This window comes from Rhododendron vialii, chromosome 12a (assembly GCF_030253575.1).
Source record: "Rhododendron vialii isolate Sample 1 chromosome 12a, ASM3025357v1".
NCBI lineage: Eukaryota > Viridiplantae > Streptophyta > Magnoliopsida > Ericales > Ericaceae > Rhododendron > Rhododendron vialii.
In genome coordinates this window covers 7,486,374-7,746,268 of record NC_080568.1, presented here as the reverse complement: position 1 = coordinate 7,746,268, position 259,895 = coordinate 7,486,374, and the positions used below count along the sequence as shown (strand labels likewise).

The following is a 259,895-nucleotide window of genomic DNA, read 5'->3' as shown; positions in this document are numbered from 1 at the left end:
TGTGTAAAGTCCTTCTTGCATGTACCATCTGTATTTAATTTAAAGAAAGACGTGCCGGGAGGGCACCATTTCACAAGAACAGAAACTCTATTTCGAGTTTCCAAGGCTGGAATTGCAATATGATACCATTCAATTGCCAGAGCAATTGAAGAGGCAATGGTGGATTCAAAGTGTACTCTGGCCCTATTTGGTTCATTTTGAAAGAGGGTTTTGTTTCTGAGGAGCCAAATGTTCCAACAGGTAAAAGGGAAAACAACACGCCACGGAATTCCCGATTGGTGGATGATTTTGGTTTCACAATTCAGCTTTAGCCAAATGGGGAGAGGAGAGGAGAAAAAAGGGAGAGCACTGCTAGGAATATGAACACCTTCCCAGACACTGGAGGCCACATGACAATCCCGAAGGACATGAGTTGCGTTTTCGCTGTCAGCATTACAAACCTCGCAAAGATCATTTTGGGAAATATTTCGCATGAAGAGAAGGTTCTTTGTTTTGAGTCTATTTTGGGCAGCAAGCCAAAAAAAAATCCTGATTCTGGGATTAGCTTTAATTTTCCAAACCCAAGTCCAATTTTCAAAAGGGGGAGTGCAGGCAAAGTTTCTAGTGAGGAGCCAAGCAGATTTGGAGGAAAAGGTGCCATTGGGAGAGGAGTGCCAGACCGTGATGTCCGATTGGGGATCCAACCTTTGGGGTTGAATGAGGAATATGCGGGAGAGAATGCTAGATGGGAGAGAGAAAGAAATTCTAGAGAGATCCCAGTCATTTACACCCCAAACATCTCTAACAGAGAGGTTAGATTCATCTCTGAGGAGAGGGCCTGAGATCAAGGACCTCAAGGGGCCAAGACCAGTCCAGTTCAGGTACCAAAAGGAGGTGTTGATGCCACTTCTAATAGCAACCTTGGTGCCAGAATTATAAACGTGTTCCCCTTTGGTCAATCCCCTCCAAGTGGGAGAGGGGCGATTGTAAGCAATGGAGTGATGCTTGTATTTGGAGATTAAGACACGTGACCAAATTCTGTCCTCCACGTTTACTCTCCAATTGAGCTTGGCCATGGCAATAATATTTGCTTCAAGAGAAGTTTTAATGCCAAGCCCCCCAAGCTCAGTGGGTTTAGTGACTTTCTCCCAACCCACCGCGTGGATTCTCCTCGCTTCCGCAGTTGAACCCCAAAGGAAGTCCCTATTGGCTTTGTCAATGGCTCTATGGACCGATATGGGAAGCATGGTGTTCTGCATAACATAAGCTGGGATAGTACAATTGACCGATTTGATGAGGGTAGCTCTTCCCACCATGGGAAGGATTTTGTTCTTCCACCCAGCCAGTTTGGAGTTAATTTTATCAAGAACAGATTTGAAGTCAGCTTTCCTAGGTTTCTTGCCTAGAATTGGGCAGCCAAGGTAATCTCCAAAAGAAAGAGCTAAAGGCATTTGAAGGATGTTAGCAAGATTAACTCTATCAAGGGGAGCAACATTTTTAGAGAACAACACTTTGGATTTGGAGGAGCTAATGCGCTGACCAGATTGCAAACAGAATTCAGAGAGAATGTCACGAATCACATGACAATTGTCCGGGGTGGCCTTACCAAACAGAACGATGTCATCGGCAAAAAAACAGTGGGTTAAGTAGGGACCCCTATTTGCAACTTTGATGGGTTTCCAAGATTTATCTTGGAGGGCCTCATTTATACGAGTGGAGAGGTATTCAAGGCATAGGATGAAAAGGTAAGGGGAAAGGGGATCCCCTTGCCTAATTCCACGAGAAGGCCAAAAAGTCTCCGTTTTTCCACCATTGAAAAGAACTGAAGAGGAAGAAGAGGAGATGCAGGACATAATGAGGGTGACCCAAAGGTTTGGAAAATTAAAAGACAAAAGCATTTTTCGAATGAAACCCCATTCCAAACGATCAAAGGCCTTTTCTAGGTCAATTTTAATAACCATACTCCCTACGGATCCTTTCTTGATTTTGAGGCTATGCACTACCTCTTGCACAACAATCACATTGTCAATCGCTCGACGACCAGGGATGAAGCTTCCTTGGAGAGGGTTGATGAGTTCATCCAACATGGGTCTGAGACGATTAACAAGGAGTTTTGTAACGAGCTTGTAGATGGTGTTGCAAAGGCTGATCGGTCTGAACTGACTGATGGATTCAGGGTTTTTTGTTTTAGGGATGAGACAGATAAGGGTTTCATTGAGGCTTGGGGGCATCTTACCTGAGGAGAAGATCTCGCAGATGGTATTCTTAACCGAGTTTCCCACAGAGGGCCAACATTTCTGAAAAAAACCAGGATGGAGTCCATCGGGGCCAGGGGATTTCCAAGGGTTGAAAGACCACAAAGTCTCCTTGATCTCAAACAAAGAAGGAATCATGCATAAACGGTCATGCTTAGAGATGGAAATCTGAGGAACATGAATGGAAGGGGGGCGGAAAAGGTCCAAGGCCCACTCAGTGGTGAATAGGCTTGAGAAATGAGTTTTTGTCAAGAGATGCAATTCATTGATGTTAGAAATCCACCTCCCAGAGTTATCCTTAAGGCTAAGGATTCGGTTGGACCTTCGACGGTTAATCGTGGATAGATGAAAGAATTTGGTATTTCGATCCCCGTCAAGGAGCCAATTAGTTCTCGATTTAACAGCCCAGAAATCTTCCTCCAATTTAAGTAAATCATTAAAATCCTTTGTGAGTTTAACCTCAAGGTCCAGAAGAAATTGGCAAGGGTTAGAATCTAAAGCTTTTTGAGTTCCCAGAATGCGAGCTTTCAGAATTTTTTTCTTATGAAAGATATTCCCAAAATGATCTTTGTTCCACACACGAACTCTGTCCATAAATTTTGAAGCCAGAGAGCTAAACGTGTCTGAGTTATCCCAACAGTGCTCCACAAAGGGAATGAAAGAAGGGTCAGTAAACCACATGGGTTCAAGCCGGAAAGGACGGTCCAGAGAAAGAGAGGGGGAAGGGTCAGAATTTAGTAAGACAGGGCAGTGGTCCGAATGGACCCTCGCAAGGTGTTTAACAGAAGCTTCAGGGAAAGCTAGAGTCCATGCCGCGTTTGCAAGGCATCTGTCTAGTCTTTCTCTAATAAGGCCTCCAGGTTGTCTACGGTTAGTCCAGGTAAATCGAGAGCCAGAGAAACCGAGATCCACCATACCGCAATGGTCAATACAGTCCTTAAATTTTGAAGCCCTATTCCAGTTTATGGGGCGACCTCCACTTTTTTCGGTAGAAAATAAGATGTCATTGAAGTCACCCATCATGAGCCAGGGCTCATTATGGCTATCAGCGAGCAAGGTAAGATTATCCCATAGATTTTTTCTGATATCAAAGTCTGGACTAGCATAAATAGCAGATAGAAAGAAAGGAGTGTAGTTAGAGTGTACCTGAATCGAAGCATGGATTTCTTGACGAGTACTACCCAAGATATCACAGCGGAAGATATCATCATTCCAGAGGAGCCAGATGCCCCCAGCAAAACCCACAGAATCAGCCACGAAAGAATTTGTAAAACCCAGTTCTTCACTGAGTCGTTTTGCACGAGGTCCCGCAATTCGCGTTTCCATGATTATGACGAAATTTGGGTGATGATCACGCACCATATCAGCAAAATGGCGACGAAAGTGAGGACTGGCAGCACCTCTACAGTTCCACATTAGTATCTTCATTGAGGGGTTGAAGGGATTGAGGGGAGGTTGGCTTAACACCTCCACCGAGTGGCACAGCACTTCTGCTTTTGATACGGGATCCAGATAAAGAGGGTTTAGCATTACCAGATGCATTAGTGCTGCGAACCCTGGCTGGTTTGAGGACTCGACTGAGACGAAGAGTTTGTTTGGAGCTTTCGACGCGGACAGAAGGTGCACCACATTCAGTTGTCCCGGGATATGAAACTCCCTCGGGATGTCCTCTAGGCAATGGAATTCCATCTTGGGGGGAGGGGTCAGAGGAAGAAGGGTTTCCACATGGATTGGGCCTTGGAAGAGGGTGTTGTTCGGCAAGAGCCAAGTGGCAGGGTTGTAGATTTGGTTCAGTTGAATGGTTTGCGGCGGAAGATCTCCGGAGAAGGTGTAGGGAGCTGACAGGTAAGTTATCACTACCTGGGGATGAGGAGATGGAGGAACAGGGGTTGGGTAATAAGGGGAGATGTTTTCCCAAGCTTCTGCTAGGGCTTCTTCCCAAAACCCCCAGACATGGTCGGGGTGGCGTTGGATGAATGGAAGGAAGTGCTCCGATAGCGGGGTTGCAGACTGGTTGTTTTGGAGATACCAACCTGACTGGGAGTGATTTTCCAGGTGAGGGATTCTGAACGGAATTTGATGTTCGGAGGGAGGGAATGGGGGCTGATTGGGGGGGTTGGGACGACGCCGGGGAAAGCGCCAGCGGGGGTTGGTGCGTCGGGTCATGATGCACGGTGGAATGAATGGAGGGAGAAACAACAGAGGGGGGTGGAGAGATGGGGCGTGGAGGGGATGATGAAGAGATAATTTTTGGGGAGCAAAGGTTTGACTGCAAAGGCTGGTATTGCATGTCAGAGGGATACAGGGATCCATTTGGTGCAAATAAGGTTTCAGAGCAAGGTTTCAACGAGGTAGAAGAGTCAGGGAGGATAGGGGCAGATGACAGCGCAACGGCATCTGAGGTGGTAGCAGGAGTCAGAGAGTTCAGAGGTAGAGTAGAGGAGGTCAAAGGTTGAAGGATAGTGACAGGGCAAGGTATCTTGGGAGAGGGGATAGTAGGGGTTGGCATAGGAGAAGGATCTGGTTTGGTTGGAACCCGACTAGACGAACTAGCCCCATTAGGGTTTGAAATCCTTTTCTCTTCAAATCTGGGGTTTCTTTGATTTCTACGCTGCCACTTGTTCTGAGTAGTACCAATGACTGGTTTGGGCGCCTCCTCTATGGGGGGGTTCAGCTTCTTTTTACCTTTGTTTCTGCTGGACACCAACATCCATTCCCCAAATTTAGCATCTTGGGTTTGTGTTGGAGGCTGGGCAACAGGAGGAGTAGGAGAGCAATGTTGCAACTTGTGGCCCGAGAGGCCACACTTGAAGCAGATGGTAGGTATTCCTTCATAACTAACCTTTTGGACATGATTTCCCACCCTAACTTTGGAAATAAGGGAAGAAGATAAGTCCACTTGAACACACAAACGAGCGAATTTGACCTTCTCGTTGTTTTCAGTTCTGAAATCAATCTTCAGTAGCTTGCCAATCTTGGCTCCTATTTTAAGTAGCATCTCCTTGTCGTAGAACTCTATGGGCAACCCTGGAAGTCTCACCCATATGACTGATGTAGAAATTTTGGCCTTGGAGGTGTCGAACTCAGGTTCCCATTTTCGAATGGTGATGTAATGTGGACCTATGAACCATGGCCCTTCATTAAGAACCCTTATCATGTCGCCAGGGGATTGAAACCTGACTAGCATGAAGTGGTCCCCCAAATCCAAGCATGTCACTTTGTCCGATGGTTTCCACAGCAGCAGCAGCTTGGATAATAAGTATTCATGACCAAAACTTCTCCCTATTACACGAATAATAATGGAGGTTGCCCAAGGTTTCCTGATACGGTCCAAGTCTTCATTAGTGACGGAGATGGTTGGAATACCATCCTCATCAACTTCAGAAGCAGAATCATGGTGCTCCAAGATCTCAGAAACTTCTTCCATTTGAGCAGTAGCGATGCCCACTGATATAAGTGCATCTTTGAAGGAAGGAAGTGGGATTCCCTTCTCCGTCTCTTTATCTTTCATCTTACGGCTGTGCCTCTCCAATAGATCTGCTTCTTCCTTTGTAGTTTCTGTCAGGGCTGCTGTTTGGGTTTTGCTGGTGTCTGGGTCTCCCGGTGGATGAAGGCTTCCTGGATGCCCGGCTAGTACCCGTCCTTCCTCCATGCCTCTCTCTCTCTCTCTCTCTCTCTCTCTCTCTCTCTTCTCTCTCTCTCTCTCTCTCTCTCTCTCTCGATGTTGGTGATCTCATGACACTACAATCTCTCTCTCTCTCTCTCTCTCTCTCTCTCTCTCTCTCTCTCTCTCTCTCTCTCTCTCACGCGGGTTTGAGAGGTATGTTTTCCGTTTTTTGAGAACTCCTCTCTCTCTCTCTCTCTCTCTCTCTCTGACATTCTAAATTTTTGCATAGATTCCACAACTCTCTCTCCCACAACTCTCTCTCTCTCTCTCTCTCTCTGACATTCTAAATTTTTGCATAGATTCCACAACATTTGTAAATTCCAACAAGCTACTTATTTTTTTCCATTAGTTGGAGAGAAACGTGATCATTTGGACATAATTTTTTTTTAAATGATCGGCATTGGACATTAAATTTTTTCCCGCAAGTTTAATATTTTTACTTCATGTTTCTTTATGGATTTTGGTAGGTGTAAATAGACATATAAAATGAATTAACAAATATGTCGATTTATATACTTGTACGATTACGTTATGGATTAATCCTCCTTAATTTTATCTACACTTAGACTGTAAAAGGAATGGCCCATTGCCCCCGGCATCCCTGGAAACATATCAATTTAATTTTTGTGCGGTGTTTGTCAAGGGAGAAAGCGGAATGCATGCGGTGACTCTCCTTATTGAAGCTACTTCTTAATTTTATTTTGTGACGGTGCCCCCAAGAGAGAGCGCGCGATGCAGCGACGCTCCCCCTCTTAGAAAATTGGAATTTATACCAAAGTGGGATGTAGTAGTTTTCATGAATCCAATTGATGCCACCCCGTAACCAAATCCTGATTCCATCCCTGTTGCATATCAAGAATATTAAGAAGAGACTGCAACTCTGACCATATATCATGCAGAAGCTAAAGTAAGAGAAATTGATCATAATTAGAAGCTACTAACTGATAGAAATCAATGACACGAAATAGATCCCCTAATATATGAATATGTTATGAAACCCTAATGGCTATTACTGTAATAATGCTTACCTGGCTAAGAGATCAATACTATCATTGCCACCACCTCTATCATAGCTGTGAAGTATTCACTTAGTAGTATCAAATGAGCCCAGGAGTTCCCCCAAACACTTCAGTAGGAATTTGTGTTGATCACCTCTTCTTTGGAAGAGTTCCCAATGAAGTGTTTGGGGAACCTCTAGGGGACACTTGATGAATTTTCACCCAAACTTCTTGGTATGTCAAATGGCTACTAACCCTTAGCTACTATTTATAGTGAGTTTTTCTCTTTTGATCACTTAGCTCTAGAAAGATAGAAAATTCTATTCGATTGGTACGATAAAGCCGGTTGTAGTAGTGAACCTAGTCGCGAATGTGGGTTAGATCAATGATTATATGAGTCCAAATCGAGTTGAGTGGTTACGATACATTCTTACCTCCTATCTCCTTTCTCAGTCCTCTTACTTCCATTTCACTTTCAGCTTTTTGATAGATAAGATACTCCACAACTTGAAAACTTTTCCCTTGTCTTAGGTTTTATCGATGGTGCACATAGAAGAGGTTTCTAGGTATCGAATGTAAAACACAATAGGGATTTTCAATAACCTTAATTAGAAAGCGAAATATGTGGCCTAGGTTATCGACTAGTTCCTTTAATCCAATTCTCAGTTCCTCTAGCCAAAGCTCTCTTCTTAATTCCGGCCGTCATTGGTTTCAACACCCATTCATGATACGTAACGCTAGATCTATACTCCAAGCATTTCATGTTACGTCTCTCTATACTGCGATTTACAATGTTTCCAACAACGGGGGACTCTTATGAAGCCTGGCCCTTATCCTTGCAGCATATAGCTTATCATAAGTAAATTAGTTACTATCATCATAACATTAGTAAATTAATTAGTGCTAAGGTTGTTTGGAGAGGTGTTTTGCGTTTGATCACTATGGTCTCTGGATGGACTTTACATATTTCAGCTGTTATGTATTCCTGTGTTGTGATGCTGAGGTACTAGTGCTGCTATGGATGGCTAATGAAACAGGTTTGAGAACGCTCTGGCCTTGCTTTAATTTAATGGGGCTGATTTGTGGATGCTATGAAGTTGGTATGGATATTTGGCTGGTAGTGCAGGCTCTTTTGGAATGGCTTCTGTAGATTTTTGGAGCAGTGGAAGTATATATATGGCTCTGGATGATCCATTTCTCATATGATTTTATTCAATTCTGTTGAATGTAAATTTTTCCTCTTTTTCCTTTCTTCTTGGCCAGCTCTATGATTCAAGTTTTTCTTGCATCTAGAGTTTGGCCTCCTCGATGTACCCTTTGTTGAGTTCAATCAAATCTTGTTGCCGATAAAAAAAAAAAAGTAAATTAGTGCTTGAATAGTCCTAATTAATGGAGTGTAAAAATGAGCCTTAGGGATGGCCTAATTAAGGTTCTTGCAATTTGTAGGAAAGACTTCTGTCTTCATCCAGTTCAGAATAAGTGGCCTTAATTTGTAAGACGTCTCTGGGGAAGATTTGATAAAGAAAATTTTCAGAATTGAACCTGACCAGGAATGCGTATCAAGTGAAGGGTGGAGAATAATATCTTGGGGGTGGTGGTCCTAACCCTTTTAGATTGAAACTTTTCAAGAAATCTAACATGATATTAGAGCTATGTCCTGAGTGGCCTCACTTCTCGTAGAAAAGTTTTTGTCGCCTGAAGCAAATCTTCTGGTCTGCTCAATTCGCACCTTTACATGCATCCGGGTTGCATGTGAGGGGGAGTATTAGACTTTGTCCCACATCGCTCATCTAAGCCACACAAGCTTGGTTAATATATTCTAGAGCCTACTCCACCTATTGTCAATTGATTTTAGGTTGTAAGAGCATCCACAGTGGAATAAGCAAAACAAAAATTTGTTAAAATTAATAATAATGTTGGATCAAAAAAGTGCTTACATTGGAATAACCAAACCTAACAACCTCTTAACAAATCAAATTTTGGCTTTTCAATAATCAAAGTTAGCAATATTTTGTCAATAACCAAATTTTATCTTTCAATCAAATACATAAACATTACACAAAAACCTTCTCTCTCTCTCTCTCAACAATATTTTCAAAAAATAATTTTAAAAAACTGTAACTTTCAAATTTTTTAATGTTTTTTTCAGAAACTTTTTTTTACAAAAAATAATTTTTCCAAAATTTTTAAAAACTATATGTAAATAAAATGTGTTTTTCAAAAAATTACTTTTGAAATTTCAAAACTCTTTTATAGAAAATTCTTTTTTACACAAAATCTGTTTTTAAAAAACTGTATTTATACTGTAGTTTTTAAAATTTCAAAACTATTTGTGTAAATACAATTCTTTCAAAATTGTATTTACAGTTTTTAAGCGAACAAAGTGTTTTTTGACAAACTGTTTTTTGTTTTGAAAAACTATTTTTTTTGAACTATTTCTAACATAAACTGTTTTTTTTCCTTCAAAAATCGCTTTTTAAAAAAATATGCGTGAAATGAAGGGAAAAAGTTTGGAGGGCCCATTAGTTTTGATTATGGGCAAAAAATAACCAATGTGGGATTTGACATTGCTAATTTCAGCAACCTCTAAATGGATAATCATAATCTGATGTGGCATGTTTTGATTATTTACATTTGCTTATTCCACTGCTGATGCTCTAACCCTCCATGAAATCTAACACACTTTGTGGTCTCTCATCCTTGCTTCTATGAACTATCCTTTTCAACTTTTTCCATGAATTATTGTCGGGAGAATTCAGCTTACATTGTAACTGTGATCAGCTTGCAACCCGCTAGACTCGATTAAGGACGGAACCAGAATTTTACCCTAGCTAGCAGTGGCGAAATGTATAGTAAAAAAATCAAGCGGTGGTGAGACTATATAAGTTTGGCATAATTTTTTTTTATATATAATAATTGCATTTTCTAAAATTCTTGTCGTGGCAGTTGCCGCCACTAGACCCCCCTGATCCCATCATTGGAAGTGACACCATAAATTCTCTGAGATGTGTCAATTGTACTATGAGGTTTCCTAATTTTTGCCCGTCAGGGAAGCCCTATAAATTGAATTGCGTAAATCCCAGCTTGTGCTCTTCGGGCTTTCAGACAGCAATTCAGAATTAGAAGTGACACCATAAAGGCTTCTTAACCATGCATACTTAGGACATCTTCCATTAGCTAGGACCATTACCTAAGCTGCTATTATCAATTACATAAGAATCATTTTTATTTTTATTTTTTGAAAGTTTTTTACATAAGAATCATTTGCAATAACTCATCTTAAGAAGACAAAAGTAAAAGGGTTTTGTGGGTTAGAAGCATCTTTTGTACTATCAATCTATCTTTCTTTCTGTAAGGTAGCTGAAAGAAAGAGGACAATTGAAAAAGAAGATAGGAGGAAGGCAGTTGGCCACTCAATACACAAACACATAAGTCTGTGATTCTCACCACCTTTCATATTACCCAGATTCACGGCTAGGTTCACTGTTCACAGCTTTATTGTGTGTGGAAATTCTGAATCTTTCTTTCTGTAGGGCAAAAAAAGCACATAGAGAAAGCCACTATAAATACTAGGGTTCTGTATCCATTAATTGCATAAACCAACAAGCCAAAAAATACTAAGCTATAAGATCGTTCGGAATTATTAATCCATCAGTTGTCCCTTGGAGTTCCTCCGAACACTTCATTGGGGATTCTTATTTGAGGATTTCCCTACCCCTACTGAAGTGTTTGGGGGAAATCTTGTTGCCATCTGATATCATTTAGCGAAGATCGTTTGGAAATATTAATCCATCAGTTGTCCCCTAGAGTTCCCCTGAACACTTCATTGGGGATTCTTATTTGAGGATTTCCCGTAGCTCTACTGAAGTGTTTGGGGGAACTTTGGTTGTCATCTGATATCATTCAGCAAGGAAAAATAGTGGTGGGTTGTTTTTACCTTTTGTGGTCCTTGGTATGTTTTACATCTTCTCAGAACATATACATAGGGTTTTGTTCTCACTCCCTCCATTCCATATTGAGAGTCCATTATGAAAAGTCGTGTCATTTTTCAAATCAAAAAATCAACTTTTTTCGTGTATATTTTTTGAATTTTTTTGCACCAAATTAAAGTACTAATTGAGATATTTAATATGGTGTGAAAAAATTTGAAAAATTATACACGGAAGTAGTTGATTTTTTATTTGAAAAATGACAAGAGAGAGAGTATGAGACTCTCAATATGAAACAAATGGAGTATTGTTTAGTAGCACTATTTGTAGCTAATTCTTGGTTTTGAGTGACATAAAATTCCTAGCTGTGTGAAAATTGAAATGAAGATCAAATTTCATGTATGATAAAAAAAAAAATCAAATTTTGTGTACAAAGGGCATAGTATCTACTGCAATGAAGTGCATATGTTGCCCATGATCGAAAAGTGCTATCATACACACTTTTATTTATGTGTTTCTTATATGCACCCCTTAAAGGATATTGGAGGGCCTTGCTAAGAGTTGGGATAGTTGGGATACAACACGTTGTGCGTTTCATTCGGGCCCTGCCCAGGCCCAAAAAAAAAATGATTCAAACCATTCATTTTGTTTGTCTAAAGCTTGGACAAAATTATGTTACTCATACATTGGTGTAAATACAAACGAACAAGTTTCTTAAAAATCTATTCTCATCATACTAGTAGTTAATTTTTCTAATATATAATAAACGTGTTTTGTTTATGTTGCAACAATGTCCACTCAACTTAATATTTTGCAGGCTAAATCTGCTCGACGAGCCGAATCACATAAACAGTTACGATCATATATAGTATTTGTGCTTGGGATGGGGACAATTTCACAAAAGGCAAGCAACCTGCTGTGACCCAACTCTCAAAAGACACTCCAGATCTCCCCTTAAATTGCCTTATATTCGTAACAATGTTGTCGCATGAAAATTCATAACCGTAGTAATTAAAACGGCAAAATATCAAGCAAAAGCTACAAATTAATGTTATGAATCCGATGTTGATGTTGCGAATTTATATGCTATATATTGTGAATTTTTATACAAAAGTTATGAATTCAAGATTTATGTTTTGAATTTATGTGTAAATAATTTTATAAGAATGTTATGAATTTCAATACAGTTCAAAGGGTGCATATTATATACATCTACGGGGGTTTTTGCATATATGCATTTTCCATTCTCTATACATCTGTTTACTTGAGTAAGAGAGAGACCGGCGTTTTGGGACATGGAGGAGATAGAGGGATGATGAAATTTTGACCACGTAATTGTGATTTTCATATAACATATAGGAAAGCTTGACGGGTTTTTTTTTCATCTTACTCCTAGCATTTATTTGAACTAGGGTTTTTTTTTTTTTTTGATAAGCAAAAGAATTTAATTAATTTCCGAATTCGAAAATTACAAAGATTAAAAGGACAAGGGCAGATAAACTAGGGTTTTGATAAATGATTGAATAAGAAATATAAAAAAAAAAGTATTTTCTTTTTTGATCTTCTGCGTCGCAGCTCTATGGATGAGTCCCTGCCTAGGAACGTTGCATGGCTCGCATGAGCGCCAATAATGCGGACCAGCACTGTTTGAGAAAATCAAAGCAAACCATGGGGGACTAGGTTTCTTTCTTTTTCAACTAATTTCATTCGAAAGTTCGATACTTCTTAGAATCCATGCAAATGTTTTTCTTTAAAGCAAAATTCATTCCGTTAATTTATATATGCAACGTCTCTATATTAAAATTTGTTCAAGTAGAAGTGGTTTTCTTGTAATTGGTAGGGCTAAATAAGCCATTTGGCTTATTTTTTTGGGTTAAATACCTAGACACCCCTCGAAGTTTACCTCTTTGTCTTGTTCACCCCCTTTTAGAATTTCGCCTATGGAGAGACCATTTATTAAAGTTTTTTTTGTCCCGCAGACCCCTTCCGTCAATGTTCCATCTAAAACTGTTAAAATTTTGACTCAAATTTTGTTAAAAGTTATAAAATGGTCCAAAATTGCCCCTATCGCTCTCTCTCCCCCCAAAATCACCACCAGCTGCCACAATCACCACCACCAAACTGCAACCACCACCGACCACCATGGACGCCAGCAACCACCATCGACGCCAGAGACCACCACCCACGCCTGCAACCACCACCATCGACTAGACCAGATACTTTTGAACAAAAAATAGTACCTATCAAACTCAAAATCAATATATCCAAAACCCACAGATTGAACTACAAAACACCATAAAAATCTCAATTTGAGTTTCAAAACCCTAATTAGAGCCATTTCGAAGGGTGTTTGACTTGATTTGAACCTGTACGAGCCCTAATCAGATCTCAAAATCCCTATATCAAGACCAACAAACACTGGGGACACCCTAATCGAGCTATTCCAGAATCTTTCAAATCCTATTCGTCCGTGTAACCTTCGATTCAGCCTTTTGCAAACCCTTATCGCACCTATATATTCCACTCGATTGAGACTAGATTCAGTGAGATTCGAACCAGATGCTGCTATTTTCAAAGGCTTTTGACAGGATTCACACCTGGGTCTGTCAATTCAAGTGCCAAAGGACTCGATCAGAACCCTAAATTGTGTATCTCCATCAGCACTCCTAATGATTTTGCAGAGAGAGAAATGTTTGGAATGAGTTGGTGTTCGGTGGTGGTGTTTGGCCGTGGTGAATGGTGTGATGGTGGTGGTGGTAAGGAAAAAAAAGATGAAGACAGAAATGGTGGTGGAATGAACTAGTGAATGGACGAAAATGATGGTGGTGTTTGGAATGAGTTGGTGTTCGGTGGTGGAGTGAACTGGTGTGGCGTGATGGTGGTGGAATGAACTGGTGAGTTGATGGTGGTCTGGTGTGGTATATATATGTAAGGGTAAAATGGACTTTTCATTCATTCCGTCTAGCAATTTTGGACGGAAACCTGACGCAAGGGGTCTATGGTACAAAAACACTTTGCTCAGGAGGCTAGCCGTAAGCAAAATTCTATGAGGGGGTGAGTGAGACAAACAAGAATAGTTCGAGGGGTTTTTCCGGTATTTAACCCTATTTTCTTTGTTCTTATTCAATTTTTTTTTCGCATTTGTTAGTTTTTCATCGATTTTTTGAGGATTATTGCTTTGTCATAACAAGATGAATCTAAAAGGTAAAAAATTAAGATCGAAATCTAATTTTTTTAATAAAGACAAAAAAAAAATGGCTTATTGGCTTATTTTCGTCTTTATTAGAAAAAATAGATTTTGATTGTAATTTTTTACTTTTTAAAATTCCTCTCGTCATGACAAAGCAATAATCCTAAAAAAAAATCGACGAAAAACTAACTAATGCGAAAAAAATTTGAATAAGGACAAAAAAAGCCAAATGAGCCCTCAATATGATCGGAAGAACTGTGATATTAGACTTAAAGGACATTTACCGTCTATTATTGGTGAATCCCAAGCAGCCTTTATTGAGGGGAAACAAATATTGGATGGGGTCCTTATAGCAAATGAAATTATTCATAGCTGGAAAAACAGCTCGAAAGGAGGATTGATTTTGAAAATTGACTTTGAAAGAGCCTATGATTGTGTCAATTGGGGCTTCGTTCTAGATCTAAGTGCAAAATTGGGTTTCGGGGAGAAATGGTGTAAGTGGATTAAGGAATGTTTGTCTACGGTGTCCATGTCGGTGATGATCAACGGTTCTGCATCAAAGGAATTTCAAACTCAGAAGGGGTTGAGACAGGGGGATCCTTTATCACCTTTTCTATTCAATTTGGTGGTTGAAGGACTTAATATCTTGCTAGAAAGGGCAAGGGAGTTAAACATCATTAAAGGAGCAAGAATTGGGTCGATCGGGGATAATGGGATTGTGGTTTCTCACCTTCAATTTGCGGACGATACAATTATTTTTTGCAACAATGAAGGGGAGGAGATGGAAAATGTCAAACGAATTTTTCGATGCTTCCAACTCATGTCGGGTCTGAAGATAAATTTTTTCAAAAGCTCTTTGTGTGGTATCAAAGTGAGCCACCAGATTGTATCTTCCCTTGCCAGGATTATGGGGTGCAAAATTGATCATTTGCCAATCAAATATTTGGGCTTACCTTTGGGTGCTAATCCGAATAGAATCAAAACTTGGGATCCTGTGGTTCAAAGAATGGAGAAAAGACTCAGCATATGGCGTAGGAGATTCAATACTTCGGGGGGCAGACTTACTCTAATGAATTCATCTCTGAGTAGTCTACCTATTTATTTCTTGTCTATTTTTAAAATGCCGGTTTCAGTTGCAAAGGTGTTAGAAAAGATTCAGAGACAATTTTTCTGGGGCGATTCGGTGGAGAAGAGAAAGCTTCACTTGATTAAATGGGAGGTAATTACCAAAAAGAAAGAATATGGAGGGCTAGGGGTAAAGAACTTGAGGATCCAAAATCTGGCTCTTCTGGCAAAGTGGTGGTGGAGATTTAGCAAAGACCGAGACTCATTGTGGGTGAAGGTAATCAAGAGTAAATATAAGCTGGAGCAAAGATGCTAGTTTCCTTGCTTACCCTCATCTGGTAAGGTATCCACCTTGTGGAGAGACATATGTTCAATAGGGGATACTTCCTCGGGTATCGGTTCCATTCTCCAGGAGGGGTTTCGACTGGTGGTTCAATCTGGGCAAGAGATTTATTTTTGGAATCAGGTTTGGCTAGGGGACACATTGCTTAAGGAGGAATTCCCTTGCCTTTACCGAATCTCCACTCAAAAAGATATGGTGATCAGTGATTTACAAGATGCAAGAGGTGATGGTAGGTGGAATATTCTTTTCTAGCGAAGGTTGAGGGATTGGGAGGTTCAGCAATTTGATGTCCTACTCTTGAGATTACAGTCAGTGCAGTTGGATCAATCCAAGAGAGATGTACTAAGTTGGAAATGGGCCTCTGATAATTCTTTCTCCGTTAAATCAATTTATAATAAATGGGAGAAAGAGGAATATGATAGCAATTGGGTTCTGGGCGCGATTTGGAAGAATATTAGCCCTCCGAAGGTGGAAATTTTTTCCTGGATGGCTATCCAGGATAGAGTGGCTTCGAGATCGGTTCTTCTTTCGAGAAATATGATAGCTGAGGGCCAATTGGTTTTGTGCCCTCGCTGCTCTTCTCATTTGGAATCACCTGACCATCTTTTCTTACATTGCCAATTTTCTTGGGACGTTTGGTCTTTGATTTTGGATTGGTGGCATGTCTATTGGGTGTGTCGTGCTACCCTATTAGACTTGTTCACTTGGTGGCTGAGTTTGGGATTCAAAAATCTGGAGAAGTTTATGTGGGAAACAACTTTCCATGCCACCACTTGGTCTTTATGGTTGGTAAGGAATGACATTGTCTTCAACAATGCGTCATGGCGGGTGAAGGATCTTGGAGAGTTAATTAAAACCAGAGTAGCTATGTGGATTAAAGCGAAGTTCGATATCAAGGTGTACTCAGTGGAGGACTTTAAGGGTTATCTTGACGGCACGAGAAAGGTGAAGGTGTAGTCGTTTTTGGAAGGGGATTTGCAGTCCAATTTTCTGTTGGACAGCTTTTGTTTTATTTTCTCTTGTCTTTGGTGTTCTGTTCCCTCGTTTATAAGTGTATGCGCTTAGCGAGTTTCTTTCTCGATGTACCCTCTTCGAGCTAATAATATTTTCGTTTTGCTGAGCAAAAAAAAAGAACTGTGATATTATGGGTGTAGCAATGGATGGAGGAAATTAAGGTGTCTCGAGGGGCGGAGGTGCCGAGGCCAATAGTTTATTTCTCACGAGTTTTAATTACATTTGGACAGATAGGTTTGTATTCATTTTAGACTTCTTTTAGGTTTTATTTGGGTCTTCAACTTATCAAACGAAATAGTATTCTGCTAATTACTCGTACTATAGAGTGTGGATTGTTATTTTACTCTCAGAATTTTTTTTTGGCTGGCAAGACTTACTCATCTAGATTCTTGTGATTCCTATACTGTGATGAACATATTCTAAAATTAAATTTTCCACGAGTTTATACAGCAAAATGAAATGAAGAAATGTCTATGAGAATTTAGTGAACTCTCTTGGTTTTTATATACTACTTCTATTTTATAAGTTCATATGTATTTGGAAACAGCTACAAAGCAGAGAGCTTACTTTTCCGTTTTGGAATGTCACATGGAAAAACACATTTCATTCCTCCTTCCATTTTTGACTTTTTAGGTATTTGTATTTTTGTCAACTCCAAGCAGTTTGCTTGACCGACCGGGTGTTAATAAATAAAGACTAAAAACGCGTCCCAAGCGTAGGACTCTCGACCAATGTAGCACAATAATTCCGGAAGTACCGGAGTCGAACCACAGAGACGGACGGACGGTGTTGACTCAATTGTGATGAACTTTAGTTTAATCTGGCTCTTAGGTAGCCACCCTTTGTTTGATTGATTGATTTACTACCTAAATCACTGAATTGATTTAATTAACTATAAATTTAAAGGAGAGTACAGCCGTGGGAACCCAGCGTCTGCAACTAGCCTAACCAATATTTACTCGGGACACAATTATTCAATTCACTGATCTCAGAATAAGAAAAAAGGGGTTCCTAATAAATGCCCACCACTTGTCACCAGCTCTCATGCGCATTTAAAATCTGATGATGCCTGGGTTTTGTTTATTAGAAAGGGATTTTCTTTCATATCCCAAAACTGTTGGAAAAACGAATTAATTCGTACCCGAGGTAAAACATTGATTAAACTAGTCACAGGACGCCTTCGTCCCGTGGCTGCACCCTGGGGAACTACTCACGCATGCTTGAAATAACAGAAAATAAAACCCTAGATCGAAACATGATCATCTATTGCAGAAGAGACGGAAAAAAAATAAAAGAAAGATCCACGTAGAATAGATAATAACGAACAACTTTAATTAACGAAGAAATTCGACAAACGTTACCAGAATCCAAGCGATTGAAAGAAATAGTGCAGAAAACTTAAGAATTGAGAGAAAACAAAACAACGTTAGTGAAAAAGCTGCTACGTAAAAGTCTGGAATGAAAAATCTACCCTAAAACTAACTTAAAACGAGGTATTTATATTAATCCCCGTTAAAAACAATAAAAATCCTAAAATTAATCGGAATTGGAACCGGCTTAACCCAAAACGTCAACGTTTTAGGTCCTTTTAAGCCCCTAGGTAGCGCTACACCACTTTCCTTGTAGCGCTACCTAACCCCTTAAAGTGCTGACGTCCGTTGACCAGTGCTGGAGCACGTTGACCTCGTACCCGCTAGGTAGCGCTACACCAGAAATGGTGTAGCGCTCTCGGATCCTCTGATTGCCTCGCGAGCCCTTTTGTTCACTTTTGAGCGCTGTACCACTTCTTCTGTAGCGCTCACGAAATCTCTGTTGAGCTCTTCACGAATTATTGCTCCAACACTTAGTCTTCACGGCCCTCCTTGCTCTCAAACCTCATCTCGGCTTTCCAGGCACCTCAAATTCGCGCCAAAACATCTCAATTTCCTGCAAATCAAGCTCAAACACAAAATCCAACCATGTGCACGTATTAAATGGAAAAAATGAGAATTAAATGCACGTCTAACGCGCCAATTTCCCTACTTAGGCGCTTAAATTCATGAATTCCACGCGCCTATCACAGTTGAAAAACATTTATGAGGGCATCTATGACTCCCAGTATTCAAAGACACATCAATATAGTAGATACGCCAATTGTTTATGTTGTTCTTTATCTACTATCATCACTACAATCACAAAAAAAACATATGTATATTATCCTTCCAACTACCAATGAGCACGTAAAAATGTGCGAAACACGAACATTATGCTAGTATATGATTAATGAACAAAAAAAATATAAATTACTTACGTTAATCTCAACACTTGAAATTATATCAATTCCTTTGGTCCACCGAACCCTTAAAAATATTACTTACGGTAATCTCATCCCTTGAATTATGGATGTGCAGGGCACTTCAATGTGCTCAACTAAAATGTTTTTATTTTGATATGAATCGTTCAACTGGTTGCCTGTTTGATAAAACTGAAAACTGAAACTGAATGCTGAAAAATTAAGTATTGAAAGTTGAATACTGAATTTTTTAAGTTGAAAAGCTATTTGGTAAACATATTAAATACTGAATTAAAAAAATGATAAATTAATTTTAGTTCTGATTCTCTCTTAATGTACTAATGGTCACAATGTACTTATAATAATGGTGGAATGATGATTGTGGTGGTGGTGGTGGAGTGGTGGTGGTGGTGTTGGAGTACTGGCGATAGTGGTGTAATGGTGGTGGTGGAGTGATGGTGATGTAACGGTGGCAGTGAGTGATGGTGGTGGTGGTGGTGGTGGTGTAATGTTGGTGGTGGCGGTGGAGTGATAGTGTAACGGTGACAGTGAGTAGTGTTGGTGGAGTGATAGTTGTGCAATGGTGGCATTGTGGTGGTGGCAGCAGCGGCGGCGAAGGTGTGGTAGTGGTGGTGGCAGTGTGGTAATGGTGGTGGTGGTGTTGAAGTGATAGGGGAGTGGTGGTGGTGAAGTGGTGGTGGTGGTGGTGGGAGTGATGGTGGTTAAGTGGTGGTGGTGGTGGTAGTGGTGATGGTGGCGTAATGATGGTGGTGATATAATGATTAAATGCAAGTATACAAGAATTTAGTCAAAATTAAGTAGCTCAAAACTACTTTATTTTTTTTAATTTTTTAGCCTACATTTTAAGTAGCACTTAATTTGCTAAGCAATGTAAAATGTCATTATCAAATCTACCAAATCACTTATTACTTAATTGATTTAGTTTTAAGTGTAGAATTTAGATTATCAAACAAGTCCTAAACTGAATACTTTATACACACAAAAATGATCCAATCTCATTTTTCCATTGGTAAAACAACAGTAGTTATAATAAAATGGGTGGTCAGTATATTTAAAAAAAAAAATTGTATCAGGAGATAAATCTCTCTCGATTATGAAACAATCTTTGCTTGATTAGCTTGATTTTTGCCTCACCAGAAGTGTTTAGCAGCCTATGCAATGCATATTGAACGGTTTTGATCAATAACAAAATTCTAGTTCAGCACACCAAATCTCTCTGCACTTTCGTAGTGTGACAACGCACTACGGAACCCCTTGTCCTCAAGAAAAATTTCAATGCAATAGTTATTTTCTCTCTCTCTCTCATACCCACACATACATGGAACTCACGGAGGCGTTACAGATAAATAACAGTTGCAGATTTTTCCTTGTCCCCACCGGTCCACCGTCGTCGTGTACTTATAAACGACAGCAAACCCTTAAACTAAAATCCCAATTCAGCGCCTCATCAAAGCCTACTCCTGGTCTCCATCGCCACTTTGTCAGTTTCGCCTCTTTTTCATTTCATCAGACCATTTCCATCTGTAATAAGTTACCTTGATTCTAGTTCGCTGAAGTTTGTTGGTTCAAGTTTGTATAAAAACTTACTAAAATCGAAGATTATTTCAGTCTTCTTCATCCCTGAACTAGGGCTTTTTCTTCTTCTTCAAATTCGAAACACCTATTTAAAGAGCCACATTAGCCACTTCTTCAAATTCGAAACACCTATTTAGAGAGCCACATTAGCCCAATTAACACTATGTGTGCGTCCGTTTAGTTTAAAACTGCAGAGAGAAGCATGACGAAGAGGTCGGCGTCATCTGTTAAAAGTTCAAATCTTAATGAAGTTTTTATATGGAAGAAAGAGATTCTTAAAGGAGTGGGCGTGCCGGTACTCGATCACATTACGCATTCGAAGAAGAAGCAAAAGGAAGGCGGGAGGAGATTGAAAAGTTGGAAAAGAGGAGGGAGCAGACGGCTATCGAGAAAGCCCGTCGCGAGGAGGAAAGGGATTTTTCGGCGAGAGAATGGGCTAGGGCAGAGTTCCAAGACGACTACTTGGGAAAGAAAAGAACAAGACTAGCTTCCTTTTGAATCAAAGCAAATTACGGTCTGAGATTCTTCGTTTGAGGCGGCAAGAAGGGCAGGGTAGTAGTTCGAGTGAGGCGGCCATGGAGGAAGGTGGTGCCGCTTTTGGTGACGAAGTGAAACTCCTCAATTCACATGGTCCAAGGAAGCCAAAGTACATGAACCGCGTTCACACCGGATACGACTGGAACAAATACAACCAAACTCACTACGATCACGACAACCCACCCCCGAAGATGGTTCAAGGTTATAAATTCAACATATTCTACCCCGATCTCGTTGACAATACTAAACCTCCTACTTATACTATAGAGAATGATGGACACAGTTCTGAGACTTGCATCAAAAGGTTTCGCGCCGGCCCACCATACGAGGAGCTTGCCTTCCGGATTGTGAACCAGGAGTGGGAGCACTCCCACAAGAAGGGGTTCAAGTGCACGTTCGAACAAGGCATTTTGCGTTTCTACAGTGGCGTAGCCAGAAAACTATGCAAGTGGGGGCACCTTTTAAGCATATTTCAATCATAAAATGTCGTTTTAAGCAACGTTAAAACATTGGTGCTAAGAATTGAAAAACCTAACATAATTTTTTAATATAGTAAATTACATAGAATATAAAAACAATTGAATTACTTGAATTGTCTCAGCGGATCAAGTCTAAGAGCAATTCACTACATAATATTTAGCATTATTGCTCCCATTGTTAATAATTGCTAAAGTATAAAACATATAACCCATGGTTTAGACATTTTTGAATTTTGGACATTATGCATTAGAGAGTTTCAAATAGTAAGTGGCGGCTATTTTTCACATTAGACATCTCATTTCGCCGGTATAATGACAATGTTCAAATATGTGGAAAAGAAATTGAGAATGAAATGATATTTGACTAGAGAAAATACAATTAACTAGAGAAAATACAAAATATACATTTTAAAATCTTAAATTTAAAAAAAAAAGGAGAATTTGCACTTACACCCTCTGTACTATCACTAATTTGCACATACACCCCTTATACTCCAAATTTAGGCACTTACACCCCCCTGTGCTTTGGACTGAAGTGCAACTGTTAGAAAATCCGTTAAAAATGGATGAAAAAGTTACTAGCGGGAGATTTTCCTAAAAAATGAGGAAGAAAATGCCCAAAATAACCCTGATAGCCATTTATAAGCTATGTTAAACTCCCCTTCCAAAAAACAGAGCATTCAAACCCTTTCCTTCTCCTAACCCACTCTTTCTCTTCTCTCACAAGATGTCTTCTCAAACATCAAGAAGCCCATCAATTTCAAGACAAAGGTTGCATCCAATCTGCCGTTGCAGTTTGTTTGAAATTGATGGGCTTCTTAATGTTTGAGAAGACATCTTGTGAGAGAAGAAAGAGGTATTGTTCCACTTAATTTTTTCTTAAAGTTATGGTTTTGTCTTTATTTGAATTTTTCCGCATTTGTTAGTTTTGCGCCAAATTTTTGTGATTTATTGATTCATCTCGACGAGACAAATCGTAAAAGTAATTTTTTCTTACTTTTACCCAAATATTTTGGAAAATAATCACTTTTAAGTAAAAAAAAAAAAAAAAAGAGAGTAAAAAAAGTGAGGCACAAAATTAATCACTTTTTTGGGCAAAAAATTAACAAATGCAAAAACAATTCAAATAAGGACAAAATCAAAAAAAGTGGTAAGGGTTGTTAGTATAACAGGGTCAAAGATTGGGTTAGGGGAAGTGAGGGGTTTGGATGCTCTATTTTTGGGAATGAGAGTTTGACAGGACTTATAAATGGTTATCAGGGCTAGTTCAATCATTTTTCCTCTCATTTTGGAGGGAAATTTCCTGCCAGTAGCTTTTCCATCCATTTTAACAGATTTTCAAACAGTTGCACTTCAATCCAAAGTATAGGGGTGTAAGTGCCTAAATTTGGAGTATAAGGGGTGTATGTGCAAATTGGTGATAGTACAAGGGGTGTAAGTGCAAATTCCCCGGAATTGAGTGGGGGCGCGTGCCCCGCTCGTCCTATTCTCCCTCCGCCACTGCCGGTCTCTACTTCAACTTCAAACGCTGCCGTTATCACCGTTGATAGGTGGTTCTTGACATAGTACGAGAATTAGTTTTCTTTCCATGAATTTTGTTACTAACAAAACTTGTATTGTGAACCGTATGCACTGTTTTACCCTGTTTCATCTAAGGCTCTAAGGAGATTCAATTCATTGTTTTGAACTAGTTTGGTGGTGATCCTCATTCGCTCCATTGTTTGTTTTCACGGGGTATTACTGTTTTTTTCATTTATCCTGATTCAATCCACTCTAATGATATGTTAAATGGGATTGTATTAAACAGTGTGCTTAGGCTACTACTCTTATGGTTTGAATGGTGTTGATATGGGACAAAAGGACAATTGGGGAAAACAACAATAGTTGGATAATTTGTTTGAGTGCTAAAATCAGGTTTGGAGCTCTGGATTTCGAAACAGCACCTTTCAATGGATTTTCCCTATTTTTCTTTCATGTCCAAATTTTTATGGCTATACTCTGTATTTCTGTACTCTGATCGATAGTTTATGATCGCAGGATCTGTTTGTCTAACCGAGCTACCAACTATGGTAATAGTATTGCTTTTATACCATACCCTAGCAACCAACTAACCAACTATGGTAAGATTGCACACAACACGTTATTGTTTTGGACTATTAGTGTCAATTTTTATTTGGCTCAGTCAGGTTTTCTCTTATGCTTTTTTCTGTGCATAAGTCACTCAATTCATGTAGGTTTGTTAAAGGTTTATGTTCAATGGCAAGGAGAAGCAAAAGTGTTTCCTTTTTTTGGGGGTAATTAGGAGAAGCTAAAGTTGTGGTTGCATCAGCGGCAAATTGTCTTACCAACTCTTCTTCTGACCATCCGAATAGGTTATTTGATTCTTTCTCTTTCAAGCCCATCTTTGTCACATGTTTTTTTCTTATATGGTATCAGTTAAGTGTGTTGTTTTTGGGATGGGTATTCTGAGTTTAGCTGTAGGTATCCGAATCTAAACTAGGTATCGTGGTATTTCTTCTTAGATGTTTATTATCATCTGTGTCTTTCGAATCTGTAAAACAAATTGTGATGGCCTCTCTCTCTCTCTCTCTCTCTCTCTCTCTCTCTCTCTCTCTCTCTCTCTCTCTCATTGTCCCTGTTTTGTTTCTTTTGTTTTGGTTGGTGTTATGGTTCTTCAATTGATCAGTTTGTGACCATTCCTCCGGCCTTTGATTTTCTTCGATTCTATCTACTAGCCAAAACATATAGAAAGTCTGTTTGGTTTTCACTGAGATTATGCTGAAAATGGTTTTGCTTTCTTACACAGGTTTTTTGTTTTGGCTTTTGTTATTTTCCTAACATTTGACCATTTTCGGGGGTAAATAAACTACTGTTTTGCTAAAGAAACGCAGCCAAAAATTGGGGTACAAGAAAGATTCAACTAGAACAGCAAAAAAGAAAGAAAAGAAGAAGAAAGATTCAACTAGAATACAAACTAAACAACCAAAAGAAAAAAACAAGACAATCATGACCAGGGCAAGAGAAACTAGGACCAAATTACAGACTATGCCTAACAAGATTCGGGATCAGGCTAGGGATGTTCCAAGATGACATAGGGATCGGTTGAACTGGTTGTTTTTCACATTCTGCCAAGTACTGATTCTTTCCCTCTTGGCATGCATTCTCAATACACTTGACTACTTGAGCAAGGACAACAGATCATTTGCTATCCTAGAGAAAATCCTAGCATTTCAAGCCACAAGTGATACACCACAACAGCCAAAATTTTATAGTTAACTGACCAAAAAGACTTTTTTGAGGTACGTTGGACTGCCCATGACAGCTCCTCGGACCTCTTCGTAGCCCCCCTTTTAATTTGGCATATATCTAGAATTTGTGTCCAAATGCATTTAGAATACAGAGTAAAAAAAAAAAGGTGCCCGTGAGTTTCTTCCTCTTGATTGCATAGGGATCTGTCCACACTCATCCCCCAAGTCCTGAGTCATATCCCTAGTGCTTACCATATGGGAACTCATGTTCACACCAAAAAATTGGAAACCAGTGGACTTTATCCCTAGGTCTTCTAACGGTATTCCTAGCAGATTTTACATAATAAAACCAATCTGTGGTGGGAAGCCATCTCACTGTGTCACTGATCTTGACTTGAGGACGAAGATCAGTAGGACTTTGGTCAATAATATGCAAAAATAAAATAGCTCTGTTCTTAAGCCTAGGCCACACCCATCCATTATAGTAAATTATGGCGGACACCTTTGCTTGCAATGACCTTCCCACAACTCTAAATTATGTTCTCACCAAAGGTTTGATAGAAAGGACCCATAGGGTGCCAGTTATCTTACCAAAGGAAAACATCATAACTGTTGCCCACAATATCAAAAGTTGGTTTAGAGTTCTAAGCTTGAACAATTTTCTGATTGTCCAAGAGGTGTCTTGAGGCAGTTTCATGTACGACAAGAATTTTTTTCAATGACATAGCTGTGAATCCATTGCACCCATAGAGTTTCAGACTTCTTGCTCAAAGCCCACAAATGTCCATATATATAGTTGCCTTGTTCCATTCCTTCAAGGGTTTGAAACCACGACCACCTTCCTCTCAAATACTTTTTCAACATCTTTCAAGATTCTCTGAGGGAGGGCAAAAAGGGATCACCAATAGACTTATTTTGAATGACAAAAAAAATTTCATTAATTTTGAAATTGTTACAAGACTAATAAGAGCAAGGAAACAACATCATGCTCAATGAGTAATCTTCTGCCCAATAAATCTAAACCTAGAATTGGCAAGTAGCCAATCAAGGACACCCTTTGGGACAAAGCCCATCTCCCTATGGGTCTAAAAAACCCAAATATTACATTCAGCTCAAAGGCTTAATTGCATGCTCCCATCACCCTATGGGAGCACCAATAGACTTGCATGCTTTGTGAGACAGATTGAATTAACTCGGCCTACCACCATAGGATAGAAGTGTATTGGTCCAAGGGTTGATCCTTTGAAGTTCGAAGAATTCTGTCTTTTAATTGGATACAGTCACAATAGGCTAGTCTTGAGGAGATCAGTGGCACTCCCAAATACTTCACTGGAAGATGACCACCTATAAGACGGAGAACAACGCTACCAAATTCTGCAACCCTTCATTAACCCTTGTATAATATATGGCTCTCTTCAGCAAGTTGGGTTTTAGTCCAGAGAAAAGCTAGAATTCATCCAGCACCCCCTATACAATTGTGAAAGAGTGAGTATCGGCCCCACATAAAAATAGCAGATCATCTGCGAAAGGTAAATGGCTGAGCTGCAGGATGAGATTGCATGTTCGGTAGAAGTGAATTATTTTGGTGCGATGAGATTGCAGTTGTTTAAGTTGCCTTGAAGATGGCATGTTATTCATTGAAATTGAATAGAGAATGGGTCTGTTATAGAAATTGTATGCAAGTTGAGATTCATGCTTTGATTGCTTTCAACTTTTGCAATTTGATGTCCTTCGAATGACGTTCTGCATCGAAAGATCCCACACTGATCCTCTTTCACCTGTGCGCAAGCGATTATACGTAAATTTGTTTATTCGATATGCCGCATATGTCTTACGTACTGTCCTAACTTTTGATATTGTCGATCATGCAGTCACCTTACCATTGGACACAAATTTAATTATCAAAAAAATTACCTTCGGACACAAATTTATATCGCCTTCCCTTTTTAGTTTATTTTTTGAAGTGTAGTGATTTTGAAGACCATAAGAGCCTCGACAAAGTCTCCTCCAAATTGTTTATCCGTGTTTGGGCCATAGTGAGCTCGTTGTTGTTTTTGGCCTTCAAATTGTGTTGAAAACTAGTTGAGCAGAAAATGGTTGTCACTGTGAAATAATATTTGGAGTGCTACTAAACGAAAGAGGTGTCTATTTGTGTTTATTGCGGTCAAGTGTCAACTTACCCTACGCATTGGGTTCTTTATGTTCTTTGCTTGAGAACCACGGAGTATTAAACTGAAAAAGATTACGGGTATGCACTCCAATTTGATGGAATTAAGCAGACCATATTTCAAATACATCTTTCTATGGGTTCTTTGTATTATAATCCTAATTCAAATGCGTCTAATGAAATTGTCTAGATGAATCCGGTTTGAATATTGTTCTCTAAAACAAAAAATTCTAGGAGAAGTCGGATTCAGAATATGTTGCGTAGCAATTGCAAGTCCATGAGACACTATTGTACCTTGTACACACCATTTATGCTTAAAAGTTAGGAGAAATATATGTATTTGTAAACAGTAGCAAATGATTTGCGTAGCTCCGGAAAGATCAAGGTCTCTAGATTTCCATAACATTTTGAAGTATTTTTTGTCCATTGAAACTCCGATATAGTAACTCAACCAATGAATGCACTTTTTTTATTTGATTGTATCGATGTGTGTTTTGAACGTTCAATATGTTTTTGCTTTGAATAACAGTAGGGCCATACAAAACCTATTCATTCTGTTTTCTGGGATCCATCCAGAGAATCTTTGGCGTCTGTCAGTGACGACTCTGTTAGAGTGTAGACACTTGGATCTGGAAGTGAAGGGGATTGTGTTGCTGAGTTAACCTATAATGGAAACAAATTCCATTTATGTGTTTTCCATCCCACCTATCCTTCATTGGTTGTTATCAGGTAAACAATGTGTTCTTTCTTATGTGTCTACTTAACCATCTTTGATATATTCTTAGTTCTCAGTCGTAGGTTCCGCAAGTTGCAACACATCGTTATACATGTACCACTGAAATCATGTTCATTCGTACAGATAGCTATTTGGTAGTGCTACAATATTCCTGAACACCCAACAATGCAATCTGTACCGAATTGCAAATTAAAGACGGCCTTTAAAGCAAGGCCGTACAAAACAGTCAAGTCATATACTATATTCTGAATGGAGTGCATTACAATTTTTACATCATTGGGGTTGGGATTTCTGTTTAAAAGTTTTAGTTTTGATATTCTTGGCCGTAACCTGCAGTTATCCTCATATTTTGTTCTAGAGGATATGCTTCTGATTCTGACCTAATGTCACATTTCAGGTGGAACTGGAATTCATTAGGGCAAACCATCTACCTTGACGTGGTTTGAATTTAAAACACATACTTATGATCTAAGAATTCAGGTTTGCTAGTAGTTCCTTGTGAAAGGTCAATAATATATTTGCAAAGTTATCGGGCAAGTCTACAGACGTTTTTGAATTCATAGTGTTAATTGTAACCTCCAAAACAAATCTACGAGCTAAAGTGGCCTCTACACTCATCGCTAATTGATTTTGATTAGATATTTTTGATACTGAACGATACCAAGTGTACCGGACGATACCGGGCTTGTACAGGCGTACCAGCCAGAACAAAAAAATTTATATATTTTTCCTTTTGCTTAAAAAAATGCTTGAATTTAAAGATAATTCAATAAAATTTGGAGTCTATAATATGTTAATCATCTTAATTTGTTATTAGGACTAATTTTAAGGTATATCAAAGTGTTAGAAATTATTGCATATCAAGAATATTAAGAAGAGACAACTCTGACCATATATCATGCAGAAGCCTAAGTAAGAGAAATTGGTCATAATTAGAAGCTACTAACTGATAGAAATCAATCACACAAAATAGATCCCCTAATATGAATATGTAATGAAACCCTAATGGCTATTACTGTAATATTGCTCACCTGGCTAAGATGGGAAAACAAAGCTTAAGAGATCAATAAGATCATTGCCACCACCTCTATCATAGCTGTGAAATATTCCCTTAGTAGTATCAAATGAGCCCAGGAGTTCCCCCAAACACTTCAGTAGGAATTTGTGTTGATCACCTCTTCCTTGGAAAAGAGAGTTCCCAATGAAGTGTTTGGGGAACCTCTAGGGGACACTTGATGGATTTCACCCAAACTTCTTGGTTTGTCAATGGCTACTAACCCTTAGCTACTATTTATAGTGAGTTTCTCTCTTTTCATTTAGCTCTAGAAAGACAGAAAATTCTATTCGGTGTGATAAAGCCGGTTGTGGTAGTGAACCTAGTCGCGAATGTGGGTTAGATCAACGATTGTATGTGAGTCCGAATCGAGTTGAGTGGCTATGATGCATTCTTACCTCCTATCTCCCTTTCTCCGCCCTCTTACTTCCCTTTCACCTTCAATTTCTAGATAGATAAAATGCTCCGTACAACTCAAAAACTTTTCCCTTTGTCTTAATTTTTATCGATAGGGCACATAGAAGAGGTTTATGGTTATCGAATGTAAAACACTTTTCAATAACCTTAATTAGAAAGCGAAATATGTGGCCTTGGTTCAACTTGGGTGAGGACCGCCCACACTGAAGTTGAACCTACAAAACGTACACAGCTTGTCTAAGTTACGGAGTACTTAATTTTCCAAGTAACAACAAATTTACAAATCTTAAATATTAGCTGATACATAACCCTTTGGCATTTTTGCTCTTTCACATACTGTGTTACCTACACTGGCCAATAGAATGGCTTGAAATTGCATGCATATATTTATCGACTTGCTAGTTCCTTTAATCCAATTCTCACCTGCTCTAGCCAAAGCTCTCTTTTTCCCGACATCGGTTTCATGATACGTAGCGCTAGATCTATACTCCCAGCATTGCATGTTACATATCTCTATTCCGCGATTTACCATGTTCCCAACGACGGGGTACTCGTATGAAGCCTGGCCTTATCCTTGCATGGTATAGCTCATCATAAGTAAATTGGTTGCTATCATCTTATCAATAGTAAATTAGTGCTTGAATAGTCGTAATGGAGTGTAAAAATGAGCCCTAGGGAGGGATGGCCTAATTCAGGTTCTTGCAATTTGTAGGAAAGACTTTTGTCTTCATCCAGTTCAGAATAAGTGGCCTTTGTAAGAGGACCCGGCCTCTCTATAGTTGGACTGCAGAGAGGCTTCTGCCGTTTTATCGTAGCCATTCATCTTTGCATTCAATGGTCCAGATTTTAAAAAAACTCTTCCAAGCCTGGAAGATTTTGTAAAATCTGAACCGTTAAAAACACTTTTGGATGGCTAGGATCACACGGATGGTACTCTGCAGTCAAATAGCAGACTGCAGAGAAGGCAGATTCTTGTAAGAAGTCTCTGGGGTAGAGCAAATGTACTTTGATGAAGCAAAATTTTCAGAACTGAACCTGACCAGAAATGTGTATCAAGTGAAGGGCGGAGAATAATATCTTTCGGGGTGAGTGGTCATAATCCTTTTACACTTTGTGGATCTCTCATCCTTCTGGCTTCTATGACCTATCCTTTTCAACTTTTCTCATGAATTCTTGTTGTGAGAATTCAGCTCAGAATGTAACTGTGCTCAGCTTGCAACCAGCACGACTCAATTAATGGGCAAATTCTCTGAAAGGTTATCTGGTATTGGGTACTCTATTCAATTTTGGACCCTAATTGTACCATGAGGTTTCCTATATCGAGGGGTGTGTATCGAGGGCTCTTTGTATTAAGTATAATTGTACTAGTACTCGCTCATTGTATTTTTGCTCTTTAATTCATCACGAGATTTGATCTTCAGCTAATTTTTGCCGGTCACGGAAGCCCTATAAACTGAATTACATAAATTCCTTGTATTCTTCGGGCTTTCAGACATCCCTTGTGTTCTTCGGGCTTTCGGAGAGCGATATTTCAGAACTAGAAGCGCATCATAGGTTTTGCTGTACGTCAGAAGGTTATAGTACCTTTGAAGCTTATAAGCCATGATAATTAATACAGGCCTCTTAACCATGCATACTTATGACATCTTCCATTAGCTAGGACCATTTACCTAAGCTGCTATTACCAATTACAAAAGAATCATTTGCAATAACTAATCTTAAGAAGGCAAAAGTAAAAGGGTTTTGTGGGTTAGAAGCATCTTTTGTATCTATCCATCTTTCTGTAAGGTAGCTGAAAGAAATAGGACAATCGAAAAAAAAGATAGGAGGAGGGCAGATTCATGGCCACTCAACACACAAACACAGTCTGTGCATCATTCTCACAACCTTTCATGTTACCCACATTCACGGCTAGGTTCACACTGTTCACAGCTTTATTATGTGTGGAAATTCTGAATCTTTCTTTCTGTAGGGCTAAAAAAGCACATAGAGGAAGTCACTATAAATACTAGGGTTTTGTGGCCATTGCATGCATAAACCCAACAATCCAAAAGTACTAAGTTATAAGATCGTTCGGAAATATTAATCCATCAGTTGTCCCCTAGAGTTCCTCCGAACACTTCATTGGGGGATTTCCTTACCCGTACTGAAGTGTTTGGGGGAACTCTGGTTGCCATCTGATATCATTAAGCAAGGGAATACTAAGTTATAAGATCGTTTGGAAATATTAATCCATCAGTTGTCCCCTAGAGTTCCCCTGAACACTTCATTGGGGATTCTTATCATTTGAGGATTTCCCTGCCCCTACTGAAGTGTTTGGGGGAACTCTAGCTGCCATCTGATATCATTTAGCAAGGGAAAATTGTGGTGAGTTGTTTTTACTTTTGTGGTTCTTGATATATTTTACAACTTCTCATAACACATGGGTCTTGTTCTTATTGTTTAGTAGGCACTATTTGCAGCTAATTCTTGGTTCTGAGTGACATAAAATTCCTAGTTGTGTGAAAATTGAAATTAAGATCAAATTTCATGTACAAAGGGCTTCGTATCTGCTACAATGTAGTGCATATGTTGCCCATATATTCAGTTCGGGAAGTGCTATCATACACACTCTTATTTATGTGTTTCTTATATGCACCCCTTAAAGGATATTGGAGGGCCTTGCTAAGAGTTGAGATACAACACAGCCTGTTGTGCCTTTCATTCAGGCCCTGCCCAGACAAAAAAAAAATTATTGATTGAAACCATTTATTTTGTTTGTCTCGTCAAGTAGGGAAAGTCTGGACAAAATTAGGTTGCTCATACATCAATGTTAATATGAACGAATATGTTTCCTAAAAATCCATTCTCAAGTCACACTAGTAGTTAATATGTAACAATATGAACGAACATGTTTCTTAAAAATCTATTCTCAAGTCATACTAGTAGTTAATTTTCTCATATATAACAAACTTGTTTTGTTTATGTTGCAACAATGTCCACTCATCTTAATATTTTGCAGGCTAAATTTGTTTGACAAGCCGAATCACATAAACAGTTAGGATCATAGTATTTGGGCTCAGGATGGGGCCCATTCTGCAGTGACCCAACTCTCAAAAGGCACTCCAGATCTTCCCTTAAATTGCCTTATATATATGTAACAATGATGTCGCATGGAAATTCGCATGTGTTGTAATTAAAACTGCAAAATATCAAGTAAAAGCTACATATGAATCCCATGTCGATGATGCAAATTTATATGCTATTTATTGTGAATTTTTATACAAAAGTTATGAATTAAAGATTTATGTTTTGAATTTATGTGTAAATAACCCAACACAAAAAGTGATTGCACACAAGTGCTTGTAAGTTTCCGTTCTTTTTTGTTCCAATAGGTTGTATGAATGTATATAATATGTATATACTAGACTTAATAGAGCTAAGCTAATTTTTGAACACCTGCACACAAGTGCTTGTAAGTTTCCGTTCTTTTTTGTTCCAATAGGTTGTATGAATGTATATAATATGTATATACTAGACTTAATAGAGCTAAGCTAATTTTTGAACACCTGCTAAGAATTCTTGGTGCCACGGCCACCACTACTTCAATAATAGTATGGAATTTGAGGATAAAAGGGAGGGGGAGTAAGTCTACATATTTTAACCCTAGCTGAATGTCAGAAAACTTCGGATCAAAAAAAAAAATTTGTCAGAAAACTATTCAAGTTAATTCAACTACCAGTCCATTACTCAATGTTTTCAATGTTTTGGTGAGCTCAGTCCAATTCCATGCCATCTATCCAGTTAATTTTGAATGCCTTCTTCTCTCCAATTCAAGTTCAGATAACACACAAATTCTTAAAACAACAATTACGGTTACATTATAAATGCCACAGTGCAATTTCACCTTTGCCATATACTCTCTTCCTACGAACACTACTTTCTAGTTTCTTACAATCCCATAGCAAGGAAGAATTCACTTATTAGAGGAAACAAATACATCCCAAAGTCTTCACTTACCTATAGAAAAGAAATGTTTTAGCAAGATCACAATGTCACTTGCTTGTCTACCACTTGTAGCTAAGTTCGAATGTCTATCGCCAAACATATGTGACTTGCCACAATTTCATTACCTCTTATGAAAAGGGAACTCAGCTTTCCTGTTTGACTAGCCCGTAGAATGTTTCCTTTTAATCTAATGATATTGAAGTTTAATAACAGACTCATAATAAGCTTGAGCTATTGGAAAAAGTGCCTATTATAATGCAGGAACTCATGATGTCGCCACAATGTCCTACCAAATGGTCAATGCATTTTATCAAAGAAATAGAAGTGCATATTTAATCATCTGCAAAGTCAAGCTTGGGGTACTTATCCAAGAACCAACCAAAAAATAAATATAGACCAACACAAAATTCTGAAGATCTTCAAACATAAAGGACTGAGAGGAAGTAGCACCTCATACCTGGTTTGAACCAGCTGTAACCATGGCAGAGGATTTGATAGCTTATTCTCCTGGCGCAGCTGTGAATTTAAAATGTATAAGGAAGAAGAAGAAAGTAAATTTAACTGGAAGAAAACACTCATCTTGTATAGAACCTTATCACATGTATCCACAATACATTGGTTGTTGGCCAATGTCCTCGCTTCACAGTCAGATGCGAATAACAGGGAAAATAGAAAATATGCCAATTTGGTTTCTGTGTGACAGGACAAGGATCCTGCACTTAAACTAAATGTTGCCTGCGAAAGATAACCTTCTAAAGCCTCTCCTAGTTTAGAAGACCTTCCTGAGTTCCACAACAACCGGTTGAAATCTCCCATGCTACTTGCTTGGCTCAGGTGGTTGCCAATGAACTCCCCCCTAAATCACAATGTCACCAATAGATAAAATACACCCTCATTATTGGAGCACAGGATGTGAAGTTTTTTATTTTCTCCCTACTTAAAAATCTCTGCAATACGTTGGGATTAAAAATAGAAAACATGGCGGGTGTTTTCAATGCTATGGTTGATACGAAAAATGCAGAGATACAAATACTGGATCAATTCAGGTAGTTACTACTCTTGAGCAACCTAAATGGTCTTTGTCTCGCATGCGTGTCTAAGGTTGGGCACCAATTAGACAAAAAATTCCATTGGTTTCAAATTCCAACAGTTAAGGCCCCCACACTGAGCGGTGGAAGAGTGTGCATTGATATAATTATTAACTTGATGAATTAATATAGCCTTTTTGAAACATTCGGTTAATTTGTAAGATCATATAAACACAGGCACCCAGAATAAGACATGCCATTTTTCTTATCCTTCTCTTTCTTCTCGGCAGGTCTGTGGATGAGCTAGAAAGCCATTTTGACTCCCCTTTAGATGGATATGGGGGATTTTATGATACAACTTAACGATCCTATGGTGCCTACTGCCTAACAACTTGAAATGTAAGGTCTGAGCAAAAAAAAAACTTGAAATGTAAGGTCATTAATAGGAACTCAACACTTGATTTTTGGAAGGTAAGTAAGCATCTTCTATTCTTCTTCTTGGACCAGATTCATTGTGAACAATAGCCCCATGCTCCATTTGTTTCTACTCAATGCTTTAACCAACCAAAACAAAAAGAGGGACAATGAGAAGAAAAAAAAAACAAAAACTAAAGAGACAAAGGATACCCATCTCAAAAACCACAATGTATTTTACTGATTCAAAACACACAGACAATAACCATCTAAGAAGAAATACCACAAGACAGTACCTAGGTTAGATTCGGATACCTACAGCTAAAATCAGAATACCCATCTCCAAAAGAAAAAACTTCACTGATTCCATATAGAAAAAAACATATGACAAAGATGGGCTTGAAAGAGCAAGAATCAATTTACCTATTTGGACAGTCAGAAGAAGGGTTGGTAAGACAATTTGCCGATGTCAAATACAACTTTAGCTCCTCCTTGTCATCCTACATATATGATATACCTTTAACAAAGCCTAAATGAATTGAGTAACTTATGCACAGAAAAAAACCATAAGAGAGAACACAAAAAATGTCACTAAAAGTCGAAAACGATAAAGTGTTGTGTGACATCTGTCAGTTAGCTGGGGTATGGTATAAAAGCAATATTGCCATAGTTGGTAGCTCGGTCAGAAAAACAGATCCCACGATCTTCAAGTATCAGCGCAGAAATAAAGAGTAAAACCATACAAATTTGGACATGAAAAAAAAAAAGGGAAAATCCATTGAAAGGTGCTGTTTCGAAATCCACATCTCCAAACCTGATTTTATCACTCAAACAAATTATCCAACTATTGTTGTTTTCCCCAATAGTCCTTTTGTCCCATATCAACACCATTCAAACCATTAGAATAGTTGGTAAATTTTCTTTGTCCCTAGCATTTCTGTTAGAATAGTAGCCTAAGCACATTGTTTAATACAATCTCATTTAACATATCATTAGAGTGGATTGAATCAGGATAAATGAAAAAAACAGTAATACCCCGTGAAAACAAACAATGGAGTGAATGAGGATCACCACCAAACTAGTTCAAAACAATGAATTGAATCTCCTTAGAGCCTTAGATGAAACAGGGTAAAACAATGCATACGGTTCACAATAAAAGTTTTGTTAGTAACAAAATTCATGGAAAGAAAACTAATACTATGTCAAGAAATACCTATCAACGGTGATAACGGAAGCGTTTGAAGTTGAAGTAGAGATGCAAAATGCCTTGTTCGAACGTGCACTTGAACCCCTTCTTGTGGGAGTGCTCCCACTCCTGGTTCACAATCCGGAAGGCAAGCTCCTCGTATGGTGGGCCGGCGCAAAAACTTATGATGCAAGTCTCAGAACTATGTCCATCGTTCTCTTTAGTATGAGAAGGAGGTTTAGTATTGTCAACGAGATCAGGGTAGAATATGTTGAATTTATACCCTTGAACCATCTTCGGGGGTGGGTTGTCGTGATCGTAGTGAGTTTGGTTGTATTTGTTCCACTCGTATCCAGTGTGAACGTGGTTCGAGTACTTTGGCTTCCTTGGACAGTACTTGTTGCCATGTGAATTGAAGAGTTTCACTTCGTCACCGAAAGCGGCACCACCACCTTCCTCCATGGCCGCCTCACTCGAACTACTACCCTGCCCTTCTTGCCGCCTCAAACGAAGAATCTCAGACCTTAATTTGCTTTGATTCAAAAGAAAGTCTTGTTCTTTCCTTTCCCAGAAGACATCTTAGAACTCTGCCCTTGCGTGTTCTCTCGCCAAAAAATTCCTTTCCTCCTCGCGACGAGCTTTATCGATCGCCCTCTGCTCCCTCCTCTTTTTCAATTTTTCTCGGTCGGATGACGCCCACCACTTCGTCCATTCTCTCAGCGCTTTTAGACTAAACGGGGAGGGACACACACAGTGGATAAGTGTTTTCACAGTAAATTGGGTGGGCTAATGTGGCTCTGGAAGTTCTGAATTTGAAGAAGAAGAAGAAAAAGCCCTAGTTCAGGGGATGAAGAAGACTGAAACAATCTTCGATTTTAGTAAGTTTTTCATACAAACTTGAAGCAACAAACTTCAGCGAACTAGAAACAAGAAAGATTAAGGCTAACTGACAAAGAGGACGAAGATGAGGAGAAACCAACAAAGAGGCGTCGAGACCAGGAGTAGCCGTAGGTTTAGGGTTTGCTGTCTTTTACCGTATATAGTACACGAGGGCGGTGAACCGGTGGGTACAAGGGGTTCCGTAGGGGTCATTTGGCATTTTTGTTTTTATTTAAAATAAATAAATCGCATTTTTTAGTTTTTTATCGATTGTATGAAAATTATTGTTCTTTTATGATGAGATGAATTTAAAAAGTTCAATTTTTTTTTAATAAAGACAAAAATAAGCCAATAAGTCAATTTTTTCGTTTTTATTTAAAAAAAATTGAATTTTGATCGTAATTTTTTACTTTCCATATTCATCTCGTCATGAAAAAGTAATAATCCTCACAAAATCGATGAAAAATTGACAAATATACAAAAAAAAAATTGAATAAAAACAAAAAAATAAGTCATTTGACTTATTTTGCCAAACAAGCTTGTAGTGCGTTGGCACACTACGAAAGTGTAGAGAGACTTGGTGTGCTCAACTGAAATCTCGTTATCGATTAGAACTGTTCAATTTGCATAGCATAGGTTGCTAGCGAGTTGATTTTGTTCACCCTCCATTTAAGAGGGTGAATATTACCCTACTTCTTATTGGTTGAAATGATGTGAACCCTACCACAAAGTGATGTCATGCTTACCAAAAAGTGTCATACATGATAAGCATGACATCACTTTGTGGTGGAATCCACATTATTTCCACCAATAGGAAAGAGGATAATATTCACCTTCTTTTAAGAAAGGTGAACAAAATTGCACTCGGTTGCTAGCTAAGCAAGCAAAAGATTGTTTTATAATCGAGATAGATTTATCTCCCAGTACGTTTTTAAAAATATATATATACTAACCACCCATTTTCTTATAACTAATGTTGTCTTACCAATGAAAAAATGAGATCCGATCAATTTTTTTTGTATAAAGTACTCAACTCACTCTACAAATTGAACGATTCATATCACAATGAAAACATTTAAGTTGAGCACACTAAAGTGCCCTCCATAATTCAATGGCACACTACTGAGACCCTTGGTTCGGTGGACCAAAGGATTTGATATAATTTCAAGGATTTAATATACATATGTTTTTTGTGATTGTAGTAACGATAGTAGAGAAAAAACAACACGAACAATGGGTCTTCTGCTGGTGTGTCTATGAATACTGAGAGTCATAGGTGCCCTCATAAACGTTTGTGAACTGCTTGGAGTTGGCAAAAATACAAATACCTAAAACGTTGAAGATGGAAGGAATGACATGTGTTTTTCCATGTGACATTCCAAAATGAAAGAGTAGACTCTGTGATATATAGTTGTCTACTTACTTCCAAATATATTTGAACTTATAAAATACTAGTATATAGTAATAAACAAGAGAGTTTAATAATGTCTCATCATAGACATTACTTCATTTCATTTCGCTATATAAACTCATGGAAAATTTAATTTGAGAATATATTGATCACAGTAAAGGAATCATAAGAATATAGATGAGTAGCTTTGTTTGGATAATATTTTGAAAATTTTTGTGTTTGATTTTGGTTAATGAATGGAGAGAGAAAATAGGTTAATAATTGGAGATAGGAGTAATGAGTAGAGATAGAGAGAAATGAGAATAGCGATTGGAGAGAGGAGAGAGAAATGAGATTAATGATTGAAAATAGAGGGTAACGAGTGTTTTTTTTTTAGAAACACTAAGAAGAAAGTTATTTTAGTAATTAAGGGATGCGATTTTGACACTCCAGTTTTAGCCATTGGCACTCCACTTTTGTTTTGCAATCTCACATGATCAAGACACAAAGTGGAGTGTCAGTGGCTAAAACTGAAGTGCCAAAATCAATTTCCTTTTAATAATCTTCCAGCGCACTAGTCCTTATGTTCGGTTCCAAAAAATGGCGTTGACTTATATTTTTCTGGACAGGCACTACACATACGGCCATTCTAAATTTCTAATTAATAAGGTTGCTTGGAAATCTATTTGCTTGTCAAAGAAAGAGGCAGGTCTCCATATGAGAAGATTAAGGACAGAAATATAGCTTCTTTCTCAAGACATTCTCTGTCTCCAATTTGTTTACAAGCACGATTCCTTGTGGGTCAAATGGTGCTGCAAGTGTTTAAGGACCCTAAAGATTCCTGCAGACTGTTCTTGAACTTAGAGAAAAAAATTCCAAATCTGGGGCCACTAGGAGATTTTGTCTGGTCACTAATTTCAAGGTCCCGGAATTAATCGAGATGTTCGCAAATTGGTCGGGACGTCTGGTGAAAAAAACTTAAGAGGAAAACTCTTTCAGCTCAGAAATGTTGCTAGGCCTTTTGTGGAAACTATAGTTGCTAATAGTGCCAAAACCATGTTTGATTTGATAATTGGCTTTCTCAAGGGCCTTATTTTTTTTTTTTTTCACTTAGAATCCTCTTGTTTCCCTATCAAAACAGAAGTGATCTCTGCATTCGTTCATATATAATGGGCAATGGATTTGGCCCTTTCCCACATCCCCCTTTTTTCCCCTGGTGGTTCTAAAAATGACATGGTACATTGGACCTGCTCCCCTTCTAACAAATACAATCACAATGCTGCACCCACGTGGAAAAACATATTACGAGAAGTTTTTGGTGCAAATAGGGTATGGGACACGTGGTGCCCCGAGCGCATCCGAGCCGTCCAAAAGTATTTTGGACGGCCGGGATTTGAGAGAGAGAGAGAGAGGGTGTTTGGCTAACGAGGAGAGGGGGTGTATGGATCTGGGCCATTCAAAACACATTTAGACGGCTTGGATGCGCATAGAGCACCACGTGTCCCATACCCTATTTGCACCTAAAAACTATTCCAAATATTAAACTACTATTACTTTATTTCTTACCTTTGGTGCTTGATCTTTTTGTCTTTTGTATGTATGTTAGTATTTCTTATCGGTTAGTACAAAAACTCACCCTTCAAATATAGGAGCTGGTAGCAAAGGACACCTTTGGTGTTGAAATTTAAAGAATCTATTAAAGTCAATCTCCAAATGCTCATTGGCCTCAACTTCTTTGATCAAAGAAGTCAGACTCAGAAGTAGCTGTGGCAATGATCAATGGAGACTTCCCCGAGCACTCCCCACAAGGTTCTGATCAAAGAATGCAAGGAGCTTATGGAGGCCACCGGCTGCACATTGAAGCACGCATATAGGGAGGGCAACCAAGTTCCGGATCGTCTAGCCAATATGGGCGTTGGAAAAGATGGTGTCACACATGATCCGGCCGGATGATATCATTCCTTTGCTGGAGGTGGACATGAGAGGAGTGGCATTCGAGAGATTTTAGTTTCTGTTTTCAATCAGCTTCTTTGATTCCCCTACTCTATTCGAAGGCATTCCTTTGTTTTTTGGATGGCAATCAAAGGTGGTCAGAGCAAAAAGATTACTCTCTTGTCCCATTTGCTCTGTGTCTGCAATAGAATGAAATCCCATCTCATCTGGGAAGTCCTTTCTCAACATAGTCTGGAAAATTGCTTTGGCTTCTATGGTCTGTTTTCTCTAAGGCAATGTAAAGCTCTACTAGTACGTATCTCAAATTTCTCACCCCACTAAAGATCACATTGGCAACTGTTGGGACTTTTGTATTCTGCCTTGATCTGTCATTTTATTGCAAGGAAGAGGCAAATGCAGTTTTATTGAACCAAAAAACATTTACATTGCCCAAAAAGACCAAACAAAAATACGACTAAAACAACAAAAAAGAAAAACACAACTAGAACAACCACAAAAAAACAAGAGTCTCAAAAAATCAGCAACAATAGTGAAAAACCAACAAAGTCTACTCGAAACCTGGTTTTGGAGAAGTTAGATCTGCATGTAATGCAAAAACTCACATTAATGACAATATCCAACCTGCCACACAAGCACACATTCTGTGAGCATTATAAGCTAACCCCTTCGCCCAAGCTATACATTTGTCAAAACTTGAAGGACCCAAGGGCATAGATAAGCACATTTGTCATTTCAGAACGCAAACATTTGTTGGTCTAAGCCCAATTACCATTCTTCTATGCCCCCTTCTCCCACAACTGGGAAAAGGATGTCAATGGCTGTGCATCATACTTCAAGACTAGGACTAGGATGACAATTAGTACTTGGATAAACAAAAGTACGGATTTTCTGCTGCTAGCGAATGTCATAATTTCGTATTTACATAAAAACGACCAGAGAGACTGCAAATCATGTTCAAGAAGTACAAAAATAACATCGTCTGCCATTCATCAAAACAATGTAAGCGCACACATTATAGAATCCACAGAGGTTTCAACACAATTGTCTTATATGTTTTCCATATTATTCAAACCGTGCATGAACTATTAGTCAGCAGTCCAACTCTGCTCAACAATCTCCCGGACTCTCCTGTTGTACTCGCGCTTATTCTCGCTAAACATCCGTGCAGCTTCTGAATTGGCAGGGGAGTTAGGGTTTGGGTCACAAAGCAATGACTGCAGTACAATACAAAACGCCACCAGTCAAAAAGCTGAAAATCCAGAACAATGCAATGAAGTAGTAATATGGTAAAGATGCTTTCTTTTGTGGAGGAGACCCCTCTTGCTGTTAACTGGTAAGCATAGTTTGCTAAACATATAACTAACGACAAGATTACATGGTCTCTCTCTCTCTTTAAGTAGGTTTGTGACAAGATTAGTAAAACCCAGGCTGCCCAAAAAAAGGATGAGTAAAACTCACATGCATCCCAAAGACCATTGTTGTATTTGTACATAAGAAACACACACAAACTATGTTTTGCAGTTGGGACCACACTATTTCAGTATGGACAGAAATATAGGGACTTAAGGACCATTATTTTCTTGGTAGTTCTTGAATCGATTGGAGTGGAATACAACAACATAACAACATAATGGAACCCATCTAGTCCCCAATCAATGGGGGTAAGGACGGGAGATGATTGGAGACAGACCTAACCTTTGGCAATATATGCACAAAGTGGCTGCTCTCAGAATACCACTGAAACAGTGGCCCCCTTAAACCTCCAAGAACCGAGGAGCTACATGGACGTTTTGTTGTAGAACCATGCCCCCAAATCAAAGCCAAATGACATCAGAGAGGGCAGGCCTAGAGACCCAAATCAATTTATGTGCACATTACCATGCTTCCTTGGAGTGGAATAATGATTCTATTTCTTCGTCTTTGCCAATAAATCTAAATATCATTCCATTCTTAGTCAGAATTATAATGGGGACTCGGGTTATAAGTACCAGAATTCCATTCTTAGTCACAATTCTTGTTCCAGCACCCAAAAATGTAATTTTTATCACCAGTTTTCCAGAGCAACCAATATGTAGTACAATTATCTATATAATAACCGAGCTCATATATCAATATAGAAAAAGCCACGATTTTCCAGCTGCCTTTCCATAGCTGTTTCTTATCCTTTCTTGTACAGCGTACATAGAGTTCAGAATTTACAAAACTACCTCATTCAGAAAGAAGTCAAACGATGCTCCACATTGAAACTCTAGAAATGCCTCGGAAGGTGAAATTTATGTGTTACGTACATGGACCAATAAACAGTATAAGCCCACATAAAACTTATAATAGAAACCTTAAAATAACACATACAAATCAAGGAAAACTCTTAGTGTCAAGACCTAAGCAAATAATTGAACAAGGGCAACGAATCTAGGAATGATAATATGGGGCAAGGAGGATGTAGACAAGCATGGCTCAGTGGTATTTATTTGATTGGATCTGTCAAGGATCCAAACAACCTTGAAGGAGATTTTCCAAAGCAAATAATTGAACAAGGGCAACAAATCTAGGAATGATAATATGGGGCAAGGAGGATGTAGACAAGCATGGCTCAGTGGTATTTATTTGATTGGATCTGTCAAGGATCCAAACAACCTTGAAGGAGATTTTCCAAAGCAAATAATTGAACAAGGGCAACAAATCTAGGAATGATAATATGGGGCAAGGAGGATGTAGACAAGCATGGCTCAGTGATATTTATTTGAGTGGATCTGTCAACGATCCAAATAACCTTGAAGGAGATTTTCCAAAGCAATGAAAATTGAGAAAGGACAAAAAATGACACAGGAGGCTACCAGTTCTGGGGGGTTTTCAGGACAATCTACCCAAATTCATGGGTGGAGTCCCAACATCAGATGACTCAGATCAAGGCCTACTGAAGTTTCATCAACAAGAACAAAACTCTCTTCAAAGGGCTCTGGTAGAAAAGACAGAGAAAAGCTCTACAAACACAAGAACTGAAACTAAACCACATGTATAACTATCTCCTTTAAGATGAGCATTAGAACCGCCTGAAGGCTGAAGTGTAGCCCAAGACTAAAAGAAAGTCCACTGAGGGCTTGGAAAAGAAAATAGAAGAGAGACCATGGGCTTGGAAGATGAGCTTTATAACCACCTAAAGAGTAGCCCGGCCCAAAAAGAAAGTGTACCAGGGAAAATTTTTGTCAAACACTGTCAACGACACAACACTACTATGGACTCGAGACTTCTACATGTTGAGGGCGAATGAAATCAAGAAGTTCAAACTCAAAACACCATTTTAGGAAAATATCCATTCAATACTATAATCCAATACTGTGTTAACCATTGCCGATCGGGGGAAAACAAAAATGTGCTTCCTATCCTACTCCCCATCAGCTCAACAAGGGGCAGAAGAAGAACAGTGCCCAAAAGAAAAGCTAATAACAAATCAAGTGGTCATTAATAACCGAATCACACTTGACAGTCCTAAATTCAACAAGCTTACAAAGCAATAAGTGGTACATAATCACAAACCTGGATGGAGGTAAGTATAGCGGCCACATCATAGATAGGACTCCACTGATTTTGTAGAATATCCAAACAAATGCTTCCATCTGCATAAACTGCCAAAGTTGAAGGAAAAGCAATAACTTAGAGAAGGCAGGGGCTGACAAATTCAATGGTTGTGTTTGGTTGAGAGTTTAGTTTAGTTTAGTTTAGTTTTGGTAGTGGGTGGAGAGAGAAATAGAGTAATGATTGAAGATAAAGGTAATGATTGGAGAGAGATAGAGAGAGATGTGAAAGTAATAATTGAAAAAATAGAGTAATGATTGGAGAAAGAAGTAGGGTAATGATTGAAAAACAAAACTAAAATGGCAAACGAACAAAGCCCATGATGTTTCATGATCAGAAACATTCTATGCAGAAAATATGGATGAGAACAACAAATGATTATTAAGAAAACAACAGAAATAACACAGCATGATAATGACAGCAGGAGGGGAAAAAACTTGACTCCAGCAAGTCAGCAACAATAACTGAAATTGTCTGTCCATCGCCCTTAGACAAGTACAAGAGAGTTGGCTAATGCTTTATGAACCAGACAGAACGTTCTCCTCTTAATCTCCTAAATTCCAAAGTGGGGATCAAAATGGCAAGGACCCATTGACACATCAGTACCATGATGTCAGAGACCAACCAATCCGACAGCACAGAATCCAATAATCAAGGATGGAATGCATGTAGTCTTTTAAAAGGGTGTTTGACGAAAGCAACATTGTGAACTAAATAAATAAACACACACCCTGAGAATGCAGTTTTCAATACTGTACTGTGTACATACCTATGGACATCAAAGTTGACAAGATAAAGGTAGAGACGTGTTAGAAAACTGAAATGTTAAAGCAGTAAAAGCCAAAATGCAGCAAGTACAATTTTTTCAAATTCACTTCAGGAATGGGAAATCTGAATTGAAGAAGGGATGGTTCATGCTCCGAACTTACTATTTGGATGGAACATTCGAGAAACAAAGCGCACAGTTGGTGGCTTATTTGGATAATCCTCTGAAAATTGGAGTGTCAATTTAAACGTACCTGGTGTAAGAAAAAGTATCACAGAACTCATTAATACAGAAGTTAAGAGGTTCACAAGAATAATATCAAACTTACAACAATAAGCCTCGTCATAACCTGGAACAATGAAGTACACAGGATTGAAGACAATATTCAGAAACAAATACATCTATCACTGGTTTTGTGGAACAAGAGACATTAAAACCAAACTTGAGTAAATTTCAACTATTGAAGTAATAGACGTTTAACATGTGTTTATTTCATTTATTAAAAATTAGTTGATCTTTGTTCCCCTACTTAACTGACCTACTGTAACTGCCACTAATTTACTAGTGACGATGTCAAAAACAAGATGGGGGCCACGGAAATCCTGCCAAACAACTATTTTGCCAAAGGATTAAATATACTCCATTAGTGCTTGTTCAGCACAGAATGCTTTATTCTGGAACGGTAAAATATAAAATTCTGGAATAAGGGAAATCAGCTAATAGATTTGATCTAACAAATCAGGTAAATCACCCATTTTATGAAATTGTGAAAATGACAGCACAGTAGTCCACTTCAATCAATCTATACAATCAATTGGTGAATGAACATGCCAAAATAGTAGAAACCATAGGAGAATTTGTGTTCTGATGAATTACTTCCCTACACTGTAAAAACTATACTGTCACCAGGCCTTCCATATGACTTCCATGATTCAATTAAAAATCACCACTTTCTAATCAAGATGTTAATGAAAAAACAATAACAAATCTGTAACGATGCATGTAAATGTATGTCCTTTCAATAACACAAAGGAATGACATTACCTCCATCCCACGGGGTATCATCAGGACTGCAATCAAAAAATGAAAGCACATTAGTAAATATGTGTTAAGATGTACATCCTATAGCATACAAATACAAATGTCCTCAATATTATAACCAACCCGAATATGACGGCATTCCAAAGCATTATATTGTTGTCTTGAGGAGCACCACTGATACCTGCAGGAGGGTCCTGTTGCAACCTCTTAAAATCCCTCATCAGCCTCTTCCTTGCAGGGGTCGACATCCTCACCGCCTGTTCATTGGATGATAAATCAAATCAAATCAAATCAAACCTAACTAAAACCAATCATTTTATCACAATCCCAAGCATGCACATAATGAGTATGACATGAATTAGCCAACAATTAGTTCATAAACAAAAATTCTATCGTGTTTATACAGCAAATGCTAGAAAACAAGTCTTATCAAACCTGAAAAAAATGAAAACACTAAAATGCATTCATGAATATCAATCAGCAGTACAAATTGATCAAACGATAGGACTCAAAACTAATAACTGCCCACAAGTGCTGTCACAAGCAAGTTAAATACATACTCCCTCCATCCCCATTCTTTAGTCCCAATTACCACTTTTTGCCGTCCCAAAATTTTTGTCCCACTTTAGAACTAAATGGCTAGAAGTCAAGGAATTTTCCATTTTACCCTTCCTATTAATGTTGCATCAATTTTACTCCTAAAAAGATTCAAGGTAAAATTGGAAAATCAAGTGATCAAACATGCAATTATTATGTCTCCTTATTAATTTAGAATCCCGAAAAGGGGGTAAATAATGGGGACGGAGGGAGTAGCAAAACTCGAAAATTTCTTGTCAGAGCTCCACAATAATGTACATTGATTACTCAAGTTGATAACTTATAATATTTCAGTCTAATTAAACTATGATCCATACTTCATTCAGAAACAACAGTAAGTTGATAAGGAAAGAGACCCAGGATGTAAGTTTAGAGTCAAATCACATCTGCAAATCGGTCACGACAAAACACTTGATCCACCACTAAATACCATTTCTTACTGAACGAATGAGTCAACTTACTATTCCTATCTAAAATAGGATTTGCACTCATCAAGCACTACTCCAACAAGGTCTTTCAATATATAAGCAGATTCCCTAGGTACAATTTAGAACATAGTTCATTCAACTATATGCACATTTCCCGCGATTTACAAGCAACAAGGAGTTGACGACGAATTTGTTTTGGAGACATGTATAAAGACCAAGCAAAATAGTTAAAAACTGCCCACTCATCTTCCCATCACTCACGAGCAAACCCCGGATCCACCACTAAATACCATTTCCAATCTGGCAGAGAAGTCAACTAAGAATTCATAGTCAGAATAAGGGTCTGCACTTATCAATTACACCTCAATTAAGGTCTTACGGTACATAGTAGATTTATCCAATAAAACAACTAAAAAGAATCCCATCATCTTCATATCACTCCCCAGCTAATCACAGATTACTTCCCTTGCTGAATAGAAGAGGAAGCTTAAGCCCCTCTCCCTTCTTTTCACCATTAATCATCATTTCCAATCTAATAGAGATGTTGACTAACAATTCACTGTTAATAAGGGATAGCACTCCTCAATTACGCCTCAATTAAGGTCTTTGGGGCAAATAGGTAGATTCATCTAATCAAACAACTCAAAAAATACCCTCATCTTCCAATCACTCACCAACAAATCACACATCCACCATCAAGTACCATTTCCAAGCTAAAAGAGATGTCAATGAAAACTCCATAGCTAAAATTAGGGTTTGTGATCACCAAAAGCACGACTAAAAAGGTCTTCAGGCACATAGGTAGATTCATCTAATGAAACTATCAAATAAACTTCCGCACATAACCAAATCACTCACCAACAAATCACAAATCCACCATTAAGTAACATTTCCAAGCTCAAAGAGAAGTCAATTAGAATTCATGGTTAAATAAAAATTATGATTAGCAATCATCAAACACAGAACTAACTCAAGGTCTTTAGGAAAATATGTAGATCCATCCAATCAAACAATTAAAAAAATACCCCTCATCTTCCAATCACTCACTAACAAATAACAGATCCACCATGTAGTACAATTTCCAGGTAAAAAGAGATATCAACTATAACTCCATATAGCTAGAATTAGGGGTTGCAAAAGCATGAAAAAATTAAGGTCTTTAGGCACATAGGTAGATTAATCCAATCAAACAATTAAAAAGTACCACCAGCAAACTACAGATCCACCATTAAGTACCATTACCAAGCTTAAAAAATATGTCAACCAAAAATTCAAAGCTAAAATTAGGGGTTTTTTACTGGTACAAAAAAAAAAATTACCGTTTGCAATCACCAAAAGCACGACTTAATGAAGGTTTTTAGGCACATAGGTAGATTCATCGAGTCAAACAATTAAAAACTACCCCCATCTCCCTATGATTGAAGAATAAATCACAGATCCATAACAACCGTTTCCAAGCCAAAAGGGACGTCAACTAAAACTCCATGGCTACAAATTAGGGTTTTTTATTGGTACAAAAAATTAGGGTTAAGCACGACTTAATTAAGGTCTTTAGGCACCTAAGTAGATTCATCGAATCAAACAATTAAAAAGTGCCCAAATTTATATCACAGATCCACAATTAAGTAACCATTTCCTGGCTAAAAGGGATGTCAACTAAAACTCCGAGGCCAAAATTAGGGTTTGCAATCGTCAATAAGCACGGCTTTATTAAGGTCTTCAGATTCATAGGTAGATTCATCCAATCAAACTACAACAAATCAATATGGTTTTTAAAGGAAATAGAAAGTTCTTAACAAACGAAGAATTCTCTCACCTTTCCGAGCAAAACGCGGCGAGTACAGGTGACTCTCTGCTTGATGTTCTCTGACTCAGACGATCGGATCGGTTGATCAAATGTGCAGGAGACGGGTGAGATCAGAGAGAGAGAGAGAGAGAGAGAGAGATTCTCAAGCAGGAAAGAAATTGTTGGAGAGAGAGAGAGAGATATTTGAGGTCGGGGGTCCCCAACACGGTGGCTGTCCAACTAGGGTATTTTGTACTGTTTGTTTTCTAGTATTCTATTCCTGTGGCTGCTTCTGCCAAGTTGCCAGTGACACGACATCGACGGATACGTATATATATCGCGTATGTCTCTGTACTTCACGGAATCGGAGATGGTACCAAAGCACGGGCAGCGGTGTCGAGTAGCTCGCGGCTTAGATCTAATCTGGTTAAATAATGATCCGAACTGTCAATTGTTGATATGAACGGTTGGATCGATCGCTCGTCACCACTGGCATGCGGGATGATCTCGGGTCCAAATTTCGCTAATCTTTCCTGAGGTTTCTGAAAATTGCAGAAATTTCTCCTAAAGTTTCTGAAATGACACTAACCTCTTTTGTTTTTAAAACTATCGTTCAGATTCTCCTATACTGTTAAATCCACACTAACCCCGTTTATTTTTATTATTAATTGACTGAAATGCCCTTGAATATTATTAATAAATTAGAGGTGGCAATTACAATCCATATTTCTTAACCCGTCCAAATTCGTTCACTTATAACTCAACCCAACACGCCCATATTGTATAATGGATTTAGATGGATTAAAAATGGGTCCAATATGGGTTAGAACTAAAAGACCCATGCCTACGAAATTCGGTCTTCATTATTTACTTCAATTATAATGATGATATTTTTTTAATAAGTTGGAGTTATGAAGTAGGACATTTAAAAAAGGACGGAGGAAGTAACTGAAACAAATCTGGATTTGGCAAGTCAAAATGACTTATATTTTTTTTTTTGTCTTTAATCAAGATTTTTTCATATTTAATAATTTTGTATCATACTTTTGTAGCTTATTAATTCATCTCGTCAAGAAGAATCAAAAAAATAAAAATTTTTGATCGAAACTTATATCTTTTTGAAAAGACAAAAACAGTAACCATTGACGAAGAAACGAAGGAGCTGACCGACGAGGAAAAACCGAAGCTCTGAAAATTTAGACCAAGACTTACTAATTAGTTACTGCTAGCTTTTCGAATAAATTGAGAGTGATTTATTATTACTACATTTTTTTTCATTTGTTAATTTTACGTCAAATTTTTGTAACTTATTGATTCATTGCGATCAGAGGAACCGAAAAGGTACAAGTCACAAATAAAAAAAATTTTACTTTCCTGAATCCCCTTATTGAGACAAATCAGAGTTTGGGGGGGGGGGAAGGAAACAAAACAAAACAAAAACACAAAAACACAACAACAACAACAACAACAACAAGCCGGGGCCGGGCCGGGTTTGGCTTGACCCATATTCAATACGACCAGTTTCATCCCATTTACTTTTTGACCCATATTTGACCCACGACTCGTTTCAACCCACCCAGACCCGCCTGTTTGCCACCTCTATAATAAACAATCAAGTCGTCTTCTTCTTCTTCTTTTAATTTTTTTTTTCAAACTTCAATTGAAGTTTTAAATAAGTACTTATTTTTTAAATTAAAAGTGATGTATTGTGAGAGAATAACATGTCTCATAATGCAAAAAATAAGTACTTAAAAAATAAGAACCTTAGCGGAATTTCACATTCCAAAATAAGTACTTAAAAAATAAGGACATATTTTAAAGTTTAAAAATAATGGGTTTACGAAAATAATTTTTCCATTAATTTGTTGCAGGGTTTGATAGATCTCGATAAAACTAGACCCATATTGCTTATATTTATTTTATTTCAGTAAGACTTTTTTTTTTTAAGTTTGAAAATTACAAATAAGTGGAGTATTTATTTTTTAAGGGGGTAAATCGGAACGACACCTTAATCATGTTAATTTGTTATTAGAAATAGTATTAAGGCGAATTAAAATATTCTTAGGCTCTGTTTCCACTAACAAAAAATATTAAAAATTTAACACATTTTACTAGTATTTTGTTTTCACTAACAAAAAAGTTTCAGTATTTTACCATATCGTTTTCACTAACAAAAAAGTTATCAACAAACACTGTTTTTGGTATAGTAACTCTACTCACAAACCATTAACTTCTTATTCATTATCGGAAATAACTTAACATTTTTCAATAATTTATTCACTACCGAAAACACCCCTAATTGATTTTATTTCTCACTCCAAGTTTTGCAATTATATACAACTATATTAAAGATATCAAAATTAGAATAAATTTAAAAACGGTACCGAGATAGAATCATAGAAATTAGTACGTAAAGTTCCAGCAGATAACACTTACGAGATTGATAACTTTGTGAAATAATATAATAGTCTGAGAGTACATCACGTGGAAATTCAGACTATTTATAACTATACATTCTTGTGCAGTCTACCACTAAGTATATGAACGATCTCACAGAAATGTGTAGCCGGAAATAGGGGGTGTAAAACTCGAGTTCGGCTTAGTTTTTTATTAAACGAGCCTCTTTAATCGAGTCGGGTCATCCTTAATGAGCCGAGTTTTTGTAGAACAAGTCGAGCTAGTAAACAAGCCAAAAATTCGAACTCAAACTTGACTTATTTACTAAACGATTCAAGCTTTAATGAACTGATCCGGCGAGCTGCTCGATTCGTTTACGTACCTATTCGAAATTCCACCTAATGATGGTCTCGGACCATCGAATAATTACTCGACAACTTTGCATAAGACGCATTGTAAAGCTGGAGGAGCGAAAAGTCGAGCCCGCTTGTCTCTTTGTTATCCACACACACGCACAGGCGAGACAGGATTGAAGATTGTAATCACTTCTCTCTATCAATAACAAGGATCATTCTCTTTGTATTTGTTTCGTTTCGTTTCGTTTCGTTTCGTTTCTTTGATTGCCAGACTCTCTGTACGCGTGAATGAATTAATGAATGAATTCGTAGAGAAATGTGGTCGTCGTCGATTTGGTCCTCCGTTGGAGTTTTTGTGCCTCAATGGAGACTCAATACAACCTTCCGTTTCTGGGTTTTTCTCCATTCCAAGAGATATACTAGTAGTATTAGCTTTGTCCCTTCGCCTATCTCTTCTTCCTTAACCGATGATTCTTCCCCGCTGCCGTCCAACAATATCCAGGCATCTCTCTCTCTCTCTCTCAGTATTTCATGTTTTACACACACACATAGATAGATAGACTAGACGCTTTGAATTGGGAGTTTTAATTCTTTCACAGGTTTGTGGAGATTAATCAGTTTGGGTTTTCTTCTTGGCAGTTTCTTTAGGTAGTTATAGAGGTAGTTTAGGGAGGGGGAGGGGTGTGGGGAAGCTGTGATTTTAGCCTCAAAACCGACGGTCAACAGCAAAAATGGTGTTCCATTTATAATATTATCATCGACCTTGGGGTTTGGCCCAATGGTTGTGTACTGCTCTTTAGCAGCGGTTGGACTCCTATGGGTTGCAGGTTGGCCTACGTTGTAATCTAACACATACTAACATCCTAGGTCTGGCAGAAAAAATTCCTATAATATTAGCAATTGATAATAGGTAATAGACTAGATGCTTTGGCGCACGCGATACATGTGCCAATCGTATTATGCAAAGAAAGAGAATGAAAAATGTTCCTTTGAGAAAGAGAATGAAAAATCTTCCTTTGAGATAAATCTCCAATGAAATCTGAGATGTGAAAAATAGAAGTGGTGATTTTTGTTTTCTTCTTGGTAGTTTCTTTAGCTAGTTCAAGGGGAAGTTTTGGAAACTAAAAGGTGAGCCAGCCTCAAAATTGACGTTCATGTCTACATGTGTGTTCCCTCTATAGTAGTAACAGTGTAACAGATAGATATATCACTTTGCTCTACTTGCGTTTATGCTTTTCTGAAAGGAAATGACACTAGTGTATGCTTATTTTGTTATTTTTGATAGGTGGGGTATGATCCCTCAGAAGACCTCTTCGGACTTGCAGTCGATCTCCAGCCTAGGTTTAAGCTCTTTCTCTCCATTGTCAGCTCCCTTTCCTACAAACATAGAACGTTTCTATGTCAACTTTCTTATATGCATCTATACTATTAAAGTGTCCCCCTCTCAACAGCTTAAGCTTTTTAATGTTATTTTGTTATTGACTATCAAATCTCTTAAAAGCTTTCAGCGGTTAGAGAAAGGGGTAACTTCCATATTCATATCGTCAATGACCCCTTACATAGATCTTCTTCTGAGTTATTCATAAGCGGGCGAAAGACGTTGTGGGCTACCCGCGGCACCCGCCCGGAAGGCTTTGGGATGGTCCGAAAAAGAAAGAAGTGTTTTTGAAAAATTGAAGAGTCGCCACCCGGAATTGAGGCTTGCTACCTGAGAAACCGTTTTATTTGAAAATGAATCTTGAATTTGAAAACTAGAGATTGTTTTGGGTTCAGAAGCCAGGTTACGAGAGGGGAAGGGTTTTACGGCACCTCTCTCGCCCGATGTGAGGTCGGTCTCTACTCAATATTTGTGGGATTTTCATCAAAAGATTTTGTTTCATAAAAACAGTTGGCACATATTTACAGGTATATCAAATAAAGGGTGTATGCATGTGCATGCATACAATATGTGATAATGAAACGACATGAAATGAATGATAACAGAAAAATAAGCAATTGCCACTGGAATCACTCCTAAGCGCTCGGGAGTGGTCTTGGGCGTTCAGGAGCTCTGCTGAACCAACCTGCAAGTTTTGGTTAGAGCAAGCATATTCTAATACTAAAAACATGAACATAAAACTATTAATTTACACCAGTGCTCAGCAAAGGGTTTAAACAGTTAAGAACTGGTCTTAATCATCCTAGCCTTGCCTCCTTGCACTTGAAAACAAGCTTAACTGGGCGCTGGAAGATCCAATGCACACCGATTACCTATTGTCATGCACAAAGAACATCATAGATGACTAAACAAACTGCGGCAGAAAAGAGGCACTCTTGGGCTCTCAAGACCGGTCCTGAGCGCTCAAGAGTGAGCTGCACACCAAGTTTTGCTCTAGGTGGAATATGGATATCCCATTTTGACCAACTAGTGTTTATATTCTGTTTTCTGAAAGCACAATACTCTGATAATGGTAAAAACGTTTGATCTTCGACAAATATTGGAGAAAATGATTTCCAACTTTCAGAAAATAGAACATCTACGCTTTCATGCCATAAGGAAACCACTTTATTTACAAAAACATCTCATTTCTCATTGGATATTACCAAGAATAAGGAAAATGAGAATGAAAGAGGTTCTGAGCGCTCGGGCACAGTCCTGAGCGCTAGGGCGCTCAGGAGTGGCTCGAGTAAACTGACAATTCTTTTTTTTTTTGTGATCTTTTGCTCTTGTTTTTAAACCAAGATCAGGTGGCTCACAACTAGTATGAACTGGTCTGAGCCCCTGATTTCCTTCAGAAGTGGAAAAACAGCAGACTTGGGTACAAAAGTGAAATTTTATACCCTTTTGGTTGAGCTTGAACTACACTTCTTAATGGACTTGTGGACTATAATGTGGCTGGAAAACAGCGGCAAAATGTAGTACTCCATAAGACTTGAAATATTTTTGGAATTTTCTAGAGTTTCCTTTTAATACAATACTTTAGGAAAATAAGGGGATTTGCCTAGAAAAAGTTTGGAAGAAGATGGAGGCTAGGTTCTTAGAGAATGAGGAGGAGTTAGAGAGAAATCTCCTGCCCCAGCTCTTGCAGGATATGGGGTATTTATAGGGAAAAAAAGACTAAGTTTTATTTTGAAATTGAAATGAAGATAAAGTAAAAATGAGATTTGGGAGGAAAAATCTTCATGATTTGATTCCCTGCATACTGCTGGGATGTGCAAGTTTGAATTGCAAGTTTGAAAGATCTAAAAAATCTGAAAAAGCCATGGTCAATGGTCAAGCTCATCATCTATTGGCTTGTCAGTACTCCTAAGAACTCAAGAGTGGCACTCCTGGGCGCTCAGGACCGCTCCCGAGACCTCAGGAGTGGCTGCCAAACTTCAGAGGGGCGTCACGGACACTTCCGAACTCGATTTTGGGTGTTTTTCGAAGCTGGAAAGCTGATTGAGTCCTCTTTCCAACCCAATTGATTTCATTCAAAGATATTTTTTACACTGAAATGTGTGCCCATTTTACCCTCAGGGTGTTGAGAAAAAAAGGGTTTTGGTTTTGAAAAAGACCAAGAAATATCGTTCAAGCTTTAGCCAAGTCCTGTTTTGATTCCGTTTCATCATCGGGGAGCCTCAAGGCCACAAATTAAGGATAATTAATAGGTCCAAATTGGGGTGTCTACAGAGGTGCTAGTTATTTCATTTATTAGGCAGATGGTGAGATTTGAATGTAGTGTATAATATTGGATTTGATACTTTTCAAAAAAAAATAAAAAATCTATTGGATTTGATATAAAGTTGTATTGTTGCCAATCAATGCATCAATATACATTCTAAGCTATTAGAGTGAAGGGCCTCTTTAGTATTGTATTCTCCTTATTAGAAACCTCATTATAAAGAAAGGAGGATTTTATTTGCTATTATCAGTTATCCATTTTAACTTACAATCTCAACCAACCAATTTGTCGAATTCCAATTAGACTATACACCAACTTAACTGTACAAAACGGTGTGTGACTATGCAAGTTATCACGAGTGATTTAGCAATCAAAGCATATGACACAAGGATATATGTGGAAAATCCCATTGGGGGAAAAAGACATGAGAGAAGCAAAAAATTCCTGAAGCTCCTTGCCAAATTCTCGTGAAGCACTTCTAGTGCTTGAATCTTCATGATTTGAATTCTTGAATCCCTGTATAGAATCTTCCGAGATCAATCTCCAATGCATTTGATCGCTATCAAAGGTCTTCAAGGTGTAGAAATATGGTATCAACCTTGAGAGAGAATTTCCAAGCTCACAGATCCATGCATCTCATCAAATCTCTCATGGAAATGAAGTATAAGCTTCTCAAGTCCAAACTGAGCCTTGAATTGCAAATTATAAATCTGGCAGCTTCTCTGTTTCATTGCTTCCCGTTTGGAACAACAATGCTCGTTTTTAGGTGTTGTAGGAATGTTTCTTTACATTGAATATTCTAATTAAGTAGTGATGACAGTTAGTAAGCTGTAGTGGCATGCTGCTCGTATTCTACTGCTCATCATATGTACAACAGGGGTGATTTGTAGTATCTTCTTGATTTCAGGAATCTTTCTGCTGATTTACCAAAACCTAGATCCTGGTTTGGTCCAAATGGCCAGTATATCAGAGAGTTACCTTGCCCAAGTTGCAGGGGAAGGGGCTATACTCAATGTACAGAATGCGGAATAGAGAGACCTAGACTGGATTGTTCACATTGTAATGGAAAGGTAAATGTTCTTGCACATAACATATTTTGAATTGGATACAAGCATTCCTGGTAATTGATAGGCACGGGATCGTGTGGGGACTTTGCTTTCTGTGGTTTTTACGTAGTAATGTTGGTAATATTGTGGTTTTACTAAGACATCACTCTTTGTGTATATGCTTTTTATAGGTTTGAAAAACTGCACTTAGTTTTGGTGCTCCAATTCTGACAGGGCGGAAAGACTTGTCATAGGTGCTTGGGAGAACGTGTCATATGGGAAGAGTCAATTGATGAACAGCCATGGGAGAAAGCCCGTTCTGTGTAATTCTTTTCTTCTTGTTTCTTATACCTTTGTTTACATAATGCAATATGCTATTAATTTACCGAGCAGAAAATCTGGTTTATAGTGGTTTTATTAGGTTATGTGAGATACTGAGTTGTATTCTTTTTTTTTTTCAAAAGAAAAACGAGTTGTGACAGTTCGTGTTGATAAATAATATAAACCAGCTCATATTTTCAGTTTGTGACAAAAAAAACCCCACCCTCTTCATTTACTATGCAATACTGAACTTATTACATACAGAACCTATTTCTGGTTGGATTAGGTTTTACGTATGTTTCTTTGCTTGACCTTGCCATTTGCTTTTAGTGTTTGTCGATAGAAGTTCATTTTAACATCTACTCCTTTTCAGCTCACCATTTAAAGTAAAGGAAGATGATGAAGTTGACAATTTAGACCTAAAGTTGGATGTGAAGCGGAAATCTAAGCGTGTCTACCAGTCTCCACCCCCTGAAGTTGGTTTAAAGATCAGCAGATCTTTAAAGGTTTGTTTTTGGTCCATTTTGTATGTGCATGAAACTGTTGCTGTTGGACCATTTATTGCTTACTTCTAGTTTCGTTTGCTAACTATAGTCTGCACAGTGACTATAGTTTGTCTTCGTATCTGTTATTTTTATGGTGCTAGTTTTCGTGGATAGATACATTGATTAGGTCATGGATCTAAGCTTCGTTGTTTAGTTGGATGGTTTCAGAGCCTCAATGCTAAAACTGGACTGTTTAGTAATAGAATGAAGATCATCCATCGGGATCCAATGCTTCACGCTCAAAGAGTGGCTGCCATTAAGGTCTGAAATATGTTATCAGTTTTTTTTACATCTGAACTATTAAGTATGTATTTATTGTTATGTTATACTACAATAATGGCTTATGCATGTATTTTGAACCTTCGGAGCAGTTCCGAGGACAACTAATTAGACACCTAAAAAAACACCTCATAGTTCCCGATCAAATTTTGATGATCCGAGTGTCTCAATGTGATCAAAATGTGATTTTAATGGTACCCGTGAGAAATTAGCAAAAAAAAATGACCGGGAAAGGCTTGATCTGAGCAGTTTTTAGCTTAGATTTGATGAACGGTTCAATTAAAAACTGCTTAAAATAAGCACTTTCCGGTCATATTTTTTGCTAATTTTTTGCAGGCAGTCTGAAAATCACATTCTGCACACATTGAACGGTTCAGATCATAAAAAATTGATCGGAAACTATGAGATTGAGATTTGAGGTGTTTTTTTAAGTGTACCTTGAACCGCCCCATCGAACCTTAAATGACTGGGTTTTATATTAAGATGGCAATTCCAAAAGTACTTTGATGACTGGGTTTTATAGTAGGAGTTCTAGATACAAAGAAAATATACCCAGATACCCTGAAAAGGTAAATTAGTGGTACAGATGCACTTCAAAGTAAATCTGTACCGTTAATTTTCCTTTTCGGGGTACATTTTCTTTGTACTTAGAATTTCTCTTTATAGTAAGATGGCAATTCCAAAAGTAGTGCTTCAGTATACCTTAGTTTTGTTTTGGGCTGAACTTTTTGTTTTTGACGGAGTAATGTGCAAAAGTGTAATGTTCTGTTGTGGAATTTAGAAAAATCAATGGCATGTAATTAAAGACTGCATGAAGCACACCTCTGCTTAAAATGTTTGGCTATTCACGGTAAAATCTATTTACCTACTCAGAATAGCTTTGAAAAAGAGGCTCAGATTTGATATATCTTTAACGCAGAAAGCAAAACGGACCGAGGAGGCAAGGAAACAAGCATCTGAATCTATGAGAGCTTTCTTCCATGTTCCAGAAAACCGCCACAGGAGAAGTGTTGCCATGAAAGGTCTGCTCCAGTACTGTATGCCCATATATCTTTTTTCTTTTACTTGCATTATTTGTATGGACTGTTTTGTTAGAATTCTGTACAGTGCCAGGATTAAGAACCAATATGGGGAATCTGGAATCACCATAGCTCTGTGCCCTGTTTGATGTTGGTAGGGATTAATACTGAGTATATCACTTTGGTCACATACTCACATTACAGGGATATGATCCAATTTACGTATTACTCCCACCCCACGCCCGTTCTTCTCCCATTTCTCTCCCTAACTCTTTGTTCGGTTGTGCAGAGAGAGAGAGAGAGAGAGAGAGAGAGGACTGAAAGGAAAGTAGAAGGACAATAATTTTCCTTGTTTGGTTAGGAAGAAAATAGGAAACAGAAGAATAACAGGGAAAGATAAAGGAGAAGAAAATAAATTTGCACTTGCTTTTTGACGGAAAAAAAAAATCCGTTGCACTCTCTCTCTTTCCTTAAGTTCTGAACACATCCTTTATCGAGATTGCTGATGCTTCTGAATTTGCTGGCTCATAAATTTCATGCTTGGAATAGTATTTGGTAGAAAATGAATCCTCTATTTCACCATGAATATGGAAATGATGGGAATCTCATCAGCCTATGAGTTGAATGCTGCCAAACTTTTGATAGAGCTACTATAGGTGACTTGTGGAGCAACAACAGAAAAATAAATAATTAAATAAAGGAAAACGAGAACCATAGGTAGCTACTGTTGATAGGCGGAGCATGTCTTGTACCGTCTTAATTTTGTGCTGACTTGCCCGAGATGTTCTTTTGATGGTTAGAATGTTAACCTTTTTATCTGATTAGAATACAAGTTTTGGTCAATCTTGAAATCCATTGTGTTTATGCAGGAGTGAAATATTATTGCTCAAACTGTGGACGAGAAGGGCATAGGAGGCACTACTGCCCTGAACTTCAAGACACGATAGACAGACGCTTCAGCTGCCAGTTATGTGGTGAAAAGGGGCATAATAGAAGAACCTGTAGTAAGTCAAAATCAGCTGAATCAAAAACTAAAGTTCCCAGGAATAATTTTTGCAGCACATGCGGTCAAAGCAGGCATAATCGCAGGACGTGCCCGCTATCCACCGGGCAAAAAGCATATGTTGCTGATACAATGAAAGTTGTTGATTCTCCTAAAAGTCGCATTTACACTTGCCGTATGTGCCTAGGAAAAGGGCACAACACGAGGACATGCCCTAGTAGAAGCAACCCATTGATTGAGAAATCTGAAACTTAGTCGTTACCCAGTGCTTGCTTTCTTCTTTGTTGTCAAGTCACAGCAAGCCTAGTTGTGGGTTTCAGCCGGTTGAGATGGACTGACAAGTTTGACAATCAAATACAAGAATGATGATTGGCAAGTATGTACTAATAGGAATGATCCGACTGGGATGATTGTTAATGTTTGCGGAGTGTATATTGTATGGTGGAAAGAAGCAGACTATCATAATCCATTCATTAGCCTTGTAAACAGCTGGTTTTTTCTGGAGCTGCCGAAAAACAAATTTTATTGAGATAGGTTAGCCAGTGTTTCTCCTTTGTGTATACTAGGTATGTAATTGTAGAATACTAAGCTTTGTTTGGAACCCATGGAAAGGAAAAGAAAGGAAAATTAAAAAAAAATTCCCTTCCATTTTTATGGTTGGAAGAGAAAGAGTGAAGAAAATAAGAATTTCCAGTCCAGTGAATAGTAAATTTTCCCTCTCATTCTCCTTCTCTTCTCTTTTCCTTTCTTTTCTTTTCCTTTCCATGGGTTCCAAAAAAGAGATATTTTTTTCTTCTTTCCAATAGAACCACTAAGCCAACCTCCTTTTAAGTTTAATTCACAAAATAAATACCAACGTGATGTCTACCATCTGCTTTGAGCCTTTTTGATACACCGGATCAAATGGTAAATACACAAGAGTCAAATCAGATGGTCATCACAACATTGCTAAATAAATATGCGTTTCTACCACTCTGTGGTTTTGTATTTGCAGTCTGGATATCAAATTTTAGTACTATATAGTTCAAAAAACTTGGCTAAACTTCCTGTTAAGTTAAGAATATTCCAGACATAATTTCTCTTAAGAAGCTGCTAATCATGCTCTTTCTTCATTCCACATTGAAATGTTTTTGGAATAGAAAGAGAGGATCACAAGCTGTTGCCATTTTTTTTGCTTCCATTTTTGCTTTGCGGTACCTAGGAGACGAACAAGAAAAGCTATAAGAAGACGAACAAGGCATATTTATATTCTTAATGCAAATATTATAGTTTCCCAACTTTGAAATTGTGATATTTGGGAATAAGAGTCAAAACAATTTACATCCGTTATTGCACCAAATAAAAATTACGTGATGAATACCTTTCTTTGTGGTTGTTTATGAACAAATTCTAGGGGCAGGTTTTGAGATTTTAGCCTTTAAAAACTGTTGTATTGTCAAATTCTTGTTAGTAATAGATTTTGAGAATCCACGGATTCCCAAAAGCTGAAATATGAAATAAAGTATGTTGTAAAGAACCTAGTGTTCTCGAAAATGAGCAAAACTAACAGAGGACCGCGAGAGGGTTGTGCGGTTTGGTTGCGGGCGTATATCATGAGTTGACTAAGTTTCAACTCATGATATATGCCAAACTAGGTTCCAATTCGTTTATCACACAAAAAACTGGTTGATAGTTTGTGACAGGGTTGAATCCAAGCCCGAAAATGACCACACTTTGCCCAAATAAAGCCTATTTCCAGCATTTTTGTGAAGGCACATATCATGAGTTGACTAAGCAGTAACACCAAGCTGTTGGGCCTACAAATATACGGACAAGCTTACCTAATTGTATTAGAACTGAAGCACGACAAACATCTATGAATCTTTTCCTCTCAATCCTTCCTTTAAATTGCTTTTGTAGGACCACTGCAGATCTGTACCTCTGTAGTAGGACTGCAAATGCCTTCCTTGTTTTTTCACCCCGGACAACTGCAGCAATATACATTTAGGAAAGGCCCATTGGGAAAGATTTGTTTTCGTTTCCTCATAGAAGGTAGTTGGAAAATGCACAAAATATGAACCAATGCTGGCTTACGTGATTGAAGGGTGGAAATCCCTCTCCTCAGTTCCTTAAGGTAACAGCGAGCTTGGTGTCCCCTCTAACTGCTTTGAACGCGCAAGATGCCATGTAGCATACGGTTTCTTGTATCCTCCAGCACACCTATCTGTACAGATTGTCATTTGGAGACTTGATATATCTTTTTTATAAAACTTTAATACAGGCTTCCGTTATAAGTTGGCCGCTCTGACATTCAACCAGCATTCTGAAGTTTGACTTGTATCATTATGGGAGGGCTGCAACTTCTTGACACTTCCCTCAGGTACTGAACGGTTTGCTATTTAGAGTGATGCATCACATCGGGGATGGGATAGGTTTTGTGAGGCCCCAAGTCCACATGGTGGGCAAGGAAAATTGAGGGGAACTCGTCAAGCTACTATATAACTCGAGGTTAACTTTTTGAGCCACGTGGTTACGTTAAGGGTTAGCAGGTCAGCTGACGAGGGTTGTCACACTTTTGTAGTTGAGGTTTACTTTAATATTTTCTTGTCTTAATTGAATAAAGAGATTGAGTACTCATCTTACCTGGCCGGTGCGGAAAAACAATTTTGTGTAGCCAACTTGATACATCTCCGGCAGAATATTGAATTGATGAAGAATTGCAACTGAAACACTCAGTGGATCTTGATAAAAGGGTATCCAATTCTAAAGTATGAAGCCAAGAGAATATACTGCCTCATTAAAATATCTATAATTTACCACTGGCTCATCCTTATGTATGTCTGTAAATAGAGAGGTACATTTATGTACTAGGATGCAGGGGGATTGATTTTGACAGCGAACGAGTAAAATAGCAAATCTCGTGAATTGTATCAAAATTAAAACAATATAATCGTAGAAACGTTACCACAATCCAATAAGAAGATATATTTCTAGTAATCAAATCAAAACACTACCATGCATGTTTAACATGTAAATGCGTGAAGATGTTGATATTACTGAGTGAATGTTGCAGTAAAAGAAACACCCTGTTAAGAAGGAACAGTTGTACTCATGCCCAAGAAACACGAAACGCATCTAAGGCGAAAGAGTAAGTACCTATTGGCAACCTGTCGAACTTCACCACCTAATGCATCCACCTCATGAACCAGCTGTGACTTTGCAGGTCCACCAACTGCTGGATTGCAAGGCTGTATCAAGATTTTCTTAGTACGAATGTCTTTCCAAAACTTTAAGGCGTGTTTGAGCCTAAATGTTATCTCCCATGACCAGAGAAAACTATGATAGCTTTGTAGTTCTCGTGTAAAACATCCAAACCAAAAAATAGCACAATGAGGTAACCCTTGAAATGCCCGAGCACTTGGGCTAAGGCCTTTGCTAGATGGTAGTAAAAACGGACCTGACTTCAATGAAATCATAGCCAATCGAATTCAAACGCAAGAATCCGTAATCACAAGTTTGCAAGCAACATGCAAGAGCTTCATTTCATAATAGAGATTGCAAGCTTCAGGAAGCAGGGCAGATTTCTACAAAGAACAGTAAAACATCCAGTACAAGGGTACTAAAACCATGATTATATTCACAGCTCCACTACAAGGTCAGAAACCCAAATACCCAAAGACACCCAGAGCCAAAAGGACAGATCATGTTTCATGAGAGATACAGCAGATGATCCCAGCAACAAAACCCAAGATGATCCTTTTCCAAAAGAGCTGGATCCATTACACTGGCACATAACATACAAAAAAGTGAGTTGACTTTCAAAAATATGGGGAACCAGAGAAGCTGAAAGAGATGAAAATTTTTTAGGGAAGGAATTAGGAGGGGCACTGATGAGCTTATAATAATGTACAAAATTACTTCCAAGTTCTGAAGAAAATGAACCAATTCAAATGTATCAACATACCTCTCAAGCATCAAATTCGTTGATGCCATAACGATGACCCAACCTTTTTGCGGTGCCATCCTTGAGGACTTTCTCTATCAGCTCATACTTCTTATAATTTGCCTCAAGGGTCTCTGCCTGTTGCTTTGCCAGCTTCTCTTCCTCTTCCAGTTGATACTGCGGGGAAAATAGAAGTAAGAAGGAAAAACAACTACTTGGATTTTGAAGAAGCATGCATCGTAAACCAGCTGCATTGGATGGAAAAGGAAGGAACCTCAAATCACCTGAAGCAAGAATGAGGCTTCAGCTGCATGTCTCCTTGTCAACTCCTCTAACCACTGGCAAGTGATCTTTGTCCCAGGCTTTTGTGGGCGATACTCAAACATCTCCATTTCAGCAGCACATACCCTAACAGGCCTCGGCATCCCAAAAACCATGAAGGGCTGATTACTCATCGCCTGTACAAGTTCTTTGGCCAGCTCTGGAGAGTCCATCTCCACCGATACACAGTGTGGCATGTTACTTTCTTCTGCATAGTTTGGAATAAACTCAACTTTCTGGACATTCCCAAATTGATTGAATGCTGACTTCAAAATACTTTCGTTGACTTGAGGCGAAAGGTTGTCAACGTAAACAGTCCGCCTCACCCTCTCTTCAAATGCTGCATAATCTGCTTTTGCTTTCGCTAAATTCATGACAAAGTGACAATTTCAAATCTTTCCTGTGGAACAAGTCAGAGACATGTGTATCAAACTATCAGTACAACCTACTTCACAAAACAAAGAACCTGGCTCAACTCCTTAACGGCAAAATATTACTAGAGCAGTTAACTTCATTGCTCAATAAAAACAAAGAACTTGGCTCAGCTCCTTTACGGCAAAATATTACTCGAGCAGTTAACTTCATTGCTCAATAAAATTGTCGAGGGTTTAGTTTTTACTATTCTGTTTACTTTCTACAGTATATTTAGGGTGTTAAAACAACCATCTCAAAACTAATTGGCAATGAGTGAAGAAGCCGCTCAGGCTCATATACTAGTTTTAGAGATTATAATTAACCAAGGTGGGATAAGCTCTAACACTCCCCCAGAACACGCACATGGAGAGGTAAACAACAGATCTATAACATAGGGATCACAACAAACAACCAAACAAGGTGCTTTGGTTTGTAGTTTTGAGATAAAAAAATTCTATATATTTGCGTATCAGTTTTTTGTTTTTAGTAATTTTTTTTAACATTTTAATAAACTCTTTTACTTTTTAAATAGAGATACGCTATTTACATAAAAAAGTGAAATGATAAAAATGCAATTCACATGCGAAAAGTTAATTCACGAGTAAAGATAAATTGGTAATTTCACGTGAGGAAAAAAATGTGTAGCAGAATAAAAAGAATTGCAACAATTATTTCTTATAGATAAAAATGTACTCTTATTTTTTTAATTAACTCAAAAATAACAAAATACGTCAATGATCACACACCTGCTTGTACACACACTCTCTCTCGTCCGGTTGCATTAACACTGCCACTACAATCAGTGCCACCTCTGTCACTCGTAAGTTCTCCTTCTCCTCCTCCTCGTATTATCGAAAAGAATCCCATCAGTCAATATTAATGTCAAATTTTTACGAGAATCAGAATTCCTAGCCAATCAATGTGTTGGGGTAGAAGTTTTGAGTAGATTATTGAAGGTTAAGGGCATTGTTTGATGTGAGAGTAAAAGCTCAAATTACTGTTTGATTGGGGAGGTGCATTTTCTAGCACGTGATTAATAATTAAGAGGCATACTTGGGCTATATTAGGTAGCACTTATATTTTCTGTTTTCTGTTTTTATTTTAAGAATTTTCAAAAAATAAGAATGAAATAAAGAGGCATACTTGGGCTATGTTAGGTAGCACTTATATTTTCTCTTTTCTGTTTTTATTTTAAGAATTTTTAAAAAATAAGAATGAAATAAAGAGGCATACTTGGGCTATGTTAGGTAGCACTTATATTTTCTCTTTTCTGTTTTTATTTTAAGAATTTTCAAAAAATAAGAATGAAAATATGTTTGGTATACTTCTTTCATTTCAAAATAATAAAAGTTGAAAAATAATATGTAAACAACTTTCACTATTTTTAAAATTTGAGAAAATCTCAAACCCTTACAGAAAGTATCAAATTTAAACCTTTACTTTCCCTTCTTTTTAATTTTAAAGTCCCGTTCCAGAATTCTTCTTAAAAAATAAGCAGTTAATTTTATATTTTCAAACTAAAAAATAATGTAAATAAAAAATAATTTTAATTTTTTTTTGTTGCACTTTTTAAAACATCTCAATGAAATCTATCAAATAAGATTCATATTGATAGAAAAATTATTTGCATAAACAAATAATTTTTGAATTTAAAATTACCTTCTTAAAAAATAAGTATTTATTTTGAGTTCAGTAACGAGGCCTAATTAATAAAATCGAAAACCGGCTGCCAAAGAACAATACGTTCGGCGCTTTCTATTTTTCCTCTTTTTTCCTTCTCCTTATCTTTTCCCAAACCCTCCACAGTTCATCAAACTTCAGATTGAGACGTCCAAGCGGTCATCGAAGATCGAAGGTTCTCTCCCTAGATCAAAGGTTCTCTGGTTTGTTTCTCTCGCCTCCCTCTCGTGCTCTCTCTCTCTCTCTCTCTCTCTCTCTATATATATATATATATATATATATATACACACACTCTCTCTTTTTTTGATCCTATATATACACTCTCTCGATCGAAGGTTCTCTGGTTTGTTTCTCTCTCCTCCCTCTCCTGCTCTCTCTCTCTCTCTCTCTCTCTCTCTCTCTCTATATATATATATATATATATATGTGTGTGTGTGTGGTACACCAGCACCAGCTAAACATCCATATTGAGTTACCATAATACGCCACGTTTATATTCGGTAATTAAAAGCTAATACTGACGACGTACGTGGCGGCCCATTAAAACTCGTCAACGACGCCGTTTTCCAACCAGATATAGATCAAGCAAAACTTCCCGTTGACAATTCTCCACTCTCCTCCTCCTCCTTAAAATAAATAAATAAATAATTACAGGAAAAGCTCTCGGTAGGGTTACTGTGCTCACCGGCGATGGCGATGCAAACTGGCATAGGGTTTTCCAAGATCATCATCTTGGTCGGAGCTGGTACTCTCTCTCTCCCCTCTCTCTCTCACACACACACGCACACAGAGAGAGAAAACTACTGTGAACGATTTTGTTGCTCAGCTGTCTCTAGATCTGATAATACGCGAGGCTGAAAAATCTCTCTGTGGCAGGGTACACGAGTACTCTCCTGTTCAAGAACGGTAAATTATCCGACGTGTTGGGCGACCTCCAGGTGATTAGTAGTATTTTTTTTTACTGTCAACGTTTTAGAAGAGCGATAGAGAACCTCGAGAACCTAACCAAAGAAAATAAAAATGTGGAAGTGAGTTTCTTATTTTCAGCTCGAACCTATCGCGTCGATAACCGCGGATGCGATATGTATTCATGCGCTTTTGCGTATCAGTTTTCTGATAGGATGTGGGGAGAGGACGAAGTGCCTATTTTCAGCTCGAATAGTCGTGTCAATAACTGTAACTGCAATATGTTCATGTGCTTTTGTGTATCTATTTATTAAATGTGGAGAGAGAAGAAGTTGCTTATTTTCAGCTCGAATCGTCCTGCCGATAACTGTAACTGCAAAATGTTCATGTGCTTTTTTCATATCTATTTATTATAGAATGTGGAGAGAGAAGAAATTGCTTATTTTCAACTCGAATCGTCCTGCCAATAACTTTATCTGTAAATAATTATGTCCTAATGCATATCTGTTTCCGATAGAATGGGAAGAGATCATTTTTCTTACAATTATAGTTAATTGTTGTTGTTGTGACATCCTGTATGCTTTAGTTGTTTGGTGCAGAATTTGGTTGATTGAGCAATATTAGGAGCTCAACTTTAAAACAGATACGGACACAACTTTATCTAGAGCCCTTCGATTTGTGGGCTCATATGCATAACGCATCTAACAGCCGGAGCTATTTTTAAGTTGTCTTTGTAGACTTCTAGTCTTAATTAGAGATATATCGATTTGTTTTATTGGTTAGCTTATTAGTCTATGGGATTTATGTAACCTGGAATCTCATTGATTAGATACCATTGTTGAAGACACTATATCTGATCCATGCTTGGTATCATCAAAAGATGGATGCAAGTTTGTTACTGCTACTTATTATGGGCTATGGGTTTGCTACTTAGAGCATTCGTAGTGGAATAATCAAAACCAAAAAGTTGCTAAGGTTAACAACATTTGCTAAAAGTAGAGCTCACATTCGAATAACCAAACTTAGCAATTTCTTAGCAACTCATCAAATTTTGGCTATTGGATAATCAAAACTAGCAACCTTTTGCTAATAATCTAATTTATTGGATCCCACATCTTCTTAATCAAGTACAACCATCATAGGAAAGTGAAGCTCACTCTCTACTTTGGCAAGTGGTTGTACATTTAACAATATTGGTCACTTTATGAATTTTTACAAATGCTATACACTTTCACTTATTTTACTAGAATGCCATTCAATGCAGACCATTAGATTGAGAGGGAAAAAAACTAACCGTTAGATTTGAATTTTTGCCAACTCATTTTGATTATGGGCAAAAAATAACCAATAGGGAACTTGACATTGCTAACTTTAGTAACCTCGAAATGGATAATCAAAATCTGATGAAGCAAGTTTTGATTATTGACTTTTGCTTATTGACTTATTCCACTACGGATGCTCTTAGAATTTAGTGATTTTGCTGGTTAGTTAGCCAGGGGGGATGTTTTGTGACAGTTTAATTGTGTTTTCGGCAGTCCCTGGTGAAAGGACTGGAGAAAAAGGGGCAATCAGCAGAGGGTGACACGGACTATTCTGATGCTATCGCTTCTCAGGTAAGTTCTTCTTAGTTGGCAATTACAATTTGCGAATTAAGATTGTTTAACGTAAGAGACATTTTTGGTTCTTGTTTGCTGCAACATGCACTGCTGATTTAGTGCTTGAGTTACATTTTATTTATGGTTTGGGATAATTGTAGTTATAGTTGTAAATGGCAAGTTATTTGTTGGCAAGTTCATTTAATGGTTTATTCTATTTGTCTATGTTTGGAAAATTATTTACGAATGACTTGAGGTAGAAAGTTATTTGCCGATGTCCCTTCCTTCCCGTACTTTTGCTCTCTCCTCCCCGCACCCCTCAGCTGCCATGACCACCTCCCTCCCAGTTTCGTCAACCAGTGGTTAGGCACACGTACATCAACTATCACAATAATTTTGAATGTCATCACTGCTACATGATTTTCATCATCTCCTCCTTTCATCATTGCCTATCTCCTTTTCCATTTGCCTTATCGACAATGCTTCTTTGTAACTTGATTAATGATTTGGAAGTATGCTTAAAATTCTTCCAAGAAAAGAGAAGGAAAATTTTCAGATATAATAACAATCTTTCATCACCCAAGTGCTCATGGTCAAGGATGACTGTGTTTAGGATGGATTACTTGCTTCCTTTTGAGGCTATCTTTGGATAGTAAATCGGTTGAGAGAATAGAAAACCAATTGAAATTGACATTACTATTTAATAAGAGGAAATAATCAATTTTCTAAAAAATAACCACTCAATTGCTTGTCATATTGCTACCCAACCAAACAAAGAAGATAACATTTTCCGCTTTAGTTTCTCTTTCTATCGATTTAAATTTCAAGATCCGCCGCAAGAGTGAATTTAAAAAGTTTCTAAGCAAGGCCTCCTTTCCTTTACCTTCTTTTCCCCTACCTGCTCTAGGCACTAAAACCATTTATAATTGTGTTCTTATTCCTTGGTTTTGGGAAATAACGATAAATGAATTGAAGTATTGTAGAGGAAATCCATAACCGTTGGTAAGATAATAACGAGACTTTTGCGATATCCTCTGTGAGATATACACATGCATGAAATGTTATCATCATCACTACTCACTAGTATCCCACATCGGAAATGTCTGAGTAACAAAATGAAAATGCATCAGTGAACTAATAAAAGCCCCAATCATGCATATATGTGGTAATTGCCACGAATCATATTGAAATTTTAGGGTAAACCTTTTGAACTGTTATAGGTTGTTGCCTTGTTGGTGGAGAGCCGTTAATTTAAGTTGTTCCATTGTGAGTTCTGCACTGGTTAAGACTTGAGAGTGAAAACAATTAACATGTATATGCATGTGTGTGAGAAATGAAAGGTCTTCCTTTGCCTTTTGCATTGATCTCATATTTATAGGGCACAAGAAACTGCTACATGAGACGTAGCAATCATACTCAATTGGATTGATTTAATTGGTTACCTATTATTGAGTGCAATAACTCCTTTACAATCGTCTTTTTGAGAAATGTTAGAATTGATGAGGTAATTGTTTCGAGTTCGACCAAGCAGATGGTCATGTCCTAGTGCTCGGCTCTAGTGAGGCTGGGTGTATGCGGGTTTTCTTCGCATGCTGATGGGTTTTCTACCACATGCTTCAGTTGTTGAGGTATGTGGCTGCAGAGGTGGGCCGGGGGGATGGGATAATGGGTAGGGAGGGCCAAGGGGCATGTGCAAACGATGACTTTTGAGTTTTGTCCCTGTTTGACATAACTGTAAGCAATTTTCGATGCATGGATTTCAGAGGGAGTTTTTTAATCAAATGAACAAATTGGCAATTCTTTGGCCATATTGGCCTTGAGTCCTCCTTAACTGTGATAACCCCTTCTGTTGTTCTTGGTGGATTTCAGAGGGAGTTTTGTTCGTGTTCTTTTATGAAACGCTTCATAAATGGTTTGTTTCTGATAAGGATGTAGAGGACACCAAGTTATTGTAGTTTGTGTTAATGTTGTAGAGGAAATTTAGAAGGTACAATGGGCTGAAATTGTTAGAGAAGAGTAATTTTGGCAACTATTCTTTGAGAATAAGGTAATTAATGGAAAATGGCCATTTTTTCAGGTAATCGAACAAAGGGGGTACGATTTACCATGAACTTTTGTTGAGGCATGACTTTACCTTGGGTGCTTGATACCTAGATTACTCACATTTTGTGTTTCTTTGGAGTATCATCTGTGGACCCATGTTCTTCTGTTAGCTATAAACTTTTAGAAGAGGGAAAGTACCGTGTTTCGGGCCTGAGAGATTATTTTATTTTATTTACTGTCGTGGGGACATACTAAATGGAAATTGCTATTTTCCTAGGATTTCACAGTATTGGCATGATAGAAGAGCTCAAGCATATGAGCCATGTTTTATGTAATTTGATGTACTCTCTCCTTATTTGAGATATTTAATATGCGATCTTTGGTTGATTATCTTAAAGGTACGCCGGTTAGCAGCGGAGGTTCGACAGCTGGCCTCAGCAAGACAGATAACTGTTCTTAATGGAAATTCTGGCGGTATTGCCAATATGATCATCATTTCTTTCTTCTCATACCCTAGACATGTGCATTTCGGATGTACTCTGGTTGATTTTACATCTCCACTTGTTGTTTCTCTTCAGGTAACGTAACATCTCTTGTAGTGCCGGCTGCTGCCGTGGGAGCACTGGGTTACGGATACATGTGGTGGAAGGTAGGGCAACTGTCTAATGATGTTTCCTAGTGTCTATTCACTTTCTATTCTTGTATTCTTAGCTGTTCTCTCATGTATGGCTCTTTTACTTCTTCTTTTTTTCTTCTCCCTAATGCTTCCTTAATTATGTTTAATCGATTGTCAAAATAGAAAAACGGAGGAGCATGTTGACGTCAGCTTGTATTCTTTTCGAAAGATTAAATTGTTCACTTTTATCTTTTTTTTTTTGATTGGCAATTTGTTTACTTTTTTCACTGTTAAATTTTTAGGGTCTTTCATTCTCAGACCTGATGTATGTTACAAAGAGTAATATGGCAACTGCCGTGTCAAATTTGACAAAACATCTGGAACATGTGTCCGAGGCTCTTGCGGTAAGTTCCATTTGTTCTCAACTTTTACTTGATTCGTTTCTGTTTTTAATGTTGAATTTGCTTCCTAAGAGGCTCCAACATACTAAAACATTCAGTTTGGATAAACATATGACTACCTTCTAGATAGAATCATAGATGATGGAACACGAGGGAATGTTCGTTCATGTGTTTATTCTTCCCTTTTTTGTTGGTCCAAACATGAGAGTAGTAATAGGAATTAAGTACTCTGACTCTGAGAGGGATCTCTCTCTTTTGTATTGTTCAGTTATATGTCAGACCTACAAATTTCTCCTGAAAGAATGATCGTAGAACTTCAATTTTGCCATTCAAAATGTCATCTCTCAAGTTCATCAAGGACGGAATTGGGATTAAGTTTCCTAGGTTCATCAAACTTGGCATTCAACTAGTTTTTGTTATATGCAAAACACACTCAGAATATTACCATTAGTCAATGATGCATTGATGTCCTTGATCTTCCCTGCCCAAACTCTGTTTCATCACTAATTGATATCTTCCATGCATTTAAGCACTAAATGCCCAGGCCACAGGAAATGCTCTTAGTCATCGATGAAGATCCTATGTGGGGCCACTTACCAGTGGCAGTGCCCATAAGGAAGCGTCTTTTATAATTGGTACAGATATTATGCATGACTATTGGGATGGATGCAATATGTATTCTTTAGTAGCATTTGGATTGTATTTCATAGACCTTTATGGAGTTCATCTCCAACTCTTTGATCGTTATCAAATCAATTTTCTAAACAGGCAACAAAGAGGCACTTAACACAGCGAATTGAGAACTTGGATGGAAAACTGGATGAACAAGTGGAAATGTCGAAGTTAATTAAGAATGAGGTAACATCCTGAAAAGGGTTCTCTTTATTGTGATATTTAAAGGTTATGGTTCTTCCTCAAGTATGTAGTATAGTGTTACCAATTTAAGCATGAAATGTTCTTCTAACTTGTGTGACAGGTTACTGATGTTCGTGTTGATCTTTCTCAAATTGGATATGACTTGGACACTCTACAGAGAATGGTTTCAGGTTTGGTAAGTTTTGTCTCGTCGAGTTTTGATTTTTAGACTCCTGTGCCATCAAGAATTTAAGATTAGGTTCCTGTTTTTTGTTTGAGTGTTGTATCATCTCATTTAACCTCTAAGCACTTTCTCTGAACCTAGAGGTGTTTGATGAAGAGAGGGCTAAAGGAGGGGTACATCCTTTTGCTGGAAGGAGTGAATTTGCATAACCTGAATATTTCACACTGGAAGACCCATTCAAACTAGTGGAAATTATGCTCAAAAAGATCATGTACTTGTCAAAAAAGGAAAAAAGAAAGACCATTTTCAATTGTCCATTACAAGCCCATTGATCCGTTATAAGTCCCTTTCCTTATATGTTTGGAAAGGTGCCTACAACCAGACAACATGGACTAGATAAAAACTCATTGGACGATTGTACAGCTTGAGATCCTAGAAACGGTGTTGAGAATTATTAGTGATTTGTTCTGAGTAGATTGATTGGCTGAAATTGACTAGGATGGTAGCGAACCCTCATCAATTGGGGTTGGGTACATGATTCTGTTTTCTCCATTGAGGCCTATCAAGGGCATCGTGTTCCGTGATATTCAACAAACCTAGATCCTTTGAACTACCGTCTCTAAAATCAATTTTGTTCTACTTCTCCCCTTAATGCAACCTGCTACTGCAGCTACCGATCTAGAATAGACATTTCCAAACCACATTATCTATTCTCACTCATCTTATCTTCAATTGGTACTATGCCTACCATCCCACAAAGGTTTTCTTAGTAGCCCAACACTCCTAACATACAATATGGCTAGTCTGATAGCGGTCGGCAAGTATTAAATGTTAGGGTATGCTGTATTGCGCTTTTTGTTGGGCTATTTGTAGAGGAAAGTAAGCAATGATGATATCGTTCTATGATTCCATCATCCTCTGGAAATACTGTTGCTTATTCATACGCAGAAAGAAATTCTCACAAATACTGAATGAATCTTCAGTGATTAGAGCAATGCATGTGGTATACTGATTTTGAATGCTTTTCTTGATCTGGTAGTTCCATAGTGGTGTAGTGAGTACTTTTGTCCAACAAATTTTTTACCAATGACTGAAGAATTGTTGGTTCAGTGAAACATTTTGGCATGAAAGCGTTCTCGTTTCAGTACGAGAGATGTAATTCTTTCATTTGTGCCCTCCTTTCTTGTTTGCTTATTCATCTAACTTTTCATGTACTGCTTGGTTTACAGGACGGAAAGATAATGTCACTGGAAGACAAACAGGTATAATATCTCCCATTCCTGATCTGAATTCATTTAAGGAAACATAGCGAGGCAAAGTTGCTATGAGTATCAATTTGAAATGCTATTATGGACTATAGAAAGTTTACGAACCCTGTGAGAAAGGGATTAAAAAACCTTTATGCTCCAAATGCAACTGTGCGTTCGTTTTGGCTGCTTATTATTGGTTGCTCAGTATGGGGTCTAGGCGTCTAGCTTTATGATCATTGTATACTTCCAGGATCTTGTGGAGAACATGAGAGAATCTCATTCTTGTTTTGGGCCCTAAAAAGTGATTTCTTCTAAGAAAGGTGTATTGGTGGTGGTTGACTTATTGTGGTCTCTTGCAGCACTGTTCAAAGTCAGTCTCCATCAGAAAAAGGTGTATCAGTTTTGTTGCTAAAAAAATGGGACAACTCTGCTGTCAACTTTTTTCATATTGATTAGGCTAGTTGCCCAACAATCGTGTAGCACCTGATTGTGGTGTGAGGTTTTGGGTTAGCCTCTTTGCAGATTGGTGCAAAGAGGTTTTTTATTAAATATGTGCATTAAATTTTGTTCAAAAATGCACCAATTTGTTCAAAAAATGAACCAATGTAATTTTCAATAGAGTTGGTGAAAATTAGGTGTGGGGTTTTGTTCAAAACAAAGTAGTAGTAGGCGAAAAAATGAAAATTAAATTGGTTCATTTCGGGCCTTAAAAAAGTAAAGACACTAGGAGCAGAGCTGCTTGGTGGTAAAAAGAAGAACGTTTGTGCCAGCCATGGATTGTTGTTTCTGGTGGGCGTTTTTGTTTCATACGCCTATGCATGCAACCTATGTCAGGACTCAGGACTTTTTCTTTTCAAATTTCTTTGTGGTTATCTACAAGTGAAAAAGGTACATTGGTGAGGGATTTTTGGGGTCCGAACTTTACATCAGGTTCATTGATTTCTCAGCTAACATTCGATTAGAGTTATTTAGCAGTAGTATCTAAGCTCATAAAACCTGAACTAACTCTTACGATGCTCAAGGTTCCTTGTGTTTTTTACCCTGTAATTGTTTTCCCTTGGATTCATGATTAACTTTGTTTATTTATTTCTTATTGTGGCTACAGGACCTTGCAAATAAAGGTGTGCTGTACCTGTGCAGCTTTGTCAATGGGGGAAAAGGGGAACTGCCGGGAGTTGTTCAGGTTTGTGCTATTAATCTAGAGCCATTTTTTGGTGTGGACTGAGATCTCTGTCTTCTATTTGCAGTGCATGGGATCAAGTTTATCAAAATTTGGATTGGAGTTGGCATTTCTTCTTCAATGAGATTTGGTCCTTCTGGTTAATTTCTAAATTAGGTGCTCTTTATAGTTGTCTTATGCGGATATATTCTGCAGGAGCAACTTAAGCTTTCTGGGAAGTCGCGTGGTTATATCACTAGTGCTGAAACTACGTGCCAGGTTTCTTCCTGACTCTATAAGCAGCTATTTGTTGCTGAATTTGATAAGCTAATTATGTTACAGTGATTCTCCGTCTCTATTGAGTCAGGATTTCGTTATCATACCTTTTCCAATGTACTATTTTGTTAGCTCTTCCATTGTTTGGTTATGAAGTCCAAGTATTCTTAAACAATTTTACTCTGAAAACATGTTTTATTATCGTAAATTACTAAGCGAAGATTATTTTCTGTTTTACAAGTTGGTGGGACAAAAGCGTGGATAGTGTGGTTGAGAAATTCTTGTCTCGGTTCCGAGGCTACTACATTTTGTATTGTTGTTCTCCTCGAGGACATATAATTATATAAGTAGAAAGCATGGGATTACACTAGTTAAACTTAACTGAGGCTGACTTGGAAATTGTAATAGAATCAACTAGAAGCTTGTGATTGGTACAAAGGTTTGTCAAGTATCATAGACAGAATTTTGACTCATGTTGATGTCCACAACTTCCTAATGGGACGTTTATGAATAAATATGTTCGCACATGTATCATGTACGTATGACATAACATAAAGTGTGTATTTTGTGATATTGATACTTATCATAGCATGGGTTAATGATGGTCTGAGTGTTCCGGTTCTGGGGACAAAAGAGCCGTAAGGATCTAAACCACGTCATTAAAAATTGATGTCACCTTATTTTTCTGCAGGGTCTCAAGGATATAGCAGATGCTTTAGTGTCAGGAAATGCCAATAGGTCAATTACAGACGGTACTGTGGAGGGTACTGATAGGTTTGATGATCGGCCCAGGAGCCTGAGTAGGTATGAATTTGACGTTCTTTCTTTATCTGGGCATGCATTCAGCACTCTCCTTAAAAAAGATTCCTACTTGGTGTGCCAACTGCCTAGATTATGTGAGATACTGTAGTTTCATTGATCGATGATAAGGAATAGTTTGTATTTGCAAGTAATTAAGTAGAGTGACTGGTCCTTTTGTTTTTTGCGTGCTGGTTATTCCTCAGCATGGGCTTTTCTTTGTGTATTAATTTTGAAAGCAGATTTTTTCTTTTTTGAACCTTAATAATGTTGCAAACTTGCAACTGGATTAATAAATTTCTGGAGATTATGAGGCAAAGGAACCCGTAAAATAAACCGTAGAAAAAGACTATGAATTAAAGAAGCTAGTTTTCCTTGGGTTTCACTGTTGTTTTTCTTTCCCTCGTAATCCTTCCACACAGCTCTTGGGCTGATTGATTGCCTTGAGCCCTAAAATATCTAAATGCAGAGATTGGTCCAAGTATTATCTAACCTCATAGCGCATTAGAGTTATCCCCATTTTAATCCTATGCTCTTAATCTTCCATAATCAAAGTTGACAGCTGACTTAAATGTTGACAGGGCGGCTTCGACCAAGTGCTGATTCATCCTTTGATGAAGGAAGATCTCCAGCAGAGCTTCCTTGGAAGTAGATTTTATGTATGTCAATAACAAGCACTGTGGTTCATATATATACAGCTGCATATCATATATATATACAGCTGCATAGTTGTGTTTATTTTTATGTCGCAAAGCAAATCATGGTTTGTGATTCTATTCTTGAGGTTGTTGACTGATTCTCTTCTTATGGTAAATGTTCAAGTGGTGGGTGGATGTTGAACATGAAACTCTCTCTCTCTCTCTCTCTCTCTCTCTCTCTCTCTCTCTCTCTCTCTCTCTCTCTCATGAATCTGTGTGTGTTTCCGCAATTAGTGTTGGAACATAGAACCACATAGGCCAAATTTTATGGATTGGTTTTTGGAATGGATTAATTTGGCACGGCCAATGTCTGGGTTATGTATCCTGAGGGATGAATCCGAGAAGGGAATTATGCAGCTGGGGTACGGGTGGTGACTGATGAAGCCTGAGACAGAAGCAACCGGAAGGTGGGAGCTGGTTGGGTGATGGTGCGATCAGATGGGGTTGTTTTGGAAAATGGTTCTACTGATTTGGGAGCTGGTTGGGTGATGGTGCGATCAGATGGGGTTGTTTTGGAAAATGGTTCTACTGGTTTTCTAGCGACTTTGGCATTTCCTGCTGGGTATGTGGCACGTGTGGAAGAACTCTTGTTTCCATCATCTCAATCAAATTGAGGCGCGTTGAGAGCGTCTGTTGTCTTTTGAGAGGAACAGTACGATCTTGGACTGGCCCCCTTCGTGTGACCTAGAAAGAAAAAGAAGTCCGTGCTACTATAAGGCCTCTAAACTCCTCCCTCGGGACACTATTGCCAATAATGGTGTTTTCGATCTCACTCTCTCCGTGTTAATGTTTACACCGATTGCTTGACTTTGCTCTAGGACTTGAAGCGGAAACAAGCTTTGGAATGGCCACTTGGTTTTTTATTTTCGGATTTACTTTCTATGTCTACTTGTTTTGATGAGCGTAACATCTCTAAAATTAATCGTGTAATGGTGAAAGATGTTCATGAACTTGCTATCACGGCTAGAATGTCTTTCTAGGCATGATTTTCTACGAAGATAGTTTCGACACTCCTATTTCATACAGTTACACACACTCCTATTTCATACAGTTACACTCCTCTAACTCTTATTGTCCTAAATGAAAGTATAAATTACCTTTCTTTTATTAGTTTCCAGTAGCAAATGAAAGGTAAATTTTGTGAATTCTCTTAAGTAAAAGTAAACACAAAATCACTAATTAAAAACAAAATATGGTAAAACAAAACATTGTTAAAAAAGAGAGTGCTAAATTATTCCATTTAATTCATTTGCTTGATTCTTTTATCATTTCTTTTCATATGATAAATTCATCACCCAAACACAACTTCAAAAATCTCCAAGACCTGGTCATTTGATTTCTAAAGTCAGCGTGCTGGGGAAACTCATCATATCAGTCGCTCCAACTGCACAATGGCCGAGAGTCCTGATATAGCTACTTAAGCCACTCCACACCAGCATAAAGTTAATATACAATTTTTTTTTTTTTTGGGGCAAAAAGAGAACTTCACAAATAGATAAAAGAGTTTTTACAAGTGTTCTCAAAGAGATACAAATACATCCTCAACTCTAATAACAACAAAGGAAAATTACCAAATTCAAGACCAAAAAAAAAAAAGAATCCAAGAAGATATGCAAATCATCCATCCTAAAAAATGCTTTTGCAAGATTTGCATAAAGTTAATATATGTATTATAGAACACTCTTGATTCATGTTATTAGGAATAATCAAGATTGAAAAAATGACAAAAGCCAACTCATATCCCCTTTTACAAATCGATTCCCAACTATAATAAAACCCAACTTTCATCATTTTAATTCAAGATTATACCTATCAAAAAAATGAACCAAAAAAGGGGATGGAAATGAATTTAACAAGGTAGGCCTTTTTTGCAGTCAAGTGGACCGGTGAACCGGGTTAGTCTTGACACATAGCTCCCCGGTTTTGCCTTCAGCATGTCTGTCCTTGAGGTAATCTTGCTAGCATATGTTGGTGTCCCTGATTCAACAAAGAATGCTCCATTCAGCATAATATCCCCCTCTGATCTCCATTCCCAATTCCTCCACTCGCTCTCCTCGGCGTAATCCCTCTTGGTCACCTGAATAACACCGAAATATTGATCATTCTGTTCGGAATAGTTTGATGCATGCATGTATGTATGTACTGCATCACGTGCAGAACAACTAGATAGTATCTGTTTGTTTCAGCTAAAAATATTTGCTTCCGAAAACATTTTACTAGTGCTTAATTTAATTTTTCTGTTGACAAACATCTGATTCTCCGATAAAAATGCTTTCGTGTTTGATGGCGACCTTTGAAGATGAAATTGGTGGTTGTAATTGTGGTAATGGTGGTGCCAACTATCACCAGCACCATCAGCGTTATGGTGTAGGATGAAAATTGATGTTGAAAAAGTGACGTTGTCATTAAGTATGGAAAACTTTTTGCATCAAAGGAAAACCCTAATTTTTGAACGATGAAGAGTACGTACTTATTTTATGCTCTAAGATATTTTCATCATCGTACTAGTCTTAAAATATGACGATAAAAATGTTTTCCCGCTGAAATAAAATCTGATTAAAGAGTAAAAATTACCAAAAACTACAATAAATACGTTTCTCTATTCGTTTTTTGATAAAATAAAAAAAAGTTATCGTAGCCAAAACAAACAAGTGACTAACTAAAGGTGATGTAACGTAAGAGAATGAATTGTCTCATAAAACGAAAAATAAGTACTTAAAAATAAGAAGTTGAGCAGAACGGGGTCTAATTAGTCATCAAAATGAGTACGTACCTCCTTGGCAAAAGCGTTGGGAGGGGCAATGAATCGGTTGCCCTGGCTGATAATGGTGGGATGAGTGCTGCCACCAATGGCATACATGAGCCAATGAGTGTAGTCATTGTTAACCACATGAACAAAACCCCATCTGCACCTTGGCATCCTCTGGACCAACCCTTGTCCAAAATGGTTAAACGCAACTGTAATTTGCATTATCTCGTCACCCGAATACGCATCACTTGCTCCAAACAACATCACCTGCATCATCTCAACTCAACTCAATTCAAATACTAATCCTTTGTCTAGATTTATGTCTGGCTAAGAGCATCTCCAATCCTTACCCCTTTTTTTCACTTAAATTTGGGTAGAAATTTGAGTCAAAAGCTTGATTTGGGTAAGACTCTCCATTGCTAAACTCATATTTGTATCTAAATCTATTCTTGAATGACATACTTGTAATTAATAAGTGACAAATTTTTAATTAATGAGAGTGAAAATAGGTTTTGAAAAAAATGGGTATGTGTTTGAGTCTCCCCAAATTTGGATGAGAAAATAGGTAGAACTCAAAATAGGTACAACATTATAGAGAGAGGTTTTTAAGCTTTTTACTCAAATTTTGGGTATGGGTAATAAAATGGGTAAGAATTAGAGATGCTCTTGATTCTTCAAAATCTTCTGTACCCAAGTTTTGCCCGTTTCGGTTTTTCCGATACGATTTTCGGCCTTTGAATCGCGTAGGAATCTTCTCATTTTCGCAAGATTCTCACGCGTCGTTTAAAGGTGCGAAATGCACTAAGTTCTACGTGATCCAATGACTGAAAATGCACTCGAATACCGTTGCAACAAAATTAGAGTCAGTATTTTTTTTGGTTTTTGGTTTTTGGGTTGCGCTTGTCCCAATAGGTGTCTTGAGTTTTGGCCCGTTACGTGTGGGCTTTGTCCCTTTTGGGTTTCCTTGATTAGTATCTTGCCAATCAAGAGTTTGGGTTTCGAACTGGGCATAATTTTTTTTTAAACTTTGTTAAGAGTTTGATGCCGTTCTCCTTGTTCCTATTGGCATTTTTAACAGTTTCAAAGATTAATGAATTTTTTTTTTCCTTTCAAAAAAACAAAATTGGAAAACAGTGTATTTGAGGGGTATATAATGTTAGCTAATAACATGTTTTTGTTTATTGAGATTTAGATCTTTGATGAATGTACCTCATTATGCTTAGTGAAATGGCAGTTGGAGATGGTGATACCAGTTGATCCCTCAATAGCATCAATGAGCCCGTCCGCGCAATTGGACATCGAAACGTGGTCGATCCAAAGGTTGGCCGCGCCGAAGATGGAAATCCCGTCCCCGTCGCTTCTGGTCCTCAGACCGATGTGGCCGACCGAGTCTCTAATCAGGCCACCCGATCCGGGAACAATGTCGTGAATGTGGAGGCCGTGGATGATGACGTTCTGGACGAACTGGATGGTGATACCGGCCCCGCCGGCAATGTGGACGTTGACGCCCCTAGCATCAATGGTCTTGTCACTAGCCATGATGAGCTCCTGGTTGAGCCTGATGGTCATCGAGTACGCGAAGATGATCCACAAGGGTTGCGGCTGGGTCACCGCGTGGCGAAGGGTCCCTGGCTTGGGATTGACCATATCATTGTCCGAGGGGTCCGTTATCGTATAGAATTCCCCCATCTTTCCGCCGATGGCTCGGTGGCCGAAGCCTTTGGCACAATCTGCTAGTCTTTTCCTATTTTCCATCCAATCAGGCTGACACCTCCAGCACCGGTCTATGGGGTTCGTCGCCAAGCATGCGCCGTTGTACTTTTTAAGGCTCCTCCTTGTGCCGTTGGTACCTTTCAAGGTGCTACATGAATAAAAAAGGGAAATGATTTACAAAAATAACTCTTATCTTATACAAAAAACTCGTACTATATGTTATAGTGTATTGAGCATTTCAATCGAAATCCAAAGTTCTTCCAGGACCCGTACGGGAAAATTATCATGGATTCCCAGAGTACCATGTGGTATTTTTGCTTATGTCTGGACATTGAGTTACCGAGTTTTTCATAAAAAAAATAAAAATAAATAAATATTAACACTTACAAGATAACATCCTTATTAAGGTTATTGATGACGTCCTCAGGGTTAGGGTTAAAGGTCTCAGCGGCGGCCTTTTTGGCCTCGTTAGCCTTATTCTGCCAATATTCATCGTATTCTCCGATATGCGCATGTAAAGCCGGGATCATCACAACTAAAGACACCAAAAAAACAAGCGCGGCCCCCATTATATATTATCTGGTCGATGTCTATTTTGTTTTCTTTTTTCTTTTTCTTTTTCAAGCGAATCACCAGCCTGAGAGTGATTCGCTTGGCCTCTGTCGGAAAGACTCGAAGAGGCATGGTTCTATATAATACCATATTGGGTCACCAAATGCAAAGGAAGCTCAGATTCTGTGGCGGGAAGAATGGAAAACCACTCCTATGTTTGGTGGTCAACAGTTATTAACTACCTTTTCAACTAATTCTATTTGGGGCAAAACATATAAGAGGATTACAATGGCCTAGGTAGAGAGTAAATAGAACTTTACTTGAACCATGCATCTAGCCACTCTAACGGTCAAAAAGAGATGAAGCTACGTATAGCCAAAATACTAGTGAAAGTATTATATATTTTTAGAGACGACCAAACTCTAACTGTCTCGATCATTGAAGTGAGCTCGGAAATAATTTTTTTCGGCCTAAAATTGTATTCTCCAATCCCATCCTCTTTGAAGGATTGGAGAGGAGCTAGACTCAAACTGTAGAGTATAAAAGGGTCCTTCTTGATCGTGTTTTTTAAAAAAAAATGGTCAGATTTGATGAGATTCTTCTTTCTTTTTTTTTCCGGCCTCTTTCTCGTAATCCGAACGGGTTGTAACAAAAGTCCCCTAGTTCACAACGGGCTGATAGCATGCAGTAAAATGTGCTGAAGAAATTAGAGTGAGTTGCAGGAGTGCAAGGATATGTTTGTTTCGCGCGCCGAAGTGATGGAGCAGGATTGAAGAGATTGAACTAGATCGCAGAAGCTATCCTTGTTAACCTCCTGATGTTGTGAATTTTTTTTTTGTAAGCATGCAAAGATATGTTTGTTTCGCGCGCTGAAGTGATGAGCCCTGCTACACACACAGACAATCTGTGCACAGATTTCATTATGGGGCCCATCACGGGTCCCACAGGCGCTTCATCCAACCATCTAACTTTTCATTTAGATTTTCGGATAATGAAAAGTTATATGGTTGGCTAGAGCACCTATAGATATCGGATTGAGCTTATTTTTTTACGAAGAACCTTGAAAAAATATTTTACATTTAATGAACGGCTCGGATGATTTGTGTGGGACCCTGGTGGGCCCCACAACGAAATCTGTGCACAGATTGTATGTGTGTAGACTTTCTGCAATATTAGTATGGAAATGAGTTTTTTGTTTAGGTCAGAGATACTGTACATAGAGTAAGTTACTTATGCTCCACGAGCCACTGCTACCAATGAAGCAAAATACTCCAGAGTTCGGGTTTTGGGCCCAAACCCGCCCAAGGCTTGTTTTTGCAGGCCAATTCGGGCGAAAGATATTGTCAGCATCGTGATTTTGAGTAGCATATGACAAGTCTTCAGGTACGGGTAAAAAAGGATAAGGGTGCACAGCCCAGCGCTGGCAGTATTTTCCAAATATATCCATAATAACGGGATTTTTTAAGATATCGAGTGCACAAATTATTAATCTATTCCGTTTGAAAAAAAAAAAAAAAGAATGTGCAAATTATGCGCAACAGAACAATAATGCTACTCTTTCCGGATGAAATTTTTTTATTCTTCTAATTCATGCTACCAATGATTGAAGAAAAGTTACGCAACCAAAAAACAAACCAAGCAATGAATTTTGTTTGTTTTAGCCTCTCAAAAAAGCATTAATCATGTGTTAAAAGCGTCCATAAAGGCAACTTTAAGAATACATGTTGAGCTTGACTAGTGGGGATATCATTTATTGGAGGACAAGGCAACGTATGTATATCAACTGCACCGCAAAGAAACTTGGACACCACAGACCGGGCCGCGGCATCGAATAATCTCTCGTCGACTTTTTCTTGGAAATTGATTTTGACACTTTACTTAGTGTCTTGATTATGTGAAATTGTAAAATAAAAAGTGGAGTGCCACTAGTTAAAAGTCGAGTGCCAAAATCACTTCACTTTTCCTATCGGCAAACAATAATCTCTCACCCAATTCGGTAATCAAACATGCTCTTGCAGTCTTTCTATCTATTTTTTTTTTCTTTTGGATTTGAAGGTCGAATGTCTAAGCCAGCTTACGTGCGCCTTGCTTAGTCCCTACCCAATCTAGTTAAAGGTCACGCTAGGACAAGAAAACTCATAAGAAATTACTTTCTTGAGATCTGACCTCAAGAATAGAACCATAGTCAATTGTGTAGGGAGCAACCCATCAACTTTAAATTTTATTCAAATTTTTTCCTTATTTACAAGTTTTGCTTCAATTTGTTGTGAATTATTGGTTCATCGAGACAGGAGGAATCGAAAAATTAAAGAATTACGTTAAAAACAAATTATTTTTTGAATAAATGCAAAAAATAATTTTTTTTTGAACAAGCGAAAAAATTGTTTTGAATTATTTTTGTTTTTAATTCAAAAAAATTTAGTCTTGAACACAAATTTTATTTTTTAAATTACTTTCGTTAAGGCGAATCAATATTCCACAAAACCATAATGCAAAACTAAACCATCCTAAAAAAAAAATTGAATGAAAACAAAAGAAAAATAATTTAGCCAAAATAGACCTAACCCTTGAGGCTCTTTCTATCATTTTTTTGATCAAATTCCAATAGCCAGAAATAATCCAACGGTGGTCCCACGAACCCCTCCCCCAAGCAACGTGAAAACCCACGCGAAAACGACTCGGGTAGTCGGGTTTTTTTTTCTTCTTCCACAAATTATAACTATTTTAATAAAAAAAGAAAAAAGAAAAAAGAACTCGAATCTACTTTTTTTTTTTTGATCCGCAACTCGAATCTACTTCACATATGCTGATTCTCCCCGTCTGGAAAAAAACAACGAACCCCTGGTTTAGTCTCCTTTTCTCTCTCTACAAGTCTCTCTCTCTCTCTCTCTCTCTCTCTCTCTCTCTTCAAGTTTTCGCAGCGGCGGCGATGGGGAAAGGTCCAGGTCTCTACTCCGACATCGGCAAGAAGGCCAGAGGTCTCTCTCTCTCTCTCTAATCGCCTTCTCATTTCTCCGTTTCACTATCGATTTCCTTCTTATACCTACGGCGTGTTTATCGATGTGTGTGTGTTTATGTATGTATTTGTGTGTTTTTGTATCAGATCTTCTGTACAAGGACTACCAGGGCGACCACAAGTTCACTATCACTACCTACACCTCTACCGGAGTCGTGAGTCTCTCTCTCTCTCTCTCTCTCTCTCTCTCTCTCTCTCGGCGCGCGCGCACGTGTGTTTATGTTTTTGTATCTGTTTGGATGTCATAACTTGGGGATTCAACAGGTCGATGATAAGATTGAGGAAAAGAAATTCGAAATTGAGTGTGACACAAGGACGATTTATTTCGGTTCCTTCGTACTTATCAAAAATAAAAAGTAAAAAGGTTTATTTCGGTTCCTTTGATTTAGGCCCGTTTGGTTGCTGAGAATACGGAGGAAAGGAAATTAAAAACTGATTGTTTCCGTTTCCATCCTCCCTCGCGTAGATTTTTGCATTTGATTTGATAAATAATTGGATGACTTAGCTACCTGGTCCTGTAGTCGTTGAGTAATGCTAGGAACACAACTTTAAAACACAATTTCGGACACAACTATGCTTGTAATCGTTTGATGCTTGTGGATCAAATGGCCTCGGACACAAACAGCCTTGGACAATGCTGTGTCTGGAGTTCTGTTCTAAAATTGTGTTCGTAAACTATTTGTTAGTCGTAGGGTTTGTATGTTTTTGCTTTTGGTTTTGTTTCCTGATGCAGAAACCAAATTGAGTAACTTGTTTCTTCCTCTATGCGGAATGGATGTTTTGTTGAAGGCAAAATATTTTTGGGGATAGAATTGTATGCATAAATAGGGTTTGGGTGTTGAAAATATGTGGCCAAACATTCACCTCCTTCCTTTTCTTTAGTTATTTTATTTAGCTATTAAAAAGATTAGGCGAATGTGGTTTCATTTGGGATTCAACATTGATGAATGGATTTATAGTACTACAGGGGTTTCGGTATTCTGCTCCTTATTGACTCCTTTGGGTATTCTACTCTTTAATAGCAGTTCAACTCTCAGATGTTTCTACTTTAATTACTTGGTGCTGTAGTTGGGATTCAACATCAATGAGTGAAACTATAATCCTACATTGATTTAGTGTTCCCACTTCCCAAATGCCATATTCACTGCATTAGGTATTCTGCTCCTTTGTAGCATGCATGTGAAGTTAAACTCTCAGATGTATTCTACTTCAATTACTTGCCCAGACCTTGAGTCTGGTTGTCGTTTCAAAGAAGTTTGAGGACTTAGTAGTTTGAGAAAGAAGATCGAATGATTAGTTGATTGTCAGGGCTCATCGCTTCGCCATTTGCAATGGATATTGATGAGTATATCTGATAAAGGTTCAAAATATGATGGTAGTTGGGTCTTTGAGAAAGGGATGTAGGTATTTAAGACACCTCGTGGCTCTTCATAAAGATGCAAAGGTATCCAAATTTCACTTTATCGATTTTAGAGCGAGTTGTGAGGTGCAAATAGTTCAGTTAGCTCCCTGTCGGACCTGCAAACAGGGAGTAGCTGAGGGGATGAATATAAGACGGAGAGAGCATACAGTAATATACTTATTGGTGATGTTTAAAGAAAATGGAAATCATATATGTTAAGATATATAAAAGTTCAACGGGGGTGCACCAGTTCCGGGAGTGTATAGGAGCGGGATACTCACACTGTTCCCGACCTGAAACCATTGGTGATTTTCATTTCGATACCATCCCCAACCTTTCAGGTCCGAACATGGCCAGAAACCGCTCCTATAGGGGTGAGTGGTTAAATTGCCGTCGTTAAATGGTACTATAAAATGTGAGCGTAGGTATTGATGTGTTTACACTATGTAATGCAACATTAGTCTTATATGCATGTCCAAGCATTTTCGCAATTAATTATGATCTGGTTTTGTCCTCCTAATATCTGTTCCACTTTAGAACTTTGTAGATGATGATGGATGCTCCTCTCGAAATGTCTGATCTTCTTTGTTTTCCATGTCCAGGCCATTACATCATCAGGAACTAAGAAAGGTGAGTTGTTTTTGGCGGATGTTTCCACCCAGCTGAAGAATAAGAACATCACCACTGACATAAAAGTGGACACGAACTCAAATGTAAGTCACAAAATCTCATTCAAAAGTTCCATATTTACTTTTTGGACTAAAACCAAAACCGTGCATGATCTTAGTGCGTTCAAGGTTGGCTTGTACTGTATAGATTCTTCATTCTCCTTTGGCTTGTTTGCAAGTAGTCTGTACCCTTTGTTTTTTTGTAGCTGGGGGTGAGAATTGCACTTGTTAGACTGATTTTTTTTTGAAGATGCTGCTCTTTGCAATTTTGAAAAATTTGTTTATTACAGGTAGCCGTAAATATCTAGAGCTGAGGTTCTTAGTGTAGCTTTTACCAGTGCGACATGAATAGAATCTTCTTATTTGAGTTTTCTAGAAATCTTAACTATCATGAAACCAGTGCTTGTCTCTTTGTTGGCAAGTTCTGAAAATCTCTCTGTAATGCTTCTATTGATAAGAGGATGTGGATTCTTGCCTCATCCAGCTTTTTTTCTTGCAAGTGATATTTTCCTATCGTGATTGACAATCCAATGGTCCTTTTGTTCCTCCTATTGGATGATTTGTGATGCATACATGCCCCTCAAGGTCAAAGTGTTTGCACTATCAGTGGCTCACAAGTGTTAAGAGTATAGTTCCTTTTTGCTTGGGTAGGGAATGGAAGATCACTTAATATTTTATAATATGAGAGACCTCTCCACTCATTGCCAATTGGTTTTAGATTGGATATAAAGTTTTCTCCTTGTATTAGAAGCAGGCCCATTCTATCCCAAACTAAGATCGAATTAGTCCATAGACTCTAGTCACTCCACACTCCACGATGATAGACCCAATAAAAGAATGCATGAAGATAGACCCAAAAAAGTGGCTACATGTGACGACTTAAATGCAGCTACATGTGAGGGGGAGTTAGAGAATAGTTCCGTATTGCTTGGGTTTGGAATGGGAGATCACTTAATAACATGAGGCACCCCTCCACTCATTGCCAATTGGTTTTGGGTTGGATATGAAGGTTCCACAAATCTCAGTACCCGTACATGGTTTACAAGAGAAGGTCGATTTGCTCTTTACGCATTCAGTGGTGTGTCATTTGTAGGGCTCCCAAGAAAGTATTGACCATTTTTTTTCGTTACATACTCCTATTGCGTTATCTTAAGGATGGAGAGTAGTGCTTCTGTGCACAGTTTGCTTGGGTATTTTAGTATCTTTTTGGGTTTCAGCATCTTATTTTTTAGAGGGATCTTTTTATATGAACTTTTAGGAATTCGGGAGTCAATTCAAGGTTTCTTGTTACCTCTCTTCTTTACTTGGTGAACTGCATGTCATCTTTCCTTCGTACATTTATTTTGAGATTACTATTATCGCATTTTGCTGTTGAGAATTGCGGAAATAGCCTCTCCGGTTGTGGTGTACATCCAATCCTTCTCAAACCCTACGGTAGCGGGAGCCTCGTGCGCTGTGTGATATAACATCTCACATGAAATGATGACTGTGTAGTCAAAACTGCTTTTTTAGCAAATTGTTTGTAATGTATCTCTGTTCTGTAATCCGGCTAGGCTTACTTTCCAGTTCTGTTCAATGAAAAGCTCATGGTCGATCGTCTGAGCTTAATGTAAAAGATTGCATTTGTTTGATGAACTGAAGTCCTGGACAAACATCAGTTTTTTGTGATCCATAATCTGTCAAAAGTTTACCTAAAATTTCTTTGGTCATGGATTTATTGAAGTACTGAGACGACAGATTTTGTGTTGATTGATGTGCTATGGTCTTCAACTTTTATTCCCATCCACAGAGATGCTTTAAGAGTTCACTTGATGCTTTCCAAATCTAGCTGACTAAATTAAGTGTATGTGTAGCTTTTGACCACAATTACCATTGATGAACCTGCTCCTGGACTCAAGACAATCCTCAGTTTTAAGGTTCCTGATCAAAGATCTGGCAAGGTGATCAGACTTTGGCCTTTAAGTTTTCAGCTTTCGAATAACTTGCATCCTGTAGGAGTCTCACCCTTAAGTTTGCTTACTCTGACTTATGTGATTATGGTAATAGGTAGAGCTACAGTACCTGCATGATTATGCTGGCATCAGTACCAGTATGGGATTAACTGCCACTCCCATTGTCAACTTCTCTGGCGTGGCTGGCAACAGTGACTTGTCTCTTGGGGCTGATCTTTCTTTCGATACTGCCACTGGAAACTTTACCAAATACAATGCTGGGTTGAATTTTACCAAGACTGACCTCATCGCCTCTTTGACACTGTGAGTTGTGCGTTGCTCACACAGAGAATGATTCTTTGATGATCCGTAAAATGTTTTTACTTTTCTTGCTTGGTTACTCTCTGTCTGATTTTGTGTTCTACCATAGCATTGTTGTGTAGCAGTTGGTCTAGATCATCAGATAGGTTTTGATGATTTCTTCATTCTGTAGAAATGCTGCTGTTGTTATGGATATTTGTCATCTGCGTGCATTAGAAACAGAAACATTTCGCAAACTTTTCGGAGACATTCCAAGAGATTGAGGATAGAAGAAATGTTTATAAATATTGACTAAAACTTAACTAAGTGCATAAGAGCCTAATAATTGTCGTAAAACCCTAAGTGCATGATCCAAGTGCCTGGAACCCTAATAATTGATCCACTGGTTCTTAAAATGCAAAAATCTAAAAACTAAAAAGGCAAATGTTATTATGAATCTAGAATTTTTAAGGGTTGTCAAACAAAATTCAAATCCGTGTCGGCACAACTTAGTTTCATTAATCTTTGTTTGTACTTTGTCCAGACATTTCTCTGTAGGTTGGAAACATTGGGGAAATTTTTTTTTTTTTTTTCTTTTTGTTTCACTCATATTTCATTTTGGTCTCTTGGGAAATGGCAATGTTCAGCTTGTTTGATAGAGTTATGGTAATTTTGTTACTTGGTAAGGCATGATGAAGTTTGTTGCATTTTTAACGATGTATCCCAAAAAAAAAATAAAGGGGAAAGGGAAAACTGCAACCTTTATGTTTTGACCTGATAAGCTGGCAGTGTTGGTGGTGTAAATGGATGTGCTTTGTTTGTTTGACGGATATTTTATTGTCGGTGGTTACAGGAATGACAAAGGTGATACCCTAGCTGCTTCCTACTATCACTCTGTTAGCCCATTGACAAACACTGCTGTTGGTGCGGAGCTCACACACTGCTTCTCAAGCAACGAGAACACACTCACTATTGGAACACAACATGCACTGGATCCACTAACCACAGTGAAGGCTAGGGTGAACAACTATGGCAAGGCAAGCACTCTCATCCAGCATGAGTGGCGTCCAAAGTCCCTCTTCACTATCTCCGGGGAAGTGGACACCAGGGCTATTGAGAAAAGTGCCAAGATTGGACTGGCTTTGGTTCTGAAGCCATGAATTTTAGAAATGTCTTTTTTGTGAGTTGAAAGAATGGCCATGTTTTTGTCTGGTGGAGAGCAATAAGGTAGTTGGCATGACCTCGGCACTATTTTTGCCTTCCAGTAATTGCGGTGGCATTGATTTCCTGTAAAATTGGTGGTTATTCTGTTGTTCAACGCGGATTGAATTAGCGTAATTCTTCTTATGGAGTATGTGGTATGACTCCATCATTGGCGCTTCTTGTGGTTTGTCTTCTATTTTGTTTACTTCTTTTGTATGTGCATTTTCCTGTGCCTTCTTAAGCACCGCTACGTCACAGAAACAAGTAGTTTATCTTTGAACAGCAGTCCAATTTCCGGAGTGCATGTAGCCTGGAAGAAGTGGTTTCAAAGGGTGTTTGACAAAGATGCGGATTTATGGCTTAAAAGTAAAAATGGTGAGTAAGATTATTAAGCTGGACTAACTCGGATTTAGGCTGTTCCTTTTTGTATCCTTTTTCCTTTTGTCCTGTATTTAAAGGGATATTCCTATGGGGAAGATTTGAATCCATGCATCGAGCGAGGAAATACAAGTACTTCCTGTTAAACCGACCACTTTCGCATGTTACCGCGAACGAAGGCAGATTTGTAGATTCATTTTCAGAGAGAACAGAGAACCTGTTTGTTGATACGAGCATATTATGATGTTTGATAGCTTTAATCTAAGTTTAGGATCAAAAGACAAGCAGCCAAGGCTTTGCTTATATACCTGTAGTTTCATATATATGAGTACCCACTTGGTTTGTTTGTGGTGGTTATGGATTTAGGAGTACTTTCTAAATAAGTAATAAAGAAGATAAATAAAACGACTCTTATTTGCAGTCCATTATTAGTTTTTCTTATTTTGTGTTTGAATTTTCTTAATAAAAATCTATTCCATTAAGAGAGAACAAGTATATTTAGATACTTACAAGTTCCTTCGTCCAATTTGTTATTATAGTTTTTTTCGGAGTTCATGCCACTTTTGAATTGCTTAAATATTTTAGTTTATTTACATTTTATATAGTTTTGAAAACTTTGTTCAATAGAATAATATTAAGATCTATGAAATTATATCCATATTTTTTATAAACTAATTGTCAATTAAAAGATATAACCAAGGTTTTTTAAGTAGTTAAAATAAGACAAGACAAATAAATTGAGAGAGAAGTAAGCAAGTAAGCCAACTTGGAGAGGGGCCCAGGTACTTATAGGATAACCTCCTTCGGCTATATAAGCCAGGTGGCTTATTTTTTTTGCATTTGTTAGTTTACTAACAAATGTGTTAGATGCAAAATTAATAATTCATAAAAATTTGACATAAAATTAATAAATACAATTTTTTTTAATAAGGAAATAAATAAGCCACCACTTGTTATTCAGGTAACTTTTGCCAAACTTGGTCCGGGGACAGGTGGCACCAATGGGGACACATGATTTGTACATAGCAGTGGCCCGAACCATGTATAGTTATGCACAGTGAAGATACAAGTACAGCAAATGATGCACATCAATCGCCCACAGATCGTTTTTGCGCCCATCTCAGGTCCTGCAAAAATGATTGTAGCTGCTAATTTTGTTCAAAATACGTCGTTTAGAATCCTTCTACAAAATCACTTCAGTCCGATATCATGAAGAGCGTTTACGAATTATCCAACTTTGCTAGAGGGGATGCAATAATGTTACTATTCACAAGAAAGCTAAAGCCAAAAAAAATGAGCTCAATCTAATATCGGTAAGGGCTGTTTCATAATTTGTAGGGCATCTTACGAATCCTGAAATTCCCTACAAATTCTAAAACAGCAATTACCGATATCAGATTGAGTTTATTTTTTTCAGGAACCCATGAAAAAACATTTTTAGAATAACTTGCGGTTTGAATTATCTTTTTACGACTCATAATGGGGCCCAAAAAAATAAAAAAAATATCAATTTCTTGCGAGTACCAAACAAGGCCTTACATCACATTTTTTGTCCAAATTTTTAATTTTTGTTATCGATTAGACTAAATAGTTAGCACTATGATAATTGGGCGGCTGAAATCGTCAAATTGATAGTTTAGTAAGTAGAAAAACAATTGTAAAGTCCACGCAGCTCAAGTGCTCAACTTAGCCATTAGTTCCATACTTCACACGCTATGCAGTTGCTGTGGGATCACTACATTCAATTTCTTTCGTTTTTTTTTAGGCTCCATTTGGTTTAAATAAGGGATTTTTTTCCCCTGAAAGCAATAAGGGAAAAATTATTCAATCGCCTTTTGGGGGACAAAACCATTCAAATGTTTTTTTTTTTTATCTGCAAAATTATTAATACTTGTTGAATATTTATTGATTCCCAAAACCAACTCCAGTTCTTAACTCACACCTATATATATTAAGTTGAATGCAAATCAAAATTGAACCCCAATTTTACGAGGCCATTTCTTGTCTCTCAAATTTGCAACTATGCTATTAATGAAAATCAAATATATACTTACATTTGGGTCAACCTATTGAACTGTTTCATATTAAATGAAGCTTCTACTTTAACCTTACTTCAATTTTCACCAAAAAAAAAAGGGAGAATTTTTCATAAGTCCACTATAGCACTTTCCAAACCCACTAAATCCACTTCTAAATTCCAAAACCCACTAAGTCCACTAACCTATTATTAATGATATAATAACCCTGTCTAGTCTAAAATACCCCTATTTTTTAAAAAAGTTTTTGCCCCGTTTTTCCATCAATTTCGAAAACATTTATTTGAAATTTTCAAACCCCGAAAATCTCTCACAATTCAGTACAAATGGAATCCCCACCCCCCCCTTCCCCCCCACACACACACACATTTTTCAGAATGAACCCCTGTTCGTGAAAAGCATGAAAAGCCCTAGACGGTTCGTGAGAAGAACTTGGTCGCCTGCCATTTCGTCGTCGGCCTTCTTCGTTCACCAACGGTCTCGCCTTCTCCATAGTTTCAGACAGACGTTCTTCTCCGTTCGTCACCGTCCTACGACCAGTTTCAGTCGCCCATTCTGGTCGGGTGATAGACGCCATACTTCGCCCATTGTAGTCGGGTGGTAGTAGCTGTTCTACGCCGTTGTTCTCCTTCGTTCCAGTCGGACGCCGTCCCGCTCTTCGCAATTGTTCGCTTTCGTTTATCAAATGCCGTCAAATCCTACATCGGAATCGATTACCAGGTATGTTTGTCTTTGTATATATGGTTATATGAATGGGTTGGCTAAGTTTGGTTTAATCTTTTAAGTTAAGGTTCTGATTGGTTAAGTATTGGTTAAGTTAAGATAGGGTTTTGATTGCAAGTATATCTGGTTATATCAATATTTGATCCGTTAGGGTATGGTTGAATTAAGTTAGGGATTTCATCTATGGTATATATGGTTATATAAATGTTGGTTGTTTGAATGTTGGTTTACAGGTATGTTTCTTCCTGTATATATGGTTATATGAATCATTTGGCTTAGTTAGGGTTCTGAACGGTAAAGTGTTGGTTAAGTTAAATTAGGGTTTTGATTGAAAGTAAATGTGGTTATATCAATATTTGATCCATTAGGATATGGTTGAATTAAGTTAGAGATTTCATCTATGGTATATATGGTTATATAAATGTTGGTTGTTTGAATGTTGGTTTACAGGTATGTTTCTTCTTGTATATATGGTTATATGAATCATTGGCTCAGTTATGGTTCTGATTGGTAAAGTGTTGGTTAAGTTAAATTAGGGTTTTGATTGAAAGTAAATGTGGTTATATGAATATTTGATCAGTAAGGGTGTTGTTGATTTAAGTTAGGGATATCATTGATGGAATATATGGTTATGTAAACTGTGTGTGAATAGATGTTCTGTGTGGCATGATTTTCAAATATGGTTATATAGTGATATGCTAATGCTTATGGTTATATCTGGTTAAGTTATCATAAGGACTGACGGATATATAAATTTGAACTTGACTGACTAAATTAAGGCATCAGTTTTTGTTTTTTACGTCTATGATTTACATGTGATTTTGACCGGTCCATGTTAGAACATAATTTGTAATATCAGTATCTTGAATCCCTTTTGCTAAGATACAAAACTCTATGTTTCCATGGGTTTAATATATTCATTGTATGTGCAGCAATGACTAAACCAAAAAGAACAGGGAAAGAGTTGGTACCTGCGGCGTACGCTACAGAAGCCCGTCCGTTAGCAATGATTGACCCCCCAAAAGAGATGAGACAGAAGAAAACACCAAGGAAACGGACAGCAGACCCTGCTGTCATAAGTATAGAAAACAGTAAACATAAGTCCGAGGTAGTCAAGTCTTCCTCCCCCTCCCCTCGGAAAAAGGTGTCTGCAAGGAAACGGACAGCAGACCCTGCTGTCATAAATATTGAAGACAGTGCACATAAGTCTGAGGTAGTAAAGTCTTCCTCCCCCTCCCACCGGAAGAATGTGTTCGCAAGGAAACGGACCATAAGTAATGAAGACATTGCACATAAGTCTAAGGTAGTCAAGTCTTCCTCCCCCTCCCCCAGGAAGAATGTGTCCGCAAGGAAACGGAAAGGATCACAAGAAGACGCTGTAGAAGCAACTGTCCAAAGTTCCTCCCCAACCCCAATTCAAATCAATAGGAAACATCATGGAAAGAAGCCAGACACTGCAATGGTTTATGAGAGAAAGAGGAAAAGGCCAAATAGTGGAGATGTAGAAGTTATAGATCTGAACACCCCAACAAAGAGAGTCACACGGTCTGCTGAGGCATTGAAGAAAATGCAAAGGAGTAAGGACAAAGAAGAAAGGGAGGACAAAGGGTTTAGACGAAAACCAAAGTATCAAGTCTCCGAGAGTGAAAGTTTAAATAGAAAACCAAATGTTAACCAAAAGGTAAAGGGGGGTCAAGAAGAAGAGGAATGGGATGAAGACAAGGGAGATGAAGAAGAAATTGAAAAGGAAAAAAGGGGCAGAAGAGAAAATGAATGAAGGGCACGAAAAGCCATCCAAAGCAGGAAAAAGTGGAACACAAGAGGGCCATTCAGTACAGGTAAGGACACATGATAATATGTATATGAACGTAATGATATAATGTCATATATTTTATACGAAAATGTGTAAGGATATATATGTTTATAACCTGTAATATATATGGTTATATATGATTTTCTGTTTCATTTTAATCATATTGCACCATCATATGATTGTTGGATGTTCCATAGTATTAATGATATAATGTTATATATGATGTACATAATATTGAAAGGTTATATGTATTGTTATAACCTGTCATATATATGGTTATATATGTTAATCTGTATCAATTTCATTGTATTTGCAACAGCATACAAATGTTATATGTTGCATATTAACTTTGATATAATGTTATATTTAATCTAACTTGAAATATATGATGTTATAATTTGAATTATATATGGTTGCAAGTGATTTTTTGTAACAATTTCTGTATTTTATGCAGGTCAACTTTAAATACTGTGGTAAAACTGATAAGGAGTATTCCTACTGGGCAATTCACACCACTTCAAATTCAAGAGATCAAGAAGACACCATTTGCTGAACTTCTGTTGGGTATTGTCGAAGCAAATCTGGATGAGGCCTACGTACGGAAGAGTGATACCGACGTTTTAAAGTTGGTAAAGCAATATGAGGGGACGAGTGGGAGGTTTAAATTGGGTGGCAAGTCTGTGAGAATAACAGCGAAAGAGGTAACACTCATATTTGGAATACAATTCGGTCCTACAAGGATTGTACTAAATCCAACTCCAAGGGTACCGAAATCAGACTTCGCTGATCGACTTTGCCCAGGTCCCAAAGGCCAAAGGATATTAACAATTCCGGTACTAAGGGAATTCTTTACCAAAGCTGTTAAAGGCAACACTTTGCAGGATGCGAAGGACTTGGCACGTGTCCTATGCCTTTTGTTAATAGGGACATTATTTTTTGCAAACACACAAGTGAGAGTTAGTTGGGGTTACTTGGAGTTTGTGGAATATTTGGATAATAGCACCTCATACGATTGGGCAACATTCATCATCAAAGATGTCATCCAAGAACTAAACAAAAGAGCTTCTTCCTTACCAACAAAAGTAGAAGGATGCGTAATGGGGCTTATGGTAACAATAACTTCCCACTTTTTAACTTTTATAGTTTTTCCAATTTTTTGTTATGTTTTAAACTAATTTGTGTCTTCTTTTGGAAACAGTATTGGCTCTGTGAGCATGTGTCTATAATTAAATAAGGAGATCCACAAATCATACCAAGGTTCATCAAGTGGAGGCTTGGTGACCTAACCAAGGCATTACGTACAAACAACTTGGACTCACTTAATCTGCAATCGGTAAATATTAGATAGAGTTATGTGTTTTTTTAAGGAACATAGATGATCAATTATAAAACAGTTTTGGTGCTGCATGTGATTTATAAACGTCATTGTTTATGGTATTTTTTTGAAGGTATTCTCCTCAGAGTTGCAGCCATACGACAAGGAGGAAGAGTTGTATCGGTTTTTCCAAGTACCCGAACACGATGCTGATGTCAAGGCCAGTAAGTTGAAGACAGCAGTTGACAAGTCGGGCGACGAGGTCATGGAGGATACAAGTGATGAGGATACGGATGATGAGCAGGATGAAGTGGTAACCCTCCGAGATATAATCAGAAAGTTGACCGAAGAAAATGTGGAAAAGGATCGGATAATTTCTGATCTTCAGAAGGAAAATGAGGAGAAAAATTCCACAATTTCTGAACTCAGGAGAAGGATTACGAATCATCCACAAAACACAACAGCTGGTTTAGGATTCGAAAGCATTTCCGCACAGTTTGACAAAGACCACCTTGAACACGTAAACATTACTTTACAGACAGAGATTGGTGGCATGATTATAGATAAAGACATTGTTGAAGAAAAACTGGAAGTCGCCGGAGATATCATTGATGATTTTGTGATACACAATGTTACACAAATGTACCAGGTACCTCATATATATTAGGTTATATATGTAGGCAGTAAGTTAACAATTATAAGTGATGATTATTTTTTGAAAACAGACAGTTGAAAATGTGGGTCAGAAAGAATCCAATGCTAAAAAAGTGGATGACGGGAGAGATAAACATGAAATAGAAAATTTGAAAGAAGAAGAAGAAGAAGACGAAGAAGAAGAAGAAGAAGGAGAGGGGGGGTTTGAAATTGTCCAGGATGAGGGTGGGCCAGAGAAAATAATGGTGCCAGATGCACAAGTGGACAGTACGACTGTAGAGGCATACACGAGTATACTAGGATGTAACACACCTAAAGGAAAGAGGGGAAAAACCAAAATAAAAGTGAAATCATCGTCTCTGACCAGAGGAGTCAAAAAAAACTTTAACCAGAGTGGAGAAGCGGTCAGATGATTATGTCTACGTTGATTTGAAAAATGGGGCAAAGAATATACCGAAACAAAAGTGGAATCTACGTGAAGTATCGTTGATGCACTTGCTCCCAAATACCGATGCGAACCTATTGCAACAAATTGTTGATTGTTCTGAGGCTGATATCACGTAAGTAAAAATACTAAACTAATATAACCTCATATGAAAAGATTGCATAACATGATATTTGCTGCTGTTTTCAACATGATCTATGAGACGAATTTTTTTTGGTACACATTTTTTTGCGCATCACATGATCTCAAGTACGTTTTTTCTGATAGTTTTTTGGTACACATGTGTGATAACAGTTGTACTGTCTGGACCAATGATGTGACGAGAGAAGTTGTACCTCTGGAAGACATAATGAAACTCTTGCAAGGAGGGGACGTCTCAAACTGGGTATGTAAATCATATTTTATATCATACTGCAAATACATATCAAACTGGGTATTGGTCGATTCTGTTCTTAAATAGGAAACTAATGCAGATGATCGACGATCTCGCTCGTATGTTAACAATCCAACTGGATAAAGATAACCTTAACCATGGTAACGTTGCATATTTCCCATGTACAATCTGGGTAAGCAACATCTACTTTACTTCGTAACTGCATGCTTATTTAAGGTTATATATGATTATCTGTCTAATATATTGGGCTGTAATTCTGCTGCTGCTGTAGTTCTGTTAGTTCAATTCTGTTATTCCAGTTGTTGCTGAAGTTTTGGTACTAAAATCTAATAGAGAAGGGTTGCAGTTGCTACTGCTCCTGTTTATTACTAGTTTTCTGTCTTGGCTACTGTTTTTAAGTAAAAATGGTGTCTTATATGACTGGAATCTGATATTTCGTACAGCTCTGTATCAGAATGTCACATGTTTCTCTTCGTATATATGGTTATATAAACGTTGCTGAAATTAAGATGCTACTGCTGTTCTGTTGTGTGCATCAGATGTAATGTTCTGTTTTCCTTTGCACACAGTTGTTCTGTTGTTTTATACACATCTTAACTCAGTTGAACTTCATAATCTTACTTAATCATAAAGTACATTAACGTCATAAAGTACAACTGATAAAGACCAAGCACAAGTTTTGCAATGACGTGTCAGTAACATAACTTTTCATGTACGAAGCATCCCTTTATACTTGGGTTATGAATGTAATCTTATATAACGTTATATAATATAACCTCATATGGAAATATTGCATTACATGAAATTTGCATTGCACTCATATTAACTCAAGTAAGTTATTGCTATATTTTTTTTTAAAATTACATGCATGATTATCTATCTACTGTCCTTATAAGATTTTTCAATGCATCAAACTATACTGCACAACGAGAAAAGCGACATGAGAACAGTTCTGCTAGACGTAAAGCTTCATCGTGTGTTTGAAAACGTCCAGCAACATGGGTCTAAATACTATCTGTACTTGGTATTCCCTATGAATGGCAGCGGGAACAAACCGCTAAGATTTACACCGTACCATTGGACCATTCTGTTATTTGATGTTAGGAAAAAGAACTGGATGCACTACAATTCGTTGAAGAAGAGAGACGGCAGCGATCCAATTCTGAAAGACGCTACCGTTGTGGTACACTTACTAATACCATATACACAAATACTCATACTCTCATTCACGAACAATATCAACACTACTAATGTTGTGCTTTCTAAATGTAAAAAAAATACGTTGAGAATTACATGAATGCCAGGCATGCTGAGCTGAATAACCAAAGTACCGATACAGAAGTTTTACTTGAAGACCAGAAGTTCGATGCTCCAATCTGCTCACCTAAAAATGCTCCACAACAACAAAATACATCGTAAGCTTCAAACCACCACAAAACTCCTACATACAGCAGTTTGTCAAGAACTCAAAATAAACTTATCATACTTATTTGCCTCGAAACTATGTAGGGTTGATTGTGGGGTTATCGTATGCATGCTTATGGAACTAGTGGCGCACCTTGAGCCAATCCCAAAAACATTGCCGAAGGTTGAAATTGTTCAGTTCAGAGCTAGTTTAGTCTCTCGATTTTTGAACGATGAAGGTAGAAGCTGGACAATAAAGAAATGGGAAGCCAGACGGATGGGAAAGGGGTCGCAATGACCAATCAAGAGATGGATAGTAAGATGATGATGAGATTGTTTGTGATATGAGAGGGACAAATGTGGTTTTAATTTTTGTGTAAAGATAGCAGAAAGATTTTTCTGAGGCAGACATGGTACTAAACTCTTGGATGGTTCATTCCAAACAAAGTTTGACTTGACCACTGACTTGTAAATAAAATCCTATCTTATATGGTTCATTCCAAACAAATTTTATTGGGCTGTAATAATGCTGCTGCTGTAGTTCTGTTAGTTCAGTTATGTTTGTACAGCTGTTGCTGATGTTTTGGTACTGAAATTCTAATTGAGAAGGGTTGCAGCTACTAATGCTCCTGTTTATTACTAGTCTGCTAATGCTCATGTTTATTAATAGTCTTATGTATTGGCTACTTTTTTAAAATAAAGATGGTGTCTTATATGGCTGCAATCTCATCTGCTGCAGTTTCTTTGTATTCTGAAGCTAGATTGCTGCTGTTTTTATGCCTGTTATGCAGTTGTTTTGATTCTGTTATGCTGTCCAATTTAACCACATCTGAAGTTCTAAAGGCTTATGTAACAGAATGTGTAAAGTGGAATGTGTAAAGCTCTGCTTTTATGCTATCCAAGTCATGCTGTTATGCTATTAACCGAATGTGTAATTGATTTTGCAATTTGGTTTATCCAAAAAAAAGATATATCTCCATACAACTGATAAAGACCAACCACAAGTTTTGCAATGAATTGTCAGTAACGTAACTTTTCATGTACGAAAAATCCCTTTAAACCTTGGTTATGAATTAGTTATCAAAAAACTGGACAACATTACGAACATATATGGTCATATAATTGAGTATGACATACGTAACTCTAAAAAGCAGCCATACGTAACGTTATATAACTATAATAACGTTATATACAGTGTACCTGAACAGGAGAACAAACTGTGCAAAACTCATGTATACAAAATATTAAACTCTTTATTTATCCATAATCCACACGAAACAACTTCAATATTTAAGCATGAATAAGGAAAAAAAAAACCCCACAACTTTATTCTATTCTTCATCATAATCTCTCATTTATTCTCATATTTGACTCATTGCCTCATATATCGCTTGGCTCTTTGCATGTTCTTCGGTTGTGCTTTGAAGCCTTGTGGCACCTCCCACATTTATTTGGCCTAGTATATGACTCTTTACCCCTTGAACGAATGCGTTTAACTTTGGGCCTACCTGTTGGCCGCCTGTTCCATGGAGGATTTATAACCCGGTCATCTTCATTTGTAAAATCAGGAATGTCACTATTTACAACTGGATATATGGGTTCTTCATATGCACGCCGATACACATTGACAAGGTATAACGGATCCATGTGGTCCACCAAAGTTCCTTCCCCTCCGCAAGCTTTTATAATAACCGTTGCAGCATGCTTACACATGAAACCGGTATACTGCCATTGACTACAAGAGCACGTCCTTTCCTCAACAGATACTACTTTCGGGGAAAGACAACGCACCTCGTACAAACCACCCTTCGACATAATGATCCTCCACGACCTTCCTTTCTTGATAAAGCGAGCTAACTTCTTATCCATATTCGGACAAATAACTAAATTCCATTTCATCGACTTTACTCTCATACCTGCCATTTGCTTCATAATTTTGCGACGAAATTCATCAACTAAATAAAAAATAGGCATTTCATGAGCTTTAAGAATCCAGTTGTTAAACGACTTGACAGCACTAGAGCTCATCTCGCCGTACCGTTGACCTTTAAAATACGCATTACTCCAATGCTCTTTAGGGACACTTGCAATAAAGGACCTAGCTTTATCCCCACCAAATTGGTAAAAATCTTCCTCCGCAGCTTTGTAAACTGACACCGATGAAGCATATGCACATTTGTTGAACAATTCTACGAGCCTATTCCGAAAACCTTTCCTAAACCGACCAGGAAAGTGATCCTTAAAGTTAAACTGTAGGTGATAAAGACAGTATACATGATGACAACCGGGGAACATAACAGGAATGTTGTCGACAAGACCTGCGTTACGATCAGTAATAAAGGTAATAGGACGAGTGGACAATGTACTCCTCAAAAGGCCAAGAAACCAAGTCCAATTAGCATCATTTTCAGCGTCTCAAATTGCATAAGCTATAGAGAATAAACCTGCACATGAATGATAAACGTATAACGTTATATGCAAACTCCTTTCATGTGTAGCTTCACATAATAGAACATAAAATGTTATATATTCAAAGCTGTACAAATGAAATTTAATATATAAGGATATAACATAAACAACGAACACAAATATACATTGATTTGCATCTTTTCCTGTTGCGGCAAGGAGTGTTCCTTTGAATCTACCTTTCAAATGGGTGGCATCAAGACACAGAAAAGGCCGACAGTAATTGAAACTCTTTATACAAGCATCAAACGACACAAATAGCCGTGAAAACTCTTTGGTTACAGGATCAGATTCTAGCCTCAATACACTCCCCGGATTCGTAGCCCTTGCAGCTTCAACGTACCACCGAAGCCTATCGAATGAACCTTCATAATCTCCATACAATTTCCCCCTTGCCTTCTCCACACCTAACCAAGCATTATGATAGCACAAATCAAGACCATACTTGTCCGTAAACCAATCCTGCATGTCGATTGGAGAAGTCTTAGATTTTTTCTCAACAATCCAGCTATCTCATTCGCAACCAGACGGGATGACATGCGTTTATGCTTATTGGTTCGGTATGTTGACTCATAATTATGCTCATTATGACACTTCTTAATATGAAATACTCCATTGGTTCTATTTAAAATAGCATGCACCTTCCATTCACACCCTGTAATAACACAAACAGCAGTAACCCTAAGTAAATCATTTTTCATGAAACGGTACATAAAGCCATTCTCAATCGCATATTTAGCCAGCACAGCCCTGAACTCCTTCACACCTTTGGGAAACTCTTGTCCAACACCCTCTATCAAATTAGCTCAAGCTTCAGTCAAATACCTAATCTCCGTATGTTTACAATACTTTTCCGCGGGGTCCATTCCATCCACATATTCTACCTCATCATCAACAACTTCATCAACATCATCCATTTCATCAATAGTACTACCAACAATTAACCGGCTACTATGTTCATTCTCATCAACCTTTGCATTTATGCGATTACAATTACTAAGCAAGAAAATCATGTTCTCAAAATCAGATTCATTCTGAAGAGCACAAAAACCATCCTCATAAGCATATGAAACAGAAAACCTCCCTACCGACAGATTCTTCCACCTATTACAAATGCTGCTTAAGACATCATTCAACCTACCACCACCCGATAACTTCACCGGAAAAATCTGCAACCCATACTTACAAATAAACATGACTGTTGAATCCATAACAACTGCACACGTAACAATACACAACCAAAAAAAACAACAAATAACCGATAAATAAGGTTATGTATCAAAAAGAGGACAAAGTTTCAAACATATATGGTCATATATTTGCGTATGTCATATGTAACTCGTAACTCTACATACAATGTCATATAACGTTATATAATAGCAATAACGTTATATCAGTTTAAAAAACTTTATATAAGAAAACTAACGTTATATGCATAGTATCTGAAAAGGATAATATAGAATGTCTAATAACGTTATATAAGTATAACAACGTTATGCTTATATATACTTATATAACATTGGATATAGAGAGAGTAATAGAGAGACGATAGAGAGAGACGAGAGAGATAGAGAGAGACAGAGACGATAGAGAGAATGAGAGAGATACCCAAGAGAGATAGTGTGCCTACAACATCAACAGAGAGAGACAATAGAGATAGAGAGAGAGAGAGAGATACCCGAGAGGGAGGGAGGCGAGACTGCTTGGATCAATATAGGGAGACGACAGACGATCACCGGAGGAAATTTATGCCAGATCAATCGATTATTGCGAGACTGCTCTTTCTCTCTGTCGCTCTATTCAGCGTAACTGTTATTGCCTGAGATATTTGCGTGAGTGATTTCAAACGTAGGATAATAGGGTAAACAGAAGAGATTTGAATGAGAGGGTAAATCTATAAGGCATTATTTCCCTTTTAAAATGTAGTGGACTTCATGCCTTATCAAATTCATATTAGTGGACTTAGTGGGTTAGAAACTTGATAAGTGGACCTAATGGGTTTGAAGTAGGCTATAGTGGACCCTAGGCCAATTTTTTTTTAAAAAAAAATTGATAACCACGGGAGATGCTTTTACTTCGAATTTTTTTTTATCAAATTTGACCATAATATTGGATAAGGATGGGAGATGCTCTTACACCAATACAAAAATTTTACAACCACACACATTTATTCATACAATTTTACATACACACGTTACAGCAATTCTACGTACTCAACGTTAACTGTATTAGAAATCGTTCGATGCACATAGATTCTCATACAACAAATAATTCTGGACACAACTGTATCCGGAGTTGTGTTTTGACCGGGGAATTGAGGAGCCTGCCGTGCTCTAGCCACAGCTAGGGATGGCAATCCCGGCCGCCCCGCCCCGCCCCGCCCCGCCCCGCCCCATTCCCTGCCCCAAATGGATTTGGGATTCGGGGATTTTTTGAAGATCGGGTAGGGGATGGGGATAATTTTTTAAAAAAAATGGGGAACGGATAAGGGATGGGTATGAGTCTGTCCCCACCCCATCCCCGCCCCGCCCCGTTTGTGTGTGTGTGTGTGTGTGTGTGTGTGTGTGTGTGGGTGTATATATATATATATATATATATATATATATATATATATATATATATATATAAATAAGTTATATACATAAATGAAAATTATATAAGAGTATTATATATACATAAGTGAGGAAGAAAGAAAGAAACTAAATCTCACTATCAATTAACATAGAAGTAATTGAATTCACTTATCACGGATAGAAGATTAGTAGAAAAAAGAGCTCAAATCGATAGTTCTAGTCAGATAAATATTGTTCACATCTGATAAATATTGTTTACGTCGGAAACTCATGAAATAACGTCGTGTTGAGAGACTAAGAAACGAAGCTTTAAAGAGTTTTGCGTGTGTTGTTTGTTCTTGGCGTCTTGCTGCAGGAGGGATACCTGATTAAGAATACCGGTTTTGCCTGTGGTTCCAGTTGGATCCCCGATTCCCCACGGGGATCCCCGTTCCTCGTTTGGGGAAGGGATGGAAGGTAAAAATAATTCCCCGATGGGGATCGGGGAAGGGATGGGGATAGATTTAGATTCGGGGATCGGGGACGGGGATAGTGGTATCCACCCCCTACCCGCCCCATTGCCAACCCTAGCCACAGCACCCTCTGCCGTCATACGTTGCCGTGTTTGGCTCTCCCTTGCTCCTAAATTTCAGCCCCCCTTATTCCCCGTTTGGTAACCCATTATTATATGACACATCCTATAATACATGAAGTGGTCACACAAATTTGATCTTAGCCATTCAATAACTTTATAATAATTGTTCGAGCGGTCCTGTAAAAGATAAGCTCGATCGGATAATTGTAAGTAATTGATCCAAGTTTTTAATTTTTTTTGAATTCAGAATCTTGAATTGTGAACGAATTTTGAAAAAAATAAATTAGACAATTATGTGTCCAGAATTCCTCCAAATGCGAGCCACACAGCGCACGAGTACTTTCGGCATGTAGAGTTCATATGAGCGTGAGTGTGTAGAATGTTTGTGTAATGGGTGTGTTCCATTAACTAATATAAATACGTATTTTTAAAATAAATAAATATTTTATATTTTTTAAATTAAATATAATTGCTATGTTTGGTTGCTCTTTTTAAGAGTAACTTTTAACCATCGGCACAGTTTTTAATAAATCTTTCTCTTTATCTCTCTTCACTTATTGCCATTCCAACTCTCAAAAATAACTTTCTAAAAGTTCAACCAAACAAAGTGAATGTATTATATAAGAATAATTCGTAAGAGAGAAAATAAATACTTAAAAAATAAGTGCGAGTAAAAGCTATTTGCCAAACTAGGCACTTGGCCGTCGTACAGTTCGTTACTTGGGCGTCGTACAGCTCGTTTGTATTTGTGGGTCGATGATCATGAAGCATGATGCTAAACAAAATGGAAACCATGAGACTCTCCTCCTCTCTCCTCTCCTCAATCAAACACAATTCTCACTCCTCCTCCTCAATCTCCCACTCTCTCTCTTCTCCTCCCAAACCCAAATCCACGAATTTCATTTCCTTGAAAACCATGTACCCAGGGAATTCGATTCCCCGTGGAAACCGAAATCTCTCTGTCGTTTCTGCTTCTAAAGCCGACGATGGATCTCAGCTTGACTCTCCTTTTCAGGTACTCTCCCTCTCTCGGCTTGATTTTGTGATTAAGGAGGTGGATCGAAATAAAATATGTTTAGCTGTTATTAGGATGAATGAAAATAAAGCTTGAAAGTTAACTTATGAGTTTGTACATGTCTATCTATTGTGTTGCGTGCCGATTGTTGCATTATCTGCTTTGGGCTACCTCAATTGCGATAATTAAGGTCGGTAGAGAAATTATTATTTGTTCGATAAGTCAGGTGTCCGATCAGCTTAACGTGCTCTTTGACTAATCGGGGGAGCAATCTTGGAGACCAATCTCAATGTCCATTAGCGGGGTTCAATTAAATTTGGGGCATATGAGGCTGTGGACTGACTCCAAAAAGAGTTGATAATAGCTAGGACTCCTAGCCTAGGAGGATTCGAGCCTAACATCTTAAAAGGGAGCAAGAACCTAAGTCCAAGCTTGTCCACCAGGCAACCCCTTGGTGTTTTAAGGTGGGTAAAAATGAGTGTTTCAACGGACTGACTATTATTATCCTCTTTGGTAAATTATACTTGCATTACTTTAAATGGGGAAGCTAATCTTCGTTGATTATGTAGGAGCACCAGGTGTACTCAAACTTACCTCTGTTGGCGTTGGTGGTATTTAAATTATTTTTTACTCTTTTTTTTTCTTCTAAATTTGTTGGGAGGTTGTGTCTGGCGAGACTCGAGAGGCGCACAAAGGATTTGTATTTAGTCGACCCAGATCACATATATTTCTGTAATGATAAGTTGATAACAAATAATATATCTACATATTGCAACTTCCTAAGCGTGAAGACGAGACGAAATTGTATGGATATACCTAGACACCTCTTAATTTTACACTCATGACCAAAAATGGTTGAGAAGTTGGAATTTTATGGGGCTTTTATGCACATATGTAGAACGAAAATCCTATATGTAGAATTTTAAGAATTTTTTTAACCCCTAGGGACTTGTTAGCTCAATCTCGTTGAACATTTTCAAATTAATGGAAAACTAGTACAATCAACTCTAACAAATGACATGACATTCTGTTCAACCCAGGCTTAAAAATGAGATTTTTGACTTTTCTGAAAGCTAATGTTACTCAAGTTCAAAATCCAAAATTCCCCCAAGGATCAATGTGAAAATCTGTTCTTATCGTGGGTTTTATCTATACTGTCCATGTTTCACCGAGTTTGAGCCGAAGGCAAGTAATCCAAAAAACTAGCTTGTTTTATTATTTTTTTCTCCAAATAGAATCGCTAGGTTTGGCAATTGGGTTGGAATTTGTTTCTGCTGCCTCATTTTATCTCTGAATATTGACCAATCCGAGTTTCACAACTTTAACCATGGACATCGAGACTTTGCAGTCAGTGTTTTCTCCTGATACAGCTGCATGTTTCCTTTTGTTTCTTTGATAGGACAACTTTTTCTGTGTGCATGCAAAGTTAATAGTTCTCTCAATGCAATAGTTGTGTTTAATATTCGTTGGTAGCTAAGCAACTAGGAACTTGTATCAATATGGTGTTAGATATAAGGGCCCTAGATATAACAATAACTAGAAACCCTGCACTATGTGTCTAGATGAGTATTATGAAGACGAAGACCTAATATTTGCAGTATTGACGCTAAAGTGCAGCATATATAGTCCTCCTTGCGATATGTTAAATGTCCTTGAACAATCACCTGTTTTTTTTTTTTCCTTTTTCCGTTAATGGTGCTAATGAAGTTCTTATATTTTCCTGCTTCGTTGCAGGGAGGGGAATCATTCTTTAGGAGTGTGTTGGCAAGCATGGAAGCAGTTTATTTAAATAGGAACCCGACGGCTAAATCAATCTTGGAGCGTGTCCGTTTAGTGGACAATGATCAAATATGCTACGATCATCTTGCGTTTAGGACATTTGGGGTATAACTTATGCTTGCTTTTGTGCATTAATTCAGTACGGCTTAATTTTGCTATATCTTTTGTCAATTCACAGCACTGTTGGTAATATTGACCCTAGTTTATAATTTATATCCAATATAACGCAAAGAAATGTGAAAAAACATGCCCTTCCTAGTTCCTATCTCCTTTCATTGCACTTGTACAGTTGTACGTACATGCATAAAGATACAATTTGCCTTACGTCAATCCTTACTCGCCGATCTGCTTTTGTTTCTCAGTTTCCCTAGTTTGTTTGTGGAATTTTTCTTTCTTTGATGGATATGTTACTTTTACTCCTACATCTACAGGTGAACGGCTATGGAATTGATTCAATGGCAAACTTTTTCCTGGATTTTGGTTACACTCAACGCGAGGAGTTGAGATTTCCGGCAAAGAAGTTGAAAGCACTATGGTTTTCTCCTCCCAGTCTTCCTGTTTTTGATGGTGGCAGCGGTGTTGGTGGGCCCTTGCCTAGGATATTTATCTCAGAACTTCTTGTAGATGAAATGAGCCAGCAAGCTCAGGTTTGTTGCTGATATTTTTCTGGTTAGATGATAGCCTGGTTCACACTGTTGCTAAGAGCATGTAACATGATTCTGATAAATTCAGGAACGGTATGTGGTTTCAATTCACAAGAGTAGAATGTGTCTTTTCCATGTTTATCCAAGAATTATAGATTTTGATTGCTGTATACCCAAAAAGATCTTTCAGGACTCATTGATCATTATAATCGACGGGTAGTGGGCTAGACTTCTAGGTAGAAGTAATATAGTCTTTAACTGATATCTATACTGTTGTGAAATATAGTTTAGTAGATATGGCATATGTACTGTGCAAGCAATGTAAGTTTTGTAACATTTACTTTGTTTTCTTCTTTCTGAATTTCGAAAGAATGAGATCTGCTTTTGATAAAATGAGTTTCCATTATTGGCCTCAGCATATAGAAATTAAGTTGGAATTTTGAAAGTGAAAAAAGCTATTTCTCTGGTCTTTGGCAAATAGTATCCAATTATGTCCATTTTCAGCTGTTTCTAACCTGTGCTCTTTTCCTTTGATTTTACTTTTCTATATTTGGTCTGATGCTTTCTTTTTCAGCTATCATTTGCTTTCTATTTTTAACCACATTTCATTAAAATTGTTGCATCATGCATGCAGGAAATAATTAGGAAATACACCCAAATATCAGGTAGTGGATACAAGCACGCTGCTCTTTCAAGTGCTCTGGGATCTTTGACGTGGGAAAAGCCCTTATACTCCGAATTCCAACTTTTGGCAAGGTATATGATGTTCATTGAGCTGTGCATATGGTCTTGTCTTCATGACTATATGAACTCATTCTTGTATTTATGCCCACATTGAAAGGATTTAACAGGCAAATAACCTGAATTTTTGTTGTACCTTCAGACATTTTGTTGCTAATATTTTTGGCTCCCATTTCTTCAACTTTTGCAAGAACTTTGTTGTGGTTTCTGTCTGCTTATAAAACTTGGATCATTCGGTAAAATTGAAAAGAGACTGGGACAAGGGCCAAATGGCTTATCTGTGGGGTCAATCAGAACAAACGCTAAGTACATCTAATATATTGTCAAAAGATATATATCCAAACACTAGCAAGAAATAGATGAACATGAATAAACATCCAGGTACTTTTATATTATTCTTTGCACGAGTGAGAGATCCCAGGAATTTATGAATATATTAAACGCATGTACATATGAAGGAATTCAATTATTGTGTTGATTATATGTTATCCAAAATTTAAAAGCAAACCAGGTTAAAAGATAGAAACAAAAACCAAAAATATCCAAATTTCCGATGGTTTTCGGAGAGAAGTGCTTTTGGGGGTTAAAGTGAACCATCTTGTTGCACAGGTCCCACTTTTTAGTTTTTACTTGGATCGATCATTGATTCCTGTCTTGGGTATTGAAACACCAGTCGTGGTCCATGTGGTTTTGTTCTTAATTCCGAAGTTTAATTGCATCAATGGTACAATCTACAGCTATTAATGCATGATTTTTGGTGGATTTTTAGGGAAAGTGAATATGCTGCGTGGACTCTTGTCAATGGTTATGCAGTCAATCATGTCACTATATCCACACATCGGCTGAAATCTCATTTGAGGGATATCAAAAGCCTCAATCAATTTATAGAGAAGAACGGGTTCAAGTTGAACTCTGAAGGGGGTGTTCTAAAGGGTTTGTGACCAATAACTTCTTTTTGCCTCCAGCTTATTTTGTTGTTTTTCAATCAAGCTATCGAATGGAGATGTAGTCTACATCAGAATGTCCGTATTGGAGATATTCCCAGAAATAGAATGCAAGTAATTTGAGATTTTCTTGTGATCTAATTGACCCTACATTGATGGGCACACAGGGTGGAAGGAACCTATGGGAATGACTTGAGTAACAGTATGATGACCACCTTTGGTGACCGTGTTTTGTATACAATGAGAGTTGTCGCAAATGCAATTGTTAAGAGACATTAATGATTTTGTGACAATTCACGTGATATCCAAAACACGATATCTAATGTGGGGACCATAGCATTATTGAAAGTTCTTTTATCTCCTGTTTTTTGCAGATGAGAGCTTGGTCTATTGACTACAAAAGTATGTTTGGAAGTTTATTTTGGTTTAGTTTCAAGAATAGTATTTAGCGCGGAAAATGTTCATGTCTAAAGCTTCTTAAGGGATATCTCAAATCCTTTTGCCCATTAGGCCCAAAAGCCAAAATCTTCTAAATGAAAAGTTTGGACGGAGAGAGAATTAAGCTCATGGGGGTTTGTAGGTTTTCTGATGTATCTTGCTGAAATTTGATCTATTTTTGTGTTGCTGAACGGTGTTATGATTCTTTCATCATCTGTTGCGTGAGAGGCATCAACTATTTTGTAAGCCACCGGGCTAAATCAAATATTCTCGAACATCATGTTCCTTTCGGTTTCCCTAATCTGATTCTTTCAGGGATGGTGCAGATAACTAATAACTTCATTTCTTCACTGTCAGTGAGCCCTGATGGTCTTCTTCTTCAAAGTTCAACTGTAGCAGATTCAGTCTCTTTCTCTTTTTCTGATGGTGTCACGGAATCTGTCCCCTGTTCATACATTGAGTTCGCTGAACGGCTCATTCTTCCTCAATTCAAGGATTTGCCAGAAAAGGAGGTTCGACACCCTTCTTAACAAGATTATGCTTCTTGATTCCAAATTATTTATTATCCAACACGTATAATGACTATGCATTCTCGGTCTTAATTCATCATGTACCCTCATTATACTTCTATTAAATTGAATATCTGCCACCTCCAATTTAGAAATTGGATCAATTGAGGCGCGGATAAGTTGAAGGAACACATGCAGTCTTTCACCATGAATACCACAGAGTCGGAAATATTTCACCGAATAGTATTCCATAATGCAATGCTGCATCTCATGATTCTTCTCTGGAAAAACTTCCCGTCATGTAGTGTTTTCTTATGTTAGTATAATCTGTTCATATTGATTTTTTTGGTAGAGTATTCATATTCTCTTGTTTCATGTTGCATTGTTCCTAATCGCTCGTTTTGTCACCTGTGTAGGTTAAGGAATTCCATAGGCGAGACGGATTTGAGGTTGGAAACGCTGACAAGATCTTTGAGAGTACATCCAAGGGCCAGTTAACCAGAAAAGCTGGATGACAAAAAGAAGCTTCATCCATGGGTAAAAACTACGTGTGGCCATGAGAAAATAAGTCTCATTCTGTGACATTTATCTACTCAACATAGATCTGTATGGAGTGGTCACACTGTAACTTGTAAAAATTTGCGGGTGTTTTTTTTTTCCCGTTTAACAAATAAGAGAATGAACCGTTAATATTTGCACAGTTTGTATGTATGTTATATAATTTATATCAGATGGGCCTCTTGCCCTTGTGCTATGTGTACTAGGTTGCTTGTTCTTCACCATGGTTATGAGAACTGGGAAGTATGGGTGATCATCTTACTACCTTCACTGTTTGGTATTGTAGAGACCCGTAAATTTCCTATTTAATTTTAATATTTGTAGTAAAAGAAAATAAAAGAAAAGAAAAGGACGAAAATGGTTTAATTATGAATGTGGGGGTCTTATGTGCAAGGTTTGAAAGTTGTGGGTGTTGGGATAACATTGTGCATGTGTGTGTTCGTGTATACCAGGGAGGTGTTTTCCTTTTTTTTATTTTCATTTTCATTCTCATCTCTCTCTCGTTTCTCTCTCTCGGTCTCTCTCTCACCCAATCACTCAAAAACCCATACCAATCAACTCCCAAATCATTTTCTACTTGCATTTTGGGACTTGTATCTCGTTGGATAAGGCTTGGTTTGGAGTATTTTCGCTTGATTTGAATTTCGGAAGCTAAGGCTTGCACAATCTTTTTGATTTCGGTTTGGATACTCGAGGTAGGGAATTCTACATCTCTTTATATGTTATTTGAGTGTTTTTATGCATTATTCGGGCTTGTATTGGTTGTCTTTGAGTTTGAATAAAAATCTGTTGTGGTTGTAAGAATCGTTTGTTTTTCCTTGATTCCTACCGGTAGGCCCGTCATTTCTACCGGTAGAACATTGTTGCGTTGTCAGAAAATTAGCTTCCTACCGGTATAACTTTTCTCCTACCGGTAGGCTGTCTCAAATTTTCTTCGTGCATAAATGGTGGCCTTTCTGATCAGTTTTTGTACCGGTAGGACTTGATCCCTACCGGTAGAATCTCGGAGATTTTTTTTCAACACCTACCGGTACCTTTCCTTTTTCTACCGGTAGAAACCTTGATCCCTACCGGTAGAATCTCTGATCAGTTTTTGTACCGGTAGGACTTGTTCACACTGTTTCCGGTTTGTACCGGTAGGTACCCATTTCCTACCGGTAGGTAAGCTGTAAAAAGTAAAAAAATTCCCTGATGCATTGAAGTCCAATTTTTTTCCCCCAAAGTCTTAAATCATTTAAGGGGGGTTTATATTATTATATACATATATAATGAGAAATCAGGTGGTTTTGCTTGTCCCATGTGCTACTTGTGATGCATTGGAGATTGTTCAAAGTGATGGAACTATAGAATGATAAACATGAGTTTCTCGCTCGACACTTGTACGAACGGTATACTTGAGAATGTGAACGACGCGCGAACACTCGGGGTCTATCGACGGGTGGGTGTCTGGCAGGGGATATCAGAGTTCCATAATTAGACTGGCAGGAGCTAATGCTCAAAATAATCACTCAAGGCCCAACCTTCAAGGTGGGTGCTTGGCAGGGGATATCGGGGTCCCAAAATTAGCCCGGCAGGAGCTTCGGCTCAGACACACAAATGACACGACATGTTGAGACATAAACTGAACGGGTATGGTTTATGGGTTGAATAAAAGAAAGATCGGAGATTTTGGGACACTCGTTCATGATAATTGTGCTTTCTCCGTTGTCTTGATTTTTTTCAATCATTCGTCTCGCTCATTTGCATATAAAGGTTGCGTAGACTTTTCTACTGGGCTAGTGTAGCTCAAGCCTTATATTATTTTCAGGTGCTAACCCGGGACCATAGCTTGCATTGCTTGGCGTGCTTGGAGTGTGGACATTATTTTTGAATGAAAGCTAACCGAAGGAGTTACCTATTCATCTTTGTAAATTTATTTTGAAAGATGTATTTGTAACTTAAATTGTAATTCTTTTGACTCGGAATATTGTAACCACTAATTCTCTTTCGAACTTCGCTACTTATGACAATTTGGGGCCGTCGAGCTGATATTGTAATATTTTGGAACCGTGTGAACTTGGAAGCGTAATTAAGGGAATGAGAACACAGTGGTCTTTTGGGTACCGTACGAATATTTGTGAGTATTCTTATTATGTAAATTATTTATAATTATGTTAAAAATCGAGTACGTGACAGGTATCGTTTTCAAAAATCATGTTTTGCTTTCAGAGAAGAGGGTAACAATATATTCGAATACGAATTGCTTTCAACCTGTTAAAAATTCTTTTAAATTTGACGCTACGCGAAATAAATTTGGACACCTATTTTGAACTCTTTTAAGTTTCAAATCGCTCGAGTGGATAACCCAGGAAAAGTTTTCTTGGAACAAGTTAAGATAGTGATTATTAAAGCACGAGATGAGATAAGCTTGACCGTTAAGCATAATCTACGTTGAACATAAGCATAAAAACTCGTAGAAAAAATGGTCAAAATTTAAACAAGTTACTCAACTGGATTTAGATAAAAAGAAGATGATTGCGACACAAATATGTTGAGAATGGAATGATTGACCAATAATATCTAGCATTGTTTTGACAAAGACGCGATCATGTGGGAATTTGCCTCATTCTAGTTTTGGTGGACAAAAGATGAGAACGTGGATGGATAAGTATCAGTGTCGGTTTCGGGTGTCTACAAAAATCCCTGGTTTTGGTTTGTTTTGTTCCACTTGTTGGTAGGGTGGCCCAACTTTGCATCACACAATCAGTTTTTGCTGATTTTACATTTTTTCATTCTGTTTTTTATTTTTATTTTACGAACAATATCATCTCAGTTCTAGCATTTTCTTATTTGGGGGACTCAAAATTTCTGGGCCCGGTCACCAATAAATTTCCTGTCTGTATCTCTTTCTACTCATTATTCTCAAAAACCACCCTTAAAATCCAAAATGAACAAAGTCATTATAAATAACAAATAAATAGTACAATCAAACAGATTACAAACCATATGAATAGAAATGAAACACCCTCACAAGTTCCGAAAGAATAGCACGACAGTGCCCTCAACACCAATCACACGAGCAACAATACTTACAAAACAAGGATAAAGAATAAAAGACAAAGATAAATCAATATAAAGCTCGGCGTTGTGTGATACGGTAAGTGTGAGGTTTGTGACGTTGATTCAGTTTCTTGTGCACATCACAAGCATCAGCCTTTTAACCTATTGCCCCCACATCTAACACTTTCATTATTAGTAGTTCCTTAATGGTTAAATCATATGAATGAAACCACACATTTCCACATGGCAGTACCTTTTATGTTATCAAGAGGGAGTACTATTTTCGAGTTTTCTACCTTGGGTGCAGTTGTTCTCCGGATCCAACCCAAGTCCTAAAAAGTGACAAGAGCTGTTCATAAGTTAATGTTATTCTGCTGGTTGAGTTTATCACACATGTTACAAACTAGACAGATCGGACATTAATAGAAATACGAATGGAATACGTTTGCTTTGAGAAAATCAACGACAAAGATAACAGTCCTCAATTTTCAAAATAAATCTAAAGACAAACATGTTAAGCTCATGTGGTTACAATACTAGATTAATGTGATTTTTACAAGCACTATTTTTAACGTGTCCAAGAAATATGGTGCCACTTTGAACAGGTGCCCCTCCTTCCTTAAACAAGTTTAATTACACAGACATTAATTAACTCATGTACTTACGAATTCTGCAACTTCTCTGATTACTGTAACTATTACTCCTGATTACTTTCTTCTTTTTTTTTTATTTTTATCCGCACCTGATTACTTTCTGATACTCCTATAATATCAAGGAAAATAAAATAAAGAAAGATAAAGAAAACAGAGGCCTATAGTAAGAAGTAGTAGTAAAATATCGGGGAATAAATAGGTAAAAAAATCATCTTTTTTTTTTTTTTTGGGGGCGGGCGGGGGGGTAAAATCTTGTTGCTGTGTTATTTTAATCGCAGGTAATATGTGTTGCTCTTCTCTTCCCCTTTGCGCTCTCTCTCTCATCACTGATTGTTTTCCGACTCTGCACCAAAACCATCACTTGATGGGTATCGCTGAAGCTCTAATGTTCATTCAAAACCCAGATATTTTCGACCTTATACTATCAAACTTCCACTATATGATCCGTTCTCAGTATTTCATTCCTGCTTCAATCAAATCTCCCTTTCACCTCATGTGTTAGGCCAATTTTTTTCCCCACTCCAACCACAAGTGCGTAAAACCTCCTACCACATGGGATTGGCTCCAATCCACAACACTCAAAAAGATCGAATTTTCACACACCAATTACTAAAAGATCGAATTTTGGGCCAACAATTACTGCTCCTGCTATGGAACCACACCTGGGTCAGCTTGAATTATCCTTCACCAATCGATACTCCATCTGGGTCCGGGAAACGCTCAACGAATTACCCGACAGCTTCACGATAACCGACCCATCAATCTCGGGTCACCCGATTGTGTTTGCCTCTAATGGGTTCTTGAAAATGTCTGGTTATGAGATGGGAGAAGTGGTGGGGAAGAACGGGAGAGTGTTTCAAGGGCCAAAGACTGATAGGAGATCGGTGTTGGAGATTCGGGAGGCGATTAGGCAAGAGAAGAGCTTGCAAGTTAGTATAGTGAATTATAGGAGGGATGGGAGGCCTTTCTGGATGTTGTTTTGTATGCGTCCTGTGTTTGGGAAAGAGGATGGAAGGGTGGTTCACTTTGTTGGTGTTCAGGTGCCGATTATGCGAAAACGGAGGCAATCTGGAGGTGGGTTTGGTTGTGTTAGCGTAATACTAAGCTACCATAGATTGTTGTGTCGTTATTACGTTTCCTGTTTAGACTAGGTTATTCTTCATGTTTCATAGATTGCCGAGTTTTCATTGTTATGCACGTTTCTTTAGTTCATTTATGTTTCTTGGTTACCAGGTTTTGTAGGCTTGTAGCCTATATAAAGGCATTCTCGGTCTTAGTGCTTGTTAGGTGTTTTCATTAAGTTTTCTGTTTACACGAGGTTATTATTCATGTTTCTTAGATTGCCTAGGTTTCCTTGTTATGCATGTTTCTTTAGTTCATTTATGGTTCTTGGTCACCAGGCTTTGTAGTATATATAAAAGGCATGTTTTTTAGGCAATACAAAGGAATGTTAGGTCTATGTTTTGATATATGAATGAATGTGAGGTTCTTAACAATTTATTTTTTTAACAGGACGCAATGGGGGTGGTTTTTGTGAAGATGGTTTGGGGTTTAGAGAAACAATGATTGGTTCTTGTAGGAGGGAGGTGTGCTTGGATTCTGTTGTGGAATTGAGTCGTGTTTTGGCGTTAGATTCGGATGGTAGAGGTTTGTTTTCATCTTTTCCCTTTTGGTTGGTAATTGATGTTGGATTGATGAAGATTACTTGGACCTTAGCTTGTACTCTCCAGGGATTCTCTCACTGGTTCATTTGTTTTGTCTTGTGGTTGCATATGAGGTTGTATCTTAAGGTTTTCCATTTCATCCAATTTCTTCTGGCTTTTTTGAGTCCAGGAATGAAAACAAAGAAACTTAAATCTTAGATGTTGAGATATGTCCAAAAGTGAGTTATGGGCATAGGGACAAGTCTTGAACACTTTCTTCTACGATGTGCAAGATTCTTAGGAGATGTATTGTCAAATTTCTAAAATTCACTTGAGTTCAAATGGGATTTAGGCTATATGAGTTTCTATTCGTCAACAACGTTTCTTTTCCAGCAAATGGGGACTTCTTTCGCTTCGAATATCAAAAGCATTATAGAATCCAAATTTCTAGATTGCATATGGCCATTGGCTGTCGACATATATCCAACAGCCTTACACAAGTGTCGGGAGTCCGACACGGGTATTTACATGCGTATAGAAGAGTCCATATAACATAGTTTAGTGTTGCTTACTCATTCGCATTATGGGTCATTTAAGGTTCTTATCAACTGAATTTGTGTTCGCAGAGTTAGAAGTTGAAGAGCACTGTGAGGCTAGTGATCTAGAAAAGACAAAGGCCGCATCTGCCATGAACAACATCTTGTCTGTGCTAACCCACTATAGCGAGTTAACACGCAGGCTAGTGTGTGGGAAGAGATGCTGCTTAGCTGGGATGGGCCCTCTTGGTTCATCGTTAATTTTATCTCTTGGTAGAATCAAGCAAAGCTTTGTATTGTGAGTTGTTGCAAATTCCTAGTTTTAATTGCATTACCTTGGATACAGTTCTTATTCACTAAGGCTGTGAATATATTTTCTTTTGTTTCGGCAACGTATGTATGTTGCCTTGCAGATCCGATCCACACTTACCTGACATGCCTATTGTGTATGTGAGCGATGCCTTCCTGAAACTAACAGGTTTGTGAGTTGCATACTTGTTTGATTACTCCATAATGAACTTAGACTTGGAGATCGATCCAGTTATTTATGCACGCACTATCCAACTTACGGACTTTTTTATCCTAATCGAAGGGTTTTTTTTTTTTTTTTTTTTAAATCTTCAATAGGATATGCTATACATGAAGTTCTGGGCCGAAATTGCAGGTTTTTAGGTGGCGTGGATACGGATTCATCAACCATATTTAAGGTGGCTATTCTCCTTAGCTCAGTTTTTTTTTTGTTTTTACATGGCTTTTTTTTTTTTTTGGATACAAGTGATAGGAGAATATAAGTATCAGAATTACATCAAACAGAAAACAAAGTCCACAATTACTATAAGCTCGACCCAACTAATAGCTGAAATAATCCCGACAAATACAAGGGGGATAACACCCACACGCAGGTAGGGAGATTCGAACTCCTGACTTCCTAAGGAGATGCAAGAGTCCTGTTTTCAAGTGGCTTTGATTAGTAACTATTGTGGATTTGGTTCTATTGAATTCGAAAAAAAGGTTTTTAGGCGATTGTACTGAGTTTTGAGTTGGGTAATTGTTTTGCAGATAAAGGAAAGTATTCAAACTGAGCAAGCATGCACAGTACGTATCTTAAATTACAGGTCGATACATACCTATGCTTCTTATTATGTCGCGAAGGACCTCCTTATTTGTATTTGGATTTATATGCCACCTTTTTTGGATGTTTTGTTCTCAGGAAGGACAAAAGTTCATTTTGGAACGTACTTCACATCTCACCTGTTCGCAATGCTTCTGGCAAGGTAGTGTTGTTTACATTTTAACTTGCATGACTTATTCCTATTGTCTTGCATATTGTTTCTGTTTTTATCTGTAATAGGATGGTGTTTCATGTTCTTGTCGCCAAGTTTCTAGTCCTTCATTTTTTTTTTAAACCAGGGGTGGAGAATATATGTCACAGAATACCTTTCTCTCACATGGTTAAGATTCTCCTTCCCGAGTAAAAAAGATGGTCATATTTTTTTGTCCCCATTTTATCACGAACTGCTAAATCTAACTATAACTAATTAAAAAAAAATTGGCTTTGATTTGCCATTTGTATAAGCAAGATATGGAGCTGTTCGAATGCGTGATGAAATTGTCGTAAGTCGTGTGTTAGATTTTGTTATTGCTGTGATGCTTGTTTAGTTTTTTTCCTTTTATTTTTTTTCAATTTCCCCACAGCCTTCTTATGAAAACAAACTAAGCCTATCATGTCATGAAAACAACACTATACAAGCAGACAAGCCTGAGCTCAAACCCCGCTACAAGAAGGAAAACAAACACAATAAGCCATTGCGCGAAACAAGAATAAGAAAACTAACCAAGCTACATGATCTCTTCCTATGCATCAGAATTTTGATGAGAAGTTCCTGGCAAGGTATAGTTGCCCGTTTTCAAAAGAATTCTCTGCATTATCTACTCCCTAGAACATACCCTATCACTTACCCTTTTCTCAATCACCTTCAGAACAATACTAGCAAATGCTCATGTAATCCCCAATCGATGTGGGTATGGTCAGGGGAGAGGACTGGAGATACGCCTAACATTTGGCCCAATTAGGCATCAAAGAGGGCAATCCTAGAAACCCGATTCAATTGTTGTGTTCATTACATTGCTTCCTTCATTCAAAATCTAGACCATCTATAATGCCCCAATTGGCAGCATAACCGATGCCTCCAATTTCTCCATCACCGTCCAATATCAATTCGTTGTCCAATTGGCAGAAGAAGATCACAGTTGGAACCGGGGGAGTATCTATAGAATTCCCTTTTTATCTATGACAACTTGCTCTAAGGGAGAAACTCGATTGCCACCCTGGCACGTGCCTCTGCATATTATGCAAAATTGTTGGTTTCCAAGAAATGACTTTAGAGTTTTAGAGGGGTTACAACATGAACTTCCTTCTTGTGATCAATACGGCAGGAGAAAGTGATAAAGTTGCTTAGGATGTGCGACCAAATTAACAAAGAGACACCGAACATGGATCTGATACTCTGTTTAGAATTCTCAATTCTATCTTCTGGAAACTTTTGGTCAGGTGTACACAACTAAAGCCTGTCTTCTTTTCTTTGGCTTCAAATGATCCACATATGAAGCTTCTGTCTTCAAAGATTATAATCATTTCTTTTTGTTTTCTGCTACTTTAGCAATTTTATTTTATCTAATAAGACTACATTAAGTGTACAATTCCAATAGAAACCCCATGTAACTTGTGCCAAATCGAGCTCTTAATCTGTCAAACAAATGTTTCAATCTATTCCATTTTGGCATTTCATTTCATCACCGAAAAGCACTTTTATTTTGCCTTAGGTGGTTTTTTCATCGTCTTCTATGGCATGCAGATAGCTTATTACGTGGGGGTTCAAATTGATGAAGGTTGCAAGAACCACGATAAAAATGGGCTGAGCCCTGAGATGAGGCAACATAGCGCTGTGGGTGCAGTAAAGGTTGCAGTGAGGAGTTTGTCAATGGTTGCTGGTACCTCTGAGTCTTAGCAACAACAACTCGTGCATTAAAGAATTTCCTAGCGCTGTATCTGATTTTTCATTCTCCGGTTTTCTGCATTTTATTTGTACTGTAAACTAGAAGTAGGTTGGACAAGGAACTTATATAGAATAAAAGGGTTACTAAATAGTAACAGGCTTGTAGATAAAAGAGTAACTTCTTTCAATTGCAGAGAAGTTGTCATGGTTCTTGTGTTATAAGTTGATCATTTTATTGATGATCGTGTCGTGTAATTGCCTGAATTGAATGAAACAAACGATTTTTACGATAGATGATGTTTGGTTGGTGAGCTCATAATCCAACGTTGAACTGATTCATATCTGCTAAACTTGTTCGATCTATAGACTAGCAGATTCCAGCTATCAGTTTAAGTTCTGTTTGTAGTTTTATGTTTTAAAATTTCCGCAAGCAGTTTTATCAAGATATTTTGATGAAATGTTATACTCCAGTACCTTTTAATTTCATATAAACCTTCACAAAATCTACGGAAATCGTGCAAAAAACAAATACTACTAGTTTGGAAAAATTCTTGGTTTGGATTTAGGTTGGTATTAAGGTCAAAAAAGTATTTGTTGATACTATATATGCTGTCTTATGTTCATGATAGCATTCTTGTCCGTTACGATAGTATATGATTTTGCTTCGGACCTACTCCTATTTACTGAGATATTTACCTTTCGAGTGGTGCTACAGTTCCCGACGACCAAGGGATTTCGATCGGATCCCGACGCCCCACCGGGCCCACTACAGCCACCGGACGGTCGATCTGAGAGGTCCAAAAATTCTAAAAAAAACAAAAGAGTGGGCCTTCGTGAGAATCAACAGCATCCGATATGTGTAGATGCACAATCCAAACACTCCATGGTTTTGTATATATATGTTTACAAAACCATGGAGTGTTTGGATCATGCATCTACACATATCGGATGCCGTTGATTCTCATATTAGCCCACTCGTTCGTATTTTTTAGAATTTTTGGACGGCTCGGATCGGCCGTCCGGTGGCCGGAATGGGCCTGGCAGGGCATCGAGATCCCTTGGTCGGGAACCGTAGACTTTTTGTTACCTTTCTGCCTGGAAACTTTATATGGTATTAACGGTGGTGGAGCTAGGAATTTGAACAGAGCACCTATTAGACGCAAAATCTTGTAATTTTTTCTTTTCTTTTCTCCCCATAGTAAATAGCACAAGCTATAGCTCAAGCGGTTATGAGTGGGCAGTTAGGCGCCCCGTTTGTTCAGGTTTAAATTGATGGGATGATGTTGCCTTGCTGTGGTAATCTAATTCTATTAACATACTCCTTCCGTTCCATAATATTTGTCCGGTCCGTAAAACGAGGACGCAAAAATAATACAATTTTTGTAAGAAAAATTCATATTTTTTTTTCCAATAATTCACTAGATATCAATGGGTTCTTTTAATTTATGAAAAAAGTTTGAATTTTTTCTTGAAAGAAGTGCATTATTTTTGAGTCCTTTCGTTTTGCGGCCTCGACAAACATTTCGGGATGGAGGTAGTACCAGTATCCTATCGTCTGGGAAAAAAAAAAAGCATAGTAGTAAACTGAAATGTTTATGGGCCATTTACATGCTGGTACAGAAAAACCATTTAATTAATTCCTTCAAGCTCCGGCCCAATTCCAAAATTTACCAGCAAGGAATGCGCCTAATTTACCAAAAAATAGCATGGACTTGTTTACTGGAATCATGAAATCGTCTCTGTTCTTCGGTCCAGATCCTCTCCAAATATCTCTCTCCCAACATCTTCGGTGGTTTCATTCTTAAGCTGGCAACGCATTAAAAGTTGAATCCAAGGGCTTGGAAGATGCCAACGCACAAGTATTGGTTCACCTAATTTATGTGATGTCGTTTCAGTAACGGAGCTCTTAAAACGAGACCAATCATCCATATATTTAACAATTTTTTTTTTTTTAAATTTTGAATTTTGAATTCTGGAGGAAAAGTATGGTTTGGAAAGAAATGGATGGAGTTTTGCAGAAATAAGAATGATGATCAGAGTTCATGTGAATAGTTGTACTACTAAAAAACCACTTTTGGTTGGAGATGGTCTTTAGTCCATTCTCACATTCAGCTGGACCTTCAAAGGGCTTGGCAAAAATCATCAAACGTGACTGTGAGGAACCTGAATCACACAGCTTTCAAAAAAATACTATTTCGTTCATGCCATTTTCAAGCGTGAAACCTACAGCCCCATAGACAAATCGCAGCAACATGACAATAGGTCGTTGGCGCACGCAATCCAATGCAGAAACTTATCTATGAATTACTAATTCACATGAGGTTTTCCCTGTAAGAAATCCCATTAAGTGGTTATGTCTCGCATGTTACCAAATAGCAGACATCACATGCAAGTGTTTGTGGTGGTGTCTCTGGAATGAATATATATGGTTAGATTCAGAAATAATTTGCTATACTTATTTATGATGGGTAGATGAGGTTTAAACTATTTGAGAAGGAGATCCTCTCTCAACCCGGTATAGAAAATTCTAGACTTACAACATCTACGTAAGTTAATTTGAATATTAAGAAAGAGGGTCAAGAGAGAGAAAATTCTTTCTCCCAAGAGGTTGCTTTGCTCTTGCACTACGGATTGAATTCATCATCTCTTTTATTAATCAGCTTGGATCTCTTATCTTACATATCTACATGAATTCAGGTTAGTAACTTAATCCCTTCGTGTATTTTCGCAAATATAAAGTATTTGATAGTGAAAATTCATAATTTTCTAGAATTTGTAATTTTAGTTTACAGAGATCAACTTGATATTATTCCTTCCAACCAATTCTCTATGCATCAAGTACCTACAGGTTTTTTTTTTGTCACGGCGATATACATCAGCGGGGGTTGGTGGGGGTGTTAGAGTTAGCACGGGGAGACCAGAAGCTATCCATAGCTCTGGTCTTGCGGATAAAAAAAAGAGAGTACCTATAGGCTGACCTCTATGGTAACCAGTGGATGTAATTGTCAACGATCTACCCTTCATTCATTTTTATGATAGCCTTGTGTTGGACTTCCGATAGAGCTAGAGCGATTGTCCTTAGCAAAGTAGTTAAAGGATTTTTTTGAAGTTGTTTCCTTCTTGATGTACTCCGTAGATGCTAGTTTGCACGAACTCTTCTTTGGCTAGTTTGAGAGCTTGGAACTCGCTTTTTGCCTCGTAGATTTGAACATGTTTTCGTGGAACCAAATTAAACCAAAAAAAAAAAAAAAACCAAATTGAAGCGGTAATCTTGCTATTAGGAATGTACTGAAAGGAAATTCTCGTAAAGGGTTTTCATACCGCAGGGTCAGAGAATTCCCCTGAACAAAGGGCAAAATGAAGAAGTGGCTCGGGGTATTCTAAGGCATAAACATGGCTGTTGCTTCCGGCGGCTTCCCCATCTTTTATCTTAAGGGTCCTTCTATTCTCCGCCCAAGAGGCTGACTATGGGCGCGAGTTCCGTGGCAAATGGACAGTACTTTTTGCAGCGCCAGAGTGAAAGCTGAAAAATTCAACTAAGAAAGAAAGTAAATGACCAAAATAGCCCTCCAACTTTACCCTGTACGGACCTCTTGTAAGTTGTTCACCTCTACTTTTTGTTCTTGCATGTTCACGGCTACTTTTTGATTTTTTTTTTTTTATGGGTCCTTCTATTTTAATCCCAGTGAACTGACGCTAAGAGAGAATTTTTTTATGGGTCCTTTCATAAAAAAATGTTTTAAAAATAATAAACGATTCGAATAATTTTTGTGGGATCTGAGGTGGACCCTATAAAATCCATATCTACATAGCATACACATTACATATGTACACATAGCAGTACTCATACCAAATATACAAATCATTGTGTGGAAATTATTTTGAAGTTTCGTATAAATAATTGGAGTCGCTCAATTTTGTTTAAAATATTTTTTCTAAGAAAACTTGTAAAAAATCAGTTTAGATAGACATCCTTAAGTGCTTGATTAATTCTCCGCTCAATTTTATCTTTATTTGAATTTTTCGTATTTATTAGTTTTACGCAAAACTTTTGTGAAATATTGATTTGTCTCGACGAGAGGAATCGGAAGAGTAAAAAGATTTTACTTTTACCCAAGTATTTTGAAGAATAACTACTTTTTAGCAACAAAAAAAAAAGTGAAATAAGTTGATTGAGTTCTCCTAAACTTTTAAGAAAATAAGCTAGTTTTTTCCTTATTTGAAATTTTTTCGCATTTGTTAGTTTTGCGCTAAATTTTTGTGAATTATTGATCTATCTTGATGAGTGGAATCGAAGGAATAATTTTTTTTTACTTTTACCCGAATATTTTAGAAAATAATCATTTTTTAGCCGAAATAATTTTTTTTCCTCTTCCGATTTCTCTCGTCGAAATGAATCAATAATCCACAAAAGTTTGGCGCAAAACTAACAAATGTGAAGAAAATTTAAATAAGGACAAATCAACTAATTTTCTACTAAGTGGCGCGTATTAGGGGGTGTTTCCAGTAGTAAAAAATATATAAATTTTTATTTAAGGTTGAAAAGTTGTTAGGTGTTTTTGGTAATTAATAAATTGTTGAGAAATGTCAAGTTATTTCTAGTAGTAAAATTTTTTTTGTTGGGTATGTGAGTGAAAAAATTATTGAGTAGGTAAAAACTTTTTTGTTAGTGGAAATCACTTGGTAAAATGCGTTAAGTTTTTTGTATTTTTTTAGTGAAAATGATATGGTAAAATACGTTAAATTTTTTTGTGATTTTTGTTACGTGTGGACTCCACAATTTAGTTTTGAAATTTTCTACTCATGATTTTACCTCTGTTTAGATGTGTTTCTGACTCCTGAGGTGAAGTGGAGCCGTGGACCATGACGGTAATTCTCGAGATTCTCAATTCAGGGGTAAATGGTTAGTTTTGTAATTTTGTCAATTGAAAAGGCAGGATTCTCAATAGCTGTAAAGCAATTTATTGCGCGTGTCATACACTTTCAGACACAGCACAGGAACTGACGCTTTATTGATGCGCGTGTAGTACACCATCGTCCGCCTTCTGGGCGGATATTAGCATTAGCGTTATCTTAATTTGACATCTTCCTTGAGCAAAAGAACGCGTGCAGCCACTGCAGTCATGTTGTGCGTAGAAAAAGCATTAGAAAACCAATTCCGTTACTTTTCTACACGGCAGATAACGATAGGGGGACATTGCTAGTTGACTGAAATTATGAGGTTCTGACTGAAATTTTAAAAAGTAAAGGGCGGAGAGTGTAAAGTGTAAGGGTGCAAAGCGTATGTTAAATCTCTCTGGTTTTTCTTCTTGGTCTCTCTATCAAATAACTCAAAACAAGTTGAGACATTTTCCTGTACGTGGAGATTAAAAATTAAGCTGGAAAATTACTTTTCGGATCTCCACCCACCCATAAATTAAAATCCCATTCAGTCAGTACAAACGATTGACCTGTTTTTGTATCTCTTTCACTTCTGTATCTATCTACTCCATCCAACAAAACACAGTCCAAGATTCAAGAGAGAGAGAGAGAGAGAAAACAGAGCAACGCACGAAACAGAGCAACACAAGAAGAATGATCACTTTCAAGAACCACATTTCCTTGACACTCTTCTCTCTCCTCTCCGTCTTCTCTCTCCTCACCCAGTCCCAAACAACGCCACCGCCGTTGTACGCGGTGGGCCCGGGTGGTAACGAAGGAGGACGGTGGGCCGTACTCCAGAAATCCATTGGCGTCTCAGCCATGCACATGCAACTCCTGAGAAACAACAAGGTCGTAATCTTCGACTGCACCGATTTCGGCACGTCAAATCTCTCTCTCCCGACCGGAAAATCCCGCCGTCGCAACGACGCCGTCGTAAAGCTCGACTGCTCCGCCCACTCCGTCTTGTACGACGTCGCTTCCAACACCTACCGTCCCCTAACCGTCCAAACCGACGTCTGGTGCTCCTCCGGCGCCGTCCACCCCGACGGCACCCTCGTCCAGACCGGCGGCTACAACTCCGGCGACCGCAAAATCCGCCTCTTCACCCCCTCCACCACCAACTACGCCGCCGTAAACGGCGGCGACGGCGACGGCGACGATTCCGACTGGGTGGAACTCCCGGCCGACTTGAAAGTCCGCCGATGGTACGCCACCAATCACATCCTGCCGGACGGCCGCGTCATCGTAGTTGGCGGCCGCAAACAATTCAATTACGAATTCTTTCCCCAAAATACCCCTCCCGAGATATTCTCCCTCCCTTTCTTGAACTCAACAAGGGACAGGTTCGAAGAAAACAATCTTTACCCGTTCTTGCACTTGCTCCCCGACGGAACCCTCTTCATTTTCGCCAATCGGAGGTTGATCTCGTTCGATTTCTCAAAAAATCGGGTTGTTAGAGAGTTTCCGGCGATCCCCGGTGAAAAAAGGAACTATCCATCAACAGGATCGTCGGTTTTACTGCCGTTGAGAGGACGGGAGGCGGAGGTGATGATTTGCGGTGGGGCGCCGAATTTTGCGTTTTATAAGTCCGAAAAGTTTAGAGTATTTGTGGAAGGTTCTAGAACATGCGGGAGGTTGAGGGTTTCGGAGTTCGATCCGAAATGGGTCATGGAGCGAATGCCCATGAGCCGGGTCATGTCGGATATGATACTTTTACCTACGGGTGATGTGCTTATCATTAACGGTGCTTCAAACGGGACGGCCGGGTGGGAGGATGCGGTCGGTCCGGTTCTAAACTCGATTCTTTATTATCCGACCCAATCCGACCCCAGCAAGAGGTTTCGAGTGATGAACCCTTCTGCCATTCCGAGATTGTACCACTCCTCGGCTATTTTGTTGCCAGATGGCAGGATTCTAGTGGGTGGGAGTAATCCCCATGTTAAGTATAACTTCACGGCGTTTTATCCGACGGAGTTGAGTTTGGAGGCGTTTTCGCCGCCGTACATGGGCCCAGAGTACTCTTCCCTACGCCCTAAGATCGTATCCGTTGAGGCGATGGATAACGTGATATTGTATGGTCATATGATTTCCGAAGAATTCTACTTTTACATGATATATTCAATTTGTGTACTATCAATTACGCCTGGGTAAGGATGGCCCATACCACAGGGGGTCAAAGTGGACTTTCCTCATGAGACAATATGCCATCCTTGCTCGAAAGGTGAGAGCATGTACACCAATTTCTCTATATTCCACTTTTAGGTTAAATAGAGAAAAAATGAGGCTGCACCAGCCTAGCTATCAACATAGGTATTTTACAAAAAACCACTGTAGCTCTCCAAAAGAAACTAGGCATTGTAGCAAAGGAAAAAAATAAACAAATATTATCTCTGATGCAAGCCTCTCCTTCTCTCTCCTCCAAGAACCAAACCCAGTAAAATCTTTTTATTTTATATAATTCTTAAATAGTGATAGAGAGGGTAATAGAGAAGATTGATGTAGTGTGCAAGTAAAAAGTGGGTAGGTAAAATGAAAATTACACTTTTTAACTAGGTATTTTAGCTACAATTGGTGTACATGCTCTAAGCCCCCAAGCAAAGCATAAGTATGCTTCTTATTAGTGTCATATGATTCTCTCCCTATCTCTTTTGGGTAGACATAACTACATCAAGGTTTTGAATGCCGTACTGGCTTGGGTACTGGTTTTCTTAAACAGTACGTACCGTACCAATACCAGACAGTTATCAGGTACCGTTTCAGATTTAGCGCTACTACTATTATATGTAGTTAGAAATTGATAAAATTTTTACAATTCATCATACTACTTGAATCTCAATAATTACCCTCACATTATATTATCATTAAACTATTCAAATTATTATTCTAAATCCTTTTTAAAAAAATGCTATAATATCAAAACTTTATGTTCACAGGAAAAACACTTTTTTTTTTTTACCGGTACAGGAAAAACACTTCAATCCATCCATTTTGCGTTAAATGAACAGAGGGTAATTTTGTCATTGTGGTTTTAGGGTTCTCATCATTTATAAACATATACTCAGCCGTTTTCATTTTCACAACTCTTGCGCTAAAATCCCTCTCTCTCTCTCTCTTTCTCTCTCTCCGCGTTTGGATCTGCACTATATGCGATTATGCGTTCACAAAGGAAAATTAGTAGTAACTTCACGTTAAAATGGAACGCCATCAGTTAAAAAAGAAAGCGCGAAAATCAGTTTCTTAAATAAAATAGCGCCATCGCCAAAACATTAACGTCACTCCATGCTAGATCACAGGGTCAACAAAAGTGGCGCACACCAACTCCATATGGCTATGGACCATAACTAGCAAGAGGAGAAGTGTTTCCTTTCAAACGAGTTAAAATATTTTCCATTATGTTAGAATCCTTTCATATACTAAATAATGTCGTGATATTGAAATTTGATTGTAATTGATTACGATTTCGTTATAATTGAGATGATTCTCTTCCATAGTTACGCTATTTCTTCTTGTATAAATAAAGGCCTCATTATACGGTTTCATAATCGAATTCAATATTTCTTCTCTTATATTTAACATGGTATCAGAGCTATAAGACATAAGCTCTGCGGATATTCGCCTCCTGACGGGCGGCCTAAGCCTTATTGCCATCCGCCGGGCACTTAGTTACTTTGTCAATCTCCTTCACACTTTTCGGTTGCCTGCACCCACTATGCCTCTTCACCAGCGTGGCTTTTCGATTACTGGCTTCTTCGTTTTTCGGCTTTTCTTGGTTTCTTCTGGTTTTCTTCTTGGCTGTTCTCCTAATCTTTTCTCTCTCTATCTTCTCTTGGCTTGGCTTGACTTGGCTGTTCTTGGTTTCTCTGGGTTTTTTTTAAACTCAAGTTGGTAGACTTACTTGAGTTTGAGAGAATGTTAGAATCCTTGCATATATTAAATCATATCGTGATATTGAGATTGAGATTTGATTGTAATTAATTACGATTTCATTCACCTTATTTGGTTCAACTCTTATCTCATCTCATTTTTCTCTCTACACGTTTTTCAATACATTTTTATCTCTATCTCTCTCCACTTATTACTACTCATCACATCAAAAATAACTTTCAAAAAGTTGAACCAAATAAGGTGATTATAATTGGGATGATTACCTTCCATAGTTAGGCTACTTCCTCTTGTATAAATAAAGGCCCCATTGTACAGTTTCATAATCGAATTCAATATTTCTTCTCTCATATTTAACAAGCCGGAAAACTACTTTTTGGATCTCTACCCACCCATAATAAAATCCAACTGAGTACAAATGATTCCCCTATTTTTGTATCTCTCTCGCTTCTGTATCTATCCCACAAAACACAGTCCAAGATTCAAGAAAGGGAAAACAGAGGGAGAGCAACACAAGAAACAGAGCAACACAAGAATGACTTTCAAGAACCAAATTTACTTAACACTCTTCTCTCCGTCTTCTCTCTCCTCACCCAGTCCCAAACAGTGTCACTGGGTTTCTCTTATAGTCTCTCTCTTACTTTGATTACTCTTATTTGCAATTTTGCATACTTACATATTCAAATTACAAGCCTATTTATAGGCTAAGCAAGAGAGAAAAAACAAAGATGTGATAAACTCACATTTATTGAGCAAATCTCAAAACATATTACGGAAGCTTGAAAAGTCTTCAATTCTGAAGTTGAACAGTAAACCATGTGCTTCTCATGGGCTGCTAAGTAAAGCAACTCAAGTTACTTTTCTTCAACTTCTCCTATCAATAGAAGATCAATAAAAGCAACTGAAGAATTGGCAGACATTTCATGTCGCCCATGCAATAAAAGGGTCGTTTCATCTCAATAACATGCAATAAAAGGGCTGTTTCATCTCAATAAAAGGGACGATCACTTTGTTTGCCGAAAATTCGAGGGCAGTATGTTGGTGTGATGAGATCTAGAAGGAGGGGTAAATGTAGCCAGGCGAAATGGATTGGTATGTTTGCTAGCACGGCCACTAGACAAAGTATCCTTGCATTAGGCTTGTTCCCAAGCATAATATAGAGTGCGCAAATGAAGGCTACCACCATCGATGTAATGGAGACGAAAAGGGTAAACAAAGATTTTACCAGCCTCTCAGGAAGAGCATGGTGAAAATCATCTTGGTTGTAGCGGGAGGTGAGGATGGACAAGGACACCAACAAAGAAGTGGTTGATGCGAATAGAGATATTGCATTGAAAACAACAAAGATATAAAATGCCACTGCTGTAGAGAAATTTGGTAGGCCATCACGATTGTACCCGCCTGGATATTGGATTGCAGCCGCAAATACCACAGTGACAACGAGTGCTGCCGGAATTGTGCATGAGTTTGCTGTTTCTTTCATCCATTTTTCTCCTTTAGCTCTTAATTTCTCATGTTCTCTAATAAATAACGTTGCAGGAGTTTCCATATCATCGTTTAGCCAATCTATATCTCTGGGATTTGCAAACTTCATCACTTCCTGTATGATAGCCAAAAGATTGAAACGAAGGATATATATGTTGCAATGTTTGATTGGTTAACAGTGTCAAAGTAGTACTACTCCAATTCGTGCTATAACACCCACATTTGATAGTACCGGGTATACACCCCTTTCGTCCGTCTCGAATTTAAAAGATATGCATCAATCAATCAATGTACTAAGCAAATGTGTATGTAATAAGCAAATGTGTTTTGCCTATTAAAGGCTCCAATCTCTAATCCCTAAATTTCTAGATTTTTTGTTTTTTCTTATTTTTTAGAGAGAGAGAGAGAGAGAGAGAGAGAGAGAGTTGAGTTCTATTAGATGAAAAATATATATAAATATTACAATTTGTGGTTTTTTTAAAATTAATTTCAATTGATTTTATTCAAACTATATAGTAATTCATAAAAACTTAGATATATATGTCTTCCAGTGCTTAGAATGAGAACAAAGCTAGCGTGCATTGAAGACGGGATTAAAAAAATTTATTTTCTCATCAATCGACTAGTGTTGTGTCCGTTCGATGCACAGGTCCGCAAAAAACACCAATGTAATTTTTTTTTGTCTTGTACATTGAACAGGTACAACGCTAGTTTCCATTAAAACAAAGTGTGGACCCTAAAATCAATGTGGGACTCAATTTTGGTTATTAACTTTCCTACAATTATTTAATATTGTCTATATAGCTCGTATGAATATAAACTAAATTCGATGGCCATTTATCATACAGGTCCAGTATGGATATTTATTGTATAGCATTTGCCAAGACTAAATGGTGGAAATCGTATTTTCAAATTAAACGAATTAATGGTACTAGTTGTTTTTTCAGAAAAAAAGATTGAGTTTATATAAGTGGAATATAGACATACACATAGTATTACCTTAAACCATTGTAGATCCTGTTGCATCTGCAGAGCTGCACCAATAGCCAGGTTGTTTTCGTTTCGAGGTGCTAGTTTTCCAGCCAAGTAAGAGGTTGTTTCCAGAAGGATCTCTCATTTGTACTAGAAGTTGTTGATTATCCCCCATCTGATATATGAGGTTGAAGACATTCGCATGACGCTCTACAACCGCTATTTGGAATAAGTTCAGACCTCTCTCGTCTGTAGCCCAAATTAGATCAGGAAATGATCCCACAATTTCTTCCAAGACCTCGTGAATCCCCAATTTTGCGGCCGTGAGGAGTGCATCTTTTGCACGCAAGTTGTAAGCGCCTGAATTATTTAGAGATTTAACTCCCGCACACAAACGTTTGACCAATTTAAGAGCTTGGAGATGCATCTTCTTTTGGTCGTGGATATTTTTAATAGGAGGCACTGCATATCCATAAATAAAAAAAAAAAAATGAAAAATTTGATGTTGCCTCTAGTTAATTAAAAGGGGGATTCGGTGAGGGGACTTATTTTTTTAAAAATAATTCCTATCCTAACAAAACATCAAAATCAATTTTTTTTTTCTGTCTGTGAGGTCTTTACAATCAAAATTACAATTTTCATTAAAAAAAAAAAAACTTTCCACAGATTCAATTTTTTCAGCTCTAAATAAAAAACAAGAACTTTCATAAAAAAAAGCTCTAAGACGATTTTAACCTCTGAAGGAAAATTACATAAACAACAGATGCGATGAAAATTATTTTAAATTTATCAAAGGACACTCCTCATATAATAAAGGCACGAACTGTAATAAATTTATACGAGTAGATAATCTGTCCAAAATATAGATTTCTGACATTTAATCTCTAAAAAACTGAGAAATTAAGTCTCTCAGAATTTTAAGAAATTGAGAAATTTCTCAAAATTAATAAATTTATCAAATCACTAGTTTGTGTTATAGGTTGTATGCATTTCCGAAATTAACGAGTACCTATGGTCATAGGTACATTCAAGGATGGAGTCAGGATTTTACTCTAGCAGTGGCAAAATGTACACTAAAAAAAATAAAAAGACGCATTACGATATGAATGTCATCGCCTATAGTAAACGATATTTGTCATTTGCACATAGAGTACGAAAAAATAGTAACTTTAATTCAATTTATCTACTAAAGTGAGGCATCTTGAATTGTGTCCGACGCTCTTTCATGTCGTTAAAAGTATCGATGATAGAATTGACGTCAAAACTTCTAGCTATGTCCTTCTCAATGTATGTGATCAAAATTTGCCAGAAAATTATCCCCCATCTTAGTGTGCAATCTAGTCTTTACAAACTCAACAAGGGATTCAAAACATTCAATAATTTCAAAAACTTCAGTTGAATATTCAAAAATTGAAGAAGACTAACATTTTTCCAATGGAGTTTGAGAAATCCACACAAAACACAAAACGATAAATGATTTTTTTAATTTTTTGGAAGTCTCAATGGGAGTGGTGATCCGTCTCTCGATACGAGTATATCACACGACCGCTACTGGTGGCATTGAAGTCGTGTACAGTGCACACCTTTAGGTTTTGTTTTCTTTCTTTTTTGTCTTATCTTATAGAGTACTTTGCAAAAAAAAGGTAAAGTGTGGAGTTTTTTTTCCCATTAATTAAACCTCATCCTTTATATTATTTTACTTTGGCTCATTGAGTCTCATTTTTTGAAAAAAAAAATAGAGAATTAAGGACTAGTATATACCAAATAAAAAATAAAAAACCAGTGCTGGCAGGTCTATATAAGTTGGGATAATTTTTTATTTATTTTTACATATAGTAATTGTATTTTCTAAAATTCTTATCGTGGTGGACGCCACCACTAGAATCCTTGGCTCCATCCTTGGTTACATTGATAACATATAAATATGAAAAATTATTTGAAGACAAGAAACAGTACCCAATAATAAAAGGAGTGCAAAGGTAAATCAATTCCCACAAAATTAACATAACTAACCTAAAGTGTAGAAGTATTCCACCAAATGTTTGCATCTCTGGCGCGTAACTGCCGGCTCGTCGACGGCATTCTCAATGTCACCTCTAATATGGCTTGTACTTTCTTCCGTTGTCACAAGGTCTACCAAAACACATTATTACATAATGTTAGAGATTCGAAATTGGCTAAACATGGACTATCTGAACTGGGGCCGGTTCCACCCATCATAATTTTTGACGCTCTGTCTCAGTCCTTAATTTAAATGGTTGAGATTAAACAACTTAAATGGGCACACACTCAACCTCACCAAATCTTCTCTCTCTCCCTAATTTCATGAGGAGTTGTGTTAATCGCACCCCCCGTGTCAGGCCCCCTGACACGGTCCCCTTTAATTTTCCATTTTACCCCTGGTCCTCCAAGCTCTCTCTCTCTTATTTTATTTTTTGTTATAAAATTTTAAATGTTAATAACTTTTTTTTAAGTAATTTTTTTAAATAAATTTTATATTTTTGAAATCTACCCAACGAAACCTATCAAACGAGCCTAATATTGATGATAAAATAATGTAAAACAGAAAAACTATATTTTTATGGTAGTTTAAACTGTCTAAAGAGGCTGAAAAATCAAGTGTTCTAAATTTCAATCCGTTTGCATCGGTGGAAGGATTTTAATTTTCTGATCATTTTGTCTTTAATGATCATAATTAAATTTTGACCTTAGGGCTCTCATTGATTAACCCTAAGAAAGTTGTAGAATCAAATATTTCTTAGGGTTAATCAACGAGAGTCCTAAAGTCAAAATTTAATTTTGACCATTTAGGATAAAATGATCAGAAATTAAAATCTTTCCACCGATTCAAACAGATTGAAATTTAGAATACTTAATTTTTTAATTATATTTTTTAATACATAAATTGTTTAAAGAGGTTGGAATCTCGTATTTTTTTTAAATAAATTTTATATTTTTGAAATTTACTTAACAAAACTTATCAAATAAGTCTAACATTGAATATGAATATGAAATTGTTGTCCCGGCGGATCTATATTCATTACTTAGTCAATATTAAACTACCACAAGTTTTGGTTCTTTGCATTTCTTGTATTTCTGGTAAACTTTCAATGATCTGTCGTAATTTGATTATTCTATTTCTGGATTCATGTTATTTTCAAATTACTTTATCTCTTAAGTTTTATTGTTTTATTCTTTCATTATATCCAGATTTTTTCAACTTCTTATTTGCCTGAGCATGCATGCATATGATGCATTTGGAATGTTGAACCAATTACCCAAACGTATTTTTTTGTTATTTCTTCTTTATTTAATTAATAATGTTTATACTCTGTATTTTTTTTCTTTATTTATTTATTTAAAATTATTTTAGTGTTTTGATTTTCAATTCGGTTGAATCGGTGGAAAGATCTTATTTTTTTTATCATTTTATCTTCAATGGTCATAATGAATTTTTGGCCTCGTAGAATCAAATATCTCTTAGGGCTAATCAACAAGAGTCCTAGAATCAAAATGTAATTATGACCATTTAGGATAAAATGATAAGGAAACTAAAATCTTTCCACCGGTTTAAACGGATTGAAATTTGGAACACTTAATTTTTTTCCAACTTTCAACCTTAATTTTGTAACCTTTTCATTCCAAAGAGAACCTATTTTTTGTTATTTATTTATTTAATTAATAATATTTATATTCTGTATCTTTTTTCTTTTTTATTTATTTAAAATTATTTTAGTGTTCCGATTTTCAATCCGGTTCAATCGGTGGAAAGATCTTGTTTTTTTTTCATTTTATCTTAAATGGTCATAATGAATTTTTGGCCTCTTAGAATCAAATATCTCTTAGGGCTTATCAACGAGAGTCCTAGAGTCAAAATTTAATTATGGCCATTTAGGATAAAATGATCAGGAAACTAAAATCTTTCCACCGGTTCAAGCGGATTTAAATTTGGAACACTTAATTTTTTAACTATATTTTTTAATATATAAACTGTCTAAAAATGTTAAAAAAATTAAGTGTTCCAAATTTCAATCTGTTTGAACCGGTGGAAAGATTTTAATGTTCTGCTCATTTTATCCTAAATGGTCATAATTAAACTACGAAAAAACGGATTGAAATTTGGAACATATTTTTCAATCTCTTTAAACAGTTTAGACTACATAAAACATATAATTTTTCTATTTTATATTATTTTACTATCAATATTAGGCTTGTTTGATAGATTTTGTTGAGTAGATTTCAAAAATAAAATTTATTAAAAAAATACGTGAAAAACAAGTTATTAGTATTTAAAATTTTATAACAAAAAAATCAAATAAGAGGGAAAGTGCTGGGAGGGAGGGAGAGAGAAAGAGAGAGAGAGGGGTGAAAGGGGGAAGGAGGGGAGTGTCGGGGGGGGGGGGGGGGGGGGGGGGAGGGGGGGGCCTGACACCGGGGGGGGGGGGGCGATTAGTAGTTTCCTTTCATGAGCCATCGGCTGACTCCCCCCTCCCCTTTCTGGCCACTTAATCCGGCAACCGCAGCTCCGATGATCTTATTTTCGGCAACCCTGGCGTAAAAATACATTTTAAAGAGAGAAAAAGGGGGCCGAAGCTGGTAACCCTCTTTCCGGCGACCCCATTTCCAGATCAATCTGTTATTTCTTATAGATGATACACACATTGAGGGTTACAAAGTAAACGAATGGTTTATCAAAATGGGGCTGATGGGACCAATACCGTCCAGTCCAGAGAGAAGTTCAATCCTTTTCAATAACCATAGATGAGGGCTTTTTTCTTGGCCATCGGCATTGATCCAACCCATATCACTTAACTTCTGGAATTAATGATTTTTCTTCGTAGGTTAGTACCCTTTATACCCCTCTGTTCGATTTCATTCTTTAGTTTTAATAGTTATCTGATAATTACTTCCTCGAGGAAACATTTTTTGAAACTCGAAATTTGTCCTAGTGCTTTGGTTAAAGAAAGCGTGGTGTGCGAGAGAGAGAGAGAGAGAGCTGGGTTGCTCGCCGGAGATGGGTTCGCCAATGAAGATCGTGGCCGGAGATGGAGGGGAAATGACGTGAAAGAGGGAAGATTAGGTGAGGCCCATTTAAGTTGTTTAATCTCAACCACACAAATCGAGGGCTGTGATGGTGTGTCAAAAATTACGTGGATGGAACCGATTCCTATATATATATATATATATATATATATATAACTTACAATCGTAGATTATGCGTTGCCACCAACGATGATTACTGCCGCTCTTGAATGCAGAAACCTTTTTAGCTAATGCTTTCAATCCACAATCACCATCCGGTCGTATTGAGGTAGCTAAACTGGGATATTTTTCAACCAAATTCAAAGCTATATCTGTTCGTGCAAAGAAAAATTTATCAATAAATAAATAATCCATGCCGATCGATCAATAATTTACGAAACTGGCACATAAACTCGTGGAACAGTATTACCCACACTATAAATACTGTTGAATTGTGTGAATTCAAGAAGGGTGGGTGTTACTCACCATAATATCCGGATGCTATAACCTGAACCAGAAAATGAGCAGCAGAATCGTCATCGGGGAAGAGCCTAGATAAAGGATCATCCTTAGTGGCCTCCAGTAAATATATAAGGGTGTCCTTCTTAGCATTTCTAGCGACCATGTCGAGGGCAGACCAGACTTGTGCCCTGATATCTAGCAAAGATTTCTCTCTCTCCAAAAGGATTTTCACTGCTTCAGTGTTTCCAACCCATGCGGCAGCGTGGAGGGGAGTGCGACCGAAATGGTCGGGAATTTTTAGTGCCTCTGGTGATAACCGTGATATCCTTTCCACCAACTTTTCTACAAAATAGATTAACTTTGATGATCTTCCCGCCCCAGCCGCTACGTGAAGTGCTGTCTCTGAATTTTTGTTGATCTGGGCTGTGAGAGCGTCTTTGTATTGGTTGAAGAATGCTTCGGCGGCCACCCAATCTCCTCGGAGTGCAGCTTGATAAAGTGGTATGTATCTCCAGTAATCACCTTGATCCTCTGCAGTGTTTTTAAATTGGGATACATACTATATGTGTATCGTTTATTATACTTTATGAATCGTATCAGAATACGTATTATGATTAACATAAGCTAATAAACAATATAAAAATCTGGTGTATATTTGAATAATAAGTGTTTTATTATATATGAAAAAAAAAAAGCTTCTAGGGTGAAAATCCAAATCTCTCTGGTAGGGTTTACCACATTGAGACTTGGTGCATGAGTTAGGGGAGGAGAAAATTGCCCTTCTCTAATTCACACAAAATATGATCGAAATACGTAGTTTTTTTTATTCAAGCTTTTGAGTTTGGATTTTCTTTTAATTGGATATGACCATAACAAAAAGAAAAAAATCTAACGTAACGGAATTCATGAAGAGATTAGTTAGCATACTAATCCAAATGAGATAAACACTCGAATCCACGAGCAACCTCGAGCACAAAGAAAATAACAGAGAAACTCTAAATATCATTTATGAAAAGTTGAATAATTGAATTTATAACCCTTAGACCTACACCCATATTTATACTAATATGAGCCCTAGCAATAAACTAACTATTTAGAGGGGAGATTAATTAGCGTACTAATCCAACAATAATCTTCGTATTGTTCATTAGAGAGCGAGAGAGGGAGGAGGAGGAAACGAAGAGTCCTTAATGTTTATCCTCCATTAACATTCTTTTCCCATTTTTTTTTTAGTGAAAAAAAAAGGCCCAGAGCTCCTTTTCTCTCTAAACTGAGGCGATTCTCTTCTAGGGCTCATCCTCAGCCGCCGCCGCCTGGGGGGAGGTGCCCTCCTTCCCTCCTCCCCCGGGTCCGTTTTTCCTCCTCCTCCCCTCTCCTCCTCTCTCTCCTTCCTCTCTTCCTCTCTCTCCTTCCTCTCTTCTTTTAGGTTTCGATGTTCTTCCGACTGCCCTTGCTGCCGTCTCTGGCCTCCTTGCTCGCCTGGTTGGTCGCCGCCCTGACACCCGCCTCCCTTGGGTCCGACGGTGGTCGGAGATGATGGGGTAGATCTGACCCCTCCTCGTTTTACTGTTGATGGACGGACGGGGTTTTGCCTAACGGCTCTGTTTTCTTTTCGGCCGGATGGCTGTGGAAATTTGGGGAAGGTGGAGGTTGGCGCGAGGTGGTTTTTGCCGTTTCCTCGTCGATCTTGTGGCTGGTTTTGGTGGACGCTGGGTCTGGATTTGGATTGTGTGGGTGATGGGCGCTTGTGCGGTTGTGGGAGGTGTAACGTTAGTTGTTTTAATTCTGTTTTGCAGGTTATCCTTTATTCCAGAAAATGATCGGTGAAGATGGCGGTTTTGATTTGTGATGATCCAGTCCAGTGGTAGTGGGGTGGATGTGGCTCCCATGGTTGTAATGCTTTGGTCGTCTTTTGTATGCCGAATTCCGGTCAGCGGCTGTCTGAGCTCTCAATTGGGCGTGGGGCTGGCATTTCATCGTTCTGAGGTGGTGATCTTGCTGATGAAAATTGTTTATTGTAGGGGTTGTTCGGTGTTTTTGGCTGATGGTGGTGGTGGTGGTTTGGCCCTCAGGCCTTGACTTGCCTTGGCTTTCATTGTCGTAGGCTGGGTCCCGCCGCCGGTTTCTACATCTAGGAAACGCCGGCTGGGCTTAACGGCGAGGTTGGGCCCCGGTGGTTTGTACGGCGGTGGCTGCCATTGTAGGTTAGGGTTTTGTGGTTTGGTTTGGGTTTTGGGCTTTTTTTGTTTTATTTGGGTGTCTAGGTTGATCTTTATTGTATTATCTGCAGTGGACCCTGATAGACCCTTGGATGCTATGGGCTTTGTCCTTATGGTATATTGTCCAACTATTTGTTGGATCCCCTTTCCCTTTTTCCGTTTTTAATAAAATTCATTTTTTGTCGATAAAAAAAAATGTTTATCCTCCCTAGCTATAATAGTAGCAATATATATATACGGGGCGGTTCCGGAGACATCCAAAAAAATACCTAAAAAAACACCCCATAGCTCCCCATCAAATTTTGATGATCCGAGCCGCTCAATGTGATCAAAATGTGATTTTAAGGGTACCCGCGAGAAATCAGTAAAAAAAATGACCGGAAAGGACTTGATCCGAACGGTTCAAATAAAAACTGCTCAAATCAAGCCTTTTTCGGTCATTTTTTTTGCTAATTTCTCGTGGGCACCATTAAAATAACATTCTGCACACATTGAACGGTTCGGATCATAAAAATTTGATAGGAAACTATGAGATTGAGATTTAGGGTATTTTTTTACGTGTTTTTTTAGGTGTCCCTTAAACCGCCCCGATATATATATATGATTCGGGCCCCAATAAGTAAAAATTTTGCTCCCTCCACTTGTTCCGGGGCAGGAAATAATTACTGCTGCTGGGTATGGACTATGGAGGAAAAATTTCTCAATCTCTAGAATACCAAGCTTGTGAACTTAATTACATTAACTGTTGAAGAGGAAAAGGATGCAAGGCATATTCAAAATTTCTTATTGGTTAGGTTAACGCTACCTGGTTTTGAAATTTGGCTCGCATCCTTGTGCTTCTCAGCGGAAGAATATAACTCGAACAAGCTCTTCTGTCTCCTCATCAATGCTTCGCTGCCTTGTTCTACACCAAGCTTGTGAACTTAATTACAATAACTGTCGTAAAGGAAAAGGATGTAAGGCATTCAAACTCTTTTCTTATTGGTTAGGTTAACGCTACCTGGTCTTGAAATTTGGCTCGCATCCTCGTGTTCCTTAGCGGAAGAAGTAACCTCGAACAAGATCTTCCGTCTCGCCAACAATGCTCCGCTGCCTTGTTCTATACCAAGCTTGTGAACTTAATAACATTAACTGTTGAAGAGGAAAAAGAAGTAATGCATTCATAGAATTTTCTTATTGGTTACGTTAATTACACTACCTGATTCTGAGATTTGGCTCGCATTCTCGTATTCCTGAGTGGAAGAAGTAGCCTCCGGCAACCTCTTCGATCTCCCCATCAACACTCGGTTGCTTGGTTCTGGAATTTGGCTCGCATTCTCTTCCTGAGTGGAAGAAGTAGCCACGGGCAAGCTTTTCGATCTCCCCATCAATACTCTATTCCCTGGTTTTGGAATTTGGCTTGGATTCTCGTATTCCTCAATGGAAGAAGTAGTCATGGGCAAGCACTTCGATGTTCCGGTCAATGCTCCGCTGCCTTCTTTTTTTACCTCTGCACACACAAAAACAGAAAGAAAAAAAAAAAAAAACCCCTTCAAATTATCACTTCTCTTAAAGTGGGAGTTACGGGAGAGTTTCAAGTAGCTAGATATATTTATCGGATATCAATTGATATGTTTTCAAAACACAATTATGTTGCACAAAATTAACACTTTGAACCCACGTAACATAAATGGATTTCAAAAATTTATTACTACTGATAAATGTGAGCAGAACCCATTAGCTAGGACTCAGATGAGTTTATGTGATTGTTTTGTACTAAAGTGTAATTAGCTTAATAAGTGGTTAGTTAGTTACAACTGATTAGTTGCAGATTAGTTAGCATTAGTTTGGGGTTCAGCTGGCCACGTTCAAGTTGAGGCACATATATCTTTGTAAAAGGAACGCTGAGATTCAGTTGACAAAAACAAGGAGAAATGAATATCTTCTCTCCTTTCTCTCTCTCAAGTCTATCTTCTATTCTTGACGATTAGGGTTTCTTCTATATGGTATCAGAGCTTGAGACGAAAGTCTAGCGATCCAGAGGACCACTCCTTTTCATTTTTCTACTTGCTGATTGCTCAATCGTCTTCGTTCACAAGGTATTTGCACTTCACCATGACTTCTTCTCAAACTGCTCCGAGTTCTCAGTCTTCGCAAACTGTTACTCTTCCTCCTTCTCTGGCATTCTTAGTATCGAATTTTAATTCTTTGGTGAACATCAAGCTAGATAACTCGAATTATTTGTTGTGGCAAACTCAAGTCGAAAACGTGATGACTGCCAATGGTTTTCTTGGTTATTTGGTTGGATCTGTTGAATGTCCTCCTTTTCAAATACGAAATACTGAAGGTGAATTGGAATCAAATCCAGCTTTTGCCCTATGGAAACTCATTGATTCTCAACTGCTATCGTGCTTGACTTCTACGTTGTCTCAATCTACTTTGCCCTATGTTTTAGAGTTACAACATAGTTTTCAGGTTTGGAATTCTCTGAATAGGCGATATAATTCTCTATCTCGAACACATGTACATGAGTTGAAAGATCGTCTGTATAATTTCAAAAAGACCTCTACTATGGAGGAATATTTGGACAAGATTCAAGAATTTGCACAAAAATTAGAGGCGGCTGGTAATCCTTTGGGAGATGATGATCTTGTATTTCATACCTTACGTGGATTGAAGAAAGGGTTTAAGAGTTTTAAAACTGCAATACGAACTAGAGGAGATACTATTACCTTTGAAGAATTGGTAATGATGTTAAAAAGTGAGGACAGTCAAATGCTTAATGACGATGATGATGAAGACTGCACTCCTAGTACTGAACATGCATCTGCATCTGCTTTGGTAGCTACTCAATCTATGCCTGGATCATCATCTACGCAACAACTTTTACTTGCTCAGTCTAGTATGCCTCTATCGTTTGATGTTCCCATGAGTTTCCCTATGGTTTCTCCTTCTCAGAATACTTTTGGCTCACAAGTTCAGCTTCTGTCTCCACACATGATGTTTTCAAATCAGTTTCACAGACCCCAAAGAGGTTTTAATAGAGGACCTCGATTTCCAAGGAGACCTTGTGATATTTGTGGAAAATCTAATCACATCACCAATTTTTGTTACTATAGGCCTTCTATGTTTGATCAAATATCTGGATTCCAGGGGAGAGGACCTTCTCAGTCTTTTGGAATGTCTCAAGTTAGTATGCCTCTGTCTTCATATGGAGTTCCTCAGTATGGAATGCCTCAATCTGGTGGAATACCGTTTGGAGTACCTTCGTTTTCTCAGTTTGGAATGCCACAAACTAGTGGAATACAGTATGGTGGACCTCATCCAACTAATAAATGGGTTAGGTTGAGTCTATTTTTTAATAGGTAGGTTTAGGTTTCTTAGTAGGTTTGGGTTCAATTTACCATCCTTAGCTTGAACGGACCATATTTATATCGACAAGAGCCCACGAGGAGATCGAAGGTGCGTCCCTTCCATATTTATATCTAACGTGAGGAGGGATCAAAATTTGGAGTGGGACTTTTGGGGATTAAGATCCTGTCCTCCGGTTTGTATTTTGTGGTCTCAAACTGTTCATTGGTAGAGTTTGTTAAGTACTTCAGCTATAACGATTCGTCCTAACTAACCTGCTAGCCATTCGCCTAATTATATGATTATAAAGGTTAACTTCAGATTATACAGTAGCTAATCGGAATCACTTGTATATCATTTCATAGTTTAAGGAATCCCCAATGTGGGACTTTATTCTCATGGTGGCCTTGGCTCTCACAATTCCTCCACCTTATGATGCAACATTCTCGTTGCATTGGCCCAGCAACCCTCTCCTAGTGGTCATAATGTGACACTTAGTTCTGTACAGTACATCAGTGTGCTCATACCAGATTTTAGAGGTGATCCCAATCATGTAGATCAAAGTTGTGCTCTGATACCAACTGCAATGACCCGCTCCAGCTGACTTGCCAACCCTTCGCCAAATCACGTGGCTCAAGAGATTAATCTCAAGTTATACAATAATTGGTCTGAATCCTTATATATCATTTCATAGTTTAAGGAATCCCTGATGTGGGACTTTATTCTATGGTGGGTTCTCACAATAATTCGATGTTAACTTTTTGAGCCACGTATTTAGGATAAGGATTAAGCAGGTTAGTTAGGGCGAGTCATTATAACAGCCGTGAAAAAAAATCGTGTTTATCGTATACCAATCCATGCCATATCAAAACACTTTTGTTCAAAGCAAATGTTGGCTTATTAGGCTTAATAAGTCATTTGGCTTAATTTTTTGTTTTTATTCAAAAAAAATTTCTCATTTGTTAGTTTTTCGTCAATTTTTTGAGGATTATTGCTTTGTCATGTCGAGAGAAATTTAAAAAGTAAAAAATTACAACAGAAACATAATTTTTTTTGAATAAAGACAAAAAATTGGCTTATTGACTTATATTTATCTTTATTTAAAAAAATTGGGTTTCGATCGTAATTTTTTTCTTTTTAGATTTATCTCATCATGACAAAGCAATAATTCTAAAAAAATTAACGAAAAACTAAAAAATGTGAATTTTTTTGAATAAGGACAAAAAATAAACTAAATGACTTATTAAGCTGAACAAGCCCAGCACTAGATCGTACCAATTTGTTTAAATATAAAAGTGCTTTAACTACTACAATAAAGTATAAAGATCATACTTGTTTTTAGTTGTGATTTTTTTGTTCTTTCCGGGTGAGATTATATGTCCCCTTTTTTTATCAGCATTATATGTCCCTTTTTCAATCATACTTTTTTCCGTGATAAAAAAAACATTTTCGATCACGGGTTTTAGTTGTGACCTTTTGTTACTAATTAATCTCGATTGAAAACTGTGGTCTATACGGCTGCGATAAATTCATTTTGATCACAAATTTTAACCATGATAGATAGAGAAAAAAATTTTGGGTGAATTTTTTTAAAGTAATGAGTAGAGAGAGATATAGAAAATTTATTGAAAATCATGTTAAGACCCCAAAACGAACAAGGAATCTGAGATTAATTTTCAAAAGTGTAACTAATACATCAGTTTTTAATTTCAAAATCCTCTCATCTGCTGCCGCTCAAATTCGAACCCTCGACATCCCCTGAGCGGTACAGAACACTACCTTTGTAATGCCTAAACTTTGTTTGAGTAAGTTTAAATTTTTATATATATGACATTTTCTAGCTGGGGAATTTGTTAGGAATTGAACTCCCTGTTTAACTCACAAAGCCCTACGGATCTTGTAAACTAGAATCACAAAAATCGCAAGCAAACAGAAATAGTGCGTAACGAATAAAAAAAGAAAGAACACAAGATATATGTGAATAACCTCAACGCTAAGAAAAACCATGGGAGCCACACCAGTCCACTATGAAATCGAATCAAAAGCTAGTACAAGTTTTCTTGCAATCTCTTTGAAACCTATGTTTTCTCTCGCCTCTCTATGTTTTTCTCTAAAAACACGTTAACCTAATTACATACAAACTGCATAGGCCGGGTCCTATGTGAAAATTACACCACAAGTCCTTGAAATATCATTTTCGCTGCAGTTCGGTGTGCTCCTAAAATTGCACCCCGAACTGCTCCGCCCCCACACCCCAAGCTAAACCACTGTTGAAGGTTGTCTGCACCCCTAACAGAATTTGTTTTTACTGCGTATATGTACGTCATAACACTAATTACTCAACTACTTTTGAAAATAATATTTGTTATGTGAGACCCAGAATGGGCCTTACAAAAAATATAGTGGATGGTGTTTGTTCTTTGGCGTTCGGGTATGGGTGTAGATGTTGGGTCATTTTTTCGCTTTCGGGTGTTAGTGCTTAGTCATGTTTTTCTCTTGGTGATTTTTGTGAAGGTTTGGTTGTAATGCTTTTTGTGTTAGGCTTGGCCCGTTGGGTGTTCTCATTATTTCAGGTTTTTGGTGCGGTTGGTTTCTTGTCATCCTTTGGTGTTGGTTCTTGGATGGTGTTTGTGCCGGTGTGCTTCAGATCCATTTAATCCTTATATTTTTTTTCAAAATTTAATAAAATCTTTTTGCTTAGAAAAAAAATGCACCATGCGCAAGTATTGAACGTGTAATAAATTGAAGATCATTTGAAGTTTTTCACTAAAAAAAATAAAGGGATAATGAAGACGGTTTTGTGTATTCAAAAAAGGCAAAAGAAAAGCAGAGGACAAAAAGTTAAAATGAGACATCGAAAGTTCCAATTTTCAACTTCTTTGATCAGTGAAGTGGAACCCAATATATTGTAATATGATAAGGAATATATCATCGGTGTAAACCCGAAGAGATACAATTTTTTTTTTGTAAAATTTGTGATGCCAAAAATTTATTCTCCTCATCCGTGCTATAGCTAATTCATCTTTCCTTTCATTCGTTTTTCACTTTGATAAGGGAAAAAAACTTTCAAACTTCCTCTCGCAATTTTCCTCACATCTAAACTTCCTTTTTTAATGCATTTTTCACATTCAATACTAATAGGCTCTGTTCCGGAAACCTTCTTAAAAAATAAATACTTATTTTGCCACTTCTCATTCAAAAAAAAGAAGGATCATTCAACAAAATCCAAATAAAAAGTTCCTTTCACATTTTCAAATTCAAAAATAATGTAAATGAATTTTTTTTTTTTGCATCGTATTGAAGATCTCAATGAGATCTATCAAACAAGATCTATAGTGGTAGGAAAATTATTTGCGTAAACACATGATTTTTGAGCTTGAAATTGCCTTATACAAAAAATAAGATTGTTGCTATGATAATGGGCGCCGGCAGAGGGAAATCGTACTGGCGGCCACCGGACGGCCGATCCAAGCCGTCCAAAAATTCTATAAAAAAAAACCGAGGGAGCCAGCTTGGGAATCAACAGCATTTGAGGTGTGTAGGGTGCTTGATCCGAGCATCCCTTTTCCTTGTATATATGATCAAGCACCCTACACGGAAAAGGGGTGCTCGGATCAAGCACCCTACACACCTTGGATGCCGTTGATTCTCGCGTCAGCCCCCTCATTTTTTTTTACAGAATTTTTGGACGGCTTGGATCGGCCGTCCGGTGGCCGAAGACGGCCCGGCGCAACCGCCGGTACGATTTCCCTCCCCGGCCGGTCGGTACCTATATAAATTCTTCCAAAATAAGTACCAGCCTTCTTATTTTTCTGAACAAGCCTTCTTATTACACAAAAAATAAGTTCGTATTGTGTTTCTGAAACACAGTCTAAATTGTGCATCGATCAAGGTTAAATATCATTGAGGATAGCAAATTCGTTTCGCACTAAAGATAAGTACTCTACATAGTTACACGATATTTTATGAGGGACTTATTTCGGATCCCAAAAAATTTCAAAAAAATACCCATAAATTTTAAAATATTATTTTATAGGACCCTATAAGAAATCATCTCCAACGAATATCGATAAGTATTATTTCTAGATTTGTATGGGCAAAACTGGGCAGTTGAGCAATTTCTCCTTTAAAAATTCAAAAGTAATACTTATTGATATCCGTTTAAGTTGATTTTTTATAAGATCCCATAAAATAATATTTTAAAATTTATGGGTATGAAGAGAACCATGTTTTTGCTTTTGTTTGTCTCGCAGAGAGAGAGAGAGGGGAAAGAAAATGAATAAAGAGATGACAGACGAAGATGGAGGAATTAGGTATCGTGCACTGCAGACATATAATGAACCATCCAAGTAATATTAGAATCTAGAATTATCATGAATTTTTACTATCTAACATACGTATTGCAGAAACACATTAACATAATTGACGTACCTCGATTCATTAGATAGAACCGTTCTAGATCCAAGAGTTACTTGAACTCTTTTGGAGAAAAACAGATAGGGATAGCCTGAGGAAAAACAGTCACGGGCAGCGAGAGGACCTCTTCCCTAGTTCCCTACATTTTTACTCATCTACCCATAAGGATAAGAGTGAAGAGAGGACTATTCCGTTTGACCACAAAAAGGGTGTCCTCCTAGTCAAAAAGGGCGTCCACCGACACATCTATAAATGATTTCTTGCTTTAATACCATGTGGGCCAACAGACATTCTTTTGTGACAATCAATTTTGGCCTAATTTACCATTCCACACCCTTCTTAAATTTAAAAAAGAATGATAATTTTTAAAATTTGTGTCATTTTTTATTATTTATATTTTTTAATTTATAATATTTTTAAGAGTTTGAAAATTTTATATAATAGAACTAATCAAGAACTATCAAACAAGATCCATATATATTGCATATTTTTTGAGATTCATGTTGAAAGATATAAGGAATTGAAATTGGCACAAATATCAAAAATTATCATCCAATTTGAAATGGAGGAAGTAAGTACTTATTTTCAAATTTTGAACTTAATTAAAAACAATGCACTTACCAAAATGAATTTTTAATTTTTTTTACATCGTTTAAAAGATCTCATCGAGATCTTTCAAACAAGATTCATAATGCATATTTTTAGATTTCAGTAAATTCATTATTTTTAAATTTTTGAAAATTGCAAAAAAATATTCATTTCGAAATAAGTACTTTTTTTGAGGAGTCTGGCTATCAGTACCGATAGCTTCCCCATCGAAACCATACCGACGGCCGTGCCTGGCCGTCTCCGGCTACAGGACGGCTGATCCGAGCCGTCTAAAAATTTTATAAAAAAAAACGAGGGGCCCACGCGGGTGTTTAGATCAAGCACTCTACACGAAAAATAGGGAGTTTAGATTAAGCACTCTATACACATCGGATGCTGTTGATTCCCGCGAGGGCCCCTTGTTTTTTTTTTTTTATAGAATTTTTGGACGGCTCGGATCAGCCGTTTGGTGGTTGAAGATGGACTGGCGCGACCGTCGGTACGGTTTCCGTACCTATAGGATTTTTGTTTTTTGAGTTACTAGAACGGGCCAAATCGGTTTTTTTTGTCCTCATTCAAATGTTTTTTGCATTTGTTAGTTTTTTGTCAATTTTTCATGGACTATTTTTTGTGAATTGTTACTTTTACTTTGTCTAAAAAGTAAAAAAAATTACGATTGAAAACCAATTTTTTGATTAAAGACAAAAAAAAAGTCTTTATTCAAAAAATTTGAGTAGAAAATTACTATCGAATTTTTTTAATGAAGAAAAAAAATTAGCTTATTAGTTTATTTTTGTCTTTATTCAAAAAATTTGAGTTTCGATCGTAATTTTTTATTTTTTCGATTCCTCTTGTCATGACAAACTAATAATCCACAAAAAATCGACGAAAAACTAACAAATGCAAAAAAAAAAGGAAAAGAAAAAGGATACGTTAAAGAAGATAAATCATTTGACTTATTAAGCTAAATTAGGCCCAGAAAGTCTATTCACACAACGAACCACTACCTAGTGCAATTGGTTGCCTACCACTCCCCTCCATTTAGGAGGTGGAGGCTCGAGCCCCTTTGTGAGTAGGTTTTGGGCTAGAGCTATGGATAGTCCCTGCACGATTGCACCCCTTGATGCTAACGGAACACACCCAGCTGACCCCCACTGATTATATCCTGTGGCAAAAAAAAAAAAATGTTCACGCATATACTGCACAGATTTTGTTGTGAGGGCCACCACGGATCCCACACAAATGATTCGAGTACTTCATTAAATGGAAAATATTTTTTAAGGGTTCCCGCAAAAAATTAGCTCAATCGATATCTATAGATGCTCGATCCAATCGTCTAACTTTTCATTCAGATTTTAGGATAATGAAAAGTTAGACAATTGGATTGAGCATCTATAGGTATCGGATTGAGCCGATTTTTCGTGTGAATCTTTAAAAAAATGTTTTACATTTAATGAATATGTCGGATTATTCGTTTGGGGCTATCAACTCAGATTATTTGTGTGAGACCTATGGTGAACCCCACAATAAAATCTTTGCACATATTATCTCGGGAAAATTTCAAAAAAGCCCCTGAACTTTCTGACAACTTGCAAAAAAACACCTGAACTTTCGCTACTAACAAAAAAACACCTAAACTTTGCATTCCGTTAGCAATTAAACCCTTGCCGTCCAATTCCGTTAATTTTTAACGGATGGAGCTAACGGAAGGTGTTAACTTTTTATTTTTTTTTACTTTTTACATTCAAAAATTACTTTTAACTCTTTCTTTTTTTTATTGGTAAATAAATATGCAACAAAGTTATTTTTTTTTTCTTACTATTTATCAAAAATTACTTTAACTCTATTTTTTACTATATACAAAAATAACTTTAACCACCATCTTTTTTGTTACTTTCAAATTTTACCTTTCCCCTTCTCTCTCTCCCTCTTTTTTTTTTAGAACTTTAACCTCACTCCACCAATCAACTGCCAAAGCTCTAGCTCTAATTTTAGAAATTCGAAATTACTCTTTTTTTTAGCATTCTTGTTTTTTATATTTTTTAGTTCCAAAATTACTTTTAACTCTTTATTTTTAGTAGTAAATAAATATGAAATAAAGTTTTTTTCTTACTATTTATCAAAAATTACTTTAACTCTAATCTTTACTATTTATAATAATAACTTTAACCCATTTTTACTAAAGAGGCTGCTCGAACGAAACAGAGGCTGCTCGATTTTCGTCGCCAAATTGTTGGGCGGCCTTTGGGTGATCCGGAGGACCTCACCTTTGCACTAAAAAATCAGATTTTGGAAGAGTTAAAGTTAAAGTAATTTTTGATAAATAGTAAGAAAAAAAAAGAGAACTTTATTGCATATTTATTTACCAATAAAAAAAAAGAAAGAGTTAAAAGTAATTTTTGAATGTAAAAAGTAAAAAAAAATAAAAAGTTAACGCCTTCCGTTAGCTCCATCCGTTAAAAATTAACGGAATTGGACGGCAGGGGTTTAATTGCTAACGGAATGCAAAGTTTAGGTGTTTTTTTGCTAATAGTGAAAGTTCAGGTGTTTTTTTGCAAGTTGTCAGAAAGTTCAGGGGCTTTTTTGAAATTTTCCCTATTATCTCTGCGTACTAGCCACTAGGGTTCAATTAGGCCGAATCAACATTCCGGAAAAACCCACACACAATCAGACAAAATAAAACAAAGAAAAGCTGAGATAGAGAACACGTGGTCGGAGAATTTTGGTGGGATTTTTGTGCTGTGTGATTTGTTTTTGCTTTTGTTTGTCCCAGAGTGAGAAAGAGAAAGAGAAAGGGGGAGGAAAAGGGCGAGAGAGAGGGGAAGGTATCCTGCACTGCCGACACAGGTAGGAGTATTTTTGTGTGTGAATGTGTATTTGAATGTGTAAAATAAGTGTGATTATAACATTGTTGTTTGGAAAAAATAAATAAATAAATAATCTTAGATCTATTATGCCAATTTGGACCAAGGTCCAGTCCACCTGTTATTTTAGTAAGGTGTCGTGTCCACTTTTACACTTTTTGTAAGGGATGAGGTCCACTCCAATTAAATTTGTGGACAAAGTTACCCACGCCTCAGATAAAAAGAAGAAGTTTCGTACTCATAAGGCTGCAAACGAACCGAGCAGTTCGCAGCTTGGCTCATTAGTAGCTCGTTCAAATTTGGCTCGGAAGTTAAACGAACGAGCTCGAGCTGATTTTTTCAGCTCATTTTATAAACTCGCCGAGCTTGAGCAAGGATAAACTCGGCTCGAGTCGGCTCGCGAGCTAAGATATATATACTTAAGTTTAAGATTTTTATTGTTATTTCATAATTTGTTCTTTCCGTTTTCACTTTCTGGTCAACCAAGGGAGGGGAGAGCACACGCACACTAGTACACTCCCGCTCCATAGGAAAATGAAGATATATACCTTCACAATCAAAATATTTTTTGGTTATATTAGGCCTATGCGAGGATATATATACATTTTTCGTTGGTCCGTTGAGACTCGTGAACAAGCTCGAGCTCGAGTCAAGCCAAGGCCTGCTCGGCTCGAGCTCGACTCGTTGAGTTTTCATTGAGCTCGAGCTCGAGCTCAAGTTCGTTAAAAATTTAATAAACAAGCTTGAACACTGTAAAACTCGGCTCGGCTCGGCTCGTTAGCAGCCCTATGCATGCACTATGCACAAACCGGATGTAACGACCCCCACCCTCACGGCTTTAAAAAACCTTGTACAATTAGGAGGGATCTTTCTTATAAACCATGACTTGCCCCCTTCCGTCCGAACGGAGCCTGCTTCCTGCAGTACCGCCAGCTACCGAAGAGCGGGGTGTCACACCGGAAGCCATGGATGCTGGCAATCACTCTTGTCCAACCACCACCAATCCCTCTCTCTCCCGAACCTCTCTCAGGTGGCAGGACAACGACTAGTGATGGAGCCAGAATTGGAAGTTAGAGTCTTAGAGGTGGCACCCAAAGCTATGCAAATGTGTGTGAACCTTTAAAGCCTCCAAAATCCAATCCCTAATATTCCTAGATTTTATAATTTTTTAAAAAATGAGAGAGAGAGAGAGAGAGAGAGAGAGAGAGAGAGAGAGTAGAAAAAACGTAGGTGTAGGGGGGAGAGAGAGAATATAGGGAGGGGTGGGGGAGAGATTTTATGGGAAGGACTAGGAGTTGAGTTTTTTTTTTAGATGGAAAGTAGTACAACAAAATAATGATAAATGAAAATCATAATTTCAATTTTCCAAAACCTATATCGATGTTTTTTAAAATTATATATTCTACTAATTAAAATTCATAGGATTATTTTGTCGTTCTGTTTGGGTTTCTCTTTGCATTCCCCTACAGATCTATTGCTCTATTTTCTTCTCTTTAATAAACAAAACCATGGCCGAGTTGCAATGTAATATATCTCTCCAATGTCGATCAAGTGAAGTAGTGAATAAAAATTTAGTTTCCAGATCGAAACATTGAACTGAATCAATAAACATCTTCACCGAATTTGAATCGCCCTCGCTCACGCTAGTGATACTTATGCACCACAATTTTTTGGTTTCGTCCTTATTCAATTTTTTTTTTTTTTTGTGTTTGTTAGTTTTACACCAAACTTTATATCATATGGGTGAGTAAGAACGAGAGGAGTTGAAAAAGTAAAAAATTTTAACTTTTACAAAAACTCAAAAAGTCTTTTACACAAATATTTTGAGAAATATCCAAAGAAAAACTCAAAAAGTCAACTTTATGTCATGGGTGAGTAAGAACGAGTGGAATCGAAAAAGTAAAATTTTTTAACTTTTACACAAATATTTTGAGAAATATCCAAAGAAAAATTCAAAAAAGTCCTCGTTCTTACTCACCCATTTCACATAAAGTTTGGCATAAAACTAGCAAATGTAAAAAAAAATTGAATAAAGACAACCAAAAAATTATTATACGGGTCGATTTGATTATTGTTTTTTGGGGGGTTTGGGTGGTGGACAGGGTTGTTGGGGGACCAGGAGGTTGATGCTGGTGGTGCAGGGTCAGAGGAGGCGGTGGCCGGTGGTTGCCAGATACAGTTGCTTTGCACTTATACAATTTCAAGGGGAATTTTGGTAAAGCAAATGGTGTAGTAGAAGGGCAATTAAGTCATGCAAAGAAAGATAAAGTTTGAGTTTTAACAAGAACAAAAAGATCGAGTTTTGATAGGAACAAAAAATGTTTTTGCATTATCATTGGCCAAAAAATTTCACAACCCATTATTTACACAGCGCATGTAAAAATTCCTAAATAGTGATTAATTAATTTAGTCATTGAGTCTGGAAACAATATCAAGGCTTCTCAAATTGTTGGAATTAATTTATTAGTGGACATTCGACGTCAAAAGCAGAATCAGGGGCCAGTAGAGCGATGAATTCTTGAGCTCATCTGAGGACGAGAATGTTAGAAACTCAATCCCTCTGCTAATCAAAGACAAACTCAGGAAGTAACTCATGATGAAATCCAATCAACTAATGAGATGTATATATTTGGTTCGACGGTCATGGTTGTCCGGGTAGTTTACGCGCATTTCGACTATATACCCTTCCTCGGTCAGGTGAAAGGCATGTCAACCACATCGGGAGTACGGGATTCATAAGAGATCTCTCTCTTTTGGCTTAGCTCCAAGAGGTTGCCAAATTTCGATGTCAGGATGTCTGAGTTGATAGGCTATAGTTTTGTTGCTACTTGAGCCAATACTTTGAGATTTACTAATGAGAAATTACCTCTATACTTGGAAACGGTATACGGTATTAAGTATTACCGGTGGTGGAGGCAAGAATTTGACTACAGCACCAATTTTCGACACAAACCTTGCAAAAAAAAATCTCCCATAGTTAATAGTCCAATCCTAATATTTACACTCGTTTCGGCACCAAACCTTGGACTGGCGTTGGTGGGTTATTTAATTTAATATTGCCAAAAATGTAGAAGCTTATTGGGTTTAAAGATAATGGGCCACGAATGAGGCCCAATTAGTTTTAAAGCCGATTTGAATATGGGCTTTGGTTATTTTTATCGGTATAATTATTTGGGTTCAAACCCACTAAACTATGGGGTTAGTCAAATGGCCCATTTTCGTCTACTCTCCACGTTAAAAGGAAGAATTGTGTTGATTACCGTAGAAATTTGGTAATAGTATTGGACAAAAATAAATTTTCCTCAAAAGGCCTAGCCCATTAAACATGTCCAAAAGGCCCGTTAAGCTCGTGAGCGAGGGCAACTCAGTGATTTCAAACCTGAGACCTTAAATCTCAAATTTTGACTACGAGCCAAACCTTTCGAGTTAATCTCTCTGTCTTTTATGCTCGCTCCTATTTTGAGTTCTTCGATCCTTTGCTCTCTTCCATTTTCTATGCAGAGCCACTGCTCCCGTCTCTCTTTAATTTTTGTGTTTCATAAAATCTCCATCATAGAAAAACTAAATATAGTTTTAGAGCATGTACGGCCAGTGAAGAATGAGGGTAAAGATAATCTTTGAGGAAAATTAAGAGAGTGAATAGACAGTAATTTCAAAACAAACGGTAATCCAACAAGTGAAAGTCCTGTTTTGTTCCTCCAAAAAATCACTTTTTTTAAAGTAAAATTTTCAGTGCTTTTATTCATTTATGAAACTACCTCTTAAAACAACGAGTAGTGATAATGCCAAAACTGTTTTTGTTGGTGTCAAAATTTCAGTGCATAAAAGTCTTGTACATTGCAAATGATACAAGCCTTTTGTACACTAGAGTTTTAGCACCAACAAAAACGGTTTTGGCATTATTATTTTCCAAAAAATGGGAAGGGAAGTGGGCCCTGCCATCCCAAGGCATGTTCTCTATTTGGGCTTTGTCCCAAGTCAAAAACAATTTCAAACCGTTAGTTTTATAGACTTCGATGTGCAGAATAACCTTGAGAAAAAAATTAGATCGATCAAATAATTCAGTAAGCGAATCGTGTTTGTCTTGAATAAGTGAGCAACAAATACGATTTAAAAAATATGCAGCAGAATAGTTTGGTTCGAGCTCTTAGGTTCAGATGTGTGACCAAAATATACATCACATTTTTGAATTCAGAATGAAGCCCACTTGGATTCACCTGAATGTGTTGGTCTTACATATCCAAATGAAAATCAACCGTCTTAATTTACTTTAAGACAGTTTGTGGAATAATAAATTCAAAGAATCCTAGCGCTACTGGACAAAAATAGCGTTGGACAATATTTGAAAGTAGAAAAGAAAAAAAAAATCAATAAAGAGTTCGAAACATTGTTTCTAATTATGAAATAAAAAAAGAGAAACTTATTCATTGCAGAGCGGTGAACAAGTTCTTTATAGCAGCAACCAATCGCAACCATCCAAAAGTGTTTTGAACGGTCCGAATTTTAATGAGGGAGCAAAGTTTAACTTTTTCCCAGAAAAGTTTCATTACCATCCGGACCATCCAAAATACTTTTGAACGACTGCGATTGACTATTTACGGCTCTGATGTTAAAAAGATTCTCATTTAAAAAACATCATCATACCCATTCATAAGACGGTTTCTTATTAGGGAGTAAAACTCATCAAAATCTCTAAGGTCCCGTTTGATAACAGTGATAGATGGATGAGATTCGTAAGGAGATAGAATTAGGATTGCGATTGGTAATGGAAGGGATTGATAATGAGTATGTTTATTTGGGATGATATTAGACGATGCGATTATTAATATCATGTTTGTTTAAGATGGGATTAAATAATGAGATTTGATTGATAAAAGAAATTGGTAATGAGAAGGGATTAATAATAAGAATGGGTTGGGATGAGATTACGAATACCAAGTCTCACGGGGTATTACGAATACCGAGTCCCACGGGATATTGCTAATACCCCTAAAGGCCGGATTGGACATCCCAACGGACTAATAGTCCGGACCTTTTTTTGTTATCAAACAAAGTATTATTAGTCCCATGGGATTAGTACTCGAATCCCAACCCCCAAACCCGTTATCAAACGGGGCTTAAAAGCCAATGATCAAAAGCCAAATATACTCTCTAGTTATTCTTGGTTACTAATGACTCTTAGGCCCTGTTTGATAACCAGATTGGGCCATGGGATAGGATTAATAAGGTGGTTTCGTAAGATTCGAAACTTTTTAAGTCTTATAATTTCTTCTGGGCCACTTATATTTCGCATTAAGCTTATTAGATATCGATACGTGTCAAAAAAAATTATTAGATATCGATAGTTAAGGGAAAGAATCATACTCCTATTTGCCTTACTATAAATGAACAACATGTACCGTTAGAAAAATACACAACTTGACCTTTGAGTCCCAAAAATTAGCTAATCAATGTCGATCAACTTGATTTTTGGTAAAATAATATCAGGTTAGAAATTCTACAAAATCAACGGTTCAGATTACATTTTGGGTGCTGGGCGGGTGTCACACGCATGGTACCTGTCAGCAATCTCAGTCGTCAAAACGTATTTTAGACAGTTCGGATTTTAGAGAGAGAAAAATAGGAGAGAGATTAGTCAGGTGAGGGAAAAGAGAGAGAGAATAAATATGAGCCGTCCAAACATGGACGACTGAAATGTCCGACGGATACCGCCACGTGATACCCGCTAGGCACCAAAAATTTCTCTTACATCCGAATGAAACTCAAACTTGGAAGCTATTTTAATGTGGTTACTGGGAAATTTTTCGAAGCATCACTGCGTGAGATGGTTTCTACTTCTATGGAATAAAAACATCTCAAAACCTCGAAAAGCCAGTGATCAAAAGTTATATGTTGTAATCTCTCCAGTTTTTCTTGGTTTCTATCTCTCTAATAACTCAAAACAAGTTGAGACATTTTCCTGTGAGATTAAAAATTAAGCTGGAAAATTACTTTTCGGATCTCCACCCACCCTTAAATTAAAATCCCATTCAGTCAGTACAAACGATTCCCCTGTTGTTTTTGTATCTCTCTCTCTCTCTCTCACTTCTGTATCTATCCACTCCATCCAACAAAACACAGTCCAAGATTCAAGAGAGAGAGAAAACAGAGCAACGCAAGAAACAGAGCAACACAAGAAGAATGATCACTTTCAAGAACCACATTTCCTTGACACTCTTCTCTCTCCTCTCCGTCTTCTCTCTCCTCACCCAGTCCCAAACAACGCCACTGCCGTTGTACGCGGTGGGCCCGGGTGGTAACGGAGGAGGACGGTGGGCCGTACTCCAGAAATCCATTGGCGTCTCAGCCATGCACATGCAACTCTTGAGAAACAACAAGGTCGTAATCTTCGACCGCACCGATTTCGGCACGTCAAATCTCTCTCTCCCGACCGGAAAATCCTGCCGTCGCAACGACGCCGTTGTAAAGCTCGACTGCTCCGCCCACTCCGTCTTGTACGACTTCGCTTCCAACACCTACCGTCCCCTAACCGTCCAAACCGACGTCTGGTGCTCCTCCGGCGCCGTCCACCCCGACGGCACCCTCGTCCAGACCGGCGGCTACAACTCCGGCGACCGCAAAATCCGCCTCTTCACCCCCTCCACCACCAACTACGCCGCCGTAGACGGCGGCGACGGCGACGATTCCGACTGGGTGGAACTCCCGGCCGACTTGAAAGTCCGCCGATGGTACGCCACCAATCACATCCTGCCGGATGGCCGCGTCATCGTAGTTGGCGGCCGCAAACAATTCAATTACGAATTCTTTCCCCAAAATACCCCTCCCAAGATATTCTCCCTCCCTTTCTTGAACTCAACAAGAGACAGGTTCGAAGAAAACAATCTGTACCCGTTCTTGCACCTGCTCCCCGACGGAACCCTCTTCATTTTCGCCAATCGAAGGTCGATCTCGTTCGATTTCACGAAAAATCGGGTTGTTAGAGAGTTTCCAGCGATCCCCGGTGAAAAAAGGAACTACCCATCGACGGGGTCATCGGTTTTACTGCCGTTGAGAGGACGGGAGGCGGAGGTGATGATTTGCGGTGGGGCCCCGAATTTCGCGTTTTATAAGTCCGAAAAGTTTAGAATATTTGTAGAAGGTTCTAGAACATGCGGGAGGTTGAGGGTTTCGGATTTCAATTCGAAATGGGTCATGGAGCGAATGCCCATGAGCCGGGTCATGTCGGATATGATACTTTTACCTACGGGTGATGTGCTTATCATTAATGGTGCTTCGAGCGGGACGGCCGGGTGGGAGGATGCGGTCGGTCCCGTTCTAAACCCGATTCTTTATTACCCGACAGAACCCGACCCCAGCAAGAGGTTTCAAGTGATGAACCCTTCTGCCATTCCGAGATTGTACCACTCCTCGGCTATTTTGTTGCCAGACGGCAGGATTCTAGTGGGTGGGAGTAATCCCCACGTTAAGTATAACTTCACGGCGTTTTATAGGACGGAGTTGAGTTTGGAGGCGTTTTCGCCGCCGTACATGGGCCCAGAGTACTCTTACTTACGCCCTAAGATCGTATCCGTTGAGGCGATGGATAACATGATATTGTATGGTCAGAAATTTTCTATCAAATTCGTGGTGGCTTGCGATCCGTTATATCGAGAGATCACCGTTGCTTTGATTGCCCCGTCGTTTACGACACATTCTTTCGGAATGAATCAACGGCTGGTATATTTGGACGTGGTGGGCGGGGTGCAACAGGTGACGGCGTTTGGGTACAAGGTTAATGTGGTTGCGCCTCCAACGAAGAACGTTGCGCCGCCGGGGTATTATATGCTGTTTGTGGTGCACGGTGGGATACCGGGGGGGTGTTCTTGGATCAAGATCGAAAATTAATTGAAGGATCAAAACAATTTCCTGTTGTTCTGATTTTTCAAATTGTTGTGGTTTTTTCTCCCCCTTTTTCTAAGGGAGGGTTTTAGGATGGACCAACAAATTGATCAAAATGAGATTTGGATGTAATTATTTTAGGGAAACAAATGACAAATTAAGAGTAGTTTTGGTCTTACATACCGAAAATTTTTACTTTTACATGGCCTTCAATTTGTGTACAATTTAGCTTATATGATTTCCGAAGAATTCTACTTTTACACGGTCTTCAATTTGTGTACTATATCAATTACGCCTGGGTAAGTGGATCCGAGGGCATGTTATGATTTTATTATTTGTGCTGTTTAATAGATCGATGTCGATTGCCATGCAAACAGTAAAGGTGACAGTGCATGCATATTTTCGATTCTATTAGACATATATTCGAAAGTAAAGGCTCTGAGCTGCTCCAAACGGTTAGGCAACGGTGCAAGACTCTGGCGCCTCGGGCCTAGGATTAATATTTAGGATTACTTAGGCCCCGTTCCAGAAACTTTTCTTAAAAAATAACCAGCTTATTTCACATTTTCAAACTCAAAAATAAAGTAAATAAAAAATATTTTTTTAATTTTTTTTGCATCGTATAAAAGATTTCATCGAGATCTTCCAAACAAGATCCATATTGCATATTTTTAAATTTTAATAAGCTCATAATTTTTGAGCTTGAAATTGCATTCTTAAAAAATAAGGACTTATTTTTTGTTCCGGAACGGAGCCTTAGTTTACTTACATAGTAGTAACGTACTTTTCCCGCTCTCCTTCCCATTCTTTAGTACGTAGCAATGGTCACTATTATCGCGGTTGCGGAACATTCGCCCGTAGGTTTTTAAGACATTGGTATAGCTCATGAAACTTTAAACATACGTTAGGATTTTTCAAATTTGTTTTTGAGTTTCTGTCACTGCTTTGTTCTTTTTGCAACTTAAAAAGAATTTTTCAAAAAATTCGCCCTAGATTCCTCCTAGATTCTCCCTACTTTCAACATTTCTCTCTCTATCTCTCTCCACTTATTACCCCTACTATTTTTCAAAAAAAATTTCAAAATTTAGCTTGTGACACAGGAAAATGGCCAATTATTCAATACTCCTGAAGGACTATGTGGCAATGCCATGGGGTACTCTTTATAAATAAAATATTACCATCACACAATGTGGGTCATTCTGTCATAATCCAACCACCCCAAAAAAGTGAATGATAATGTCCCTACAACAAAATTTATAGCAATGTAATAAATAGTTAGAAGTACTCATAGGTATCGCCGCGTGGTACTCAAGGATCATTGAATAATTACTGCAGGAAATTAGATAGGATTACCACTATCTAGCTTGTGATAATGAATGCATGTAGTACGTATATTTTTCTTCGATCTCGAGACATTGACACTTGCATGTTTGGGAATTAGGAGTAGTTGATGCATGGCATCTTTTTCTTCTTTAATTAAACAAGTGCATTTATCAATCTAACTACAAACTTGAGAGATTGTTAAATGCCTAATTATGAAGCTAACCAACAACTAATCTTTCAGAAGAACTGATGAAGGCATTGAATTAATTATAAGAGCTAGGTTTTATGATGCCCCGAATTACTCCCTCAATCCCTTTTCCAAGTGTAATTCACTGTGATAAAATCGTGCAATTTTTTAACAAAAATAAAGTACTTTCACGCGTAATTTTAAAAAATTTATTCTAGTACCAAATTTAACATTTCAATTTGTTCATTAATTAGCACAATTTTTAAAAAAAAATTATGCATGGGAGTTTTTTTTTTTTATTAGAATTCAAATATTCGATCTCAATTTGTTAATATTGGAACATGAAGATAACACTAACAACAGGGATATTTTTGCAATTATTTTGCCTTGTTTTTCTAACCAAAACGAATGAACCAACGAGTTAAAATTCCCTTCATTAATTTTCTTAATTTTAAGGTTCAGTTTGGAAAAATATACTAGAATATTTTGCACGCACAGTCGCAAAACGGCCGTGCTTAATTTTCCTAGACAAATATTCAGAAATGCCTATTCCTTTGTTTCCTTATTCAATTGCTTTTATTCAATCATTTATTTATCCCACTATTTTTTTTGGGTCAAAATGGTAGAAACTTTCATTGATAAAAAAAAATCATGAATACACCAAATAAAATGATTTTCATTCCCAAGAGAATACAATAATCAAATAGGAGGCCTAAATTCCCAAGTTTTGACCCCAGAACCTTGCAAACCACAAGCTAAACACCAGCCAACTCATGACACAACAAACGCCAGTGACAGCAAGCACTGGATACCACTCTAAAACTCAAAACACTCCCACCACGTTCACCCACCGGGTTTGGGAAACCGAACCAAGATAAACACTCGGACTGGAAAAACCAACCGGGATTGAATTATTGGGGCTCATATGATTGAATTATTTGTTTATTCATTCATTTTCTCAAGGCATTGCTACAAGCATGTTAGTAGTCTTTAATAGGAGACCAGCGTATTTAATACTGTGTGTGTGTATAGAGCAACTAGCTAGAAAGAAACCTAAATACAGTACTTGCAGGTGACACTCTCATGCACTTCTGTCAAACAGTTTCCAAACAATAAAATTCTCAATTGGGTTTGCACTCAGACCTATGGTTTTCTTCTTTGGGAGGCATAGCTTGTGAAGTTGTTTGTGCCGAAATTGCAAAAAAAATATAGGTTTGGTGGAGGAGATATGTATGTAGTCTCGTGTGTCTACAAGGACGAACCATGAGTCGGATGAGTTCGGGTGACCGCCGTAAACACATATTTGAGATTCTGCTGGTATTATAGTACTGTTTTTATTTAAAAAACGTATAAAATATATATGTTCACCTGCCTAACATCAATTTTAATAATTCAACATCCACCAAAATACTTTGATCGAATACATAAATAGTGATATTTTTTTGTATTATTTGTACAACTTGCATTGGTAAAATAATATGGTTTTTTGGGGTTTCCGTTTTGGTCTTTATATAGTAGCTATATAATATCACATAAGATTCATTTTCATCTTGGGACAATGTCTCACTGAGTCCTCTCCAAATCGAGTTTCGGGTGGGGAGAGAGAGATTGGACGAACGATTAACTCTTAAAATTATGACATAAAGTAAAATTACTGAAAAAAAGTTCCAGCTAGACTTAAAAGTTTACTAGAACCCACCCTTAATAATCAGTAATGCTACACACACAGAGCAAAAATGCATAGATTTTGTGTGGGGCCCATTACGGGTCCCAAATGATCCGAGCCGTTCATTAAATGTAAAACATTTTTTCTAGGGCTTCTATTAAAAATCAGCTCAATCTGATCCTTATAAATGCTTGATTTAATCATCTAACTTTTCATTCGAATTTCAAGGTAAAGAAAAGGTAAATGATTGAATCAAACACCTATAGGTATCGGATTAAGCTATTTTTTATTAGAGTCCTTGAAAAAAAGTTTTATATTTAATGAACGACTCGAATCATTTGTGTGAGATCCAGAGTGGGCTCCACACACGGATCTATTCGCAATCTATGTGGAAAAATTCTGTGTGATCCGAAAAGTGAGTAGTTTTTCAGCTTTGTAATCTGACAGGAAGATGTTTTTGACTTTTAATTAGTTTGTTTTTTGAGTCATTAATTAGTGACCAAGAAAAAGTAGAGAGTGTATGCAGGTTTTGATAATTGGCTTTTAGAGCATTTGGATGTGTTTATTAATCCGTAATTAGAAACCATCTTGCGTTATGGAGATTACTAAATTATTTTGATGTTTATTTTTTAAATGATATTTTCTATATTCTATTCCTTTATTCAAGGCAAGCATGATTTGCTCACTAAATAACTAATATACGTCTGTTAAAAAAAAAAACTAATATTTGTCCGATCAGCTTAAAGGTTTTCGGAATTGATCTACCTATCGAAGTTTGCAAAATGAACGTTCAAATTTTGTTTTTCCGTCACTTAACCATATCATGTGAAGCAAGGGTGCCTTAATTTGAGAGGTTACTTATTTTCTATTCCACATAAAAAAGATATTAATACTCTCTTCGTCCCAAATTGCTTGTCCTATATGAAAAGTCATGCAATTTTTAAATGAAAAACAAATTATTTTTTGTGCATATTTTTTAAAATTTCTTTATCCCAAATTGAAGAACTAAAAACTATGCACAAAATTATTTTATATTTTATTCAAAATTTACACGATTTTTAGTGGTGGACATGCAATTTGGGTTACATTAAGAGTCCTACTACACACACAGCAGATCTGTGCACAGATTTTATTGTGGGGCCCACCATGGGTCCCACACAAATCATCCGAGCCGTTCATTAAATGGAAAATATTTTTTCAAGGGTCCCCGTAAAAAATAAGCTCAATCCGATACCTATAGGTGCTTCATCCAATCATCTAACCTTTCATTCAGATTTTCGGATAATGAAAAGTTATATGGTTGGATCGAGTACCTATAGTTATCGGATTGAGCTTATTTTTTACTGAGACCCCTGAAAAAATGTTTTACATTTAATGAACGGCTCGGATGATTTGTGTGGGACCCGTGGTGGGTCCCACAATGAAATATGTACACAGATCTGCTATGTGTGTAGACTTTCTGTTACATTAATACTACAAACTTGAGACATATAATGGTATCTCCAAGGATCGATTACAACACATTAATGTATTGCTAATTAATACTACTACAAAAGGGATTATTACTACTAATTAATGTAGCTTTAATTTTCTTCTCGAGACATTGACACATGTTTAGAGTAGTTGATGCATGGCATCTTAATTAATTAAACAATAACTACAAACTTTAGAGATTGCTAACCAACAACAATTGATGAAAGCATTGAATTATAAGAGGTTTTGCGATGCTGCTTCTTTTTTTTTTTTTTTATAATCGGATGTCCAAGCCAATTTGTGTGCACCTCGACTAATTTCGAGACCCTGAAGGTAAAGATCGGACACAACCCCCAATGCCCAGTACGCAAAGTTTGCAAAATTTTAAAATGCGGTACGCTTGTGTATTATTTTTCAAATTCATTGTACTATACTAAATCTAAAAAACTACATGGCTTTTTGTATTCGACACTTGAAAGAAACAGCTCAATTAAATACTTTTTTTTTTCTCACTGTTCTTATCCGTTTCCGTTCTTTGATAAATTTCTCTGCAAAACTTATGATCCAAAAGCTTCAAATGTCCTGTATTTTCTCAATTTCAAGGTCTAGTCATGCAGTTTTGCTTTTTCCAAATCAATAGTTTGAAAATATAATATGCACTATATTTGATATGAACAACAAGGTTTTAAATCGCGGTATCGGAAAACGTAAATGTATCAGTGATACGGCCACATCATGAACCGTACCGGCCAATACAAATAACGGTATCGGAGTTCCGAAATCCTATAACGACTAGTACAATGCGTAATGGCTTTTATATATTTAAAACCCCTGATGAAAAATGGCAAAACGGTGGCGCGTAATTCACTACTGTACTGTTTCTTTATGCAATTTTAACATATTCATTCATTTATTCGACGAATTATATTATTGGTGCCCATATGATTGAATTAGTACTAGTTGTTTATCCATTCATTTTCTCAAGGTTCTGCCACAGGTATGTTAGTCTTTAATTGGAGTGCAGTGTATATTAAATACTCTGTGTGTGTCCAGCAACCAGATAACCTAAAACTTTAGCAGGTGAGGTGACACCCTAGCCTCCTCATTGAATTCTATCGAACAGTTTTCCAAAGAACAAAATTCTCAATTGGGTATGCATTCGGACCTATGGTTTCCTTTTTTCGGGAGCCAGAGCCTTTTGAAGTTGTTTGTGCTAAAATTGAGAGACTAGGGTTTGGTGGAGATGGGTATAGAGTCCCATCTGTAATTGAAGTTCTGCTTTTAGTAGCAGGAAAGGTGAGCAAGACTACACCCACCGCTTAATATCTCACCGTCCGTCTCGGTAATTAATGATACGGATTTTAAAAATCTTTGGAAGAGTTTTTTTTTAGATTTGGACCGTCTAAAATACTTTTGAATGGTGAGATTGAGAGCGCTCGGGGTAGCGGTGAATATGTTAAGGCGGTGGTCGTAGACTTTCTGAAGAAAGGTTGTGATAATATAGTCATATCACACAAGAATCATTTTGAGACAAGAGATCAAATCCAAATTGCTTATTGGTCCAGTCTAGTCCCGATTGAGCTAGTGTAATTAGCCGTCGACAATAATAATTGCAACTTTTTATTTTTGTAGAGCTCATCAACTGAATTACTAATATTAAAAAATAGCTTGGTCGAACATCATAGCTCCATTAACAAACATATATAATTTGTGCAAGAAAAATAAAAGAATAGACAAAATATATTCAAAAAATTGAACCGTCCAAACTTTTAACTGTTGTCGGTCCATCCTGGGCCCAAAACGGCCTAAACCGGACCATCTTGGACGATTAGCAGTCTGGAGGGGATACTCATCCTTCATTTTGATGCCTGGAAATGAGAAAAATACTAGTAGAATACACTCAGATCTTTGATAGGTTGGGGATAAGCAATTGGCTTCTCATTCCCCATAAGTATGCTTCAGTACGCGGTGTTTGTAGTGATAATAAAAAAATATTAGTTTCATATCCATTGTTCCGAACAATCGGGCACAGTGGATCACTTCTCCATTAGATTAACCATCTCATAAGCTCGTTTGGCTCGTTTATCACCCTTGGTCTCGAGGAACATCAGTTTATGAGTCCCATCCGATGTTCTAAAATGCTCCATTGGGCTTTGGGGTTGGCCCTATGATTTGGTGAAACCAGGCCGCACTGGACTCCATTTAACCCAAAATTAACCCAACCCCTCTTTTAAGTTGGAGACTTTTGCCCTACATTTTAGGCCCATTTAAAAAGTTGGGCTCACATGGTGGGGTTCATTCCGGCCTAGTCACATTTAAGTCTGCTTTGGGCTCCCCCATCCAAGCTGTGGGCTCAATCCTCCGAAGTTCAATTAGGCCCCGTTTTGCTAAAATTTTTATTTTTTAAGTACTTATTTTTTATTTTACGAGACAAATCATTCGCTCTCACAATATATCACATTTAATTCAAAAATAAGTATTTATTTTAGTTAGTGGAACACACCCTAGTGGGTGTATGAGACCAAATATTTATTTATTTTCAATTATGAACTTTTATATTGTATCCAGAATTTGTAAAATGATTGGATAATAATGTGCAGGGGTAACCTAAACCTGGTGATGTGGAAGAGTCAAAAGCAAGCAGTTGTTGCTCGATCAAACGCGGAAGCTGAGTACAGACGATGACTCATGCATTCTGTGAGCTTGTCTAGTTGAGGACGATTTTGAAGAAGGGTATGCATGTGTAAATTTGTAATGAAAAAAAATCCAAAAAGCTCCTTCACTTCATTTTTCGATAGTGTAATTGGCTCCCTAACACTGATACATTAAAAGCCTATACCTAAATAATGAAGTGTTCAAACTTCAAACAACCCTACAAGTGACACGAATTTAAACTCCCAACCAAAGAAGGTCAGGTTGAAAAAAAAAAATAGAAAAATTAAGGAGTGCTTCTAAAACACCGGCACGTGATATTATATCTCAATCTTTAATTTCCTAGAGCATGCACCAACTAGTAAATGTCTCACACGAATGAGTGATCATTTGAAATACGTACCCATAGTTACTCGATCGTCAAGTTGTGAGCGACGTTGACAGCATGCATGCATTTGGTTGTTTCTGATTTTTGCATCGACACTACATGTAAAAGAATACTTGTGATTTACTAATAGTGCGCGCAGACAGTCATTGTCTATCTCTCTGTAAAGAAAAGGAAGCATCCCCACAGCGTGCCTTTTGAATAATCAATAAACTTGAAAACCAAAAATATTTTTTGACTTCATGCATTTGTCTAAATTGGCTAAATGGTATTTTTGACTTCTTGTCTATACTGGGAAGACAACATCTCTTGTCTAATGGTATTTTATGAAAGGGTCATGAAAAACCAAAAATACCATTTAGATGCCTTGGTATTTCGACATCTATCTGAAGACAAAGAAAATATTGCGTGAACTCCCCCTAAAGGTGGCCCCAAAGGAGTGTACCACGTGATTTGAACTCTTGACCTACGGTTCCAAATGGTTACAATCAATAAACTTGAAAACCTATTAATTTGGCTCAATACGATACAGCTGAAGGCCAATACAGCTTAATTCTGATCAAGACTACACTAAAATATATCAGAAAAAAAAAGAAGTATAATTTTTGGTTTATCTTTATAGTATTTTACCCTCTTCATATATATAAGAGATCTTTTTTTTTTTTTTTCTTGAATTGACTTCATAAGAGATCTCAAAAAGATAAATTATTGTTGAAAGTTCAATAGGGAGTTTAGTATCGTGCTTATTTTTCGGCCATGAATACCATCAAAACTTAGGCTTTCTAACAAACTGGAGGATGATTTTCTTCCAAATTATTTGATGTTGTCTATTGCTAGGAAGTTGTCATCATGTTGATGGCGCATGATCCATGTCTTGTTTAGAATTGATTCTTTTATCACATTGAACGATTTTCCATGATTGAATGGATGGACCCATTCGAGAACAGTTCATGAATGATGACAAAATTATGAAAGATTGACGTTCCTTATTTCTATTCAACAACGTATGTACAGTTCCTTGATTTTGGTTAAGGGATTGTTGAACTTGAATCTTTGCCTTAAAAAAGTGCAAAAAAATGAATTGATCTTGGTCCGATCTGATCCATTATCAGAGATCCATTCTAAACCCGATGGATCATTTAATTTCTTTTTTCAGTATATGAAATAGAGGATTTTTTTTTTGAACCGCAGAAATAGAAAATTTCACTAAGTCAATTCTTAGGAAATTTCGAATCAAACCATTTGTCCTTATGCGCGTGCATTTTGCCCTGACTTCCAGAGTCTGAAAATATCCCAAGTTGAGGGTACCTACAAACTAAGATTCAATTCAATGTGGTCACCCAGTCGAGTGGATCACAAAATTGTACATATCTCATGACTTTGTCATGTTTCATGTCATGCCTACCTAAGTTGATTTGCAGAACCAATCAAAAATTTGTTAACATTACTAGGATATGATATGTTAGAGAAATTGGTCAGACCACCATACATACAACGCGCGAAGATTAATCGAGTAAAGAACACAAATAGAAAAAAAAAACAAAAACAAATTACATGATTCATCCAGATTATATTACATGATAGATAGAGATAGTGGTAACCCCAACTATAGACCTTTTGATTGATCCAGGCACTTGGGTTCCTACCTTTCAAGCAGCTCTCACAATATTTTTTTTTTTATATCTCAAATAGTGTTCGGGCCAGTTTTCGCTCATCTCGAAAAATTATGGACAACCAATCTCATCGCCTACTTGCAGGGGTCTTAATTAAAGTCTCAAAGCAAAATTCTGTATGGATTGATCTCAAAAGAGTTGATAGCATTTAAGAGATTTCGAACTTAAGAGCGTAAGAGGGAGTAAAATTCTAAATCCCAAGCCTTAGACTATTAAGACAAAGTTGACGTCATTTTCTTTTACCCCGGCCCTTCTTAGTCTATTAATAACCCAACGGATTTCTCTAAAGAGAGTTCTCTTAAACGGTAAAACAGGATTGTTTACAACATTGGTTTCCATCATCATTTGTCGATCGTCGCGTACCCCTTCTTAAGATTCGGGGTCGATGCCTCTCTAAGCCCCATCCCCCGGTGCAGTCGTACCGGGACTAATCAACGAAATGTACGCAATACAAGCCGAAATCACATTATTGTAATTTTTGTTTGACAATAATTCTGAAATCCTATCTCGTAATCTTAACGGGGTACTTGGGACAGTTTTCTAGCACCTTTGGGTTCAAATATTCAAAGTATCAAGGAAAGTCATATATACAACATACATATTAATTTCAAGAATATTTTCCGAATCTATGGGATTAAGTGACCAATTACCATTACGTTCCTCCGCCCTGTACCTAAGAATTTGTGAGAACAATTCTCAGTACTAGTAAGGAAGAATTTTACCTAAATATGACCTTAAGCGACAACGAAACCCAAATTTCCTCGTCAATGGTACCTTTTTGTTTGGAAATCGGATTTCGTCGTCAAACCGAGTATCCGGCCAGATTCCGGATTCATATTACTTAGAACACTTTGAAAATTTTATTGTAATCAAATGTCTAACAATAATTTTTTTTTTTTCTAGTTCATTAATTTTACTGTGCTTTAGGTTGGATTCTTCCAAACCCTCGTTCCTTACCCCCAGGGCACGTGCTAGCTAGGTTTTTTCTTTGTATTCCAGTTTTGCTTTTGATGAACAACCCAAGCAATGGGTCGATCGAATGGAAGCATGTCAACAATAAATAAATAAAAAGTAACCACTTTATGCTCGCTAGTTCGAAAATTATATAACTGCGTATAATTTTCTTTTTTTACACAAAACAACCAGGCAACTTGCTTGCAATCCAATAATTTTACAGGAGAACATTCCAAAATATCCACAATAGTTTCTTTATAACAGCGCATTCGGACTAACTTACGTCCATCTCGATAAATCTTAGGGTACCATAAATTCACCGTCCACTGACGGTGGCCCCAATTGGAATAGCAAATATTTCGTATGAACAGACTCCGAAGGAGATTATACTATAGTACCTAAGAGAATTTAATGAACATAAAATTAAACCTTAGAAGTGACCAAGCTCCTATGTTTCCTTGTCATCGCAAACTTGCTAGCTGGGTAGTCCCTTTTTCTCCCATGGTATGTCGAAGGGAGTGGTTGAATTTCACCTCTCAGATTGAGTAGTACCTTATGAAGTGGTTTTTTTCAGATTACACAAAACAAGACATGGAAAGTTGGTAAATTTCTACTGCCAATTAATTAATTAAGTGGGAAAAGATTGAAAGCGTGCTGAATTACTCTTTAATATTTCTTTTTGTAAACCGAAACGGAGGATTAAATTAATTAACACCAACTCCTTAACTAATCGCCACATATAATTACGAATTAGGTTAGACCGAAACAGGACAACCTCATTCTTAACTCTATCGAAGAGGATGCCGCCGCATAAATTAATGCTGTCATTCTAGAAGAGCAAATGATGATCACTTTACATAGCATTATACTAATGTACGTAACCCGGATGGTTGGCCTGAGACTTAATAGTTTTTCTCCCTCCTAAGGGTTCATGTTCGATTCTCCTTGCTAATGACTCTTGGGGCCACCTGATCACTCTCACTCACAATCGTGTGAAAATGCTATGGGAGGGGCTGTAAAAATTAGTTCGAAGTGCGCACAAGTTATCCAAGATCGTCCATTTCAAAAATAAAATTTTTAGTTTTTTGATATAACTATCAATATCTTATCAATTTTTTTTTTGGCTTTAATATACTAATCTGTGCGCCTTAAAAGATAAAATGTTGATACTACTACTATGAATGCACGATGGGGCACATGATGGAGGTGGAGTTAAACTCACTGTTTTTACTACTGGCGTAAAATATTTAAGTTCAATTTACACTCTCAACCAATCCTATATGCAATTAGATAGGGTCAGCTCTACATTTTGGGGACCCAAGTCGAAGTTAAGAAATTGGATTCCTTTATGTTTTTTACAAGAGAAATGATAAAAAGACAAGTCGTCGAATGAATTCAAGATCTCGAGTTTAGTCGATGTGTAGGTAAAATGACCCATTAAAACACACGGTTATAATCCAAATAGATTGTCATTATCATATAGTACTAGTAACATTCAATAGGTGGTCCCAATTAAGCTGCATATAACCAGTGATGGTGGGCCTGACTGGCACAAGCAATTTTGTCTTGGATATGCACTTTTCCAAAGCTTGGTTAAATACTATAGTACTAGTACTACTCTAATTAATAACACTGATTGTCTTGTTCTCAATAAATTAAAAGAATCTTGTCTTTTTATATGTACTAATGTGCTGATGGTACAATTATATATGGTTTCCAAAGGTACAATAGCAGCTGTTTGTGAAATTAAATACTACCACTCTAATATTGATCAATTGCGATGATTTTAACCTCTTAACTTCTCTTTTACTCTCCATTAAATTTGATTGTGAACGGAGTTGAATAAGTCGTACAGTACTTGTTCTACTCGACGAGTTTAACGAAGTGAACATTACTGATCATTGGAGCGAGACCAGAACGGACCAAGCTCGTGGGGACAGCGCGATGCTGCCATTTTTAGGGGCAGCACCAACCCCAGGTGTTTGTAAGATAAAGCACAAATCATATCAAACATAACAAAGGTGCAAAGGGATAAATACATAAAATTTGAAGATCTAGCTAAAGTCTACTAACCACACTACTTTCACCTTTCAAATTACATAAAAATTAAAGATAACAAAGTATAGTTTTAAAGTCAACTTTTATAAGTTTTGCGGAAGATGTTTTACCTCCCCTTTAGATTGAACAATTTTATAAGAAAAAAAAAAGAGTTAGGATTTTTCGTGAAATCACTCATTTGAATTAAATATTTTGGAGATAGAAGGAGAAAAAAAAAGTACAAAATCATATTTTTTGATGGGCTCTTGCCAAATCTCACCAAATCTCACCAAAAATGGTGAGATAATTAGGTGAGAATTAAACCATCTAACGGGCTATTAAGAAAATACAAAGCCAAGATGATACTGGACGAAGAAAGCTATGGGCCTAGTACTGCCCGGTGCCCACCATCAACCAGTCCATCAGCCCAACTCTCTCTCTCTCTCTCTCTCTCTCTCTCTCTATAAATAGGATTAGCCAAGGCACACAGCCCAAGCACACCAGGAAATAGTACTAATGGAGGTAGAGAAAAGCAAGAAGAATAAGCAGTCAGGCTACTTTTCATGGTTAGCTTGCTGCACCAAAAGCCCCCCCATCTCTTCTTCAACTTCATCTCCACCTTCTCCAGAAGTTGAATTTCCAGAGAAGGATAGCATGGTTCTTTTGCCAATTTCAAAGATCACCAAAAGAAAGCCCGCTGGATGGAAGGCCATGCCTTACGTCCTAGGTCTCTCTCTCTCTCTCTCTCTCTCTCTCTCTCTCTCTCTCTCTCTCTCTCATATCACGTGTTTACGAGAACGGCTTCTCACTAGTCTGGCTATGAACCGGAGAGATTTATGACAGGAAATTTAATTTGCAAAAAAGTTCCCTCTCCGGTTCATTTCCAAACCGGGGAAAGTCCTTTCTCATCCACATCAATGGACACAATTAATATGTATCTATGAACATGAATCCAGCTAGGTAGCCTTCCACATGGAGAATGAGAAACCATGTTGACTAGGGCCAGTAAAAAGACTAAAAGCTACTTGAGTTTGACTCTTTAAGAGTTCGTTCAAGAACTGTTTGTTACCCAAACAGCCGAGTTTGAACAATTACTCTCACTTCGTTCAGCATATTAGTAAGAGTATTAAAGCTGCTCAAGTTTTTGAATATATTTTTGAAAGTCGTTCAATAATTTACTGTACAGCTCGTTCGGCTAGTTTATAACCGTACTGTCGATCCCAAATTTAGAGAAAAAGCCAAATAGTACAATAGAAAGTATGGACACACAACTTGTATATATATACATACACACATATATATACAGACACTTCACGCAGGATGTGCTGTGGATGCATCCATGAATGTGTTCAAATAAATTCCAATCAAATGAAATTCACGTGGTGCCATTTTGTTGTTTTAGAAGCTGACAAAATTAAGGGAGGTGGGGAACAAGAGAGAATAAGTTATTCACGGCTCCGCACAATTTCAGCCGTTCGTTTCGACTATTAATGAACGCGCGCGATTGAGCGCCGTAAACTTTATTTACGGGTTGTTCCGTAAAGAAGTTTTTCTTGGGGAATAATTATTTTTGCTTATATTTGCAGGAAATGAAACATTTGAGAGGTTAGCAACGTTTGGGTTGATGGGGAACTTCATGATTTTCTTGTTAACAAAGTTCAACATGGAGCAGGCATCCGCTGCGAACGTCCTCAACATATGGTTTGGTGTGACTAATTTTGCACCCTTGATTGGCGCATTCATCTCTGATGCCTACGTTGGCAGGTTTTGGACCATTGGTGTTGCCTCCTTCGCTTCTCTTGTGGTACGTACCGAATCAATTAACTTCTCTATCGGATTATCAACTTACATAATTAATACTATTAATAGTATTGTTGGCTTACATATCTTTTCTTTTTGCTTTTTGGTTGGCATGACTTTCTCAATCCTAATTTTTTTTATACTTTTTTGATTTTCTTGTCTAGACGAATACTCAATTTAGTCAATTCCAACACTCTTTATATAAAATAAGAAAAAATTCTCCAAACACCGAAAATACTTACTACCTTTTAAAGAATTTAGGCTCTTGTTTTGATGTAAATGTTTTTCATGTAGAATGATGTTGCAAAAAAGAATATTTTTTCACGTTATTTTCCGGTGTTTGGTTAACCATTGAAAAATACGTTTCCCGGCAAAAGTTTAAAATTAGTTTAGGTATGAAGGCATCCAAAATTGCAACACAAAGGTACAATCAAAAGGCAAAGGTACCGGAAGTTTAGTAGAAGGAACGAGGGAAACACATGATAGTCACTGGGCACGAGTTGGCAAGCCAATGACACAGCCGGAAAAGATTGAAGTGGTTTGAAACAACTTGTCGATTTTTTGAATTGAAATCATTTTCAACCATATCATGAAAAACATTTTACCGTGGAAAATGTTTTACAACTTTTTGTCCAACCAAACAAGAAAATATAAGCAAAATACTTTACGTCCAAACAACCGGAGCCTTAGTATAAACCTAGCTTCTCGAAGTAATTGCCGGCCAACCTAGTTTTAACGTAAGACTCTATGCTTTACTAGTGTTTCGTTACTTGTATTTTGTACCCATCAATTAGCCAATTACAGGCCATCACGGTTTAATTAATTATAAACGTCACTTTACCTAGTTTCTGCAGTTAACCAAATATCTGTCAATTATATTTAGGTATTAATATAAGAATTTTCTAGAGTTGATTATTGACTGATACATGCCTTATTTTGACTTTTGATTGATCATAGGGAATGGGAACCCTAACCCTAATTGCTTGGAAACCTGAACTGCATCCTCCTCCATGCACCCAACAGCAACTCCCTGGATGCCAGGGACCCACCACACCCCAACTCTGTGTTTTGTTTCTGGCCCTTGGATTCCTATCCATAGCCACAGGTGGCATCAGGCCATGCAGTCTCCCGTTTGGTGTAGACCAATTTGATGCAACCACCGATGAGGGCAGGAAAGGGATCAACAGCTTCTTCAACTGGTACATGCATTTTAGGAATATTTATATAAATTTGGTGCAGACCAATTTAGGTGTGTATGATATGCATCACTTCAATTGCTTAGAATTTAAAAAATGTAAAAGCTACGGCCACCGACCAATTGAGGTGTATTCTCCAACTCTCTGTCGGATCCCTTTCTATTTTTTTCCATTTTTTAATAAAATTTAATTTTGCCGATCAAAAAAAAAAGTGTCATTTTTTTTTTTGCTAAAAAATGGTTATTTCTCAAAATACTTGGGTAAAAATAAAAAAGTTCTACTTTTTCGATTTATCTCATCGAGACGAATCAATAACCCACAAAAATTTAGTGCAAAACTAACAAATGTGAAAAAAATTCTGGAGATTTAAGTTAAGTTCAAAAGAACCCAGCCTCATCAAGAACTTGAAATTAATGGGAAAACCACACTATTCTGATATACATCAGTTTGATTTTGAGTTAAGTTCAACAGCTTCTTCAACTGGTACATGCATTTTAGGAAATATTTATATAAATTTGGTGCAGACCAATTTAGGTGTGTATGGTATGCATCACTTCAATTGCTTAGAATTTATAAAACGTAAAAGCTACGGCTACCGACCAATTGAGGTGTATTGTCCAACTCTCTGTTGGATTCCCTTCCCCTTTCTCCCGTTTTTTAATAAAATTTAATTTTGCAAATCAAGAAAAAAAAAAGTGACATTTTTTTTTGCTAAAAAATGATTATTTCTCAAAATACTTGGGTAAAAGTAAAAAAATTATACTTTTCCGATTTCTCTTATCGAGATGAATCAATAACCCACAAAAATTTAGTGCAATACTAACAAATGAAAAAAAATTTCAAATAAAGACAACATGGAGATTTAAGTTAAGTTCAAAAGAACGCAGCCTCTACAGACTGAAGGGTTCTAGTTAGCAAAGTTCACATATCATGGATCCACAAATAATTAAAAAAAAACTCGATTAATCCAGTTAAATATCCAATCTGGAGAGGATCTTTGTAGTCGATCGAAGTACAGACATAGAAATTGATACTAAATTACTAATTAATCTTTATGTTCTTTGTTCCAACAGGTACTACACCACATTTACGGTGGTCTTGATCTTGGCCCTAACTGTGGTGGTTTACATACAAGACAGTGTCAGTTGGGTGTTAGGATTCGGGATACCCGCAGCGTTTATGTTAGGCTCCATTTTGCTCTTCTTTTTCGGGACGAGGCTCTATGTGTACGTAAAACCGGAGGGGAGTGTGTTTTCCGGCATCGCTCAAGCGGTTGTTTCCGCCTACAAGAAGCGCAAGGTTAAGTTTCCGGCTGTGGTGGAGGGAGAGGTTCCCGCGGCTTTCGGGGTTCTTTATGACCCGCCGTTGAAAGGGACCATAGTGACAAAGCTCCCTCTCACAAATCAATACAGGTAATACAACATTGTACTCGACCCACGGTAATACAACACTTCAATAATTTTTGAACGGCAAAAAAAAAAATTATTAACCAGAAGTTAAAAAGATAGGAAGTACAAGTACAACACTTCTACTTATGCAGAGACACAGGACGAGTGGTCCTGACTCATTCACTCCTCGATCCGTCCTTGGTTGTCTTATTCAACTTGAAATAGATGTTTTTGTTTTTTTTCAAATGAATTAATTCCCCCTACAAGTTTTAGTCAATTGTGGCAACAGGCCAGTCAATTCTCTCAACCATGGACGCATCAATTATCGTTGACCCTCTGTCGTTTAGGTAATGGTTCATTGTTACAAATTTTAGTAAATTTTTTTTTCCAAATGACGTACTCCTACTATTATCGTGTTGTAATTAATATATTATTTCGTAATAACGCTTTTTAAACAAGTAGTAATAAATAATGATAGTATAAGGTGGGTGTGGGACCTGTCCGAACGGATCAAAGAGGCATCTGTCACTTCAATACGGGACTCGTCCCGAGCTCAAAAACACGATTCTAACTGTTCATAATGTAGAACTCAATGGGTAGGACATCTTTAAAAAAAAAAATGTTATACTGATCGGACGTCATCAAGTTATTGACCGGAAAACGTTATTCTTAATACTAATATGGAAGGTAAATGTAAAATTTTGAACTGCAGAACATTATCCTTAATACTCCCTCCGTCCCCATCACATCAATTATGATTTTAAATTCTTGACTAAACGAAAAAATAACATTCTTAATTAATTACATCATTTAAGATTTTAATAAATTTCTTGACTAAACGAACTAGTTAATTACAGGTGCTTAAACAAAGCCGCAATAGCCCTAGACGGAGAGGTTAATCCAGACGGTTCTCGGGTCAACCCGTGGACCCTGTGCAGTATCCAGCAGATTGAAGAAGTAAAATGCCTGATAAAAGTAATGCCAGTCTGGGCTTCTGGTATCGTCTGCTTCACTGCCATCGTCCAACAGGGAACCTTCACGGTCTCACAAGCCCTAAAAATGGATCGCCACCTCGGACCCAAGTTCGAGATCCCACCCGGGACCGTCATCGTGATATCCATGATCACGCTCGGGTTGTGGGTCCCGCTCTACGACTGGGTGCTCGTCCCCGCCTTCCGACGAATCACTGGACATGAAGGTAATTAATTAAGTATTTATTTACGATTGGGGTCGTGATTTATAAATTTCTTTTTATCTTTAATTATTTGGATTTATCATGCATGCGTAACCCTGTAAACAATAATGCTACAATATGCCCAGATAAAAGAATACTGAATTATTTTTGAGTTATTTATTTATTTATTTAAAACAAATACAACTACCTAACTAGCCATTATTTGTTCTAATTATTTTAATTTTTGTATAATGTTGTTTTCATTATGTCCATTTCATCATATTAAATCGGTCCGATGTTAAAAGAACTTAAACATTTTTACTGATTTTGTTTTTCTCTTCTTTTTCTTAAACTTTCTCCTAACAGGTGGAATCACACTCCTCCAGAGAATTGGGACTGGAATAGTTTTCTCAGTCCTCTCAATGGCTGTGGCCGGAGTAGTCGAGAAGAAGAGAAGGGATTCAGCCCTATCGCACGGTGGTGGGCCCATCTCAGTCATGTGGCTGGCCCCACAACTCATCCTACTGGGATTTTGTGAGGCATTCAACATCATAGGCCAGATTGAGTTTTACTACAAGGAATTCCCTGAAAACATGAGCAGTGTTGCCAATGCCCTATTCTTCTGCACCTTTTCCTTAGCTAGTTATCTGAGCAGCTTCATAGTGACCATCGTGCATCGTGTCACCGGAGGGGGCGGCCGCCCGAACTGGCTGACGAACGATATCAATGCTGGTAGAGTCGATTACTTTTACTACGTCATCGCTGGGATGGGGGTCGTGAACTTCGTTTACTTCTTGATCGTGGCGAGGAAGTACAATTACAAAGTTCGTGCTCATTTTGGGGAAGAGAAATCCCAATTTGATGATGAGCTTGACGCCGTGAAACAATGAATTCGAATTTGCTGAGTTTTTGGGGACCTTTGCGTTAATGACTTAAGTCGGAGAAATGTCAGCAAATCCTCGACGAATTGAAGGGAAACAAAGTAATTCAATATTTTCTATGCGAAAAAGAGAAAAGAAAGGTCATTTTATAGTTCTTATATATACATATGTATTAAGCTATATACTACTAAAATGGCAGACATATTAAAATTTCATCTCATCAGGAGAAATTGTAATGGGGATAGTGACATACCTGTACAAGTCTTTGTAATAGAGAACATTTGGTGTAGTAAGAATAAGATCATCTCTCTTGCCATTTATTGGCATTTTACTTGTTTGGTTGCGGCTGCACATTTGGTGCTTTTTTGCTTGATGTAGACTTTGTATTCTGTTTTTATGTTATTTTTCTTGTATTTTCGGACTAATAGTGTCCTCTGTACTTGTTTTTTTCTATTATGAATCCAACACGTTTCTCTTCCCTTAAAAACTTGTTTGGCTCTATTCTAATGAATGCGTGTATTGACAAGTTCTTGAGAGCAATAATTGAAATGGGAAATTAGCAATAAGTTAGTACTACTCATCCTCTTCAACATCTTAACCTATCCATCATCTCACTAAGCTTTTACTGTGGGAAGTCAGTGGACTCCTTGCCGTGTTTAATTTTATATGTGGTGTGTTTTGTTTGGACTTTTAGAGGTTGGGTTTGAGTGGGTTTCCCTATGGTTGTCCTATGTGTAATTACTTCCATCCGATCTTTCCTTGAATTCTTTATGGGGGTAATTAAAGGTGGAAAATATCTCGGGATTAGCACCAAAACCAACATCACCTCAGTATTAGATCTGATTCCTCATGTGACGTAAAATGACATCTACAATTGTTTTTCTCTAACATGTATATTGGAAGACTAGTTATATTTATCATCCATGCAGGAGTTTTGATTGAATATTAGTAAAGACATCGTTGAAAAACATTTGACGAAAGATGGATAAACAATTAGAGTTGAACTTTCCATTGCTATTGTGACGATTATGATTTGTCCAGATTGATACTGATCAACCAAATTGATTTTTTTTCAAGAACGAGAAACACATTGAGTCCTAACATAAACATTGGCTAAGATAAACAATCAATTTTGTTGGGTTTTGGCTCTTCTTCTCACCTTCCACCATCCATCCACCTCCGTTATTGTGAGCTCCCAACTACCACATAGTTGTTTCTATCTATGAAGAAAGCGAGTAGACTCCATTGAGGCTTAAAAATAGCCATGTAATCTTAGCACTTGAGAGTTGGGAAAATCAGAGTGTGGTGAGACTGTGAGGGTGAGAGAGAACCAGAGGAAGTCGAGCTTAGAGGGGTGCACCTCCGGAGTGTTCTTGTAGTATTTTTGCGTTAGATTTAATAATAGTTATTTTTCTCTCAATTCGTGTGTGAGTGTGCTTAGTTTTGATCCTCGGCGCACAACACATTAATCGGCTATTAAAGAGATTAGTAAGTTTAGGTTTATAAAGAAGATGAGATTGGATTAGGGTTATAAAGTTTTGGTCACATATTATGTTGGCAGTAGCAGTAGCAGTTCCTGTTTTTGTTTTGTCTTAGCTATTGGAAAGTCCAGGGTTTTAGTTTCAGCAGTTCATTTAGGTCGTGTTACTCATGAAAAGACATTTGATTTTGTTTGTTTTTCGCAATCGGGCTGCGATGAAGCGTCGGAAACAGTCTTTCAAACGGACCATTTTTGAGCTGTCCTTAGCAGCTACTGGGTATCATTTGTAACAAGAAACGAACAAGAGTATCTTTCAATACAAAGGCTTCGTCAGGATTTGGCTTCCAGATCAGTCGAGGTGCGTTTAAACTAACCCGGACACATAGAGTTAACAAAATCTTTCAACATAAAGGCCAAGGGATGTAAGGTGTCGATTCAGACCTTCTCTTCAACAAGCCAAACCCTGTTACAAATATATTTATGGACATTTAAACCGATTTCATTTATTTATCCTGGTGATGAATTGATGAAATTTTCCTTTGCTGATAAAAACGTATTTACAGACATTAACTACGCCTCTTTCAAGATTGCCGACAAACAGTTGACATCTTCCGACAAATTGAATCCTTTCGATCTCCTAAGTGACACGTACCATTCTAGCTACATATAGGCTCTTCACAAATGATTCGTTAGCTGCACACAATATGAACGAATAGAAACGGACTTTGTTCATAAAGAAGTGATCAAATTGCGCACATATGAAAAACGAATATCAAGAACCGGTACTCTGAACCGAAGCGATGCAAAAACAGATCCACGAGACTATTACCCCCATTAAGATCTCAATCGCAAAGTGAAAAGTTAAATTTGCTCGATCGCGCAATAGTCGAAAGGAAATCTATTAGATGCTGCACTATTATTACCACCAGGGAAGGTTTTGTGTTTAAATTAATGCCCATCACTCTGTGTGTTTTACTACTTTCCAGTACTAAATTGTTAAATTGGACAGTGAAAGCAAGATTCCAAGTAAATGCTGGAAAGAACCTGGAGATTATGGACGATCTCAAACTCCTTTTACCAGTTTTTCCATATCTAGTGGCTCATTGCATCAGCAGGATCAAGTTTCGGCTAAGAAGGACTGACCTTGAAACTCATCAGCATTTGTTCCTCTACTGTCACTTCTCCTGGAATGTTTGGTCGATTATCCTAGACTGGTGGAACATCAAATGGGTTTACTAATAGTTTTTTTAACTTGGAGAAATTTGTTTGGGAAGTTTGCTTCTATGCTACGCTGTGGTCCCTTTGGTTGGTAAGAAACGACACTATATTCAACAACTCCTCGAAACAAGCTTGGGAGGTGGGGGATTTAGTCAAAACTAGAGTTGCGATGTGGATAAAGGCGAAGTTCGACATCAAGGTCTACTCTATTGAGGAGTTCAAGATCTTCTTAGACGGTGTCCGAAAATTGAGAGTGTAATCTAGTTTTTAGGAGAGCATCCAACTGTCGGTTGGATGTGGTCAATCTCTTTCTTTGGCTGTCTCTTTCTTCTCGATGTATCCCTTTCGAGTTTTAATAAATGTTTCTTTCGCTGAGCAAAAAAAAATTGCATCAGCAGGATCATTGTTAAGGTTTTTCTCTAGCATTTGGTTATATAATTGTCGAAGTCGCAGTCCCTCGGTTTTTATGTGTGACATAATTGCGTTAGGAATTTAACTGTGACATACACGCGATAGCCTCATGAATAATCAGGCAAGCGCAAAAGGACAACACCACAAAAATTGTTCGGCATGAAGATCCCTATAGCTTGAACGAGAAAGAAGTTACGATGAGGTAATGAGAGTTGGCGACTGCTAGGGTTTTATAATCGATCACCATTCAATAATAACAGTATCCATGTAATTCTCAATCGATGTATGGGCAGAGGAGGATTGGAACAGAATTAACGTTTGACAATATAGGAATTAAGTGTCTGCCTCTCACAAGAATTTTCCATTGAAATACTAGGTCTCCTATACCTCTAAGAATCGAGAAACTCAATTAACGTTATACAGTGGAACCATGTCTTGCCCAGATCAAAGGCGGAAGAAGGCATTAGATAGGGCGGATCTAGAGACGCGATTTAATTTTTCTATTTATTTCTTACTTAATTCCTTCATTTAAAATCCAGGGCATCAATAATTCAATCACCATGATTACCAAAGAGTAATGCTACATGTACCGACCAAACCTGTAGGGGAATCGTACCGACGGCTGCGCTGAGCCGTCTTCGGCCACCAGATGGCCGATCCGAGCCGTCCAAATATTCTAAAAAAAAAAACGAAGGGGCTTTTGTGGGAATCAATGGCATCCGATGTGTGTAGGGTGCTTGATCTAAACACCCTATCATACACGAAAAATGGGGTGTTTAGATCAAACACCCTACACACATCGGATGTCGTTGATTCCAGCGTAGGTCCCCTCGGTTTTTTTTTTAGAATTTTTGGATGGCTCGAATCGGCCGTCCAGTGCCGGAGACGGCCCGGCACGGCCGTCGGTACGATTCCCTATGGGTTTGGTCGGTACCTGTAGCTTTTTCAATTACGAAAATACCATTCATAGTCACGAGTCCAGTAGAGAAATGATGCTTGTGAAGTAGTTTCAAGCCTGTATATGCGCGGGCCATATCATGAATGAATCGGAGACGTCAAACGTTAGCATTTTCTATGTGCGTAGCATATTGTTGGACTTTTGTGGCTTAAGAGCTAGTTGTAATACAACAAACTATAGTGGGAACTAAGTGGATTGGGAGATGCTGCCAAGCAAGATGCTATCAAGCATTCTGTCGAGCGCATTCGAACCATCTAAAAGTGTTTTCAGCAGTTCATATTGAAACGAACTCTAAAGGATTTAAATTTTAATTTGAACTATTAATTATTGAAATGAACGATTCGGATGTACTCGACAAGCGCTTGGCAAAGGATCTCGGATCCTAGCTAGGTGCGCATGCAATCAAAAAGCAATATGCTTCCCCACTGCCGTTATTCATTTACTGTTATTTTTATGTGCACCACACAGAAGTTTTGGATCAGAGTTTTTTTTTTTTTTTTAACAGCAATTTTTTTTATACTACATTAATCTTTGAAGGAACATGCAAAGATGAAAAGGATTGAAGGCACTATAACATTACGTCAAGAATAAAAGATTCCAACAAAGTTGACATTTACACACCCCGACAAACACATGTCATCTAGACCCCGAGAAAAGATGGCAATTGGCGAACCCAAAAAACAAGAGAAAGTCGAAAGCAAACCCTTAAAAACACCTACCCAAAAACGCAGAAGAGATACCGCCTAAACAACCCTGAGAATAATGTGCTATTTACATATAGGAACCAGGCAAGATTAGTATTGCATTTGAAGCAAAGCAGCATATATGCAGAGTGCTGTTACTGGTACAGCAGTGTACACACAGACAGTGCGTACAATGCATTTTGGGCACGTCTCAGGTCCAACAAAAATAATCAGAGCCACTCATTTTGTTCAATATATTTTGCTTAAGGTGCCCATAAAAAATCAGCTTCATCCGACAATGATAAGAGCATTTACGAAATGTCTAAAATCGCTTCAGAATTTAGCCTACATTCTAAAGTGATTTTGGATGTTTCATAAACACTCTTAGCGATGTCGGATGGAGTCGATTTTTTACAAGGACTTTAAGAACAATATATTGAACAAAATGAGCGACTCCGATTATCTTTATTGAATTCAAGACAAGCCCAAAAGCGCAATGTACAAACTATTTGTGCGCATACTACTGTACCAATAGCTTTTTCGATATATGCATGCCCATTGGACTTGTGAAAAGATACATAACTAAACTTATAGTACTATTCCCACTGTTTTTGGCTTTCCAGCCGCAATTTAAAAAGCAATCTGCCGTTCATTTTGACAGCCAATTGGTCACATGTTAAATCAAATTAACGGACCATGTTTTGAGGGTGGGAAAATTTCAAAATACCCCCAGTTTTTACTCAAAATTTCAATTAGACTCCCAACATTTTAAAAAAATCAATTTTACTCCCGACACTATCCTCCGTTAATCAAACGTCCCCTTTAGTCCGAATGACTTAACGGATTTTGTTAAAGGCTCCGTTAAATAGCATCTCGATCGACTTTCGATGACCCAAGGCGCTGAATGTGTTCAGAACGTGATTTAGTTCAATAAAAAACTGCTCAAATCAAGCTCTTTCCGATCATTTTTTTTGCTGATTTCTCGCGGGTACCCTTAAAATCATGTTCTGAACACATTGAGTGGCTCGGATCATCAAAATTCCATCGGGAAAGGGGAGGTGCGGACCGATCCGGATTTTGTTCAAGTTAGGACGTCCGGATTTTGCTTCGGTCCGCACCTCCCATTTTCCGATCGAATTTCGATAATCCGAGCCGTTCAATGTGTTCAAAATGTGATTTTAAGGGTACCCACGAGAAATCAGCAAAAAAAATGATCGGAAAGAGCTTGATTTAAGCAGTTTTTTTATTGAACTCCGGACAATTTTTTATTTAATAGTTCAATAAAAAATTGCTCAAATCAATCCCTTCCCGATCAGGTTTTTTGTTGATTTCTTGTGGGTACCCTTAAAATCACGTTCTAATCACATTGAGCGACTTGTATCATTAAAGTTAGATTGGGAAAGAGGAGGTGCGGACTGATCAAGGTTTTGTTTAATTCAGGACGTTCGGATTTTGCTTCGGTCCGCACCTCCCCTTTTCTGATCGAATTTTGATGATCCGAGCTGCTCAATGTGATTAGAATGGCTTGATTTGTGCAGTTTTTCATTGAATTGTTCAATAAAAAATTGTTCATATGAAGTCCTTCCTGGTCATTTTTTTGTTGATTTCTCGGTATCCTTAAAATCACGTTCTGATCACATTAAGCGGCTCAGATCATCGAAATTCGATCGAGACGCTATTTAACGGAGACTTTAGCGAAATTCGTTAGTCATTCGTACGAAAAGGGACGTTTTGATTAACGGAGGATAATGTTGAGAGTAAAATTACTTTTTTTAAAAGGTTGGGAGTCTAATTGAAATTTAGAGTAAATGTTGGAGTATTTTGAAATTTTCCCTTTGAGGGTGCAAAACCTTCATTTTCTGTTTGGTCGATGGTCAGGTATATCTAGGCCAGTTTACGCGTACCTCTACTAATCATTTTTCGATCCAGTTAAAGGCAGGTCATTCATGCCGAGACTAGAGATTTCACAAGAAATCGCTTTTTTGCGGCATGACCCAAGAAATGTGGAGAACAAACCCACCAACCAAACGGACCAACTCTAGGGCTGAAGCTCCAAATCTTTTTGAGAATTGTCAAATTGTGGCCCAAGTAGTGCTAGGTTGCTAAGGACATCGAATATGATACCGAAGTAAAAATATCTCCACCGTAATTAATCAACCACTATATATATAGACTCCAAGCAAACTCTTGTTTTCAAAGCCAAGATCATATATCTTAGTTCCTCATTGTTAGAGTGAGAAAGAAGAATGGGAGCTGAACTCTCTGCCTTCCAAAATGCCAATAGAGCACAGGCAGTGAAAAACAGCCAGGTTCTTGAATTTCATTCCTCTACCAAATGGAAGGCTCATTTTGAATCCTCCAAAGAAACTTCCAAACTGGTGACTCTCTTCTACTTTTTTTTCCCAAATTGTGCTTATTTACATTATGATGCATGAAAGTATGAAACAGACTTCACATGCCACAATATGGCCTATTAAGCATGGGTCCTTCTATTGACAACCAATGTACGGTTTGTCAATAAGCTAAGAATTCGGTAACAATTTAATGGTATAATTTATAAAGTGCAATTTATCCTTTCAACTTTTCTTGTATTCCTAGTTCGACTGATCTCTCTCTCTCTCTCTCTCTCTCTCTCTCTCTCTCTCTCTCTGGGGTGAAGATGGTTATTGACTTCTCGGCTTCATGGTGTGCACCATGCCGTTTCATGGAACCAACCATCAACGAGTATGCTTCAAAATATACAGACGTCGAGTTCATCAAGATTGATGTAGATGAGCTGATGGTATTGCTCTTCAATTCCTTGACTCAGAAAATCCTTGATAATTAATATTGATGTAATTAACTTTTCTTATTTTTCGTTTGAGTAGTGCTATTAAACAAACAATCGACTTGAAAAACGTTTCGGTTTCAAGAAGATTGTAGTATCTTCTTTTTTTCCTTCGACTTGAGCAATGTTGAAGGGAACGAATGAATTCATGATTTGAAACAGGATGTGGCTCAAGAATTCGGAGTGCAGGTGATGCCAACGTTCATACTCGTCAAGAAAGGGAAAGTGGTGGATAAGATTACTGGGGCGAGAAAGGAAGAGCTGCAGAATAAGATCGAGAAACACCGGGGTTACTATTATTACGCTTAAGTAGTACTGTGATCGATTTCCCGTTATTATGTTCCTAAATAAGCTTCCGCATCTATATATCAAGTTGCGTTGTGATAGTACTCAATGATGTTGAGTAGTTCTACTATGTATGGATTAACCAATAATGAGATAATAATGTATCTGCTTTGATACAGTTACCTGTTTCATATGGCTCTCTCTCTCTCTCTCTCTCTCTCTCTCTCTCTCTCTCTCTCTCAAAAACTGATACGAACCTGAGCCAACTCTTCGACTCAATAGGTCTAAAATAGAAAGAATAAGGTAATGCTTCCAGCCGTATTGTTACCAAAAATTCGAAAACTACTGACATTGCCTACACAATATTGCCCAGTAAAAGAGGAACATCACCAAACAAAAGCAGCACAACATTACGCCATTTCCACGGCGAAAAAGACAAGATCAACCCTCATCTTCAAAATCCGAAAAACACCAGTACATTACGTATACATTTTACGCGAAGGTCTGTTACTCCCTGGCAGCTAAATCTGATCACACTTGCTGCCGGAACCCTTCAAACTATCCTTCCTACTACGAACATATCTTCCACCTAAATCGAAGAGTATGTTACTCTATACACATGATCCATGCCACTTCCTCTTAAATTATCGATTTCATGATGATGTTCCGACCCTCAGTTCGAAAACTGGACTACTTAGCAGATTCTTCCGAGCACCCTCTTCAGATCGAATTTCTGTTCTTTGGTCAAGCTTGAGGGGAACTTGACATCGAACTTGATCCTCAAGTTTCCTTTCCTCCCAGGTTCTTTCGAGACGGGCATTCCTTCGTTCGGGATCACCACTTCATGGCTCGGCCTGGTAATACCTTTCAACGGGATAGTTATGTTCCTACCGTCCAGTGCAATCAGGTCAAGAGTCTTCCCCGTAAGAGCTTCGAGCAGCGATATTTTCTGATGAACAATCAGATCGTTTCCGTCCCTCTTGAACAGAGCATGCGGTTTCTCGTCCACTACGAAAATGAGATCTCCAGGGGTCATCCCGGGCTCCTGGTTGCCTTTCTCAGGGAAAGTGATTTTTGTGCCATTTTTCCAGCCAGGTTTGATATCTATTTTCAAGATCTCCTCGATTTGCCTAGGTCTCCTGCAAGAATTACTCATTGGTCAGCTTAATTGTAAAGACCGGGGCAGACTCAAAATCTTCATTAACAGAGTTGAAAACCGAATCGATAGTAGCATGCTCCAAATTTAATCTCAAAAGCAATCGAGCTCCACAAGACAATCAAATTTTAGATTGAAATATCTATCCCTTTCGTTAAATTTCGAAAGAGACAGATGACCTCTAGGCTCTAGCTAGTTGGGGACTAGATCATCCAGTTTGCTGATCATTTTGGGCCCTGCCCCGAACCATTCATGTATTTTACTCGTTGTGACCATCAACCATACCACATACCAAACATACTGTTGATCGATGTCCGATTAAGCATGTTCGATGGTCTCGATGAGCTCTAACAAATGAACCGTTTCAATCATAAAAATGGACCAAGGAAAGGCCAAAAATGGGCAAAACGGAAGCTCCCTCCAATTTTGAAAATGTACGTATTTCAAATTGATTAGGATTTTTTAGTTAAAGAAATTAACCAATCAAGAACAACTAGCAGACTTCTTTGAATTGAGGGATTTGATAAGAGAAGAACAGGGGATTGAGGGATTTGGAAAAGAACATAAAGGATTAGGATTTCTTGTCAAATAGTTCGCTTGGATTGAGTAATTTGGTGACAAACGGAAAGAAAAGCACAATTTTTTTTATTCACTCCTTCCCCTTTCTCACCAGAACTCATCGAAACGGTGAAATTTTGTGAGAAATAACTTTTCTTTTCTTATCGCATCATTTCTCATAATCCAAAGGAGCTGGTTTCACAAAGGAACATTAAACATGAAATCGTAAACATGCATATACACAGAGAGATACATAATAGGTCTTCAAAAAAAAAAACACGTAAAAAGATAGTAATAAAATTGCATACCCAGAATCATCAGGAACAATCCTTGAAATCACCATTGTCCTCTTCGACCCCTTATAAAGCTCCTCCAAACTACACCCCAACTGATTCTCCACAGCAGCCGCCTTCCCACCACCACTATCCCCGTACCCGTTCGGGCTTTTCCGCGGTGTGTTTGTTGGTTTGGGCGACTGTGTGTTCGTCGCTCTTGGCGACTGTACATTTGTTGGTTTGGCCAGTTTCTCAACGTAAGGGTTAGTTGGTTTGGGTGACTGTACGTTTGTTGGTTTGACCAGTTTCTCAACGTAAGGGTTAGTTGGTTTGGGCGATTGTACGTTTGTTGGTTTGGCCAGTTTCTCAACGTAACCGCCACCAAAACCCCGAGTCTTACCCTCGAACCCAGACCCACCAAACAAGTCATCAAATATACTGTCCTCCTCAACCCTTCTGCTGAACTTGAACGACCCCTTGGCGTTGAACGACCCTTTGGCGCTGAAGCCCTTAGCCGGCCGCGGCGTGGCGGGAGGGAACTGGCCGGTGCTGAGGGCTTCTTCGCCGTAGAGGTCGTAGACCTGGCGCTTGATGGGGTCGCTGAGCACGTCGTAGGCCAGGGAGATCTGCTTGAACTTGGACTCGGCTTCCGAGTCCGAGTTCTTGTCTGGGTGCCACTTCATTGCGAGCTTCTTGTAGGCTTTCCTCAGGTCGTCGTCTGTCGTGTTTCGAGTCACCCTCAGGATGTTGTAGTAATCAACTCCCATTTTTTCTCTCTCCTTCTCTCTCTCTATCTCTCTCTCTCTGAGAACACTTCACTTTCTCTCTCTAAGAGCCCTCTTTGTTATCTATTAGCTGGCGGGGGCGGGAGTGGTGTATATATACAATCACACATGTATGTATGTGTGCAATGACGGGTATATTTTTTTGTTTGTTTTTGTTTTTATTGAATAGTTGATTGGGTATGTATTGGATGTGGGGTTATATCAGGGTCAGCGCGGTGGTTTCCAGGATCCTCCCGCAGCACGAGTAATTATTAAGTGCTCTCGAGGCAGTCTCCCATCTTGGTGCCCCAACAACCCTAAAAAGTCACATGTATATATAGACTTCACAGAAATGTGTGGTGTTGAAGTACTATGTGACGGTGTCTCAACATCTTTTAAAGACCATAGTATTTGTATGAGTCTACATGATGATAATTGGCCACAACCTATCTCAATTGTGCGGATTTCTATCAAATTTTCAAGTATCGGGGTGGGTTATGAAAAAAAACTAAACTGATCGGAGTCGGATAGGGTAGGATAGGGTTCGATTTTGTATTAGCCCGCCCCCGTTACCCACTCTAAATTGTCTTTGCGTATTATCATTATAGGTAAACACTTACTCTATTACCATCGTATAGGATGGGCGGGTATGGGGCACCCATGAATTACCCGGTCTGCGCTCGGGGAGCACCATAAATTACTCAGTTGGAGCTCGAGGTGGGGTTGGGGCGGGGTAAGACAAAACCCGCCCACACGCCCAATCCCGTTTCACACACATTTTGGGACACACGTGGCGTACCCACGAGCACCTAGCAAGTAGTCACATGAAAGCATCCATCGAGGTCGGGCCACATCGCGGCGTGTCGGCCGGCGGCATTGTAAACTTTGCCACGAGGGCGCGCAAGGTAGCTACGACGTGTCTCTTTATGCTAACGTACACGCTCGTGCAAGGGGCGGTGTTAGAGACACTGGCTGCGTAAACGACAAGCAACACTTAACCGTATCACAAAGAGACACGTGTCCACGGTGAGCTGAGTTGGCATCCAATTATTGTACTGTCGCGGAGGCTTTTGCCGACAGCGGATTACGGAAACCAGTTTGACGAGAAGACGTGCGGAGTAGTGCTGATCAGTGGCGTTATAGAATTGGGCTATTTTAATCTAGTCCAAATTTGAAAATAATTAAATAATCTAGTCCCGCCGTCCCAGAATTTTAATGCATGATTAATCTTTGTGTTTTAGGTGTTTAATTAATGACTCTTGCTCATTTAACTAATCAAGAATAAAAATTTCAACCACCTTTCTATTTTGTCCTTTCATATCACATGTATGCAAATTTCAGTCGCAAAAATCAAGGAAGAAAACGCACAAGAGTCCAAAGTAATCATGCATTTAAAAATCAATTCGGAGCCCAGAAGTTCAAATCTTACCGTTTGCGTATAGGTGTTCTTCTTTTAAAAGGGTTTTTCTTTCTTTCTTTGTTTTTACCTTATAATGAACTTATTTTTTACATTGATTGAGTTGTTAGATTTAATTAGTTGTTTCGTGAACTCTCATAATTGATGTAGTATTCCGAGTTTGTATTTTGATATTTCATATGTAAATGATTTTTTCTATCGATTGACAAAAAAATATATATATATGCATTTAAAAAATGAGCGTAATTTCCATGAGTAATGATGTCTCATTAAAATATCGAAATTCTGACAAGACAAAAAAAAAATGGACAGAGAAAGAATATAGTATTTGTGAGTGATTTTTTAGGTAGAGAAAAGACAGGGTGACAAATGGCATGTGCTAGTTGAATTGTTGTTAGAAAGTTCGAATAAAATATATGACGTGCTTATGTTACATCAAAAATGTTCTAGAGAGGGCAGGCCCTTTAGGGGACCAGGGCTATGGATAGCTTCTGGTCTCCCCGTGTTAACTCTAACACCCCCACTAACCCCCACTGATGTATATCGCTGTGACAAAAAAAAAAAAAGAATAGAGAGGGTGACAAATGGCATGTGCTAGTTGAATTGTTGTTAGAAAGTTCGAATAAAATATATGACGTGCTTATGTTACATCAAAAATGTTCTAGAGATCGAGCTCTTCCAAATTGGATAACAAAAAAAAAAAAAAAAAAAGCTAGGTCCTCTTTAGAGCGTCTGCAATTCTAGTCTTCATTTTTTTTAAACGATCAAAACATATCAATGTGTTTACTCAGAGTATGTTTCACTAACTAAAATAATACTTATTATTTTTTATTTAAAGGTGATGTATTGTGACTCGTGAGAGACTGACATTTCTTGTAAAACGAAAAAAATAATAAGTATCCAAAAAAAATGAACCTTAGCCAGAGACCATGCATGCACCTCTCTCTTTTACTTAAAGCTCAAGGCTTGTCTGTAGTGCAGAGGTGCGGTTGGAGTGTTCGCAACTGTCGGATGGTGTTTTTAACGGTCAAGATTAAAAAAAACTTTTCTGAGGAAAAGTTAAACTTTTCACCAGAAAAGTTCTTTAAAATTTGGATTGTTGAATGCAAAGATGAACGGCTGTGATACAACTGCATGGGCTCTTTGCAGTCCCTGCAGTTGGACTGCAGAGAAGCCGGGTCCTTACTTAAATTCAAATCACTTTTTTAATATTTATGAAATATCTCCAATTTATGTTTTTTGAATATTGAATCTAAAAAGTTATCAATTGTTCCATAATTTCAATGTATGAAGTATGGTGGGATTGGTAATTTCATTCTTCATTTAGAAGATTTGAAGGATGGTTGGACCTAGCTAGTCTTACCATTCTTACTAATTATTGAATAAATATTGCGTACGAATAATTCTAAGAGTATCAAATGATAAGAATCGACCGATTAGTTGAATGAGAACTTTCTGTAATACGTGTGATGCGTCTAAGATGGTTCTTATCTCTTTTGAATCGGTCGAAATCCATATCTTGACTCCTCTTTAGCATTCGTGCTCTCAAATAGCATAAAATTCTTTTCAACATCAAACGTATACAAACATGTAAGGACAACCGTGTGCAGATACGTGCATGCAATCCATATCTGAAATCACATCAAGCAAGTCAACTAATCATTTTGTAACTAATACCCATTTAAAAATCTCAAACTCTCTTTGCCTTAGAAAGTATATTTTTTTGCAATATATTGAATTGAAAGTATAGAAAGTTTCCTATCTAATTAGATAAAATTAGAAGTTTACAACGATTATAATCTTAATCAACTAATTAAGATTTTCTCAGTTTTTTTGTTCAAAATTTTTTAAACTAATAATACTTAACGAGATGAATAAGAAAAAAAATTGATGATATATACTAAGTTATTAAAAAACCAATAAGATTGTGGAACAATCTTTTTTGAACTACTATTTTGGTATTTTAGTGAATTTTTTGAAGCTTTTTCATGAGGGACTGTCGAAAGAATCTACGTTGTCGTCTAGCGCCGTAATCTCCGTAATCTGTTAACTTTGACTGGGCCAATATCTAAAACTCCAAATGTCATATGAATTAAATGGTAAGATTAAAAGTATGAATAAAATTGTGAACGGGAAAAAACTTAGGAATTAATTCGAGGATGTTTGGATTGATGATATTAAGGCCTCATTCGGCTAAATAAGTAATTTAGCATTTTTAAATTCAAAAAAATTAGATTTCGATCTAATTTTTTACTTTTTAAATTCCTCTCATCATGATAAATCAATAATCCTCAAAAAATCAACGAAAAACTAACAAATACAAAAAAAAAAATTGAATAAGAACAAAAAAAATAAGCCATTTGACTTATTTAGCCGAATGAGCCCTAACTTTGGAATGAAATGATCATCTCAATGGAATATTTGATCCTAAGTTGGTTCATGAATACAACAAGAATTTTTAAATGAAATCACTATTTACCTAAATGGAGGATGGTTATTCCAATAGAAAAACTAATGAATTATCATTGGGGCTAGTTCCCCCACACAAATTTTGAGACAACTTTTTTTGTGGAACCAATTTTGGAGTCCCAAGCATTGGAGCCGTTAAATTTGTTTAAAATGTATGTTTGAGGATTCCCTTAAAAAATCAACTCATTCAGATATCAGTAAGTGCTTAATCGGTTCATTTAGTTGGTTCATGTCAAATTTTACATGATAAGATTGAATGAACTGATCAAGCCCTTACCGATATCGGAATGAGTTGATTTTTTATGGAAACTCTAAGAAACTTATTTTAAACAAATTGAATGGTTCAGATCAATTTCATTAAACTTCGATTAGTGTAATGTCAAAATTTGTGTGAGGAAAACCGGCCCCATTATCACTATATTCCTTTCTAACTATCGCATCAGTATTACTACTTCCAAATCAAAATTCAGTATTGGCACATGAAAATCTACCATCATATTCTATAATTAAAAAAAAAATGTGAAAACGATTGAGAATGTCTGTTCCTAATTATTCCAATTTCATTTCGTTCTAATTCTATTTCCAGCCTCAATCTTATTCATGTGTCCACTCCATTCCACTGAAGTGGTCTATCATTTTGAAGGGGGCTTTGTGAGTACTTAAATATATAGGAATGTGTTGTCCAAAAACGTATAATCATTATCTTTATTTTTTAAGGGGTCTTCATGTATGAAAAATAAAAAGAAAAAGAAATCTTAATTTGCAATAGTCAAAATAAGTAGGATTGGAAAGGTTCCATTCTTCTATCATTTTTAAGATTTCACAAATGGTTTTGAAGATTTCAATGATGGGTGGAGGTTCCCCATTTGCTATCTATTACTTAGAGCATCCGCAATGAGAATAATCAAAATCAATAACCAAAATGTGCCACGTCAGCATTTGATTATCCATTTAGTTCATAATTAAACCTAACAAACTTGATCTCCACATTGATTATTTTTGTATCCCTATAAACCCCCCCCCCCCCCCAATACGCAATGCATCTATGTCCAATTGCAAACGAGTTCCAATCGCGCACCCGACCACACCAAATTATTCGTCTCGATAAGACGATTCTAATGTAAGGTGTTTTTTAATTTTTTAGTTTTGAATTTGGTTATTGGGTTTGGTTATTGAGTTTTGGTTATTGGTAAAAGTTGTTAAGTTTGGTTATTCAAAGGTCAAAATTTGATGAGTTGCTAAGAGGTTGCTAAGTTTGGTTATTACAATGTGAGCACTTTTTTTAGTAAACATTGCTAATTTTAGTAACCTTTTAGTTTTGATTATTACATTGTGGATTCTCTTATATGTTAAATTAATAGTTTTTGATTATTTTGATTATGTACTTAAAATATTTTGAAATAAGTTGAAGATGCATGTGTTTAGTGCAAATTTTTATAAGGTAACATAAAATTCAGACTATTTGTTAATAAGTTATGGAAATGACTTTTTGTAAAACTGTAATTTTACAATTGCAAAAAAGCAACAAAAAAAAAAAAACATATTGGAGTTTAAAATAATCTCACCTTTTTTTTTAATCAAATAAGCTTATTCATAATTGATTCTAAACACTATTCATTAATTTTGTAAACAAATAAGCTAAATAATTAACATTTTAAGTACAAGCAAATTAACGAGGTCATAATTTTGCAACGTGAGTTTATTTTTAATTTTTTTATGAGAGCTTTGACAGCATCATATGAAATAAATTAAACCATTTAATTTGTTTTTAAAATTCTCACCAAAACATATGGCATAATCATGGCAAGTCAAAGATCGATGTCCCATTACATTACACTTGTTTGGGTTTCATTTGGGTTGCTAGCGTTGGGGGGTTCGCAAATTGGGGTTGCTCCACGCTGGTGGCTTTGTTACGGCTTGGTTTGGTTGGGGGGCCGTTTGTGGTGGTGGCCAGGATTGTGACGTCAACGTCGACGGCTTTGACGGTGGCTCGTCTGCGGCATTGGTGCCAGCTTGCGGTGGCCTTTATTTAGAAAGAAGGGTGATGTACAGACAGAGTTACAAGGGTTTAACGGCGGCACTGCGTTTGGAGGAACGGTGACAAATAGTTATAGTGGTGGTGATGTAGGCGTGGGAACACTTTTGGGTACTTCTGGCATGGGGAACATAACCATATATGCATGGGGAAGGGCATGGCAGTTTGTTGGCATTTCCAGTACTTGACTTTGTCTAGGGCCAAACGAGAGGATGATTTCTTCCTTCTTGGTTGTGATGCTGAAGTTGTGTGGGTCATTTATGATTGAGAGCATGTGGGTGATTACTTGGGGCTTCAACTATTTTGGGGAGTAGTATTCTTTTCTTTTACGTAGTTTTCTTTTTCGCTGTTTGGAGAACGTAGAAATCGAGAGACGAGGGATATATACTGTAATATAATAAGTCAAGATTTTGTGAGTAGCTAGCAGCATTAATTAAAGGAGTCGTCTATGTTTAATTACCCCTTGAAGCTCTCTCAATATTTTTTTTACTTTTTTCATTGAGTGGAGAGAATTTTGCGGTTAACTCCGGAAAAATTATGGTGTCCCCCCTTTATTTAAGGTGTCCTTCAGTTATACCTTCAAATGATTAGAGTTATGCCTTTGAGTGATTATTATGTTACGTCATTTTAGGGGATATAATAATAAAAATATTATTCCATTTTTGATAAGTGATGCCTTCGAGTGGTTATGTTATGACATTTTCAAAAAGTATTATGGCTTAATATTATAATAATTATAGCTGATAGGGTTTGGGATATTCAGATTCGTTCAATGAGAGGTAATTTTGTTTTGCTTAGTTTTCCTTCCATTGAAGATATGAATGCTATGCTTGAAGAAAAAAAAAAAGTGGTTTGTGCTGGCTTGAGAACTGGTTTGATGAAGTTAACCGATGGAAACCTGAACCATTAAAGGAAATTTCTCGTGTTGTTTGGCTTAATTGCTACGGGGTACCGTTAAATGTTTGGAATGCTGAAACCTTTCATAGTATTAGAAGAATTATTTAGGGCGAGGTTATTACTTTGGATGGAGCCAGGTCAAATTGCTCTTCTTTTGATGTGGCTAAGGTGAAGATTTCTACAAACGTTTTTGAGGCTATCAATGAAACTGTAGATTTGGATTTCAATGGTAAATTTTTTCCTGTTAGAGTTGTTGAAGAACATGTGGGTGTTACTGATTTCATCAATGCGAGCTGCAGATGTAATAATGGTTGTGATGCTAAAACTGTGTGACCTTCGAAGTCTAAGGAGATGTCCGAAGGAGAGATGGGGGTCAACGTGGAAGATACGGTGGAGAATTCATCTGATAGTGGGGCTGAGGATGTGAATGGTGAAAATAAGGAGATCAACTGCTCTAATAATTTTTATTCTGGAGATAATGTTTTGGCGATTGAGAAAGATAATGCTGTTGAGAACCGTGATGTTCATAGAGGGATGGATTAGTCTCTTTGAGAAACTCTTCCCTCTTAGAGTGCCAATCTATTACCAGTCCTACTCCTCTTTTGAGGCCCATTATGAAGGAGATGAGCAACGTGAAGGATAGGAGCAATGAGCTTAGTATCCCAGGAGAGAGATCCATTCACAAAGCTATTGAAAAATTGGAGAGGAGGTTGAATATATCGAGAAGAAAGGTTAGAAAGAAGAAATCTCTTTCCGAATTTGGGTTTAAGGAGGCTAAGATGTTAAAGAAATATAAGAAGGTTCCCGCTTATTCTATTTCTTCTCATGACATTCGCAATAGAAACTCCCTCTTAATTAAGCAAGCTCGTAAGTGTATGGATTTAGGCGCTATTCTTGGCGTTAAGTATTATGGCGGGGAGAGAAAGAACATTAAAATATATATTGAGTTGGAGGAAGGTGAAATGTCGGATAAGGAGCTTGATGGCATTGTTGATGGCGCCTTTGATGATTTAGAGGAAGGTGCCTATGTCCCAGTGGAGTTTTGATTTTGTTCTTCAATCCTTTTTGGGTATTCATCTGTTGTCTTTGCTGCTTTTTGTTATTAGCTTGTTGGTTGTGTTCTGTTGCGGTTGCTGGGGTTTTGTTTTCGGTTGCTTCTTCGCTTGTTTTGCTGAAGTTGTTTTGTTGTTGTTTTTCTGGTGCTCCGTCATCCTTTTTGCTTTAGAGGCTGGGTGGCTATTTTCAAGTAGTCTTTTTTCGGTTTCTTCTGTGTGTGGTGGCTGTTAGCGTCCCCTTTGCTTGGTAGCTATTTTTAGGTTTAGATGGTAGATTAGGGTGTTTTTTAGAGTTTGGGCTTGGCCTTTTTTGTTAGTCTCTTGCCAACGTTTTGGGTCTCGAGTAGCCTTAGGTTAATAATTTTTCCTTCAGATGCCCTTGTCCTTTTAATCTTTGTATCTTTTCTGAGATTAATAAATTTCTTTTGCTGAGAAAAAATAATAATAATAGAAAATGAATACTATTTTAAAAAGTGTTATGCCTTCGAGTAATTATGTTATGAGGAGATATCGTGTCCCCCCAACAACAGGGGAGATACCATAGCATCATCCACCTTTTCTTTTGAACGATTCAATTGCATCAAAATGAAAAGGGGAAAATATTGCGAACTGAAAGAGAGAAGTTGGAATGTGAGAGTTATGACTTCCAAGTGTTGAATTCCTTTTCTGCCCTTAAGATTGAGTTTGTGAATTTAATATTTTTTAGTAAATACAGTTAGTGTTGGAGGGCTTTTGGACTTTTTCAATTTTCAAGCCCTCGTGGTAAATTCCAATTAGAATGAGTGCAAATTTGTTCATCCAACTAGAAATGGTTGAACATTACTTATCTTTTGTGGAATCGACACCAAATCTCAATGCCATAACCAAATCTATTTATATGTAAAACATAATGTTCTTAGAGCATCCGCAATGGTACTAATCAAAATTAATAATCAAAATGTGCCACGTCAGCATTTGATTATCCATGTAGTCCATAATCAAACTTAACAACCTCTACCTCCACATTGGTTATTTTTGTATCCCTAACCAAAAAAAACCCTACAATACACAATGCACATTTGTCCAATCGCAAACGAGTTTTAATCACGCACCCGACCACAATATGGGGTGTTTTTGAGTTATTGAGTTTTGAGTTTAATTGTTGAGTTTGGTTATTGAGTTTTGGTTATTGGTAAAAGTTGTGAAGTTTGGTTATGGAATGTGTGAAATTTGGTTATTTACTAAAAGACTTGTAACGTTGGTTATTACAATGTGAGGTGTTTTTTAAGCATTGTTGTTAAATTTGTTTATTCACATCCGTTTGCTTATTACAATGCGGATGCTCTTAGCCAAGCATTCAAATAATCAACTGAGCATCACATATCGGTAAGTATCTAATTGGATATCACTTGTCTTGGACATAATTTTTTTTTACATAGAGTTAAATAATTTGATGAAACATGTATGGATATCTAATTGGAGACGACCAATCTTTCATTTCTCTATTTGGGAGGACTATTTTGGAGGAGAAAAAAATGGAGGAGACCATTTCATTATTCACCCCTTCCAAATCCCGTTTTATTCATGAAATTAATTTACTTACCTTTACTCTTTATAAAATTGGTACCAATCAAAAGATATATATGTAAAGTATAAAATTGGCCTCTTTGTTTGGTTATTTATTCCCTTTGGGAAGATATCCAACTTCGATCGTTGATGTACTCAGTTGTTTATGGTATAATACAATTTGTACCATTTTGGCAAAAAAAAACAAATTCGTTGAAATTTGAGGTTTGGAATGAGTTTTTTTGATAAAAATAAAGTATAAGATTGGAGTTAAATTTCCTTCAAAATCACTTTTACAATAAAATACATTTTTTGACACTCAAAATGAAGGTGAAAAAATGGAGTATTGGGTGGGTGATCGAGAGATCTGATCATCAAATCAAGAATTTTCTTCCATCAATTTTGCTTTGATGAGTACTTGAACAAATTAAACAAGACATTCATTATGATTTGTTTGGGACAACGAATTAATTACGTTAATTGTTTATTGGAGTATCTCGATCCTATTTCCTCGTTAATTTGACTCGCAAAATCAGCTTCCAGATTGAGCGATCGAGTCGAGGATTGGGAATCTCTGGACAATAAACAACGTTAATTATATATTCTTCCATTGATGATTTTCTAATGAATTTAGGTGGGGGATCGAGGAATATGTATTTCTCATGATTTTCTCATCGCTTTGTGTGAAAATTGTGTCGTTGTTCGCGTCAAATTACGAAAAAAATACGCGTAAATATCTTAGCATTAACTGTAAGCATGACTTTTGGTTCAATCGCACGGGTGCAGTACTGCTACTTTACTTTATAGCAACACATCGGTTGTACATGAGTTTACCCATCAATTAATTTATATGCTCAAAAGATCAGATATATTTATGCCATGATCAGTTTATGCCATGATCAGGAGAGATCGGATCCCCTGTCCGACTCCCATCTGGATAGGGGCTTGTCCGACTTTTTTCAGTCGTTGATTTTGCAAATCAACGGCTGAGATGAGTCGAACACTTTTTGCGCCAAAACGTCTGTCCGACTCTTCTCGGCCATTGATCTTGCAAATCAATAGCTGAGATGAGCCAAACACTTTTTGCGCCAAAACGACCTGTTCGGATGGGAGTCGAACAGGAGATCTCCTTCATGATCAGGAACACAAATAGAAGAACGTCTTCGAAGTTCGACAATCTAGATTGTTCATTGCCAAGATGAAATTTTGACCATCTGATTTATTTATTTTTTTTGATCAACAGCAAATTCCATTCAAGAAGCCTAACGGCACTTACATGAAATAATCATAACAGTCGATAAGAGCTAAATCTGCTGCTGAAAACTAGGAAATGAGCAAACCACAAATGGGCATACAAGTTTAAAGACGCATTACTGCAAAAACAGACCGACACGATGCAGCATAGGATCCATCCTAGCAACAATAGATGAGGAACCCAGAGCTCAAACCATTAGAGTGGTCCTTTAAATGGCTAATGTTGGCTTTTACGGCAAAAGAGACAAATCCCTCACAGCCGCAAAGGGAAGCTCCAGAGCGAGTTTCTGTTGGCACTTCGAAACTCCGAGCGCAATAGAAGACCAGACAACCCACAACAAGCCAGACCTCATTGCAAGCATACAATCTGGGATCTGAAATCCAAACCGGTCAGAAACCAACCACCAAAAACTCATTCAACAGTTGCAGCACCGAAGCCGATCGAAAAACAAACGGCATACACCGTCAACAGCCGACCACACCACAACCGAAAAGTGAGATCCAGCAGCTACCGCACAAAAAAATTATTACCCACCTCCAGCACCCACCGAATCTGGGGATACCAGACCGAGACAAAAATCCGGATGGAGGAGGACCTCGTCGGAGAAGAAAAGGCACAAAATCGGCCCAAAAAAATAGACTAACCACCTAATCCCCACAAACCCTAATTATTACCTGTCAACTGAAGACCAGCAAAGGCTGGCTGCCTCCAAAACCCCAAGAACTAGATTCGAGCACGCTTCGAAAAACACCACGGCACATGAGCCGCCGGAGCTGAGCTGTGTCACTGGGGTCGCCTGGACTGAAGACAACGAAGTTGGAAAAGGTGGGAAAACATAACCGAGATCCACGGCGACGGAAGGAGGAGGAGGGGTGGGAGGGAGGCGGCAGCCCCACCCCCAAAATGGAACCCTTCTTCTGGAAACTCTTGCTCTGGAAAGTGTAGAGAGAGAGAGAGCGCGGAATTGTAGAAGTTATGATGCTATTACATTTTGACCATCTGATTGCCCCGGCCTTTGCCACACATATTCATAGATTTACTCCCACTAGTACAACAATAAATCTAATCGCACCAGAAATGGTATAATCCACACTTCCATTCCCACCAAAAAGCATGGGTACAAAAAAAACAGAGCAAAGCAAGAAGTCATTTTGACACTATCATATTTCAACAAATTCATGAAGGATCTCAGGAGGAATGTATGAAAATAATTCCCGGTGTTGTTATAATTTTTTTTTTTTTTGAGCTTGTGGTGTAATTACACTTGGTTACCATTTTATGGAGCTTAGGTTCCTTTTGTAATTTTTTTTTTATATATCCCATTTTATATATATATATATATCCCATTTAGCTATGCACTTTCTTCTACTTCTTCCGTCATTTTTTAAGGGGAGGCTTAATTATTCATCCTAGAAGCCTAATAGACTTATGATTTCGTTCTCCCATTCTTAGCTCTTTATGCTTCCATCCTCCTATTAGTTTTTATGCCGTTTCTGCCCTTTTGTTGTTGTTTTACCTATTATATATATAGAGACTCAAATTTGGGGATGAAATCATAAATCCTTTCGTCCTCGCAAGATTCCTATTTCTTCTAGGTAACAGTTCTGCAAAATCCTCGCGTCCTCGTCCCGAGATTGTCGTGGTTGATATCAATCGACATATCCATCCTAAACGGAAACAATCCATTCGATTTTAGGGCTGAAAGTTTTTGAAAAACCCTTGTCGGTATAAACCCAAACTAGTCGAAGAACCCAATCCCGTCCGTCCTCCATTTTTTCGAATACCGGCGGCACCGAAAGGCGAATGTACTCCCCCGTCCTTTCCGAATGGGTTTTTACCGGAAAACTTCGCGACGGAAAAAATCAATCAAGTCGTACATGGTTGAAGAATCCGGCAGAGAAGAAGGTGACGAAACCGACATGGCCAGATTTCGTAAGTATATCCCTTAAACCCCCTTTTGTTCTTCGGTTGTTTTGTTTGGTTTTCCTAGTTGGAGCTAGGTTACGCTTATAGAACTGATTTGTTTATGCCCATTATGCTAAATTTGTTGTTGTGTGTCACAATAAGGCATGAATCAGTTGGGTAATTAGCTAGGTTCAGTGAGATTGAACCCGATATTCATCAATTCATGATTTCATGTTCCTAATTAAGATTGAAGCCGATATTCATAATTTCATGATTTCGTGTTCCTAATTAAGATTGAAGCCAATATACAAAAAAAAAAAAAAAAAACCTACTATGATATCTTCTTTATTCTTTAGTGTGCGTGTTGCATTCCATGATTTCAATATTAACAGTAATGCATTGTTGTAATCGACATGGTAATGTTACCATGTATCGTCGTGGTAATTTAACCAATTATCCATGTAAAGGTTTGAGTATGATTTTTTTTTAATGGTAATTTAACCATGTTCCGTGAAACAAGATACATGAAAGAAATGACTTTTTTGTTGTCTAGTTGGCCAACTTGAACAATGAAGAAAACTCGGATCGAAGCTAGATTAGGAACAGTAATGTATCGTTGTAATCGTCATGGTAACGTAACCATGTAACGTCATGGTAATTTAACCGTTTAACCATGTAACGGTTTGATTATGTCATGTTATTTCTGATTTTGATGGTAATTAAGCCATGTTTCGAGAAACAATAGCAATGGGAAATGTCTTTTGGTTGTCCGGTTTGCCAACTTGATCAATGAAGAAGTCAAGCAAATATGTGGTAAACTTATCATGTTAAATTCACCAATGACATTATGGATGCTATATAAACCTTGTTGCATGAAATAAATTGGCCAGCCAGAATTCATTGTCAACTCATGCTAGCAGGTGGTAAATTTGCCATTTTATGTATTGGACAAGACCAGCCTACTTGAAAATTAGCCAATAATAGTTAATTGTTAGTATCTCATAAAACATGGTCACTTTGTCATGCACACTTTTAACATCGTCACTTTATCATGTCTGGTTGGGCAACTCAATCAATTATTGCATAAATATTGTCAAAACCTTTTTATTGCAAAATAATCCATGTTGCATGACATAATTTTGTCCACAACCATGTAACGCCATGGTAATTTAACCATGTAACATCATGGTAATTTAACCATTTAACCATGTAACAGTTTGATTATGTCATGTTATTTCTGGTTTTCAAATTGTGCAAAATTTTGTCAACTGAACATGAAACAGTAACCAATACTAGTTTTGATGGTAAATTATTTATGTTTCATAAATTATCCAGTATTGAGAGGTCATGAAACGGTCGTGAACAGTCACGGAATATTTCATGCTTCTTCCAACATAATGATTTATTTACCATTATTGTAGGAGTTATGCCTCGTGATGTGAAAAATGGAGCTAGGTTGAAACAAAGAAAAGTGGTTCTAGATGACGCAATAGTTGAGGACACGCCTCCTTCGCAGATAGTTTAGAGAAGTAGTAAAGGTTTGAACACAAGAAAATCTTGACGTGGAAGGGTCCTTCAAGAGACGCACAAGATCTACGAGTGTAGCACGAGGGGTTAAGGCAAAACATCCTTGTTTGAGAAAACCTCGAAATGAAAATAAGGGAGAAATATGTGAGACAGCGTATCGGGTAAGTCTGGATGTTATTTTCATATTTTGCATGTACCTAACTGGAGTGTCCATTAACTTTTGGGTGGATACTTTTCAATTGGTATAATATAATATGTGCAGGTGGTTTTGTGTAGTTGTTTCACTACTATTTTGATTGGCATTCAAAATGTATTAATTTGATTATGGGCATTTGATATATGGGCAACTGATTATGAAATATGCTTCGCTCAGGACCATGTATTGGCCAACGTTTCATGGTTAATATACCACCAAAACTTGTAGATAACATGGTTAATTTACCATGTAGGTAACATGGTTAACAATATTCTGCAATGATTGATAATGCTGAAATGTTCATGTACGTATTTGATACATGTTGCACGGTAGAATCACCAGAACGATTCATGATGAACAGGGCTTTGGCCATTTGCTTTGTGGAATATAAATGGAACGAGAAATCAGTGGGATTTTCTTTGTTGGAAATTTGAAATTTTGAAAATCTTCATCTCTTCCCTTGTTATATCTCGCCTAATTCCATAGGTGATTCCATATTCAACCCATCTATTTCCCATAGATTTAGGAAACAGTTTTCAGTTTTCAATTCCCCCGCCCCCCAACTCTCTCTATAAATGTGTAAATGTATGTATATTTAATATATGTATATAAAATAGAATAATTTGCATATTGCAAAGATGAAAACATAAGCATGAAAAAATGGGGGTTGAATTCTTACATAGCATAAAAAAAAAGATGAATATTTAAATATTTCATTTTTTAAGTGTCCAAATTCATAAATCTAATTTTCTATCAAGATATTATCATTACACTTTAAAAATTATAATTTTTACTCTCTATGGAGACATCATCATCACACTTTTACCCACTAACTTTTATTTTCAATTTCTCCCATAGTATTTATTCTCGAAAACTTGTTAATGGATAATACTTGTGGATAATATTATTCATTGCCATGATGAATGACATTCGAGTATTGATGTTGAATTTGAATCAAAGCTATGCCAAAGAAATGAATCCCATACAATTTGGTGTATATTTGGTGTACACCAAATTCTGTATCGATATCAATCGTGCAATCGTGCCGCCGCTGCTGGCACGATTTTTAGAGTGATAACAATAGAAGAGGGGAGAGAGAGAGGAGCAGAATGAGAGACGGTTAAATCACTTACCCTAAATCTAAGGCATTTAGTAAAAGTGTTTTTGGTGGGCCCCCCCAGCGTTGTGGGTTGTATAATAGATTACCTTCCATGTGGCTAGCCTGACATTTCAGGGGCTAAGGCAAATTCTGAACAAGGGGCCCACCAAAAACAAGGGGCCCACCAACTACCAATTCTCACCAAATCAAAATGGTTGGGCGGAGCTTGAAGGCGGAAGGCTAATCGATTTGGGGGTTTAATCGATTCTGAAGGAGATAATGTTTGGGTTAATGGATTTGGGGGGAGAGAGAGGAAAAAAATGGTATTTTCACTTTTTGAATCCCATTGGTTTTTTTTTTTTTTCTCTCTCTTTGTATACCTAGCTCAAGTTGGGCTTCCAAATTTCAATTAGCTTTACTTTTAAAAACCCAATGGGCCCCTAAATGAATTGGGTTAATTTTTGGGCATTCTCTCTAGCCTAGTACGTACTGCGTCCCAAAAATATAGAAACATTGCTAATATTGTACTCCCGTCCCAAAAAAGATGACAAAAATTTTTATATTTGTGTCACTTTTCATTACTTATACCTTTTAATTTATAATGTTTTTTATGAGTTTGAAAATTTTGTATAATAAAGTTTACTATCGTATCATCAATATATTTATCAAATGTCTAAAGAATATGCTTAATTTATCAATCTATCAACTTATCGGATTCCACTTCCACTCTCATTTACATATGATGAAATTTACCATAATCGGTAAATACCATGTTGTTCAGTTTACCGTAATCAGTAAATACCATGTTGTAGAAAAATGTATTTTAACAAGAAGGCATTTTCGTTTTGAATTCCCCCATACACGATATCAAATTAAACCCCATTCTTTTCCATTGTTAAAGATCAATTGCCTCCCATCCATGATTTAAAATCTCATAAATTTTCGGTGATTAGTTTCAATTAAATCCAACCAAAATATGTAACTATGTATCACTAATTAAGGATAGAATGGATGAATCGCGTATAAAATAATGAAAACATAACTACCCATCAAAGTGACTATGATTAAGATCACAAAATCAGGGCAAAACAATGGTGTACCTACATAAATGTGGCAAATGATGAAGTGAAAAACTAAATAAATTGGAGGAAGGAAGTATCCTTCCCTGATCAGATAAAATGAAATTTAAACGCCTTTTCAAGGCTGGGTGTCACGAGACATCTTAGGGGTCTATTTTGCCCCTTTGTTGTTTTAGCTGTTTTGTTTTTGTCCGGGGTTGATATTGTCCTCTGGCCATTGTTATAATTGGCGGCACCAATTTTTTTTTTTTTTTGCCAAAGTTTAGGAGTGATTTTATTGATAACAGAAAGTCAGCCAATTACACCAAATGGGCTGTAAACCTCCTAGAGAGAATTAATTAACAAGTCAAGGGAAGAAGAAATTCCCACGATCTAATCCCGCTCCCTCTCACTGCATTTTTGGCCAGCGGCTTCATTTGACCAGGCCTTCTATTCATCATTGAAACTGTACGCAAGTGATATCTTGATTAAGCAACTCAATAAAATAGCAATAAGAAAAGAGAAAATACACAAATTGAGCGGTACTTGGCCGTACCCAACAGAGTATTGGGCCAAACGGGTAATGCTTGGGCCGACGCGTTGGAATTGGCGGGTAGTTTAACCGGAACACTAAATGGCCGAGCCGACATGCCGGCCAATAGGGCCTAACTGAAACGCTCCTCTTAAGCCTAGCAGCTAGCCCAAGGCATTGGGTGTTTGGGCCTAATCGCATGCGTTGGACTGAACGCACTTGGGTCGCACGCTTGATCTAGCTGTTCACCATAGCCCATTACGCTGGTCCAGTCCAAGGAAATCGAAAGGCTGGGTCGGATGAAGTCCGGCCAGAGTAGAGATGTATAGTCCGCGTGCAAACCGGAGGTCCAATTCGGTCACATGGCTGTCATGTGACACTCAGTGTGTCATCCATGACGTCACTCCAAAAAATGATTAGCGCGAGTGCCTAATACGAGCTTACTTGGGGCCTAAGTCAGGCCACTCTATATAAAAGTATTGTTCTACGTAAATCCTAGAGAGGTATGCTATTACTATTCACTCTCGAGCTGTACTTTCCTCTCCTTTGCTTGAGATTGCCTTAAGCATCGGAGTGCCGACTAGCTGACTCCGTCCGTCTAGGAACTAACGGTGTTCTCTCTTACAGGTCTCGATTGAGGAAGGTGTTGCTCCGTCTATAACCGAACCGAAGGTTGTGCTGGAATCTTTCATATCTAGTACTAGGGCTATCCACAGGCCCGACCCGGCCGAAAAATGAAGGCAATGGATGGATCTAATCAACCCGATCGGTCGAATTCGGGTCCATTTTCTCAAATTTTCTAGTTGATCGGTCGGGTGTCGGATGCACCAGATTATTTCTCTGGTGTTCCAATCCGACCGGCGGATTTAGTATAAAACTGGAAAATGAAACTCCTAATCCCCATTTCGGCCATTCCCCACTTCTCAGTTCGCAGACGCAGCCCACACAACTCCTCACCAGACGAATGGCGTTCTCCTCCACTCCTCCATTTCCCATAATCTAGTTCTCCTCCTCCCAAACGCTCGCCACCACACACTCCGGTAGCTTCCCCACCAGTCCTCTATCAGCTATGGTGGTGTCTCCACCTCATCCTCAACGACGTCGAAAAGGAGAAGAAGAAGAAGAACGAAGGTTTGTACTTTGTAGATCTGTTTTAGACCGAAGGTTTTTAGGAGGAGAAAGAGAACTAAGGTTCGTACTTCGTAGTTGTTCCTCGTCCTCTGGGCCGCTGTAATTTTGGAATCACAAATTGATTTTCAGAAATTTTTATTTTTATTTTTTTTGTAGATTTGTGATTGTTAATCGTTATTTTGTAATATTTTGTTGTGAATCATGATTATGATCTGGTCTTAGTGGTCTGTGATTGCAAAGTTTCCATTTTTTTTTTGTTGCTTGCTGGCTAAAGAATGGAATTGTTGTTCGGGTGGATTTGGTTGAAGAATGGGACTGCGAATACACTCTGGAAATGTTTGGGCATCTGGCCCAACCCGCTAACCCGACCAAATCCCCCGAAAAGAATTAGGTCGGGCTACAAGTTCGGTCGGTTTCAGATGAGTGTTTCAATAATCCGACAAAAGTCAGGTAGGATCCAACCCAATCCGAACCCGACCAAACCGACCCGTAGACAGCCCTAATATCTACATAGATTCATGGCGGGTAACAAACAATATAAAAAGGTTAGAGCATCTCCAAATAATTGAACTCCCCTTGGAATCGGCTCTTCGTTGTTGTCGTCAATTTTGCCATCAGATCCCAAAATGGGCTCTGCACGTTTGAATTCAGGGATACAATTGGATGTTTCACTATAGTTACTAGTGTTTATCCCAAAAAGGGTTTTGCCCGTTTGAATTCAGGTCCAGTGGAACTATCCCTTCGTTTTGTTTCACCGCTTTCGATTTCACTGCCGCAGCGGATAGAGCGATGAAACAGAACAGAGCAGTGGGGTAGACTTTTTGTTCCCCAATCAAACACTGTGGTGCGTACATGGATTCTTTAATAATTATTAAAAACATTGACATATAGTATTCCATAATTTATTATTGTTAAAAGAGATTAAATTCTTTCCACCGGCGGTTGAAAATCTTATTTTTCCATCACCACCTTTTTCAGTCATACTATGTGTTTATTGTTGATCAGAACCGTTCTTCTTATGCCCCAAAGATTTTGGCCCTAATGATGCAGAAGAAGTCAGAAAGTTCCGATTGACTGCCAACCGATAATTATCCAATCAATCGGTCAGTCAATTTGCCTAATTTGCCGTTTTAAGATATAAGTAATTGATTTTCTAATTATTCAATCAATCGGTCAGTCAATTTGCCTAATTTGCCGTTTTAAGATATAAGTAATTGATTTTTTAATTATAACTTTTCGTAGAAAACTCCATTTTGGTTGCCGTTTATTTTGGCAGTTTCTTATTTCACCTAGTATTTGATTTTGAGGTTTATTCCGAATTTTTATTTTTGGTATTTTTGTAATTTCGTTAACTTCGGATTGATTAGCAAGTTTATTAGTTTCCTAATTGGTCTATGATTTCTTTGCCATATAAGTATCATTATAAGCCCTATGGCAAAAGTTAGGGGTGAGCAAAAAATCCATCAACTTGCGAATCCAGTCCAAACCAATCCAAACCGAAAGATTTGGTTTGGTTTTTTAGTAGTATGGTTTGTTCATGGTTTAAAAAAATTAGAAACCGCGTTATATGATTTGGTTTGTGGATACAAGTTCACGGTTATGGTTCCAAACCGATCTGAACCGTATAATACATACATATAATATATATATACATATATATATATATATATATTTATATAATTTAATTATGATTCACCAAATAAATATGAGAGCCTTAGTTAACTACTTTCCTAATTTTATTAATCTTATTAAATTCATCGCAATATTTGTTTTTTCTTTTCTACCAAGATAATTTAGACTAAACTTCTATATATCAAACCCAATCCTAATTTCCTATGATTATTAATTTATTATATACACAAAAAGCATCACCAGATCAGTCAACTTCCACAGCCCAATTTTATTGATTTATAATACACACACACACATATATATATATATATATATATAAATTAAATTATGATTCACCAAATAAATATGAGAGTCTTAGTTAACTACTTTCCTAATTTTATTGATCTTATTAAATCCACCGCAATATTTATTTTTTCTTTCCTACCAAGATAATTTAGACTAAACTTCTATATATCAAACCCAATCCTAATTTTCTATGATTATTACTAATTTATTATGCACAAAAAAACATCACCAGATCAGTCAACTTCCACAGCTCAATTCCTAAATTTCTATGCATGAAAACCAACCTATTCCTATAATTCCTTCACTATCAAGACTAATTACCCTAAATTTCTATACATGCAAGCCGTGGTTTAAAACCGAAACCGAACCATATTTTAATGGTTTGGATTGGTTTGGTTTTATAACTTTTGTGGGTTGATTTGGTTCTCTAAATTCATAATCTGTTGGTATTGGTTTGGTTCTTGGTTTGTTATGAAACCGAACCAATCCGGACCATGCTCACCCCTAGCAAAAGTTGGTTGTTTATGATTGAATTAATGAAAATTGAGAGTTTTTCTCTAATTATGTTTGTGTTTTAAATAAATTTTTTTTTAACATAAGCAAGTTCTTCATGATCTCTTCTTACTACTAATTTCATAAAAAAAGACTACGCTACATCCTTTAGGGTAGCGATAATGCCACGAATGATTTCTTTAATGCCACAAAATTTTCAGCCGGTCTTACAATTGTGCCCTTAAGCTTCTCTCTTATGACCATAGACTTTTAAGTTTTTACTCCCTCTGCAACCGAATCCAACCTCTCCGGCCTCTTCCATTTTCAATCATTTGTTCCTTCAATCAACGTTTCCCATTTGCTCATTTTGCATGGTCGACAAGGACTCCAACGATTCCAGGCAGTGACGAACGCAGAATTTATATCTAAATAGTAGTAGCAGGTCCCCGAAACACGTTAGCATATACTGTGTGCATGCATGTGCACAGCCAGTTTAATTTTATACATGCAACCTAAAAACATAGTGATTTTGGGGAAGTTTTACACCCAGCTATAGGGAAAAAATTTCACTCAAAGGATTCGCAAGGGCCAGTAACATAGATTTTTTTTTAATTAATAAAAAACTAATATAACACATGAGAGTATTTGGAGTTGTGCAAGGACTCAAACAATTCTGGGTAGAGGTCCGACTTGGACTCGGACTCGGACTGGAACAATTCTTCTGGGTATAGGTCCAACTCGGATTCGGTACCCGGTTGCAGCCCCGGTGAAATGTCCGGTAAAATCTCCAATACATCAACATCCCACAGGATCCAATCCTGCTTCGCCTTCCGAGGCGATACAGCTTCATGAGTAACGGAGTTCCGCCACGGCGGGATACCCCCGTCGTTCGCCCGCAGAAAGTTCCCGTACCGTGTCTTGAGCTTCACCAGGTGGCCTTCTCTTATCGGCTCCCACTCCACCCACGAGCTGCACGCTACCTCCGCTTCCGTGTGGACCGCGTTCAGGCCGGCGATCATGCCCATGAGGCAGCAGGTCCTGTAGGAGGTGGTGAGGTACCTCCCGTAACAGCTCTTCAGACGGATTTTGTCCTCGTTGAATTCGACAGTCCAGCGGGCATTTTGATATGACCCTTTCCGGCGTGGGATTAGGATTACGGATTCTTCGTCTTCGTAGGCGTAGAGGTACTTGTTGTGGTGGCTGCGGAGGCGCACCTTCTTTGCGATGTTAAAAAACTCCATTTAGCTCTGTATCTTAAAAAAACATTACACAGAGAGAGAGAGAGAGAGAGAGAGAGAGAGAGGTCTTATAGTTAGGGCAGCCTATGATCTGTGATGAGAAATGTGTCGGAATATATGCAGGAGTGGTGAGAAAATGGATGCTCCAACAAATGATGCTCGAAGAAACTATCAGCCGAATCTTTTCCAAAAAAAAAAAACTATCAGCCGAATGAAAAGTACAGTAGTATTTTGGTATTGAGTGATAGCATCTCATTCGTCACCCGAATGAAAAGGGTGTAGAATTTTGGTATTGTTGGAGATTCGACCGGCCAAACCCACAATCACAAGAAAAGAAAAATCAAGAAAGAGACATTTACGTGGTTCTGACTTAATTAAATTAACAAGCACCTGACAACCATTGCTTAGTGCAGTTGGTCAGTTATTGCCTTTTCTTTGTGAAAGGTCTTGGGTTCGAGCCCCACAGGGGCAGGCCCTTTGGGGGGCCAGGGGTATGGATAGCTTCTGGTCTCCCCGTGCTAACTCTAATTCCCCCACTAATCCCCGTTGATGTTATCGCTGTGGCAAAAAAAAAAAAAAAATTAACAAGCACCAAATTTATTACCTTTGAACTTTGATATTTTAAGGGGAAAACAAGAAATATACGTTTATATGGTTGACTTAAATTAACAAACACCAAATTTGTTACCTTTGACAGATTTTGATATTGAGTAGTATTTTAACCCAACCTTCAACTTCATTCTTTCTCTACAAATTTGTAACAAGGGCACCTCAGATGTTGGAATATATGTATAAATAAACATATATGTATGATTCTTTGATCATATATGTTTATAAATAATATATAAACAAATATAATACGTCTGTATATGTAAACATAAATATGTGAATAATTATTTTACAAATTCAAAATATAACTAATATCTTCAACTATTTATATATAGAGAGTTAGGTTCCGGTGAGGGATCCCTCATTTTATTAAAATGCGGGACTCCCATTCCCGATTAAATTTCGATGATCTGAGCCGCTCAAAGTTATCAGAATGTGATTTTAAGAGTCCTCGTGAGAAATCAGCAAAAAAAATGACCAGGAAGGGCTTCATCCGAACAGTTTTCATTGAACGGTTCAAAAAAAACTGCTCGGATGACGCCCTTCCCAGTCATTTTTTTTGTTGATTTCTCGCGGGGACCCTTAAAATTACGTTATGCACATATTGAACGGTTCGGATTTTCAAAATTTGATCGAAAAATGAAAGTCCCTCATTTTAACAAAATGAGAGATCCCTCACTTGAAAATTCATCTATATGTATATGAATATATATATATATATATATATATATATATATATATATATGAAAACTTTTATAAAAGCAAATGTTACATTAAAAAATGTTTTATATTTATAAATATATAAATATTATTTAATGCATGCATCTAAACCATATATATATATATATATATATATATATATATATATATATATATATATATATATATATATATATATATATATATATATATATATATATACTGTATATCCAATGAGGGATCCCGCACGGGCTTATCGTGCGGGACTCCCCTTTCCCGATTGAATTGCGACGATCCGAGTCGCTCAATGTGTTCAGAACATAAATTTAAGTGTACTCGAAAGAAATAATAAAAAAAAATGATCAGAAAGGGCTTGATCCGAGCAGTTTTTTACTGAATCGTTCAATAAAAAATTATTCAGATCAAGCCCTTTCCGATCATTTTTTTTGCTGATTTCTCGCGAGTACCCTTAAAATCACGTTCTGATCACTTTGAGCGGCTCGGATCGTAGCAATTTGATCAGAAAAGGGGAGTCCCGCACGGTAAGCCCGTGCGGGATCCCTTAGGGGAACCGGACTCTCTCTCTCTCTCTCTCTCTCTCTCTCTCTCTCTCTCTCTCTCTCTCTCTCTCTATATATATATATATATATATATATATAAATAAGGAACCTTTATGTTGTAATAGTAAAATATTTTTTATTAAAAAAAACTAATTAGAAAATATTCTTGTGATTTATTTGAAAATAAGATATAGATACTTCATCTGTACCTTTTTAAATGTCCCGCTTCGTAACTCCAAATTATTAATAAAATATCATCATTATACCTTTCACATCAATTTTTACCTCCACTTTTTCTATTTACCCTCTATGGAGATATCATCATTACACTTTTACTTACTAACATTTCAAAATGGAATCTATTTTTAGGGGCAAAATGGAAAATGTATCAACTTTACAAAATGAACACTTATTAAAGGACAGCCAAAAATAGAATACTGGATTTTAAAAAGAGGACGGATGGAGTAATATGTATACAAACACATTCATGATCAAATTAATATGTTAAAAATTTGTGTGTGTGTGTGTGTGTGTCTGTGTTTGAGTAAATACATTAATAAACTACGATGAATATGTATATTATTTTAAATTATGTTCAGAATTAATAACAGTACAAAAAAGAGTGGAAGAAGTGTAAGACATAGAAGAGGGCATTCCCACTGCATTCCAAATGTCCAGAAAAGCTACGTGCAGAGCAAGCTGTGCACAAAGCTCTTTTTCTCCCGCCTCGGGTTGCACAAAGATGATCGGAGCCGCTCATTTTGTGGCCTAAATTCTGAAGTAATTTTGGATGTTTTGTTAAAGCCTCTAACAATATCGAACGAAGCTTATTTTTTATAGAGACCTTAAACGACATATTTTGAACTAAATTCTGAAGTAATTTTAGATGTTTTGTTAAAGCCTCTAACAATATCGAACGAAGCTCATTTTTTATAGAGACCTTAAACGACATATTTTGAACAAAATGAGCGGCTCCGATCATCTTTGTGCGACCCGAGGCGGGAGAAAAATGGCTCTATGCACAGCTGCTGTGGCCTAAATTCTGAAGTGATTTTGGGTGTTTTGTTAACGCCTCTAACGATATCAAACGAAGCTCATTCTTTACAAAGACCTTAAACAGACATATTTTGAACAAAATGAGCGACTCCAATTATCTTTGTGCGACCCAAGGCGAGAGAAAAAGGGCTCTGTGCACAGCTTGCTATGCACGTAGCACAGCTCCCAAATGTCATGGGCAACATGAGATGCATTGTCAGTTCTGTAGTTGACACACATGTTTCTTTGTTCTTATTGTAACTGATTTATTCTTAGCTTTTTCAAAAAGATTAATAAAAAAGTGAATTCGGACAGAGATCAATATCCAATTGTAATTCTACCAGTAACTGTCTTCAAGTGCAAGCCAAAGAATATTTTTTGAAACGGTTTGCCTTGCACTTCCAGACCCAATCCCAGTCATCATCAGATGGAACGCAGGGGCTTGCTGTGCAGTATGGTGCACAGTAGGTGCTGTGCACAATCTCAGCCGTCCATCTGTGTTTTGGACGGTACGGATTTAAAACTCTTCTAGAACTCTTCTCCGGAAAAGTGTAATTTAAATCTAGACCGTTCAAAACACAGACGAACGGTACTGTGAACTCAAAATCAGATACCAAAAAAATGCACATATAACTTTACAGCAAAATCAGATACAAATCCCACCAAGGAATCCCCATATCAAACGGAGCACTACAACAGATTTCGACTACTAGCACACGGCTAAAGCTGTTATTTTTCCTTCTGAGATTGCTAAAATGTAATAGTACTGTGAACTCAGGAAAGCGAGAGATGCGAATTCTCCAGCTGATTTCCCTACATTGTCTAACATGCAGTAGAATACGGCTGAAGCAGAATGTACAAAAAGATATTTGTGTGTTCGTATCATAAACAAAAATGTGACGCGGGTCTTCCGGGCAAATTTCATGATGGCATTCATGTTCTCGCAAAGTCTCTTGCCGCTGTTGCACAAAAACAAAGGGCAACGATAAGGGAAAAAGGCTGGAGGAGAAATACGTCAGATAATGGAAACTGAGGAACCGCGGATAATGGAATTACTCAACTAGCTATAAAGAAGAGCATAAAATCAAAGATCCAACAACAATAACGCTTCGTACAAAGACACCAGAACAGAAGTACAGATACACGTCCAGAGCCATCCGATGGACGTAGATCCCACAGTGCATTCATGTCTGGATGTCTATGTTCCTAGAATCCTAGCGCTGCCCATCTATAACACAATCCGTGCAGTTGCTTGCGAGCATATTTGCAGAAAAGCTACTGATAAAGATCTTAGAATTGTGACAAACACAATCCGTTTAGAGGTGTGATGAGATTTAGTACCACGTCGATAGTATGGGAGACGAAATGGGTCACAGCAAGCAACTTAATAAATTTGGGATGGAAGCCCTCCCTCTCAAGTCTAAACTGAGAGATATCACAGAGCCATGAGATTACTCTCTTCTAGAGTAACAACCTAACCTAATACCAGATTGCCTTCTTAAGCTCCATTCCAGTTTAGTGCCTTTACAACTCTGTCAGGGTGTTTGGCCAATGCATTATGCACTTTTTCATTCCGCGGGTTTGAAACCTAATTGTGAAATCAGTTCTGTCAAAATGCATTCTGAGGAATGTTTTGGATTGTCTATACAAATTCACGCTCTAGTAAAATCTAATTATGCATTAATCATTATCACCACCCAAAAACTTTCACATATTCTGATTACATTCCTCAAGTCTATAATCTACAATTCACAGTCCATACTCCATGCTAATAAAAAAAAATGACAACCAAACACCCCCTAATTTCTTCTTCTTTCCTTGTTTCTTTGCCGAAAACAAGTTTAACCCATTACAATCTTCTTATGCTTCTTGCATAAAATGCTAGAATCAGTCTCTAAAACATCCTTCACTTTTGCCCTAAATGTACAAGCTTAAGAGTTACACTTATGATTGTAACAAAATTGAACCTCAAACCATAATGGATTAGCTGACTAGACAAATTCGATGCATTCCACAGCACAAATTATGTCCAGAAACAAGAGACGCAAACAAGTACTTGCTCAAAAGAACCAACTCTCACTCACCTCTTGATGATGATTGAAGTACAACGACGTGCATATCCACATTTTTGGGAGGAAGCTGCAACCGAAGTGGGTATAGCTTTCCATTCAATGGACTGCGGGAGCACACGATAATTTCTTCAAGCCCCGTCTCCTCCTCTAGCCTCTTCGTCAACTCATAAAGTCCGTTCCCCTTGAATGTGAAAGAAAGCCCCTCCAAACCCTCATCCACATTTCCACGTTCATCCGCTATACTGTAATATATGACCCGCCCATCCGCAGCCCTAGACACTGAACCCCCCATAGAATCATTCGACTGCAAATCAACAACAAAAAAAAAACTAAGAAAAATCAAAATCTGACAATGAAATTAAGTAAACAGAGGAATAATTCCTTTAGACTGTTTGACTGTTTGGATCTTGAATTTGTAGAAGAAAAAAAAGGGAACCCAAATAAAACGAAGTGTGAAGTAACTGATTTATATGTTTTCTATTTCCTTTTTCGAAAGGTCCGGAAAAATGAAAACATCAAAACAGATTTTGCAACTGTTTTTTGGTACTTTAGAAATACAATAATGTTTGCTTCTCAGAAATTATTCACACCGAATACTTGTACAAAAAGGGCACACGTTTTTTGGTCACAACACAAACACCTCTTAAGAAAGTGTGCGACAACAGTATTAGTAAAATTAGCTAACACAAGAAAGGATCTAGACCCTCTTTGGTCACTGGACAGACCTGTTCAACCATTAGTAAGTCACTTAACCTACCTCGACGATTGGCCTACCTCGACAAGTGAAAACACTCACTTTTAGGGATCATCTAGAGCATAAATAACACCAAAAACATGCTGAGCTATGAACTAATGATTTTGAAACACATTTATCTTCAAAAAGAATTGAAATATTAATACCCTTTTTTCAAGATAATCTATTTCGATCATGGGTGAATTGATCTCGGACCTGATTTTTGACATATTTAATGATCTTAACGAGTTCAAAAAGATGAACAATATCCATCTTCAAAATGGGTAAATAGGGACTAGAGGGGATCTCATTGCATCAAAAAATGCATACATCAAAAAATGCATACATTATTTTGTAGTGACAATCCTTTCTTGTTTTTTTGCTCTACTTTCTTTCTTTTCCCCTACTTTTCTTTGACAAATCCAATGTAGTTTCCAGAAATAAAATCAAGCTCTCCCCTTAATTTTCTCTCCTATGTGGCATTCACCAAAAGTTCAATATGAAAAGTTAGAAAAAAGCTTTCAAACTTTCTTTCATGCTCAAATATTCCTCATTAAACCTTTAATGATAAATCATCATAAACAATATGAGGTAAATAACATAACAAGACTTTACCTGTAGCTAAAAATAACATCAAATATGGTAAGAGTTTTTTTTCTTGCTCTCGCCCATAGCACCGGTAAAATGCTTGTTGAAAATATAAACTATGTTTGAAAAAATGCTTAAGCACACATGTAAAGAAAAGATAACATCATAGTGAAGTAACGAATAACCCAAAAAAATTGGTCTCTTAGAGCCTGGTTGCCTGGGTTTGTTTCAAGTCGCCTCGCCTAGACTGGGCTTACTCAAGGCACCAACCTTGCGCCTTGACGAGCCTCTCGCCTAGGCGCACGCATAGGCTTGCTTTTCACAACTATGCTAATGGCTATAAGGGGACTTGCTCACAATTCTTTAGATTAGAAATCAATCCAATTCATAACACAACCAAGGAGTAAGAAACTGACCTGATCTTGTCTTCCAAAGCTGGGGGATTTAAACGAATGATTAGACTCCGAGCTCGACGGAGATTCAAACGAATCCGGATACAAGTCGGATTCGGACGGAGCACTTGGTTTCGGTTGTGGCGACTGGAGCAATAGAATCTCCACCACATCAACATCCCAAAGGATCCAATCCTGTGTAGCCGTTCTATTAGGGACATCGTGCGTAACTGAATTCCGCCACGGCGGAATGCCACCGTTCGCCCGCAAAAAGTTACCGTGCCGTGTCCTGAGCTGCACCTGATTCCTGTTGGAAATAAAAAATTTGATTTATATAGAATTATTAGAGTTACTCATACCGAATATCAATAACAAAAACTAATGTACTCCAAACGCACTCTTACCCTTCCCGGATCGGCTCCCACTCCACCGACGAGTCTTTGCGGCCGGCCGTCTGAATGACTTTCCGGCCGGTCATGCCCAGGAGGAAGGGCATGTTGGAGGCCATGAGGTACTTGCCGTAGCAGCTCTTGAGACGGATTATGTTGTCGTCGGTTTCGAGGAATTCGACAGCCCAACGGGCGTTTCTGGAGGCGCCGTTACGGGCCTGGGTTACGGATTCCTCGTCTTCTTCGGCGGTGAGGTACTTGTCGTGGTTGCTGCGGAGTCGCACGGCTTTTGCCTTGTGGAACAGTTCCATTCCGCTCTGTATATGTCAAAAAACAGAGTGATGAGAAAAGGAAAAAAAAAGACGGGAATTGGAAAGAAAGGAATTAGAGTTTTACGAGTTGGGTTAATGGAATTGAGAAAGATGGGATTTGCAAGGAATTGTGTCTTGGTGAGTTATTCACAGAAAATGTGATTTCTAGAGAGAGGAAGAGGTGGAAAACACCAAACAGAGAAATTTATACCGTGAGAAAAAAACAGAGTACGAAAAGTGGAGAGAATTAACGAAATGGGGTTGCGGGGAATTTGGGTTTTGGGGTTTGGGGAGAGAGAGAGAGAGAGAGACGTGCGTATTAGGATTTAGGACAAGGGGGGCAGAATATGGCGGTGGCTAATGTCGGTCTATCACGTGCTGTAATATGGGTTGTAATTATATACAGTATATAGGAGAAAATGACAGCAAGGCTAAAGGGCCTGTTCGTCATAATCAATTTTTATCCTGACATTTTCTATTCTAAATTTCGTACTATATTAATGAGAGAGTATTTATAACCATTTATGAGAAGATTTTTACAAAATTAAAATGCAAATCAATTAGGCAAAAAAAAATTGAATAGCTTTAATCATCATATTTTACTATTTCAATTCTTCCTACCAGAACGGATGAATATTCTAAAAACAATTTAACGCAAAGTTAACAGAAGTTTACAAAGTTGGCCAAATAAGTAAAACTAAATAAGTTGGCTAAAACTAAAACCTTTTCTTTTTAGTTTTTGTACATTTATTATTTATTGTCATAATTGAATAAGTTAGGCCAAATTAAACCTAGTATTTACACTTTCAATTTGTAAACCCTTATCTATGTAAAAAATATGTAACATGATCCTTTTTATGCATAGGAAACTAGAAAATAATACTACTAAAAAAAAATGTCGACACTTCACTTTTTCAGTGGCACTTTCAAACCTGTCTTTTAATATTAAAATTATACTTCTTCCGTCCCCTTTTTAAAATTCAGTAATCCATTTTGGACTGTTCTTTCATAAATGTCCATTTTGTAAAGTTAGTGGTAAAAGTTGATAAATTTTCCATTTTGTCTCTAAAAATATATTTCATTTTAAAAAATTAGAGAGTAAAAATGTAATGATGATATCTCCATAGAGAGTAAGTAAGAAAAGTAGAGGTAAAAGTTGATATAAAATAATGATATTTTCTTAATAAGTTGGAGTTACGAAATGAGACAATTAAAAAGGGACGGAATGAGTACTACATAATAAGGCACACTAAAAGAAGAATTTTAGAGTGCTATTATGAAAAAGTAGAGTGTCAAAATTATTTTCCATAATACTATAGCAAGTTTACTAGTAACATTAAAAAGAGAAGCTTGAACATAAATATGGGAGAGAGAAAATACAAAATATAATTAGAAAATGCGAATCGATAATTTAGCAGATAGGGAAGGAGTCCGAGTCTCAGCGCGCGCCAGCCAGTACTGATGGCGTGCTACCATGAGACACGCCATTATTTTACGCGGATTATGACGTGGCTATAATGAACCCCCGAAGAAAGGGGAAGATGCCCTTGCAAGTTGCAACTACTCTATTTAATTATCTGCCACTTGCTGGAGTATTATTGATCACGACAAATGACCTGGCAAAGGTGCTACGTTCACAAGCCAACGGGGGTCCATTCTGGACCCATAAAACTATTAAGAAAAATATCTATAAATTTTAAAATAATTTATTATGGAACCATATAAAAAATAAGCTCAATTAGATATCTACTCAAAAAACATATCTACGAATTCAGTTTCGCACATGCGAATTCAGAAAACATATTTACTGATATCTAATTCTAATAATTTTTTTAAAGATCCTCATAATAAATTATTTTAAAATTATGGTTATTTTTTGTAATATTTTTGGGTATTTTAAAATTATGGTTATTTTTTGTAATATTTTTGGGTCCGAAATAAACCCCATATAGGCAGGCGTGACTCTAGACTTTAATGTTTCCTCCTCCCTTTGGATACTTTTGCCATTAATTTTTCATCCTATGTGTTGATTCAGATGATTGTACGTTAAATTTTTTTTTTTTTAAACTTTCACATTTTCATGCCAATTTATATCTTGAATAAAGCATGAAAGTGTGAAAGTTTTTTTCAAAATAAATTTACCGTATAATCATCTGAATCAACATAATTTTTTTTTACATAATAAATTGTCTTAACAAGGTCTAAAATATAAACAGTCTCGATCATCGGATTTAGGCCCCGTTCCAGAAACCTTCTTAAAAAATAAGCAGCTTATTTCATATTTTCAAACTCAAAAATAAAGTAAATGAAAAATAATTTTTAAATTTTTTTAAAATCGTATAAAAGATCTCATCGAGATCTTCCAAACAATATCCATATTGCATATTTTTAGATTTCAATAAACCCATAATTTTTGAGCTTGAAATTGCCTTTTTAAAAAATAAAGACTTATTTTTTGTTCCGGAACGAAGCCTTAATCCACAAAGGACAAAATATCAAAGGGAGTAGAAATGATCCATCTACAAACGAAATATCATGGTTCGCTTTTCTGTGGGTCTACATTTCGTATTTGAATTGGTCACCCTTTCACCAACTGTATCGTGTCACACTTATCTTTCAGATCTTTCAAATAAAACATCATGGCGTGTGAATAATGGTAATACTATTATTACCGCATAATGGGAAAAGATTCGTACACATATATAATGCTAAAAAGTTTAATGTACATTTAAAAGTCATTGGGCGTCCACAATGATCCCATTATTAACGCTAAATGGGAGGTGATTCGGATGCTAATGCTAAAAAATTTAAAATTTTGACGCGATCAAAGTTCTCTCACAAGTTTTTAAAAGCAAACGGATCCGGTTACCGAAATGGGCTCGGAGAGAACCCACGTTGAGCTTGGATAACACCCATGTAATGGACTATGGCCAGGATCTGCCTCTCAAGAAATATTCACAGAACTTGAACTGATATCAATAAATACATATCCTGCACATTAACCGTTGTTCTTCTTTTCGGGTAACTCTAAATGTGTGGATCAGCTTATGTATATGTCAACTGGTCTCTGCAAGACCAATCTCACCATCTTAATTAGTTGATAGCACCTAGGACTGGCCTCACAAGGTTTAACCTCCGAGAGAGGAAACCCATAAATGTCTGGATCAGCTTCGTCATTATCTTGTTATAAACAAGTTCTTTTATTAAAGTACTAATATATAAGTTCATCTTCAACACTTTTATCCATGCTTGTTGCCTCCTTCCGAGGGGCCAAAAAAAAAGCTCAAACTACTCAAATAGTGTGGAACACAAAAATTATGAATATTAGTAGATTGCTATATTCGTGAAGCGTTACCATGTTTTTTGATGGAAGTTTGACGTTTGGTGACCAGGAGCAGTAGAGACCCTTCTGTGCATCATTCTGCAATGGAAATAAACCAACATAAGGTGACATGGACCAAAATAGAAGACCTCATATAGTTTAAGAAAGGAAATACAAAATAACGTCTGGGGAGATGAAATGAGCAGTCTGAAATTACTCGATGAATCTACTACTAAGAGAGTAACGCCCATGAATTTTGAATGCCATAGATAGTAGGTTAAACAGTGGGTAAAAGCATCCTAATTCACAAAATGAACAACTTGAACCATTGAAAATTGATATGTCGAAGTGCGTGTAAATGTGAACTGGCCCGGTCACACCTGAGTTATCAAAGAGAAATGGATGGGTGTTGGACCAGTGGTGATCAGCTCTTGTGCCTTTCCATGAGTAGTGCTAAAAGGTAGGTGTCTTGGACCCATACCCCATTTATATGAACATGTTGCTCTTTTTTGGTGGCTAGAGCTAGATGTCAACATATCTATTGGTTTAAGTCTGGCTCAATACCTAATCTCACCTTGTAATCACCAAAAGGTGTACCTAATGATGTTCTCACATGTATTTAAACAATTCAAACAGTTTTAGGCCACCAATTGAAGTTTGCAAAAAGAAACAAAAAAACAAGCCACTAATTGGGGTTCCTATTGCAAGGATTTCAAAAGGTGTACCTAGTGATGTTCTTATTGCAATGATTTCAATGGGATTATGAACTAATTGGGGTTCTGTTTAGACATCACCAAACCTAGATAGTAAATCCACAGCTCAGTTGAACTTAAGTTTTATCATATTCGTTCTAAAAAAAAAAAATTAGTTATACCATCTTTGGTTGACTTCTCTTTCGATTTTACCATGTGACATACAAAATAACATGACTGTAAGCCCTATGTATGAGAAGATTATCGGATTCGGAGATCCTGTAGGGCAAACTGCCCTACAGGATTGTAGTGCTGCGGATCCGGTCGTTTTGAAAATCTGAGCTACAAAACGGACAACCGGATCGACGGCTGTGCACTACATAATTTCCAAATCCCAATTTACCGGATAGCCAGATTTGCTACTACTTTTGACAAAATCACATTTGGTGTCAAACAAATCTGGCTTTATCAAACCTTGTCACTCAACCATCTCAACTAGGAGTAATTCATTCTCTCTCCTCTCACCCTCCCCCAATAAAAAGACCAAAAAACTAAAAATACCAATAGCTGAACTCAAAACCAAAAATCAGAAACAACATCAATTGCGTTTATATAAACAAGAACACAGGTCATAGCAACAAAGCTACCAGAAATAACAAAATTTGAGAGAGAGAGAGAGAGATTCTATAATTTTGACCTTGCATTCTGCCATCTGAACCATCACACGATCAATCTGACTCTGCTTCAGATAATCCCTATCGCCGTGAGAGAAGGGTGTGCGAGAGAGAGAGAGAGAGAGAGAGTTGACTGGCATCCGTTTTGGTGAAGCGTTCTTTAAATGAGGAGAGAGACAGACAAAAGCGTGTAGAGTGTTTTTTAGAACTGCGTGTAGAGTAGTTGTTGACTAGGTTCAATTTTTGTGAAACGTTCTAACAGTGGGAAGAGAGAAAGAGCCGTCTATTTTACTAGGTCCCATATCCTTGGGAAATGTTCTACTAGATCAAATTAAGGATCCAACGGTGATGAACCCAAGAGTATTAGAGAGATCCAATGGCCTAAGATGCATTATTAGGATGTTAGAAGAAATTTTGTTCACATTAATGGCTGCAATTAAAGGGAACTAGAGTTGATCCAACGGTTAACAATTAACATGAGAGGGAGGAACAACTCTGTTTTATAAGATGACACCGAAAGAAATCAACGGTACATAAAAAGGGACAATTTTTAAAAATATTTTGATAATATTAAAAGCCGCAGACGGCAGTCCCTTCGTCCCAAAAAAAAATGTCCAAAATCAATATTCACACATCTCATAACAAATCTATATTTTTTAAACTTATAATATTTTCCAATTTTATATGCTATGAATCTTGTTTGATACTAAATTTCTCTTAGTTTCAAAAGTTTTTTAAATAGTAAGAAATTACAAAATATAAATAGTAAATCTTTTGAAAGTCATGAATAGTGATTTTGAACATCATTTTTGGTTGACGGAGTATTTGGTAAATAATGCTACCTGATGAATAAACCAAAAAATGGAAGGTTTGCCCTGCCATTTACTTAAAACCCCGAAATTAGTCGAGTTGTTCGCAATATTGTTGTTTCCCTTGCCACTTACTTTATTGTTGATTTATCAAAGTAATCTTCCTTCTCTCCTCTTTTAATGCATTGCTCTGGTGCATGCATGATGCACTATTAACGTGTCGGTAAAGCACCTTAAAACACTTTTATTTGGGAATTCAACTCAAATCTTATCACTCGACAATCAGATTATTCTGGTTCTTGTTTATATATATATATATATATATATATATATATATATATATATATATATGAAGTCCAATGATTAATAGAATTTCTTAACTCGAACAGTTTGCTTCCTCTTGAATTGTTAGATTAAAAACCTTTTAAGTTCCATAATCTCTTATATGGTCCGTCCATACGAAATTCTGTTGGAATATTAAGGGGCATTTTAACTAAACTAAATTAATGGATTTAAAATCTATGTTTCCACAAATTTGTAGGCCTGACAATCTCCTTAAATACATCAATTAAATTGTTACTCTTAGCATGTAGTCCAATAATTGAACGAAAATGCACCCTAAAAGAGTTGCACTAGCAGATATAATAAGAGTTTGTCCCTTCAAATCAAGGGTACTTATTCTTTGAACTAAAGATAATTTATTTAAAAAAATATGATTTTCTTGTAAAAAAATAAAAAGTACTTAAAAAATAAAAAGTATGACAGGCCTAAACCGAACACCTTGAATTTCTAAAAAAAAAAATTGGATTTCCCTCACCAAAATCAACTTGTTCAAATCAAAGTAGAACATTCCAAAAAAAAGGAAAATAAATTGTAAAAAACAAGTTAAGGATTCACTTCTATACTTCCCTTTTTATCACATACATTTATTTTTTTTGTCTTTATTTGGTGTGAATTTACATTATTGGTTCTTAATGTGTGAAAAAATAAACTTATGAAAGGGTACAAAATTAAATTCACATAAATAATGACCCAAAAAGAAATGTATGTAGTCAAAAACGAGGTGTAAAAGTCAATTTCCAACTATTATTGCGTACCTTCTTAAAAGGCACCATGGGAGAACTATTCGAGTGTAATGAAACGGGCGACCCGACTTCCGACCCGATTTCCGACAGAAACAAATCATCCGAAAGCGACGAAACACTCGAAACCAGCGACAAATAATCCGTTAACTCCTCGTTCTCCGGTATCTCCACTGCCTCGACGTCCCACAGAACCCAGCTCTTCGTGAGGGACGGAACGTCGTGCGTGACGGAATCCTTCCACGGCCGCGTCCCCCCGTTGGCCCTCAAACACGTCCCTCCGAACGCCGTCACCAGCTTCACCTGGAACCCGTCTCTCACGGGTACCCACTCGATCGAGAGGTCCCGCGGGTGGTCGGGCTGGGTCTGGGTCACCTTGTTGCCCGTGAACCCGAGCAGGAACGCCGTGGTGGAGGCCGTGAGGTAGACCCCGTGGAGGCTCTTGAGCCTGATGGCCTGCGGGTTGTGATCGACCGGCTCGACGAGCCACCGCGCCTTCCGGGTCGACCCGTTGCGGCTTTGCCGGACGGATTTCTTGTCGTCGTCGGCGACCAGGTATTTGTTGTGGTGGGAACGGAGTTTTACTGCCTTGGTTTTGTTGAAAAACTCCATAGCAAAAGGGTGTGTCAATTACAGCCGTCGATATGCGTGACCAAGCACCTGAGTCAGTGAAAAAGAGGATTTGTTTGAAGGTATTTGTTTCCTTCTGGAGGGGAAGAGAGAGAGAGAGAGAGAGAGAGAGAGAGAGAAAAGGGGTTTGGGAAGTATTTTATTGGCGAAAGGGATTTTGGGTTTACATGTGGATTAATACAAAACTTCTGTGATGCTCCCAAGTGGTATGGGAGCATCATACTCCCAATAAATTACAGCCCTTGGATTAAAAATAGATAAATCACAGCCCTTAGATCAAAACCAAAAACTAAGAATAGGGTGGTTTTGTTAAAAATGAGGCGGTTTTGACCTAAAAACGGAGGATTACTTACCACAGAACAGGCAATACTTACCATTCACTAAGGCAACACTTACCATTGTATAAGGCAGAACTTACCACACTATAATTCATTGGGAGTATGATGCTCCCATACCACTTAGGAGCATCATAGCCTTTGCCGGATTAATAAGGTGAGGAGTTGTGAAGTGTGAACACGTGATTTCGTGGAGGGTAAGGTTTTTGTCAGAGGAGAAAGAAATTTTTCACTACCGAGTCTACCATTTGACTGTGCTCACGTGATGTCTGAGTATTTTATTCGAGCAGTTCAAAAATATGTTGGACGATTCAGATTGAAATTTTTTTTTCTTTTTTTTATTATAAATTTGAACCATTCAAAATCAAAATAGACGATCCGAATGTGTCAAGTAGATACCACGTGTTACCCACTAGGCACTGGAAAATTTCTCCGGAGAGAGAGAGAGAGGTGTGAATTGGAAAACAAAGGGGAGGAGGAATTTTAATTGAGAGTAGAATAGGGAAACTTCGAGGGTGGTGAGGTACTTGTCGCGCGTTAAGAAAGCCGTGGGACATTGAACAAGACTTGTCTAATTTTTAAGAGTTCGTGAGTCGTTTTCAATAAGAGGATTCCTATCTATTAGTACACCGTAACACACTGTAATAATGGAGTTTTCCTTGTCACGCGTATTTGTTCAAGTTCGGTTTGTTATACTATGTACTCCTTTCGTCCCTAAATAAATATTCGATGCGCAAAATTAGGCCTTTAAAAAGATGCATTTATTTTATTAAAAAAATTAATTTTTTTTTACAAATCAATAAATAGCAATGAGTTCTATTAGATTGTGAAAAAAAATTAAATTTTTTAATAAAAAATATGCATGTTTTGTAAAGTCTAATTTTGCGTTCCGAACACTTATTTAGGGACGGAGGGAATAGTATTTATAAATCGGCTCAAGTTTGAGTTAGCCAAATCTCAACTTGATAAGAAGCACAAGCTAGATATTTAACGTGTTAGCAAATAGGATATATGCTTTTCGTATAAAAAAAAATACTCCGTATATGCTCTCCTCTTGTTTTTATTTTTGGTTCGACAGGATTTTCATGTATTATTATTTCTCATGCGTAATGCATATTAAAAGATACATCATGCTCCCTGCGTCCCATATTGTTCATCTTGTATTCTATTTTGAGATATTCCAAAATATTTGTTGTAAAGTCAAACTAAAAAGTATGTAAAATTTCACAAAATCACTCTCATAAATGATTAAAAGTAATTTTTGATAAATAAAATATGGGAGTAAGATTGGAAATTCACATTTTTCAAGGAAACATGCATTGATTATATGTCCCCTTAAAAAATACTCCATGTTAATTTTACCCATCGGACAAAAGAACTCCTGAAGGCTCGTAAACTAACTCAAACTCGAAGTTAAACTCCATAAAAACTTAACAATAATCAAATCTTAAGTATATATCCTAAAACTCGCACTACTACAATAATAAATATGCGGCACACTAAGGAGATTCACAAAGATCGCGATTTTCAGTGAAAGCGTGATAAAAATGGGTGCTTAAATTTTTTTATCTCAGTTTATGTAACGCCCCGACTTTCCGGAAGCAATATAAAATAAAATCTTAAGAAAATTTGCTAAATAAATATAATTTTTCAAAATAAAGCTTAGCTATTACAGTCACAAGATAAATTTATTAATTTAAAATACATTAATTTCAGAGCTGACTCTAGGCTTGATACAAATCCAAAGCATACTCGATCTTCGTTCTTGATATTCTTTCCGTGTTGAACTGCACCATCTTTGAATCATCTCCATTGAATCCTGTGCCCATTGGCAAATTGATCGCCGAAGCAAACGATTTGCTAGGATACAGACGTATCCGTGAGTGATAAATCACCCAGTAGAATAATCCAACCCAACCACCCCTCTTACTTTACAATTAGCAGGCAAACAAGATAATATTAAATCGAAGAAGCCAAACAAATATTCTCCACATAAGTCAGTTCATTACTATCCATAACCTAATGTGAAATCTAAGATCTTTCCGCGAGATCTTTCCTCCCCAACCGCTAGCCATGCTCGGTCCCATGAGATCACTTCCCTTTGCTGTCGCAGATACACCTAAGTTATGTACCGAGTATGCATCCCAATAACTACAACAAGAGGAAAGCTTATCATGCCTGAATCACAACTAGGGTTCGCCTATCTTATATACCACCTCATAAATCACTTCACAATCATCACTGCACCCACCAGTCTATCAATTTATCACTGGACACCCGCCAGTTTTATTTTCATCAATTTATCATCGGACACCCGCCATTTTTATTTTCATCAATTTATCACTGGTCACCCGCTAGTTTTATTTTCATCACAAATCTCATCACAATCACCAAAATCCGCCTGCAGGCAATCTAAAAATAAAAACTTTCCAGTTTATCCATTATCTAGCATCGTTTAGATGAATTCTATTTCGCAATACCACCCCATGTCTCTAGGGTCCAATCTAGCATTTAAATCAAGTATCGGCACAATATGCATTTAATCAATAATAATTAAAACAATTAATAAGTAATGAAATCACGCAATTTTTTATGGATGGGTCGTTGCTCTTAATCTTGTATAGTCACAATGTCAATAATAAAGCAAGAGTTTTAAAATAATTTAAAAGGAAAGATTTCTAGGCTCTTATTAATTAATTCTAAGATAATAGATTAATTAAAAACTAATTTAAATACATTAATTAGATAAAAATATTAGAATATTTATCATGACTTTAATAAGTGTCCTAAAGGTCTTACGCAACCAGTTGAGTGTCAAAAGTTGGGTTCGGAGGGTCACGGAATTAATTTAAATGAAGATGTTAAATAAAGTGGCTGAAAGTGAAGTAAATAGATAATAAATAATTTAAAATTTTAAAATATGTTACGGTTAACAAAATTTCATCTTCAGAATATAGAGAGTTTAAATAAAATTACTTGGGCATTAGTAATAAGGTTTATAAGGTCGTAAAGTAATTTTGATTGGAAACACTATAGAAATAACAATAAATATTACATTAAATAAAAAAATATTAATTTAGCAAGATATCATCTTTGAGATGCAAGGAGTCTAGAAAAAATTAGTTTGGGTGTTAAAACATTGTTTGAAAGGTCGCAAAGATTTTTCATTAGTAAACTTGATAGATAACTAATAAATAATTCAATAAATAGATAATTAAATTAAAAAAATATGATCTTAACAAGTTATGATCTTTCAGGTGTGAAAAGTCTAGGAAAAATAGTCCGAGAGTCAAAAATGAGGTTTGAAAGGTCGCAAAATTGTTTCGAAACATTTAAAACCAACTCAATCTACCAGATAAATTAAACTGATATAATTAATACGTTTTATACTAATATGATATTATATTGTAAGAAAATAATATCAAGTCAGTAGTTTTGCATAATATTAATATCAGAAAGATTATAAAATAAATATCACATAGGTCATATTCTTTGTAAATAAGTACAAATAAGATATTAGGCTCAAAAATAATATCAAATTGGTGAATATGGCAGAAAACGCGCGGTGAACTATATTTTTTTCGTTCGGGACATAGGGTTAAGCATATAAACACTTATTATACTTAGAGAAGAGGTTGGAATGGATTATAATACCTTTAATCGGATCGAATTGATTTAAAAAACGAATCTTGAATTTTGAGGAAGAAGACTTCGAGTTCTTTGATCATGAGACTTTGTAACCAAATTGGACGATGCTTGGTGATGCTAGGAGTAGTAGGAAGAGATTGGAATGGTCGGATTGAGTTTCGGTTGGGTCTTGGTACGAAACCCACTTTTCTCTCTCTTTCTTTCTCTCTCTAAAACTCCATGGATTGAAACTTGGTTTTCTCTGATTTTTCTCTCTCTTTTGGACTGGTGGGGCGTGGGGAATATTGTGGTGTAAATTTCGTGGGTCAATGGGGTGGGGTATTTATAGGAGAATTTTGGTGGAAGAGGATAAGAGTGAATTTAATGGGATTGGGTTCATGGAATTTGGAATGGACGAATTGAACTTGATTTGAGGGTTAGGAAGGAAGTAGAGACTGAGTAGGAAACGGAGAGACGGAAGGAGTTTGAGGTGAGGGAGGAGTGTGCATACACGCATGTATGTGTTGGAAAAATTTAAAAAGAATACATGTATATATTGCATGCATAATTGTATTAAAAAAAATTGCATTAAGGAAAATAATTCTAATAATATTATATTTAGAAAAAAAATTGGGTCAAAAATTCGGGTCGTTACAGTTTAAGTCCAAAGCTGAGATAAAAAATGAGTTTTAACACAAAATAAAAGACTTCACTCTTGCGGCAAGATAAAAGAAAAACAATCACACCCTTGTTTCGTTATAAAAGATTTTAGAGCGGAAAAAAATAAGATAAAAGATTTTGCTCTTGTGGCAAGATAAAAGAGAAAAAACCACACCCTTGTGGCGTGATAAAAAAGAGAAAAAATGTCACCCTTGTGGCGTGATAAAAGATTTTTGGACAGAAAAGAATGAAATAAAAGATCTTGCTCTTGTGGCAATATAAAAGAAAAAATATCTCACCCTTTGTAGCGCGATAAAAAACTTTCGCGCGAAAAAAATGAGATAAATGATCTTACTCTTATAGCGAGATAAAAAGCCTACCCATTTAGGCTCGCAGTCTGAATTTTCACGTGGGCGGGCTGGTACTCATTTAGGCAGGTTTTGAAAAATTATGTGAGAAAAACAATATCGATTAAGAACTTTGAAAAGTTATTTTTTTCCTTTTTACAAAAGGTAAGAAGATAAGCCCTAATTACACTAATCCCAAAAAATCTTTACGTTTCATCTTCATCTTCACGCTCAAAAAGATCAAGAGAGAGAGAGAGGGAGAGAGAGAAGGCAAATTCCATAACTGGGTTCCATCAGTGCCCAGTTATTTCTTCGACGACGGGCGGACTGTTCCACTAGTGCCCGATTCTCACGTGGGCGAACTGTGATCTTTATGGTTTATTATAGTAGTGAAATTTAGTTATTTCGGATGTCTACCAAGTATATGTTTGACACATTCGGTAAAAAAGAAATTATATTATTATGGCTTAGTCTTGTCTGAAAAGGATTAAAATCCAATTGGAAAGCCACCGTTGAAATTGAAATTCAATATAAACACAAAATCCATGTGAAATGGTTAGTTTATAAAAAAAAATCTATCTAAAGATTGTCTATAATGTTACAATCTGCAGGTTGTGATAATTTTTATAAAAATACAAAGCGCACATTATAATAAAAAACACTATTGTCTACTAAATTTACTAGCTAAAACTAAATTTTTCACCCCAAGAAAATCCTTTGGTGACCAACAACTAATTTTGATTGGCAAAAGATCTGTTGTCATATTTTTAAATTTTTTTAAACAATGTTTATATATGTATTTTTATATATTTTAATATCATGTTAATTGTATTTCAAAAAATTCAGCAAATTTTAAGAAAAAAAAAGAAGCTCCCACTTTAGGAAGTAAGTATAAATATTTTTGTTTTCATAATATAACAACTAAGGGTGCGTGGGTTCGAAACTTGGCAATGACAAAAAAAAGATGATGTAGGAGATACAAAGAAAAGATCACACGCAATGGTTTTCCATCTCAGTTTATGGTGTTATCATTTTGAACTTTCAATTACTGTTATAGACCATGATCTAAAGTGACATATAATTACACCAAGAAAAAAAAAATGATCACGCCCAAAAGAAACCATCAAGAAACAATCACGCCTTTTAGCCAATTAATCTTTATGGTTTATTGTAGTGGTGTCGACTTGGATCGAATGCTTTGCAATTCTAATGTTTTCACATACGATTGGCTATCATACGAAAAGAGCATTCGATCTTCCCTTATGGATACGATTGTTGATCATACCCCAAGTTCTTTGCATTAATGGGTAGATCTAGACCTGTGACCAGAACATACATGTTTGGTAGATGTCGCCGGATTAATTCAATGAGCGTGAACCCCACAACGCTATACACTAAAATTTTGTTGACACATTCGCCTGAATCTATGTTCAAACATTTGTGTCCAAAATATTTTTGGAGAATGATTTTGTCATTCTCTTTTTTGTTAACGTCACTCCTCTGCAAATGTATTTTAAGAGAGTGACGTTAATAAAAAAAAGTGACAAAATCAGCAGCCATATTTTTCGGTGGATAACTTCGTAAGTGTAGCAAATACACTACCAGTATGAGCTAGCTAGTGTAGCAATTATGAAGGTATGATTTAAGTCCTAAAGTTCACCAAGCGAGATTTACGGAGACTCGTGGCTAAACTAGACTTTTACCAATCATTATTAGGATGTTTAGTTATTTTTGGTATGAAAAATGCTGTTACTTTTGTGTATAATAATGCCATGATAAAATCTGTTTAAAAATGATTTCCCCGTCCACTTTCTCAACATGCTAATCTGTTTAGTCAATATTGTGTCAAGACTCTTTTGACTTTTTACCATGCTAATGGCCATTAGATTCCGAACCTTCGGACGAAAACTCTTTTGGGTAATATGCAGAGTATGTTTCGGGTTAATTTGCGTGCACCTCGGACTAATCTCTGCAGCTTCTTTCGCAGTCGTTTTACATGCATGGTCATGCTAGAGGGTGAGGTGGCTCAAAAGTTGTTGGCAAGGAGAAAATCGAACCTAAGATCTTAAAATGGAATAAACATTTAAATTTAGACCCAAGACCACTTGACTAACCCCTTGGAGTTTACAACAAAAACATCTTATTCAATACTTCACAACTGCGGATCAAAAAAAAAAAAAATACTTCACAACTATTGGCTATACAACATTAAAATCTTAAAAAATACTAACAAAACATATTGACGAACAAACAATCAGGAAATTCTTTTTACACAAATTTAAAAAAACAACCGATACAATGATCAAAAGTTTTCCCTTTTACACAACCACTCTTTTTCTTTCTTTTTTTTCGTTTGTCTTTCGGTAACATTATTTACAAAAAAAAAAAAAAAAAAGACCCGTTCTGCTTGGATTTTAAGGGAGATTTTTAAGAGGAATGAGTGGAGAGAGATGGATAGAGAAAATTTATTGGTGACCATGCGCAAGAATTTTGAGTACCCCAAACGAACAAGCCTATTATTAGAGATAATGAATAAAATCGTAATATTAAGATTGTGGTTTGATTGTAATTAGAATGATTTTGTTCCATAGTTAATTAGTATCATTTCCTTCCATAATAAGACTCCATCTACTGTACAAATAAAGGACTTATTGTATAGTGAAATTCAATTGATTAAATATTGCTTCCCTCATATTTTCACAAACTATTGATAATTTATTGAAAGTTCCATTTATTACTTCCTCCTGCAATATTATTGACTATATTCCAATCATATTTAAATTTATTTTCCGAAGTGAATTCTGTATTTTATATTTGACTTTGGTTGGAGACATATAAGTTTTTCTTTCTTTTTTTTAATCCAAACATCTGAGTTTTTTTTTTTTGAGCTGCTGGAAACATCTGAGATTGATATTGGACTATTGGTAGGAGAAGTGGAAGGAAGTTGGTGAAAAGGTAAATATATGGTTTATAAGTGTGCAAGCATGTATAAGGACTTCTTTCATTGATTAAGCATATACGTACAGGGCTGGATCTAGAGACAATATATTTGACGATACATTTTTAGAAATCCCACATGGTACCTTCACAAAATGATTGGAGCCATTCAATGTATTTAAAAAATATTTCTAAGAGGTCCCGTAAAAAATCAACTCATTTGGATATCGATAAGGGTTTGATCGGCTCATTTAGTTGATTCCTATCAAATTTGATAGGATAAAATTAAATGAGCCGATCAAGCCCTTACTGATATCCAAATGAGTTTATTTTTCACGGGAACCTTTAAAAATATGTTTTAAACAAATTGAATGGCTCCGATTATTCGCTTAGGATTTCAAAAAATGTATTGTCTCTAGAACCGGTCCCTATACAAGAACTTCTTTCATTGGGGTTGAGTGATTTTTCGGCCGTTAGATTGTGATATTTTTTTTTATGTTTTAAATTCAACGGTTGAAAAACTCTTTGGCACATAAGCGCAAAGGTTTTCAAGACAGAGGAGATCAGACCCCATGAGAGAGGCATGATCCTCTGTGCTAAAAATTCATGTACCTATGTGCCAAGTGATTTTCCGACCGTTGGATTATGTGAATTTTTTTTTTTTATGTTTTTAAATCCAATGGCCATAAAACCCTTTACCGAGTGATTTTCCGACCATTGGATTGTGTGAATTTTTTTTTTTATGTTTTTAAATCCAATGGCCATAAAATCCTTTGCCACAGAGGCACATGCATTTTCGGCACAGAGGATCCTGCTTGGGTTTGAATTCCTCAATCTTGAAAACCTCTGTGCCGAGTGATTTTTCGACTTTCGAATTATTTAATTTTTTTTATGTTTTAAATCCAGCAACCGAAAAAATCTTTTGGCACAAAAGCACATAAATTTTCGACACAAAGAATACATCTTCTCTCAGGTGCCATAAATTTTCGGCACAAAGAATACGTCTTCTCTCATTTTTCATTTTTGGTACTTCGGAATGAACTCAGTCCTCTCATTGATCAAACATATACAAGGACTTTTGACGAACAAGTACAATAGTAAACTGCGCGTGGGGACAAATCTACTGTAGTCATCAAGACTCATCACTCCTCTCTAGAAGAAGCTGACCGAAGCTATAGACTTCGAGGAGAGTCCGAAAATGAGCTTTCAGCATCCAGTCTTGACTGGATTGCAGTCGTCTGGGAGCAAGATCCAGAGATGAAGTGCGGCCGATTGGACCATTCATTTGGCAATAAAGGACTTGAATTGAAACTGAGTTGTTCATTTCAAAATGGATTACCGGATTAATAGTGGAACTGTGCAATACAGGAAATCTCAATCCCTGGGAGTGAGGCCCAGCCTTGACATTTTGGAGGCCCCATGCAAGATATAAAAATATAGTCTCTTATGTTCTTTTATTATATATAAAATAAAATAAAATTAGTTGTTCAATAAGAAAAAACTGTTTGAAAAAACTAATTCTGCTAGGAATTGAACACGCGACCCAAAAAACTGTTCGAAAAAATGATTCTGCCAGGAATCAAACACGTGACCTCAAGGCTAACGGGCATAATTCTTACACTGCACCACACTCTGTTGTCAAAGAAATGTATTGACATACATAATACATATATAACGTATTTTGCTATTTTGGGTCAAAAAATTAGGCCCAAAATTGGAGGCCATAGGCCCAAAAATTAGGACCAGAGGTTGCCTGGTGCGTAGGGTCGGGCCTGGTCGGGTAGGACTATGAAACGAGAGTGCTGACGGCAAAGTATTATGGATTAAAATTTAAAGTGATTAAATTAGTAATTTCCCATGTCAAAAAGGCCTAAGAAATTAAATGACGGCCCAGGACGCGTTTTGATAATTAATACCCGCCAAGGACATGCTGAGAACATTTGTTAATGCTGAAAATATCTTTGGCGGGTATTAATTATCAAAACACGTCCTTAACCGTCATTTTTCCCGGGGAAAAAAAATACAAAAGAGGCCATCTTACTTGACTCGGGGGAGCTTTTCCTAAATTTTTGGTATGTCTATCTGTCTTTCTTGAATGTTTGTAAGATTTATGTTTTATTTTTTCAATTAATTACCACTTAAAAATTACGAATTTATGAAAAAAAAAAGTTAAAAAAATTTCACTAAACACGAAAAACTGCAAAACAACTCGTATGTGTTCTCTGCAATGTCATTTCATATGAATTTTTTTCAACTTTGGTTTTCGCATTTCATACTTTTTTTTATTCCTCTCGTCGAGATCAATGATTAATCTCAAAAATAAAAAAAAAACAAAAACAGTAAAAAAAAAAGGTTTAAAAAGTACAAAACCAAAAAATTTAGGTAAAACTCACCCTTAGTCCATCCACTTCAATTACTTGAACCGATAAACACAAGATTTTCATGTCTGGATGCTAGCGTTCATTTAATTTCTCTACCTGAAGGAGCTCACTTCATAATATTTCCAACTTAGCGCGGTCACATCAATCACTACCTCCCACTTACTTTAGGAAAATCCCAAACCATAAAGCTATGAGATAACAACAAACGAATTTCACATTTATCTTTAAAACAAAATCGGATACAGATCAAGCAATGTTATCATGAAACATTGCATGCCAATCTGAAGGCATGGTTCCAAATCAAAAGCTGCCTAGCTAGATTTCAAATGGAAACCTTGAAAATGAGTAGGCGACCCCGCAATTGCATTCCGCTGCTAAAATTATGTACTAAACAACAGGTGACAAAGACGCAGACTCGCTTAAAAAAAAAAAAAACCAACTCTCACTCAGCTCTCGACGAGGATGGAACTACGACGACGTGCATATCCATATTATTGGGAGGAAGCTTCGACCGAAGCGTGTATAGCGTATTCATTGAACTGCGGGAGCACACTATTATGTCTTCAAGCCCCGTCTCCTCCTCTAGCCTCTTGGTCAACTCCTGAACACCATTCCCCTTGAACATGAATGAGAGCTCCTTCAAATCCTCATCCACATTCGACTATTCATCTGCTATACTGTAATAGATGACCCGTCCATCTAAGGGCGGAACCAGAAATCTAATCTTTCTTGGGCTAACACAAAATTTATATACATGAACTAAGGAGAGTTTTATAATTAATGTCCTGCAAACTTGTACATAGATACGTAAATGTTCAAAAAAAAAATGACAGAAAAAATACAAGAAATCATACATCATTGAATTTGTACCCTACTGAAATTGTGCCCTACGATGTTTCAATGAGTAGCTAGAGATAATTTATTATCAAAATCTGAATTGATATCTTTAACAAGTTCTTTTTCAATATAGATAATTATAGAACGCGCAAGAAAGTGAGGTGGGCTAAAATTGATGAGCAAAAATTTTACATTTAAATTTGTTTGTTTTTCTAAAGTTCACCTGGGCTATAGCCTAGTCTAGCTCAGCCTTGGTTCCGCCCTTGCGTCCATCCGCGTCCTTGGACGCTATACTACCTTCAGAGTCATTCGACTGCAAATCAAAAACAGAAAATAAAATATCTAAATTTTCTACTTACCGACATTTTCCGGAAAAGAGAAAAAAATCTAATTAGTAGAAAAGCTTTGGCAACTGCTTTTCCACTTTATTTTCTTTGACAAATAGAAAATTTAAACCTTTGAATTTGGAAAAATGCTTGGCACACATGTTTTTATGGAGAGGTATATATGGAGTTAAAGGAAAGATATAACGTCATAGTGAATTAATTAAGAAATTCACAAATTTGATGTCTTATTTCTTTTCCTAATAAAACCCTTCCAATTCATCACAGAATTTAGTACTAACATTACATACTGACCTCTTGTCTTACAATACTGGGGAAGTGATGCCGATGATTCGACTCCGAACTTGATCCGGATTCCAACTGGACACCCGGTTTTGGTTGCGGCGACTGTTCCGACTCAATCTTCTCAACCCCATCAACATCCCAAAGGACCCAATCCTGTGTAGCCTTCCGGTTCGGAATATCATGGGTAACCGAATCCCGCCATGGTGGGATGCCGCCGTTGGCCCGTAAGAATTTCCCGTCCCGCGTCCTGAGCTTCACCTGATTCCTTTTGGAAATGATAAACTTGAATTATTTAGTATTTTGAGAGTTATATTTTGATATTGTCTTTTCATATTTGCTGGTAGGAGTCACAAGTACCGGTGAGTTTATTTGGAGAGCACTTAAGCTAGTGAAACTTTATTATTACATTTTTTGTTCGTCTTTAATTAAAAAAATTAATTCTGTATCAAATTAATTGAGATTATGAATTTATCTCGATGAGAGAAGTCAGAAAACTAAAAAAAACAGGAACCAAAATTTAAAAATATTCAGCAAAGACAAAAAATATCTCAAAGAGTCCGTCTGTTTTGTATTTTTTGTATCTTTAGTGAACTTTTTGAAAATTTGATCTCAATTTTTTTTCTATAATACTGTTGTTGAGACAAACCAATAATACACAAATCATTGACGTGAAACAAAAAAAATAAAAAAAAGAAATTTATCTACCCCGATCCGCTAAGGTTCTTATTTTTTAAGTAATTTTTTTTTCTTTACGAAACAAATCATTCTCTCACATTACATCACCTTTAATTTAAAAATATTAAGTACTTGTTTGAATGCTTGTTGTGTGAGTATAGATCATAGGTGATTGATTAGGTGTAATATTGTATGAGAATGAGGAGTGATGAGTTAAGTTACCCTTCCTGTATCGGCTGCCACTCCACCGACGAATCGAGGCAGCCGGCCATCTGGAGGACTTTGCGGCCAGTCATGCCGAGGAGTGAGCGCTCATTGGAGGCGGTGAGGTACTTGCCGTAGCAGCTCTTGAGACGGATTTTGTTTTCGGATTCGGAAGAGAATTCGACGGTCCAGTGGACGTTTCTGGAAACGCTGCTCTCGTCTTGGGTTACGGATATTTCGTCTCCTTCGGCGCAGAGGTACTTGTTGTGGTTGCTGCGGAGGCGCACGGCTTTTGCATTGTGGAATAGTTTCATTACGCTTTGAATCTGTAGAAAACAGAGGCATGAGATAAAAGGTAGTAAAACAGAGGAGTTGAAAAGGAGAGTAATTAGACTTTTTACTTTTATCGAAGATAGTTTTTTGATTGTCTCAACTAATCTCTGAGAGACTAATCTCATCGTCTTGGTTGATCGCACTAGGACTAACCTCACAAGATTTCGAACATGAAACCTAAGAGAGAAAAGATCCGTAAATTCCGAAGTCTTCACCACCCGGCTAGCTTAATCACTCTCTTGTGTTATTAACAAGTTCTTTTACCAAATTAATAATTCTTTCCGATTCACGTTTTCAGTTTGTGATGCATATACCTTGTTGTTTGATGAAACTCTGATGTTTGGTGGCCTGGAGCAGTGGAGAGAATTATCTGCATTATTCTGCCAGAAAAAACCAACGCAAGGTTACTTGAAGCAAAATTTAAGATCTTTGGGACTTTTATTTGCTTAGATAACTACGAAAGACAACCTTTGTACAAAGAAGTTGAATTCTAGACCTCACATTAATCCAACGACGCGCCATACATGACCATTGGACCAAACCCAAGGTAAATCTTGCTCAAAACCTAAATCACCTCATAATTACCGACCCCAACTTCTTCCCTTTCCTACATTTTTTGTTTTTGATTTTTTTTTTCTAATAATCATAAAAAGGTTTACCTGGTGGCTAGTGATGTTCTTATATGTATTTAATTAAGATAATAGAAAGTTACTAATAGAGAATCCAAAATGACAAATCAAATAAGTTAGCTAGGTAAGTAGGTAACCAATTCAAAGTTTACAAATATTTCCGCTTGAGAAGTCATCTCTGTGGCTCATAGGCCATAGCTATCTCCTCTAGAATAAAACGAATCCCAACAATTAACCACTTATTACTACTAGCAATCTTTAATTTCAATGGCCTATGCACTAATCAGAGTATTCTGGTTGTTTTTGTTTCAGACATCACCAAACCCTAGATATTAAAACTTCAGGTCAGTTGAACTGAAGTTATACGAACATATCATAACACCTTAAGCCCCACATCGAGGGAGGTTATTAGAGTAATGCTACAGTGACCGCACTTGGTGACCATGTATTATAATAACAATCAGAAACAGGATCAGAGGGGTTTGTAAACCAATATAGGTATTATAACAACAAAATTATCAAAATAAAAAATGAGAGAGAGAGAGAGAGAGAGAGAGAGAGAGAGAGAGAGAGAGAGAACTTTTTTAGTTTCTAATTAATTTTGACCTTGGACTTTGCCATCTAAATTAAGCACCACACAAACAATTTCTCACCGTCTAGGGGTGTTCAAGAAAACCGCTCGAACCGTAAAATCGGTCTAATCCGGACCGAACTGTCCTATTTGATCCAGTTCTGCGGTTCTACGGTCAGGTTATGGTTCCAAAAAAATAAGAACCGTTAATTTTGATTTGGTTACTGGTTCTCAATTAATGAACAGTGGTTAGAACCAAACCGGACCGTTTAAAACTAAGATAAATATAGATATACTTATGTGTGTGTAATTAAATATGTATTTGAATTTTGTAGGTTAATCTTTTCCTTGCTAAACTTAATTTATTTAGAGACGAAATTTCATTTATTAGGAAAACTTTTATTTTCTTCCTTCCTTTTCCATTCCAACATATTATCTTCCTATTTCTTTAATTTTATGAGTTCATATTTTGTGAATTAGTATTTGGATGTTTATTGGATAGAACCGGAACCGAACCAAAACCGAACCTTTCTTGCAGTTTGGTTCTGATTAGGTTCCATGCATATATTGGTTAGATTCTGGTTCTCAATTTTCTACAATCGTTTGAAATGGTCCGATTACTGATTTTCTAGAGAACCAGACCAATCCGAACCGTGTACACCCCTATCACCATCTTCACGTATACTCCCCATCGCAGGAAGAGAGAGAATTACCAAAAGGATGAGAAGAGAGACAAAGAGGCAAAAGCGTGTGAAGTTGACTAGCTTCCACTTAAGGATCCAACGATGATGAAGGCAATTAGTAATATTTATTAGAGAGATCCAATTGCCTAAGATGCATTAGTAGGAAAAAAAAATTCTAATAGGCCAACCCATAACTTTGATCACCTCCCCTATCCAATAGTTGACTAAATTGGAAACAATCATGTGGTTCAGATTCTAGATGAACGTGATTGGGTTTCAGACACCCAAAAACGCGCTTATATAAAATAAAAATTATACTCTAAAGTTTTGGCCACTAGACTTGCATATCCTACGTCACCCTGTGTTACAGCTGCTACGCAATATAGACTCTTTGATTATGAGACGTGGAAATCGGACATCAAATAATTAATGTTTCCCTTACATATCAAAATCACATGGGTCTCCAAACACGGCAAACTTAAATATGGATGAGTATGAAATCCAACGGTACCTAAACATAATTACCTTAACTGGAACACAAGTGTAATTATATAGTATGTTTATGCCTATCTTATAGTACTACGATAGAGTAGTGGTCATGTGTCTTCTTCTTTTTTTTTAACCACGGAAAGAGAAGAATTTATTAACGAAGAAATCGGTCAAAGGACCGGACATCATCCAAAGCATCTTCTTTTTTAAACAAAATTAAAAAAAAATACTTCAGTAATTGTTAATTTTTCACCTTAATCTTTAATCTCTCCCTTTTTAATGCACTGCACTAGTTGTGCATCATAAACTGATAGTTTGTCAGTAAAGCTTGTTGGAATCATAATTAAGACTGGATTAATTGTCCCTGTTGTTATTAAATAGACTAAGAGCTGTGCTATGTGCACAAAATGCTGTGCACAGTAGCCTTTTTCTCCCGTCTCGGGTCGCAAAAAGATGATCGGAGCCGCTCATTTTGTTCAAAATATATCGTTTAAGGTCTCTGTAAAAAATGAGCTTCGTTCGATATCGTTTGAGGCGTTAACAAAACACCCAAAATCACTTCAGAATTTAAGCCTAAGTTCGGAAGTGATTTTGGGTGTTTTTGTTAACGCCTCAAACGATATCGAACGAAGCTCATTTTTTACAGAAACCTTAAACGATATATTTTGAACAAAATGAGCGGCTCCGATCATCTTTTTGCGACCCGAGGCGGGAGAAAAAGGCTGTTGTGCACAGCTTGCTGTGCACGAATCATTTCTGATAGACTAAATGGTTAAACGGGCTAAAAAATTCATAAAACACGGATTTCGAAACAGATCATGCTCCTCACGTACCTCAATTAAAAGTTAGTAATATAAGTTTATATGTGAGTTTGATTCCTCTTGAATCTCAAATTTAAAACTTTCTGATTTTAAATGAGTCGTACTAATAGATGATGATATTAATCCTTTCAAAATTGAACTAAAAATAAACTGATCCAATCACCATGAATTTACAAAAAAAATAAAATGGATTTGCCTCACCGAAATCAACTTTTTAGAACAAAGTAGAAACTTACAAAAAGAAGAAAATGATCGTAGAGAACAAGTTAAAAGGAAACGCAAGTACCTTCTTAATAGACACCATTGGAGAATTACTACTTGAGTGCATTGAAAACGGCGACCCAACTTCCGACCCGAACAAATCATCCGTTAGCTCCTCGTTCTCCGGTATCTCCACCGCCTCAACCTCCCACAAAATCTTGCTCCGCTTAGCGGATTGAACATCATGTGTAACGGAATTCTTCCACGGCGGGGTCCCTCCGTTAGCCCTCAAGCACGTCCCACCGAATGCCGTTACTAGCCTTACCTGTAGCAGCGGATTCAAAATTTGTACTCAGCAGGAACTCAGACCACATAAATGTTTTGCTACTAATGACAATATAAAAGTACAGTCAATCATATCGTCATATATATTGCTGCTCGTAAGGTCTAAGGATGAGATTCTGTATGGATTCATAGTTGCCAATTAATTCTATACGCACAACTAATAGTAGTTGGTAACTTGGAATTTTAGGAAGTTATTCGACACATGTAGAGGAACTTTATGGGTTTTTTTTTTTTTTTTCATTTGATCGAGTTGCACGGACCAATCAATATAATATTTTCAAAATTGATCAACTTCAAAAATAGTATGATTAAAATAGGAATATTTAGAGTTGTGCAGGGTCCGAGCACCCCAGCACCCGTTGTGTCCACCCTTTTCTCACCTGAGACCCATCTAGAACGGGTGCCCAATCGATCGAAAGGTCCCGCGGGTGGTCGGGTTGGGTCTGGAGCACCTTGTTGCCCGTGAAGCCGAGGAGGAACGGCACGCTTGAAGCCGTGAGGTAGCCGCCGTGGACGCTCTTGAGCCGGATGGCTTGTGGGTTGTCATCGACCGGCTCGACGATCCACCGGGCTTTCCGGGTCGACTCGTTCCGGCTTTGTCGGACGGTTCTTTTGTCGTCGTCGGCCACAAGGTATTTGTTGTGGCTGGACCGGAGTCTTACAGCCTTTGTGTTGTTGAAAAACTCCATAGCTGGTGATCCCAAGTAAATGTATATAGAAATCACAACCAGAGAAGTGGTGTTCGTTAGAAGGTATTTGTTACCTTCTAGAGAGAGAGAGAGAGAGAGAGAGAGAGGGGGGGGGGGGGGGGGGGGGGGGGGGGGGGGGGTTTTGTATTTTGGGGACGTAAAGAAAGACTTGGGTTGACGCCTTGGTTTTGTACAGGAGAGACTGGGACGTGGGAATTGTGAAATTTCTATGAGAGCACCTGAAGCGCGTTGAACAAGCAGTGGGAAATTGATCAAGACTTTGTCTAATAATTACTCCTATTAGGAATTTTGTTTTGGTGTTTGGCTCGATTCTAAAACGAGCCAACAATATGGGCTCGATATCGTTCGTTTACATCACGAAACGAGCTAAGCCTCTGCTTGGGAGCAGCTTCATTTGCGGCCATATTTTTTGTCATACTTTATAAGAATAACTTATACTCCGTACTATCTTAAATCCTTCCCAACCCAACAACATGGTGTGTGATGTGCACGCATTATGACTTACGGGGCTTACCCTAGGTCCCTTTTGTTGATCTGAACCGTTCAATTTGTTAGTCCTGTCCAATACTTTATCTTGGTAAAATTTCCAGTCTATCAAACATCGGTAACTAATTCATCAGTGAGAATTTAACTTACTAAATCGTAAAAAAAAATCACATATAGCTATTTCTACGATAGTTTCTTTTCGGAAAAAATGCATTCCGAAAACATAGCCACCGATATCTGATCAACCTGAATTTTCATGTGGACTACCTACTCGATGAGTCAAAGAAAATGAACAATTCAAAACAACTAATTATTAGACCCGAGGTAGGTCCCGTAACGCGTGCACAACACACACCCTAAACCCACAACAACGTGATCAACTTATTGTCCATAGGAATTCAACCCACCGCACTTAATTAGACAACTGTTAGGACAAGTGCTTCTGTTCTTATTAGGAGCCCACAAGTTCTTAGTACGTATTTTCTTAATTCAGGTGTTTTGACTAATTTAAAGGATAAGTATTTATTTTTCACTAGCTTGGACTTAATTAAAATCGATACAAACTCCATATAGATGGACACCACAAAAGTTTTACGCAAAACAAACAAATGCCAAAAAACAAAAAAAAATCGAATTAAGACCAAAAAAAAAAAAAAAAGTTACTGTAGTTAACTTCTTTATTCAAAACCACCCGTACTTGAGTTTAGTGGGTATAGGGATTTTGATTCTGAATACCCAGGATAATTATATTATGATGTTTTTTTTTCACCAGAATTAAACTCGATTTGTATATCAATACACTTGTAATAAAAGAAGATAGGATGGTAAGCCAAGGCAGGCCGTGAAAATATGAAATTACCCCTCGTAGGATTACCCTGTAGTTTGAGTTGAAAGACATGGTTGTCATTTTGCCTTATTTGGAAGATCTAAAAGACCGTAGGATGGCAAGCCAAGCCACACCGTGAAATTACTGATTTGTCCTCGTAATTTGTCAATGGGATGATTTTCAAAATTGATCTGGAAAAAGCGTACGATAAAATGTCGTGAAAATTTTTGTTTGACACTTTGAATTATTTCAATTTTAATGCTTCTTGGACCTCCCTTATCATGAGCTGTGTGTTAAGTGTCAAAACCTCTATTCTCGAAATGGAGTGCCCCTATCTGAATTTCCTCCCAATTGTGGTTTAAGGCAAGGAGACCCCCCTTTCTCCTTATCTCTTTGTTCTCTGTATGGAAAGATTATCTATTCTTATAAATAAATAACAAAAAAGAGGAAGGTGATTGGAAAGGTATCAAAGTCTCAAAAAATTTCACACCCTTAACCCACCTATTTTTTGCTGATGACTTGATCCTTTTTGGGCAAGACAACATGAACACTGTTAAAGCTATGACGGAAGTGCTGAATGAGTTTTGCATAATGTCTGGACAAACCATCAATCTGGAGAAATCAAAAGTCTTTGCTTCCCCTAATGTCCAAAGGAGTAAGGCTAGGAGAATTAGTGATTTCTGTGGCATAAAACTTACCAATAACTTGGGAAAATATCTAGGTGTGCCTTTGTAATATAAGAGAGTGAGCAAACAAGATTTTAACCATATCATTGAAAAGCTTCAAAATAGACTTGCTGGGTGGGTTTCTAACACCCTCTTGCTATCTGGTAGAACTACTCTTGCCCAATCAGTTATGTCTAATATTCTCAGCTATACTATGTAAACCATGCATCTTCCTGCTTCTATTCGTGAAAGACTTGACAAGTTAAACAAACACTTCTTATGTGGTGATTCACCTGAAAATAAGAAGATGCACTTTGTCAAGTGGGATAAGGTGTACAAAAGCAAGGATAGTGGTGGCCTGGGGCTTTGTGCGCAGCATGCCCTTCGAAAAATTTTCGGCATTTCCGAACTGGAGGACCCGGAATCGAGGGAGCGCGTGCGCGGACGGTGAGCGCTCGCGAAATACAGAGTCGCCACTCGGGTTTTGAAGGTCCGACACCCAAGGAACCGCATTTCGAAGCACCTGCCGCGCTATTTGATTTGAAAAAGTTAAGGAACCAGTCCGTTATAACCATATCTGGGTTCGGGAGCCAAGTTACGAGACGGGAAGGGTTTTAAGGCACCCCTTGATAAGTGCTAAAATATGTATATTTTCGCCCTCCAATCTATATTTATTAGTCTTTTATTTTTGTTAACTGATTGTTATTATTTGTTGTTATGTATAAAGGTTGCTCGAGCTCGATTTTCAAGATTTTGGGTAAAAACGGAAGGTAGCAAAAGTTTTGGGTCAAAGCGCGAAGTAGATGAAACCCAAGGGCCTCTATGTGATTCTTCCCTTCAATGCCTGTAAAAAAAACAACTTTTTTTTTACCCTACCGTCTACGTGGGAAGCAGCTTTTGAAAGAAAGTCAAAAGCAGCTTTAGCTTTTGGAAAAAACTAATCGGCAGCAGTTTTTGAAAAAAAACGGTCGGCAGCAGCTTTTGAAAAAAAAGGGGGCGGCTGTCAGCGGAAAAAAATATAAAAGGGAGGACAGAGAGCTGCGAGAAGGGAACGGAGGGTTGTCAGAGAAAAACACATGCAGCGATCGAGGGTTAAAGAAAGAACAGGGCTGCAATTTCTCCCACTGTATTTTCAGTACACACTCCGACCTTTATTTTACAGTATTGATTTCTTCGAAGCTTTGTTTTTCTCTTTTAAGTTTTGTTCAGATCTCCGCACACCGGTAACTCGTATTGATTTCTGTTCTTTATTAAAGTTATTCATTGGTATTTAATTAGTTGTTATTTTTTTGTTTATTTTTCATCTTGCGTAATAGAATCATGTTTCAATTTAGGGTTTCTTTTGTTTATCACATAATGATTAGTGAGTAGTGATATAGGTAGGGTCGCGGGGTGATTAGCACGCCGTGATCAGTTCGGGTACTGCTCTTTTTATCAAACAATGTAAAAATGATTTAAGATTGGAAAAATACTTCCCGCGGACGAATCTGGGCATTGTCGGAGCCCTTGTGAACGGGGGAATGGGGGTCCAAAACCCATTCTCCGCTGCGCATGGGTATACGGCGACCCTAAGGTTTCGCATCTTGCGGGGTATCTTTTCAATCCAAAATTGAACATTTTTAAGAATACCAAATTGAGCAGGTTGATCTGGACTGGTTACGAGTGCTATGAACCCTACGACTGTACCTCTTTTTAATTATTTGAAAAGAAAAGTTATTTTTCTTAAGTTTTAGTTAATCTCAAACAAAACAACAAGGGGTAGCTACCTAAGAGCTAATTTTAATTCTACAGCCCGAATTTTTAGTCAGCACACATCACCGTCTCTGTGGATTCGACTCCGGACTTACCGGATATTATGCTGCGTCGATCTCCGCCCTACGCTTGGGGCAACCCATTAATTTAGGACTAGGAAATCGGTCAAGCATTTTTGGCGCCGTTGCCGGGGACGGTAACGTGTGTTAAAGAATTCGGGTAGTTAGTTTTATTTTTTATTTTTATTTTTTCTTTTTAATTTTGTTTGAGCCATCATAGGTAGAGGTGCGCAATCCTCCATTGTAGGAAAGCAATCACCACTAAAGCCTAAGTACTACCGAGACAATACCAGGCGTCTCGTAGCCATTGAGAGAGAGCCGAAAGTAATCGTGGAGGGAGAGTCTTTTAGTGGTGATTCTTTTGATATCGGTGCTCTTTTTGTTGATTTAATAATTGAGCCACCAATAGCAGAGCCACCGATGTCGATGCGTGCACACATGCATCCTGAGAGGACCACTCCTCTCAGTCCAATAGTTTTACCAACCGAGACGGTGGAAGCACGTAATGCTTTCACCATTAAACCTGGTACACATAATGCCCTTCCCTTGTTTCATGGGAAGGAGAATGAGGATCCGTATGAGCACGTCCGTCATTTCGAGGGCTTGGTGCGCACCCTGGCCACCACTACTCAGTGGGAGAATGCTTGCCTTAAGCTTTTCCCAGCCTCGCTCAGGGACAATGCAGATAAGTGGCTGCGGATGCAGAAGCCACAATCTCTCACGACGTGGGCTGCTGTCCGAGATTTATTCTACAAGAAATATTTCTCGGAAAGTAAATCGAAGTACCTGACTCGCCAAATCCAATCGTATAAGCAGAAAGAGGGCGAGTCGTTTTTAAGGTGCTGGGAGCGGTTCAAGGACTTGTTGTTGTCCTTACCACATCATGGTTTCATGAAACACCAGTTGGTGTCATTTTTCTATTTGGGCTTGAATGTTGCTACGGTCCAACAAATGGAGTACCTCTGTAAAGAGGAGGATTTTCTAGATAAGTCCCCGGACGATGCGTGGGACTTTCTCGAAGAGTTGGCCGAGAAGCACCGAAGTTGGGAACCTTCCGACCTCGGTGATAGGGCCATGGCTGCACAGGGACCCAGTGGGTCTGGCATTTTTCCTTCTAGTGTGCGAGAGCACAATGTCCAGTCTCAGCTGGACAAGATGGCTAAACAATTAGAGGACTTGAAGCTTAAGCAAGTCCATCAGGTGAATGAGGTGAAAGTCGAAGAGGTGTGTGCGTTATGTGAGTGTCCGGGGCATCTTGTCACTGCTTGCCCCGCATTTCCCATTGTCAAAGACGCATACCATAGTAACCAGGCTGAGGTGAACGCACTTAACCAGCGTTGGGATCCTTATTCAAATACCTACAATCCAGGGTGGGCCCAAAACCCACTTTTGAGTTGGAGGGATCAAAAAGCCCCGGTGCAACCCCAAGCACCACCTCAGCCACAAGTTCAGCAATTCCGGCCTCCTCAAGGCCAAATGACCCAATTTCGTTACCCACCTCAGCAGCAGCAGGGGTTCGGTCCTTCATCTTTTGGACCACCCCCAGGCATAAACCATCCCCCGCGGGATAAACAGACTGATGAGATGATGAAGGCTCTCATGCAGTCTCAGTTAAGCTTCACTGAACAAACCAAACAGGCAATTGGTGACATTAGGACCCAATTGACCCAGTTGACGGCGGCAGTTGGACAAATCCAACAGGAGAAGGGAAAGTTTCCTTCTCAACCTTTAGTCAATGCCGCTGGTACCCATTATGTGGGCGATTCTTCTGGCCCAAGTAATCCGAATCTCAGTCTGGAAGATGCTAAAGCGATCACCACTCTCAGAAGTGGGAAGGTGATTGACAAAGATTTGCCCCCAAAGCAGAAATCGGTGCCACCCTCGGTGCCGGTAGCTATTCCAGCAATCATTCCAAACTTGGGAAGTGTTCCTGAAGTAGAGAAAGAGGCGGAATCTCCTGAAGTGGTGGTGCCTGCAACTGCGGCCCCCACGACTCCAATGCCACCCGTTGCTCCATATCCAAATCGCTTGGTGGCGAAACCTAAGGTCAATGTGAACTTTCAAATGCTTGAATTATTCAAGAAAGTTCAGTTTCCAATCTCTTTGATGGAAGCCATTGACGCAATTCCTCAGTTTGCTAAGGTTTTGAAGGATCTATGCACGTCAAAGCGGAGAACTAAGGGTCAGGACAAAGTGCTTCTGACGGAGCAAGTGAGCTCCATTCTCCAAACTGAGATCCCCACCAAGTGTAAAGACCCTGGTTGTCCCACCATCCCTATAGCGATCGTAGGCCAAAAGTTTGATAAGGCTTTGCTGGATTTAGGAGCGAGTGTCAACCTGCTCCCCTATTCAGTATACTTGAAACTTGGCTTAAGCGATTTGAAAGCCACACCGGTCACGCTGCAGTTGGCTGACCGGAGTGTGAGAATTCCAAAGGGGGTGGTGGAGGATGTTCTAATTCAAGTGGGCGAGTTTCTTTTTCCAGTCGACTTCATTGTCCTGGATACATGCCCAATACCAGAGGTCTTTGAAAAGACTCCTATCATCCTAGGCCGTCCATTTTTAGCCACCTCCAGTGCTGTCATGAATTGCAAAACTGGACAAGTCCAATTGTCGTTTGGGGACTTGAAAATGGAGGTGAATGTTTTCAACGTGGATAGCCGGGTTGAGGATGATGAGGAGATATATGAGGTGAGTTTGATCGACACGCTGGTACAAGAGCATGTCGATAGTGTGTTATACAAGGATCCTCTGGAGATAACCTTAACCGCCGAGGAGGCGTCATTTTTAGATTCTCCAGATGTAGGAAGTTTAATGGAGATGCTTGCAGTGGAGGATGTGTGTGGCGCCGCTTGGAACCCAGTTCTTGAGCCGCTGGGCGCCCCATTTCCTACAGCTTTCCCATCGTCTGTCCAGCCACCTAAACCAGAGCTAAAGCCTCTGCCGGACACACTTAAGTATGCCTTCCTTAAAGGCGATGATACTTTTCCGGTTGTGATCTCTTCATCCCTTGAGGAAGATCAAGAGGCTAAGTTGCTTACCATGTTGAGAAAGCACGTGGGTGCGATAGGCTGGACAATAGCAGATTTGCAGGGTATTAGTCCAACGGTGTGTACACACCGCATTTTTCTAGATGAGGATGTGAAGCCTACTAGGCAACCTCAGCGTCGTCTGAACCCCAATATGAAGGAGGTGGTTCGGGCTGAGGTGCTGAAGCTTTTAGATGCGGGTATTATTTACCCGATAGCCCATAGTGAGTGGGTGAGCCCAGTGCAGGTGGTGCCTAAGAAAGCAGGAGTGACCGTCGTGAGAAACGGCGAGGGCGAACTAGTGCCGACCCGTGTTCAAACCGGGTGGCGAGTTTGTATCGATTACCGGAAGCTCAATGCGAGCACCCGGAAAGACCATTTCCCTCTCCCATTCATTGATCAAATTTTGGAGAGGGTGGCTGGCCGGGCATTCTATTGCTTCCTGGATGGGTACTCTGGCTACAATCAGATTGAGATAGCCATGGAGGATCAGGAGAAGACCACCTTCACGTGCCCTTATGGTACGTTTGCCTACCGTCGCATGCCCTTTGGCTTGTGCAATGCTCCCGGAACCTTTTCAAGGTGCATGATGGGAATTTTTAGCGACATGGTAGAGAAGATCGTGGAGGTGTTTATGGATGACTTTTCAGTTTTCGGGGACTCGTTTGACGAATGCCTCGAGAACTTAGGAAAGGTCTTGCAACGGTGCGAGGAAAAGCAACTTGTGCTTAATTGGGAGAAGTGCCACTTCATGGTGACCCAAGGGATTGTGTTAGGACACATTGTCTCATCCAAGGGTATTGAGGTGGATAAGGCGAAGATTGATTTGATCGCAAATCTTCCCACTCCAAAGTCTGTAAAAGACATTCGATCTTTCCTCGGTCACGCCGGTTTCTATAGGCGTTTCATTAAGGGATTCAGTGCTATCTCCCGGCCGTTGTGCCATTTACTGTCAAAAGACACGCCCTTTGTATGGTCCGAGGCGTGTAAGGAGGCTTTTCAGACATTGAAGCGGAGTCTCACTACTCCGCCGATTGTTCAGCCTCCAGATTGGAGTTTGCCATTTGAGTTGATGTGTGACGCCTCCGACTATGCAGTCGGAGCGGTTTTAGGGCAGAGGCGAGGGAAAGAGCCATGCGTCGTTTATTACGCGAGCAAGACGCTAAATGAGGCACAAATGAACTACACCACTACCGAGAAGGAATTGCTCGCGGTGGTGTTTGCCTTAGACAAGTTTCGGTCCTACTTGGTGGGTTCGCAGATTGTGGTGTATACCGATCATGCGGCCTTGAAGTATTTGATGACCAAGCAGGATGCGAAGGCTCGCCTTATCCGGTGGATTCTTTTGCTGCAAGAATTCCACCTTGTGATTAAGGATAAGAAAGGGGTTGAGAATGTAGTAGCCGACCACCTGTCTCGTCTGGAGTTTGAGGACCCCACCTCTCATCTCCCCATTGTGGATTCTTTCCCTGACGAGCAGTTGTTCGCTGCTAATGTGTGCCCATGGTTTGCAGATATCGCCAATTATTTGGTGACTGGGCAAATTCCACCCCATTGGTCCACAGCTGAGAAGCAGCGATTTTTGAGAGAGGTCAGGCAATATATTTATGATGATCCATATGTGTTCAAGTATTGCGCGGACCAGATAGTGCGCCGGTGTGTCCCCGAAACTGATAAAAGGGGAATTTTAGAGTTTTGTCACACCGAGGCGTGCGGAGGTCATTTCTCCGCAAAGAAGACCGCCGCCAAGGTCAGTGAGTGTGGTTTCTTTTGGCCGAGTCTTTTTAAGGATGCATACGTCTTTTGTAAGTCGTGTGACCGGTGTCAGAAATTAGGCAAGGTTGGCCCGCGGAATATGATGCCCCTACAAAACATTTTTGTGATAGAGGTCTTCGATTGTTGGGGTATTGATTTCATGGGCCCGTTTCCGGTGTCATACGGTTATGAGTACATCCTCCTGGCGGTGGATTACGTTTCCAAGTGGGTTGAGGCAATTCCCACTAAGACCAGCGATTCTAAGGTCGTGCTAGAGTTCTTGCGAACTAACATTTTGTCAAGGTTTGGCATGCCACGTGCCATTATCTCTGATCAGGGCACACACTTTTGCAATAGGTCTTTTGGGGCGTTAATGAACAAGTATGGCATCTCTCACAAGGTGTCTACTGCTTATCACCCTCAAACCAACGGTCAGGCTGAGCTAGCAAATCGCGAGATTAAGGGGATTCTAGAGAAGACCGTGAACCCGAATAGGAAGGATTGGTCACTTCGGTTGACTGATGCCTTGTGGGCCTACCGCACTGCTTACAAGACCGTGTTAGGTGCTTCACCCTACCGGCTTGTTTATGGTAAGGCCTGCCACTTGCCCGTTGAGATGGAGCATAAGGCCTATTGGGCCATTAAGACGCTAAACGCGCGTTTACCTGAGGCGGGTGCCCATAGGAAGCTCCAGTTGTGTGAGCTTGAGGAAATTAGGAATGATGCGTATGAGAGTGCGAGTATTTATAAGGCTAAGGTTAAGGCGTATCATGATAGAAATATTCAGCGCAAAACCTTTAGTGTTGGTCAGAAAGTGTTACTGTATAACTCGCGCCTTCATTTATTTCCTGGTAAGTTGAGGTCCCGGTGGGACGGTCCCTACGTTGTGCATAAGGTTTACCCGAATGGTTCTGTAGATATTTGTGACCCGAAAAATAATAATATTTCCAAGGTTAACGGGCAACGTCTAAAATCATTTTTGGAATATGTGGAAATAGGTGAACCTGCTGAGGTTTTGGTCGATCCTGTTTATTCGGATGACCCTGTTGTGTAGCCGTTGGGCTACGTTCCGACGGGTAGCTCTCGCGTACCACTGTCTTCACTAAGAAGTGGACCCGGCCCCTAGCAATAGTGGTACCCATCATTGACTTGGGTTTTGGGAATAATCTTTGTACACTCGTTCTTTTATTTCTTGTTAAAAAAAAAAAAAAAAAAAAAAAAAAAAAAAAAAAAACTAGAATTTGGAAAAGGGAAAAAATTAGCATAATGGTTTGGTATAGCCACCTGGTCAAAGCTATGTATGTAGTACTTAGGAGGTTGGGTCTGACGGCAGGCACGTAGTTAGCAGCGAGAATTCTGTCTGAACCATCTGACTTTAATGTCCAAACTCTGTGGAGATTGCTTCACAAACGGAGTGGTGGGTAAGGAATCTGGAAGCCCCAGAGGGAGTGACAGCCTATTAGATGATGGCACTACTTCTCAAGATATCGTTGAATCCTATGCATACTGTCCTTCCAACAAATAGGGAAACACAGTCTTTGGCCAGGGAGAAAAGTAGTACCCGTGTCTTTTGCGTGAAGCAAGTGGATGGTTTAATTTTGTGTCTTTTATTTTATTTCTTGCTTTGTTTATTTCTTTTAGTTATTTTTCTTGCTGTCTTGGAGGCTAACATTTTTGCAGATTGTTCGATCCAAGTTGGGGGGTCTCCCTCTATCTATAGTTTACTCTGCTTAGCCCTCCTTTTCGAGGTGATATCTCTCCTCTCTTTTATGTTTCTGTCCTATCGTTATTTTTCATGCTTTCAATGCGGACATTGACTAGTTCAAGTTGGGGGGAAGGATCACTTTGTTCTTTTACTTACTTTTATTTTGTCAAAAAAAAAAAAAAAAAAAAATAGTGGATTTCTTTTTGCATGAGACTTGAAAGCTGTCGAGATTGGCTTGCGATTGATTGAGATATGGTAGTCATTCTTTTAATATTGTGGTGGCATTGTAGTTCTTTTTACTAGCTTGTCGCGAAGAATTTGTCATGGCATTTATTTTTAGCACATTTGCACTTCACGTCTGTTTGGGCTTTGGTTACTTGTGAGTTGTGACTTGATTATTCTTGATGGCTAGTTTAGTGGAGACTTATGCCCCATGTGAGTTTAGAGCCTTATCTTTTCTTGGAGTGGTGTCAAATAAACTCTTGTTTGTCATAAATAAAAAAAAAAAAATTCGTTGTTGATCTCATTATTTTTGTCGTCAAGTGTTGGAAATGTTTTGAATTGCCTACTTATCTCTTGGATTTAGAAAGTTGCATGGTTGTGTTGCCCATTGGAGAGGATTATAGGCCATCTTTGCTATTTAGAGCCGGTTCGTTTCTTCATTCACACATTTATCACTTATGAACCAATTTGAGCCTCGTGCATACAACCTTTTTCTTGTTGAGCTCCACCATCTATATTGTGTCTTGAGAATGGTTAGTTAATAATGTGAAGGTGAATTATTGAGAGGGGGATGAGTGGAATTGTGAATTGAACTTTGATTGTTGGTGATCTTTCCCATTCAAAAGAGAAAAAGAGAGAGAAAGACAAAAAGGAAGGACACACCAAAATTATTGTAGAAGAAGAAACATTTGTTCTTAATGTGAGATTGTATTAAAGAGTTAGGGAGAGAAATATGGTGAAGTTGAAAAGAGAAAAAGAAAAAAAAAGAAAAAAAAAAAAAAAGAAAATAAAGAAAGAAAGAGGGAACGCATCGTTATATTTGTCCTATGTGAGTTGTGGTTAGTTTATTCTCAGACACTTGAATGTTTTACCCTAACCTTGAAATACTTTCTCTTACCTAACGTTATAACCAGAATGAAAGTCCTATTTGATCCTAGGGGCAATGGGCTGTGAATTGGTGGATAGAAAGAGTTTTCAATACTTGGCATTCCGTTCATGAGATCGTGTATCCACTTTGTAGAGCTTTCTTTTTGTGTCAACTTGTGCAGAGCATTTTGCTTTCAGTTACATATTTCCGACTGCACATATTGAAAGTAGTATGCACCTTGTTTCGAGTGATTTCATTTGTTGAGTGCATGACACGGTGAGATTTGAAGTCGAGACTCGGTCCGGAGAGAATTTTTGATTATTTTTCACTAGTAACCGAAGCCCTTGTTCACACACGCTGAGTATAGGTGCCATGACTTATTTTTCTGACTTGATAGTATCTAGAACTGTTTATGCCCATTATCTCATCGCGATGGCTTCATATTCTTTGCTTGAAATATCATTAAGCCGTCTTACAGGTTTTTGGGGTTCATGTGAAAAGTATTCACAATGTTTGCGGGTGTTCATTGCTGTAAACCCTCACGAGACTCCACTCGTCCTCTGGGGATCGCCTAGGGGTTTAAAAGGCTTGTTGCACATGCTAAGTGCAATCGTGAGTCCTACGAAAGTGACATAGTTAGAATTTATTTATTTTTTATTATTCTCTTTGCTCGAGGACTAGCAAAATGTAAGTTGGGGGGTGTGATAAGTGCTAAAATATGTATATTTTCGCCCTCCAATCTATATTTATTAGTCTTTTATTTTTGTTAACTGATTGTTATTATTTGTTGTTATGTATAAAGGTTGCTCGAGCTCGATTTTCAAGATTTTGGGTAAAAACGGAAGGTAGCAAAAGTTTTGGGTCAAAGCGCGAAGTAGATGAAACCCAAGGGCCTCTATGTGATTCTTCCCTTCAATGCCTGTAAAAAAAACAACTTTTTTTTTACCCTACCGTCTACGTGGGAAGCAGCTTTTGAAAGAAAGTCAAAAGCAGCTTTAGCTTTTGGAAAAAACTAATCGGCAGCAGTTTTTGAAAAAAAACGGTCGGCAGCAGCTTTTGAAAAAAAAGGGGGCGGCTGTCAGCGGAAAAAAATATAAAAGGGAGGACAGAGAGCTGCGAGAAGGGAACGGAGGGTTGTCAGAGAAAAACACAAGCAGCGATCGAGGGTTAAAGAAAGAACAGGGCTGCAATTTCTCCCACTGTATTTTCAGTACACACTCCGACCTTTATTTTACAGTATTGATTTCTTCGAAGCTTTGTTTTTCTCTTTTAAGTTTTGTTCAGATCTCCGCACACCGGTAACTCGTATTGATTTCTGTTCTTTATTAAAGTTATTCATTGGTATTTAATTAGTTGTTATTTTTTTGTTTATTTTTCATCTTGCGTAATAGAATCATGTTTCAATTTAGGGTTTCTTTTGTTTATCACATAATGATTAGTGAGTAGTGATATAGGTAGGGTCGCGGGGTGATTAGCACGCCGTGATCAGTTCGGGTACTGCTCTTTTTATCAAACAATGTAAAAATGATTTAAGATTGGAAAAATACTTCCCGCGGACGAATCTGGGCATTGTCGGAGCCCTTGTGAACGGGGGAATGGGGGTCCAAAACCCATTCTCCGCTGCGCATGGGTATACGGCGACCCTAAGGTTTCGCATCTTGCGGGGTATCTTTTCAATCCAAAATTGAACATTTTTAAGAATACCAAATTGAGCAGGTTGATCTGGACTGGTTACGAGTGCTATGAACCCTACGACTGTACCTCTTTTTAATTATTTGAAAAGAAAAGTTATTTTTCTTAAGTTTTAGTTAATCTCAAACAAAACAACAAGGGGTAGCTACCTAAGAGCTAATTTTAATTCTACAGCCCGAATTTTTAGTCAGCACACATCACCGTCTCTGTGGATTCGACTCCGGACTTACCGGATATTATGCTGCGTCGATCTCCGCCCTACGCTTGGGGCAACCCATTAATTTAGGACTAGGAAATCGGTCAAGCACCCCTCTCGCCTAATCCAGAGATTGGTCTCTACTTAAGCATTTTGCGAAAATATTTGCGATTCTTCTTTTATTTAAACGATTTTTAGCCAGTTAGGGCAGGGGAACAATTAATAGGGGATTTAAAACTGTAACACTTTGCAGGATGTGAACAAGATTGTACGAATGAATAATATACGGGAAAATAAATGAGATAGAACCCGATACTGTAATTGGACATCAAAATAGTGCGTTGGCATGTATTTGATATGGGTAGTGACCAACTTGCATGCATGGGTCCGCCAGCATGCAAGTCAACCGTCGCGCGACCAACTCATACCATCGCGCGATGGTCATATCCTTCCAACAGGTTCAATTTATCTCCTTCAGGGCTCTGAAAGGACCAGTGCACACCTAGGATCAAACCAAGCAGTTTATATGTACTGAAAGTAAATAATTATTCCAAACAGGGATAGCAGGAATAAAATACAACCCCAAAATAGTGGGGGTACCAAAACAGAGGCATGTAGACCAAGTTGCCCATGCAAGGGCAATTGCTAGAAACAGGCTGAACATCGCGCGATGGAGTCAGATCGTCGCGCGAGGGTCATGACTGGACTTCCAGGAATTGCTTTGCATGCCTGGGCTCTGAGACATGTTCAGAAGCAACCCAAGGGCATTCCCAAGCTAATGGATAAGAGTTCTAAGTTAACCTACGAATTTTATCATGCACAACAGTGAATCAATTTTAGTCATGCTTCATAGTTATTCATGACACTTGTTAAAACAGAAAATAAACGAGCACCCCATCCCCACGAGGACCATCGCACGCTGATGAGAACCATCGCGCGCGTGACTTGGTCCATCGCCCGTGGGAGTGCCAGTGCACGATTTCCTGTAACCTTGCTTACTTTAAAACCATGACTAATATAGATTACCAGTCTTGGCCCTGACAGCCCCCCTCAGGGATCAAAACAGTAAACAGTAGGATATTATACGTTTGTTTGAGTGTTTTGAAAATGGATTGAACAAGGTGGTGTAGCTTGGAAAATGAGTGTATGGATGTGATTAGAGTGAGAAGATATTAAGTATGCTAGGGTTTGTAAAGCTTTTTTTTTTTTGCTTGAGAATTGGTAACCTTTTGGAAGAAGAACCATTGGGGGTATATATAGGAGATGAGAGAGTGCTTGGTGGGTGGAGGGCTTGGCCTAGCAACCAGCCAACAAGGCTGGCCACCTTCCCTTGGTGGAGGAAGAGCCCAACAAGGTGATGGGAGTGGTTGTGAGGGTGGTGCAACTCATGCACCTGCAAAACACTGTTTAGTCGACGAAAACGGGGTTCCTCAGGGCAGTGGTCCCTTGATCATCATAAAATCCAGTTGGAAAAAGGTGAAAGTGACAGGTGTTTACCATCGCGCGATGGAGTGACACTGTCGCGCGATGGTTAAACAATCCCCGCGATGGTCAACAGTCAAGGCTTTGACTTTGACCAACACCTGGCAGATGGATCATTGCGCGATGGATCCGACAGATCGCGCAATGGTAAAACCTAAGGTCAGGATTTTGATTTAGGGTTTTTGGGTTTAGGACGGGCTCCACTCACTCCAAGCTCAAACCATTTTACTTTCAAGACTGTTTTTGATCTGATTCATCATTGGGGAAACAAGAAACCGAAAAAAAAAGTAAAACAATTGGGAAACCAGATTGGGGTGTCTACAGGCTCAAAAAGCCAAAAACCAAAACTTGGCTGGAAAATTTCCGACCAAGATCGAGGAGGAACGTCTTTGGGTTTCTATCCTAAGGGATAAGTAGAGCTGTAAACGAACCGAATCAAGCCAAACCCTGTTAAGTTCGACTCGGATTCGTTAAGGTATGAGTTCGGCTCGGGTTTGGCTCGAGTTCGATTCGAGCTTGAGCTTGAGCAACTTGGCTCGAGTTCGGCTCGGTTGGGTTCGTTAATATACTAGTCTGGTTCGAGTTCGGCTCGGGTTCGATTCGAACTTGAACATCTTGGCTCGAGTTTGGCTCGTTAAACTCAAATGAATCGAGTCGAGCCGAATCTAAGCTCGAATTGAGCTCGTCAAGACCCAGGTTTGATTCGGCTTAGCTCATTAAACTCAACCGAACCCAAACTCTCTCATTGATAGTATAGAATTTGGGAGAAAAATAAGTATTGAATTATATATACAACTTTAAAATTTTTTTGCATTTACAAATAGACCCCTATTGAATTATTAATTAAATTTAAGTATAGGTTCGCGAACCTAACCGAACCGAATACCGTTAGGCTCAGGTTTGGCTCATTTACGGAATGAGCCTAGAATTGAGGTTCAGGTTCAGTTTGTTTAGCAGACAAATCGAACTCGAACGAGCTCTTATCGAACCGAGCCTCGAACAGTTCGCGAATGGCTCAGTTCATTTACAGCCCTAGGGATAAGTACCTGAAGAACAATCACTATATCTCTTTGTGGCCTAGAAATAGGCCAACATCACATCTCTGGAGAAGCATTGTGGACACTAAACATGTCCTTGAAAAGGGAGTGAAATGGGTAATTGGAGATGGAAAATCTGTCAGCATTTGACATGATTGGTGGTGTGGAGATAAACCGTTGGCTCTCTCCCACCCTGGTGAACATACTAACTCTACCCAAAAGGTAGAGACTCTAATTATGGATGAAAATTGTGTCTTGGATGAGATAGCACAATATGTGGATGTCAATACCCTTGAGGCTATCAATGCCATCAATCTCCCAATCTACACTCAATCTGCTGACCACACCATTTGGGTGGGATCTGAAAATGGAAATTATTCTGTGTCTGCAGCCTATGATCTTGTTAACAAAAATGACTCGAATTTGAAGGGTTGGAAGTGGTTTTGGAAAATCAAAATTCCGGAAAAACCCAAAACTTTCATATGGCTTATACTCCAAAATAGCCTTCCAACCAATCATCTCGATCCGGGCCAGGAGAGGTATTGCAACCTCGGATCTATGCCCAAGATGCAATCTTGCTATATGCGGTTCGGATCTATGCCCAAGATGCAATACTTGCCAACATATCAGAAACTAAGCAATTTCACTTTTAAGACGAATTAATAATCCACAAAAGATAGACGCAAAACTAACGAACACGAACAAAACTGAATAGCGCCAAAACCAGAAAAAGCTAAAAAAAAAAAACCTTAGTAGATACCTTTGCTGCACATTCAAAGAGTATCCTCAATGGCATAATCAAAAGCAATAAATTTTTAAAGTTAACGTGCGTTTCTGATGCTGAGGCATTATATTCTAGATAATTTGTCCTCTTCCAACTCTCTTATCATGGAGGGCAAAATTAAGGAGGCTTACAACTTATGTTTGACATATCTTTTGATACCACAAAGTGAGGGGCTTGTTTCTGATGCTGAGGCATTATATTCTGGATAATTTGTCCTCTTTCCAACTCTCTTATCATGGAGGGCTAAATTAAGAAGGCTTACAACTTATGTTTGACATATCGTTTGATACCACAAAGTGAGGGGCTCGTTTCTGCCTTGGAATTGCTTAGTTTCTGGTATGTTGCTGCTAGCTTCCTTTGCTTCTCTTATACTGGTCATGAACTGCTGCTGCTGGTGCTTTGATCCTAAGGGATACTAATTGAGTGGTGTTGGTTGGAACAGCCATATGCGCGCGTATGATATCTTGGCTTTCTATGGTTACTAGACCTGTTTCTTTTGGTGCCACCTGTTTGGCTATTTCTTGCCTCTCTTTCTTCCAATGCTTTATTGGAAGTTATTATTTTTTTTTTCCTCCTCTTTTCCTTCCCATGTGATGTATCAATATCATGGGGTAGGTTTCCTTTTCTTCTCTCTGTCTCTCTTTGTTTTTTTTCTCTCCTTGATGTACCCTATCAAGTCTCTAATAAATTTTTTCTTGCCTACCAAAAAAAGGGGATACCAAGTACAAATAATTTTTACCCGGAATGCACTTGTGGAGGGTATTTATAATTGCGTTATACCCGGTTTTAAATACCCTCCACAAGTGCATTCCGGATAAAAATTCTTTGTATGTAGCACTTTTAGCAAAAAAAAAATATTAGTGCAAAATATGACTCACAATATTATAATCAAAAATAACAATCTCTTTAATAATATAGTTCAGAATCTTTGGTGTGTCGGGTGTCCCATTTTCTTGGAGGAAAGTCTATCTTTCCAAACAAGACAACTATGGTACACGGAAGTTTATGCGAAGACTTGGAAGACTTGTTCGATAACAATAAATCCATCTCTTTTGAGAGAAAAAAAAAGAATATTTGTTCTCAATCTCTGTGTGGTTAGCATTATTGAAAGAATTATGGGGGAGAGTGAACTAAAGAGGCTTTTTAGTTTTTTTTTTTTTGAACAGCAAAGAAAATTTATTAATCTTTGAAAACAGATTACAAAGATTAAAAGAATCCAAAGCACGAGGCATCAAATAGAGCAAAGAGAACTCTGACAATTATATGCCATGCCGCTAGGAACCAAAAGGGAAAATAACCACCCATGGATGGCAAGAAGCCAACCCGGGCCAAAAACCCAAAGAAGGGACAAAACACACCCAAGACCCAACCACCTGCCCCTGAGATGACTAATGATCAATCACGAGTTTACTTAAAACTTCCTCATCATCACCCAAAAAATCTTTGGCCAAGATTTTGTCGATAGACCGAGCAGCCTTTGCATCATCAAGGTGAAACCTGTAAGTGTCTCCGGAAAAAGCGGATAAAGCCACAGCAGCAATAGCAGATCTAAACTCAACACTTTTTTGCTTCTTTTTTCCGCCTGTCTTCTTGGATTTGTGATTCTTACTTGCACCCCTCTTCTTGGGTTTTGGAATGCCCAAAATATTGTCTACTGACTTCTGTTCCCATTTTTCTTTCCTTGAATTCTTAACCTCCTCAACTGGGTTGAGGTCAACAAAATGATAGATGCCCTCAACTTCCTTGTCATTTAAAAAGCCTACTTCTGATAGGTTCCAAAAGCCTTCATTAGGTTCCGCAACCTCTGAAGCAGGGACATATACCATTGCGCCATCTTCTGAACAAGGAGTATTATCCCCTGCAACAATTGCTCCATCATAAAAGGTTTGGGATTTTTCCTTTGCAGCTATTTCACTATCCTCACTACCCTGAAAAAACTCCGAAGGTTCGGAGTTGGCCACAAGCATTTTATCCTCACCAAGATTGACCTCATTGAGTCTAGTATCAACGCCACCACTTACTAACTTGCAATGGGATTCGCTTCCGTGAACAGCATCCAGCTCTGCATCTGAAGAGGACCCATTGGTTTCACTCATAGACACCAGAATAACCCCCACATCGTCCTCCTCCTCTTTCTTTGATTCTTCCTTTGAATTCGAGGAAATATCTAGACTAACTCTTGGAATCTATTTCTCCGCTTCATGTGGTTGGTCACACAGATCTTCCATGTCACAGTGGAAGATCCTATGTCACAGTGGCAGCCGTCAAGAATATTTTTTGATCTGGCCAAAGGCAAATTTTTGGAGGAAGCATCAATTTAGGATGGGTTTAGATTAAAAAACAATGAGTGACTTTTTTTATTATTCAAATTTTATTCGTATTTGTTGATTTTTGTGTCAAAATTTTTGTGACTTATTCATTTGTCATTGATGAGAGGAACCGAAAAAATAAAAATTTGATCAAAACTCATAAATTTTTTTTGAAGAAAAAAATTAATCAAAAAGTTCACTTAAAATTTTTTTTTTATCTTTTTTCAAAATTTTTTTTTTTGAGTTAAAAAGTTTTTGGTTCCTCTGGTCGAGATGAATCAATAAGTCACAAAAA

General features: G+C 37.8%; 18 protein-coding genes, 5 long non-coding RNA genes and 1 other non-coding gene across 33 annotated transcripts; 11 read left to right on the top strand and 13 right to left on the bottom strand.

Annotated features, from left to right (window-relative positions):
- The first annotated feature begins 23,293 nt into the window (after positions 1-23,293).
- On the top strand, positions 23,294-27,686 carry LOC131310412 (uncharacterized). Its single transcript, XR_009195206.1, has 3 exons — positions 23,294-23,393; positions 23,559-23,696; positions 27,316-27,686. It is a non-coding gene; the product is annotated as an uncharacterized LOC131310412 (long non-coding RNA).
- On the bottom strand, positions 25,485-28,991 carry LOC131310413 (uncharacterized). The gene is made up of 2 exons (XR_009195207.1): positions 28,507-28,991; positions 25,485-26,092 (listed from the first exon to the last, which is right to left on the bottom strand). It is a non-coding gene; the product is annotated as an uncharacterized LOC131310413 (long non-coding RNA).
- Positions 28,992-35,331: 6,340 nt separating this feature from the next.
- Positions 35,332-36,364, bottom strand: LOC131310411 (splicing factor Cactin-like). Its single transcript, XM_058337404.1, has one exon. The coding sequence runs from the start codon at positions 36,021-36,023 to the stop codon at positions 35,592-35,594; it is 432 nt and encodes a 143-aa protein (XP_058193387.1). The 5' UTR covers positions 36,024-36,364; the 3' UTR covers positions 35,332-35,591.
- Positions 36,365-40,646: 4,282 nt separating this feature from the next.
- On the bottom strand, positions 40,647-48,221 carry LOC131310409 (ubiquitin-conjugating enzyme E2 2). Its single transcript, XM_058337403.1, has 6 exons — positions 48,008-48,221; positions 45,290-45,423; positions 45,170-45,195; positions 44,289-44,378; positions 43,321-43,409; positions 40,647-40,997 (listed from the first exon to the last, which is right to left on the bottom strand). Exons 2-6 carry the CDS (start codon positions 45,412-45,414, stop codon positions 40,869-40,871), a joined length of 459 nt encoding a protein of 152 aa, XP_058193386.1. The 5' UTR covers positions 45,415-45,423; positions 48,008-48,221; the 3' UTR covers positions 40,647-40,868.
- Positions 41,570-41,677, bottom strand: LOC131312165 (small nucleolar RNA snoR100). Its single transcript, XR_009195742.1, has one exon. It is a non-coding gene; the product is annotated as a small nucleolar RNA snoR100 (small nucleolar RNA).
- Positions 45,738-48,001, top strand: LOC131310410 (uncharacterized). Its single transcript, XR_009195205.1, has 3 exons — positions 45,738-46,563; positions 47,347-47,544; positions 47,739-48,001. It is a non-coding gene; the product is annotated as an uncharacterized LOC131310410 (long non-coding RNA).
- A 2,728-nt stretch (positions 48,222-50,949) lies between the features above and the next one.
- Positions 50,950-59,147, top strand: LOC131310408 (uncharacterized). Of its 2 annotated transcripts, XM_058337401.1 has the most exons (8): positions 50,950-51,232; positions 52,016-52,071; positions 55,282-55,444; positions 55,655-55,743; positions 56,115-56,247; positions 56,455-56,547; positions 57,485-57,587; positions 58,454-59,147. In XM_058337401.1, exons 1-8 carry the CDS (start codon positions 51,047-51,049, stop codon positions 58,840-58,842), a joined length of 1,212 nt encoding a protein of 403 aa, XP_058193384.1. In that variant the 5' UTR covers positions 50,950-51,046; the 3' UTR covers positions 58,843-59,147. The 2 variants fall into 2 exon arrangements, with proteins under 2 accessions (XP_058193384.1, XP_058193385.1); XM_058337402.1 differs by lacking the exon at positions 56,455-56,547 and having other exon boundaries at positions 50,955-51,232.
- Positions 59,148-59,534: 387 nt separating this feature from the next.
- LOC131310407 (uncharacterized) lies at positions 59,535-61,305 on the bottom strand. The gene is made up of 3 exons (XR_009195204.1): positions 60,661-61,305; positions 60,432-60,554; positions 59,535-60,383 (listed from the first exon to the last, which is right to left on the bottom strand). It is a non-coding gene; the product is annotated as an uncharacterized LOC131310407 (long non-coding RNA).
- A 776-nt stretch (positions 61,306-62,081) lies between these two features.
- LOC131310406 (uncharacterized) lies at positions 62,082-62,850 on the bottom strand. Its single transcript, XR_009195203.1, has 3 exons — positions 62,794-62,850; positions 62,531-62,686; positions 62,082-62,350 (listed from the first exon to the last, which is right to left on the bottom strand). It is a non-coding gene; the product is annotated as an uncharacterized LOC131310406 (long non-coding RNA).
- A 2,531-nt stretch (positions 62,851-65,381) lies between these two features.
- On the top strand, positions 65,382-75,854 carry LOC131310405 (uncharacterized). Its single transcript, XM_058337399.1, has 13 exons — positions 65,382-65,669; positions 65,801-65,862; positions 67,366-67,443; positions 69,867-69,942; positions 70,047-70,117; positions 70,387-70,488; positions 71,254-71,343; positions 71,462-71,536; positions 72,754-72,786; positions 73,880-73,957; positions 74,150-74,212; positions 74,901-75,013; positions 75,589-75,854. The coding sequence occupies exons 1-13, from the start codon at positions 65,615-65,617 to the stop codon at positions 75,608-75,610; spliced, it is 918 nt and encodes a 305-aa protein (XP_058193382.1). The 5' UTR covers positions 65,382-65,614; the 3' UTR covers positions 75,611-75,854.
- A 1,450-nt stretch (positions 75,855-77,304) lies between these two features.
- LOC131310400 (probable pectate lyase P59) lies at positions 77,305-80,835 on the bottom strand. The gene is made up of 4 exons (XM_058337392.1): positions 80,555-80,835; positions 79,664-80,315; positions 78,479-78,721; positions 77,305-77,782 (listed from the first exon to the last, which is right to left on the bottom strand). The coding sequence occupies exons 1-4, from the start codon at positions 80,734-80,736 to the stop codon at positions 77,555-77,557; spliced, it is 1,305 nt and encodes a 434-aa protein (XP_058193375.1). The 5' UTR covers positions 80,737-80,835; the 3' UTR covers positions 77,305-77,554.
- Positions 80,836-83,501: 2,666 nt separating this feature from the next.
- Positions 83,502-89,416, top strand: LOC131310404 (mitochondrial outer membrane protein porin of 36 kDa). The gene is made up of 6 exons (XM_058337398.1): positions 83,502-83,697; positions 83,823-83,890; positions 85,740-85,850; positions 87,659-87,745; positions 87,852-88,060; positions 88,890-89,416. The coding sequence occupies exons 1-6, from the start codon at positions 83,523-83,525 to the stop codon at positions 89,194-89,196; spliced, it is 957 nt and encodes a 318-aa protein (XP_058193381.1). The 5' UTR covers positions 83,502-83,522; the 3' UTR covers positions 89,197-89,416.
- A 15,328-nt stretch (positions 89,417-104,744) lies between these two features.
- LOC131310402 (uncharacterized) lies at positions 104,745-110,838 on the top strand. Its single transcript, XM_058337397.1, has 7 exons — positions 104,745-105,029; positions 106,764-106,913; positions 107,240-107,455; positions 108,087-108,208; positions 108,963-109,126; positions 109,933-110,087; positions 110,501-110,838. The coding sequence occupies exons 1-7, from the start codon at positions 104,784-104,786 to the stop codon at positions 110,597-110,599; spliced, it is 1,152 nt and encodes a 383-aa protein (XP_058193380.1). The 5' UTR covers positions 104,745-104,783; the 3' UTR covers positions 110,600-110,838.
- A 3,777-nt stretch (positions 110,839-114,615) lies between these two features.
- On the top strand, positions 114,616-119,801 carry LOC131310401 (protein TWIN LOV 1). 4 transcript variants are annotated; one of them, XM_058337395.1, is made up of 8 exons: positions 114,616-115,408; positions 115,847-115,981; positions 116,604-116,811; positions 116,927-116,991; positions 117,141-117,220; positions 117,573-117,608; positions 117,724-117,787; positions 119,369-119,801. In XM_058337395.1, exons 1-8 carry the CDS (start codon positions 114,985-114,987, stop codon positions 119,395-119,397), a joined length of 1,041 nt encoding a protein of 346 aa, XP_058193378.1. In that variant the 5' UTR covers positions 114,616-114,984; the 3' UTR covers positions 119,398-119,801. The 4 variants fall into 4 exon arrangements, with proteins under 4 accessions (XP_058193378.1, XP_058193377.1, XP_058193376.1 ...); XM_058337393.1 differs by having other exon boundaries at positions 114,630-115,408; positions 117,573-117,628; XM_058337394.1 differs by lacking the exon at positions 115,847-115,981 and having other exon boundaries at positions 114,628-115,408; positions 117,573-117,628.
- Positions 119,802-125,051: 5,250 nt separating this feature from the next.
- LOC131309374 (aldehyde oxidase GLOX-like) lies at positions 125,052-126,583 on the top strand. The gene has a single exon (XM_058336028.1). The coding sequence runs from the start codon at positions 125,084-125,086 to the stop codon at positions 126,581-126,583; it is 1,500 nt and encodes a 499-aa protein (XP_058192011.1). The 5' UTR covers positions 125,052-125,083.
- Positions 126,584-128,850: 2,267 nt separating this feature from the next.
- On the bottom strand, positions 128,851-146,363 carry LOC131310399 (uncharacterized). Of its 3 annotated transcripts, none has more exons than XM_058337388.1 (9): positions 146,236-146,363; positions 139,673-139,963; positions 139,475-139,573; positions 139,280-139,378; positions 136,280-136,786; positions 135,976-136,125; positions 132,785-132,904; positions 130,799-131,233; positions 128,851-129,914 (listed from the first exon to the last, which is right to left on the bottom strand). In XM_058337388.1, the coding sequence occupies exons 1-8, from the start codon at positions 146,243-146,245 to the stop codon at positions 130,800-130,802; spliced, it is 1,710 nt and encodes a 569-aa protein (XP_058193371.1). In that variant the 5' UTR covers positions 146,246-146,363; the 3' UTR covers positions 128,851-129,914; position 130,799. The 3 variants fall into 3 exon arrangements, with proteins under 3 accessions (XP_058193371.1, XP_058193373.1, XP_058193374.1); XM_058337390.1 differs by having other exon boundaries at positions 130,799-131,131; XM_058337391.1 differs by lacking the exon at positions 146,236-146,363 and having other exon boundaries at positions 139,280-139,573; positions 139,673-139,727.
- LOC131309373 (ankyrin repeat-containing protein ITN1-like) lies at positions 129,303-129,908 on the bottom strand. Its single transcript, XM_058336027.1, has one exon. It carries the CDS (start codon positions 129,906-129,908, stop codon positions 129,303-129,305), a length of 606 nt encoding a protein of 201 aa, XP_058192010.1.
- Positions 146,364-155,778: 9,415 nt separating the features above from the next.
- LOC131310398 (aldehyde oxidase GLOX-like) lies at positions 155,779-157,710 on the top strand. Its single transcript, XM_058337387.1, has one exon. The coding sequence runs from the start codon at positions 155,853-155,855 to the stop codon at positions 157,554-157,556; it is 1,704 nt and encodes a 567-aa protein (XP_058193370.1). The 5' UTR covers positions 155,779-155,852; the 3' UTR covers positions 157,557-157,710.
- A 12,666-nt stretch (positions 157,711-170,376) lies between these two features.
- On the top strand, positions 170,377-176,670 carry LOC131310397 (protein NRT1/ PTR FAMILY 2.13-like). The gene is made up of 6 exons (XM_058337386.1): positions 170,377-170,627; positions 171,487-171,704; positions 172,658-172,899; positions 173,970-174,308; positions 175,142-175,482; positions 175,825-176,670. The coding sequence occupies exons 1-6, from the start codon at positions 170,417-170,419 to the stop codon at positions 176,346-176,348; spliced, it is 1,875 nt and encodes a 624-aa protein (XP_058193369.1). The 5' UTR covers positions 170,377-170,416; the 3' UTR covers positions 176,349-176,670.
- A 7,855-nt stretch (positions 176,671-184,525) lies between these two features.
- Positions 184,526-187,048, bottom strand: LOC131310395 (uncharacterized). Its single transcript, XM_058337385.1, has 2 exons — positions 186,224-187,048; positions 184,526-185,340 (listed from the first exon to the last, which is right to left on the bottom strand). The coding sequence occupies exons 1-2, from the start codon at positions 186,955-186,957 to the stop codon at positions 184,896-184,898; spliced, it is 1,179 nt and encodes a 392-aa protein (XP_058193368.1). The 5' UTR covers positions 186,958-187,048; the 3' UTR covers positions 184,526-184,895.
- A 21,014-nt stretch (positions 187,049-208,062) lies between these two features.
- On the bottom strand, positions 208,063-209,054 carry LOC131310394 (uncharacterized). The gene has a single exon (XM_058337384.1). It carries the CDS (start codon positions 208,723-208,725, stop codon positions 208,108-208,110), a length of 618 nt encoding a protein of 205 aa, XP_058193367.1. The 5' UTR covers positions 208,726-209,054; the 3' UTR covers positions 208,063-208,107.
- A 3,182-nt stretch (positions 209,055-212,236) lies between these two features.
- Positions 212,237-223,461, bottom strand: LOC131310393 (uncharacterized). Of its 3 annotated transcripts, none has more exons than XM_058337381.1 (6): positions 222,705-223,461; positions 219,466-219,531; positions 215,815-216,116; positions 215,435-215,717; positions 213,710-214,001; positions 212,237-212,584 (listed from the first exon to the last, which is right to left on the bottom strand). In XM_058337381.1, exons 1-6 carry the CDS (start codon positions 223,299-223,301, stop codon positions 212,559-212,561), a joined length of 1,566 nt encoding a protein of 521 aa, XP_058193364.1. In that variant the 5' UTR covers positions 223,302-223,461; the 3' UTR covers positions 212,237-212,558. The 3 variants fall into 3 exon arrangements, with proteins under 3 accessions (XP_058193364.1, XP_058193365.1, XP_058193366.1); XM_058337382.1 differs by lacking the exon at positions 222,705-223,461 and adding an exon at positions 220,822-221,053; XM_058337383.1 differs by lacking the exons at positions 219,466-219,531; positions 222,705-223,461 and adding an exon at positions 216,196-216,358.
- A 10,896-nt stretch (positions 223,462-234,357) lies between these two features.
- LOC131310384 (uncharacterized) lies at positions 234,358-240,865 on the bottom strand. Of its 2 annotated transcripts, XM_058337370.1 has the most exons (6): positions 240,404-240,865; positions 239,764-240,003; positions 236,599-236,664; positions 235,970-236,277; positions 235,082-235,337; positions 234,358-234,756 (listed from the first exon to the last, which is right to left on the bottom strand). In XM_058337370.1, the coding sequence occupies exons 1-6, from the start codon at positions 240,710-240,712 to the stop codon at positions 234,679-234,681; spliced, it is 1,257 nt and encodes a 418-aa protein (XP_058193353.1). In that variant the 5' UTR covers positions 240,713-240,865; the 3' UTR covers positions 234,358-234,678. The 2 variants fall into 2 exon arrangements, with proteins under 2 accessions (XP_058193353.1, XP_058193354.1); XM_058337371.1 differs by lacking the exon at positions 236,599-236,664 and having other exon boundaries at positions 240,404-240,824.
- Positions 240,866-244,697: 3,832 nt separating this feature from the next.
- On the top strand, positions 244,698-250,539 carry LOC131310382 (uncharacterized). The gene has a single exon (XM_058337368.1). It carries the CDS (start codon positions 244,942-244,944, stop codon positions 250,357-250,359), a length of 5,418 nt encoding a protein of 1,805 aa, XP_058193351.1. The 5' UTR covers positions 244,698-244,941; the 3' UTR covers positions 250,360-250,539.
- Positions 250,540-259,895: the final 9,356 nt, after the last annotated feature.

What these genes read in the sequence shown, in the direction of transcription:
- LOC131310411 (XM_058337404.1), bottom strand. Translation starts at nt 36,023, where the DNA reads ATGGAGGAAGGTGGTGGTGCCGCTTTCGGTGACGAAGTGAAACTCTTC.
- LOC131310409 (XM_058337403.1), bottom strand. Translation starts at nt 45,414, where the DNA reads ATGTCGACCCCTGCAAGGAAGAGGCTGATGAGGGATTTTAAGAGGTTG. An exon ending in TGGAATGCCGTCATATTCGG is followed by an intron (nt 45,196 to 45,289) that starts GTTGGTTATAAT and finishes TTTTGATTGCAG; the next exon opens with TCCTGATGATACCCCGTGGG. An exon ending in TGATACCCCGTGGGATGGAG is followed by an intron (nt 44,379 to 45,169) that starts GTAATGTCATTC and finishes TTCTTACACCAG; the next exon opens with GTACGTTTAAATTGACACTC.
- LOC131310408 (XM_058337401.1), top strand. Translation starts at nt 51,047, where the DNA reads ATGTGGTCGTCGTCGATTTGGTCCTCCGTTGGAGTTTTTGTGCCTCAA. An exon ending in TGCCGTCCAACAATATCCAG is followed by an intron (nt 51,233 to 52,015) that starts GCATCTCTCTCT and finishes TATTTTTGATAG; the next exon opens with GTGGGGTATGATCCCTCAGA. An exon ending in GTTCACATTGTAATGGAAAG is followed by an intron (nt 55,445 to 55,654) that starts GTAAATGTTCTT and finishes CAATTCTGACAG; the next exon opens with GGCGGAAAGACTTGTCATAG.
- LOC131310405 (XM_058337399.1), top strand. Translation starts at nt 65,615, where the DNA reads ATGGCGATGCAAACTGGCATAGGGTTTTCCAAGATCATCATCTTGGTC. An exon ending in CGAAGTTAATTAAGAATGAG is followed by an intron (nt 71,344 to 71,461) that starts GTAACATCCTGA and finishes CTTGTGTGACAG; the next exon opens with GTTACTGATGTTCGTGTTGA. An exon ending in CGGCCCAGGAGCCTGAGTAG is followed by an intron (nt 75,014 to 75,588) that starts GTATGAATTTGA and finishes AAATGTTGACAG; the next exon opens with GGCGGCTTCGACCAAGTGCT.
- LOC131310400 (XM_058337392.1), bottom strand. Translation starts at nt 80,736, where the DNA reads ATGGGGGCCGCGCTTGTTTTTTTGGTGTCTTTAGTTGTGATGATCCCG. An exon ending in CTTAATAAGGATGTTATCTT is followed by an intron (nt 80,316 to 80,554) that starts GTAAGTGTTAAT and finishes TTATTCATGTAG; the next exon opens with CACCTTGAAAGGTACCAACG. An exon ending in CCAACGCTTTTGCCAAGGAG is followed by an intron (nt 77,783 to 78,478) that starts GTACGTACTCAT and finishes GGTGTTATTCAG; the next exon opens with GTGACCAAGAGGGATTACGC.
- LOC131310404 (XM_058337398.1), top strand. Translation starts at nt 83,523, where the DNA reads ATGCTGATTCTCCCCGTCTGGAAAAAAACAACGAACCCCTGGTTTAGT. An exon ending in CATCGGCAAGAAGGCCAGAG is followed by an intron (nt 83,698 to 83,822) that starts GTCTCTCTCTCT and finishes TTTTTGTATCAG; the next exon opens with ATCTTCTGTACAAGGACTAC. An exon ending in CTGATCAAAGATCTGGCAAG is followed by an intron (nt 87,746 to 87,851) that starts GTGATCAGACTT and finishes TTATGGTAATAG; the next exon opens with GTAGAGCTACAGTACCTGCA.
- LOC131310402 (XM_058337397.1), top strand. Translation starts at nt 104,784, where the DNA reads ATGATGCTAAACAAAATGGAAACCATGAGACTCTCCTCCTCTCTCCTC. An exon ending in GAATTCCAACTTTTGGCAAG is followed by an intron (nt 108,209 to 108,962) that starts GTATATGATGTT and finishes GTGGATTTTTAG; the next exon opens with GGAAAGTGAATATGCTGCGT. An exon ending in TGAAGGGGGTGTTCTAAAGG is followed by an intron (nt 109,127 to 109,932) that starts GTTTGTGACCAA and finishes CTTCACTGTCAG; the next exon opens with TGAGCCCTGATGGTCTTCTT.
- LOC131310401 (XM_058337393.1), top strand. Translation starts at nt 114,985, where the DNA reads ATGGAACCACACCTGGGTCAGCTTGAATTATCCTTCACCAATCGATAC. An exon ending in GTTAGATTCGGATGGTAGAG is followed by an intron (nt 115,982 to 116,603) that starts GTTTGTTTTCAT and finishes TTGTGTTCGCAG; the next exon opens with AGTTAGAAGTTGAAGAGCAC. An exon ending in TTCGCAATGCTTCTGGCAAG is followed by an intron (nt 117,788 to 119,368) that starts GTAGTGTTGTTT and finishes TATGGCATGCAG; the next exon opens with ATAGCTTATTACGTGGGGGT.
- LOC131309374 (XM_058336028.1), top strand. Translation starts at nt 125,084, where the DNA reads ATGATCACTTTCAAGAACCACATTTCCTTGACACTCTTCTCTCTCCTC.
- LOC131309373 (XM_058336027.1), bottom strand. Translation starts at nt 129,908, where the DNA reads ATGAAGTTTGCAAATCCCAGAGATATAGATTGGCTAAACGATGATATG.
- LOC131310399 (XM_058337388.1), bottom strand. An exon ending in GAGCCAAATTTCAAGACCAG is followed by an intron (nt 139,379 to 139,474) that starts GTAGCGTTAACC and finishes AGCTTGGTGTAG; the next exon opens with AACAAGGCAGCGAAGCATTG. An exon ending in TATAGCATCCGGATATTATG is followed by an intron (nt 136,126 to 136,279) that starts GTGAGTAACACC and finishes TTGCACGAACAG; the next exon opens with ATATAGCTTTGAATTTGGTT.
- LOC131310398 (XM_058337387.1), top strand. Translation starts at nt 155,853, where the DNA reads ATGATCACTTTCAAGAACCACATTTCCTTGACACTCTTCTCTCTCCTC.
- LOC131310397 (XM_058337386.1), top strand. Translation starts at nt 170,417, where the DNA reads ATGGAGGTAGAGAAAAGCAAGAAGAATAAGCAGTCAGGCTACTTTTCA. An exon ending in CCTCTCACAAATCAATACAG is followed by an intron (nt 174,309 to 175,141) that starts GTAATACAACAT and finishes AGTTAATTACAG; the next exon opens with GTGCTTAAACAAAGCCGCAA. An exon ending in ACGAATCACTGGACATGAAG is followed by an intron (nt 175,483 to 175,824) that starts GTAATTAATTAA and finishes TTCTCCTAACAG; the next exon opens with GTGGAATCACACTCCTCCAG.
- LOC131310395 (XM_058337385.1), bottom strand. Translation starts at nt 186,957, where the DNA reads ATGGGAGTTGATTACTACAACATCCTGAGGGTGACTCGAAACACGACA. An exon ending in ATTGTTCCTGATGATTCTGG is followed by an intron (nt 185,341 to 186,223) that starts GTATGCAATTTT and finishes TAATTCTTGCAG; the next exon opens with GAGACCTAGGCAAATCGAGG.
- LOC131310394 (XM_058337384.1), bottom strand. Translation starts at nt 208,725, where the DNA reads ATGGAGTTTTTTAACATCGCAAAGAAGGTGCGCCTCCGCAGCCACCAC.
- LOC131310393 (XM_058337381.1), bottom strand. Translation starts at nt 223,301, where the DNA reads ATGGAGTTTTTCAACAAAACCAAGGCAGTAAAACTCCGTTCCCACCAC. An exon ending in AACTTCCATCAAAAAACATG is followed by an intron (nt 216,117 to 219,465) that starts GTAACGCTTCAC and finishes TGACATATACAG; the next exon opens with AGCGGAATGGAACTGTTCCA. An exon ending in TGGGAGCCGATCCGGGAAGG is followed by an intron (nt 215,718 to 215,814) that starts GTAAGAGTGCGT and finishes TATTTCCAACAG; the next exon opens with GAATCAGGTGCAGCTCAGGA.
- LOC131310384 (XM_058337370.1), bottom strand. Translation starts at nt 240,712, where the DNA reads ATGGAGTTTTTCAACAACACAAAGGCTGTAAGACTCCGGTCCAGCCAC. An exon ending in TGGCAGCCGATACAGGAAGG is followed by an intron (nt 235,338 to 235,969) that starts GTAACTTAACTC and finishes CATTTCCAAAAG; the next exon opens with GAATCAGGTGAAGCTCAGGA. An exon ending in CCAGTATTGTAAGACAAGAG is followed by an intron (nt 234,757 to 235,081) that starts GTCAGTATGTAA and finishes TTTGATTTGCAG; the next exon opens with TCGAATGACTCTGAAGGTAG.
- LOC131310382 (XM_058337368.1), top strand. Translation starts at nt 244,942, where the DNA reads ATGTCGATGCGTGCACACATGCATCCTGAGAGGACCACTCCTCTCAGT.